The sequence below is a fragment of the Oryx dammah genome, unplaced genomic scaffold (assembly GCF_014754425.2).
Source record: "Oryx dammah isolate SB20612 unplaced genomic scaffold, SCBI_Odam_1.1 HiC_scaffold_8, whole genome shotgun sequence".
In the NCBI taxonomy this organism is placed as follows: Eukaryota; Metazoa; Chordata; class Mammalia; order Artiodactyla; family Bovidae; genus Oryx; species Oryx dammah.
The window spans coordinates 33,551,268-33,789,808 of NW_024070192.1; the positions used below are offsets into that span (position 1 = coordinate 33,551,268).

Sequence of the window (238,541 nt, forward strand, 5' to 3'; positions counted from 1 at the left end):
CTCCATCCCAGCTGGTTCTGTGACTGCTCCCGCCCTCCTGGGCTCTCAGAAGGGCCACATGAGGCAGATCGCCCCGAGCCCCCACTTTCTCACCCAGAAACGGGGGAAGGTTATTGCTCTGTCAGCTCATTGCCCAAAGGTGAGACTACGACTGGGATGTGAGCACTGGAGATCTTTCAGAGCACGCGTGCCCGCGGCAGAACGGGAGCCCTGACGTTCACACTTCTTGTCTCGCCGTCATTGTCATAGTCGCCGCCATCGCGAGTGGCCCCCGAGTCCCGCTCAGCCCGTCCTCCCTTGTGGTCGGACGCATCCCCGATGCCGGGCACACCTGCCCGGTGCCCTTTAGCTTTGCTTTTACCGTCTCCCTCTGCCACCTGCAGCTGCCTCCTCAGCACGCCCCTGCCCTGTCCTTCCCCAAAGGGCTTTCCCATTTCGCTTTTCCACGGCTTCTCTCACCTGGTGTCCACTTGGCTGGGCTCTGCCTGCTTTCTGACCTCAGCCAGCGCCTCGCCCGGCACAGCTGCCCTTCCTGCGGCTAATAGCTGACATGGATGCTGCCAGATATTCCACTCTGAGCATCCAACCTTTCCTGGATGCCCGTCATCACTGCTGGGCCTCGCCTAGGATCAGGCTGTTGCTCAGCTAAATGCCACCCAGGTGTTCCCCTGTTTTTGCTCCTCTTCCTTCTCCTCTGGAGTGAGTGACGTTTGATTCCTGTCGTTAAGCCAAGAGGCCAGCTCGCTCATCTGCCGCACACAAGGCACCATTCTCGGGCCGTGGGTCACACAAGGAGTCGAGATTACTGTCATCATAACTGCCATTTATGGAGTGCCAGTTATGATCTCGAGGTTTTATATACTTCCTTTTATTGAATCCTTACAGCAAGCCTATGAAGTCGATACTTTTAGGCTTGTTCTGCAGATGGTGGACCTGAACTCAGTGTCAAGTAACTTTCCCAGCATTTCATAGCTGGAAAGTGGGCGTGCTGGAAGTCAGGTCTCCCTGGCTCCCCAAACCAGTGCCCCTTCCGTCCACGGTCCCCACTTTTGGAGAGCCCGTGACCTGGGGAAAGAAGTGTTAACAAGTAAGATAAGAATTGAAAGATGGAGGCCAGTCAGTGGAGAGCAGTGGTCTGGCTCTGAGTGCGTCTCTGACTTCAGGGAGGTGGGGGTCTCTGTGGGTGGAGAGGTCTTCGTGGAGAAGTGGAATCCGGGCTGGGGTGAGAAAGGGCTGGGCGTGCACACAGAGGGGCAGGAGGGTGAGGAGGAGGGATGGGAGGTCTGGTGAGGAGATGCGGGGAGCCCGTGAGAGCCTCGGAGGAAGGTCTCCCCAGCAGAGAAAGGGAAGTGCCAGGACAGAACAAAACCAAACTCAGCACATCAGAAGTGACTTCGGAACAGTATTCTGATGAAAGCACAGTTTGGGGAGAATTCAGATAGGGGACTGAGGTGTGAAACAGATTCAGGAGCAGGCAGGCCAGTCTTCCCACTGTGTCTGGACAGACCCAGGCCCACATGGTGGTTTCTTCCAGGCCGGCTGAGCTGCCAGGTGGGTCGAAGGAAGGCGGCTTGTGCCCACACCCCGTGGCCAATGAGGAAGGCAGACACAGCTCCTGAGTGGGCAGGTCTGGGCCAAGGGGTGAGCTTGAGGGGAATTGCCACGCTTCAGCCCTTCAGCCTGAAAATCAGAATGTCAATACGTTCACCATCTCTGTACTGTGTCTACTCTTTTCATAGCTTATTTGCCTAGTAACAGGATTAAAGAGGATATTTACATGAACTTTTGAAAACAAATATCCAGTTTTGTCTTTTCCTCCTGCTTATTCCTCACCCCCAACTCAGGAGGCTGCTGCTGCGAAAAAAAAAAAAAAAGCCTGTTTGATCAGTGAGAACCCACTGGTTAATACATAAGCAAATGTCACCTGTTGGGGGAGGGGACAACTAGAGGAGTCCTCCATAAATGTCCTCTGTGAATCTTCAGCGGCTGCGTGAGGGCTGTTTGAGGCCTGATCCTTCCCGCGAGAAGAACAAAGCAAATCGGATAAGATTCGTTTTGGTTCCAACCAGCCAACCACAGCTGGCAGCCAGTATGGCTTTCCTTGTGATGAGCAAGAACCAGATAAAAAGACTTGCAGATAAAGTTGGCCTTTGCACCCTGCCCGCACCTGCTGCATGTCTCCCCTCCATTCCCCAATCCTCTCCCCTCCAGTGGCTCCCCGCCCCCATGCTGATCACGGGTTTTCTTGCACTTTCTTAAGAGGCACACGTGTGCCCTGTTGCTCAGTCATATCTGATTCTTCTGCGACCCCATGGACTGTAAGCCCACCAGGCTCCTCTGTCCGTGGGATTTCCTAGGTGAGAATGCTGGGGTGGGTTGTCACTTCCTCCTCCAGGGAATCGTCCCCACCCAGGGATCAAACCCGCATTGGCAGGCGGATTCTTGACCACTGAGCCACCCGAGAAGTTCTTCCTAAGGGGAGAACTGAGCAGCCCAAGGGCCTGCTCCCGCTCTCTCAAGAAAAGCCAGACTCCACACCCCGCCTGTCCTCGTCCTCCCCATCAGCAAGCACTCGGAGCCCTTGTCCTCGCTCCACTGTGGCAGAGGTGTTGGCCTCACAGCTGCCATAGTTTGCTGGTTTCCACTGTTTCACTGGAAAAAAACCATGGCGCCTGAATCCCGATGAACAATCTCCAGCAAACATAGCACTGTTCCTGAGAGACCGTGTTTCATATCCTTTCCCCGTCTGCAAAGGACTTTTTCTCACATCTTTTTGGTAATTGCCATGAGCTGGACTTGTAAATATCAGATGTGGTTGAGTAATACTCATCTGATGAACTGACCAGAGGAAACGGACGTTTTTTTTCCACTCTTGGAATTCTGGCACCCCAGGCCTGCCCCCCAAAAAGGGGCACTTGGGGATTGGAAGGGAAAGTCTGCCTCTCCCGGTGCCAGCAGGCCCCGCGCGGGGCGGAGTGACGTGTGGGCAAAGGCTCCCGGCGCCCGCAGCCTCGCCAGGTGTTCCTGTGCTGGGCTCAGGGGCAAAGAGCGTTCATTGTTTTGGAAATTGGCAGGTTCCCAGAAGTTCCACTGTCTTTCCTCGGTCTGAAATGTCAAACATTTCCTCAGCGGGGTGGGGGATGGATGACGGGACCCCCTGAGGTTCGAGCCCTGCTCTGAGGCAAAGAAGGGAGTTCTGTCTCTCACATGTGGCTGAACGCTGTTCCCGTCCTGCCAGTGGCCAGTGGCGGCTCAGCCTCTCTTGTCCTCTGAACTGGATCCTCCTTCCTACATCTGAAGTGTTGGGGGCTCCCCCCTGCCTTTGTCTTTAAGAAATAGCAGCCTCTCTAACGTTCTGCATGGTGGTGGTGGTGGCAGCAGCGAGTTTTCTAATGATGCCTTTTGGTGATACTTCTTGACACTTCTGTAGATGAAACATGTCTGGGATTTGCTTCCAAAAAATACACCAGGGGAGGGTACGGATGAGAGATGAACCGGGGGAGGGTATAGGTGGAACCAGGTGGGCCTAAGATTGACCCTTGTTAAAGCCAAGTGAAGAGTTCATCACAGTTCCATGGACTTCTCTGTCTATTCTTATGTTTGCTTCCATTCTCCCACTATAAAAAATTATAAGAAGGAAGAAAGGGGGAAAAAAGAAGAAACTCTTTATCTCGATTTTTCAGCCCAGAGACCTCTGGGCTTCTCTCTCTGATGAGCCCTGTGCTGTATCTGGGATCAGGATTTCCCCAGACAGGCCCCCCTGGTGCAGGAAAATGGCAAGAGCATGGCCAAGGGGTCCCTGCCCCCTGATTCCAGTCGCAGCTCTTCCTCTCACCAGCTTTGGGGCCTTGGGTGACGGAGTAAGCCTCCCAGAACCTCAGCCTCATAGAAACTAGAGATGAGAATTACCTATTGCTGAGACTCGAGCAAGGCCACCTGGCCCACATGAATAATCCATGCACGCCATGGCCTAGCTCTCCCTGGCTTTCCAGAGACCCTCAATTTCTCTTTCTGAAACATCCTTCAGAGGAGAGAGACTCTATTCAAGGAAGGTGCCAGAGTTGTGTCCGCATTCCAGAAAAGCCCAAGTCCTTGAAGAGAATGCATTGCAGCGATAAGGTTTGCAAACATCTACTCTTTGACCCCAAAGAATCCACGAGGCCGCAGTTGGCTTATCACTGTCACTCGCCACCTTAGAATGACTTCCTCCATCGACCCTGGGTGCACCCCAGTTTACTTAAGCCTGGAAGCCTCATATCCGGAGGAGCCCTGTTTTGTTCTGAAAGGGTTAGACATGTCAGCATCCAATTTGTCATTGCTCCCCCTTTTCATCTTTGGATTAGAACCCAGTGTATCGCGTCTTATTGAGTTGCCATCTATGATGTCAGCCGGCGAAGCCCATTTTCTTTCTTCACGGGCCTTGGGGAACCTTGTTGCACCTGTCCTGTGGCCCCATCTGTAGAACCCAGTTTCTGTGAGAGAATAAGTGGCAGCTGACAGAGGAATCGCTGTGTTGGTGATGGTTCCGACAGCTCCCGCCCTCTGCTCCCACCGCACTGTGAACCGTCTCCAAGTCCCCGGGGACAGGCTCTCCTCCACTCTCCTGGTGTGGCTGCAGGGTTTGCAATTGGGGTCGAGCATCTTTGGGAGTTTGTCTCTTGGCCTCCTTGACACATCTTCCCAGCTCCTCTCTCCCTGTTATCTGTCCCTTGAGTGTCCTTCTCATTGGCTCTTCTGGTTCCTTCCAGATACTCAATGCATTTATTCCTTTTTAAAAAAATATTTAGTTGTTCTTCAGTTGCTTAGTCATGTCCAACTCTTTGCACCCCTGTGGACTGCAGCACTCCAGGCTTCTCTGCCCTTCACCGTCTCTCAGAGTTTGCTCAAATTCATGTCTGTTGAGTTGATGCCATCCAACTGTCTCATCCTTTGTCACTCCTTCTCCTCCTGCCCTCAGTCTTTCCCAGCATCAGAGTCTTTTCCAATGAGTCGGCTCTTTGCATCAGGTGGCCAAAGTATTGGAGCTTCAGCTTCAGGATCAGTCCTTCCAATGAATATTCGGGGTTGATTTCCTTTAGGGTGGATTGATTTGATCTCCTTGCAGTCCAAGGGACTTTCAAGAGTCTTTTCCAACACCACAGTGCAAAAGCATCAGTTCTTCAGTGCTTAGCCTTCTTTATGGTCCAGCTCTCACATCCATACATGACTACTGGAAAACCATAGCTTTGACCAGACAGACCTTTGTCAGTAAAGTGATGTCTCTGCTTTTTAATATGCTGTCTAGGTTTGTCATAGCTTGTCTTCCCAGAAGCAAGTGTCTTTTAGTTTCGTGGGAATATTTTATTCATTCGTCTGTGCTGGGTCTTCATTGCGGTGTGCGGGATCTTTAGTAGTGGCATGTGGGATCTAGTTCCCTCACCTGTGATTGAACCCAGGCCGCCTGCATTGGGAGCGCAGAGTCCTAGCCACCAGACCACCAGGGAGGTCCCCATTTATTCATTTATAGAAAGAAGAACATCTCGTGCTTCTTTCGTGTGCCAGGCCCTGCTCCAGGCACTGGGGACATGGTGGAGAACCCACTAGGCAAAGGTCCTGCCATGGATGCCCCTGTGGTGATAGCAGAGGCAAAGAGTAACCAAGGACCTAAATCAAAGTTTAAGAAGGTTCACTGCAGAGACAGAGGACAAGGTCCATCGCAGGTCACGGAGTAGTTCCTCAAAGCCCAGAAACTCATGCTGAGTTTTGGAAGATGAGCAGGATTCACTAGGCCAGGGGTGCCAGGAGAGAGTGCCTTCAGGACAGCAGGGTTCCTGGCCAGGAGGCAGGGCACAGGGCCCATGGGAGGACCTGGAGGCCAGGGTGGCCTGAGGACAGGTGCAGGGTGTGGCTTCAGGGGTCCCAGGGCCTTCAAACACCATGAAGTGTGTGGATTTTAAGCCATTAGACAGTTTTGAGCCAGGAAGCAGCCTGATCTGATTTCCATTCCAGTTCACTCAAGGGGAAAGGATCAGGTAAAGGGAGCAGCAGGTCAGTTCCCGCAGTGACCCAAGCAGGAGATGCTGGTGACGACGGATGCCCGAGGCCGCTCCCCTTGGACTGCAGGATTCACGCGTGGAAACTCAAACCAGATGTGTGCTTTCTCCTTCCCAGCCTGTTATTGTTCTTGACTCCTTGGTCCTCATCACTTGTTCTGCTTTTCCCATAATCACCCTGATTTAAAAATTCAGGGCCATTTGTGAGCCTCTCCTCTGGGCCATTGCAGCCTCAGTCCGGACTGGAGCCACAGGGGCAGCCTCTCAGGCCCACGTGGCCTCCCAGCTCCGATCCTGGATGAGTGTTGGTGGCATGGCTTCTTCCTCAGCTACCACTCAGCCTGTTTTCTCCTTTTTCCTCAAAAAATGCTGTCTTCCCCCTCATCTTCAGGAAGAGCCTGGGCTTGAGAGGGTCAGAAATTGTCCTGCCACTTCCCATCAGTCCATCTGCTTCCTCCATTTCCATTATTTTTTAAGGAAAGATATTGCACAATATAAACCTTTTCCCCAGCCAAGTAGTAGTGGGATTCCTGCCCAAGTGGAGGCTTTGATCAACCTGAAGATGTTTCTGGAGGGAGAAATGAATGAAAAAATGTGTTCTTCTGGTTCTGGCAAGATGAACTGAGATAATAGTCACACATATGTACATACGTACACACACCCACCCACCCTTGCTACAAGTATCTTGAAATGCTAGATGAACTATTACGCCACCCCCTTGAGTATTAATGGATGGCTGCGTTTATTAATACAAAGAAGAAAGGAAATGCACAGACGAAAGAAGTGGGGAGAGAACCAGAGCCCAGCCCCTGAGGTCATCGTTGGCCGCAGTGACACAGAGCAGGGTCCGCAGATACCGGAAAAGGCCAGACAGTAAACGCGCTGGGCTTTGCAGACCCCAGACAGTGTGTCGCATCTCCTATTTCTTTTTTGACAACCCTTTCAAAATATGAAAACCACTCTTAGCTCATGGGTTGTACAAAAACAGGCCACAAGCCAGATATGGCCCATGGGCCACAGTTTGCAGACCCCTGACGTAGAGCCTTGGGTTTTATGAAGACAGGAGGAAAAAAAATCATAGGTCCTCAAGAGGAGGTGCTCTCCTCTTGGTTCATTGGATAAAGAAAGCATGTTAGAAAAAGTGCACCCACTGTCACAGGGAGGTGACAGGTGGAAGCTTGCCGTAAACTTTTTACTCCTTCCTCAGTATTTAAAACCATGAGCATGCTGTGCTTACTTGCGTTGGGTTTAAAATTTACCCAGCCTGAATTACATCAAACCCTGGGCACCTGTGGATAGAATTCAGGGAGTCCATGAACTTGGATGAGAAATCTACATTCTTATCTTCACAAACCTCTGATTGAGCTTTGGCATTTCTTTTCTTCAATTAAGAAAGTAGGCAGCAAACCACAGCAGGGCTAATCGTGCTTGCGATATTGTCACTCACAGAAATCACAAATGTTTTCACACCAAAATATAGTACATGTATCCTTGTCAGAGGAACCTGATGGGCTGCAGTCCATGGGGTCTCATGATTCAGACACAACTTAGCAACTAAAACCACCACCACCATCATTGTCTCAGAATTTTTAAGAAGTGCATTTCAATAAGCTTGTTTCAGTAAAATTGGAAATCTTAAAATCACTTCTAAATAATCATTGGGCCAAAGGAGACATTGTTGAAAATTTTTAAATATTTAGAATTTAGAGGGAATTCCCTGGTGGTTCAGTGATTAAGACTCCGTGTCTCCACTGCAGGGGACACGGTTTTGAGCTCTGCCTGGAGAACTAAGATCCCACATGCCACACAGGGCAGCAAATAAATAAATAATATAACTTAGAAAGTAGCAACAATGAAACTATTTTATATCAAAACTTGTAGGTTTAGAGTGGTACTATTTAGAGGAAAGTGGAAAATGAATTAACTTTCAAGTAAAGTTCAAGAAAAAAAAAAAAAACTAAATCCAAAGAAAATCTGAATTGTAGGATTAATAAAAGTAAATGGAGAAATTAATAAATGAGAAGTGATCAGCAAAGTCAAACTTGTTCTCAGAAAAGGTTCAAAGAAAGGCTCATTTGTGGCAAGGTTGGGGGGAAAAAGTGCACAACCAGGTGATGTGAGAAACGAACAGGACTGAGGCAGGGGTAGTGCTAAAATTATAGGAGAATCCAATGAATAGCCTTATGCCAGTAATTGTGGATACTCAGGAAAAAATGGGCAATTTCCCCAAAAAATATAACTTAACAACACCAACTCAAGAAGAAAGCAGAATTCCCCATGTGGGGAGCTGTCTAAGTGTGGCATGAGTGTTGAAAACACATTGAGCAGCTATTCAGTCATTCATCGGTTCAACAGTTGTGTATGGAAATAAATGGCAGTAAATAAAATAATCAGAACTCCACACAGTATGTCCATTTTGCCCAATGGGACTTGCTACAATGATGGCGATGTCTGTCCTGTATTGTCTTTGTCCAGTAGAGTATCCATCGGCCACATGTGGCTCTTTAGCTCCTGAACCCAGATGTGGCCAGTGGTTATCTAGCTAATAAGATCAAGAACACGTTAGTGGCTTCCTACAAGAGAATAAGTTGCTGAACCCTCGGAACCCTGACCTTTGCCAAAACAGCTCCTCAGCCTGTGGTGGGCAGTCCTGGTGGGCCAAACAGCCACGTGACCCCCAACTCCCCAATAGTCTGTAGAGCATGTTCTCTGTCTCATCTCATCTGCTCCTCACTCCCCTCTTGGAGCCTCAGTGGCTCAGGGGTCCTTCATTTCTCAGTGCTTGCTCTGTCACAGCCGTGCCGTGTCTCTGGCATGCCACCACCATGCTGGCCTCCAGAGTGAAGGAAGCACCTATTGCCCACCGGAGAAGTCAGCATGGAAGTTGGTGAGGGCATCGGGTAAATGGGCTGAGTCCTCCTGGCCCCTCGCTCTTCATCTGCATTGAAGGAATGGGCAGTGGTAGGTCCAGACGTGTGAACCAAGGGAGGCGGGGTGGCCTTGGCTGGATGCAGGGAGCAGACTGGCCAGGAGTACATTGTGGTCCCCAGCCAAAAAGTTGAAGTAAAACTAGAGAATATTAATATTAAAAAAAAAGTAAAGCAAAGGTCCCTCTCTCAGAATTCTTTCCAGATGAAAGACATAAGTTTCTTCAGCCCCAAAAAGAAAAGGCCAAGCCGTGTGGATGGGGAGAAAATGGATTCTGGAATTAGTATTTCTTTGTGAACTCTAAATCCCTTTGCTTTATCACACCCTCATTAATGAGGGCACAAAACATGGCCAAGTTGCACACAGAAGCCAGAGCAAGGGGGGCTGCGTGGGGAGGCCCCACCCGCTCAGGAGCATGGGCACTTTGCCAGCACAACTCTTCAAGTGGCAAGATGGCAGCCCTTTGGGGTCCCTGGAGCCCCTCCCTCCTGCGTGCAAAGCCACAGGCTGCTGACACCCCTGGCACACACTGGGGCTCCCTGGAGAACTGCCCCGCTGTCTCAGAAGATACTTCACGGGAGAGGCGAGGCTCTGCTGGTGGACAGCATTACAGGGGGTCTTGTATGCTTCTGTTTTTCAGGGATGATAATGGTGATTTTACTGCTGCTCGTGGCCATCGTGGTAGTTGCAGTCTGGCCGACCAACTAGTGGCCTTCAAGGGACCACCAACCAGGACACCTGCCAGTGATGGAGTAAAGCCGAGCATCCTCTTGGTACCCGAAAGCCGCTCTCAATAAATTCCCCCAAAGTTCTGACCTCGCCGTGCATTGCTTCAGCAGAAACAAACCAGGTGGTGCCTCTGCTGAGGTATCGAGCAGGATGGCTCTTTGGGGTTCTGCCTTGGTGATTGGGGTGCTAGCCCAAGGTCCCTCAGCGGTCACTGCCCCTTGGCTGCCAGTGGATTCCGGCCACCCCTTCAGTGTCCTGGGCCACCTGTGGGATGATGCTGAATTCCAGCTGAATTCTTGGCAGTTTGTAACCTTGGCAGTTTGTAAGTCTGGTCTGCTCTGGGCAGTCACATGGCCACATGGGAGGCCAGCGAGCAGCCACGGCCACGTGTGTCTTGGAGGGAGGAAGGGGCTGTGATGCAGGCAGGGCTCTGTGTAACTGCCCCCTACCCCCCCCAAGCTTGCCACTCCTAGTGGTGAAGTATCTCTGGACTCTACTTTGGGAACTACCTTTGGACCTAGAAGCACGTGCTTTTTTCCTCCCTTGGCGTAGTAAACCACTTTTCCAAAGCTGATGCATCTCTATCAGCAGCAGAATCAAGTCTGATGAACCAGGTGGGGAGATGGGAATGATCAAGCGGGAAAGTACCACGTGGGGTTCAAAGAAAGGTGTGATTCTGCAGTCAGACCAGGGCCTTTCTCTGGCTTCTAAACTGGCCCTGACCTGATGCAGAGTCGACTCATTGGAAAAGACCCTGATGCTGGGAAAGATAGAGAGCAGGAGAAGGGGGTGACAGAGAATGAGATGTTGGATGGCATCACTGACTCAATGGACATGAGTTTGAGAAAATTCAGGGAGATGGTGAAGGACAGAGAAGCCTGGCGTGCTGCAGTCCTGGGGGTTGCAAAGAGTCAGACACGACTTAGCAACTGAACAACAGCAAACCAGCTGTGACAACCTTGCGTGTGTATGAGTGTATGCATGTGTGATGATGAGGGCAGACAGATGGGCTAGACCTTGAGCGGGGTGCCAGGCCATCAAGGGTGGCGGTAGGTCGGGTGGGAAGGGGCAGAGGGCCAAGCTTCGTGCCTTCCCCCTTGGCTGTCAGAAGGCAGGCCAGGCTGCCAGGCCTTGCTTTGCCATCCATGGCTCAAGGAGAAAGAATTGGGGTTGGTGATAGAAAAATTAGGGTGGTTTCCAAGCACAAAATTTCACTGGAAGAGGCCAGATCGGGTGTGTGGGAGGGGAGTTTTGAGGTGGGGGGTCTCCTGGGGATTCCCTAGCGACCACAAGACAGGCATTGGAGGGCTATGTGCCCCTGGCACAGCTTTATCTCCTGGGACCCCGAGACCTGAGATAGCAGTGAGTAGGGAAGACCTGGGTCCAGACCCCGGGCCTCCGTCAGGGGAGCCCTGGCTCCGTGCTCGGTCTCTTGTAAGTCACAGCAGAGGGTGGGTGACCTTCTTTCTGACAGCTCTCCCCTTGAGGGGCTGGGTCACTTCCAGGCCACCTGGGCAGTCCCACTGCCACCTGCACACGGCACTCTCCCGGGAGGCAGTCTAGCCCTGGGCCTGGCCTGCCCGGGTCGCACCTGGACTTGGCTCCGTGTTGGCCAGGACCGTGTTGCAGTCACAGCCCCCCAAATCCTGACGACCTAGATCCGTCCCAGTGTCAGGGCCTCCTCGCTGCTGCTCGTCCATGCAGGTCAGCTGGGGGCCCAGACCCAGGCCCAGGGGACAGCCCCACGGCTCTGGCAGAAGAAGGGGGACTCTGGACACCCTCACACCAGCCGTGGATCACTCTGCCCAGGAGGGAAGCTGTTAGCTCTGCTCACAGCGAGCTCACTGGCCTGACTGTCACCTGCCCTGCTCAGCAAGGGGGCCTGGAAGTGCCCAGAAGACAGAGAGCCTGAACTGGGCAGTGATGGCCCCAGTGACCAGCACACCGCTCGTCAGCTGTGTGACCACGGGCCAGGTGCCGTCTGGGCCTGAGTTTCCCCCTCTAGGAAATGGAGAGAAGACGGTCTCCTGCCTCCAGAGCTGCCATGAGGACCAGGTGAGTCAGATGTGAGAGTGAGCTGGGGCACAGCAGTGGCTCTCCTGTCTGACTAGACCCCGCTGCCTGCTGACCTCCCAGGCGGCCAGCCCGTGCAGACCTGGCAAGGCCCTGGAAGCTGTGTTCAGACTGGGGCCAGAGGGCGGGGAGCAGGGCAGCCGTGAGCGGGAGCCCCACTTTACGTAGGGATTAGGACAGGGTAGTGGAGGAGAGGCCAAGGAGGTGCGCTTGCGTCAAGGCCAAGACACCAGCAGAGGGACCAGGCTGGACGGCAGGGGACGGTTTGGACCTTAAGGGGTCCTGGAGGCATTTTCCCTGTGGGCAGGGGGTGGGGCGGTTGCCAATGGATGCCCCAATGGAAGAGCAAGAATCCACCCATCTTGTACTAAACCCCAAATCTGTATAAACAGCGTCTCCTTGGAGTCCCCCACTTCGGGGCTCATGGGAAGTGGCATTGAAGGCCTGTTTGACTTTCTCACCTCCTCTTGACTTGCTTAGCATGGAGCCCCGGCAACTCGTAAGGCATCTTTGAGCCAGAGCCCCGGCGGCCTGGCTCAGCCACACGGGGAAGGCCTTTCCGAGCCAAGCGTGGAGCCCAGGTCCTCACACAGCGGCCTCTGTCCACCCGGCTGAGCACGCTCAAGGCCCAGCCCCCGCACTACTGTCACGGGACCAGTGGCTTCACTTCTCTGGACCCAGGGACGGGGCGGGCGGAAGAAGCTAGTTGGTTGAGACCATGGGATCTGTCATCCAGGCCTGGAGCAGGGCCGGGCAGGGAGGCTCCCCTGTACCCTGGCTTCCTCGGGGTGGGCTTCTCACGGGGGACACCCACCCCACTCTGAACTGAAGGGCGGCCTGAAATTGGCAAGGCATCTCAAGTGGCTGGGCGGAGTCACTTAGGCTCTGCTGCCTCAGGACACACAGTGCAGTCACGTGGCCTTTTCTAGTTGGGTTTGGCCACACCTGGTTTGCCCTCTCCCACCCCCACACCCCACAGAAGCATCAGGACCGGAGTCCCGGGGTGGCTTAAGGGCTCTGGATGGGTGGCACGAACAGCTACAACTCTCAGCATAGAAAGAGCGGCGAGACCCCATCACCTTGGGTGCATTTTCAATGAAAGTAACTTTATTAAAACAACAGCATAAGTATTGTTGAACTGAACTGATCATTTATTAATCATAAGCCTTTAAAGGTTCTTGTTGTTATTTAGTCGCTCAGTTGTGTCCGATTCTTTGTGACCCCATGGACTGTAGTCCGCCAGGCTCCTTTGTCCATGGAATTCTCCAGGCAAGGTGTACCATGTCAAGGAATCCGGGTACCTAGTTACAACTGGTACTTTTGTTCTGTTGAAGCCTCGCGATTATCAACAACTGTAACTAAAGCTTAGTTTTCAGTAGCCCCAGGACACCTGCTCCTGGCAAAGCCCTGGACCCTCCTTCCACAGGGCTCCTGCAGGACTCTAGACTGTCCTCGTGCTTTGAGAAGTGTTGGGTTCTCTCCTGGCCCGTCCTCTGAGAACTGCCAGCTATCCTGTGGCTGGTACTTCCTGCCTCTTGGCATAGACTAGTTCAAGGTCATCTTTTATCTAGCTGGGTTTTCTAACCTAGCCCTGCTGAAGGTAAGTGCAGTTTTTCCCTCCAGTTTTTTTTGAAAAGTGGGCCAAGGCTCCTCTTTCCTTTCATCGCTTCTTATGGCCTCAGAGTTCCTCCCAACTGCCTGCAGTAACAGAAGGCATCTGCGTCTTTGCAGACCAGACTTGCTGGCCTGTCGAGTCTCCACTTTTTTTTTTTTCCCCAAATACTGACAGACTTAATTGGGGGGGAGGGGAGGGTGGTTCCCACCTGTGATCCCACCCACTTAAATAAAAAAGTGCATAGAAAAGAAGGGATTTATAAACTTTTGTACAATATCTACATCCTGGGCCCCCAGGACCCAGGGGTGATTGCTGGTGGGCTGGAGGCAGGGCCCTTGGCACCTGTACGCCCACATCCACCTTGACATGAGGGTGGGGGTGAGATGCTCTGTCGAGTCTCCACTTTGATACAGTATTTGGGTGGATTAATTCACTGCTGTATTTCTCACATGGGCTGTCTGTCCTTTCACACCTAGGTTTTCTTGGTGTATTTCTTATACATCTTTATTTAGTCTTAACATGGACAGAGCTGTGTTCAACAGAATCTGAAACCCAGGTGTGTCTCTACCGTGAGTAGGCGGCACCCGTCCACAGTACTGTCTCAGGCCCTGGCAGGTGGAGGCGTTGGGGAGGCCTTTAGAAATGTGGGAGCTTCCTTGCCAGATCCTGGGGAGCTTGCACCCAGCGGGTCTGGGCTTTGGACTGAACTCTGCTGGCCCCCAAGTTCCTGATGGGAATCTCTGGTTCCTTGTGCCTCAGCATTTCAGTCTCTGAAATGGACTTTTCCAACCACCTTGGGTCAGTGCTCCACAGGGAGCTGGCTGATTTCCTGCACTGAGTTTGGCAGATGTCTTAAATCTGGCAAATGGTCCAGCTAGGTCTGAACTGGCTTTGAGGGGAGCCCAAAGCTGCAGAAAAGCCTCGCTTTCCCCTTGGCCTGTCTGGCCACTTGAGACCTGTATCCTGTCTGCCACGGGCGTCAGCGCTGCCCTTATGACGGGGCTTACACCAGGGACCAGCCCTGCAACCACCTGTGCTGGCTTTGACTCCTGGTTCTGAGAGCACAGTTCCCGTGCCTACAGCCCTTGAGGAGGCAGGATGGGCCTTATTCCTTCCTGCATGTGTGCTAAGTTGCTTCAGACCCCATGGACTGCAGCCCTCCAGGCTCCTCTGTCCATGAGTTTCTCCAGTCAAGAGTACTGGAGTGGGTTGCCATGCACTCCTCCAGGGGATAGTCCCAACCCAGGGATTGAACCCGTGTTTCATATGTCTCCTGCACTGGCAGGAGGGTCTTTACCACTGGCATACCCTGGGAAGCCCTTAGTCCTTCCTGAGCAGCAGCTCATGGCCTCCCAGCCTGATCACACAGGGGGAAGGGCCTTCTGTGCCATACAGAGGAAAGATGAATCTGTGTCGTTGAGACTTGTCTTCAAAACAGCTGGGTGCAGAAATTATAGCTTCCTGGTGACGATCGGTTCTCCTTTGCATGGCAACACAACATGTTCCTAATGACTGAATTGTTTATTTAATAGAGAAATCACAACCATTTGGAAGTTTAAATATAGCCTCCCAGAAACCCAATGAGCTCAGCTCCTGGTGGCGCTGGCCTCGGCCCCATCCCTGCACCTCACAAAGCGTTAGCGACACGATGGCTTGAGAACATTCTCCAGTGTCACTGACCCTGCTGTCTTTGCCGGTGAGTCGCCCCTCTACTTGAATAGAAGAAACTGGTTACATGAAGGGCAATAACTCTACTTGCAGGTTCTGAGTCAGATGGGGAAGAGCAAAGGCAGGCTCTGGCTTATCCCCGGGGCCCCCAGTCTCCAGGATCTAATGCCTGATGACCTGAGGTGGAGCTGATCTAATAATAAAGTGCACAATAGATGTAATGCACTTGAATCACCCTGAAACCACCCACCGTCTCCCCAGTCCGTAGAGAAACTGTCTTCCCCGAAACTGGTCCTTGGTGCCAAAAAGTTTGGGCACCATTGCTCTAGAGCATCATGGGGCCTTGGTCTCAGGTTTGTCTTCCTGGGAGCTCTTAGACCAGAAGCCATATTCCTTAAATGGCCTGAAGACTCGCCAGCCTCTCACCCAGCAGGCTGACCACCCCTAGCTCAGACCACCAATAAAGACTGGGAGACAGAGAACAGTGTACAAGAGTTTATTTAATTGATATCTGAATTTAGTTCTATCATGTGGGGCCCACGTTACAAGTTCCATCTGGGTCCATTACAACGCTAACCAAAAAAAAAAGAAAAAACTTAAAAAATCCACAACTTTTTCCATGTCATTAAATATATTCATATATAATAACCATAATATATTAGTATGCATTGGAAAGGAACACTGACCCAAACAATATGTCATGGTCACAACTAAACATTTACAATTCCGAGTGAACAGAACTCCGGAACGCAGGGGGGCGTGGGGAGGTGGAGCCACGTCCAGTGACAGGGAGAAGGACTGGCTTGATGCTGGCAGGGGCGAGGCCCTACAAGTACACACTTCGATACCCTTAGGGTACGACTTGGCTATGGCCATGAACCGTGGCCCAGTAACCCCATCCATGGGTCTAGTTCATCCACTCCCCAGTCTTCCTTTGAGCAGTGAGACCCAAACATTTTTCAGTTGCCTAAAGGGACCATCTCCTGACCCCGAGGGGTCTCTCCTTGATTTCAGTCTCCAGCCTGGGGTTAACCCAAGACAGGCTGTACCCATTTCCTGCGGTCACTCTGGGGGCAGAGTGCTAGGTGAGTACCAGAGGCCTTGGGGCAGCTCCCAGCCCCCCCAGCTTGGACTGCGGGGGGGCCCTCCCACTTTACCACCAGGACCTGCCTCTCACCCTGCTTTGCTCAGGACAGAAGCCAATCTGCAGGTGAGTCCAGGGGGCAGCCCCCTCATCCTTCTTCCTTTCTTCCACCCCAATCCTTAGCATTACTATGTGTCAGAAAGGCAGGGACCCCGCTGTCAGGGGCTCCAGACCCACGAGCAGGTAAGAAAAAGGACAACTTGGAAATCTCTTAAAAAAAAAAAAAAAGACTAATCTGGTGTGTTTTTCTTCAAACACCTACATATCACAACTCTGGTTAATACACTCTTCAAAACCTAGTTCCATTTTACATCCTTTCCTAACTGTACAAACCGGAACCTCAATTCCTATTTCCATTTCCACCCGGAGGGATGGGCCAGGGAAGAAGAGGGGTGCTTTCCCAAGGGGGAGGGTCCTCCCGAATTGGTGGTTGGATTCAGAGGAGCAGTGGGCTAGGTTCTGGCTGGGTGGGGAAGGCCACCTGCCAGGACTGACCTACCCCCCGAATTCCCCTCCTCTCTGGCTGACTGGTGGCCCTCACATTCCCCAGAGGCCAGGCTGCTCTGCTCTCAGGGTGCTGAGCCAGAGGGCGAGACTGGCTGAATTTAAAGCAAGATGCGTTGCTGCCTGGTGGGCTGCTGGCCGCAGAGACCACCAGTGCAAGTCCCCCTCACAATGGGGTTTGAGACTTGGGCCTGGAGTGGGAGCTGGCAGGGCTGCCATGCCCTCCTGGGCAAAGCAGAGAAGCCAGGCTGGTGTGGACAGAAACAGGATGACTACCCACAGAGGACAGAGCCTCTCGTGGACTGTGAGCCAACAAAACACACCCGAACCACACTGGGGCGGTGGTGGCGGAGGGCCAACTGTGTGGAGAGGGCCCTTCACTTCCAGCCTTGGCCTTGGAGTCAGGCAGCACAGTTACCCCTCCCCAGGCCCATTCTGTCCTTCCCCTGCCCCTGGGGGCATCTCTGAAACCCCTCCAGGCAGCCAGACATCCTTTCTGCCTACACCTTAGGACCAGCCATGGCCTGCCTGCCTGGAACCTGGAGTGAGTGTACACCGGCCTCACGCACCGCCCTGGCTGTCACCTCTCAAGATGTGACTGTGCCCATCCCGGCCCCCCGTTCCTGACGTCTGTTCTCCAGGCCAGATGCCATCACGAGGGCCAGCATCTCACGGGTGACTCACCCAGAAGCACCCCCCACAGCCTGCGAGGGAACCAAGGAGGGGTTACAGTGCCCGGTGAGGACCCGTCTCACGGGGCTGTCATGAAGATAGTGTGAGGTTACGGGGGTAAAGTGCCTGGCACAGAGCAGGTGCTTGGTAAATGGTGGCGGTGGCGGTGCAGGAGGAAGCACAGGAAAGCCAGACCAGGAGGGCCCGAGCTTCATACTTGCTGTGACCCTTCTGAGCAGCCAAACTCCAGCAGGGAAGATGAAACCAATTTCCTGACTGAGAGAGGAGCCAGGCCTCAAATTCAGAGTGCTGGCCAGGGGGGTGGGGGCCCCTGGGCACAGGTCCTGTGTGAGGCCATCAGACCTGGACGTTTAGGGCTGCCAGCTTGAAGACGGTATCTCTCGGAAGCTTTGGAAAGGGAGCCTGACCCCACTAGGGGGCCACCAGAGAGGAGGGGGCGAGGTGCCACCCAGGCCACACCAGGATAGTGGCGGGAAACCTCCTCTGTCTGCTCCTTGGGGAGCCAGGAGCGAGGGCCCAGCAGGAAATGGTCACGGCTTCCCTGGTACCTGGGACCCTAATGGTTCCAGCCCTGCCAGCCGCAACAAGGGCACTCCCACACCTCCCCGAGCCAGCGCAGCAGGTCCCCACTCCAGCCAGCCCACTCCCACCCCCGCTAGGCCCAACTGCCTCAGCAGCCTGCCTTCCAGGCCCTTCCCAGCTGTTGACACTGCTGAGGGGCCTTGTGGGAGCTGATGTCATTACACAAATAGTGTCGCTGCCGTAAGCCCAGCCTGTGCCCCCTCCCCCTCCCCTGGAAAATGTCATAAAGGGGCTGCTTCCAACTTTCCAGAAAGGAAACTCTCTGGGAGGTTTTGTGTTGGCAATGCCTCCTCCATCAGGCAGCTCCGTAGTGAGCAGTGACCGACCACCCGGCGTGAGCTTCTCAGGGGTATCCCTGGTCCAGAAGCCTGGCCAAGCACCAACCCCCAAAGCCCGGCCAGGGCAGGGCCAGGAGGGGGCTTCACTGCTCTGGCTGCACAGACTGTAACGCCTCCCCACCCCCCACCACCAAGAGGATGGCAGGGGCAGGTGGAGACCGCAGACGGCACGGGGAAGGCTGGCTGGACAGGCCACTTCCGCCTCCCCCAGGTGCCCCCAGGCCGCTGCAGACGGGAGCCCCAGTTGTCACAGCCAGGGTTCCTGTGGCAATCCCCCAGGAAGGGTCAGGGGAACCAGACGGGGTTTTCTGCTGGGGCTGCGGGCCTGGGGGATCACAGTTCTCCTCACGTGCCCTTCTCTACCCAGCTCTGCGGCCCACCTGCGCCGGCCCCGGCCGCCCTCCCGCCCCAGGGAAATGCATCTCTGCTCTGGAGGGAGCCCGTGAGGTAGCTAAGTCTCGGTCCTCAATTCTCCGGGGCCTGGGGGCGGGGCCGCCGAGGGCCCCGGCCCCGCCCCCACCCTCCCCCAAGCTGGGAAGCCCCCGCGGGCAAGTCCACGCCGCGGTGGCCGGCCCCATGCCCAGCCCGCCGGCGCGCCGCTGCCTCCGCGCTAGGCCTTCTTGCACTTGCCCTTCTTCTCGCGCTGCTGGAACTTGCGCAGCCGCCGCGCCCACGTGTCCCGCCACTGGATCACCAGGCTGCTCTTGTCTGCCACGATGCCGCTCTGGTCGGGTGAGTCCTCCGCGTTGCCCAGCAGCAGGTACTTCTTGAGGGGCTTGATTTTCGGGCACTTGCAGGCGATGTCCCGCGAGCGGATCCACAGGTTCTGGTCGCCACGGCGGATGCGGCTGGTGCCCTGCTTGTACACGGAGATGATGTTCACCGTGAACTTCCACCAGTCCCCCGCCTTGTCTGCCTTCAGGATGTGGATCTGGACGGCTGCAAGGAAGCACAGGCAGGGCATGGGCCTCGGCTACCGCCTGGGCCCCCTGGCTCCTGCCGCCAAGAGGGCCCGGGATGGGGCGGCCTGTTTGATGGAGAAGGAATAGGAGATCTAGCGCTGGGAGGTGACTGCAGCAGGAGCCCCACTGGGGGAATGGGTGTGTGGAGGCGAAGCTGATGCTGGAACCCTGCCTGCTGATACATCGGCCAAGGCCACTGCTGGGAGAAGTCTTACTTCCTGCCTGTGCTGAAGGTGCCACCCAGCCCTGTCTTTGGGGACAATCCCCCTTAGAGTCCAGGAAGACACTACAGGAACTGACCACACCCCCTGAATTCTGGGCAGGTGCCCTCCATGAGCACAGTGCTGGCCACTGGGGGGAACCAAAGAGGGCAGTACCTCCTGGGCATTTCCAGAGACCCTACCACCTAACATCAAGCCTCACGACACCCCCAGACACACAACTTTGCTCCTGATCCAATCTCAGACTGGGGTCTCAGTGCCCAGGGGCCATGCACCCTGAACAGCCCTCCAAGGCGGCCACAGCACCTCTTCTGAAGTCCAGGGTCCTTGTACTATCTCCTCCCATCCCTGCCAGGCCTCCGTGTCCTCTGGACCCTCCCCAAGCCTCCAGGCCATTCCCCTCCCTTTCAGTTCTCTGCTACTATTTCCCCTAGTATGGGGGCTCTCTAGCTGGGGCAGGCATCGGAATCCCCTGGACGGCTTGTCACACACACACATCACTGGCCTCGCCCCAATTTCCGATTCACCAGGTGTGGAGTGGGGCCCAGGAAGGCACGCTTCTGACAAACTCCCAGATGGTGCTGATCCAGGGAACACACTTTGAGAATCAATGCCCTAGTGAATGTCAACAGATGCTATTTCTGCAGGATATAAGGTATAAGAGAAAAACATTTTTAAAGGTGTGGGGGGGTGGATTTTGTTCAAACCACTAGATGAAATAGTGGGTTAAAGTCAAAAAGTTTTCTTATTGCGGGACTTTTCAGAGCCTTTAATCTACAAATTGTGTGTGCCTGCACAGCTGTGGGTTTCCCAAACAACTCTGACTGCAAGGCCCTTTGGGTGGTTATCTCAAGTCACCAGAGCCGCACAGGGCCTAGCTGAGGAACATTCTGGGTGCAAGGGACACATACCATTCCAGAGGCTAAGTGCATAAGTCTACACTGTACTAACGTCCAGCCAAAGGAAACTTGCATTCCTCCTCCATCCCCACGGTCAGAACCCGGCACCTTTCCCTCCACCCCTGGTCAGGCTGAAGGTTCTCCTAGCAGCTGTGTAGACTTGAGCCCTCCTGAGAAAGGGGCTTGTCTCTACAGGTGAAGACACTGAGACAAGGTGGGCTCAGTGGCTCCAGGAGCCACGCGGACAGGCACCCAAGAGAAGGCCGAACAGTCCCACCTGCCCTCTTAGCTCTGGGCCCACTCACCCATGCTGGCCAGCCTCTCTCAAGGTCTCAGGGGGCCACTCCCTGGGCCCTGCCCACACCCCTTCTCTGCCCATGCTTGGCCCAGGACAACAGGAAGGGGCACGGATGGCCGGGCCCTCCATCGAATCCCACCCTTCTGGGGCGAAGCAAGTGGCGGATTTTCCCATATTTTCATTTCAGCTGTTCCTGGGCATCCTGAACTTTGCACTCCAGTCTGAGGGCTCCAAAGAATGGCTGCCATGGCAACCGTTTCCATGTTTTCGTCACCAAGGGACTCAACACTCAGTGTGAACTCGGAGGAGGGGGTGGGGAGCCCTCCAGCCTGGAGCAGTGGCTGGGCTGTGTGTGTTTGACTGTGCAGACAGAGGTCACCGTGGCAACTGAGTGCCCCTCAGCTAAGCAAAGGAGGGGAGCCGCCCCCAGCATCCCTGGGAGCCCCAGCTTCCTCTCCTCAGGACTGAGCTGAATGCAGAATGAGCCTCCCCCAGCGTGCAGCTGCTGCCTGTGCCGGACCTCAGACCCCCGGCCTAGTCACAGTGTCCCACCCTGCAGCCAGGGTGGGCTGAGGTAGCCCAATAAGGATGCTGCCGGAGGCACCCCGGAAAAAGTGGCTTTGCTTATCTACTGGTGTTACGAGCTGAATTGGGTATTGCTCCCTGCCGGTAAATTAATACACTGAAGTCCTAACCCCCAGTAACTCAGAATGTGGCAGTGTTTGGAGATAAGGTCTTTAAGAGGTAGTTAAGAGGAAGTTCGAAGGGTGGGCCCCAACCCAGTCTGACTGGCGTCCTCATAAGATGAGGACACAGAGATCAGGACACAGAAACGCACGAAGGGAAGACCACGTGAAGAAAGAACAAGACGACGACCGCCTCCAAGCCAAGGAGAGCGCCTTGGGTAACCACTCCTGACAACCCCTTGATCCAGTACTTCCACCCTGCAAGCCTGGGAGAAAGCAAATTCCTGTTTGAGCCCCTCAGTGGTACTTTGTTCTGGCAGCGCCGGCAAACTCATAACCATTGGAATCAGAGACTCAGGATCCAGGGCCTCAGCTCAGGGCCAGGTGGAAGGGGAGGGCTATGAGGCCACAGAGAGCTGGCTGGACAAGATCAGGCCCTGGGATGGCCTTCCTGGATCTGCAGGGATGTGGCCCTTCCCAGCAGGAGGCCTGAAGACCCCTGCCCCACCTTCCCTGGTCTGCACCCCCCCGCCTCTCTCCGGGGCAGCCTGCTTCCCCAGCCTGGAGGAGGCCTGCCAAACGCGGAGGATGCAGCCTGGAGGGGGACCTGGTGGTGGACACAGGTCGATGGGGACAAAGCACTGGCCCTCACCCTCGTCCCACCCCAGCAGCACCCTGGCAGCGGGTGGGATGGGCCGGGGGCAGGGCAGGGGCCGGTGGTGGTAGATTCATGTGATTATGCTGGAAAGAGTCCACATTTCCGCTGCCCTTGGCAACGCCTCCGCATATTACACAGCCCACCAAGTATGAGCTGCACACGCAGTGCACAGGCCAAGTCCCCGCGGTGCACACACGGCTGAAAATACTCAAAATACACATTGAAACAGTGACCTCAGGCAGACCAACTCGGCCCCCTCTGGGAGCGTGCAAGACTCAAGACAGCGCGGGGCCGCCACCAGCTCTGACGCCCTGCTGGCTGGGGGCCAGGAACAACCGGCATCCACTGAGGGCCCACGGCACCGCCCAGCTGGGTGGGGGCGGGGTTGCGATGGCCAGGGGCAGCTTCTTGTCCACCCTAGCAGCACAGAAAAAACTAGACGTTAGAAAAGCCCTGATGCTGGGAAAGATTGAAGGCAGGAGGAAAAGGGGACGATAGAAGATGAGATGGTTGGATGGCATCACTGATTCAATGGACATGAGTTTGAGTAAACTCCAGGAGTTGGTGATGGACAGGGAAGCCTGGTGTGCTGCATTCCATGGGGTCACAAAGAGTCAGACACGACTGAGTGAACTGAGGCACACAGTCTCCAAGGCTGTGTCCTTTACACCCACACAACGCTCACTCCAGGCTAACCAGCCTCAGCCCCCGGGACGTCTAAGCTCCACATCCGTGTGCCCATGTCCTAAACTGGCCAGAACATGGAGCTTCAGGGAGGATCCCCCTCCCTGCTTATTCAGAAAGGAGGCAGATGAGAAGACCCTCAGAAAGGCAGATGGTGAGATCAGGCTGGGGTGATAGGCTTGCTGAGACCCTCCCTCCTCCCCGCCGCAATTCCCCGAAGAAAGAGGGAGGGTCCCGGCACTGAGCTGGGGGTGGGGGACAGGACTCTAAAGCACAGACTGAGGGAGTGGCTAAAGCAGACTGGCTGGCACAGGAGCCTGCCCCACCTGCTGGTGTCTGCCCACTCCCAGGCTGGGTCACGGTACAGGTGAGCTGCTCCTGTGCAGTCAGGAGGCATTAGGTGTAGGGAGGAACCCCTGAGGAGACGCAGGTGAGGCTGGCTCCAAAAGGTACCCCCCCCACCACAGAAGTGGGGACCTGCAGGATGGAGCGAGCAGGGGAAGAGTGCAGCCCTGAGGAAGTAGAGTCAGCCTCTGGGTCCCAGGAGCCGGGCTGCACCTGATCTTCTGGCCTCCAAGTCCCCAGGGCCCCAGAGCTCTGCTGGTGCGGCAGCAGGCAGGCTGGAACAGGGCCCCCTCAGCAACTCCGGGGCTCACGGGAGGGCCTTGAGCTCCAGGAGCCGACCCCAGCCACCAGGGCAGGGCTTAAGAGGGCCGATCTCCCCTGCTGGCCTGTGAGTCTGCTGCCCGGCTACCGGGCACATGGCTCTCCATCCCTCAGTAGAGGCCTGCCCTTGGCCCTCAAGGGCGGGCTCTGGTTCTGAGAGGGAGAGCAGCGTAGTGTGCACCAGCCCAGGGAGGCAGGGGTCAGCATCTGGCTGGTCTGAGCCATGGGGCCTCGGGCTAGGAGGCAGGGCAGGGGCCTTGCCCAGGCCCATTCCTGGCTCAGCCCGAGGCCCTGACATGTCCTTCCATAGGCGCAGACCTCTGGCTCTCCTTCCCCGGGGCCTCCAGCTCCACAGGGTCCTGGCGCTAGGAAAGTGGGAGGCTGGCCAGGGTGAGCTGAAAAGTGGAGCTCGGGGTCCCACCTCGAGCTCAAGCTCAGATTCCTCCAAAGGGAACCATGCACCCCAAGGCAGCCCCTGTTTCCTTCAAAGCCTCGCTCTGTCCCCAGCTCTTGCCCTGACCCCAGAGACCAAGGATGGGTCAGCTCTGGACCCTCCGAGGACCGGGCACTACCAGCACCTTGGACCGTCTGTGGCAGGAGGCAGCACTGGGCTGGCTGCTGCCCCCCACCCACAGGTCTGGGAGATTCTAGGTTCTAGGACCCAGCACGGCCGCTGGGTCAGCGATGAGCACACAGTGCACGTTCATCTGCCGGCCCAGCCGAGGTGGACGACCTGCTGGGTGGGGCCTGGGGCTGTGGCCCTGGGGAGGGGGGGGCAGGCCTTTCTCCCCCTTTCCCCACCAGCTTGGGACACCTCTGCACCTAGGCTTCCTGCCTCCTGGAGGTCTCCTTGATTTATGGGCTGCTCAGATGGGGTCCCCAGGGGCTTCCCAGCAGCTGCCCCTCCCAAGGAGGCTTGGGTGGTCAGCCCTGGCTTTCCCCACCCCACCGTGCCCTCCTGATGGGCCAGGCCAGCCCGAGACCCATCTGCCTCCAAGACAGCGGCCAGGACAAAGCAGGGAAGGACACCGGCCCCGCAGAAGCCATTAAAACCACGCGGCCCCATAAATCTCCCGGTATGGAAAGCATGTCAGGAGCTGCAGCTGCTCTCATAAAGCACAGCTCTGACCACATGTTTCCCAGCACCAACACCACGCCCCCAGCCTGCCCTGTGAGGGTCAGAAGCAGCCAAGCAGGGCCAGCCTTGTTCTCGGGGATGCTAACCTGTGGCAGGGGCAGGTGGGCGGAAGGGGTGTGGATGGGGGTATCACAGCAGCCCCCCCAGTTTTCATCCCATCAGGCGGAGGGCTGGAGGTGCACTGTGGTCAGAAAAACCCCGGGGCTGCCACCTCCTGCCACACCCACCAAGGCCCCACCTCAGACCTGGTATAAAACGGGGACCCCCCAACTTGGGGTTAGGGAAGGTTCCATCCTTCCCTCCCTCAGCAGAAGTAACGGTGCACCTTTCTCTCTCAGACCAACACAGAGGTGGCTTCAGTTTCCCCTGCCAGGTCCTGGTGTTTTTAGGCTCTGTTCTTGGGAAGCAAGAGGGGTGAGGGGGCCTGGGATGAGCTGATTGCCTGGGCTCCCTGGAGGAGGGGACATCAGATCTGGGTTCAGAAGACCAGACTCTGGGGATGCTAGGGGCCCTGTTCCCCAGGGAGATGGCCTGGCACGCCCAGTCCTCAGGCGAGACGAGCTCAAAAGACTGACCACCCTCTTCTGCAAGAGGCTCAGGCAGGACAGTGGACCCAGGCCTGGCCCTGCCAGCGCAGGGCGCTCTTGTCACGGAGACTGGTCTCTCCTGCAATCAGCCTAAGAGAGAGAGCACCTCCCCCCACCAAGGCTGTCCCCCTCCCCATCAGAAGGAACTGTAACAGCCCAGCCCACTCCTGACCCAACGTACCCCACCCTCCCATCACGGCATGGCCACAGCTGTCAGAATGGGATCCTGGAGGACAGCAGAGCCCCACCCCTGCCCCCCAGGGCCTCACACAGCCTCAGGAGATGCCCAACCCACCCAGCACACACAGAGGGTAACAGTGGGGTCACTGCCTGTCTGCCAAAAGGTCCCCCAGGTCAGCTTCCATCACCACTGGGGCTCCAGCCTCAAGGGGAAGAGGCAGGCATGAGAGTTGGTCCCCACACCCCAGGGCCCACATCCTGGCTGCAAATGCCTACGTGCTTCTCAGAGGGGCCCACCTAAGAGCCCTCCACCCACAGTCCTGCCAGCAAACCCCACTGCACGGGGCAGCGGCCCCCACTGCAGGCTGCCGCCTGGCCACACCCAGGATGCTGCAGAGAGCCCTGTCCTGGAGGGAGTGACCAGCAGGGACTTGGGTCCCTTGCCACCCTGTGAACACCACACTTGCTCAGCTCCTAGAAATCAAACCACCCTCAAATGATGGAACCTGCTTCTCCCAGGACACCCAGAGAAAGGGCCATGTTGCTCGAAACAGGAACCAAAGCAGATCCTGACTGGAGCTCTACCAGGAGAGGAGCCCAATCTGGGGTGGCCCTTAGGAGCCTTGGAGAAACTATTCTGTTTTTAAGGCCTCGGGTGCCTCCCCGCAGGTAACCCAGGCTGCTCAGAGGATGTGTACCCCCGGGGTGCACCCCCTCCCATCGCAGCCTGGGCCTCGCACAAGCAGGTAAAGCAGCAGGAGGGGTGGACCCCGGGAACAGCAATGGTGCTGGGTCCTTGTGCTAAGGCTCTGACCCCAGGGGAAGGGGGGCCGTCAAGACTCACGAGATCCATCCCCCCTGGGGAGAGGTGCCCAGCCCAGCCCTGCCTGGGGGTGGGGAGGGACATACTGTGTGGTCCTGGAGACAGGTCACTGGGGAGCGGGGAGAAGACAAGTGCCGCCTGTCTGTAGGGGAAGCCAGCTGGTGTCCCCAGACACCTTGGACAGACCACCTTTCCCCACCCCCACCCTGACCCTTGGTCTCCTCATCTGTGAAATGGGAAGAAACATCTTTCATTGGGTGCCCTTCCCTACCCACCCCTCCTTCCTAAAAACAGGACGTTCAGAGGAAAGGAAGCGCCAGGCCTCAGCACCCACAGCTGTGAGGGCGGCAGAGGTGGGCGCCTAGGCTCTGGGCCCTGTCCGTGGGGACGGGAATCACTGTGGCGGGCAGGGCTGTGCCCACTCCCTCCCCCACAGTGCATGGCGGGAGGCCCCGGGCAGCGCAGCACCCTGCGGGCTCAGGGGCTTCTGCCGAGCTGTCACTGGGGCCTGCTGCCCGCCCAGCCCAACCCAGTGGTCACCCTCATTCTGCGACCTCAGGCTGACTCATGCCGACCCAGCTCCACATCTGGCCTCCATATGGGGCTGGCACTCCAAGGGGGGAGGTCACATCTGGCTGGGGAAATCGGAGGATCCCCAGGGGGCCAGTGACCCGCGCCCCTGGGGAAGGGTCAGTGAGCCTCTGAAACTCCATGCCACGTGCTGCTGGCTGGGCTGCGTCCAACTTTCTGAGCTGGGGAGAGTACTGGGGCAGGATGGGGAGGACTGGCCTCTCCTAGCCATCACCACCAGCTGCCACCCGGACCTGGCTAACCACCCTCAGGGGGACAGCCCCCAGGGCGCTCCTCTAACATCTGTACCCCCGCTCCAAGCCCTGAAGTCACAGTTTGCTGCAGACCCGGGAACCTGGCCCCCAGAACAGGGTTGATAACCTGCCCCGTGTTCTGCCCTTGAAGGGACTGACCCTGATCAGGAACAGCCACTGACTCCAAGGTCGACACGAGGAACGGCAGGAGGTGTGAAGAGGGGCAGAGACCATCATTTGCCAAGAGGCCCTGTGTCCCTCACGAGGCCTCCGCCTCACCCCACTCATCTCATCCCCGGCCTGAGCATCGAGGCGAGAGCGGGCAGGCGCCCCTCTAATCTACACCAGCTCCACGGGCTTCTGCAGTGCCTCCACCGCCAGCATCATCTCCACTGCCAGCTCAGTCTCCTCCCTCCGCCATCATGGAGCTGCCGTGACCTCCCTCCGCTGCACAGCCAAGCCCACCACCGAGTGGTCATACCCACCCTGCCTCTGCCAGAATCACTGACATCCTCGCCCATCATCTTGGCTTCATCGTCTCCAACAGCCCCTCCCACCCACGGTGACCACTCCTGCTGTCCCCCACGGAGACGCCTTTCTGGCTTATCAGGAGTGAGAGAGTCAGGTCCCGTGGGGGGAACCAGCCCTTGACCCACAAGCAGGGGCAGCACCCATTCTGTTGCCAAAGGCTCGGCATCCTGGCATGGGAGGCGCTCGCAGGCAGGGCACATAAAGATCTCAGGCCTCAGGGGCCCCAATCTTGGGCATGCTCCTTATCTTGCTGAGTCTCAGCATCCCATTGGCCTGAAAAAAAGGCCTTCCCTTCCTAGGTGTTTTTGAGGACTCACCCAGGGTGAGAATGAAGACTGTGAGGTGCCCATCTGGGGCCTGCAGAGGAGGAACAGTCACCGGCCTGGCAAGGCCTCATCTCTGGGGTTTCTGCCGCCCCAGGAGAGACAGGGCATCAATACTTGGGGGAGGAGGGGTCCACTTAGGTCCCCAGGCTCTCCTCTGCCAGGGGCCCAAAAGACAGCACACGTGTGCACACACATGCACACTCACACAGCCTCACAAACCCAGTTCCTCCCCGCAGAGGCCAACAGAACTTCCGCTTGGAGCTGTTATCCTCAGAAATCATCCTTGAGGGATGGTGGGAGGAAGGCGCGAGACTGATCATCTCATGAAGAGCATTCTGATTTTTCCATCCGTTGGTGCCAAAATGTCTCTCAACAAAGGGGGTGACTAATAGACATTTCTGGGAACGAATCATTTTTCCAAGAACTGGCAAAAGTGAGATGATCTCACCTTTCAGAATACGGCCTGTCTGTCCTCTCCCTCCGCCTCTGAATCCCAGGGAAGCAGAGGTGGGTGGCAGCCTGCTGTGTGCCAGTGTGAGTGGGGCTGGCTCTCTGGTAGCCTCCGAGTGGCTTCTGCACACAGATGTGAACCCTCACCAGCCTCCCTTGGCCTCCGCCCCTGCACCCCCATGTGCCCTCTCCTCCCATCTCCCCAGCCTGCTCCTGTCTCTGTGCTCAGACACTTTGCTCCCTCTGCCTGGGAGCCTTGCTTTGCCCAGTGAGCACCAATTACCTGGGCTGCCTCCTCCAGGAAGCCCTCACTCCACACACTCTCTGCAGGATGGGCCAGGCCCCGCTTACACCCACTGTAGGCTAGACCCTGGCCAAGGAGTCTGTGGTCTAGACTGGATGGGGACGGTGGCATGACAGGGGCAGGCTGGCCCCCCTTCCACGTAAATCAGGGGGTAGAAGCCAAGGGGTGTCTTAGCCTGAAGTCATTGTCAAGAGGTGGCCTTTCCTGACAGCCCCCACAGTAAATGCCCCAGGAACAGTGTCATCTGGCCATCCTGTCTCCACAGACCAAGGTTCTGGAGCCCTGGCTTCTAGGTAAATGAGCCACAGAGCCAGTGACTCCAGAAGGGATGGACACGCTCTGCCCATGTGGGAGCCGCTGAGTGAATGCAGGCTTCATGGTGAATGCTCATGGGTGCACACAGGCATACGTGCACACATCTCCACACATACACACACTCACTGGGAGCGTTCTACACTAAAGAAAGGCCCCTCTTGGCTAGGTTTTCCTGAGAAGTTGACAGGAAATGCTACTACACTCGAAAATAATAAAAAGCCCCATCTTTGTGCACAACTGCCCCAGCCTGAGCCTGCCCACGAGTGCCTTTTCAGCATTTGCAAGGTGAGCCAATTCCCCTAGAGGGCAACAGAGGACTGAGCCCCAGGACGGGGCGGGGGGGCAGCGATGACAGCGGCGCCATGAACGCCCCTGCTCCTTGGAGATGGCAACAGGGCCACCCTCCTGCCACACCTAGAAGGACAGCGCATCCCTTCATCAACCTCCACTGGACAGAACAGGAAACCGAGGCCCGGCCTGGTCCGAAGTCACACCGCGAACGTGGAGTCTTCCTCAGGTTCTGGGGCCAGTGGCCCTCCCCTACCTACAGATGGGAATGGAACTGCCATCCTTCCGGTCCTGAGGTCTCTCCAGACCAGAAAGGCATGGGGCTTGGCCCTCAGGCCCCCAATTCCTACCTGCTTCGTGTGGTGCCCACCCTCACCTGCTGGGCCCTCTCTCACCAGGAACATGGGCAGGACCAGCAGACCCCAGCCAGCCCAGGCCACTGCTCCAGCCCCCCTTCCCCACGGCTTCTGCCCGCTGGCCACCGCCCGGGTCAGCGGAAACCCAGATCTGGGGTTCTGGCTGCACAATGTCAAGAATCTCCCCAGCTGGCCGAGGAGGAAGGGGGCCTGGGGCCTGCCCTTCACTGACTCCCACCCCACCCACCCTGCTGAGGTTCTAATTAGCAGCTTCTGGAACATCCAAGCACCCTAGCTGGAAAGTGGAGGAAATGCGTTTCCTAATTGGCTCCCTGCAGGGATGTGGATTATGCAGCCCCTCCCCGACCCTCCTGGGCCCACCTGTACCCCCGCCCCACCCCAGGCCAGCCAACTCCCCTCGCCCCCTCCTCCTGCTCACCTGGCCCAGGTCTGCGGGTGTGGAAGGGACCCCTCCTCCAGGGGCCAGGCTGGGCACTCAGAGCCCAGACGGAGACCTGGCCCCCAGCCTCAGAGCAAGGCCTGCAGATGCGGCCCGGCTGCCCCCGCCCAGCCACCCTGGGTGCCACTCACTCCACCCTTCACAAGCCTCTCCCGGCCCAGGTCTCCCTCCCCAGAAGCCCCTGCAACCCCCACTCTCGACACTTCCTTGTCCTGCCTCCTGCCTGAATACACAGGCCTGGGTGTAGAGTTGGGCAGGCTGCTCGCCAACTCTCAGGTAACCCCCAGAGTGTCATGGACAGTGCGGGGGACCCTTTGGGGGATGGGAGGAGCAGCGCCAGTCCAGGCCTCCAGGCCAGGGTGAGGGGATGAGGACCTTAAAGCTGAAAGTGCCATGCTCCAGGCCTTGTCAGCACCCCAAGAGGGCACCCCGCTTCTCTCCTCACTCTGCGGCTCCTCAAATCTTGCCCGGCAGCAGAAATGTGGACACCTGGGCAGTGGGCTGGCAATAGTGTAGGGCCAGGAGCTGGGGTGGCTGAGCTGAAGTCTAGGAAGACCTGGGTTCGATCCCTGGGTTGGGAAGATCCCCTAGAGAAGGGAACGGCTACCTACTGCAGTAGGTTGCTACCTACTGCAGTAGGTAGCTACCTACTGGCCTGGAGAATTCTATGGACTGTATAGTCCGTGGGGTCACAAAGAGTTGGACATGACTGAGCGAATTTCACTTTCTTGGTTTTGGGTCGGATGGGGTCCAGGTGATAAACGTGATGCGGGGGGCAGGAGGGAGGCTGGGGCTCTCCTGGGCCAGTCAGCCAGCCACACCAGGGCCCCATCTAGGACACCAGCTTCCCTCGGACAATCCAGGAGGAAGTCAAGGGCGAAGAAGGGAGGACCGAGTCAGGGAGCAAAAGGCAAGAAGAGCCCAGAGACTGAGTCCCCGCTCTCCAGGCAGAGCCCTGTTGCCCAGGGTTGCGGGGGTGGGGGGTGGGGGGCGGTGCACAGCCAAGGCAGGGCTCAGGGCAGACCCCCCTGGGTCTATAACAAGAGGGAGCCAGGCCCCCTTCTGCAGAGATAGGGGCCTGCCTGCTGCCAAGGGGTGGGCAGGAGAGTCAGAGGGAGCCAAAGTGCCCCCGGAAGTATCAGGGGTCGGGGAGGCAGAATTCAACGGAGGAGAGGAAGTCAGAAGAGAACAAAACAAGTCCCAGAGAACCAGGTGGAAAACAGGTCCATTGGGTGATTTTAAACAGAAGTCCAATTTTCCCTTTTCTCATTGGAGGAACAGAATGGGGGTGGTGGTTAACCCTTCACAGAAAGTCTCCCCAGCATCTGTCTGGACAGAGGATGCTCCACACTGAAATCAAACCCACCCTTCCCCCAGGTGGCCGAGCTGTTCCTTCCTCCTGTTCTCTGCGGGGGAGGGAGATGAGGGGTGGCGGAGTGACAGGCCGGGGGTCTCCTCTGTGACCCTGGCTCTCTGACCCTGGGCATCCACACTTGGCCCCCAGCCCTAAGCCTGGGACACCACAGGACCTGGGGCCTTTTTGCCCACATCCCACCTTGCCAACCCCAGCAGATGCTGACAGCTCAGGGTGGGAGCACAGGGTCACCCAAGCCTCACCCCAAACCACTGGGGCCTCTTGTGGCTACTGTCACCCTGGGTCAGAGACAGCACTCCCTTTATCCTTAAGTTGCCCCAAAGTTTGTTTCCAAAATCAAGGTTGGTTTTTCCTGTGAAAGTCACCTTGGGATACAAGCACTTTAAAGGGGCTTTTTTCAGGAATTCGCTATGGACCCAGGGCCTGGCTGCTTCGGAACGAACGCACAAAACCTACCAGCTGCTCCAGTACGATCATGTACTGGGCTTCCGTGTGGGGTGTGTGAGCACGTACCTGTGTGTACACGTGTGCCTGTGTATATGCACACACAGGCACACGTGTGTGCACAATAAAATGAGGAAGTTTTAGACGTTCTCAACATTCCCAACATTCCTTTGGGCCTTTCTCTTCCCTTTGCTAAAAGATCCTGACCACTGTCCTCATTAAAGAAAGACACCTTGCATTTGATTCAAACAGCTGCCCCGATGAGACCCCGAAGGCCTGGCACCCAGGCCAGGTTGCCAGAACCCCCGGGGTCTGGGAGGGACACCATGCAGGTTGTGGACAATGAGGTCTCAGCACCGGGTCACTGTTCCCTCCTCAGCCCACTTCTTCCTGCCCTGTCACCTGGCTTCCAGGGACCAGCCAGAGCCACTCTTTACCAGGAGCCCACCAGGTACGTGGCCCCATGCTGAGTGCTTCCATATGACACAGTCAGGCATCACCCCCATATGACAGATAAGGAAACCGCAACTCAGAGACGCAACCGGACCCCAGGTCCCTCAGGAGGCACTCGATCAGGGCAGACTAGGAAAGATGGGCAGAAAACACAGGTCACTGGCCTTTCCCCAGAGGGTGATGCTAAAAGGGGCAGGACTGCTGAGGAACAGAGCAGCAAGACCAGGAACACCCAGCTGGAGTGGGGAGGTACACAGAGGGAGATGGGCAGAGTCGACTTTCGGGTCCAGGAAGAGGGGGTCCAGCCTCAGCCCGAAATAGCCAGGCCCACCGGGTCAGGAAGAGGGCCCCAGAGTGGAAAGACCAGGCCCCTGGATGGGCGCCCAGGCTGTGGCTACCTCCTGCCGGAATGTCGAACACCTTGACCTCCACACCCTGGGCCTCCCCAGCTCCGCCAGCAGACAGCTGGACCATCTCCTCGGGATTTCTGTTTGCCTCTCAGCTATCTGCAGATACCTGCCGGGGGCTGTGAGGGGCTCCCCTTCTCCCGCAGGCCCCCACCCACCCTGAAGTCAGCCTTGACCCTGAGTCCTGTGAGGTCTGGCCAGCCCAGGCCGCCAGCCAGCTCAGGGATCAGAAACCACAGAGCCGGCACGGCCCTCCCACGGGGCAGAGCTGATGGAAGGCGGCAGAGGAGAGCCTGACAAAGGAGAGGTGCAAGGCCCCCGCCTCCAGGGCACTGGGGTAGATGCTGCAGGAGAGACTGGCAGGTGGGATACTCTTCCTGGGAAGGGAGCCTGAAGCCTGCAGTGCAGAGAGTCGGTGCAGACCCCAGCTCTTGACAGAAAAGGCCCTCAGTGATCCCTGAGGCTCTGGTCAAACTTCTGATGCATCAGAATTACCAGCGAGGAGTTTAAAATGCAGATTCTCCACCCAGCCCTGCAGGTCCGTTTTGTGGAGTCAGCCCTCATATTGGCATTTTAAATACACCAACGAGCTCTCCCTTTCTCCAATGCCCGAAGGACTTCGAGCTACAGAGCCTCAGGCTGAATGCCCATGAGTACGGATGAGGGCACAGAAGACCAGAGAGGTAAAGTGACTGATTTGCAGCCACACAGCCCCTCAGGGGCAGAGTGAAGCCCAGGACCCCCCCAGTGGCCAGGATGCAAGGCCAGGGGGAGAACGCAGTCCCCACACCTGTGGCCACTCACCCCCACCCCAAGGAGGAAGAGCTGGGAAATTCCCAGGCACAAGATCCATCCCCTTCAGCTCTCAGCCGGTCACAGGGACTCTGGGACCCACACCCACGCGGGGCACCCTGTACCCCACTGGTCACGTGGTGCCCTCCCTCTCCCCCAACAAGGGGGCTCTCACTCACCATAGTCCTTCTTGCAGTATTTTTTCATGTTAATCTTCAGCTTCCCTTTGGAGGCCTTGCAGTAGGAATCACAGTCTGCAGAGGACAGGAGAGCACAGACAAAACTTAATTAGGGGAAGAATAGGCTGGCGGGTGGGGTGGGCAGCCGCCTCCTTAAATACCCAGAGGCTGGTGATACCCACGGGCCGGGCAGCCTGGGCGGCCGGCCATTCAGGGCGGGTCTGGCCCTCTCGAGTAGTGCTGGGACAAAGAGGTCCCCGCCTGACCCACCCCCCACTGGCCCCCCTGGCCTCCGCACAGGGACTCTGTGGGCTCCTGCATTGTGCCACCCAGGGCTTCGGAGCGCCACACAAATTCCCCCGTTTTTAAGACGCACCCGAAGCCTGATTAAAGCCGATAGAGGCCTCATTGTCGCCCCGCGCCCTGGGTCTGTGTCAGGCGCTAGCTTCCATGGCGAGCAGCCTCTGGCTGGGGTCAGGCCCCAACAATAGAGGTCACGGAGGAAATTAGCAGCCCATGAAGCAGGAGAAAACCCCTTTGGTGTCCACGCTACTGGAGTGTGCAAATAAAATGCCCCACGAAGAAGAGTTCAGTTCTAATGAGCCCCACCACTGCTGAGAGGCAGGGCTGCTGGGCCTGCGTCTGCAGGGTATCGCTTCGGGGGCGTCCCAGCGAAAGCCGGGCAGGATGTGGGGGAGCCCGGGGGCCTGCTTCCCCTGGGGGTGGCCTGTGTCGGCCCAGCAGAGGCAGACCTCCAACACCAGCCCCACCAGGCCCTCTCCCCGCCAGCTCTTCAGTTGAAAGCGAAAGTCACTCAGTTGTGTCCATCTCTGGGACTCCATGGATTGTGTAGTCCATGGAATTCTCCAGGCCAGAATACTGGAGTGGGTAGCCGTTCCCTTCTCCAGGGGATCTTTCCAACCCAGGGATCGAACCCAGGTCTCTTGCGTTGCAGGCGAATTCTTCACCAGCTGAGCCACCAGGGAAGACCAAGAATCCTGGAGTGGGTAGCCAATCCCTTCTCTAGGGATCTTCCCAACCCAGGAATCGAACTGGGGTCTCCTGTACTGCAGGCAAATTCTTTACCAGATAAGGTGATACAGTTCCTTTGCCTGATCTGTGTTCACAAATCAGCTGTTGGCATGATGGCCAGCCCACCATGGAGACCCAAACATCACTCCAGGGCCCCCTGCACAACCACTCAACACGCTGGCTCTCACTAGATTCTCACAATCCTTCCTTGAGCTGTGGGGGTTATTCCCATTCTACAGATTAGGTATCAGAGACCACCTGCCAGTGCATCCCAGGCAGCTAGCAAGTCAAGGCTGGGCCTTGAACTTGGGTCTGAGGTGGAAGGTCACTGTACCCACTGGAATTGGGCTGGGTGTGTGTCCTGGCGAGGGGACTAGAAAGGTGAAGGGGAAACACACACATGGCTGCTCCAGAAACGGGTACCAGCCCTTCAGACTCTAAAGGGGAAAACCCAGGCCAAGGTGGAGTAAGGAGCGATTTGTGTGGGAGCACAGGACAACAAGGCTAGGCCTCCTGGCCCCCTGCCCCCCAAACCATCACTTAGATCTGTAGGAGTATTCAGAGAGCACCCCAGAGTCAGCCTTTGGTCCCGCGGGAGATGGCTGCCTCCTTCAGGGTCCTAATTCAAGTTGAAAGAGCTCTATCCTGTTGCCCTGGGAGCCATGGGTCTGGCAGTTCTCTGCTGCCATTGCTGCTGCTGCTGCTAAGTCACTTCAGTCGTGTCCAACTCTGTGTGACCCCACAGACGGCAGCTCACCAGGCTCCCCCGTCCCTGGGATTCTCCAGGCAAGAACACTGGAGTGGGTTGCCATTTCCTTCTCCAATGATTGAAAATGAAAAGTGAAAGTGAAGTCGCTCAGTCGCGTCTGACTCTTCGCGACCCCATGAACTGCAGCCTACCAGGCTCCTCCGTCCATGGGATTTTCCAGGCAAGAGCACTGGAGTGGGGTGCCATCGCCTTCTCCACCGCTGCCATTAGGGCACCCCATTAGGAACCAGTCTCAGGAAATGAGAAAAACAGCCCCTCTTCCTGCTCCCTAGGGTGCGAGTCCTTGGACCACCCCCTGTCCATCAGCATGCCCTGCCCGGGGGCCCCAGAGTCCACAGTGCCAGCCCCTCCTGCCACCTGGATGGCTGCATGGCTACTGGAGTCAGGACCTCTCAGAAGGTGGGGTGTGGAGCATCCTGAGAGAGGCTGGGAGTCCACCGGGGACGTTGAGACACCGGGTGACAGTGACCCAAACCCACAGTCAGTGCCACTGGCACTCCTCCCCCACGCAGTGACACCGTACCTCACCGCTGGAAAGAGCCCCTCTCGGCCACGCCTCTGCCAGCTCAGGCAGGTGACGCTCACGGCAAAGCCACTGCTGGGGCTGAACCCAGGCCATGCACAAGTAGCTTGCGTTTCTGGCAAGCTGGCTGGAACCCCCGCCTGCTCGCTCCTCTCGGGAAAGAACTGAACTGCCAGCAGTGCTGATGACGTCACTGCATGGATGGCCTTGAACCCACTCATCGCTTTTTCATTATTATTATTATTAGTTTGGCCCACGTCATCAGTACTTGTATTCTGGTCAATCACCTGCCATGCCTCCTCTATAGGGTGGAATCTCAGCACCCCCTCAACCGCCACCTCGCATCACAGCCCTGGAGGCAGCCCCTGACAGCACACCAGTTCCTCCCAGCCTCTGGGCAGTCCCTTGAGGGAGGGACCACGACTCTCATTCTACAGATAGGACAGTTGAGTTCAGCAAGGCGCCACAGTGCTGATTCCAAGTGTGCACTGCACTGCAGGCAGGAGGGCAGGTGGCCTCTGGGACAAGCTGGCCCTGCACCTCCAGCTTCCCCTCCTCCCTTCCCTCCCTTCTGGCAGCATCTACAGCTCTTCTCTTCAAAGTCAAGTATCCACCTGGGCCAGAGATTGTCCTTGAAGTGTGTGGCATCCATCACTGCCTGATTAGATCCAGCTCTGGACCCCGTGAGAGCAATCAGAGCCACCCTCGTGAACACTAAAAGTCTGTCCCCCAATAACCACAGCCACCCACAGGGCACTAACCAGGCATGAGGCACTGCTCTCAGCCCTGCCTATGCTTCTAACAGCCTGGTTCCCTACCTGGCTACACAGTGGAATAGCCCAGAAGCTTTAGGAAAACACTGATGCTTGGGTTCCCCCCAAGACATTCTGATTTCACTGGCTTAAAGGATAGCCTGTGTGTCCAGATTTTTAAAGATCCCCAGGTAAGACCAATGTGCAGCCAGGGTTAGAACCACAGTCTGAACTGTCTGCAGCTGTGGGAGGTGGGCCAGAGTCTCTGCACCCAAGATTTGTAAGGAGGACCCAGGTTGGCAGAGGAAAGGCTCAGAGGAGTGGCTATTGACTCAAACTAGAGTCAGAGGACAACATCAAGTCGCTTTGCTCTTATAGGAAACGGTGCCAGCCTCAACACATGCATATTTATAGCTGTATCTGGTTTGTTGTTGTTTATTTTTTGTGGGTCTTATGTCTTTCCTTTCTGCCAGCCAGAAATTCTCATCAGGTTAGTGTGCTTGTTGCTGTCAAATGTGCCCTTGTTATTGTTGTTTAGTCGCTAAGTCGTGTCTCATCCTTTTGTGACCCTATGGATTGCAGCCTGCCAGGCTCCTCTGTCCAAGGGATTTTCCAGGCAAGAATACTGGTGTGGGTTGACATCTCCTTCTCCACGGGATCTTTCCGACCCAGGGATCGAACCCATGTCTCCTGCATTGGCAGGTGAGTTCTTTGCCACTGAGCCACCGGGGAAGCCCCCACATGTCCCCTACTCTCTACTGATTTGCTGATTCTGATTTGGTTGTGAGCTAGGAAAACAGAAAGACCAGGCTTGTTAGAACTGTATGCAAAGCATGGGTCAATAGGCCTGGAATGAGAGAAGGAACTGCTATCCTCCGGGTACGGGGAATAACCTTCAGAGCACTGACATCGTAGCAGCTCTCTGGCTGCGTGCAGACTCTCTGGGTGTGTGCCAGAGAACTGAGGTCACTCGACAAGAGGTCCTCAGATAAGGGAAGTGTTCCTGCATTTTCTTCTTTTATAAAATACACACAAAGCTACAGAGACTGCCTCAAGATGGACCAGACATAGCTTTGAAATGCATCTTTGACTCCTTCAAAATGGCATCTACTTGGCAGTTACCCACATTTCCTCTCCTTGTTTTGTTCCAAAATCGCTATAAAGACAATGAAAAAAATGAAAATTCACACTAATGCCAAGAACTAAACTGACAGATGACCCAACACTGGAATCTGGGAGCAATCTCTATTAATTAAAGACAGATGGTGGTAGAACAAGGAAAACCTGTCCAGGTTTTACCTCAAGACACAGCTCTTTGTCTGATGAACAGAAAAATCCTGGAAAATAGGGAAGATGACAAGGAGTCAACAACCAGAAAACAAATGGGCAGGAAGTGGGCGGGGGGTGGGGTGGGGGGCGCCATGGAGGTGCTCCTGTCCAGAGAGCGCTTAAGGAAGAGGAGGAACAGACAGGAATGACAGTGTTTGCAGTGGGGACGTGAACTTGTGCTTCTACCTAAATCACTGATATAGGGAATGAGAAAGTCTGGCAGTGGAGACAGAAGATCACCACCTCCACAGAGCAGAAGCAAATTGAGAGAAAAGGCCGGTAGGGACTAGGAACTGAAGGAGGAGCTGGAGGCATTCCCCTGCCATCCAGCTTGGGGCTGGAATGGGAATCCAGCTGTCATGCCAGGCCAGGGATCTGCAAAATTTTTTTGCAAAGTGCCAAACAGTAAATATTTTTGGCTTTGTGGGCCATACAGTCTCTGTCACAACTATGTGAACTGTCGCCATAGCTCAAAAACAGCCATAGGCGATGTGTAATTGGACGGGTGTGTCAGACTTAGGATACTCTAAAAAGCACAGCCTCTATGAAGCAGAAAGAAAAAAAGATATGAGGGAAGGCAAGGTCAAGCTCAAAAGGCCACATGATGATACGAAAATGGTGACACATGAGAAGAGCTAGAAAAACCCAAACCCAAAAGCCCAGGAGCACAGTGAAAATCGACTTTGGAAGCAATCAAGAAAAGTAACAGTGTAGGAAATGGATTCAGAAACATGCAGTGAATTGTGGAGAGATTCTCACAAAAAAGAATAAAGACATAGAAACTGTGAAAGAGAAAATAATAGGGACCGAAGAGGGGAAGTGGACAGATGGCAGAGGCCTGAGAGAAAACTGCAGCAGAAACCAAATAGAACAGAAATGAGAACCAAAGAGAGTGAACCAAAATGAGAACTCCTGAGGTTGAAGGCCAACCTACATATGAAGGAAAGGATGAACTTAATTTCTGGAAAAAAAGAGACAAACATATCCACATACATCTTTGCAAAACATACAAAATACTGGATAAAGAAAAATATATATACACAGATTTAACATCAAGAAGAAGCTCCAGATGACCATGGAACAAAGTCTACAGGTTGAGAGGAGGGAAAACTTCGAGTCCCAAGACTTTTATACCTAGCTATATTGTCCTCTATGTGTGCAGGCCACAGTAAACCAAAGACATTCTCTAGTATGCAATATTCCAACCATGTATCCTTTTTGTGAGGAATATCTGGGAATGTTTTTCAAACAACTATGAAATGGATCAAAAATAAGAATTTAAGAGGGGAAAGTCACGGAATAAACACACTGGTGATATGCACAGAAACCAGCAAATAGAGAGGGTTCCAATATGGTTCTAAAAGTGAAGGCAAAGGTTAGAATAATTTTAAATGTTTGAAAGGGAGCATCAGACAATGTATAGGTATGTATAAAGAACTATAAAGTCTAGTCTGCAACTTTAGATCATATTAGCAAAAACTAAGAATGAAGTGGGTAATACAACTCTTTGTCTTCAGTAAGTGGAACACCAAAAATGCTATTGCATGCTTGACCCTGATCAGTTCAGTTCAGGCGCTCAGTCGTGTCCGACTCTTTGTGACCCCATGAATCACAGCACGCCAGACCTCCCTGTCCATCACCAACTCCCAGAGTTCACTCAGACTCACGTCCATCGAGTCAGTGATGCCATCCAGCCATCTCATCCTCTGTCGTCCCCTTCTCCTCCTGCCCCCAATCCCTCCCAGCATCAGAGTCTTTTCCAATGAGTCAACTCCTATTAGATCAAGCAGTGCTTTTGAAAACCCCCAAAATAACCACAAAACACTAGAGAAGAGAAGACATGGGTATAAGTAATAAGACAGGAGAAAACACAAACTGGAAAATATAAAAGGTAACTGTGATAAATTCAGATCATAGAAGAGCCACTATATAAAAGCAAAACAATGACTGTAAACAGATTCAACACCCCTACTGAAAAACTAATTTTGAAACATTAAGTGACTGTTGAAGAGACACTTGAACAAAATTAAAGCAATTCTTTAAAAGCTTACAACTTTTAAAGAAATTGTAAGTTTGTCACTAGGTGACAAAGAAGTTCAAAGACAATAGAAAGTTTTTGGTTTTTATTACGTCTTATTGAAATATGCAAAAACTGGAGAAATACAATAAAGGACAGAAACACATAACTAGTAAAAGAATGCTAAATTAATTCCAAGGAGGTGAAACTGCACAGGCCACATTTCCTGACCACAATGTAATAAATATTATTATTAAACAAAAAAAGAATGAAAATAAATGAAGTGCTTTCAATTCTAGAAGTTAGAAAATAAGGAAAATAAAACCCAAAGAAGGCATGAGGAAATAATTAGTAACAGGAGTAGAAATTAATACAGTAGGATGCTGAAAAAGCTTCAAAGTTATAAATATACCCAAGAATTGATAAAGCCCCCAAACCAACAAATACACACACACACACACACACATAGACAAAACACTGTTATGTCTAATAATGAATAAAAGAGAAAATAGACTCATTAGGAAGTAATGAGAAACCTAAAGAAGATTTTATAAATTACAAGGCTATCGTATACAGCTTTGGGGGGAAATCTTGGCCATGTGAATGAAACGCATTCCTTGTTAGGGAAACATAAGGGACCAAGGTGAACTAAAGAAGTGATACCCAATCTGAATAGATAAAGAATCTTAAGAAATCCCTGGATCCAGATGGTTTCAGAGGCTGACTCCAAGCAAACATTTAAAGGAAGTTTCACGCTCTTTGGTTAGAAAACAGGAAAAGAGGGAACGCTAATAAGATGAACCACATAAAAGTGCCTAAAAATCGATCATTCCTCAACTTTAAAAGAAAAAAGCAGTTTCATATGGTTTGATCTTAAATAAGCACTGCCGTGAGCTTAGACACACAGAACCTGCAGACCATTGGTCGGCCTCACTGATTAATCAGGTCTGATATTTTATGCCCTGAAGGGCCCCATTCTCTCCGACCCAGGGCTCCACCCCCTGCTCTGCAGAGGAAGAAAAGGTGAGCAGGAAGCCCCACTCCCACCCCCGGGGGGATCCTGCGGGGCTAGAATTAAGGGTGTGCAGGGAATACTGGAAGATCTGCCGGCGCCCCTGCACCAGGGTTACCCTACACCCCACCCTCCTCCCCAAGGAGAGGGGAGCTGCCAGGGAGGAGAGCTGGCACCGCCCATCTCCTCACCCGGACGTGCTCTGTCCCAGGGAGAGTGCAGAGACCCAGGGCCGCCATCTGTGGCTCGCAGCAGGCCCATCCTGGCTGGCTGGCATCCTGGCTCCTCCTGAGAGCAGCCAACCCTCCCTTTATTCCCCCCACCTGCTCCCCTGACCGACCAGCAGCCAAGAGCGGAGCAGGGAGCCCCTGTCGCCCCATCCCAGTGGCTGGGCCCCTCCCTCCTCTTCCTCCACCTTGGGTAGCTCACCCTCTGCCCTGCCTCCTGTGCCCCAGGTGCCAAAAGTCCCGCTGGGCAGGGCTGCTCGCCGGATCGAGGCTCAACTCTAAGCATATGGCAGGCGGCGCCCGGCGTCCCCCCGTCGGAGCCAGGGGCGGTGCAGCTGGTACCGCCCCTGGAGCAAGGCGGGGAGCTGGCCAGGTTCTCACTCCTGGCAGCACCCGGGTTCCTCTGCTTCTGGGCTGTCGGCTCAGAAAGGTGGGTGGTGGGAGCAAAGAGCGAGAGACATCCAGCCACTGGGGTCTATCCCAGGCAGAGGCTCCTGGAACCCCCAACCCCCACCCCACCTCCACCCCTGACCCTGCTGGGGATAGAGCTCAAGGGGCGGGGCCACTCAACAGGTGACAGAAGACAGGTGAGGCCAGTCTGCCCAGAGTTTTGGCTCTGCCTGACCTGGATCCACAAAGCCACTTGGAACTCTGCAGGCCAGAGAGACCGGCTGTCTGTGTGTGTCATTTTCACACGCAGAGGGTATCTGTAGGTTTCATAATGACTGTGTCAAGGCTGGAGGAGGCACTCCCCTCCAAGCCAGCCTTCACCCTCTGGGTCCTAGGCTGCAGGTGAATGACTCACTCCCCTGGGGAGACCACCTTCTGAGCACCGCCACCACAAGCACTTTGCCCCGGAGACGGCTGGAGTCCACAGGGAGCTCCCAAGCACCCACGGTCTCTCCTGGCCTATACTGGTCTCGTATGCCCCCTCTATCACCTTCCAGCCCTGTCTGTCTCCACAGCATGACGTCCATTGAACTCTGGGACAGAAAGGCTAAGGTCATCCCAAATGAGGCAGTCCCAAGTAACGGACTGTCATGAGGTGCCTTGTAAAGCTTTGGGGAGAAAACCAAAAGTATTTGCAACATAGAGAGCAAAGTGTGGGTGTCTTTAATATATAAAGAACTCTTCTGAATCAATAAGAAAAGACAAGCACCCTCACACTCCCAGGAGAGGAACAGGCAATTCACAAAAGAGGGGAGAAAGCAGACAAGGAGATGTTAATGATGCTCATCCTCAAATAATCAACGAAACACATCTTTAATCAACAGAAATGTAAGGCCTTTGCCTAGGGAGGTGTCAAAGCAAACACTTAGACTGAGATAATGTGGTTGGGGTGCAAATCAGTACCAACTTCCCTGAGTGTAACTGCCATAGAAAGTCAAAACCCTGGAGAGCATACACCCTTGACTGCAGCAGCCCGATTTCTAAGAATGTATCATTCCATCATACACTTCAAAGCTTGGCTAAGAGACTTCCACATGGCCAGCTCTGGGAGGTGCTAGGTGTGGCTCATGGAATGGTCAGGGTGGCCTTATAGCGGGAGAGAACATGTCAATGACATGAATGTAACCACAGTCAAAAGAGTGACACTCACAAAATGAAGACAATGCCCAGTGTGCACGCCTTAGCAGAGGATAGAGTTAGGTGTGCAGGTGGAGACCACGTTGGATGAAAAGCCACTGTGAGGAGGTTACATCTCGGAGGACGAGGGAGGAGCTCGTGAAGCAGCCAGGCCAGGACTGAAGAACCAACAGAGGATGGGCCTGGAGCTGGGGGTGGGGGGTGGGCAGCCCGAGATTAGACTGCATGGTTCATGGGGGTCCCTAGGTTGTCAACCATGGAAGGGGTTTGAATTCTATTCTAGAAGCATACACTGTGCACCAAAATGCAGGGCGGAGGGATTGTGGCTGGTTTCTGTATACTCCTGCTTCATCTTATCTGTATGTTAAACTTTACGATAACAAATACACCATTTTGGTATTAGAAGAAAAACACTAAACAACATTCTGAGGTGAGCCTCTTCTTCAGTGAGGATGGGGACTGAATGGGAGGAATCCCATAATGACATTACATTCCTATTCAGCGAGGTGATGTTTCTATTCCTTTTGTAAAATGCTTTTTATTTTTGGCTGTGCTGGGTCTTCGCTGCTGGACGCAGACTTCCTCTAGTTGCAGCGAACAGGGGCCACTGTCTAGTTGCGGCATTCAGGCTTCTCATTGCAGTAACTTCTCTTGTTTCAGAGCATGGGCTCTGGGGTGTGCAGACTCCAGGAGTTGTGGTACATGGGCTTAGTTACCCTACAGCATGTGTAATCTTCCCAGATCAGGGATCATGCCTGTGTCCCCTGGCATTGGCAAGTGGACCCTTAACCAATGGAACACAAGGGAAGTCCTTAAATTTTTAAATTAAAAAAAAGCATATTTTTGGTCACACCACTTGGCATGTGGGATCTTAGCTCTCTGACCAGGGACTGAATCCTTGCCCTCTGCCCTTGAAGTGCTACAGGGCTTCTACTGCTGGGTGGGGGTGGGGTGGGTGAGGGTGTGTGTCCGTCCTCTCTCTCCCTCACAAGAAGTGAGTGATGGCTGGGACAGGGTCAGGGAAAGCTCCCTAAGAAGGTAACGCAGCACTAAGACCCAGGCAGTGCGAGGGAGGCAGGGACAACAAGGCCTGGGGAAGACAGTTTCCAGCCGGAAGGACAGTTTGTGCAAAGGCCCTGAGGCAGGATCGAGCCTAGCAGTGTCCAGGACTGAATGAAAGCCAGGTAGTTTCACACAGAGTGAGCAAGGGGAGGAGCAGAGAAGAAAAGTCACACCGACTGGACGGGCAGAGCAGGGCTGGATAAGGTTTGGATTCTGCGTAAATATAATGCAAAGCCACCAGAGGGTTCCAGCCTTCCTCTTGGGCCCTCAAACACAGCATGGCGCCCTCTATGCACTCAGCACTCAGGACATGGTCTAGAATTATCTGTCTGCCTCCTCACCCAGCAGGGAATTGGAACCTTGGTTCCTAGCACCTGGTGCGGGGAAGTCACCACTGAACTCCAGTGGAACTCACTGGAACGTAAACTCTGGGTCCTCCCTAAGCCCGTGTTCACAAACAGTGCAAAACAAGGTGAACGCATTGTAAAGCAACTTTCCTTTAATTAAAAAAAAAATTTTTTTAAGCTGAACGCAGTTGCTCCTGTGAGATACCAAGACTCCTTAGACAAACTTCCAAATCAAGCTCCCCAAACAAAAGACAAGCATCCTTCTCAATTATTCTGGTGACACCCATGAGAAAGCCTGGGCATTCAGGCATCTTTTAAATCTGCTAAGCTCTTTGACAACAAAGAGGGCATGATTTGGGTTGGCAAGGGCTTGAGTGACTCCAGAAATCGGGGGGGAGGGGGTCCTGATGCCTCTGCCAGGAGGCGCAGCTGACACCGGAAGCAGCACCCTGAGTTCTGGATGTGCGGGCTTTGCCCATTCTCTTTGGGAGGTGGAGTGTCTGTAAGACAGGCTGCCTCTGCCTGGGACCCCAGGATACAACCTGGTGCACCGATAGGCAGGGCCTGTCTCAGAATGTGTATGAGTGTGTGTGTGCTCAATCATGTCCAACTCATGGAGACCCCACAGACTGCAACCCACCAGGCTCCTCTGTCCAGGCAAGAATACTGGATTGGGTTGCCGTTTCCTCCTCCAGGGGACCTTCCCAACCCAGGGACTGAACCCACACCTCCAGAGACTCCTGCATTGGCAGGCAGATTCTTTACCACTGAACCACCTGGGAAGCCCTATGTCAAAATACAGATGGGAAAGCAGATGGGGATCAGGGCCATGGGATGGAGGAGCAGTCAGCAGGTAGGCTATGGAGGAACTCCAAACACTGGCTTCTCGACTCTTAAGCTGTGTGTCCTTGGGCTTGTGACTGCACATCTCTGAACCTCAGAGTCATTTATTTTATTTTTTATTATCCAGACTTATTTTTTTGTTGTTGTAGTTGATTTACAATGTTGTGTTAGTTTCAGGCATATAGCAAAGTGAATCAGCTATACATATACCCACTCTTTACTGGATTCTTTCCCCATATACCTTATTTATTAAATAGGGTAAGAGCATGTAATCCTTTGAGTGCTAACAAGATGAAGCCTAACAAACTCTTAAAAATGTTACCTGTTATTATTTTTGCTATAATTCAGGAGCCATGACAAGAAAACCAATCTTGTATTCTTGGCACACCCTATTAAAAAAAATGTTTGTTTTTTTTTTTTTCAATTTCTCACTCTGTGTATCACATGTACTGACTGATGTTTGGCTGCCCCCAAAAGCAAACCCATCTTGGGAAGATCTGGTCTCCCACCCCCTGGACTGTCACAGTGCAGTCTCACACTTTTTCAACATGGTTTGTTTATTGTCTGCCTCCCTCCCTGAAGGCAGGGGCCACTGCCCCATCCACTGCTCTCCCTAGGGCCTGGGATACTTACAAGCTCTCAATAAATATTTGTTGAATAAGCAGGGGACTCAGCCGCCCCCACCATGTGGCAAAGTGACCCTTGGCCCCAGCAATCCCCACACAGCCCCAGTCCAAGGGTGAAGACCCCAGGCCTGCCGGAGAAGAAGCCGCCTCGAGGACAGAGTCTGTGTAAACAGCAAGAGAGCAAAGGCCTGAGGCAGGATTCTGAAGGGTGGAAAAAGACAATTCTGGAAAATGCTGTGAAACACAAAAAAGCCGCAGCTTGGCGAGAGCAGCTCCTCGCCTGGGCAGGACAGCAGGAGCCGGCAAGCCTTCCCTCTCCAGGGACTTTGGAAGGGCTTCGGTGTTTTGTTTGGACTTTAATAACAGAGATTCAAAACCTGCCGCCTTACGATGAAAATGTATTTGCTGATTGAACATCCTGGGCCTGGGATTAGGAGGGCAACCCTGGTAGGAGGGGCCGGGGAGGGTCAGAGCTGGGTGGGGCTTTCCTGGTGGTGCAGCCCCCTCCCAGGCCACTGCCTTGGAAGCCTGTCCTGCCTGGAGCACTGGGACCCCCAGAGGGCACCGGCAGGGAGTGGCTGATGGAACAGACAAGCTGGGCTGGGCCTTCAGGAGGGGAGACCAGCACGCCAGGTTTTTTCCCCTTCTGCAGCCCAGCCTGTGAAAAGGGTCAACCTACCCCAGTCCCATCCCTGCCGGGCAGGGTGGCCTGCAGTCTGGTTTGGGGGTGAGGTGACCAAGCTGGACGAGGTCGGGGGGCTGCATCAGCCTTATGAGGCGGGGAGCAGCCCCTCCTCCCCACTTGGAACAAGAGGGTGCCAGGAGTCCCCAGCACGCTCTTTCTTCTTGCTGAACAAGATGGATTGGAAAACAAATTGGCTCAAATAAAGCATGTAATTAGATTAAAGCCTCTTGCCCAGTGCCTGGGGGACTGCAAAAGCCCTCCCAACTGGAGGCGGGAGACCTCGGCAAGCTCAACCAGTGCCTGGACATCAAGAATTTTCTCTCAGCCCTCAGCTGCCCATGCCCAGTCCTTCCCAGCTGGGGTGAACTACACCAAGGGGCTTCATTCTATCCCAGAGGTGGTCCCCGGTCCTGCACTGCCACCAGCCCCACAGGCCTGGGGTCCCCTCTCTCCTGCCTGCAGACCCCACCTCAGTCTCAGAGGGCAGCTGTGTCCAATACTCGAGCCCCATGGCAGCTCAGCTGAACAGCTGAGTGGGTGACTATACCTAGACAGTAGCTGCCAGAGCACTTTCCACCCATGACCCCATTTGAGCTGTACAATGACCGGTAAGGAAGTCAGGCAGGTGGCATTAGGACCACCATTTCTATTATACATGAGAACGCAGGCCCACAATGTTCTGTATCCCAGGTCACATCCACTGGGGACACTTTCCCTGTCACCAACTGCCCCTCACTCCAGGTCAGGGCCACCCAGAGGGGTCTTTGTCCCCAAAGCCTTGGGCGACCTGATGACTGAGCACTGACCCTTAACTTCCCCTGCCTCTGATGTAGGGGACGCCCCTTCTCAAGGGACCATGCTCTCGGCTTCCTGTCCTCAGGCAGAATCCCTCTGCCCACACCTCCCACCCTCAGACATCCCATCATAGCCCTTCCCATAGAGCCAGCGTCCATCACCATGCCCAGTCTTTCCTCCCACCAGCCATGCCCTTAGGAAACACAACCTGGGGCTGTGATCACAGGTTGCCACAGGAAGGCAGGAGCAGGCAGGCCACGTCAAGAAGCTGCTGCACCCAGGAAGTAGATTTCTTTTCCTACAACTGCTTCTGATGTAGTTCCCCATCAAAATAGCAGATGAGCTTCTGGCCCTCAGAAGTGGATGAAAGCCTTGGCAGAGAAAGCAGGTAGGACACTCTGGAGTCCTAGTTTGAAAAGACTTGATGAGCAGCAACTTATCTCTAGAACAAACACGACAGCTGCCCAAGAAGACAGTGATTGGGAGCAAGCGTGGAAGCAGGAAAAGCAATTAGACAGCACGCATGCTTAATTTCCATGTCCAAGCTCATGGCAGACATTACTAATCCACCTCAGAACCCAGAGGCCCAGAACTCAATCAGGTGCTCTTGCTGCTCAGTGAGAAAGCTGTCACACTTCTACCAGGTGGCACTAGTGGTAAAGAACAATGCAAGAGACACAGGTTTGATCCCTGAGTTGGGAAGATCCCCTGGAGAAGGAAATGGCAACCCTCTCCAGGATTCTGGCCTGGAGAATCTCATGGATAGAGAAGCCTGGTGGGCTATAGTCCATGGGGTGGCAAAGAGTCAGACACGACTGAGCAACTCAGCACTCCTGCCGTTCCTGGTTTATTCTGCCACTTGTCACCAACTGACAGACTGGAGACAGGCCACGGAATCCACGTTATGGGAGCTGAAAGTGGGATCTTAAAAGGCGGTTCACCCTTGGGCCTCCTAGTTCCATCCCACCGTCTGAATCGGCCTCACCTCTGACCCTAGGGTGGTACAGCATGTTCATCACCTGAGCCTCACCTATTCTGTAACTGCACCCCCCACATCCTTAGTTCCACCTTCTGGAACAGCCCAGCACAAGCCTACCTATCGCCTGTTTAACCAACAGATGAGCCCTTAAGACTTCGGGGAAAGCACCATGCCCTCCCAAGCTTCTCGGTTTCTTCAAACTCCGAGAAAATGGCTTCCTGAACCCTCATCATGCTGGTCTTTCTTAACCTCTCTGTCCCTCAGCTGTCTGATGTGAGAACTGAAGAGGCTACTCCTGTCTCTATCCACATTGGGTGTGGAAACACTTCCAGACTGTGAAACCCTACCTGCCTGGAGGCCATCTGTCTGTTTCTCTCAGTTCTTTGGGATACAGGTGAGAACACAGAAGGAAGAACTTGGAAGCAGCCAAATTACAAATTACTAGGGGACGACAGAGGATGAGATGGTTAGATGGCATCACCAACTCTATGGACATGAGTCTGAGCAAGCTCCAGGAGTTGGTGAAGGACAGAGAAGCCTGGCATGCTGCAGTCCATGGGATCGCAAAGAGTCGGACACGACTGAGCAACTGAACTGAAATTACTACCACAAAGGAAATCCCTCTAGATCTTCATTCAGCACTTAACTATCCTTAATTCATAAACACTGATAATAAATGTCATTATCAGACGAGATGGTTGGATAGCATCACCAATTCCATGGACATGAGTGTAAGCCAACTCCGGGAGATGGTGAAGGACAGGGAAGCCTGGTGTGCTGCAGTCCATGCAGCTGCATCACAAAGAGATGGATGCAACTGAGTGACTGAACAACCACCGCCATTCCCAGATCACAGGACCCTGGGATCTACCTATTTAAAGGGTAGGGAGAGCTTTCTGAAGATTTACCCACTGGCAGGAGGAAAGACTGGCTAGTAGAGAGCAAAAAAGAGACAGAAAACTGTGAAACTATGAACAGCAGATGCAGAATACCTAAGGGCCATTTTGAATAGAGGCCAACACTCCTAAATGGCTGAAAAAGCTTCTTTACAGTATAATCCCTTTTTTACAATGGCTGTATCATCCCGAGACATTAAATCATGTTCAATGTGCATTGCTGAATATGGCAGGAAAGCTGTCAATATACTTGGGAAAGATTTCCATGCAAAATGGTTTTTCAAAAAAGTTACATGGCATTTCAACGAATTATGGCATCTGAAAACCATATTTATGGGGGCTGCTCATTCCACAAAAATGCAAGAACCATGGCAGATACTGAAACCCTCCCTTGTCAAGACCAGACTCCGCTACCCTCTCAAGTGGAGAATGAAGAGACCACATTTGCTTTGGGGAAAGAAAGGATTCTGGTTATACTTTGGGTCACCAGCACAGACCCCATGCCTCCCATGGAACATGCTAGAATCTTCACATTCCAGGCAGAAGCATGTCTGTCCTCCCCAAGAGCCACTGCAGAGCCTAGAGGGTGATGGGCACCAAGAGGCCAGTGGGCTTCACCCCTGCCCTGCCCTCCCTGCCTGGACATGTTCAGGTTTAATAAGACAGCTAAAGTCATCTTCTGTAGTAGGCTTCTGTTTCTTACCCATCTCTTCTGCCCCAGGAGCCCCCCAGACATGGAATTCCAAGTCAAGAGCTCCACATCTGTCTCCCTGTTGTCCAGGGCACCCTCTGAGCCTCTGCTGCCCTACTCCCACCCACAGACCAGAGGGTCCTGGAACCAGAGGATGGTGTGTCTCAGAGGTCCAAGCATGGCTGTGGACCCCATAGACCCCCTAGAGCAGCCCTGACCCACTGCTGGGAAGTTCACACTGGGAGAAGCATCCAGTGTGATTCTGGTAGCAACAGACTAACCGGCTTTCACCCACAGTGAGGCCAGATGTATCGTTCTGTTCCCCAAGCACCAGCTCCCATTAGAAGCCAGGAAATACCCATCTGGGCCCTGGGACAAGCTAACTGAGACCCTCCTGATCTCATACGCCTCCACCCTCTGAAGTCAGGCTTCATGAAAGCCCTGAGGTCCCAACCACCCTCTTCCCTCCCCTCCCCACTAAAACACATGCACTGAAGCCCTGAGCCAGAGAACAGGTTCCAACATCTTTTGTCAAAGATCTAACCCTTGCACGAGGTGGGCACTGTGAAGCCCAGCAGAGAGTTCAGCTAAGAGATTCCTAAGTGCTTGAAGATGTGCTTGCCTGTTGGATGAGAGAAGTCTGATTGCAGCCGACGGCGGCAGGGTCCCCACCTCTAGGAGGGAAAGACATGGAAGCCAAATCCACATCAGAACCAGAGGAATACAGCTCCCCCAACCTAGTCTACTTCCCAAGATGCAAATTCTGCCACCTGAGATAGACTTTCCAGAAGTTTTGCTTGAAGACCCCAAACTTCTCGCTCTGCCATGGGTTCTCCTTATCTGCCATCAGTGCCATGGGGAAACAGCAGCCCAACCGAGGGGTGACGAGCCACCTGGGACTTGAGGCTTTGAGCGAGTGCAGAACAGAGCCAGCAGGCTCTCAACAGCCTGACACTGGGAGGTCCAGAGATGGCCATGGGGGTATCTGCCGACATGTAAATCCTTGGTTCTGCTCTAACATTCTGACTTAGAGTCATCTATCTGTGCATCTTTCTCACATAAACCACAGTCCCCTGAATTCAAGACTACACGTTCCATCATCTCTGGAACCCCAGCCCCTAATACAGGCCCTCAATAAATGTGCCTCTGATGAATGAATGAAAAGAAAATGAATCAACGGACAAGTGCACAAATCCTTGGCTTGGCATTCGCAAGGAGTGCTGAGAGTTGGCGGTGGGGTGGGGTGGGACAATCAAAACCACTCCCAAGCCTGGCTGGACAAGAAATCCCCATTTTTTCAGGCTATAGCCCGGATGAGGCCAAGGGAAGGATTTATAGAGCATGGGATCAGTATTTCATAAACCCTTCCGAACTGCAGAAAAGGCTGCACCTGCCTCCGTCCGTCTGCGGCCGCTAATCCCCTGTAACAGCTCTGCGCCCTCCTTTCTGTCTGCCGCGCGGAGGGCAGGACCAGCCTGTGTATTGGCCTTTAACAAGCTGAAGCCATCGGGGCCCTGCATTCACTGCTGTCTGCTCCCACAGGGCCAGCCCCACGGGGTCTCCTTGTCGGCTTTGCGAGTGAACAGGGGATTTTGTGTTCAGCCGGGGAAACAAAGCTGTCCCAACGGGGATCCAGTTGGCCGTGGACACGCTTCTCCAGTGAGAGCCAGCAGTGGACACAGCCTGGAGCTGCCGTCCTTTGGTACTGAAGGGCGATTCAGCGACGCAGGGGAGGAAGGAGAACCCAGGCTCCCTGGGAAGGTCAGGAAAGAGAGCGAAGCTGGTGGCCCCTGCGGTATTCACCCCACTGGTTGGCTGGCTGGCTGGTAAGCCCAGCTAGTTAGGCCAGTGCCAATGCAGTCACACCTCTGCTGAGTTCCCTGGGTGGGCTACACCCCACCATGGGCAGCTGTGCAGGCAGGATGTCCACCCCTTGGCCAAGACTGGGCTTACCTACTTCCTACACAGAGAAAAGGCCCTCAAAGCTCACCATCACTTTCTCATGTCAGTAACACTGGCACCCTGAAGACAGATGGCCACAGATGCCCAAAAGTCAGCAGAGTGAACAAAAGAAGTCTACAGGGAAGACTGTATATAGTTTCCAAACACCTTTTTAGTTGCCTCCTGGGCTTAGAGACTACATTACCCAGCATCCCTTGCAGTTAGGTATGGTCATGTGACTGAGTTCAGCTCTGGGACTCAGACGGAAGTGATGCAGATGTTTTCAGGCCTGGCCTGGAGAGTGATCCCATAGTACTCTCTTTTCCAAATCAATGACCCTGAGGCTTCAGGGGATGGAAGAGCCACATGACAGAAGGAGCCTGGACCTCGGATTCACTGCTTAGAAGGGAGCTGCCCAGCCAGGAACACCTGCAATGGACTGTTGGGGACGCTTGTTACAGCACAGAGCCCGCTCTGACCACACACCATCGGTGAGAAGTAAACAGAGTCTGAATCAGGATGGTAGCAGCAGTGTGTGTGTGGCAGAGGGGAGAGATTTGAGGGAGATTGCAAGACTGTCTGTACTGAGTGACTGGTCAGGGGTCAAGAGGGAAGGCACAGGCCCCAGAGAATAACCACCAGGACTTTCCATAGTAGAGCTGTTGGAGAGTTAACAAAACAGAAATCCACTGATGAGACCCCCTTTCCTAGGCCAGTGCACCCACCACCAGCTGCTGCAGGAGCTGGTGGCCACAAGCTCACACTTGCACTTTCTCTGAAGGTTTGCCCTTGGCTGATGGAAATTGCTCTGCTTGGAAATATCCATATACCCCATCCCAGGAAGAAGTCTACTGCCAACAGCCAGCATTGTGGGCAGGTATAACAAACCAGCCAATCCTAAAGGAAATCAACCCTGAATATTCACTAGAAGGACTGAAGCTGAAGCTTCAATACTTTGGCCACCTGATGCAAAGAGCTGACTCATTGGAAAAGGCACTAATGCTGGGAAAGATTGAAGGCAAAAGGAGAAGGGGGCGGCAGAGGATGAGATGGTTAGACAGCATCGCCAACTCAATGGACATGAATTTGAGCAAACTCTGGGAGATAGTGAAGGACAGAGAAGCCTGGCATGCTGCAGTCCATGGGGCTGCAAAGAGTCAGACATGACTTAGAGACTGAACAACATAACTACCCAGCCCTTTTGCTTGTATGCAGGACAACTTCTCTGGGTTCTTTGGGGTGACTCACTGTCCAGAGCACCCACGGAGATAGGCTGAGGCCAGTCTTCTCCTGAAGCCACATGTTTTCCTAGCTTCCTCCACCCTGTTCCGCTCCCCTCACTGTTACTGGTTTCTCCTGAGAACATCACCTCAGTAAATCACCAGCACAAGAATCCCTGTCATGGGGCCCCTGACAGCCCAAAAGAGCAGCTGGCACTGTGCCTTATCCCCGTCCACAGCAGTACATTCACCACAGAAGAGAAGGACGGACAGGAATGAAGTGCAGAGCCAGGACAATCCTGGATTATCTGCCCTAAAAGGATGGCCACTTTCTCAGCGCTGTCTCCGTCTGGTGAAGATGTCCTCGCCTGCAGGGAGGTTTCAGATGCTAAACTATGACTTCTCAACCCTGGGACTGGAGGATAAGATGGCAGTGAGTGAAAATCTAACCCATCCTGGCTTGAAGGAAATTTTAAAGCAGCATCCACTAAATCTGCTGCCCCAAACCCTTAAGAATTTCTCACCTCTCTTCAACAAGAGGACTCTTCCAAGTCCCCATGCTGATATCTCTCCACAATTTGAAAGGGTGCTGGCTTGAGACAGTATGGTACATGGGGAGATGGGAGACCTGGGTCCTCACCTGGGTTCTGTCATCAACCCACTGTGTAACCTCGGCCGTCACTGGCCTCTAGGGCTCAGTTTTCCCACTTGTCAAATGGGGAAGCCAGACTGGATGCGCCAAGTCCAGATTTCATACTGCTATCGGGGGGCAAAATTCCAGTCTCGGGAGGTTTCTGGGGAGAAATGCTGATAAATGTGTAACCACCAGCTCCCTGGGAAGAAAAAGTCTTGATTCACAGTTTGTGCCATTTTCCAAGGTGTAAATATTCCCACCACAGCCAATTTCAAACTGCCAGCCCCATGCCCTGAATGCAGAGTTGGAAGAGATGCCAGCAGTCGGCTCTCGTGAGCAGGTGTGTGCCAGCTCCAGCACACCACCAATTCTCAGACACATCTTTGCACAAAATAAATTTGTTTCAGACCCTGATTCATTTCTAACCTCTGCAAACAGAGCAGCTCTCTTCTTTCCTTGATGCTACAACACACTTTACTCTTGAGCAGAGCCACAAAACAATGCAAGTTACACAGGCCACCACCTCCCCTGGGAAGCAGCTGACCTCTCCTTTGGAAGGAACTGGAAGGGGGCAGGGGTCCCCGGAGCCTCCCCAGATTCAGGTCCACGGCTCTAACTGAACTAAAGCTCTGAAGGCCCCTGATCTGTGTGGGTGCGTCTTGGGGTAGAGAGGGACCAGTTTCGTAAACCCTGCCCATAGGTTTAGAATCAGTGGGACAAGCAGAAAGAGAGGCCTACTTGACGAGGTGGGGGCAGGGGGCCTAGTGGGGACAGTCCCTCATGCATATCAGATGGCAGGGGGCAGCTGGCAGCCTCTCCCACCTCAAGACCAGGCTGGTCCTTCCAGTACTGAAGCTCTGCGTCCATAGCCAAGGAGGATGCTCGATAATGGGCAGACGCTGTCCCCTGTCCAGTCTCCTCCTCACCTTTCTTCCCCTAGGTCTGGGTACACTTCCTGGTCCAAACCCCACAGACCCCCTCAACACAACCTTGAAAGAGCCCCCAAGGCAAACACTTGTGACCAAAAGGCCAGAGTCACTGTCTGCCAACCAGCCAGGACGTGGAAATACTGAGCGGGAGGGGACTGAACAGATCATCAGCCCAACGGCTTCATTTCAGTGGCAAGACAGATCCCAGAGCTATCAAGTGGTTTGCAGGACACGCTCATTGAGTCACTGGTGTAGGGGAGGGTCATGGAGTACTCAAAATCTCTGTTTTAAAGTAAATGATGGCATTTAAGAATGCTGTCATCACTGCTTGCCATGGACTGAACTGTGTCCAACCCTCATTCCTGTGTTGAAGCCCGAACCTCCAAAGTGATGGTATTTGGAGGTGGGGCCTTTGGGGAGTAACTAGGGTTTGATGAGGTCATGAGGGTGAGGCCCATCAGGGTGGAATTATGGCCCTTAGAAGAAGAGACATCAGAGAGCTCTCTCCCCGCCAGGTGAGCACACAGCAAGCAGTTGGCAGTCTGTAAGCCAGGAAGAGGCTCTTTGCCAAAACTGGACCATGTCAGCACCCTGAACGTGAACTTCCGGCCTCTGGAACTTTGAGAAAATTAAACTTCTGTTGTTTAAGACACCCAGTCTATGGTGTTTTTTTAGTGCAGCCCAACTGAACGAATACACTACTACTATTACTATTACTGCTTTAGGTCTGGAGTAGCTTTTTGTCTTCTCGACTGTGCAGGCTTTCCTCTAGTTGCAGTGACTGGGGGCTGCTCCTCAAGGCGGTGCTCAGGCTTCACAGGCTTCAGTAGCTGTGGCATAGGGACTTGGTTGCCCTGTGGCATCTGGAATATTCCTGGACCAGGGATCAAACCCCTGTCCCCTGCATTGGCAGGCAGATTCTTAACCACTGGACCACCAGCAAAGTCCAAGTCTAGAGCAGATTTAAACCTGGCAGGGTATTTAAGAAATCAGAGGGACCATTTCTGAGGTTGGTGGGGTGGGGGTCTTTACTAACTTCAGTAGCAAGAGAGGGTTCACAGGGGACAAACCCAAGAGCAAGCAGAGAGGGGACTGTGATGCCTGACATCCCCGGCCGCCACAGGAATCCCAAGGGAGGTTCCAGGCACAGCTCTGGGCAGGAGCCGCCCCTCGGGGTGGGGGTAGGGGTGTCTCAGCCTCCGCCCCACCTCAGCCAGCTCTGCAGCCTGCACGCCCCCAACCCCCCAGCCTCAGCAACAAGGACCCTGTGACATCCGCGTGACACAGGGGCGGGCCCCGGGGATTCCAAGCCTCTCTCTGACACCTGTCACTTGTCCCATCCCAAAGCCACCCCCGCCTTGAGTCCCCAGTGGGAAGAGCCCCCAGAAGGGCTGAATATTCCACCCCCACGTGCTCCCCTGGCCTCTGGGGGCTCATCCCTTTATCTTCCTCCAAGGCTGGTGGCAGCTCCACCTGCAAAGGCCTGGCCAAAGAGGAACAATGAGGGTCCTGAAACCCTTCCAGGCCAAGGGGCTTCCTTTGTGCTCCCCAGGGTGACTGAGGCCCCCGGTGGTGGGACGGGGGCGGTGCACTCTCCTGGCCCTGCTCACCCCAGCCTGACCTCTGCCCTCAGCCCTTTGTGCAGGCCCTAAAAAGGGGGAAAAGGGAGGGGGGAGGAGATGGAGGGAAAGCGAAGGAATAAGGAAGGTGGCAGAGAAGAGAGGCAGAGACAAAGGCAGAGAAAAGTCTCAGAGACAGACTGACAGAAAGAGAAAGTCCTACCAGCAGGCTGCCCGGGTCTGCTGGCCAAAAGGACAGAAGCAGTCAGTTGAGCCGTGTGAAATGCCACTTCTGTGGGCCACAACTGCTCAAAGAAAATGGCAATTCCATTCGGTCCAACCTAACACATACAGATCGGTCTGGTCTCCAGCCAGGGCAAGAGGAGTGGGCGGGTGCTGCTCGAGAGAAAGGAGCCTTCGGAACCACTGAGTCCCCTGGCTCAGCCTCTGGTTCCTTTCCCAGAATGTTTTAGGGAACAGCACTGATGTCCGGAAATCTGGGCTTAACCAGAACCCAGCAGTTCTTAACCAGAAGCTGTTTTGCCACCAGAGGATACTGGATGGTCACAACCGTTCAGAGATGCTGAACCAAACAGGGGACAGCCCCACACCCGAGAATTCTCCAGCCCCGCTTGGCACCTGAAGCCACTGCTGAACGGCTTTTAGCTCCAGCACCCTCAGCTCCCATCACAGAGAGAATGACAAGGATTTATGATGGTGGCTGGCTCCCTTGTCCCTTCGGCTGTGGAGGTGCCCATTCCTCAGGGACACTCCCCTAAAGGAAGCTCAGAGCTCTCACCCCACCTCTGTCCCCAAAGCCCACGACCCTCTGGCCAGATGGGTCCCCTTAAGATCACGAAGTTAATGATGATGACAGGTAACACGCAGGTAGCATTTTCATTTGACATGGCACTTCACACTCATTCTACCCTGAAAACAGAACGCTGGTGCACTTCTAAATATAAGGCTTTGTGTAGCACACGATTGCATCATGTTGTAATCATTAAACCACTGAGAAGACCAGCTGTAAAAGACATTTGGGGGAGAACCAAGAAAGCTGGAAGGTGGACTGGGCATCTGATGATATTAAAGAATTACTGTTACTTTTGTTAGGTGTAATGAAACTATTGAGAAGATGTAAGAAATGTTCTTTTTCAGAATGAGGGGTTCTGAAATATTTAGGGGTGAAATGTCATAATGTCTAATCTTTTCTCGGAAAATCTTTTGGCAAAAAAAAAAAAATCATTGAAGCAAATGGGGCATGATGTTAAGTGTTAAATCAATGTGATGGGAACACAGAAGTCTAACTCTGTTCTGGCCACTGCTCTGAGATTTTTCATCATAAAAATTTTAACTATCAGTTAAATCACATTAATTCAAAATACAGTAATACATAGTAAAGCTCAGAACTTTGGATAAATTTCATATTTGGTTGGGCTAAAATTCACCATGGAAAAAGGATCAGGCAAACACTTGCCTATGTGAGCATAGTATTACCTATGATTTCTGAAATCACAGCTAGCTGATTTCCAAAAATTTCACTTTAGAGACTCCCTTGGTGGTCCAGTAACGGTTGAGGATCCATCTTACAATGGAAGGGACTGCATTCAATCCCTGGTCACAGAAGCAAGATTCCACATGCCCTGGGGCAACTAAGCCTGCCTGCTACAACTACTGAGCCTGCGTGCCACAACTAAGACCCGATGCGCCCAAATAAATAAATATTATAAAAAGAAAAAAAAGAAAAATTTCACTTTCTAGACCTTCGTGCAAGTGCGTGCGTGCTCAGTCATATTCAACTCTGCAACACCATGGACTGCAGCCCCCCAGGCTCCTCTGTCCATGGGATTTTCCAGGGAAGAACACAGGAGTGGGTTGCCATTTCCTACTCCAGGGGTCTTTCCGACCCCGGGACCAAATCTGAGTTTCCTGCATTGGCAGGCAGATTCTTTACCACTGAGCCACCTACGAAGTCCCCTTCTAAACCCTCAGCTGCATCTGTTTCAATTTGACGAGTAACTAAGAAATCACCGGCAGCATCCTGCCTCAGTACTTCTGGAGAGAGCACGTGGATGCTATCTTGCAAAAATACACCTGCCTTCTCAACCTTGGCACTCCTATTACCGTTCAGGGCTGGATAATACATCACCGAGGGGGCTGTCCTGTGTGATACAGGATGTTCAGCAGCATCCCTGGCCCCAGCCCACTAGATGCCACTAGCACTCTCTTCCTGCTGACAATCAAAAATGTCTCCAGTAATGTCCAAATATCCCCGGGAGGCAAAACAGTCTCAGGCTGGGAACTATGTGAATATATGAGCGCAAACGAAATAATTTCTCTGAAATGCTGTGTAAGCAAGTCTTTTCACCAAAGTTGACCCTCCGCATGTAATTAGATGTGTAATCTGCTTTAGCGGGTATACTGTATCTTTTCATTTTGTAGTCAAATATTCTCCCACAACATAATTATACAGATATTTCATAATGGAGTCACTAAAACACTACTGAAAGACATTTGGTCCTTGTAGCTAAGTCTTGCCACACATCACTACTTCCTTAGGCTAAACTCCTATGAGGGAAAGGATGGGGTCAAAAATATATTTTGATACATGATGCTAAATCGCCCTTCATAAAAGTGGTACCAAGTTACCTTCCCATCACCAGAGCAGGTGAGTGCCTGTTTCCCTAACTCTTTTAACACTAGGAATTACTTTTTGTTTACTAGTGTCAATTTAATAAGGTTTTTAAATGGTATTCTTTTTTCAGTATTTGTTTGTTTGGCTGCGCCAGGTCTCTGAGTTGCAGCATGTGGGATCTAGTTTCTTGACCAGGGATCTAACCCAGGCCCCCTGCATTGGGAGCTCGAAGTCTTAGCCACTGGACCACCAGGAAAGTCCCTAAAATGTATTCTTGCTAATATTATTTCTTTATTAAGCAAATACTTATTAAATAAAAATATTTATTAACTAAAGTATAATACTTCAGATCCAACAAACTGTGGAAAATTCTTAAAGAGATGGGAATACAAGACCACCTTTCCTGCCTCCTGAGAAATCTGTATGCAGGTCAAGAAGCAACAGCTAGAACTGGACATGGAACAACGGACTGGTTCCAAACTGGGAAAGTAGTATGTCAAAGCTGTATATTGTCACCCTGCTTATTTAACTTATATGCATCATGTGAAATGCTGGGCTGGAAGAAGCACAAGCTGGAATCAAGATTGCCAGGAGAAGTAACAGTAACCTCAGATATGCAGATGACACTACCCTTATGGCAGAAAGAAAAGAGGGACTGAAGAGTCTCTTGATGAAAGTGAAAGAGGAGAGTGAAAAAGCCAGCTTAAAACTCAACATTCAAAAAACGAAGATCATGGCATCCAGTCCCATGATTTCATGGCAAGCAGATGGGGAAACAGTGACAGACTTTATTTCCCTGGGCTCCAAAATCACTGCAGATGGTGACTGCAGCCATGAAATTAAACGACTCTTGTTCCTTGGAAGAAAAGCTATGACCAACCTAGACAGCATATTAAAAAGCAGAAACATTACTTTGCCAGCAAAGGTCTGTCTAGTCAAAGCTATGGTTTTTCCAGAAGTCATGTATGGATGTGAGAGTTGGACTAAAAAGAAAGCTGAGCATTGAAGAATTGATGGTTTTGAACTGTGGTATTGGAGAAGACTCTTGAGAGTCCCTTGGACTGCAAGGAGATCCAACCAGTCCATCCTAAAGGAAATCAGTTCTGTTTTCATATTCATTGGAAGGACTGATGGTGAAGCTCCAATACTTTGGCCACCTGATACAAAGAACCTACTCCTTGGAAAAGACTCTGATGCTGGGAAAGATTGAAGGCAGGAGGAGAAGGGGACAACAGAGGATGAGATGGTTGGATAGCATCATTGACTCAATGGACATGAGTTTGACCAAGCTCCAGGAGTTGGTGATGGACAGGGAGGCCTTGCATGCTGCAGTCCACAGGGTCGCAAAGAGTCAGACACGATTGATCAACTGAACTGAACTGAATACTTCAGATACTTATTGCCATTTGAATAAATTCTCTGAATTTCTAGTCCATTTTCTCAGCTCAATTTTGTATTAGGATCTCTTTTTTGGTGAATTGTAAAAGCTATTTATTGAGGATATTAGTCTTTTGTCATTCACGTTAAAAATTGATGTTTCTCAGCTTTTCATTTGCCTTATGTTGGTTAGAGATTTCTGAGGTACAGATGTTTTCTATTTTTATCTACTTAAAATCTTTCCTTTTATGATTTCTGACTTTTGTATATCAAGAAAGCCTTCTTTAGTCAAAGATTACATGATACTAACAATGCTTTATCCTAGAATTTTTAAGATTTTAAAAATAAATTTCATCCACTGGAATTTATGTGGGTTCACAGCATGAAGCAGAAATTTAATTTTATTATTGTTTAAAAATAAACAGCCAGTTTGCCCCAGCGCCATTTACTGACCGATTCACCCTTTTCCTCACTGATTTATAATCACAGCTTGATCGTATACAAGTTCTTATGTTTATATTCAAGTCTATTTCTGGACTTTCTACTCAGTTTTTGTGATTTCTGTTCCTATGCCAGGATGACACTAAAGTAAATATCCTGTTTACAATATTTAAAAAATCTGGTAGGACGAGTCACCCGTCATCACTTTTCTTTTTTAAAAAACATTCATGGCTCTTCTCACTCATTTATTCTCCTACCTGAACTTAAGAATCACATTCTATCCAGTTGGAATTTTGGCTAGGATGATGCTAAACTTATAGATTTCAAGGAGAACTGACATTTTACAGTGTTGAGTCTTGCCCTTCCAGAACATGGTATGATCTTCCAATCTTGTCTTTAGTGTCCCTTGGGAAATAACCTCTTTTTTATTTCTTTAAAAAATTTTTTAAGTTCAATTTTTATTTTTGGTCACAGTGCACTGCATGTGGGATCTTAGTTCCCTGAGGAGGGATTGAACCCAGGTCCTTGGCAGTGAAAATGCAGAGTCCTAACCACTGGACCACGGGCAAATTTCCAGTTTTACCCTCTTTTTATTTTTTTAATATACACTCTGTACCTTTACTGTTACTCTGATTTCTGTGTATTTGATATTTTTGTTGCTATTCTAATTGGGAGATTGTTTCCATTACCATTTAAAAAAAAAGGTATATTCAGTAAACAGTTTCTACAGGCCATTATATGCTTTTCACTGGCTCGGACACAGTTTGTAACTAGGTGTCACTGATATAAGAAGTTACTGACCTTTGCATGTTCATTCTGTAATGGCTTCCCTGGGTTAGTCTTAGCAGTTTTAACAATTTTCAGCTGACTCTCTGCAGACACTTTTTAGCACATAAGGCTGTGAGGAAGTCACCAAAGCCCTGCCCACCCCCACCCCCACCCTATAAGCTGATCCACATGCCCGTCTCGCTCAGCTGCCTTGTGACCAAAGGGACAGGTCACTGCTAAGTGGTTCTCCCAAGCCCAGACCCTGTGGCCTCAGGCACACCAGCCACCCCAGCACCCCACACCGACCAACCACACTCCCAAGGGGCACTTTAACTGGCACCTGTGGGAGACAGTGGCTTTTAACTGGGTGCACCCCCATCTCTACCTTGATTTTAGGTCCCCTGTGGACACACAAGTTTGTCTTCTCTCTTGGTAGGATGTTACCCCAAGGTCATGTGTGTGTGACTACATGTGTTCATAGTTTATATATATATATTCATATATACATGTTTATATATTTAAAAAAATTTTTTAAATTACCCTACACTGACCAACTACCATGGCTACTGAGAGGTCAAATGACAGGGAGGTTAATGCCACTCACAGGGACTTCCCTGGTGGTCCAGAAGTTAAGAACCCACGTGCCGAAGCAGGCAACACCGGTTCAATCTTTGGTCCAGGAGGACCCCACACGCCACAGCCACTGAGCCCTCACTCCAGAGCCCACGAGATGCAACCACTGAAGCCCACACACCCTAGAGCCCACGCTCCACAAGAAGAGAAGACACCGCAAAGAGAAGCCCGGGCCCCGTGACAAGTAGCCCCACTCACTGCAACTAGAGGAAGCCCGAGGCAGCAATGAAGACCCAGCACAGCCATAAACAAACACCACCACTCACAGACCTTGAGGCTGGAATCTCAGCTCACTGACCTCTCCGAGCCTCAGTTTCTCCTACATAAAATGGGGTAATAACAGTACCTACTTCACCTAGGTAAATGAGGTGATTAAATGGCTAAGATTTGGGAAGACTGCCAAGCACGGGGCAGGCATTCTATAAATGTCATCTCCTTCTCCTTCACTTAGCCAGAATTGCTTTATCTTCACTCCTGAGTCTGGAGCAAACTCTTCCAGGTGCCATACTTATCTGATGGCTGTTGACTCAAATGGCTGATCCAGGACAGCTCTACATCCTGTTTCACCCCATCTCTTGAAATCCAATTAGCAATCAATTAACAGACCTTGTCCTTACAAGTAGCCAAAGCTGCTTCCAGGCGATTGTGGCCGGGGATCCCAGCTCCCCACTCCCACCCCCACGAACTCACAGGTCCATTTCTCCTACACCAGGAGTAACAATGGCTCCCTTACTGGGACCCAGGGAACCACATCCTTCTCAGACAACCCTGAAAGGAGAAGAGGAAGAGGGCTGTGCAGGCAGATCTTTTCAACACTAAGCCACACAGCCACTGCTGTACGTCCAGAAGGTCACAGAGGACGTCCACCATTTCCCCATGCTGGTTGAGCTATTTCTGCTTGGGGACGAAGTGGGAAGGTACTAAGAAGCCCCCCAACCTCAGAAGTCTCCCAGTGAATGAAGGGTCAGGAAGGCAAGCACGTCGCCCACTGCTGCCCGAGCCCCAGTGCCCCGTCCCCAGGGCTCCTGCTCTCCAGTCAGCCCACCCCAAACAAACCAGGTCCACTGCACCCTTGCACTCTGACCTCAAAAATTCAACTTAAAAAAAACAAAACTGTGGTAAGAACTTCCCTGGGAGTCCAGTGGCTAAGACTCCATGCTCTGAATGCAGGGGAATCAGGTTCGATCCCTGGTCAGGGAACTAGATCCCACGTGTTGCAACTAAGAGTTCACATAGCTATGACTAAAGAGCAAAGACCCTGCATGTCGCAACTAAGACCTGGCACAAACAAATTTTTTTTTAATTGTGGTAAAGCACATATACAATTTACCATTTTTAAATGTACAATTCAGTGGCATTAATTACATTCACAGTGTTACTCATCACCACTCTCTAGTTCCAGAATCTTCCATCACCCCAAAAGGAATGCCTGTACCCATCAAACAGTCACTCCCCATCTCTCCCTCCTCCCACTCCATGGCAACCACAAATCTACTTTCTATCCCTGATTTTGCTTATTTTGGGCATTTTGTATAAACATAATCATAGACTATGTGGCCTTCTTAGTCTGGTTTCCTTCACTCAGGATAGTTATTTTCAAGGTTCTAGCATTTAAATGCTAGCATTTGCGGTACTAGCATTCATACTTTCTTCCAGTATTTTCAATAGGTCTAGCCCATGCTGGTACTCCATCCCTTTTTATGGCTGCATGATACTCCATCATATGGACATGGCACACGGAGTTTATCTGCTCTGCTACTGGTGGACATTGGGCTGTTTCCACCTTTTGGCTATTGTGAAGTCAAGCCCTTTAACTGGTTTCCAGTCTTTAAGAAGGTCTTATGGTCTGTGAGGAGGCCACCTGGCCTCTGTCTTGGGCAGCCCCACCTGCTTCCAATCAAGGTCTTCCCAAGAGCCCTCCCTCTGGCTGACTCTCTGCACCCATCCTCATGTAAACCCACAGTCCCAGCGAGGAACGGAGAGACTTTAGCCCAGCTAAGCCCCTCCCTCCATCTTGCTGTTGTTTAGTCACTAATTTGTGTCCGACTCTTCTGCAAATCTAAAGACTGTAGCTCCCAGGCTCCTCTATCCATGGGATTCTCCAGGCAAGAATACTGGAGTGGGTTGCCACTTCCTTCTCCAGAGGATCTTCCTGACCCAGGAATCAACACCCCACCCCCCCGACTCCTGCATCGGCAGGCGGATTCTTTACCACTGAGCCACCAGGGAAGCATCTGTATTTTCCATGGCATTCCATTGTTTTTTTTTTTTAACTGAGCACTTATAAGCCCACTGTCGAACTACAGTCTTTACCCAAATCATCTCATTTAATCCCCACAATAACCATACTCAACAGTGTTATCATCACCCAATTTCACAGCAGAGGAAACAAGATCAGGCAAAACTCCCAATTCAGTGCCCTTCACCACCCCCACCCAAACACCAGCCAAGGCCGTGTTCAAGTCTTACCCCCTCCCCCGGAAAACCAAAGTCTAAAGCGAGACTAATCCAACCCTATCCAGCTCCAGGTCTAGAAAAACCAAACTGTCTTCCAGGAAAAAACAGAGGTGCTGCTGGGTCCCCAGAGGTGACATCTCTAAGCCCACCCCTATCCCTTACACGCACACCCCCACCCCCTTAAACACCCCCCGACCTGGGAGCACCTGAGTTGGGGGGGTTGGTGGCTCATGTAGCTTCAGCTACCTGGCTCCCCTGAGCACTGCTGGGGGTGGGGGGCCTTGGAAGTTACCCCTACCCCCGGGCTGGGCCACTGGAGCGGTTGGCAGAGGGTGCCACATGGGGCCCCAAAAGGGGTAAGTGCAGCTGGGCTGCAGGGAGAACCCAAGACCAGTTGGGAGGTGGCGGGAGCCCAGACGTTGGTTGTTCGCTCTCCTACCTCCATCCGGGGTCCAGCTTCCACTTGGACGACAGCCACGTCCCTTCAGACTTGGAGGCCAGCCCAAGCCATCAGTGCCTGGCCTTCTCAGAGGCCACCCTGCCTCTCTCTGGTTTTCTGGTTCCCAAGGCGTCTACATTCTATTCCCGGTGGGGAGGCTCACCTGGGCTTGGTTTACACCAGGGAGAGCAGCAAAGGCTAGAAATCAGGCCCCACCTCCAGCCAGGTGTTAACTATTTACCTGCATCCTCTGCCCATGGGGGCCTGCAAGGCTCGTGGGAGAAACAGATCACCAGAGCGAGTAGGGGAGCGAGCAGGCGTTGACACAGAAGAAGAAAGCTTAGCAGAAGTTTATTCCTCCCAGAAGACTCAGGGCAGGGAGGCCCAGGACCAGTGGTCCCATCCTTTCATCCTTCAAGGAGGCAGAGAGCAGTCTTTGCTCTGTTCAAGGCTTCACAGTCAATGCTGGATCAACCCCAGATCTCCTGGCTTTGAGACAGCGCTTGTTCTGCTAAACCCAGGGGACTCTACAAACCAAACATGCAGATAGACTGATACCTTGGAGCTAATGCACAGCGAGGGGATGCAGGGTAGAGGTCTCTACAACTACAAATCTACAAAACTACAAAATGGTTCCTGGCCTCCCTTCCTCCCAAAATGGGGTACCAGCTGGCTCAGTGAGCAGGTGGACAGCATTCCCAGAGAGAACTGGCCCTTCAAGGGGATGGGTGGGTTCAGGGTGAGGTTATGTCCATCAGCTTTCAGGACAAATTCTCGGCTTTATTAATTCTCCTTCTTTCCGCAGGCAAAAGTAAACAAGCTTTTCTCAGGCAGCCCAGCATGGAGGCCTTCGCTATTCAAACACTGCAAGAATCGACAGGCTCGGATGGACTGAGCTCCCAGGCCCTGCTTCCCAGGGGGCCCCCTGGCCTCCTGCCCACAACTTCCCTCCTGCTGAGACGAGGCGAGCAAGGCCTTTGTGGTTTCAGACCCCAGAGTCCCAGAGCCCATGATCCGGATCTGGCCCAAGTTCTCTGGGGAGAGCATGAGAGATCCCGGGCATCCGGGGACCCAGAGAAAGTCACAACGGGTCTGGCCAAGGACCCAGCGTCTCGACAGGCATCACACTTGCTCACCTAGCCCCTCGGTGGAGGAAGCACTTTGTCAAGGGTGTTCATTGACTGTTTGCTTCCATTGATATCATGTTTTCCAAGGTCCAGAAGAAAGAAAGGAAATAAATAGTAACAAAACCAAAAGGAATGAGAAAACTGAGAATTAGTAAAGTTTTTTCAAAGGAAGATGCTACAACTTAGTTGCCCAGGAATCTTTTGTCTGGTTGAGCTTTATACCAGCTTCTCGTGGACTGTAGAGAAATCTCATGAGTTTTTTTTTGCTTCTCCTCTATTCCATTTGCACATTTCGAATTTGGAAGGAAGAAGCCAAAAACCACCACGAGAAACCTAAAGTCAAGGTTGGAAGGACCAGCAAAGTGGGAGACGAGAGTGAGCGACCATGAAGATCTGCGTTGACCTTGGATGGGCTGTGTTCTCAGCCCGAGGAGCTCATCCTGGTGAGCTTTGCTGGGGCTCATGTCACAGCAAAAGCAAGAAGCAGAACACCATGACCTGAAAGTGTCTTCTTGATTCTCAACTGCTCTGAAACTGAAAGTTGCTCAGTCGTGTCCGACTCTTTGCGACCCCATGGACTACACAGTCCATGGAATTCTCCAGGCCAGAATACCGGAGTGGGTAGCCTATCCCTTCTCCAGGGGCTCTTCCCGACCCAGGAGTCAAACCGGAATCTCCCGCATCGCAGGTGGATTCTTTACCAACTGAGCTATCAGGGAAGCCCAGGAGCTGGATGAACTGGAGTTGTCCCTCTGAATCTATTTTTTATCAAAGAGTGTCCTCCCAGGCACCCATGATGCTGTTTCCTCCAGCCCCTTCCCAGCACAATTTCTCCTGTAAGTGTCCCCGACACTCAACCAAAGTGCTGAAGACCCAGCAACCTAAGTCCACTATGTCTCTGGTTCTCCCCATTGAGGCCTCCAGCACTCCCTGAAATTTTCTGGCCTTTCCTCTTTGAGGGCTGTTTGGTGACTATGAATATCCAAGTTCTGCATCCATTTTCTCAAGTTCCCATGGACCAGCCATCACTCGAAACAATCCAGTCTATTCTAAAGCATTCAGGTGATCACACGGGTACCCGGGCCTCCCCGACAGGCCAACCAGGAGAGGAGCAAAGGGGGCCCCTGAGTTGACTCTCAGGTCCCCTGGGGGGCCCCACTGTCACCATTCTTGCCCCCCATGCCCACTCCTACTACAAGCTGTTGTTTAGTCACAGAGTCATGTCCAACTCTTTTGAGACCCCACGGACTGTAGCCCACCAGGCTCCTCTGTCCATAGGATTTCCCAGGCAAGAATACTGGAGTGGGTTGCCATTTCCCTCTCCAGGGGAGCTTCCAGACCTGGGGACTGAACCCATGCATCCCGTGTCTCCTGCACTGGCAGGCGAATTCTCTACCACTGAGCCACCTGGGAAGCTCCCTACTCCAAGTACCAGTACACAAAAGCCCCATGTGACCCCAGGCCCACAGCACTGGGTACAGCCTGACCTGCTCTCCACCTGGTGCCCCCCTCCAGCCAGGCTGGAGCCCTCTCTGTGCCCAAAGCCAAGGTTGGGTGACCCTTCTTGTACCAAGGGTTGGTGACATCCATGGGCCCTTTCTCACAGTAATATTTCTAAATGCAGAAATAAAATCCACAAGACTACAAAGGAAACTAATCAATACTGAAATACACTTACCCAAATATTTTCAAAACCCTAGATTTATGGTTCAGTGATGTAATGTATGTGTTTCTTTATTAATGATTATAAATCAAGATCCCACAGCAGGGCTGGTAACTTTCATCATTTTTAAGCAATTAGCAAGCATAAATAATATTTCATGATACCTGCACCAACTCTAACATGATGTGAAAACGGCTGGGATTTCTGCAGGTGGCCAAATCTCTGATGTTGCTGACCCGGCTGTGGTTTGTGGCCCACCTTTGCAATGGAGGAAACTCTTTTTTTTTTTTTGGCCACACAGCATGAGAGATTTTAGTTCCCATCCAGGGATAGAACCCAAGTCCCCTGCAGTACAGTGTCGAGTCCAAACCACTGGACCACCAGGGAAGTTTTTTTTTTTTTTCTTTTCGGAAACTCTTGATTTCAGTTAGAGGGAAGGGACAATAAGAGCGTGAGTCTCTTCCTGTCCCGATTCACACCCCTCCTCATTCTGTTTGTGGACCCCAGTGCTCCAAGAATGTCCTTTCCATTCCCACCACCCATCTTCTTCCCTCTCTGCAAGAAGGAATTTACAGGACCCTGGCTTGGATGGCCCTGGGCTAGAAGATAGCTTCGTCCCCTCGCTGGCTGAGCAGGAGGACCGTGGCTTTGAAGGTCCCGGGCTTGGAAGACAAGCTAGCCCTAGGCACTAATAAAGCCCCCTCCCCTTTATTCTTAGAAGGGACATCATCGCAGAAAATGCCATGTGGCTCCATCTTGCTCAGTGCAGTCCAGGGGAACCACTGATACCAGCCAGCACCCTGGTGGTGGCCGGGGAGTCTGGCCCCTCTAACCTCCCTTCCCCAGCCCCCAGCGCACCCCACAGCAAAAGCAGGAAAGCAGCAAGGGGACCGCTTACCTTCGGGCTCCTCCACGCTGCTGGCTGCAGTGGTCGGCGGTGCCACAGGGATCTCTTTGTGGGGTTCAGGACGGAGGGAAAGGGAAACAAGGTCAGAACATGTTATTTTGGACCTTAGAGAAGAAAGAGCACAGTGCAGATTCCTCCCAGCCTCCCTGGGCCCTCCCTCCTGGTCCCACTCTTCACCCCGGGAGATGACAGTCAGGGAGAAAGGGAAAGCCTGGCGTAGGGGCCAGACCACCCTGTTCTCAGCTGGAAGCTGTCCCTCCACCTGGCAGAGACGAGGAGGGAAAGGCAGGACTTTGCCCCCTCTGCTGTCTGTGTGCCGTCTACTTGCCTCGGGCCAGGGGCAGAGAGAGGGGTCCTTAGGCCCCCCCTTACTCATCATCAACAGACTCTGAGCTCAGGCTGACCTTGACTCATGGGTGGGGAAGGTGTCTGTGGCAGGGGTGGCATGTGAGGGTGCTGGGGGGTGTTTTCCACATGCAAAGAGGGGTCTGCACTCTGGTCTAGGTTCCCACGGGCTCACACCTCAAGAGCTAAGGTGTTTTCTCGGCAGGGAGAACAGACTGACAATACAGAAGACTGCAAGGCCAGAGAGAAGTGTGCTCTATTGGGACCGTTCCTCTCCTACTGAGAACAGCAACGCCTTCCTACAAGCTCCAGTCCTGGGTTCAGAAAAGGTGAGGAGCTTCAGCCAGGCTCCAGACTTCACGGCTCCAGATTCTCTTTCTAGTCGGGGCCAAACCAAGAACCCAAACTCCCTGAGTGGCAGGGAGTCACCTCCCCGGCGAGTGACTGTATGAATGTGGGGTCACAGACACCTCCACGAACCCCACTGATTTTGGCCACCGCCTGACTGCTAGGGGTTAAGATCTCCCTTGGACCCCCCAGACTCTAGATCAGCTGCCACCTGGGTCCTGGGGGGTGGGCAAGATGGAAAACTCGGGCCTAGGGGCAAACCTGAGGGTCACCCGCAGAAGCCAGCTCTGCACCTTCAGAAGCAATAGGCAGAGGGGTGGCCCTTGATATGGTGCCGAACCCCTACTCTCGGTTTATCATCGACAGCAAGCTACAGGTGCCCTGTACAGCAGCTCATTAAGAAGCTGCGCTCCCTCTGAGTCTTCATGAACTACTTGGCCCCAGCAGGAACATTCCAGAGGGAAATCCAGACAGCCCAGCCTAATCCTGCAAATCCAGGAAAGGGGCTGGGGCCAGTGGCCATGGAGCCACCCTGGCTGCCTGAGCCTCACTCCTCGGGCCTGGCTCTAGGACGTGAGCAGAGGGCCCCATGGGTCCCAGAGCTGTGATCAAACAGACACAAGCGTCCAAGGTCCTGTCTGGACACCTGAAACCCGGTGCCAGCAGGAAGAGCTCACAGAAATCCCAGGATGGAGATCCCGGGTCTCTAGGTGGTTGGCAGTGACGCTCACCCCCAGCATCAGCCCGCCCTTTTCAAGAGGAAGGGAAAAGGTACAGAGCGTGTTGGAAAGCGGGATGCTTTCTCATCTCCCAAGGTTTCCATCCCTAATTCTGAAAAATCAGCTCCACTTCCAGGCCTTTCCCCTCAGGGATTTGAAATGTTGCTCCCAGCCACTCTGGGAATGCGACAGCTCCTGACACCCCTCGCAGGGAGACCTCGTTTGCTTCCCCTACGTTTTTACAAGCTCGGATGGTGGGGCCGATCTCCTCCCAGCTTTCTAAAAATGGTCAGTTTTCTGGAGGGCCAGAAGAGAAAGATACTCGCAAGCTGTGAGACCCGGACAATTAGATGTCGTGAAAACCATCTCAACCTGCTCCATCCTGGATGGACACAGGCTCAATTTCCCGTGGTTCAGATCTGCGGTATCTGCTGTTACCATGGCAACATCTCCTGGTCGTAAGACCTGCTGGAAGCCACGCAGCCTGGAGTGTCCTGGACAGGCGGCCACACTCAAGTCAAGTGGATGAGGTGTGGGATGTCGAAGACTACCGCCCAGTGTCGGGGGGAGCGGATTCCCTGCAAGATCCAGGGTCCACTCCAAGGACCCCAAGCAGCTGCCTGGTCCCCAGCCTCCTGCTCTGCTTCAGGTTGTTTGTTCCAAGACCCTGGTATCTGACCTGAGAAGCTGGTGCCCACCCAGAGCTAGAGGACACTGAAAACCATAAAGCAGGGGTCGGCCGACTTCTCCAGCAAAGGACCAGCTAGGAAACATTTTGGGCCCTGCAGGTCACAGGGGCTATGTCGCCACTACTCAATTCTGCCATCAGAGCCCCAAAGTGGCCACAGGCAGTCCGTGAACAAGTGAGCCCGGCTGGGTCCCATTAAACTTTATTTACAGACGCTGAACTTTTCCTTTCATATCATTTTCACATGTCGTAAATTAGTAATCTTTTAATTTTTGTTTTAATCATTTTTAAAAGGTTTAAAAAAAAAAAAGCCCAGCCAGCCACACAAAACCAGGCAGTGAGCCAAATCCCCAGGCAGGGTGTGCTAAGCCCTGCTCTGGAGAGGCAGCCTTGTGCCTGGGGTCTGCCTCAGAGGCTGGGGTTGGCTCCTCCTTCGTCCTCCCTTCTGAATTCAGGTCAGCCCTGTATTCAGAATCAAACAGGCTGAGGCCAAGGGCTAGTGCCCACCCAGGCCCCTGGCATCCACTGGAGCTAAACCTGTGCTCATGACACCTCTGCAACCTTTTAACATGTTAAAGCTCTCCCAAGCCAAGGCCCTGAGCCACCCCTGATCTCTCCCCAGGTTCCAGCAACTAAGGGGTTGACCCCCACCTGGAGTCCGTTCTTTTTGCTCTGAATCTGCCAGGGCAGAGGGGCCTAGAATTCCCACAGCAGCAGCCCCTGATCCAGACCTCACTCCCAACCCAGGCCCAGGGCCAAGGTGGATACGGGAAGAGGTGGATATGCTTCCTCTGGCACCCTGGGAGCAGGAGACTGTCAGAACAAAGCCATGGATGGGCCGGCTCTGCTGAGACTTCCTTAGGCTTGGGGGGTCTCACACAGGGCCCCAGTGAGTGCAGAGATCCACCTCAATAAGCACTGGCCCCCAGACATGGGTGACCCTGGGCCCCCACGTGGCCGGAAGGAGGGGCGGCCCGCGTACTTATGCAGGGGGCGATGGGCGAGCGGCTCTGCTGGTAGCCCTTGGCGCAGCGGTTGCAGGTGATGCCGGTCACGCCGTCCTTGCAGGGACACTGGCCCGTGGTCTGGTTGCAGGTCTTGCCAGCAGCGCCCACGGGGTGGCAATCACAGGCTGTGGAGGACACACAACAGAGGGGGTGAGAGGGTGGGAGTGACCAGAGCACACCCTCTTCCAAGGCCCTCCCCACTTAGCGGCACCCTCCCAGACCCCACTCCAGGGGAAGAGAGGAGCCGGGTGTGGGGGGCCAACCCACACACATTCCAGAAGCTCTGATCACTGACCACCTGCCTACCTGGAGACAGGAAACGAAAATCAGAATGGACCAACCAGAAAGGACAGTCCGGGCAGAGGAGTCAAGTCGGGGTGCCCTTCTGAAGGCCCAGGAGGAACACCTCACAGCCGTGGCTGAGTGGGAGGGCAGGAGTCAGATTTGGGGGTATACCTGCCCTTGACAGGCTGCTTTGTGCCCTCTTGCTCCTTTGCCCCCAGCCAGGTCCTAGCACCCATGCATCCTTGCTAACCTCTGGGTGGGAGGGACAGGGTTTGGGGCCTGATGGAGCCCTGGGATTTGCCAGCTCAGAGGGAGTTAGCAAGGAGTGTCCCTCCCAGGGCTGTTGCCCCACTCTGCTCTGTCCAGCCAACCTGACTGGCAGGCCGGCAGTCTGAGATGCAGGCTTCTGGATCACAAAACTCATCAACTATAGCTCCAGGAAGAGTCACAACTATCCTTCACTTAAAGGCCCTTATGAAACTTAAAGACTTGGAGGTGAAGGAACCCCTCAAGGGCCTTGCAGAAAAGGACTGGCCAAGCTGGGACGTGCCACGAGGCCCTGGTTCTCAGTTCAGGGGCTGCTGCACCCCACACCCCTCCTCCAGGTTTGCAATGGGCTAAAGAGCTGCGGTTGCCCACCCCGTCACACTGCACCCCAAGGCTCCCTCCCTATTTCCAGGACCCAGTGACAAAATAGCCAGAGGAGTTTAAGGGGACACGCCCCTATTATGGACTGAATGACTGCATCCCCCCTGCACATTCATATGTTGAAAGCTAACCCCCAGTGTGATGGCATTAGGAGGCAGAGCCCTTGGGAGGTAGTCAGGTAGACGTGGTCATGTGGGTGAGACCCTTATGGTGGGATCAGTGCCCTCAGAAGACGAGGAAGAGAGAAAGAGCTCTCAGTACGAGCACACAGCAAGAAGGTGCTTGTCTGCAGATCAGGAAGCAACCTCCATCAGACGCTAGATCAGCAGGCACCTCCATCCTGGGCTTCTCTGCCTCCAAAATCCTGATAAGTATCTATGGTTTAAGTCACCCCATCTATAGTGTTTGGATACAGAGGACTAGCACATCAGGCCATGTGTACTGTTTGTCCAACTCTGTGTGGCCCCATGGACTGTAGCCCAGCAGACTCCTTTGTCCATGGGATTCTCCAGGCAAACATACTAGAGTGGGTTGCCATGCCCTTCTACGGGGGTCTTCCCAACCCAGGGATTGAACCCACGTCTCTTACGTCTCCTGCATGAGCACGCAGGCTCTTTACCACTAGTGTGACCTGGGAACTCGATGCCCACTAACTCCACGAGGCTTGAGCAAGAACTGTGGTATCTGCAAACACAGGACACCTGCCTCCCTGGACCTAGGCAGTGGACTCAGCGTGGGCAGAGAAGGGGAGGCAGGAAGGAGCCCAATGCCCTCGCCCACTCCCCTGGGGTCTCCCTGGTCCTCCCCCCAGGGAAGAGAAGCCTGGAGAGGGTGAGCAGTTGTCTGCAGGAGGCAGCCTGCTCCAAGTTCACTTGGTGCCAGAGCTGCTCTGTTTCTATTCCAAATGGGAAAAAAGTATCCAAGGGAATAAGTGAGAGCAGCGCTCACCTAAGAGCTACACTAACACCTCCCCAGCGGGTGCCGCTCAGCATGAGGGTGCCAGGCCACAGGTGAAGACCCGGCCTCTCCCAGCTGGCCAGCCTTGGGCCCAGGAGGGGCTCAGGAGAAGAATTAGGAAGAGGAAGGCGGAGGGCCGAGGGTGCAGAAAGGACAGGAATGTGAGGAATTGCTTGTTGAAGTTGTGTCTGGACACGTGAGAGCTTCTGGAAACCCTGGGAGTACGGGTCTGAGGGAGGGGGGGAGGGGGCGGGGTACTCCAAGCCAGGTGAGGGGAAGGCAGGGGACAAGGCCTAGGGGAGGAAATGGAACTGTCCCAATCCCGCCCCTGTGAACAGCAGCAAACCTTCTATTAGAAACTCTGTCAAATCTATCCTAAATTCAAGTTCATTTCCCAGTGTTTTTTCTTCTTCTCCCCTCTTTTCTTTCGGCCTCAAAGCACACTCTGGATGATGCTATGAAGAGGAGATGGTTGGAAGTGACCAATGACCGTAGATCCATCCCTGTGACAGGAAGGGCGATGGGCCACGGCGGCCTCTCTGAGCTGGCCTGATGACAGCAAAGGGCCAGCACAGGCCCCTGGCGTCCCGAGCCCCTGGTGCAGGCGTGGGCACCGCCAGGCGGATATGGACTCCCCAGGCTCCTGCCAGCTGACCTCCCTTGGCCAGCTTCGCAAGCCTGCTGGTAATCCTGAAACCCACACCAAGACATCCTCCCCTCCATGCTGAAGGAACACAGCTGCGTGCCAGTGACTTCTGGGCCTTGGACTCGGCTGGGAGGGGGTCACCAAAGGTTGCATGGTCACTGGAGGGTCCGAACCAAGTCACCCACAGGCCCAGGTCATCTTCACTGAGGCAGGAGCTGGCTGAGAGCAGAATCTGGGGGGAGCAGAGTGCATCGCCCTCACCTGAGGCCCCTCAAAGCTAGGGACCTCTCAGCCCCCTGTGGTTGGTGAGCTGGCAGGGAGGAGCTGGGTGCCCACTGAGATGGGCAGAGCTGAGGGCCAAACTCGGTGATGGCAGGGCAGTGTGTCTGCTTCATGGAGCAGGCATGTCCTTAGGCCCAGCCTTTGGTTACAGGAGAGGGCTCTTTGCTGTGCAGTTTCCAAATCATTCTCTCAAGATCTGCAAAGACTGCGAGCAACTGGCCCTTGGTCTGAGAAAAGAAGCAGGCTGACTGTGCTTCACGCAAATCACTGTTACAGGAAGAGAAGTCAGCAGAGTCTCAGAGGGTCCAGGCGGAGGGGTGGGTGGCAGTGAGTGGGAGGCTACTCAGGTCACTGCCAGGGTGGGGGACCATCCTCAGAGGTGGGGCACTCCTGCAACACAGCCCTGCCACTTGGACCCCTGAGCACGTCCACACCACCACATGCCCCCACATGCCGCCGTCCTTCTAGTCCCCGCCCCAGCCTGTGAAATTATCATGACTATACTGAGGAGGCCAGGAGTAGAGAGACAGAAAGGGCCTGATCTCTTGAGCATGTCACCAAGGGCCCTCGCCCTCTCCTGTGTGTCCCCCTGCACTTCCCATTCTGCAAGGAGAAATACACCCTTCCCTGTTGAAACCAAGGCCAGGTGGAATCTCTTCCGTGCGGTCAAATGCAGCCCCGACACAGACACTTGCATTGCACTCATTCTCAATTCACAGCCTAATGGCCCCAAAGTAAAGACTTTTCTTCAAACCCCATGATTACGGAAAGCTAAGTTATATCTTCTGGGCAAAGAAGGATGAGCTTCAAGGTGTGGGTAGAACTGATGAATAACAACAGCCCACAGCGGGTTCTCTACAATGTTGGACAAGAGAATCCAGCTAGTAAGGCCCACAGGAAGAGTGTCTGAGCTGCCCACCGGTTACACAGGATACTCCAACCCTGGTCCTTAGAGAAAGAAAGCCAAAGGGATTGTGCTGTATCGCCCCAAATCCGAAACACACCCAGACGCACAAACACACATAGATTCCTACAACTCTCAGACACGCAGGCACACACAGCACCACAGGGGGCAGGGGAGAGCATGCGGGCAGGGTGAGCTGGGAGGATGTGGACGTGAGCGAGGAGAAGTCTTCTCCTTGGTGGGGGGTCCGGTGAAAGGGACAAAGTCAGAGCCTCCCGGATTCTTCCGAGAACAGGCTCTGGGTCAGAATGTCTTCTCCTGCAGGAAGCCCGGTTCGGTGACTCCCATTTCCCTGGATGTCAGCCACTCCGCTCGGAGGAGGTCAGGCCCTTCCCCGGCAAGTCATCATCTGCACGCAGCAGGCAGAACCTGGCCCTGGGAAACAGTCCACCAGAGAGTTTTTCCATGAAGAGGAAGGTGAGACCAGGAGGAAGCCCAGGGCCCTGAGAAGGCGGCCGGATCAGGTTTCTCATGAACACATGAGCTGGATGGTAGCCCGATGCAGAGAAGCCAGACTGTCCTTGCTTGGGGTCATCAGCCAGATGCGAACAGCTAAGGACACACAGATGGTTTCAGATGGGTGTCAAGAGACCCAGGTCTGATCCTGCCCTGCCAGTAATGCGGCGTGACCCTGGGCTAGTGCCTCGCTCTGAGTCTCAGGTAGCTCATCTCTAAGGCCAGAAGTTTATACTTGCACTAAAGTTGCTTCCAACTAAACAGTGTCTTGTCCCCTGGGACCGTCACCCCCACTGCTGCAGTCCACTGCAGTGTCCCAGTTCAGGGGACCAGGAACATGCTCCTGCTGCAAGCCAGGCCCTCGCTCCACACCCATGCGGCACCCTGCCCGACACCATGAACTGCTGCACTGGGCTGGACTCTTGTCGCAGATCTGTGTTGTCAGCTATGAGAAGTGCACTGGGGTTACTGAGGGGCCCCACCAAGCGGACCCACAAGGCAGGCAGCCTTGAACCTCCTCTGTGGTGAGGCCCCTGTCCTGACTCCAGGCAACCCCGGATCTGTTCTCAGACCCTAGGGCTTCGCCTTTTCAGAATATCTTATTCTGGGATTTATGGAGGTGCAGGATGTATGGTCAGAGAAGGCGTTGGCACCCCACTCCAGTATTCTTGCCTGGAAAATCCCATGGACGGAGGAGCCTGGTAGGCTGCAGTCCATGAGGTCGCAAAGAGTCAGACATGACTGAGCGACTTCACTTTCACTTTTCACTTTCATGCATTGGAGAAGGAAATGGCAACCCACTCCAGTGTTCTTGCCTGGAGAATCCCAGGGATGGGGGAGCCTGGTGAGCTGCCGTCTATGGGGCTGCACAGAGGCGGACACGACTGCAGTGACTTAGCCGCAGCCACAGCAGGATGTATGGTGGGTGGAATCATACAGCAGGTAATCTTTTAAAATTGGCCTCCTTTATGCCCAGTGCCTCTTCCCAGGTGGCGCTAGTGGTAAAGAATCCACCTGCCAATGCAGGAAATGTAAGGGACATGGGTTTGTTCAATCCCTGGGTTCAGAAGATTCCCTGGAGCAGGAAATGGCAATCCATTCCAGTATTCTTGCCTGGAGAATCCCATGGACAGAGGAGCCATAATGTCGCAAAGAGTCGGACACGACTGAAGCAACTTACCACACACACGTGCCCAGTGCACTGAAATGCATCCGTGTTGCCAAGTCAGCCAACAGCATGTCCATGTGCATCACTGAGTTAGATTCCACAGTACAGACGCACCACTGGTTGCTTGACCATTCACCCACCAGAGCACAGTTGGGCTGTTTCCAGTTTTTGCCAGTTGTGAATAATGCTTTTATCAACATCCATGTGTTGTTTTTTGTGTGAAAGGAGATTTCATTTCTCTGGGATAAACATCAAGAGGAAGCACTGCTTGGTATTATGGCAGCTCCATGCCTCACTTCTCCGTGGTGGCTCAGCGATGAAAAATCCACCTGCCAATGCAGGAGACTCAGGTTCGATTCCTGGGTTGGGAAAATCCCCTGGAGAAGGAAATGGCAACCCACTCCAGTATTCTTGCCTGGGAAATCCCAAGGACAGAGAAGCCTGGAGATCCACAGTCCATGGGGTCACAAAGAATCGGGGCACGGCTCAGCAACAGTGGGTGGGTGGTGGCATCTCACCATGGCTCTAGTCTTTTCCCTAATGCAGAAGAGTGACGGTTGAGGCATTTATCCACCATCCCTGTAGCTTCACCGAGTAGCTGTTCAAGTATTCTGCCCCTTTCTAGCTGAGTGGTCAGTATTGCCTTATTGTGCAGTTTTGAGAGTTCTCCACATTAGCTGGATTCAAGTCCTTGGCCGGATATGTGATGCACAAATACGTCCCCCTGTCTGCTCCTTCACAGCAGAAGCTTCTTACGAGGCACGCCATGAGCATCAGTCTAGTCACTGACCCTTAGCCTTGCTGGTGGCCTCTGTGGCTCTCAGAACTGGCCCTTCCTTTACCTCCCTTCTGACCCAAAGCCCTCCAGCCCTTTCCTGCTCTCAGGCATGGGTACCGCTCCTTGCTGTCCCCATGGCTGTTTGCCCCTGAATCCCAGGTCTCATCTCACAGTCCATCCCATCCTCAGACAGGTCCTCAAGGGATGCCTTGCAAAGCAGCCTCCCCTCCCCACTGCCAGTTACACTATTTCCAGCTTATTTATTTCCTCCATGTAACTCACCACAATCTGTAATAATCCTCTGCTTATTGTTTCTTCTTTATCATCAACCTCCCTCCAGAACACAAGTTCCAGAGGAACCTGTCTGTGCTGGTCACCACTGGACTCCAGTTCCCATGTGGGGCAGGAGATCCATGGATACGGGTTCAATCACATCTGAGATCACTGGCAACTGCAACAACGAACACTCCCCACTTCCAAATTCTCCGTGCTAATGAGGGACGAGGATAATTTAAATCCACAGGTAATCTGCAAACTTCATCTCAGCTCTTTGTCCGCTCCTCCTAGGCTCTGCTTTTCTTTCTCCCAGCAGTTGCTGCTGCTGCTGCTGCTAAGTCGCTTCAGTCGTGTCCGACACTGTGCGACCCCATAGACGGCAGCCCACCAGGCTCCCCCATCCCTGGGATTCTCCAGGCAAGAGTACTGGAGTGGGTTGCCATCGCCTTCTCCCCCCAGCAGTTGCTAAGGAGGCACAAAAGAAGACACATTTCAAGTTGCACGACCTCTTTCCCCCACCAATTTTGGATGAAGGTGCAGGCAGCAGGAAGTGGAAGGGGGAGCCCCGGCATCCCAAACTGGGTTATCTGACCCTCTGTGATCTATTAATAGTTAACTACAGTCTTCCTGCAGCTGATTTACAGGTGAAAGTTTCAGATGTGTGTGTGTATACAGATGGGTGTGTGTGTGTATACAGATGGGTGTGTGTGTGTGTGTGTGTGTGTACAGATGTGTGTGTGTGTGTGTGTGTGTGTGTACAGATGGGGGTGTGTGTGTGTATACAGATGGGTGTGTGTGTGTTTGTGTGTGTTGTCTGCATGCACTGGATGCACAGAGCCCAGCAGGCAAGCAGGGGCTGGATGGTGGAGGAGGTGCCAGCACCCGAGTGACCGACAGTGGGGACCAGCTCGGGCCTTGCATCTGCCTTTCAGCCCGAGGGCCCTCAGATGCTTCGGGTCTTTCTTAGCGGCACTTTCAGAACCACACCTCGACACACCCAACCAGTCCCCATCTTCTCCGCTGAGCACCCCACCCCCACCCCTGCCTGCAGCTGCCAGGCACCCAACTCTGCTGTTCCAGCCGTTTATCAGTTTTGCTCCCAATATCGAGGGTGTGCAACAGCATTAGGGCAAATTCCTCGGGCCCTGTGCAGTCTGGTGGGAATCAGCTTTCAAGTCCACATGAGGGTTAAGCCCCTCAAATGAGAGGGGCCAGCTGTGCTAGGTACCACGCTCATGGAAAGAACTAAGGCCGCGCGCAGCCTGAGCGATGGTCTCCACATGGTGTGCATGCTGACAGTAACAGCAGCTCTGGTTACTCACTTTTCCTTTGGTTGTACCAATGATTGTAACAGTTCCTGGTGTGGTGTGCACGCTGTGTGCCAGACACCTGCTCTACATCATCTCATTTAATCAACTCTGTAACACATGGGATGAGGGACTATTATTATTATTGTTGTTGTTGTTAAGTTGCTCAGTCATGTCCGACTCTTTGCTAACCCATGGACTGTAGCATACCTGGCTTCCCTGTTCTTCACTATCTCCCAGTGTTTGCTCAAACTCATGTCAATTGTGTTGATGATGCCATCCAACTGTCTCATCCTCAGTCATCCCCTTCTTCTCCTGCCCTCAATCTTTCCCAGCATCAACGTCTTTTCCAATGAGTCAGTTCTTAGCATCAGGTGGCCAAAGTATTGGAGCTTCAGCATCAGTCCTTGCGATGAATATTCAGGGTTGATTTCCTTTAGGATTGATTAGTTTGATCTTCTTGCTGTCCAAGAGACTCAAGAGTCTTCTCCAGCACAATTCAAAACCATCAATTCTTTGGTGCTCAGCCTTCTTTATGGTCCAACTCTCACATCCGTACACGGCTACTGGAAAAACCACAGCCTTGACTAGATGGACCTTTGTTGGCAAAGTGATGTCTCTCCCCTGATATCATTTTAATATGTATTTATTTGGCTGTGCTAGGTCTTAGCTGCATCACTCCAGATCTTCGATCTTCTCTGGCAGCATGCAGAATCTTTAGTGTCAGCCTGTGGGATCTAGATCCCTGACCTGGGATTTAACCGGGCCCTCTGCATTGGGAGTAGAGAGTTTTACCCACTGGGTCACCAGGGAAGTCCCAAGAAGGGACTGTTATTATCCCCATTTTCAGATGGGAAAATTCCTAGCCTGGGGCTAGGGACCACCTGCTGCTCTTCTGGTAGCAGAAGTTCCATCCCAAGTAATGTCCCTGTTAAGGGGAGGTGTGGGGGAGAAACAAACATCAGGAAGCTTTTCTGCTCAGGCTGGGGACCCCTGGGGGGGCTACAGGTCCACTGTTGCCCACAGCTTCCGAGGACTCAGGCACGTTCTCAGCCGCTTGCGATGAGCCATGGTGACTGTGAACTTGAAGGGGGCAGGGCAATGACGGCAAGAAACAGGCCGCTCTGAGCCGGGCGGGCGCTGGATGCGGTGGGTAATTTCTCCGTTCTCATCACAATTCAGTTCACGGGAGACTCCCGGAATGTCTTTATCCATCACAGATGGTTTGAGGAGATGATAAATTAATATCGTTTAAAGGGAGGCCTGGCTGAAATGGTTAAATGGTAACGTCTTCTTTGCTGGCTCTAAAGAGAAAGAGCCCCCGAGTCCATAAAGAAGACAAACGATAAACAAAACCGCCTATCCCTCTTGACAGATTCCAGGACGAGTATCACTCACACACCCTTCTGCAGAGAAAGAGGAGAAACTCATCTCGTCTGACTTTGTATAGGACAACAGCCCAGGCCATAATGAGGCCTTCCCAGGGCTGTGAAATCGCGCTGAATAGCAGAGAGTGCAGCCGCCTGCTCCCTGGGCATGTTGACTACAGCCCTTTGTATGCACTAGCGCTGTCTGGTTCCAAACTAGGGGAGGGGAGAAAGAACCCAACAAATTTGTTGCTACGAAACTTCCCTTGGGGGGATGGCATAATGATGCTTGGGACGGAATGCCCTTGCTCCAAGCTGTTCTTGTCTGGGTCCACCCCTGCTCTCAACTGAACAAGGTCAGGTGTCAGCCCATCACCAGCAATGTATGGGTGGCCTCAGGCCCATGCTCGGGGCTCCTCCCAGGCCCTGGGAAGTCAGGGGCTCAAGGGGCCCCCATGACTTTTTCCAGGCACCCTTAGGTCAATGGCCGAGTTGAATCAAGAGGCACTGCTGGCTGTCCCATTTTCCCCATGAAATGCATTTGAGACAGAGCAAAGAAGTACAGCTTTCACCCCAGGGCTACAATCTACATGATTCTGGAAGCCTCTGACAGTGAACCATCAGGGATCAAAATACTGGGATCAAATGCTGCCACCAAGGGAACCATCTCCTTAAACCATCCAGCCCTGGGAAGACAAGACAGTGGAATTCTCCGAAGGTGATGAGAGAGACCCCTGTCTGAAGATCTTGAGGGTACACATTCCCCTGCCAGCATCTGAACAATAGCTGGTTCCCCCCAAATCTCAGGGTCTTTCTGAGTGGGGGAACTGTGGACTCCAAGTTCCCACATCTCTAAGGGGGTGACATCAGGAAAAAAAGAGCTAAGGGGAAAGATGGGGAACTTTCAAGAGATGCCTTTCCTCAGAGTGAAATGGCAGGACCTTTCAGGTCACATTCTTCTTCTCACCAATCAGAGAGCATATCTTCCATGTGTTGTCTCTTCTCACCAATCATGAAACAGAGCCCTTCAGGCAATGCTCTTCCTCACCAATCAGGAGGCAGGATCCTTGAAACACTGTCTTCCCTCACCAATCAGAAGGCAGGATACTTGAAACACTGTCCTCCCCTACCAATCAGGAGGCACTGACAGTCTCACTTCTCCTAACACATTTCCCCAGAAGGATAAGCAAGTATTCTTTCCAGGAGATTCCATCCTTAGAATTTTTTTCCTCTCCCATGGGTCCTTCTCTCAGAGTTAACAGCAAAGCGGTTGCTGTCCAGGGCTGGGAGGAAAGACAAAGCCACCCAGGCTGGCCAAAGCGTTTGAAAGAAGCCAGGACCCCACCCTCACCTGCCTGTATCTGTTCCTCCTGGAAACCAGCACAGGAAGCCTGCAGTTCCACACCTGAACCAGAGTGGCAGAGCCCCAGAGGATGGTCTGCCGGTTCCCAGGACCCTGTGGCCTTCTGAGATCTCACTCTGAGCAGTGTCAGGCCACACACGGCCCTCGTCCCTCCCCACGGCAACAGAGGAAAGGGAGGGGATGCAGATGGCAAGATGACCAAGGCCTTGCTCCTTCCCGACTCTCCAGGGGACATGCCTTTCCTTCTCTGACAGCTGAAACTGGCACTACAGGAAGTGACCACTGCCCTTCCAAACAAAGCCCAGATCTTCTCATTCACGGGTACAGGGCTGCCCACCTGACTGGCCCCGTTGAGTAAATTTTTTTGGCCAAATCCCCAAGAAATCTATGTGCAGCCAGTTGTTTACAAGACCCCAACTCCAATTTCTTCTGTAGAAAAAAGACAACAAAACACCTGGGCATAAGGCACTGGCTACCTTCCAACTACTTTCTCTGAAAACCCAAAGCCCTCCGTCCCTGGTGCCCCTGCCTTCCTGCTACTGTGGATATTTCTTGGGTCCCTTTTCCCAGATCACCTTTCTCAATTTCTGGTCAAACTCTCCTGGGGCTTTCTTACCTGAATCAGTTGTTTTTAACACGGAAAACAGCCCAGCTACCTTAATGCTTAAATTTCTCTCGGCAACCACCAGAGGCAGCCTTAGGTCCACAGAATTGGAAAGAGACCTTGTGTGAGGGAAGCCACCCTGTTCATCTCTGCTCATTTGGAATCTCAGGGACTTCTCTGGGAGAAGACAGACTGGGAATCTGTTTTTTAGAGAAAAGCTTTCTGCAACAGTAGGGCAGACTGCATGGGCCCCACACTCAGAAGGGCACAAACTAGGCTGAAGCTCTGCTTGCCATTTTGAAAGTCTTAGCAATTCCTGAATAAGAAGAAGTCCCATATTTTCATTTTGCACCGGGGCCCACAAATTATGTAATCAGTACTGCACACAAGTGCCCAACATCTGGTGGATTTCCTGTTAAGAAGATGATACTCTGGCTTCATCCAGAGCTAAGCAGTAGCCATAGAAGGACTTCTCTGCTGCAGCTCCTCATCCAGGCCTAGGTTGGCTTGGGTCTCTCCTGCCTCAGGGTCTTTACAGGCCCATGTGAGGACCCCAGCCGCACTGGCTTGTGGTCCAAGAGCCCTCGGAGATGAATATCTTCCCAGGAAGTCAGGGTCTCAGAAAGCAGTGTCCCTAGGCCCCAAGTTTTGGACCCAGAGAGCCTTGGTTCCTGGAATTCCCAAAAACAAATGCATGTGGCAGGGTGGGGAGGAGGAGGGGAGCACTTCTCCCCTCCCCCATTGTCACTAAATTCCCTGGCATTTCATCAACTCCTTGGAGTCATCTGATCATGGCTTCATTTTTGTTAGTGGGAGAAAACAAAGGAGCACAAAGTTAAAACATTACAGCTTGCTTCAATGAATGAAAATAGAGACCCCCGTCTCCGTTTAATTTTTTGTCCTGAGAAGTGAAACTATTTGCAGGTGGATTAAATGCTCCTTCTGAACCCCTGCCTCTCACCCCACTTTCCCCCTCCCCAAGTTGCCGACATCTGTGAAGGTGCGCATCTGTTTGAGTGCTGAGGGCTGGAGGAGGGGGCGGGGGGTGGGGTGGGGTGGGGGGGTGGTGGGCGCACACCTCCAAAGAAATGCATCTGCGAGGTTTTGGTGAAAGAGAGCCCTTTGTGCAGAGAGTAAGCCGGGAGAACATGACCCCCGCCCTGCGGTATGCGGCACACCTGTGCAGACAGAGGGGGCGGGGCGGGGCCGGGAGCCCTGCACCCTCGCGGGGATCACCACCCCTCTTTCTACTCCCTGAGTCGCGTCTCCACCGCCCCTTTGTTCCGGCTTACACCTCCAAAAGGCGTGCATGCACGCGATGATCTCAGCGTGGGGTAAGAATAAAAGAGATAGAGGGGGGGAAATAGATAGACAGATATAGATAGACAGATAGATATAGGGAGAGAGAGGCGGCGCCGGGGCCTCGCCCCGCCTACCTTTGCAGGCCTTGCGGTGGGTGATGGGCTTGCCCAGGTCGCGGTAGTAGCCCTCCTTGCAGTAGTGGCAGTGACGGCCGGCTGTGTTGTGGCGACAGTTAAGGCAGACGCCCCCGCTCTTGCGCCCGGACAGCTTGTAAAGCTCCATGTTGAAACGGCACCGCCGGGCATGCAGGTTGCAGTTACAGGCTGCGGGAGGCACGGACTCGGGTCAGAAGGGGGCCACCGAAGACTCTGGACATCCCCTCCAGTTCCCCCTCCTCCATGGCCCGTCCTCAAGGCAGCCCCTTCTCTGGGAGCTTTTCCTAGGCTCCCCTGTTTGCATCCATCAGCCCCTACGGACCACCTGACTGTGCCTGACCCATTGCCAGGCACTTGCTTCCCTCCCCATGGAGAAGGTTCAATCCCTGCAAAGGATCACCACCTCCACCCTCTATCTATCCCCAGTCAGAGTTGGGAGATGAGACTGGCATCCTTCTTGTGCCCAAATCCTGTTTGTCATGGGCTGAACTGTGCCCCCCCCCCCCGCCTCTGCCCCCATTCATATGCTGAAGCCCTAACCCCAGAATCTCCAAATGTAACTTCTATTTGGAGACATCCTGGCAGACAGAGGGCTTCCTTGATAGCTCAGTTGGTAAAGAATCCACCTGCAATACAGGAGACCCCAGTTTGGTTCCTGGGTCGGGAAGATCCGTTGCAGAAGGGATAGGCTACCCACTCCAGTATTCTTGGGCTTCGCTGGTGGCTCAGCTGGTAAAAAAGAATCCGCCCACAATACGGGAGGGAGACCTGGGTTCAATCCCTAGGTTGGGAAAATGCCCTGAGAAGGGAAAGGCTACCCACTACAGTATTCTGACCTGGAGAATCCCATGGACAGTATAGTTAGACACCACTGAACGACTTTTACTTCACTGGCAGACAGAGGACCTACCCTAGAAATGGGGTCCTCTCTCGTTTTAACGAGGACACTAGGGTGGGCCCTAGTCCAAGCACTGGTGTCCTCTTTTCATAGAGAGGAAGTCTGGACACACAGAGAGGTGGCAGGGGTGCAAGTCAAGGAGAGAGGTCTCAGGAGAAACCAGACCTGCCCACACTTTGATCTTGACTCCAGCCTCCAAATTATAAGAAGTACACATATGTTGGTTTAAGCGTCCCAGTGGGAGGCATTTTACCACTGCAGCCCAAGCAGATGCACGTACTTCTTCTGAGCATCACTTCTACCCATGCACACTCCGCACGTCCTTGCGCTCCAGACACTGACTTGGACTCTCCTTTTCCCCACCTCATTCTGCACAATCTCCCTTCCTGCCATCAACTTGCAGAACTTCCTCCCACAGCGTGGTGGCCACGCTCCTGGCAGCTGGGTCCTCTGGACAGGCCCTCAGCATCCTGCCCCTGGCCTTCACAATTCTGCCTAATCCTGCTTCCCTCTGCCTGTTCCCCACACTAGTGCTCCTGTGGACTTTTCCCCTCCGCTCTGATGCTCTCCTGGGTCTGCCTGGTTCACCCCTCACAGCAGTGACCACCTCTGTGCTCCTGACCCGCAAATCCACATTTCCGGCTTCCACTTCGAGGTCTTCATGTGGACCCAGAGGCGCCTCCCCCAGACCCATTCACTGCTCTCCATCCATCAGACCTCAGTCTCCGCCCTCCCCCCACCCCTGCCCCACTGAGCCCTCCACTATAACCGGAGCAGGAGTTCTGAGCCCCTGTCTGAGGATGTCCAGCACCTACTTGAAATTCAGTGCTCCCCACTGAATAAAATCAAAATCATTTAACACTGCCTCCAGGGCTCTGTATAAACTGGTCCAGCTCCTCTCTCCCACTGTAGCTCTGCTCAGCCCCCCCTCTCTTCTTAGGCTTCAGCTGTATCAAACCCTTTCAGTTTATGGAGCAGGCTGCATATGAGGACCCCTCACCTGTCCCCTCTGTGGGGACAGACATGTGCTGCTCCTTCCCTCCTAGGACTCTCTGCTCTCAAGCCCCCTTCTTATCTGACCGCCTCCTTCCATCAGCCCTTTCTTGGTTTCAATGTCACTTCCAGGCCCATCTTCACCTTCTGCCTGCCCAGCTTACACACAAAGGCTCTGAGCTCCCCAGGCACCCAGGAGGGCCCCCCCCCCCACTCAGCTTCCTCATGTTACCCTGTGACACTGTTACCTGTTTCTTCTTTAGGCTTCTAACTTGGGGGTATCTCCAGCTTAAATCTGGCCTAATCTTGCACACTCTACAATGCAACTTGCTTTTGCACTAAGCTTGTTTTAAATAGCTTTTTTTCCCCCCCTGACTGCACCACATAGCATGTGAGATCTTAGTCCCCTGATCAGGGATTGAACCCGTGCCCCTTGCATTGGAAGCAGAGTCTTAACCACTGGACCACCAGGGAAGTCCTAAATCACCTTTTGTGTAATTGCTAAATATATGTTTAATACCAGACACTTGAAAAACAAAAACAGAAAGGTTAAAAAAAAAAAAAACGCACTCAAATTTCCACCAACTGCTGTTAATATCGGGTCTTTCCCTGCAGGCTTTAATTAACATTTACTCAGCTGTGGAGCTCTTTCTTTCTGACAGACATGGATTATCCATGTACCTCTCGCTTCCTAGCCTATTTTCGCATGATGATGAATATTTTTTAATCTCAGATAACGTCCGTCATAATTTTGAAAGTCCTCCACTGTATGAATACACGAAATGGGCTCCTTGGAAACAGAAGTTGATGCAGTAAAAAGCTGGGCCTTGGGACTTCCCTGGTGATCCAGTAGTTAAGACTCTGCCCTCCAATGCAGGGGGTGTGGGTTCAAGCCTTTGTTGAGGAAGATCCCACATGCCACGAGGTGTGGCCAAAGATTCAAAATAAAAAGCAGCGCCTTCCCGGGTTGGGCAGTTATTTCCAGCTTTTCACTATTATAAACAATACAGTGGTAACCACCTTTGAACACACATATGTGTACTCTGCTCTGATGACTGTCATACAGTAAATTTCTCAGGACAGAATTGCTATGTTAAATTTTGGTGTTTTTAACTTGAGATCCCAAATGCCAAATTGCCTTCAAGAAAGGTTGTCCTGGTTTACCTTCCCTCTAGCAGGATGTGAGAGGTCCTACCTACTTCCTATTCTCCGTACTGTTGAAAAGAAAAACAACATGCATTTGGTATCAGCATTCCTTTTTTTTTTAACTTTTGCCAATTCATCTGGAAAACACACACGCACACAATTTTAATCTGTATGTCTTTGATGACCAGTGAAGTTGGACATTTCTCTGTGTGTTTGTTTTTCTACTTATATTTCTTTTTTTGTGTATGCACTGCCTGTTCATGTCATTTGCCCAGTTTTCAAATAAGGTGGGTTTTTTTTTCTGATGACATCTACTGTATTTGTATGTTTTATATACCAGTTGCAAATATTTTTTACCAGTTTCTTATTCACATACTACTTTGGTGATTTAAAAAACTTTGCCTCTTTCATTTTTCTCTCTGATGTTATGATAAACTTCTTTAAATATTCTTCCTAGAGCCATTCTCCAAATGACACACTATTTACAAGTAGAGATGGATGAGGGTTTTAGAGGACGTGCTGTGTGTGATACAAGAGAAAAGACCTCAGCTTAAGCCTGAAGTCTGGAAGAAGCATCCAGAAGCCAAATTAGGCCAAAGAATGATTCCCAAGAGCTTTACAAGTCTCCCCTCATCACCTCTAGCCCTCAGGGCTGAGTTCAACTAGATACAAAGAAACCTCTTCAGCCATGCCCTGCCCAGGAGCACAGGGAACCACACAAGTTCACTGTCGCTGGGGACTCACTCAGCCAGACTTGGGGAGAGGGTGCTGCTCCGAGGGGTTAAGCCTAGGACCACTGAGCCAGGAAATGGGGGCCCAGGACTAGAGCCCAGGTCTCTCGGTTCCTGGCCAATTGCCCCAAAGGAAAGGACCCAGGTCCCTGGAAGGAACAGCTCGCCCTAGACCAAGGGTCAGAATCCAAATCTTTTCTACTAGGACAGAAGTCACAAGGCCTGGCACAGGGATCTGGAAGGATCTCCACGGTGACACTTCCTTAGGCCTCTGGGCTAGGAGAAAGGCCTCAGGAGCAGTATCTTCTGGTCCATCTCAGAGGCAGATGCTAAGCTGGTATTCCCATCTGCAAAGTCAGCCCAGCTGTCCCCCGTGACCTCCTGGGAGCTCAGCACCCCACTTCCCCACTCCAAGGGAAACCTCTGGCTGGTATCTCTCCTCTACCTTCCACGCACTTTCTACCAACCGAAGCTCTTCCCAAACAACTGGTCACACAAAAGAAAGCTCAGAGACTGAACATCAAAAGCAGGGCTCCCCTGCCCCCTGCGCTGTCTCCCTCCTCCCGGAGCTGTCAGGGGACATCAGTGACCATTGCCCACACTCAGGCTTCTGCAACGCATTTTACGGCTTGTTTTCTTTTCTCTTTGTTTTATTTTCTCTGCACAAATGGAAAAATGCGTTGGGCCAAGCAGCTCACATCTGGAGCCCTCGGCTGCACACAGGGATGTCGCCTGGCTCCCAGCCTGTCCTCTGCCCCTTCCTTGGAAAGACACCTTAATCCCTCACGCCTTCCTGTTTATCTCCTGCCTCTCTTGGAGGCAAAAATATTGGGTATTAGTTCTGTTATCAGATTTCAAGGCGGGAAGGAAAGGGGAGGTTTGTAAGAATGGAGAGGTCAGCCTGGGAGACCAGGGAGGGCAGAGGGCAGCACAGCTTAGAGGAGCACCACTGCACCCTGTCCAGGGGGTCCCCTGGCCACTCAAGAGAGCTGGTCTGGCCTGCTCCCCAAGCACCATGCCCTCCTTCAGCTGTTGCGTGGAGATCGCCAAGGACATTTCACAGACAGCTGCATTTCAGACCCAGAGGCATGACATGGGGACATCTGGAAAGAGGAAGGAGGAGGCGAGCTCCTCACCCACCACCCAGCAGGGAAAGGGGCCTAGGAGATGGAGTCCCATTTTCCTCTCCTATTGAAAGGTCTTCTAAGCCTCTTCACGTATCTGTCACCATCACTCCTTAAGCTTCTATGAACTTCTCCCACCAACCTGGACTGTCCAACCCCTCACCACCTCCAGGTGGTTTAATCAACACACAGGTAGGTGCTCCAGCTTTGTGCCACGTCCAGTGCCACAGGCCCTGAGGGAGACAGGGGCTCCTGGTATCATAGATGGATGGGGCAGATGAGCAAGCTCTTACATGTGGGACAAATGCTCCCCTCAGTGGGGCTGGTTCCTGGAGGATGAGGACAGTGTTCACCCTTATATCTTTCAGCCCACAGCAGACCTCGATATGTTTTCATTGTACAAATGAGAGAAAAAGAGAGCAAAAATAAGAAAGCAAGAGGGAAGATGGATGAATGGATGGATGGATGGATGGATGGATGGATGGATGGGTGGGTGGGTGGCTGAGTAGATGGACACATGGATGATGGATGAGCTGGTGGGTGGGTGGGTAGGTGGATGGATGGATGATGGGCGGATGAATGGATGAGTGTATGGGTAGATGGGTAGGTGGGTGGATATATGGATGGGTGGGTAGATGAGTAGAAAGATTAGGTAGGTAGATAGGTAGAAATATAGGATAAGTGGGGGATTGACACGCTCCACCAAGGCATAGCCTTGTTGCATTTGTGATATTTCTTGTGGCTTTGAACTCCTTTAAACTTGTCCTGCTGTTTTAACTGACTGATTCAGCTCCTGTCTGCTCAAGTGGACTGCAGTGCTCCAAGGAGAAGAACCCGCATTAGAATGCCCTGGACTCCTTCCGGGACCCCAAGGAAGGCCTAGTAAGACCTCACACATCATGGGGACTAAATCTGCACCTGTTGGTTTGATAACAAACCTGTTGGTTTGTTGGTTTTACTAGTCACAGGAGCTGGTCCTCTCCTGAAAGGTGTGATGTGCTAACCCCAGTCCCCCCAGGGCTCTCCCAGGCCCTGGGAGAACCCAGCACACCTTGCTAAGCTGGATCCTGGCCCTGTCTCTCAGAGACTCAGGTCCCAGCTCCCCTGAATGCCATGTAGCTCAGGGCCTTGTTCAATGGACCCCCTCAGAGCTCTGAGTGCAGGGTCCTCCCCACCTTCCCCGCACACAGGATCCATCCTAACATTTTCCCCTGCCTTCCAGGTCAGTACTTCTGAGAAAAGTTGCCCAGGTTAGTCTGGCAGCACAGCAGGGCACTCTGGACTCAAGTATCTGCAACTGAATTGCCCCAAATAACCGGGCCCCCGTGTGTTCCACCCGCAGGCTGGGGGCTTTGTATGCAGGAAACAGTCCCTAGCCCTGGGCCGCCTGAGTGCCCATGGAAGCATAGCTCTCAGACCTGCCATGAGACCCCTCACTCATTACTAGTAAGACCACCCCCCCAACTGTCTGATCCAGCTGTCCCTCCATCAGTGGACCGTTCCATGAGCGAAAATGGAGCTAAAAGCAGTCACCACTTTCACTGGTAAAGCATCTTTCTGATTAAAGATTTCAACGTTACTATCGTTTTAGACCTGTTACTGAAGTCACCTGCTTCAAATTTAACATCTCAGGTGTCTCTCCAGCTCAGCTGAGCGCCTGACACTTTTAAGCAACTTGATGTCAAGATTTCAACAACTTAAATGGAATGGACACATTTCCACATGTCCAGGCTACCGGGGCAGGTGGGGACACAACAGGCACTTACGGGAAGGGGCTGCCTCTGTCTCCAGTTCCTTTGCTAATTTGGTCTGTGGCTACCAGGTGAGGCCCACAAGACCTACTCAACGACACACGAAATGTCCAGAACATTCCAGGTAGGGGATTAGACCGGTGGTTTTCAACCACGGGCCATTCTGTCCCCCAGCAGACGTCGGACAACATTACTACAGACATTTTTGGATGTCACAACTGCCAAAGGAGCTGCTATCAGCATCTTGAGGACAGACACCAAAGTCCTACCCAGCACAGAGCAGACACAGCCAAGTCATCCCGCCCCAAATGCGAATACTGCCAAGTGTGAGAAAGCCTGGGTTAGAGAAATGGTGAATCCCTCAGCCCAAGGGCAGGGGAAACCTTACATCCTTGGCTGCTGCCTGTAATAGCAAACTCTGCAGCTTCAAATGCCACCCAGGGAGCTACAGCCGTTTCTTCCCTCAACAAATGCCAACTGAAGCCTTTAAAAGGACCAGATTGTGGTGTGAGCAGACAAGACAGAGATCTGCCCTCAGGGCGCTTCTGTCTCTGAAGAGAGCCAGACAGCAGTCTGGTAACCACACTGTAGACCTGGAATTTCCAACTGTGCCTAGAGCTATGGGAGCTTCAAGGCTGGCTCAGTGGTAAAGAATCCACCTGCTACTGCAGGAGATGCGGGTTCGATCCCTGAGTCGGGAAGATCCCTTGGAGGAGGAAATGGCAACCCACTCCAGTATTCTTGCCTGGAGAATTCCATGGACAGAGGAGCCCGGCGGGCTGCAGTCAAAAAGGTCACAAAGAGTCAGACAGAACTGAGTACGCATGCTAGAGCTATGGGGGTACTGATGCTCACGGAGGCCCTTCTGCTGAGATCAGATAGAGACAGCAGGGCCTGAAAAAAAAAATCAGAGGACAGACAAGTATTCTTGCTGTGGCTGCAGATGGAACTCCCTGGGAAACCTGTTCAAATGCAGATTCGGATTCAAAAGGGCCAGGAGGGGCCTGGGACTCTGCATCTCTAACAGCCACCCCCACCCCAGGCACTGCTGCTACTGGTCCACAGACCAGCAGCGAAGGTTAGTGGAATTAGAACTAAACTGAAAAGAAACCAGTTGGAACAGAAGCCACTCTGGAGAGAGAGCCCATGGGGAGGCAAAGGTGGCGTCTGCAATGGAGCCGTGGGGGGAGGTCTGCTTTCAGAAGAAACTTCTGAAACGACTGGCTCAGAATAGCAAAAATATCTGAGAGTTATTTTTAAGAATTTGGGGTAGTTTGTATTTCCTTTTATTTAGTCTTTTTCTACTCGGTATACTGTTTATTTAGAAATCGTTTGACCCTTTTTTATAAATGTTAAGTATTCCGCCCCCAGGGGTGGCTTCTTGGAGCCCAGTTCCAGCTTCTCTGAGATGACCAGGCTGAGCTGTCATGGCTCCCCACACACCTGGCTCCCGCCAGCACCTGGGGACACTGTGCTGGGCTCTCCAAGGGCTTCGCCCTGGACAGGGGCTGAGGCAGAGCCCACCCAAGCATTTTTGGGGCCCCCACTCTTCATGTCTACAGATGAGCTGGGCATAAGAAAAATGATCACCGGCATGTGTCAATTTGCAAACTCCAGACTGTAGGTTTCATGTTTACTAATGGAAAATCTGGTAGCCTATAGGTTTATTTACTCACTCAGTTGGTATTTCCTGGGCACCTACTACATGCCAAGTTCCAGGCAAGGGGCTGGGATAGCACAGTGGGCAGGACAAATTTGGTCCTTCCTTACCCTGGCAGAGTCTTCGGGGATACCCGGTATATGAAAAAGTCTGGTCAATGCTGCTGTCAGCTCACTACTGAGGACTACCCCCTTCCCCCTGAATACAGGGCTTAAAGCTTGTCACCCGGACATCAGCTGCCAATGCGACATGGTGGTGCCCACAGGGGTGAGCCAAAGAGGCTGTGCAGCTGCTAAGAGACTAGCAGCATCTCATGGGAGCCATTTGGTTCCAGCCAAGGCTCGAGGGCTTGCAGTCATTTGCAGAGTGCGTTGTGTTGTGTCCAAGTGTCAGCTTCAGTCTGAACAACTGTTGAACGTACCACCTAGACACAGCCAGGAGAACTGGACAACTCGCTTGTCTGGAAGAAAAGCCAACAGTCCAGGCTGGGTGTGACAGTGCCCAGCTGAGCTAAGGATTGATCCACGGGGCTCCAGGGGGTTCCCAGAAAGAAGATGTGATGCCTAAAGACATGAGACCGGACCATCAATGACAACCCCCACCAGACACTGCACACTTCTGCACGAGGGCTTGTCCATCTCTTCATTCAATAAATATTAACAGAGCCCCTTAGATATGCCAGCCTCTGAGTTGGGAAGAAAACCTGGAATGGGATTGATCCTGCTACACTTTGCTTGTTCAAGACTATATATGGTCCTCCTTCCTTCTCTTGAGGTTTGCTTTTCAATTCAAGGAGGCACTAAACCCCTGCCAAGAACCCAACATGGGACGGTTCTCAAACGTGAGTGCGTAGGTGAGGGCGTAGAATCACCAGGAGCGCCTACCAAAACAGAGGCAGCTGAACCCCATACCCAGGACTTGTTGTTCAGTAGGCTGCAGGTGGGACATAACCCCCTGTGCTGCTAACACCACCCCAGGTGATGCTGACGCTGCCCGTCCCAGGGCCACACCATGAGGACCACTGGCTCAGAACATGCAGAGGCAAAAAAAGATGCGTGAAGGCAAAGAAAGGACCTAGAACCTCACACTTGAGTGGAGTTATGATTGTTGCTGTTATTATTGTTGTTTAGCCACTAAGTCGTGTCCGATTCTTTGAGACCCCATAGACTATATAGCCCACCAGGGTCCTCTTTCCATGGAATTCTCCAGGCAAGAATACTGGTGTGGGTTGCCATTTCCTCCTCCAGGGGATCTTCCCGACCCAGGGACTGAACCCGCATCTCCTGCAGAGGCAGGTGAACTCTCTACCACTGTGCCACTATGATTAAGTAAACTCAAAGTAGCACACAACTAATACAACATCACAAGGTTGCAAGGACGAGAGGCAAGAGAACTGGAGCTGATTTGGGAGAGCGGGGACCTGAGTGCTAGTCCTGGCTCTGCGGCTCACCCCGGTGTCCATCATTGGAAAGCCCCCGGCCTCTCTGAGCCTCTGTGTTCTCATCAGAAAAATAAGGACATTGGGTCTGATGATCTCTGAGTTCTTTCCCGGCCCTGAAAGTCTATGGCAGAGGGACACCAAAACTCCTGGAGGTTAAGGGGCAGGTTCTACCTGGCAGGGATGCTTCTGGGAGTTCAGGAGGAGCGTGCTCTAGCTGCAAACAAGCCACAAGGGTGGGATTGAGTGGGTCAGGTGTCAGGAAGACCATTTTCAGCCTGCAGGTAGGTCAGAAATAGGGCACAATGGTACCACGGCTCCTGCAGATCGTGGCCTTGATCTTGTGGAGGTGATGGGGCGTTCAGCATGGAAGCAGCCTCAGAAGGGGAGTAGTCGACAAGAACGGTAACCACCTGCTTCATAAGGGCAGACTCTCCAGGGCTCTGGGCAGAGAAAACCATTCTGAGGGAGAAGGTCGTTAGGTGGAGAGTTGATGCAGGAATCTCGGTGAAAGGATTTCCAAGAGGGCTGTCAGCAGTGAGGAACTTCCCTGGGTTGGGGAGGGGGGCGCCGAGAACCCCCTTGAAGCTGAGTTCTCACAGTGGGGAGTCGACCAAGCTTTCTGGAAATCTCTTTGACACCTTCTCTTAGGAGACAGAAGGCCTGCCAAGCCACAAAGCTTTTCTTTTTTTTTTTTTAAGCTCCAACTTGAAAACAAAATCTCTGACCCCAGACCTGTGCTTTATCTCTGATATCAGAAACAGAATGGACAAGAGGTGGATCAAGGTGTAAGAAAAAAGAGAAAAAAAAAAAACTAGAAAATGCTTTCAAAATCTTCCCCAGTGTCCCGTCCAGGAGGCTGGAGTTCCCAGCGGCCAAGGAGGGCTTTAGATGGTTCCTGATAAAGTCCCGGGAGAGAAGTGGCCTGTGTTTGTCGAGGGCTTAGAGAGCTTTAGCCGCGTCTGCACACAAAGGGGCCCTCTGTCAACAGTCCTTCAGGCCACTAATAGGGCTGAACAAACACCAGGGTAACAAGCTCTTCACACCTGTGGGGCTTGGGAAAGGCCGGGCCCCTTTGTCAAGACAGCGGACAAAAGAGCTGCTGGGAGCTCTCGCCCCCACCCAGCCAGACCCTCCTGGGCTTCTGAGGCAGGGCCTGGGGTGGGGTGGGGGGTGGTGCAGACATCTGAGATCTGCAAGCAGAAATGTGAACTCCATTCGGGCAGAGAGACAGTGGATTAACGCGATTTCCCCGCACAGACAGTCAGAGGGCGGACCGGAGGCGGCCTTTCGAGGGCTGGGCTGGGGCCACAGCAGCGGGATGCGGGGTGGCAGGGTGAGAGACCGAGTGTCTTTCTCCCCCAAGGTCTGTGAGGGCGACCGGCCCCTCCCCAGGGGACCGCGCAGAACCATCCCTCGAATGGGCTTGACCTCCCCGTCACTTTTTCCACTGACTTTTTTTTTCTCTGTAAACATCGGAGCTTTTTCTTTCCCCTGCCCTTTTTTGGCTGCTGCGCCTCCCCCGAAGGCTTTGAAACGATCCTTCCTAACGTCTCCCAGGCTTTTTTTTTTTGCTGCCGAGGAATAACTCAGGGCTCCTGCCGCACAAACATCCTCCTCTCGGAAATGCCGGGGAGGCTTCAGTGAGCCCTGAGGAGCCGTCTCAGTTCTTGGTCTGCAACTCCAGTTCCTCACACCCTGACTTCCCAGGGCCCTCCCTCGGGGACCTCAGCCCCGGGCCACTGTGTGTTCTTCCCAACTCCAGTCGGGCCCCACCACCCCGATTCCCTCTTCCAACCCTCCTCTCACCTTGTCACTACCCTGTTCTGGAACCTTCCTCGGCCACCCACTGACTACAAGATGCCAACTCCCCTGCCCTCAAGGGTATTAATTTCAAAAGAGAGGTCCGGAGCCTAGGAGTCTTGCTTCTCACTTATAACAGGGCCCACCCTGTGTGAACACCCCTGCCCACCCCCGGTCATGCCCAAAAGGAAAATGGCACGTCATCCTCCAAGGGCAAAAACAGCATCTCAGGCTGCTGGGGGCTTCCAAGTTTTTCTAGTTTACCCTCTTGTCACAGAAGAAAGGAGAAAAAACGAGGCCCCGACGGGCAGAGAGACCTTGCCAAGGACCTGGAACTCGTTAGGGAGCTCTTTCCAGACCTCCAGCACAGTGAGGTGGCACGGCCGTGGGCAGGAAGAAGCTCGATAAACCCCGTGGTTGCTGGAATTCATTTCCCAAGGCCGAGAGTTTTCAAAGGCGAAAAGATCGTCTGAGCAAAACTGCCCCCACCCCGCAAGCTCCACTCCCCATGAGATGCTGTTTCCTCCCAGCCTCTCCACCCTGCCCAGATGCCTTGTCTAGCAGCGGGGGGCTGCCTTCCAGCCTCCGCTCCCCAGAGGTGGCGCACACGGTCCCCAGGCTTTATTAACAGACACAGGAGAGCTGATGTGCCAGTTGGCCAAGTCTGGCCCCTGGCTCCCCCCCACACCAGAGTCATTTCCCATCTGTAACGGGTCCCGTAGCCGAGTCTGGCACATGCCAGGCGGCAGCCTCCAGCGCCAGTGGGAGAGGCTGGCCGTGAGGCGCTTTAATGACTTGCAGCCGATTCTGTTCCCCTGACACCAGGCAGGAAAACATGCAACATGCAATTCCCAGGATACCTTCCCCCATGGTGCCACAACCCTGCACTTCTCTGCTGGAGCAGTTAATTGAAATCCACTCTGCAGATGACTTTGACGTGGTCTGGAAGCCTGGAGACCAACCTTGGCTGCACCTACACTGCTCCAGGGGATGCGACCCTGCACGCAGGACCACGAGAGCCCAAGACACGGAGGTTCCGGCTCACGGAAGGGGCCAGGCTGAAGCCGGGGTCCCCACAGACCCTCTCCTGGTCAACACCAACATGCCTTCTGGTTTCCTAATGTGCTCTCCAACTAGGGTTGCCAGACTTCACAAATAAAAACACAGGATGCCCAGTCCAGTTGGAATTTCAACAAGCCCTTTTGAGTGAAGGTCTATTCCAAGTACTGCAGGGTGGTCCTATCTCCATCACCCTCCGGATCCCCATCCAACTTGTGCTTCGCCCAAGAGGTGATCTGGCACGACAAGCTTTTATCAAAGGTGGCTCTGATCTTCTCGGCACCTGAAAACCCCCGAAGAGGTTAAGAGGGTCCCCCAGTCCGTCAGGACCAGGGTGGGGTGCGTTCAGGCTTTTCTGAACTTCAAGGGTTGTCTGATTCTCCAGTTCCTGTGTGGTCCACGCCAGCCTGTCTTGCCCTAATCATTTCCCTTTTCTGCATCGTCTCCATGAGAACAGAAATCCCCGGCCTGAGACCATGAGGAGAAGTGAGAGAAGGGAAAGACCCTGCCCATTGGATTGCTACCAACCGGCTTTCTGGGACTCCCTAATCAATAGAAATTGATAAAGAGGCCAGACAAGAAATTCAGGCAAGGATTTAATGGGACTGGAGCTGCAACACACGGGGCTAAAAACAAGTAACTAGTGCTCTTGTTTGCTCTCTGGGGGGAGCTTGTTCCCTATATGGGGTGAGGGTAGGGTGGGTCCAGGGATCAAGCCAGAGCCCCTTTGGTGGATGTGAAGGGGGCATGTGCTTTTGCTTCCAGCTTTTCAGAAGTTGCCTCAGAAGTGGCCCTTGGGTTCTTTTGGTCTTTTTGTATCTTCCTGTCCATAATCTGCACCAACTGCACATACATGCAGTTATTTTTAGTCCCTTATGATTTCTTTGTATTTTGTTGCTGGAAGAGACATCTGTCCAGGTGCAAGCGCTGTAGCAAAGGGTTCCAGGTCCCAGCCTGTCACATGATGACCCAAAAAGTGTTTTTGATGGACACCACCACCAATGCTGAACAGACAGGCCACTGCTTTGTCTCCACCAGGCTCTCCAGGGACCTGGTGGTTCCCAGCATGCCCCAGTAACAGACGCAAACAGCCTCCATGGAATCTTACCACCTTCCAGGAAAAAACAGGAGGAGGAAGGCAGTTATGATCTGAATGGTCAAAAATCTTTATCCAAAAAAAGGTCATTTTCATCAGGACATGATAAAACTCAGGACTGATTAAACCCTGAATCCCAAACTTGAATCCAGTTATTTCAATCAAACCAGTTGGTATAGTTTATTTAGATGTATTGGTCAAGTGTGGATGCTATCATAATTAAGGACTTTAAATACCAGCTCACTGAAGAATGTGGGTGGCCTACCACAGGATAGACAGAATGACCGGGAACAGCTGATTCCAGCCAACCTGGAATGGGCCGCCCCCAGGAGAGTGATCTTGCCGCTCTGGAGGCATTCAAGAACATGGACACAGTACAGGAGATTCTGGCTCTGAGAGGGAAGATGAACCAGATAAAGTCCCTTCCTACTCGATGAGCCTAAGAGGAGACACGGTTCCACTGCTGGGCTGGGAGGTCCTTCCAGGTTTGAGGCTCTAGCTGGAGTCACAAACATTCTTAACCATGATTTAGTGGAAGGGGTGTCCTGAGAAGTCCTCCAGCCTGTAAATGACCCTGAGTGAGAAGGAGCCAGCAAAAGAATTTCCCTGTGGGCAAACCTTGGGGAGTTACTTGCAAAAAATAAGTCCAAATGGTCCTTCTGGAATGAGGTCCGCGTTATCAGCCATTAGCTGGGGAAAACGGCCTGGGGACATGGCCACCTCTCCCTCATAGACAGCAGATAGCTTGGCAGCTGAGCATCTTCTAAAAGGGCTCTTGGACACTGTGTCAGTAAATTGGTACAGTCACTATGGAGAATAGTATGGAGGTTCCTTAAAAAACTAAAAACAGAGCTACCATATGACCCTGCATTCCCACTCCTGGGCATATATTTGGGGGAAAAAAAAAACATGATCCAAAAGGATACATGCACCCCAATGTTCACTGCAGCACTCTTTACAACAACCAAGACATGGAAGCTATCCAAAGGTCCATCAACAAAGGAATGGATAAAGACGACGCGGGACATATATATGATGGGCTATCACTCAGCCATTAAAAAGAATGAAATAACCCAATCTGCAGCAACATGGATGGACTTAGTATCATACTGAGTAAAGTAAGCCAGCCAGAAAAGGAGAAACAGCCTATGGCTTCCCTTATATGTGGAATCTAAAGAGAAATGATACAGATGAACTTACAAAACAGAAAGAGACTCACAGAGAACAAATGGTTGCCAGCGGGAAGGGCTAGTTAGGGAGTTTGGGACGGGCATGTACACATCTCTATATGTAAACTGGATAACCAACAAGAACCTACTGTATAGCACATGGAACTCTGCTCAATGTTATGTGGCAGCTTGGATGGTGGCGGGGGGGGGATACATGTTTATGTGTGGTTGAGTCCCTTTGCTGTTCACCTGAAAGTATCACAACATTGTTAATCGGCTATACCTAAGTACAAAATAAAAAGTTCAAAAGGAAAAAGAAATACTTAAAAGGGTTCTCAGATCAGCACAGCAACAGCAGGACAGTGGTGGTTTGGCTAAAAACCAGTCACTTTTTCAGGGCTTCAAAGGCTTTCGGACAGACCAATCTTCTGCAGAAATGCACCAATGCATATACACCAATGTATGCAGCTGGGATCTCCGTGATGGCTGGTGCCAGGAAGTTCTCGTTTCTGGGCATTCTAAGCATCTCCCTTGGATTATTTCTAAATTATCCCAACCCAGTGGCTTGTTGGCTCTGTTGTACTAAAGCTCCAGACCAGAATCCCACAAGAGATTGGCCCTTACTGGAAAACAGAGGGTCCTGTGATGGGTGAGCCCCATTTGCGCTCCTCCTCCAAATTGTTTTGAGCATCAATGTGGCCAAATGGCTAGCTCACAAACAAGTTGAGAGATTCTGCTGCACTGCTCTGTCTCAGCACCCAGAGGTCCTGAGGGTCCCCAGGGGTGTCCAAAGCCCACGGAGTTTCCAGCCCCCTAACCAGCAGGATTCAGGGGCAGGAGATGGCTGAGCTCTTTGGCTGCTGGCTTCAGGACCAGGTCCCAGAGTGTTAATATGAAAGTCTGTCCCTTCCTTGAGGCTCACCTGCAAGTGGGCAAGAACATCAGTGCTAGAGCGCTTCCAGAAGAGGTGAGGAACCCCTGAAGGCTGCAGGAAAAGGAAGACAGGCCACCATGCCCGGCTGTGGCCTGAAGGATGAGGTTTGGTAGGGGAACAGAGGGCGGGAGGCCAGAGTTGAGGTCAGTATCCCAAAGGTAAGTTGGGGACTTCCCTGATGGTCCAGTGGTTAAGACTCCACCATGTAATGCAGGGGCCAAGGGTTCGATCTTTGGTCGGGGAACTAAGATCCCACAGGCCATGGAACAACTAAGCCCACGTACCACAGCTACTGAGCCTGCATGCTCCAGAGCCTGTGTGCCACAACTACAGAGTCTACGTGCCACAAGACCCGATGCAGCCAAATAAATATTAAAAAAAAGAAAAAGATGGAGCGGCTTCTACCTGGCCATCAAGATAGGCTTCAGTCACTAGACAGTGACAGGTGAGTCTCTATGCACCAGGGTAGCACCAGACACCCACAGTCTTGACTCTTTCTATCCTCCCTGGAGGCGGATCGCGAAGTCCTTTCCGGCACCTTATACCAAGGGGGATCCTCCCTCGTGTCCTCATCTGTGAAGCAGCACAACCTTCAGGGCATGCCATGAAGGTGAGGGATGCATGTGCAAGGGTGCGGAGGCCTCCAGAAGGGTCCCCAACCCTGCACAGCCCAAGCTGCCCGACCAGTGACTTCAGAAACCATCTCTCTAAAAAAGGGACCCTCCTACACTGTTGGTGGGAACACAAATTGGCGCAGCCATGAAGGAAAACGGTATGGAGGTTCCTCAAAACACTAAAAATTGAGTTGCCAAATAATGCAGCAATTCCACTCCTAGGTATACGTCTGGAGAAAACTCTAATTTGAAAAGATACATGCACCCCCTTGCTCATAGCAGCACTACCTACAGTAGCCAAGACACTCCAAAATCACTGCAGATGGTAACTGCAGCTAAGAAATTAAAAGACGCTTACTCCTTGGAGGAAAAGTTATGACCAACCTAGACAGCATATTAAAAAGCAGAGATACTACTTTGCCAACAAAGGTCCGTCTAGTCAAAGCTATGGTTTCTCCAGGAGTCATGTATGGATGTGAGAGTTGGACTATAAAGAAAGCTGAGTGCCAAAGAATTGATGCTTTTGAACTGTGGTGTTGGAGAAGACTCTTGGGAGTCCCTTGGACTGCAAGGAGATCCAACCCGTCCATCCTAAAGGAAATCAGTCCTGAGTAATCATTGGAAGGACTGATGCTGAAGCTGAAACTCCAATACTTTGGCCACCAGATTTGAAGAACTGACTCTTTGGAAAAGACCCTGATGCTGGGAAAGATTGAAGGCGGGAAGAGAAGGGGATGACAGATGATGAGATGGTTGGATGGCATCACCGACTCGATGAACATGAATTTGAGTAAACTCTGGGAGTTGGTGATGGACAGGGAGGCCTGGCATGCTGCAGTCCATGCGGTCGCAAAGAGGTAGACACGACTGAGCGACTGAACTGAAGTGAAGACACGGAGGCAACTTATATGTCCCTCGATCGATGAATGGATAAAGAAGATGCAGTACACATATACAGTGAAACGCTTCGTTGCTGTTCAGTCACTAAGTAGACTGGCCATCCAATCTACAACCCCATGGACTGCAGCACACCAGGCTCCTCTGTTCTTCACTATCTCCCAGAGTTTGCTCAAATTCGTGTCCACTGAGTCAGTGATACTGTCAAACCGTCTCATCCTCTGCTGCGCTGTTCTCCTTTTGCCTTCAGTCTTTCCAAGCATCAGGGTCTTTTTTCCAATGAGTTGACTCTGCACCAGGTGGCCAAAATATTGTAGCTTCAGCTTCGGCAATAGTCCTTCCAATGAATATTCAGGGCTTTCCTTTAGGATCAACTGGATTGATCTTCTTGTTCAAGGGACTCTCTTGAGTCTTCTTCAGCACCACAATTCAAACACATTAATTCTTTGGCACTTAGCCTTCTTTATGGACTAACACTCACACTCATAAACGACTACTCAGCCGTAATAAAAGAATGAAATCATGCCATTTGCAGCAACATGGATGGACCTAGAGATTACCAAGATGAGTGAAGTCAGAGAAAGACAAATACCATATAATATCATTTGTATGTGGAATTTAAAATATGACACAAATGAGCTTATTTACAAAACAGAAACAGACTCGCAGACATAGAGAACAGACTTGTGGTTGTAAGAGCGACTTGGGGAGGGGAGGACTGAGAATTCAGGATTAGTAGATGCAAACTAGTATATTTAGGATGGATAAACAACAAGGCCCTACTGTACAGCACAGGGAACTATATTCAATATCTTGTGATAAATCATAACGGAAAAGAATATGAAACTGCATGTTAGCACTTTGCCGTACAGCAGAAATTAACACAACATTGTAAATCAACTATGGGCTTCCCAGATGGTACTAGTGATAAAGAACATGCCTGCTGATGCAGGAGACATAAGATGCGGGTTCAATCCCTGAACCAGGAAGATCCTCTGGAGGAGGCATGGCAACCCACTTCAGTATTCTCGCCTGGAGAATCCCATGGACGGAGAAGCCTGGTGGGCCACAGTCCACAGGGTCGAAAAGAGTGAGACACAACTGAAGCAACTTAGCATTCATTCACTCACGCACACAGAACAACTATACTTCAATACATTTTTTTTAGAAACCATCTTTTTACGTCTCTTCTTCTTTACTGGGGACATGAATAGAAAGCTAGCACAAAATTCCTTGCTCTTCAAAACGCCCCAGAATGTATAACTTATGTATCGTCATCTCACTAAAGGAAAGCACAGAATTAAAAAAGGTGGAGGACTAGGGCCCTAATCTTATATACTCTATCCACCCGATGTTTCACAGCAAGCAGGTCAGATAGGCACCCTCGTGCCCATTTTCCAGATGAGGATGCTGAGGCCCCAGGCTTAGCCTCCATGGCTTGCAGAGGAGATTGGATGGAACCCTGCTTGGCTCCAGCTTGGAATCCTGGCATCGTCCTGCTTCCCCAGCAGCAAACCGTGGGGTTTGGCCCGGCCTCCGCCGGTGACTTGATTGGCTTTATAACCAGAAGAGAATGATTTAAGACACAAGCGGGGCTGGGCTGGCTGGGGCGGCTTAGTGACAACAATTCTCTCAGGTGAAGTCTCTGGATGTCTTCCCTTGCCTTAAAATTAGGGGGTTTGGGAACCAGACAGGTTCCTCGTACAAGGCGGGGGATGGACCCGCGTGTAAACGCCCCGCGTTTCTTGGCCTTGGTGCTTCTGGCTGCTTTGGATTTGGCTAATTCCCCGGGCGTCCTCTGTAATTCCACAGTAATGTGGCTTTAATTGTCCCCAAAGCGGGCCATTCTTCCTTTATTGTGCAGTAAATTTCCCTCCAGAGTTCGGATTTCACGTGCCTGCTCCAGCCGGGGAGCCGGGCGCCCCACTGGCCCGAAGGGTGGGGAGGCAGCTGTCCTCACCTCACACAGGCCCCTCGTGCTGGCTGCCGGCCCTTCTCTGGCCTTGGCCGGGCCAGGGGGCTCAAGGTGGCCTGGAGCCACCGTCAGGCCCCCGGGGCGGGCACACTGGCAGGGAGGCAGGGACACTGGTCTGTGGTTCTGTCTGGAAAACGAATTAACTAACAAATGCAAACAAGCTGCTTCACCGGGATTCATTAGGCCGGAGTTGAGACGGGGTTTCATCCGTTTGTCTCATCAGCACGGAGGCAGGAGCTCAGGGGTGCTCCGAGGGGTTCAGGGCCTGCTCGAATCATCCACCTGGGCCACCTGGGCCAGACACCTGCCTCCGTCCCAGCCAGCTTTGCCCATCTGGAGTGAAGAGTAATCACAGGCATCCCCTTATCAGATGAGATAAGGCTTGTAAAACACACTGAGGAGGGTGCGACACAAGAGGTGCGATCCTGTCTGTCACACATGAGCACGTGTACTTGACCTTGGATGTGCTCGTTAAGCTCTCTGGGTCTCAGTTTCCTTACCTGGATGAGGACAATAAAGGTGCCCACCTGTTAACAGCAGCTAACACACGGGGACAGTACTGAAGTTAACATGATCGTTCTGGTAACACTGTTCCAGGCACCCGTGGAAGGTCTGGATTCAGGGACACAATGCTGAGACGGTCAGAACTCTGGGTGGATTCCTCATGGGGAGACAGAGGCAGAAAGCAGTATGCTCACAAATGGGGTCCCCTCAGGAGAGAGACCTTGTCCCTTGAGAAGCAAGGCCGGCTCTTCTCCAAGGGCCCCTGCGGTTTAAGATACACTGTTCTAGCAGTGGACCGACACGGTTTGTGCTCAGAGGGTTTTTTGTTTTGTTTTTGTTGCTGTTTTCTTTTGGGGGCTACGCAGGTTTCAGTTGCAGCGCTCAGGACCTTTCGTTGGGGCACGCAGGCTTCGTTACCGCGCAGCATGGGGGATCTTAGTTCCCCAACCAGAGATAGAACCCGTGCTGTGTCCTCTGCACTGGAAGGCAGGTTCTTAACCACTGGATCACCAGGGAAGTCCCTGTGCCCAGAGTTTTTAAGGGACTCTCCCTGTGGCCATTTTTCATCTCTGGAACATAAACCATCTAGAACAGAGTCAAGAACACCACAAAAGGGGAGAAAAAAATCTCTAAGCAGTCGAAACGGTGGTCACCACTTTTCTCCACTAAGATGGATGCTCTTTAGTCCCAGAAGGTCCCCTCTCCAGACTCTCCTCTCTGTTCAAACGGAATCCTAACACAGCAAGAAGGGGGAGCAGGAGTTTGACAGAGAAGCAGAAAACAGAACAGGCAAGGTAAGAGCCCAAAGCAGCTGGAGGTGTGAGGGCAACAGAGCAGGGGCTGATCTATAAGCAACGCCGCCTCTTCTTTATCCATTCATGTCAGCAGACATTCAAGTTGCTTCCATATCTTGCAGTCAGAGGGTAAGCTGCTATTTCACTCATAGCTGACATTGATGGCACAGAGTCTGGGCATGAAATAGACACTGCCCTCCTGTACTCTGAGTTTCCCAGGTGGCTTAGGGGTAAAGAATCTGTCTGCCAATGCAGGAGACACGAGTTCAATCCCTGGGTCTGGAAGCTCCCCTGGAGAAGGCAATGGCAACCCATTCCAGTATTCCTGCCTGGAGAATCCCATGGACAGAGGGGCCTAGCGGGTTACAGTCCATAGGGTTGAAAAGAGTCAGACATAACACAGCAACTTTAACAACTACTGTACTCTATACAGTGCTGTATAGTAAAGTACATAACAGCATAACCATGTGCAGAAGATGCACACGTGTGACAATGTACATCAGACACAAGACTAACGTGACTGTACGTGTAAGTTCACATCTTTGAAAGTTTGCAACTTGAAGGTTCATATGTAGGGGACTTACCGTAGTCTCTAGTGAAAGTGTTAGTCACTCAGTCGTGTCCAACTCTTTGTGACCCCCTGGACTGTACCTCTGTCCATGGCATTTTCCAGGCAAGAATACTGGAGTGGGTTGCCATTCCCTTCTTCAGGGGATCTTCCCAACCCAGGGACTGAACCCGGGTCTCCTGTATTGCAGGCAGATTCTTTACTGTCTGGGCCACCAGGGACACCTCTTGACAGCTCAATGGTGCGTTTTTTTAGTTTGCGTTTTTTGTTCCTTTAAAAATATTCTGTCCTGTGCTCGGTTTCATCGCCTTCAGAGGCAGGGCGTCCATTCCGCCATATGCAGTGCAGATATGTCGATGGATGAAACCCAGCAAGGACCTCCCCTTGCCTGGTGACCCAGAGCACACACAGCCCTCCCTGCCAGACGGATCTTTTAAGAAGCACTCAGCTCTCCTAGATGCCCGCCAACACATGTTAAATGTGCTGCTTTCCAATCCCCAGTGTGGCCAGTGCTTAACACACTGAGATAACAACCCCTCTGTGGGTCACGAGATGGGCTTAGCGGATTGTGGGACAGGGTTAGAAAAACAGAAGGGAACAGAAAATATCAGGCTGGACTGCTCCTAGCCAGGGTTCATTAAAGTTTTATTTTGGATGGATGGGTGGCTGGATGGATAGAGGTACTGGGTCATGATTCATATGGTAAATGTATTTTTACTCTGTGTCACGGTCCAAAAATGCTTCATTGAAATTCCACTGGATGTGGTTATGCTTCGTCCTTGAGGATGGGGGGCCATGTTTTCCTTCTTTCTTATTCTCTCGCTGGACATGACCACGTGCAGGGCTCGCTGGAGGCTCTTGGCAAACACGGAGAGACAAGGGATTGAGTGAGTTTCTGGACGAGCCAGGGAACTACTGGAAGCTTACGCCCTGAGGTGTAACACAGGCCCTTTCTCTTGGAACAGGAATCTGGTTGGTCCCAGCATATCCTACATCTGGCCCTTGCCAGGTGAAGGCCAAGTCCATCCTTGACAGCCTCACCTTTGACCCCCGAAGCCAGGGTTCCCTGAAAACTGAACCCTGGGGAGGGTGATAAATGTGGGTGTAGGTGGCAAGTCTGAAAAGTCAGGGTGGCAAATGGGAGGGTCTCTCCATGCCCTCACTCTGCCCACTTGCCACCCACATGGCGTCAGGCCTGGGTTCCTGCCACTGCCCTTCCTTCTGCTCCCATGCCACTGCCTAGCAGACAGGTCTAAAGCGGCCTTTTCACCAGGCCCCTTGTGTGTTCAGAAGCCTGCCCAGCTCCTCAGAGCCCAAGGATGTGTCTAGATTCCTTGGCCTGGCATTCAAGGCTCCCTGCAAACTCCCTGATCCCTGGGCCAGTGTCACCCACGATTCCCCCCACTCCCCAGCCCTGCCCAACTACTCACTCCCTGCAAAGGCTCCTCTGACTAAATCCTTTCTCTGTGATGCGATGGCCACAGACTTGACCCAGAGCAGCCTCCCAACTTCCTCCACCGCATGCCACACAAACAACAGGATAGTCAGGTACTGGAGCCCGGACACGTCTGCCCACCTGCTCCCTGTGGGAGACTGGCCTGGGCTCCCAGCCACCTGCCACCTGGGGCACACCTGGTGGGAAAAAACAGTCCTAGAGGCTTCTTGGCTTTCCAACCTTCACGGCCCTCTTCCAGTCCCCATCTTCACCCCCCAGGTCCCAAGTTCTCTTCCTCCAACTCCCCATTCCCCCGCCAGAGCTCCAATGGCCTGCCTCTGGCCTGGGACCTAACACAGCCGCCTCGTCTTGTCCACACTGCCCCTGCATGAGGGGCTTACTTCCTTGTGTCTTTCGCTCCCCCATCTCCCCGTGACAGTACCCAGGGCCCAGCTGTCAGTGCGACAGTTCTCAATAAGTCAGTGTGGACAGATTGACTGATGGGGGGGTGGGTTTGCCAGAGCCCAGGTGGGAGCAAGGGTTCTTTTGGCCTCCGTCTCCCACCCAGGCAGGGCCCTGGGTGACAACATGCTAGGGGTAGGGGCAGGCCAAGGTTAGGGACAGACGGGGCTGGAGCTCAAGGCTGAGCCTTCTCCTGGGTCTGCTCTTGCAGGAGCTGGCGCAGAGGACGGGCCGGAGAAAATCGGAGACGTCTCGGCCGGACTGAGGCACTGCCACCGACTCGGCCACCCCATTACAAGGTCTGTTGGAGCTTCCTTGGCCTGAGGCAATATCTCACCACTAACATTTATGCAAATAAAATAATGAGCAATTTGGGGAAAGGAATGAAATGCACAGCGGGATCCAAACCACCCCAGACACCCGCCTGCAGGGGTTTGCAAGTTGAGCAATCATTTTAAAGACGATTTAAAGTCACTCGCTGGGAAAAAAACACACCGGGATTCCTGCAAACCAGCAGGCCCTGGGGCTTCAGGGGGGGCGGGCCTCACTACGGGAGGTAGAGGAGGCTGGGCAGGGAGGGGATGGGGAGCTGGGCTTCAGGGGGGCCAGCCGTGAGCAAACCACAGGGCCACAGTCCCTGACCTGGGCATTGTGTAACACCCACCTCCTTCCAGAACCAGATCCTGGGAAAGACCTGGTCTAGCCCCGAATGCCGGAAATGCTTAGCAGCTCTTATTGGTGGAGACGAGCCCACCCCAGGGATAGGATGCTCTGAGTATTCACTCATTCATTCACTCATTCTCTCAACAAATCTTCATGGGACTTCCCTGGTGGTCTAGTGGTTGAGAATCCGCCTGTCAATGCAGAGGACACAGGTTCGATCCATGGTCTGGGATGATCCCACATGCCTCGAAGCAATTAAGCCCCTGTGCCACAACTACTGAGCCCACACACTCTAGAGCCTGCCATCGGTAACAAGAGAAGCCACCTCAATGAGAAGCCTGCGAACCGCAATGAAGAGTAGCCTCCCATTCGCCACAACCAGAGAAAGCCTGCACGCAGTAACAGAGACCCAGCATGACCAAAAATACATAAATAAATTAATAAGTACATAAGTAAAACAAAAGTTCTTCATGCAGGATCGGCTCCTGATGATGGATTCCCTCCCTCCTCCCACCCCTGCCAGGAAAAAAATATTCACTCAGCAAACATTGCCTGCACTCCAGCTTCACGTCATAACTGACCTGGGCAATGGGGAAGTGGGGGTGGGGGTGGGGTGGGATAAAATGTCAACAGGAGGCATTGTCTGTGACATCCAGAAGCTTACAGTCTGATGGGAAAGGGACAAAGCATGGATGAAACTCAGGTTCCTGGCACCAACTGTGCACAAGGAGGGTTTAGAAACGCAGAGGTCACTTCTGATGGGGCCAGCAGAGAGATCTTTCTGGAGGAGGTGTCATCTGAGCTAGGTCTTAAGAAAGGGATAGGAGCTGGGTGTGTGAGGGAAGGAAGGAAAGCTCTCCAGGCAGAGGAAATGGGACTGGAAAATTGTAGACCAACATGGGGACTCAGGCTCTCTCCTGAGCCCTGAAACAGAGAATTAGCCCAAGTGAGCAGTCACTGTGTTTTTCTTTTCTTACTGTCCATGTACATTCCTTTTAGGACACTAAAGAGATTGGAATCTCCCATTGCCCTCATCCTGCCCACTTTCTGCCCATAAATGAGGAGCAGGGCAGGGATGAGCTGGGGAGGAAGGGTTAGAGGGGCCAGGCTGACACTGCAGAAGGGCCTTAACTTCTATAAGGACTAAAGGGCAGGGTCTGCCTGCTGGTTCTAGGCCCTCACCTTCTCACCACAGTGCGTGCTCCTACTACTCAAGACTGGAGTGCGGGATGAGATGCGGGCTTCATAAAGACCAACTTCTAAAAAAAAGAAAAAAAGAGAGAAGTTGGGAGAGGGGCACAGTGTGTCGGAGGATGGGGACATAAGCATTTATCCCAGCATCCTTTTTTCTTGCTGCTGCTGCTTTGTCACTAAGCCATGTCTGACTCTCTGTGAGCCCATGGACCACAGCTCGCCAGGCTTCTCTGTCCATGGGATTTTCCAGGCAAGAATACTGGAGTGGGTTGCCATGCCCTCCTTCAGATGATCTTCCAGACCCAAGGATTGAACCCACATCTCTTATGTCTCCTGCATTAACAGGCGGGTTCTTTACCACTAGCACCACCTGGGAAGCCCTTACGGAAGGAATAACTGAGTTTTAATTAAAATACTGCAGGAGTTGGATTGGACCACACTCCTGTTGACCCTCAGTCATGTGGAGCTTTGTGTTATCAGTGTGGATGCGTCGTTTATTTCTTCATTGATTCACTAAACGTGCAGGCTGGCCTCACGCCAGACACTGTGCCAAGCCCAAGGGCATGAAGGGGCATGGGATGTGATAGCTGGCTTGAAGAGTTCATCTTCGAGCAAAGGAAGGAGGCATGACTTAGGGAGTGGGCCCCCGCTGGAGGGGAGGGATGCACCAGCAAGAAGGGTTCAAGCCAAGTGAGGGATGACTAGGGTTTTGCCAGGGGCCCAAGAGCAAGGGCATTCTCAGCGGGTGGGACAGCAGGTGGGACACCAGGAGCCAAAGCTTGGAGATGGGACTGCATCACGTTCATGAAAGCGCAGGGCTTTTTAGAGGGCAATGCTGTGGTTTAGTTGCTACGTCATGTCTTATTCTTTTGCAACACTACGGACTGTAGCCCGCCAGGCTCCTCAGTCCATGGGATTTCCCAGGCAAGAATACTGGAGTGGGTTGCCATTTCCTATTCCAGGGGATCTTCCTGGCTCAGGGATTCAACTTTCGTCTCCTGTACTGGCAAGTCGATTCTTCACCACTGAGCCATCAGGAAGGGCAAAGTGAGAGCATAAGGAGTATGAGTGTGGGGTGCTGGGGGCACAGAGGGAAGCAGGTACCCGGCTGTGGTTAGGTGACAAGGGATTAGATGTCAAAGGATTCAGTGACAAGGGGATTGGATGAATATACAGAATCTACCCAAAAAGACAGCCTTTCAAAGGCCAAAGTGACATGCTCAGAATTCTATTCAGAGAGAGAATCCCGACAGAGGCTGAGACAATCATTCATTCACCAAAAAGGCATCGAGGAAATACGATGGCCAAAACAAACAGAACAAGGCTCTGCCCTCCAGGAGGCCAGCATCGAGTAGAGAAACTAAAATGAACCATTTAAACATGGGGTAAATGCACGTCATTCATTCATTCAGCAGCTATTTATTGAAAGCCCACGTGCCAGGCACTGTGCCCGGCACAGGAGAATCAGTCAGGAACAGACAAAATCTCTGCCACCAGTGATTAAGGACAATCAACAAGGCACAGGAAGGGATCACAGGGCGTGCGAGAGGATGACGAGTGTTACGAAGGAAAATAAAGCCGGATAGGAGGACACAGTGTCTGAGATGCGTGCTGTGAGTATCACAGAGGTGGTAACCCAGTCAGTGACCTGTGAGTAAAGACCTTAAAACAGCTAAGGTGCGAGCCACGTAGATACACACAGGGGAGGAGCACTGCAGAAGGAACAGCCAGTGCAAAGTCCCAGTGGCAGGAATGTGCCTGGCAGTCTGGAGGAAGAGCATGGAGGTCACTCTTGGAAAGGGCTTCCCGGGTAGCTCAGCTGGTAAAGAATCTGCCTGCAATGCAGGAGACCCCAGTTTGATTCCTGGGTCGGGGAAGATCCCCTGGAGAAGGGATAGGCTACCCACTCCAGTATTCTTGGGCTTCCCTGGTGGCTTAGATGGTAAAGAATCCGCCTGCAATGCGGGAGACCTGGGTTCGATCCCTGGGTTGGGAAGATCCCCTGGAGAAGGGCATGGCAACCCACTCCAGTATTCTTGCCTGGAGAATCCCCATGGACAGAAGAGCCTGGCAGGCTACAGTCCACAGGGTTGCAAAGAGTTGGACACGACTGAGCGACTCAGCATAGCACTGTCGGAAAACAGACAGGAAATACGGGCCGAGACAAAAAAAGTTCAAGACACTAAGCTAATCTGGACACCACTCTCATGATAGACAAGAATAACCCCTGGGCCACAAGGCCCTGCAAACTTGGGTGGGATGGTGTGGCCTGGGGGCTTGAATCAGAATGGTATAGCCACTGGAAGGGTTTAGGCAGAGGTTAAACACCAGTTTCAACCTTGAGGTTGGACACCAGCTCATGAAGAAGGGGGAGACATCTGAGATGCCCTGAGGTCTTTAGGGTCCAAGAGATGTCAAGGACCAAGGAGAAACCCACAGTGGGGACAGGTCTGGGGGAGCAGATGGATTCAGCCCAGGGCGGTTGAGTTTGAAGGGCAGCCAGTGGGAGGTCGGCCCAGGAGGCAGGTGGCCACCCCAGCTACAACTCTCGGGACAGAGACCTCCAAATAAGATCAGAAACTCCTGGGGCTTCCCCGGTGGCTCAGTGGTAAAGTATTCACCTGCCAACGTAGGAAACACAGGTTCGACCCCTGGTCCAGGAAGATCCCACACGCTTCAGAGCAACTAAGCCCGAGTGCTGTAACTATTGACGAGAACCACAACTACCGAGCCCAGGTGCCACGCTGATTGAAACCCACGCACCCTAGAGCCTGTGCTCCACAACAAGACAAGCCACTGCAGTAAGAAGCCCACACACCCCAACTAGAGAGAAGTCTATGGGTCGCAACAAAGACTGAGTGCAGCCAAAAACTAAAGTTAAGAAAACAGTCACAGGCCACGTGTGAGTGATCGAACATGCTTCGCAGGAGGTGACCGTATAACTGATGTGGACACTAACGACCTGGAGCCATCAGAGACTGGGGAAGATATATACTGAGAGGGACGCAGCTTAGCTCCTGATTTCACTTGCGTTTTCCTTTTAACTTATGCACAAACCTTAGAACCAAGAGAACCGTAGGCGTGATGAAATCCACAAGGTCGCTCAATGCTGGGGCCAGAAGGGACTACTTCCTCCCTGAGAGGAAAAGTGGTCGGGACAATGAAGATAACCAGCAAGCGGCAGCTATGAGGGGACCAGCAGGCATACCTGAGACTGACAATTCTAACTCGCACTTCCCACTGCGCCCCGGGGAGGCTCCACCTCCCTTTCTGACCACCCCTCCCTCAAGGACAGGCTTTCTGGGATCTTCCAGGTTCCCCAGCCACTCTGGAGCCTCGCAAGTCACGATGCCCTGAACGAGGTCTCCAGTGGACCCACTATAAACCCAGTCCCATAGTGGCTGGAGTGTGTTTCAGTTTCCTCAGGTCTGAGTTCTCCAGAGACTTAACTAAGGGTATTAATCTCAGCTCTCGATTTATGCTGCTCTAGGTAACAAGAGAAGGGAACCACTTCGAGCCATGTTACTACTGCCAGAAAGGGCTGGGGGATTATAGAGCCAGCACTCTGATTCTATGAGCGAAAAACCAAGCCCCTGGCCAGGGTCACACAGGGCAGCGTCTAAGACGGGACTGCAGGCCCTTGGTTAAGTTGTAGATTCTCTTTCTTCTGGTCCAGAGCATCTCTGAAAATGTCAAATGCGATTTGGGGAATTTTTTTTTTACTCTAGGGATCATTTCTTTCTGTTCTCTCAGTGCCTAGAAATTCCAGCAAGATTTTTATTTTGGTCACAACTCTCCACTTGGGTTTAGGTAAACGTCAACCACACAAGCCCTGGGAAGAGGGTGGAGATGGAACATTCTAGAGGGCCTGTGGGATGGGTAAGAGGACTCCCTGGTGGTGTACCAAACGGACCAGGCATGCCAAGGTCTCTGGGTTCCACCTCCTCCCAAGACTTGAATCCAAGGAAAACCACCAGGTGCAGCCTTGGGTTCAGATGGAGAAAATGAGTCCAAAGGCTAGAATCTAAGGGGGCGGGGGCGGGGGGCGAAGGAGGAGGATGTAGAGAGGATGAGGAACACTTCCTCTGCCCTGCACTGACGACAAGGAGAAAACCCATGGGCCAAGTTTAGGTGCCAGGCTGGGGAGCCACCTTCGCCTCCACATCCCTCCAGCTGGCTGCCTCGGTCCAGGGCCGATGGCCAGGAGCGTCGTGGTCACGGCCCACCCTCCACTAGCCTCCCACTCCATTGGTGAGCCGCGGGAACAGTTCTGAGGTGGGTGGATCAGATCAGAAGCTCCAGCTCCAGACCACAGAGGCCAGGGTAGCCTGGGATACCCTTAGACGAACTTGGACTTTCTCCTCCTGATTCCCAATATTAACTCTGCCCCAAGCTACTCAGGTCTCACGTATCAGTGAAATCATTGGTGGTTTCCACCATTTCCCTGCGCCGAGCTGCAGGAGGCCTGGGGTCCCTGACACTCGTATCTCCAGCCCCCAGAGTCCACAGTGGTTTCTAAGGGCAAGTGTGCCCAGTGGAAGCTAAGTATTCAATACAACCAGAGAAGTCAGGAGACAGAGTCTGGTCTTTCTCCTCTGCATCTACTGCCCCTCTGAACATCCTGCTCCCCAGTCCATGGAAGCAACTTAAATCTCCATCGACAGATGAAAGGGTAAAGAAGCTGTGGCATATCTATACAATGAAATACTACTCAGCCACAAAAGAGAATGAAATAATGCCATGTGCACAACATTGATGGACCTGCTGCTGCTGCTGCTGCTAAGTCACTTCAGTCGTGTCCGACTCTGTGCGACCCCATAGACGGCAGCCCACCAGGCTCCCCCGTCCCTGGGATTCTCCAGGCAAGAACACTGGAGTGGGCTGCCATTTCCTTCTCCAATGCATGAAAGTGAAAAGTGAAGGTGAAGTTGCTCAGTCGTGTCCGACTCTTCGTGACCCCATGGACTGCAGCCTACCAGGCTCCTCCGTCCATGGGATTTCCAGGCAAGAGTACTGGAGTGGGTTGCTATTGCCTTCTCCATAGATGGACCTAGAGATCATCAAATTAAGCAAAGTAAGTTAGAAAGAGAAAGACAAATATCATATGATATCACTTATACATGAAATGCAAAAGAATGACACAAACGAACTTATACGTGGAACAGAAACAGACTCACAGACACAGAGAACAAACTGGTGGCTGCCTAGGGGGAGAAGGCTTGGGGGAGGGATGGATTAGGAGTTTGGTATTAGAAGGTGCAAACTATTACACCCAGGATGGATAAACAGCAGGTCCAACAGCATTGCACAAAGAATTATATTCAAATAAACCATTATGAAAAAGAATATATATATAACTGAATCAGGGCTTCCTTGATGGTTCGGCTGTAAAGAATCAACCTGCCAGTGCAGGAGACGCAGGTTCAATCCTCGATCAGGAAGATCCCCCGGAGAAGAAAACAGCAACCCTACTCCAGTATTCTTGCCTGGGAATCCGCATGGACAGAGAAGCCTGGCGGATTACAGTCCACGGGGTTGCAAAAGAGTCAGACTCAACTCAGCGACAAAGCAATGACAATAACTGAATCGTCATGCTGTACAGCAGAGATTAACACAACACTGTTGATCAACTATACTTCAATAATTTTTTAAATTAAAAAAAATAAAAATAAAGGACAGATAAATAAATAAAGCACTCACAGAGCTTCCAGTAGCTAGAAGTGTAGGAAAAATAGCCACATACACGGCAACCACGATAACGCTAACCACAAACATGAAGCATGTGCCAGGCGCCAGAAGATGTCCACACAGACCAACTCATTTAATCCTCACATCGTCCCTGTTTTACATCCCCATTTTACAGATAAAGAAACTGAGACACAAAAATGCGAAGTCATCTGTCAGTGTATCATGGTAGAAGCAGAGTCAGGGTTTGAGAGCTCAACCACTCGGCTGTACATACTGCCAGGCTCCTCTGTCCATGGGATTCTCCAGGAAAGGATACTGGAGTGTTCTGTCATTTCCTTCTCCAGGGGATCTTCCCGACTCGGGGATTGAACCTGGGTCTCTTGCACTGCAGGCAGATTCTTGGTACCAACCAAGCTACCGGGGAAGCCAGGTAGCAGGACAAGGCATTGTAAAAGCTGGTTCCTACTAACTGCCCACAGCATCTCCCACTGTTCAGGGCACAGGGTGGTGCTCAGTCATTAAACTATGATCTGCAAACAGGAGGCCTCTACAGGATGTCCTCTTCAGCATCCAGCTACTGCCTGGTCATCACCGAAGTCACTGTCATCGTCGGCATCGTTGTCAGGAAAGAAAGCGCTGCTGAGTGTGGCCCAGGCCATATTAGGCCCTGCCCAAGGTGTGGCTACACAGCTCTTGGGAGTCTGGGCAGACCACCCAGGAGGCTTCCACCCACAAGTTCCCTAAAGCTCAGGAAGTGGAATCCGGAGACAAGCTGCCCGGAGGAGGGCACCGGAGGACGGTCTGTCTTAGAGACTGCCATGGCAATAGCCCAGGGAAGGGAGCAGGGAAGGGGGTTCCCTTACTCGCTGGACCTCGGTGTCCTCCCCCACATTTCCACCCTGGATTTCCCACCTCGGGAAGGAAAAAGCAAGGATGGTGGCTGGCACTCCCAATTATGGAAGAAAAGCATCTGGGAATCAGAGAACATGAGTCAGCAGAACAGGATTGCTGATTTTTTAAGAAAAATGGATATAACTATGAGATGTGGGAACGGAGGGCCCTGGGCTGATACAGACCTGCCTTTCCGGGGGCTCGGGCGCTGTGCAAGGCTGAGGGGCAAGGGACAAGCCCAGCGCTGCCCACAGACCTGAGCCCTCGATAGCTCAGAAGACAAAGTCATTGTACTCAGGATCCAGAGAAACAAGCTTTAAAAAACTTCAGTGAGTCCCCTACATACAAACCTTCAAGTTGCAAACTTTCAAAGAAGCTAACGTGCGTTCTCATATCCAATCAACATAAGTTGGTTCACGTGTCAGGCGTACACTGTCACGTGAGGGCATCCTCTACAAGCAAGGGGTTGTGCTTCTGTGTACTGTAGAGCACTGTACAGAGTCCTAAGGGAAGTCAACCCTGAATATTCATTGGAAGGACTGTTGCTGAAGTCAAAGCTCCAATCCTTCGGCCACCTGATGCGAAGAGCCGACTCACTGGAAAAGACCCTGATGCTGGGGAAAATTGAGGGCAGGAGGAGAAAAGGGCGACAGAGGATGAGATGGTTGGATGGCATCGCTGACTCAATGGACATGAATCTGAGCAAACTCCAGGAGATAGTGGAGGATAGGGAAGCCTGGTGTGCTGCAGTCCATGGGGTCACAAAGAGTCAGACACATCTTAGCGACTGAACAACAACACTGTATAGGGTACAGAAGTATGACATCTTTATTTCAAGCCCAGGATGTCTGGAAGCAAGCATAAAAGCAGCAGTGTATCGCTGATTATGTTAGGTGAGTACTCAGGCTAACTTTGTTGTATTTGCAAACAAATACACTTAATGAATGCACTCTAGGAACAGAACTCCTTCGTCTGTAAGGGACTTACTGTACGGATGGGTTACTCTCACCAGGGAGGACGGTGATTATAACTATATTCAAAAACTTGATTCAGCAACATGAATACTTTGCTGGTATACAGATCACCAAGCCTCCCGAAGTTTTAGCGTATCCTGAGCCCCAAGAGTCAAACCAGTATGAACTGGCATAAGAATAGAGACAAAACGTAATCAAACAGGAAGTCTAAAATAAGATTTGCTTATATCCAGAAAGTATAAGGCAAAAGTAGAGGCAAAAAAGACAGATTAAGTAATAAGCGGTATTGAGGCAACTGGTTGACCATCCAGGAAGTATACTGGCTACACTCTACTTCCCTTCCTTCTTCCAAGGAAACTCAGACAGACTTAAAGTCTACATGGAAGAAATGGGGACTTTCCTGGTCGTCCAGTGGTTAAGACTCTCCCTTTCCAGTGGAGGGGGCGCAGGACTGATTTCTGGTTGGGAAACAGATCCTCATGCTATGCAGGGTGGGCAAAAATAAATTAAAAAATAAATTTAAAAAATTAAGTCTACCTGTAAGAAATGAGGCTGCAAAAATGACTGGAACAAAAAGTAAGTAGCTATATAATCTTGAGGTCCAGATCGCTTTTCTAAAGGATGATACCAAAAGCAAAAACTACAAAATGTGTATCTCACTTCAGGACCATTTTAAACTTTTTTGATATGTCAAAAAGCACCACAAATTTTAAAATTTCAATAATAAACTCGATTCTAACCCAAGAGAAAGATCTGTAAGACCAAAGATGGACTAAAAGTTACAATCTTTCACATAGAAAGGGTTCCTTAAGGAGAAAGATGAGCTCTTACTAGAAGAATGTATGGATATCCCATTAGGTAATCCACAAAATATAAACCTAGGGAAAATGTTCAACCTTTCTTGTAAGTTCTCAAAGACACACAAATTAAAACAATCAAATACTACTTTTCATCTTCCAGGTTAGCCAATATTTTTTAGAGTAATTAGTGCCCAGTATACATGAGTGGCTTTCTTGGTAGCTCAGCTGGTAAAGAATCCACCCACAATGCAAAAAAAGTGAAGTGAAGTGAAGTAGCTCAGTCGTGTCCGACTCTTTGCGACCCCGTGGACTGTAGCCTACCAGGCTCCTTCCTCCATGGGATTCTCCAGGCAAGAGTACTGGAGTGGGTTGCCATTTCCTTCTCCAGGGGATCTTCCTAACCCAGGGATCGAACCCGGGTCTCCTGCATTCCAGGCAGAAGCTTTAACCTCTGAGCCACCAGGGAAGCCCAGAAAAACCTCGGTTCAATTATTGGATCGGGAAGATCTGTTGGAGAAGGGATAGGTTACCCACTCCAGTATTATTGGGCTTCCCTGGTGGCTCAGCTGGTAAAGAATCTGCCCTGCAATGGAGGAGACCTGGGTTCGATCCCTGGGTTGGGAAGATCCCCTGGAGAAGGCAATGACTACCCATTCTAGTATTCTGGCTGGAGAACTCCATGGACTGTTCCATGGGTTGCAAAGAGTCAGACATGACTGACTGACTTTCACTTTCTTTCTTTCTTTCATACATGAGAAGAAGGGCCTCCACCCATGGCTCAGCGTAAAGAACCCACTTGCAATTCAGGCGACCCACAAGTGGGCTTGATACCCTGGGTCAGGAAGATTCCCTGAAGGAGGGCATGGCAACCCACAGCCCACTCCAGTATTCTTGCCTGGAGAATTCCATGGACAGAGAAGCCCAGCGGGCTACAGTCCACGGGGTCGCAGAATCGGCCATGACTCGAAGCGGCTGAGCGTGTACACACGTCCGTGTGAAAATGGGGACAAGCACGCCGTGCACTGTAAACTGGGATGATTTGAGGGGAAAGCAACGACATGCATTGAGATTTTGTCTTCAACATGTGCTCACTCTGACCTAGCAGATTCACATCTGGGAATTTATCCTAAAGCAACACAGAGTGGCACAAAGATCCACTCAGAAGGATATCAACCCAGCAAAGCTTAGAGTGCAAAAAAATCCGAAAGCAGCCCCAAAGTCCTACTTTAATGCCTGATGAAGTAAGCCAAGGCACATCCACAGATACAAAACTACGCGGCCACACAGAACTCCAGAGCAGAAGACTATTCCACAACACAGAAAGACGGCAACGATATATTAAGTGAAAAGCAGTATGACTGTGTGTGACAGAAACAAACACTCATAGACAAAGGTATGCAAGGTGACAGATGCTCTGGGGTGTTAGCAGTCACTCGGGCTGGTGGGATTAACTGTTACTTGCATTTTCTTTTTTTCTAGTCTAGTCTTCCAAGTTTTCCACAATGAATAAGCATTGGCTTTGTAACATGAAAAGTAAAACAATAGGACAGTTTAATCAGCTTCCCAGGTGGCTCAAAAAAGAATCTGCCTGCCAGTGCAGGAGATGCAAGAGACAGCAGTTCAACCCCTGGGTCGGGAAGATCCTCTGGAGTAGGAAACGGCACCCCACGCCAGTATTCTTGCCTGGAAAATTCCATGGACAGAGGAGTCTGGCAGGTTACAGTCTATGGGGTCGCAGAGTGGGACATGACTGAGCACACACATACACAATCGGAAACAACAGAACAGCGCCAGACGTGGGGGCTGGGGTCGTGCCCTGACCACCCAGCCACTGCTTGGGATATAGGGCTCCCCTAGACCCACTCTTCTGCTCTTCATCCGGGGTCAAGGCATCCTCGTAGAGTGACCAGCAGGATCACTGGGAAATAAAAGCCACTGCTCCATCAGAGTCACCATTTGCTAGTTATGAGCCAAGTTTGAGAGGACTTCTGGGTGTGCAGGGACTGACTGAATGTTGCTGCTAAAAAAAAAAAAAAAAAAGTAATTCTGGAACTTTAATTCCTCAGAACCCCAAATGCATACAGACCAGGAAAGACCCTGACCCTGACTGGGTAGTATTCCAGCTCTGCCATATCAACAGAGGCACTGACAAATTAGGAGCTGCAGGGGGAAGGTGACTGAGACCACAAGAAGTCCGGAAATGGTCACACACAGGAGAACTGAGAGATCTGGCTGAAGTAGGTGTGATGGGGGGGGGGGGGGCCAGAAAAGCCTGGGGCAGCCAGCAGAGGGGAGGATGCTTTTTGAAAGCAGGAGGCAGCTGTTCCAGAGTGTCCAGGGAAAAACTGTTCCTGGCCAGAACTGCCAGCCCTGGGCTGGGCCCTGATGCAGCTGACCAAGGGGTGTGGGGTGGTGGGCGGTGAAGGGGAGATGCTGCAGACCGCATTCCTATAAGGGGGTGACACGGGGGGCGGGGGGGGGAGCTGGCTGAATGACTCACGGGCACAAGAAGGGGTGGGGGGAGGCAGAAAAGCTTCTGCAGAGCACACGTGAGGGAACACAGATTATCCCAGTGCCAGAAAGATCGTCATCATAAAAATGCCGAGAGGTCCCAGAGAGAACGTGAGGGCCTGAGCAGAGCGGGGGAAGTCACGGAGGAAGCACGCTTACAGCAGGCACGGATTAACAGAGAAGCAGGGGGAGGAATCCAAAATTAGGGTGAGGCACCGTTGCCAGATATCATACTGCGGGATGAAAAATTAACTCTCCCCGGCACAGCGCAGGGAGGGAGCAGCTGGGGAGGGGCTGTTCGAGGGGAGGAGTGAATGCCTCCCCCTCCTCCTCCGGGAACAAGAATCTGAATATAAATGGCCTCGAGGAAAAGGAGGAGGAAATCGTCCTTTGGAGCAGACGGGAGTTTTATCACCAGCGGGGTCATTAACAAGCTGGCTGCGGGGACCCGGGTTTCTCCTGGGAATTTTAATTATGACTTCCCGCTCTCTGCTCGTGTCCATCTGGACCATGGGTGTCCTCATTTTTCCTTGCCCCACCTGGCCCTGTACTGAAACAGGGCCGGCCTCCCTCCTGGTCCCACCATGCGGAGAGTGACATATAGCCTGGGGGCTTAATCCTCAAGCTCTTGGATGGGCTCCTCCCTTGAGGCTCACACAGGTCTCCAGTAAGGCACAAGAGATGGTGCACTTGGAAGTGCTGCTGCTGCTGCTGCTAAGTCGCTTCAGTCGTGAGACCCCATAGACGGCAGCCCACCAGGTTCCCCCGTCCCTGGGATTCTCCAGACAAGAACAGTGGAGTGAGTTGCCATTTCCTTCTCTAATGCATGAAAGTGAAAAGTCTAAGTGAAGTCGCTCAGTCGTGTCCGACCCTCAGCGACCCCATGGACTGCAGTCTTCCAGGCTCTTCTGTTCATGGGATTTTCCAGGCAAGAGTACTGGAGTGGGTTGCCATTCCCTTCTCTGTGGAAGTGCTGAGGTCAAACCAAACCTGAATTCAATCCTCAGCAAGCACTGCTCAACTCTTGGAAAAAACTGAGTATTTTTAGGCAAGAAAAAAAGGAAAAGGAAAGCATATACAGAGCCTATGAGCCACCTGAGCAACTGGCAGCTGGTACAAAAACAGTAGGAGGATAATGAGGTGTGATGGAGGTGGGGGTGGGACAGGCCCTGGGGCATCTTGATGGGGCTCCCATCACTGCTGACACCCCCACCAGCAGCCTCTTGGGGGGCTTGAGGATGAACAGAATCCAAAACCTGAGCAGCAATGAATTCACAGCCACAGGCAGCAGGTGTGGACAGCCCAGCCAGAGGGAGGCAGAAAAACCAAATTGGAAAGGTGCAGGTGGGCGTTTGGCCTGTGGTGGGTTGCAAACATTTCAGCCTCTCCCCGAGTTGGGGGTATATTTGAAGAAAATAGAAAGGTACCCATTCCTGCATGCCTGGTAATTTATGCAGCCATCACCAGCCCCACCTCCACCCCTGAATCCTGCACACAGGTAGGAGTCTGGCATGCCAAATCCAGGGGTCTGTCCCTAACGGTGACTTCCATAAGCTTCTCATGGGGAAGGCATTCCTCTCAAGCACATCTAAGAACTAATGTAACCAATTAAAACGGTAAAGGATCTGAATAGACACTTCTCCAAAGAAAATGTACAAATGACCAACAAGCCCATGAGAGGAGGCTTAACATCGCTGGCCATCAGGGAAACGCAAACCAAAGCCATAATGAGATACCCACCCACTGCACACCCACCCAGATGAGACAAATATTAACAAGTGCTGGCAAGGGTAAGGAGAAAGTGGAAGCCTCACACATTCCTCCCAGTGCAGCCACGCTGAAAAACAATCCGGCAGTTCTTCCAACAGTTACACAGAGAGTTATCATGTGACCCAGCAATTCCACTCCTGGGTATATACCCCAGAGAAATGAAAACACACATCCACACAAAAACCTATACACCAATGTTCACAGCTGTATTATTCACAACAGCCAAGAAAGCACAAACAACGCAAACGCCCATTGACTGATGAATGAATAAAATATGGTGTGTCCATAAAATGGAATTTTACCTGGCCATAAGAAAGAATGAAGTTCTAATACACGCTACTACACAGATGAACCTGGAAATCAGGATGCGAAATGAAAGAGGCCAGTCACAAAAAGACCACAGAGTATATAATTCCATTCATATGAAATCTGTCCGGAATAGGGAAGTAGGTTGGTGGTTTCCTAGGGCTGGGAAAAGAGGGGGTTGGGAGAAAATGCGGAGTGACAGCTGGTGAATACGGTATTTTTGGGGTGGAGGAGGGTGACAAAAGTCACCACTGTGGTGATGGCTGCACAATTCTGAATATACTAGAAGCCACTGAACTGTCAATATATCCTTCAAGTGGCTGTGTTTATTGTACGTGAATCATGCCTCCAGAAAGCTGTTTTTAAAAAAGAATTAACTTAAACCTCACATCCCTTTGAAGGGGGCACTAATATTAACACTCTTCTACAGGTGAGGAGGGTTTCTTTGGTGGCTCAGACAGTAAAGAATCCGTCTGCCAATGCAGGAGACCTGAGTTCGATCCCTGGGTTGGGAAGATCTCCTGCAGAAGGGACTGGCTACCACTCCAGTATTCTTACCTGGAGAATCCCATGGACAAAGGAGCCTGGTGGGATATAGTCCATGAGGTCACAAAGAATCGGACACGACTGAGCAACTAACACTTTCACTTTTTTCACAGGTGAGGAAACTGAGGCACGAAGATGAACCTGCCCTCCTTCACCCCACCCCAGGTCACTTGGCAAGTGGGAGGGACAGGATTTGGAGCCGGAGGTGTGACCCATGGTCTCTGTTCTTTCACACTGGAAGCTGCTTGGAGCCCAAGATGGGATACCTGTCCCCCTTCACCTGCAACATGGGAGGGGACAGAGGGAGGCAGAGGTTACCTCTCTCCGTCCTTTCCAAGGTGGTGCTGGGCCAGATTCCCTCTCCCTTCTGTGGACCCTATTACTCACCCACCCCAAAGTTTTCGCGTCCGGGCAGATGGGCAACAAGCCCCCCACAGGGAGGCTTCCCGAGCCGACAGTCACTCCTCTGGGCACAGACCAAGGGCCAGCTGCCCTGTCTGAGGCTCTGCCTGTCCTCATGCTCCAGAATGGTGCAGCCGGACTCCTGGCATCACCAGCCATTCCTTAACCACTCCACCCCATGCCCGGCCTTCCCTCCGGCAGCAGGGCATCCCTTCCTGTTTCCCCTCCAGGCAGCCGCCCAGCCCCTTCGGCCAGGCAGCCCCTCTCTCCAGCTCCCACTAACAGTCTGCTTTACATCCTCCCTGCGTTGTCCCCTGGCTTCCTCTCGATTCACGCGCTGTTTCCCCAGACGCTGCAGTTTTTCCTATAACATCATGTCTGACCCAGACTTTCCTAAAAGCACCCTTTCACGCCTCGCAGCTTCTCCAGAGTGGCTCCTGGCTGGGCTGGACCAAGGCCCCTCCTCTGCGGAGCCACCCCAGCCGCTGTGCCTCACCCCATTTAGGGAGTCACAATACACATTTTCATATCAAAAGCCACCCCGTGTACTTCGGGCCACAAACCCCTTCCACCCAAAAGCAGACAAGATATCCTCCATCAAGAAGAAACACAAGCAACAGGATGCACTCAACATTTAAAAATACTTATATCCCATACTTGTATCTTAACATACTGGAATGTTCTCCCACCTACAACTGCTTGTCTAGCTTCAAAAGAATACATTTATTATCAACTTTTCTGGGGAGGACAAGAGGTATTTTTTTCACGTATTCTGTGAAAGGCCAGACCCCCCAGGCAATACAAATAAGACTGTCCTGAGGGACGACTGGAAGCTGACCTTCGGGGACCTTCCATAGTGACAACATGAGTGTGATGGATGGGAGGGTTTTCTGGCCCTGGGTTTTAAGCTGAGGCAGGCATCCTTGTCCTCACCTCCACAGAAGAGCCTGGGGTTTCAGCTTTGGAAATAAAGTCGGGGGAAGTCAGAGAGATGAGATAGAGAAAGGAGGCAGGGGAGGGGGAGGGGGAGGGGAAAACCCCCACCATCTAGGGTCTCCTGCAATCAACGGTTCACAGAAGAAGCAAAGAGCCAGCAGAGAGGCCAGAGACCATCCAGCTGTTCCTTGTGGAGCAAACGTGGGCCCGCGAAGGCCCAGCGACGACATGAAGGCCTGCGGAGGCCACACAGCTAGTCGGTGGGCGGGCAGCCCGGGGTGGGGGCGGGCGTGGGAGGGAGGAACAGAGTCACAATTCAGGGATGTTCCTGACCCCAGGGCGCCCCTGCCCACCGCACCACACTGCCTGGCCTCGCCAAAGAGCACCTGCTCCCTCACTCCGCGCTCTTCAGGGCCGCCTGCCCGTGCGGACAAGGGTCTGAGAGGCTCGCAGCCTCGTTTCCAAGAACAACAGAGCCCTCGCCAGCACCGAGAGGCCACGGCACTCGGTTAACCAAATAAGATGATGAGATCCACAGGCGGCTTTCCGGGCCTCCGAGAAGCCTCCACGGTCTGTCCCCTGGAGAAACAAATGCCGAGGTTGACGGAAGGGCCACCCAGCCAGTCCCTGGGGCCTCCGCCCGTCAGCCCCCGTTTGTTTTGTCTGCAAGAGGAAAATGCTCCAACTGTCCAGAGAGAGAGGGCGAGAGGAGGTCCCTCCAGGGCTTGGAGGCCAGTGGGTACCTGGCCCCCATCGCTCCACTCCACCGGAGGCTGCCAGGCCCAGGACCTCAGCGCGGCCAGGCCTGCTGTCCCTGGAGGCTGAGGCCAGGGGAAATGTCAGAGCTGTGTGTCACCGGCCCTGGGGGCACATGAGTCAGCATGCAGATCTCCATCCCGCCTGCCTTCTTTCCCTCAGAGGCCTCCTGACTGTGTTTGTGAAGCTGGTTTTTCGGTGAACTCCGGCACACACACAAGTGGGAGCATTTCGAGCATTTATCAAACCCTGCTCCCGATTTCAGCGAGATCTGTCCAGCTCCAGGAACCTCTGTGGACAAGGACAGCCTTTCGGCAGAGCCATGGATTTCTCTTCCTGACGCAAGCTCTGTGACCCAGTGAGCCGGCTGCCGGGTACCTGGGGAGACATGCTGAGCAGATGTCAACACACGGGACCTTCAGACAATCCCAACACACCACCTCCAATTCCCACACTCCAGCCAAAGCTCCAAAGGTTTTCTCAAAAGCCTTGAAGGAGCCTCGACACACCTTCTGGTCACCAGAATGAATGAACTTGAGGTCGTTAGTTCTTTTCTTATTTTTGAATATTTCTTTATTTAGGCTGTGCTGGCTCTTAGTTGCAGCTTGTGGGATCTTCACCGCAGCATGCAGACTTCTTAGATGTAGCATGTGGGATCTAGTTCCCAGACCAGGGACTGAACCTGGGCCCCCTGCACTGGGAGCTGGGGGTTTTACATCTTCCCACTTTCACTGGACCTACCCAGGTGCTCCCATATGGAAGAAGCTGGGGCTGGTGGAGGGAGAAGGGAGACTGAGGCTGGAGCATCCAGAGGATGGGGTAGGGCAGGGGCTCCTTGCTTTACCCTCCTCACTAAAGAAGGAGACGGGCACAGATGCAAACGGCTCAGCCATGGGATAAATGATGGGCAAGTCATGGGGGAACGAAGAACCAGGAGAGGACACAGGAGGAACTGCTTCTCAGCAGCTTACACTGTAAGGCTTTTTCCTCTTTTATTGTTGTTGTTCAGTTGCCAAGTCGTGTCCAACTCTCCATGATCCCATGGACTGTAGTCAGGCTCCTCTGTCCTCCACTCCCAGAGTTTTCTCAAATTCAAGTCCATCGAATCGGTGATGCCATCCAACCTTCTCATCCTCTGTCACCCCTTCTCCTCCTCTGTCACCCCTTCTCCTCCTGCCCTCAATCTTTCCCATCATCAAGGTCTTTCCCAATGAGTATCCTCTGCATCAGGTGGTCAAAGTACTGGAGCTTCAGCTTCCAGCCCTTCCAATGAATAGTCAAGACTAATTTCTTTCAGCATTGACTGGTTTGATCTCCTTGCAGTCCAAGGGACTCTCAAGAGTCTTCTCTAACACCACAGTTCGAAAGAATCAATTCTTGGGTGCTCAGCCTTCTTTATGGACCAGCTTGCACATCTGTACCTGACTACTGGAAAAATCATAGCCTTGACTAATACAGACCTGTATTGGCAAAGTTACATCTCTGCTTTTTAATATGCTAAGTTTGTCATTGTTTTCCTTTTGAGGAGCAAGTGTCTTTTAATTTCATGGCTACAGTCACCATCCCCAGTGATTCTGGAGCCCAAGAGAAAAAAATCTGTCACTGCTTCCATTTTTTCCCCTTCTATTTGCCATGAAGTGATGGGACTGGATGCCATGATCTTACTTTTCTAATACTGAGCTTCAAGCCAGCTTTTTCACTCTCCTCTTTTACCCTCATCAAGAGACTCTTGTTCCTCTTCACATTCCTCTTTACCCGCACTTTAATTTTTTAGCCCAAGTAATAATATCAATATATTTCTTTGCAAAAACTCAAAACACTACAGAAACATATCCATATTATCTACTAAAAGTAACCTTTATCTCACTCTAAATACCTTAATATAGTCATCCAGACCTTTATAAGTAAGCACTGCTGCTAAGTCTCTTCAGTCGTGTCCGACTCTGCGACCCCAGAGATGGCAGCCCACCAAGCTCCCCTGTCCCTGGGATTCTCTAGGCAAGAACACTGGAGTGGGGTGCCAGTTCCTTCTCCAATAAGTAAGCACATATACATCTTAAAAAAAGAAATTAAAAACATCATATGCTCACATATTTTAAATACTCTCTTTTCCTTACACCTTGTAAGTCAATAAATAATATGATAGAGTCATGTAAGTATATATATAATATAAAAACAATACCTTACTAGCTGAATCATACACATTTCACTTTATAGTCAGATGAGTTCTTTAACTCATCTACTGTTAGACACATTTTTTGCTCCTTACTGCCTGCAAAATGGATTTTGATCCTGCAGTTAATGTTTCAGTTTTCCTGTAACCTTTCCTTATATTTCCATTCCATGGACTCCGTGTCCATTTATTCTGTTGTTAACCTCAGATCTCTTTAATCTCAGACTGTCCTCAACTGAGGAATGTTGGCTTTGGTTGCATGGAGAATATCTTCTTAACACTGAGGGTGCCAACTTCCTGACATTTGCTCCTAGATCTTTGTCGTTTGATCCCTTCACAGGTGGGCTTTTTTAGATGCAACTGACTCTCTTCTTTGTGGTGGCCACAGTCTGCATGGTTGCGGGAACACTCAGTGTGCAAATACTGAACCATTGCTCCTACGTGAAATGCAGCGCTAGATTCCTATGAACCTCTGGCCGAAGCGCTCTGGCCGCAGCACCGTTGTAGGCTGGTCAGTGCTTAGCCTTGTTGCACGTGTGTATCTGCTTAAAGACACCCTATTTAATATATAGTTGAGTCATGAGCATGGAACTCACAGCCAACGGCACCATAACTCATGCCTGAAGGAAGCTTATTCGACACACAGGTTTTCTCCGTGAAGCTCATCTTCTTGCACTTGGGACACCAGACAGCACTTCAGCGCTACACGTGGGGGCCATTTTAAACAGTGAAATCATCAACAAAAAGCACAGAAATTCCAAAAATGTGGCACCCAGTAGACCGCAAGAAGGAGGCTTGTTTACAGCATGAGCTGAGACAGGAAGGCTGTGCGTCGCCTTGCACGACCTCAGCTGGGAATGTGCCCTTGAGGGGTGACTCAGAGTGCTCGCAGCGCTGCTCTTCCCCGATGACTGTGGAAGGGCAGTGCGGACTGTTTCTGGGGGTACAAACGAATTCCAGTGAGTAGGTAGCTTCATTAGTATGGAATCCACAAAAAACGAGCGTTAATGGATGGTACTAATTTTTTCCTTGGTTCTGCTCTATTGTTTTCCTATGGGTCCTGTTTGTTTTCCTTCATCTGTAAAAGGCAAGATTTGTGAGTGGATGGAGTAGGCTGCACTGGGTCCTGTCTTGGCCTACTTTTGCAGGGATGCGGCCGCCTGCTCAGCTCCATAGAGGCCAGGGGGATGCCAGCCAGGGGGCGTCCTCCCTTGCACCCACTGCCTCTTTTCTGGGGCACTGCACAAATGGAAAATGGGATGAACTACTATTTAAACTACATGCATGGCCATACCAACCACATGAGCTTCAAGCACGGCCACTCTTCTCTGGGGAACGGCGCTTCCCAGAAGACTGCTCCTCTGGGCATGTACTTCTCCTCTTCCGCGTCCTCCCATGCTGCACTCTTTCACACACACACACACACACACACACACACACACACACTTCTCCTTAGCTACATCCTCCATTGCTGCACCCTCTTACACACACACATAGTTCTCCTCTACATCCTCCAAGGCTGTGCCCTCTTGCACACACACACACACACACACACACACACACATACTTCTCCTCCTCTATATCCTCCAAGGCTGTGCCCTCTTACACACACACAGGTACTTCTTCTCCTCTACGTCCTCCCAAGATTGCACCCTCTTACACACACACACACACTTCTTCTCCTCTACGTCCTCCAAGGCTGTGCCCTCTTACACACACATACATACACACACACACACACACACAACACACACACAACACACACAACATATACACACTTCTCCTCCTCTACATCCTCCCAAGATTGCACCCTCTTACACACACACACACACTTCTCCTCTTCTACGTCCTCCAAGGCTGTGCCCTCTTACTTACACACACACACACACACACACACACACACATACACACCCTGATCTCAGCCCAGTTGTTCTCTGAGATTAACACAGTGGGTTGAATAGCCACCCAAAGATATGACCATGTCCTAAATTGCCGGTCCCTGTGAATATAACCTTATTTAGACACAGAGTCTTTACAAATCTAATGAAGATAAGGATCTTGATGTGAGATCGTCCTGGATTTAGGGTGGGCCCTAAATCCAGTGACAGGTGTCCTAATAAGAAAGAGAAAACGGAAAGACACAGAGACACGCAGAAGAGAAGGTCCTGTGAGACAGAGGCAGAAATCAGAATGTTTCATCTATAAGTCAAGGATACCAAAGGTTGCCAGCAGCCACCAGAAGGGAGCAGAAAGTCATGAACTGAATTCTCCCTCAGAGGTTCTAGAAGAAACCAACCCTGCCAACACTTTTTTTTTTAATTTACTTATTTTTAATTGAAGGATAATTTCTTCAATTTCTACAATGTTGTGCTGTTTTTTGCCATATATCAACATGAACCAGCCATAGGTATCCATACGTCCCCTCCTTCTTGAACCTCCTTCCCACCTCCCACCCCTTCCCATCCCTCTAGGTTGTTACAGAGCCCCAGTTTGAGTTCCCTGAGTCATACAGCAAGTTCCCACTGGCTGTCTATTTTACAGATGGTGTGTATGTGTTTCCATGCTGCTCTCTCCATTCATCCCACTCTCTCCTCTCTGCCCCCCAGGCCCCTGCCTATGTCCATAAGTCTGTTCTCTATGTCTGCATTGCCATTGCTGCCCTGCAATTAGGTTCATCAGTATCATCTTTCTAGATTCCATATATAGGGTGTCCCTGGTGGCTCAGACAGTAAAGAATCTGCCTGCAATACAGGAAACACAGGTTCGATCCCTGGGTCGGGAAGATCGTCTAGAGAAAGGGAAAGGCAACCTACTCCAGTATTCTTGCCTGGAGAATCTCATGGACAGAGGAGCCTGCCACAAGTCCATGGAGTCACAGTCGGACACAACTGAGTGATTCCATATATGTGCATTATACAACATTTGTTTTTCTGACTTACTTCACTTGGTATAATAGGCTCTAGGTTCATCCACCTCATTAGAACTGACTCAAATGTGTTCCTTTTTATGGCTGAGTAATATTCCATTGTATATATGTATCATAGCTTCTTTATTCATTCATCTATTGATAGACATCTAGGTTGCTTCCATACCCTAGCTACTGTAAGTAGTGCTGCAATGAACACTGGGGTACATGTGTCTTTTTCAATTTTGGTTTCCTCAAGCCAACCTTGCCAACACTTTGATTTCAGACCTCTGGCTTCCTGAACCGTGAGAAAATAAATTTCTGCTGCTCTAAGTCACCCAGTTAGTGGTAATTTGTTATGACAGTCCTAAAAAACAAACACACTGAGACAGAGAAAGCTGTAGGAGGTGGGAAGGAGGAAAAGGAATCCTGCCTTTCCCACTGCAGGGGGCAGCCCTGAAAGCGGTTTCAGGTTTTCTCACTGACGCGGATGCTGAGGTGCTGAGTCAGGCGGCATCCAGAGTGGGGAAGCATGCTCTGCCCTCACTCAAGCATCTGCATGGGGCAAAACCACATCAGAGGATACAAAGGACAGGAGGGGGAAAGGACCATGATAGACTGGGGGAAAAGAATGGCAGCATTAAAACAAAGAACTGGTAGCCAGAATATATAAAGAACTCAACAGGGACTTCCCTGGGGGTCCAGCGATTAAGAATCTGCCTTCTGATGCAGAGGACACAGGTTCAAGATATCAGGTGCCTCAGAGCAACTAAACCCACCTGCCGCAACCAAGACCTGATCCAGCCACATAAATAAATATGAAAAAAAAGAACAGATAAATAAGAAAAAGACAAACCAAGACATCCCATACAGATACACAACAGCTATGAATATGCCTGTTAGAGAAAAGGCAACCTATAAAAAGTCAATAAACATACGAAAAGATGCTCAACCTCGCTAATAAGCAGGCATATGCAAATTAAACCAGCCACGCAAATGCAAACTGAAACAATATTCCCATTGGACTAGCAAAATTATACAAGTCTGACAATACTTGAGTGTGTGAGATGGCAGGGAGAAATGAAAGCCTCCCTGTAGAGCTGGTGGAAATTGGTGCAGTCATCTTGGACAGCAATCGGGCAGCATCTAACAGTACTGGAAAGAGCCAAACAATTATGGGTTTTGGTGTCCATCCTAGAAAAATCCCACACATGACCCGCAGGAAGGACGGACAAAGCTGCTTATTGCAGCAATGTTTGTAATAAGAAAACACCAGGAAAAAGGCAAAATGGCCATCAATAGGAAATGGATAAATGAACTGTAGCTTACTTTTACAATGTCATATCATATAATCCTTAAAATGAGTGAAGTAGAGCCCAGTGAAGCCACATGGATCCATCACAAAAACACAAGTTATAAAATGATACATCTGGTGGCAATAGGATTTAGATGAAGTCGTTAACTCATAAAACAACTCTGCATTGGGCGTAGATATTTATATGCAGTAAAAGTTGAAAAAATACGGAAGGATAAATTGATTGTACTCATTGTATGTGGGAGGAGGGGTATTTAATGGAACTAAATAAGAGAATGAAAGGTACTTCAAAGATACTTTATCAGCAACACTCTCTTATTAAAAAAAAAAGTCAAAAAGAGAGACATGGAAGAGAAAACCTGGATGCACATAACCATCAATGAAGGAGAATATAAAAATTCCTAGACAGTAAGCAGATGAAGTGTTCTGAGAAGGCAGATGATGGAGTCCTCCACCTTAAGATGAAGGCTTCCTGAAGGAGGTGGCATGGAGCCTTGAAAGATGGATGGCTGAGATTTTGAGACGAGTCTGAGAATGCTTTCTGTACCACCTTAGGCCTGCTTTCTTGGGCACACCATGTCAGTCTATTTGCTATGTTTCCTGAATAATGTCTTAAATTCTCAATTTTTAATTTAAAAAGTGAAAGACTCAGACACTTTCTGTTTATCTTTTAAGGCAAAGCTACCAAAATGGTGGCTATAAAGATCTGATCCACATCCAGGGTCTGGAGAGCTGGCACTCTTTCCCGACTCCCTGGCAGCTAGGCCTGTGTGTGATCTGGGCTCTGCCAGTTAGGCGCCTGTGTGAATCTGCAGGAAGAGAGCCATGGCAGGGGGCATCCTTCCATGGGGTGGGCAGTGCAGGGGAGTCGTGGTTCTGGGGCTGCAGTAATGCCTCCACTGCCTGGTTCTGCAACTTCCTGATTGTGGCAGAGATAGCAGCTACCAGGCAGCTTGTTCTGGGAGACATTTGGGATCTTTGTTCCTGAAAGTCCACTTAAGAGTCTTTTCTTCAGCCCTCTCAACAATTCTAAGAGTTATCTACTCTTTAACGAATCCCTTTGTGCTTGAGTAGTGGATTCTATTATTTGCAACTAAGAATCCTGACCAAAGCAAATTTACCGAAAGTTTCTCTGATTCAAACCTAAAGTCTTAGTTTGCAAACCAACTGCATCATAGGCTAAAAATACATTAAACCTATCAGCCCAACCTGTAGAGTAGTTGGGAGAAGTCAGTCATACCCCAGGCACTGATGTCCAGCTGAACATGTAAATCTAATCCAATGTCTCCACGTTCATACAAAGTTCCCATCACCCCCCAGACCCCAAACTTTTTCTTTCTCTTAAAATGTATAATCTGGAAACTGTTATAACTAGGAATATAGTATCCTCATGTCCTTCATATTTTTTGGGCAATAACATAAATCACATTTTATTTGAGCATTTAGGATTCTTTTCTTTTAATTGGCTGAGATACATAGAATTTCCATTTTGGTGTATAATTAAAATATAATTAAAATGCATTTGGAAACTTAAACTGACACAGACATTCATGTTTATATTATTAAATGCCTTGATACACTTTAACATATGGTAATAATAACTAAACAAATTTGGCACTTACAGGATAACTTCTGTCCCAGAATCACAGGGTTTGGAGTATGTCACAAACACAAAACATACTACAGTTTTACCTAACCACCCAAGTTTTGTAAATAAGTGTAATGCTGGAATTACATGGGCCCCAGTGCAAATTCCATCTCTTCTATTATCCATAGCGAGTGACCATGAGCACCTTACGTACTTATTTTTCCGAGCCTCAGTTCCCTCAGTTTCAAATGAGATTAGTATGTGATTGGTGTGAGATGAGACGACCTGCATATTAGGCACAAGTCATGGATCCCAGTAAGTGCCTGCTTGATAAGGGGTCAATGCTGTGATGATGGCGGCAGTGGTGGCGGTGATGGTGGCGAGGATAATGGTGATGATGAGGATGAGGATGAGGTGAGTGATGATGGTAGTTATGATGATGTTAGTATGATGGTGATGGTGATGTAATGGAGATGGTGGTGGTGGTGGTGATGCTGACAACAATGGTGATGACGATGATGGTGGGAATGATGGTGATGGGGCCAGTGGTGAAGATTATGACACTGCTGATGATAATGGTGATGGTAGTAATGATGATGATGTTAATGTAATGGTGATGATGATGGGATGGTGCTGATGGTGATAACGATGACAGTAGTGATAATGATGATGGTGGTGACGATGAGAGCGGTGGTGATGCTGGTAGTGCTGGTGGTAATGATGATGATGACAGAACAAAGTATGTTTTGAAATATCAGTGACCAGACGGCAAGTCAAGGATCAAAACCAAGTTCACAGCACTGAGGGTTTCCAGCCTTGTGTGTTAACTCAGAAGCAGGTCTGCAACTTCAAAACCTTTGTTCCCAAGATACACAATGCAAATGGATTCATCCAGGCATAAAATCTTTACCATCAAACATGAGATACTACTGTCCCATCTAATCTACACAGCAGGGGCAAAGTCCTACCTCTACAATTGACTACCTGCAGGATCACAGACAAGCCACTTCATAGCTCTGGGACAGAAAATGTGAGCCAGTTAGTGCTCCCTGCAGACTTCAAGGCTCAGATGAATCACCTGGAGAATTCTGTTAAAATAAAGTAGGTCTGAGGAGGGCCCAGTACTTTGCATCACTAGCAAGTGTCCAGGTGCTGCTTCTGCAGCCTGAGACCACGCTTTGGGAAACAATGGCTTAGAAGATTTCTCAGTTTCTCCACCCCCAGACTAACAAGCTTTGATCAAAACACAGGGGCCCATCTGCTCACCATTCATTCTTTCCTTTTTCCTTCTCTTCAACCCACTCCCCTCTATCTTTGGGCTGCCCCCTTTTGTACCCCACCCATGGGTTTGGGGGTGAGGGGAGGAGTCCCAGAGTTCCTAAATAATCAGAGATCTGTTCTCTATCAACAGCATGAATAGAAAGAGAGAGAGAGTCAGAGAGATCCCAACGAACCCCCTCCAAAATTTTTAAGGTGCAAATCCTATTTCTCCTTAGCATGGAGCCTTCACCCCACCCCAGTCTCCACACAGAAGCCAGGGATAATATCACAAATACTGAGGGTCTCCCACATCCCCACAGATTTGTAACAAAACCATCTCAGCAGGAAAAAGTAATCTGGATTAATGCCTTCTACATCCACCTGCCAGCTAACAGCATTCTTTTCTATTCCAGAAATGTTCCTAAACCTTTCCAGGCCACCAATCCCACACCCTTGGCTCCAGAGACGCCCAGACAAGGCCCTGAAGAGGCAGCTGTCCTGGGACCAGCAAGATGGCCTGAGTTGACCAGCTGGGTTGGCCCCAGAAATCCAGGTGTCAGGACACAGCTCTTCTGGGAACCCTGTCTCTGCTGGAAACAGAGTTACTGCCATGCCTTCCCGTTACAGAGTGGACACTCAGAACAAAACACCTGCCCACAGCTCCCCAGGGTTCTGGCCCAGATGGGAAGTTCTGCCCTCAGTGAGCCTCCAGCTCAGGATGCTTCCCCAGGCCCCCTGAAGCTGGGTCTCCTGCTGCCCACATGGTCAGCGGGGCCTCTGTCCCACAGTGAGTCCCAGTGACAGGTCACCCCAGCCCTGCCCCTCTTGGAGACGCTGTGACTGGAGCCTGGGCCTGGCACGTTCTAGCCCTTGAGTGAAAGAACTTGACTCTGAAATGTCCTGTGGGCAGCGGGCCCTGGCTGTCAGGTCAGGATTATGGTTCCAACCTCTCACTCCACTGAATAAAGCCCACGTGGGAAATCCTGCCCTGCCATGGGCCAGATTATCTCCCCTGAGGGCTCCTGGCCTCCAGGACCTGCCGGGAACACTGTACAGAGGTCAGAACTCGGCCAGACCCGGGCGCTACAGGGCCAACGCTGGCCAGGAGTGCCAGCCAGAGAGAAGTTTCACTCGGGCTGGCACAAGCACCCTTAAATGAGCCAGTTTCGACACACAGGCCTGTGTACCCAGCCGCTCTGACCCTACCGCCACCTCCAAGGTCATGTCAGGCCTTCCCTACTCTGGGAGAGGTTTCACAAGCCCATCTGTGCTCAGAGTTCCCTTTCTGGACTTCTCATGGTCCCCCTAGCTGAGCCGGCTTTGTCCTCTCAGTTGTTATTTGCAGTCATATATTCTATTGTAACGGAGAAGGCAATGGCACCCCACTCCAGTACTCTTGCCTGGAAAATCCCATGGATGGAGGAGGCTGGTGGGCTGCAGTCCATGGGGTACGACTGAAGTGACTTAGCAGCAGCAGCAGCATTCTATTGTAAAATACACACTGGGCTTCCCAGGTGGAGTTAGGGGTAAAGAATCCACCTGCCAAAGCAGAAGATGCAAGAGATGTGGATTTGATTCCTGGGTCAGGAAGATCCCCTGGTAGGAAATGGCACCCCACTCCAGTATTCTTGCCTGGGAATACTCTACAGGCAGAGGAGCCTGGTGGTCTGCAGTGCATGGGGCCTCAGAGTTGAGCATGGTTGAGCACAAAATAACCAATCACCAAAATCAGTTCAGTTCAGTCGCTCAGTCGTGTCTGACTCATGGCGACCCCATGAATCGCAGCACGCCAGGCCTCCCTGTCCATCACCAACTCCCGGAATTCACTCAGACTCACGTCCATCGAGTCCGTGATGCCATCCAGCCATCTCATCCTCTGTCGTCCCCTTCTCCTCCTGCCCCCAATCCCTCCCAGCATCAGAGTCTTTTCCAATGAGTCAACTCTTCGCATGAGGTGGCCAAAGTACTGGAGTTTCAGCTTTAGCATCATTCCTTCCAAAGAAACCCGAGGGCTGATCTCCTTCAGAATGGATTGGTTGGATCTCCTTGCAGTCCAAGGGACTCTCAAGAGTTTTCTCCAAAACCACAGTTCAAAAGCATCAATTCTTTGGCGCTCAGCTTTCTTCACAGTCCAACTCTCACATCCATACATGACCACTGAAAAAACCATAGCCTTGACTAGATGGACCTTTGTTGGGAAAGTAATGTCTCTGCTTTTCAATATGCTGTCTAGGTTGGTCATAACTTTTCTTCCAAGGAGTAGCATCTTTTAATTTCATGGCTGCAGTCACCATCTGCAGTGATTTTAGAGCCCCCCAAAATAAAGTCTGACACTGTTTTCACTGTTTCCCCATCTATTTTCCATGAAGTGATGGGACCAGATGCCATGATCTTTGTTTTCTGAATGTTGAGTTTTAAGCCAACTTTTTCACTCTCCTCTTTCACTTTCATCAAGAGGCTTTTTAGTTCCTCTTCACTTTCTGCCATAAGGGTGGTGTCATCTGCATATCTAAGGTTATTGATATTTCTCCCAACAATCTTGATTCCAGCTTGTGCTTTTTCCAGCCCAGCGTTTCTCATGATGTACTCTGCATAGAAGTTAAATAAGCAGGGTGACAATGTACAGCCTTGACGTACTCCTTTTCCTATTTGGAACCAGTCTGTTGTTCCATGTCCAGTTCTAACTGTTGCTTCCTGACCTGCATATAGGTTTCTCAAGAGGCAGGTCAGGTGGTCTGGTATTCCCATCTCTTGCAGAATTTTCCACAGTTTATTGTGATCCACACAGTCAAAGGCATTGGCATAGTCAATAAAGCAGAAATAGATGTTTTTCTGGAATTCTCTTGCTTTTTCGATGATTCAGTGGATGTTGGCAATTTGATCTCTGGTTCCTCTGCCTTTTCTAAAACCAGCTTGAACATCAGGAAGTGCACGGTTCACGTATTTCTGAAGCCTGGCTTGGAGAATTTTGAGCATTACTTTACTAGCGTGCAAGATGAGTGCAATTGTGCGGTAGTGTGAGCATTCTTTGGCGTAATACACACCACATAAAGCTTACCATCTTAACCATCTTTGAGCATGCAGTTCAGTGGCAATAAATACATTCATAATATTGTGCAACCATTACCAAAGATCCATCTCTGGAATGTTTTCACCTTCCCAAACCAAAACTCTATACCCATCAAACAATTACCCCCCAAACCCCCCTTTCCCCCCACAGCTCCTGACAACCAACATTCTACTTTCAGATTTTATGAATCTGATTATTCTAGGTACCTCAAATAAGTGCAACTATACAGTATTTGTCCTCTTGAGTCTAGCTTATTTTACTGAGGATAACGTCTTCAACCTTCCTCCAAGCTGTAGCATGTGTTACAACTGTCATGTTGAATGGGCTTCCCCAGTGGTTCAGTGGTAAAGAATCCACCTGCAAAGCAGGAGACTTGAGTTTGATCCCTGGGTCAGGAAGATCCCCTGGAGAAGGAAATGGCAACCCTCTCCAGTATTCTTGCCTGAAAAATCCCATGGACAGAGGAGCCTGGCAGGCTGCAGACCATAGGGTTGCAAAGAGTCAGACACTACTGAGCATACAGGCACTAAGACTGAATAATATCCCATTCTACATATACAGACACATTTTGTCTATCCATCCATCCACTGATGGACACTGGAGTTGCTCCTCCTTTTGGTCGTTGTAATGTCACTATCTGAGTGACACTATCTGAGCACAATATCTGAGTCCCTGCTTTTAATTCTTTGGGGTACATACACTCTTCGATTACTTTTCTTTTTGGCTGTGCCAGGTCTTCACTGTAGTACACAGGATATTCACTGTGCCATGCAAACTCTTAGCTGCGGCATATAGGACCTAGTTCTGTTACCTGGGATCAAACCCAAGTCCCATGCACTGGAAGCATGGAGTCTCAGCCACTGGACCACCTGGGAAGACCCTCTTGTCAACTACTTTTTAACTTGATATATAGTATCTGTCAAAAGATTACTCAGATAAGTGTACTACTCATGGAATTTTCACAGACTTAAGACTCCATGTAATCAGTACCCAGATAAGAACTGCCCCGCCAAGTGCTCCCCCTCCCACAGGCACTACCCTCCACCCAACCAGGGTAACCAAGATCCTGACAGCATAATTAGCCTTCCCTGTCTTTTCACTTGGCACAAGAGGAATCACACAGCATGTGTGTGACTTACGCAACGCTGTGTTCATAACAGTCTTGCACCTATTTGTGAGTCAGTCACACTCACTCTTGTATGGCATTCTACTGTATGATATATCACAATTGATTTTTCTGTTTCATGGTTGATGGGTGTTTATGGCTAGTGTCCAGATTGGGACTATCAGAGATAGTGTTGCTGTGAACATTCTAACACATGTCTCTGGTGAACATATATACACATATCTGATCAGTATATACCAAGGAGCGGAATTGCCAGGTCAGAGGATATATACATATCAGCTTTAGCAGACAAAACCAAACAGTTTTCCAAAATGATTGGTCCAGGTTACACTCCTGCCGTCAGAGTGCTTCACCAACACTTGCTAGTCTCTTTTTCATTTTAGCCATTCTGGTGAATATGCAGGGGGAGTGTTTTGTGGCTTTAATTTGCTTTTCCCTGATAACTAATGATGCCGAGCACCTTGTCGTGTATATTATTCCCTCTTATGTTTTAGTGACAGGTCACAACCCTCAACAAGAAGACATAGCAGGGCTCTCAACGTCTTACATGGCCGGGTCTCCAAGTCTCCCATCTAGCCAGGACTCATGATGAAATCCAGGCTTGACCTTTGTTATACAAGATAAGGCTGAGTTCTCTACTCACCTGGCCAGGTCTCTATCATGGGCCCTGGGCTGGATTAGACACAGCCAGCCTGGTCCTCAATCACTGTTTGTTCATAACTGTGTCCCAGGGCCCAGGCCTCTTGCCAAAAGTGCCAGATGTCACTGGGTTGGCACTGGCCGATGCCAAAAGCCAACAAACATAAATGTGCAATTCTTAGGAACAATGCGTTCCTCTCTGGAAAGCACACCACAAATATGGGGAATTCCGCAATCAGAACTAAGAGTAAACCATGTCTGGTCTTGCTTAAGAGTCATGCCAACCAACTCCCTGAGCTAGACCGGCTCCATTGGTCCACTCAAATTCAACTTGATTCACTCTAGCAAGTATTACTGAGGCACTACTATGAACCAAGCATTGAGATAGATGATGCTAGGGTCACAGACATGAAGATAATCCCACCCCTCAGACAGTTTACAGGAACGTAACTATATCACAAGGCAGAATGTGATAAATGTCCTAAGTAAGGTATGCTCATAATGCAGGCAGAACATCATGAATTTAATGGAGAGAAAATGTCTGGTTACAGAGAATCAAAGAGACTTCATGGAGAACGAGGAGTTTGAGATAAACTGAACAACAGGTAGGGTACCTCAACAGCTGGAAACTGATAGGGAAGGCCCTCTGGATGGGAGAACAGCATGAACTAAAACAAACAGGTTGGGGTGGTAGAGGTAGGCTAGAGGAAGTATTACTTTGGTAGCAGAATGATGAAGGGGAAAACTCATGAAAGAAAAAATACTGATATGACGAAAAATAACCTTTTTATTTAAAAAACCCACAAATATAATTAAAAGGCAAATATCACACTAGAAAAAGTTGTTTGTGTCATAAGGTAGACCAATGGGGTTGTTTACATGAATTCTAACAATCCACGAAGTAAGTCATTAAAATGATGTAGAGCTACTTTCTGACCAGTTCAGATATTGACACACTGCTGAGCAGAAAAAGCAGGCTACTAAGGACTTCCCAGGTGAAGAAAGTGGTTAAGAATCCACTTTCCAATGCAGGGGACTGGGATTCAATCCTGGTTAGGGAACTAAAATCCCACGTGCCTTGGGGGAACTAGGTCCACACACTGGAAACTATAGAGCCCATGTGTCCTGGAGCCAGGGCGCTGCAACTAAGACCTGACACAGCCAAAAATAAATAAATAAATAGGTTACTAAATGACATGGAGTAAAATGTATGCAAAATTACACACAGCAAGAGCTCTCAAAGAACTTTTATCAAAATGTTAGTGCTGATTAGTTCCAGGTGGAAAAGGATTACTCAGTAACTTTTTCATATTCATATTTTTCTACATTGTTTAATGTTAAAAAAATACAGATTATTTTAAATTCAGAAAAAAGCTATTCAACTCTTAAAAATAGTAATTATTTTGCCTAATACATAGGCGATGGCTGCTGCTGCTGCTGCTGCTAAGTTGCTTCAGTCATGTCCAACTCTGTGCAACCCCATAGAAGGCAGCCCACCAGGCTCCCCCATCCCTGGGATTCTCCAGGCAAGAACACTGGAGTGGGTTGCCATTGCCTTCTCCGAATACAAAGGCAAAGATCTTTAAAAATAATAACTCAAATGACAATGAGAACATGACAACTCAAAACCTATGGTATGCAGTGAAAGCAGTTCTTAAGAGGGAAGTTTATAGCAATACAATCCTACCTCAAGAAACAAGAAAAACATTGAATAGACAACCTAACTTTACATCTAAAACAACTGGGAAAAGAAGAACAAATAAACAAACAAAAAAAAAAACCCACCAAAATTAGTAGAAGGAAAGAAATCATAAAGATTCGAGAAGAAATAAATGAAAAAGAAATGAAAGAAATAGTAAAGATTAATAGATTAATAAAACTAAAGCTGTTTCTTTGAGAAGATAAACAAAATTGACAAGCCTTTAGCCAGAGTCATCAAGAAAAAGAGAGAAGAATCAAATCAACAAAATTAGAAATGAAAAAGGAGAGGTTACAACAGACAATGAAGAAATACAAAGGATTATAAGAGACTATTATGAATAACTATATAGCAATAAAATGGATAACCTGGAAGAAATGGACAGATTCTTAGAAAAGTTCAATCTTCCAAGACTGAACCAGGAAGAAATAGAAATTATGAACAACCCAATTACAAGCACTGAAATTGAAGCTGTGATCAAAAATCTCCCAAAAAACAAAAGTCCAGGACCAGATGGCGTCACAGGAGAATTCTATCAAACATTTAGAGAAGAGCTAATGCCTATCCTTCTAAAACTCTTTCAAAAAATTGCAAAGGAAAGAACACTTCCAAACTCATTCTACGAGGTCACCATCACCCTGATACCAAAACCAGACAAAGACAACACAAAAAAGAAAACTATAGGCCAATACCACTGATGAACATAGATGCAAAAATCCTCAACAAAATTTTAGCAAGCAGAATTCAGCAATACATCAAAAAGCTCATACACCATGATCAAGTTGGGTTTATCCCAGGAATGCAAGGATTCTTCAATATATGCAAATCAATCAATGTGAAACACTGTATTGACAAATTGAAAGATAAAAACCATATGATAATCTCAACAGATGCAGAAAAAGCCTTTGACAAAATTCAGTACTCATTTATGATTAAAACTCTTCAAAAAATGGGCATAGAAGGAACCTACCTCAACATAGTAAAGGCCATATATGCTAAGTCTACAGCAAACATTATTCTCAATGATGAAAAACTGAAAGCATTCCCCCTAAGATTAGGAACAAGACAAGTGCATCCACTTTCATCATTATTATTCAACATGGCTCTGGAAGCCCTAGCTACAGCAATCAGAGAGGAAAAAGAAATAAAAGGAATCCAGATCAGAAAAGAAGAAGTAAAGCTCTCACTGTTTGCAGATGATATGATACTGTACATAGAAAACCCTAAAGATAGTATCAGAAAATTACTAGAGTTAATCAGTGAATTTAGCGAAGTTACAGGATACAAAATCAATACACAGAAATCACTTGCATTTCTATATACTAATAATGAAAAATCAGTGGCTACCCACTCCAGAAATTAAGGAATCAATCCCATTCACCACTGCAACAAAAAGAATTAAATATCTAGGAATAAACTTACCTAAGGAGACAAAAGAACTGTACACAGAAAATTAAAAGACACTAATGAAAGCAATCAAAAATGACATAAACAGATGGAGAGATATTCCATGTTCCTGGATAGGAAGAATCAATACTGTGAAAATTACTATACTACCAAATGCAATCTACAGATTCAGTGCAATCCCTATTGTTTGCTACCAATGGCATTTTTCACAGAACCAGAACAAAAACTTCACAATTCATATGGAAACACAAAAGACCCCAAATAGCCAAAGCAGTCTTGAGAAAGAAGAATAGAACTGGAGGAATCAACCTTCCTGACCTCAGATTATACTACAAAGCTACAGTCATCAAGACAGTATGGTACTGGCACAAAAACAGAAATATAGACCAATGGAACAAGATAGAAAGCCCAGAAATAAACCCATGCACCTATGGGTACCTTATTTTAGACAAAGGAGGCAAGAATATACAATGGGGCAAAGACAGCCTCTTCAATAAATGGTGCTGGGAAAACTGGACAGCTACACATAAAAGAATGAAATTAGGACACTTCCTAACACCATACACAAAGATAAACTCAAAATGGACTAATGACCTAAATGTAAGACCAGAAACTATAAAACTCTTAGAGGGAAAACAGAGGCAGAACTCTCGATGACAGAAATCAAAGAAAGATCCTCTGTGACCCACCTCCTAGAGTAATAGAAATAAAAACAAAAGTAAACAAGTGGGACCTGATTAAACTTAAAAGCTTTTGCACAGCAAAGGAAACCATAAGCAAGGTGAAAAGACAACCCTCAGAATGGGAGAAAATAATAGCAAATGAAACAACCAACAAAGGATTAATTTCCAAATATATAAGCAGCTCATACAACTCAGGGGTTTCCCTGATAGCTCAGTTGGTAAAGAATCTGCTTGCAATGCAGGAGACCCTGGTTCAATCCCTGGGTCAGGAAGATCCACTGGAGAAAGGATAGGCTAGCCACTCCAGTATTCTTGGGCTTCCTTTGTGGCATAGCTGGCAAAGAATCCGCCTGCAATGCAGGAGACCTGGATTCAATCCCTGGGCTGGGAAGATCCTCTGGAGAAGGGAAAGGCTACCCACTCCAGTATTCTGGCCTGGAGAATTCCACAGACTGTATAGTCCATGTGGTCACAAAGAGTCAGACACGACTGAGCGACTTTCACTTTTACATATAACTTTATGCCAGAAAAACAAACAACCCAATCAAAAAATGGGGAAAAGACTTAAACAGACATTTCTCCAAAGAAGACATACACATAGCTAGCAAACACATGAAAAGATACTCAACATCATTCATTATTAGAGAAATGCAAATCAAAACTACAATGATATATCACCTCACACAGGTCAGAGGCCATCATTAAAAAGTCTACAAACAATAAATGCTGGAGAAGGTGTGGAGAAAAGGGAACCCTCTTGCACAGTTGGTGGGAATGTAAATTGATACAGCCACTATGGAAGACGGTACGGAGATTTCTTGAAAAACTAGGAATAAAACCACCATATGGCCCAGCAATCCCACTCCTAGGCATATACCCTGAAGAAACCAAAACTGAAAAAGACACATGTATCCCATTGTTCACTGCAACACTATTTACGATAGCTAGAACACGGAAGTAACCTAGATGTCCATCCATAGATGAATGGATAAAGAAGTTGTGGTACACATACACAATGGATTATTACTCAGCCATTAAAAGGAACATATTTGAGTCAGTCCTGATGAGGTGGATCAACCTAGAACCTATTATACAGAGTGAAGTGAGTCAGAAAGAGAAAGATAAACATCATATTCTAACACATATATACAGAATCTAGAAAAATGGTACTGAAGAATTTATTTACAGGGCAGCAATGGAGAAACAGACATAGAGAATAGACTTATGGACATGGGGAGAGGAGAGGAGAGGGTTAGATGTATGGAAAGAGTAACAGGGAAACTTACATTACCACATGTAAAATAGATAGCCAATGGGAATTTGCTGTATGGCTCAGGAAACTCAGGGATTGATACAGGGATTCTGTATCAATCTAGAGGGGTGGGATGGGGCCAGAGATGGGAGGGAGGTTCAAAAGGGAGGGGATATATGTATACCTATGGCTGATTCATGTTGAGGTTTGACAGACAACAATAAAATTCTGTAAAGCAATTATCCTTCAATAAAAAAATAAATTAAAAGAAAACTTCAAAAAATAATAATAACTGCTATGGGTAAGAGATTAAGGCATTCTTGGATATATATATATGCAAGAAGTTGTGATATATATATATGTGATATATACATTTCAATATTACATAATGAAATATTACTCAGCCATAAAAAATGAACTAATGCCCTTTGCAGCAACATGGATGGACCCAGAGATTATTATACTAAGTGAAGTAAGCCAGACAAAGACAATTATCATATGATATCACTTATATGTGAAATCTAAAAAATACATATATACAAATGAACTTATTTACAAAATAAAAAGAGACTCACAGACATAGAAAACAACTTGATGGCTACCAAAGGGAAAGAGGTGGGAAAGGGACAAATCAGGAGATTGAGATTAACCTATATACACTACTATCTAGAAAATATTAATAGATAACCAACAAGGACCTAATATACATACAGCACAAGGAACTATACTCCCTGTTTTGTAATAACCTATAAGGGAAAATAATCTGAAAAAAATCATACATATGTGTGTGTATACATGTACACATATAACTGAATCATTGTGTTATACACCTGAAACTAATGTGATACTGTAAATAAACTATACAATAAACTATAAAATAATTCAAGAAAAGAATTTTAAGATTTTAAGACATCCTCATATATTTCTGGTAGAATTATGATTGGTTTGATCATTTTAGAGAGCAAATTTAAATCTAAAATATTCTTATCCTTTGGCCCAGAAATTTCACCTCTAGGAATTTATTATAAGGAAATTAGGAATTTACACAAGTATACAACTAAGATATACACTGTAGAATCTTTTCAAAGAAAGGAAGAAAGGGAAAACCTGGTTGTCACAAAGCAAGATTATATGAGACTACTAAAATAAGGTTATGGTTTTTCCTGTGGTCATGTATGGACATGAGAGCTGGACTGTGAAGAAAGCTGAGCACCAAAGAATTGATGCTTTTGAACTGTGGTGTTGGAGAAGACTCTTGAGAGTCCCTTGGACTGCAAGGAGGTCCAACCAGTCCATCCTAAAGGAGATCAGTCCTGGGTGTTCATTGGAAGGACTGATGCTAAAGCCGAAACTCCAATACTTTGGCCACCTCATGCGAAGACTCATTGGAAAAGACTCTGATGCTGGGAGGGATTGGGGGCAGGAGGAGAAGAGGACGACAGAGGATGAGATGGCTGGATGGCATCATCGACTTGATGGATGTGAGTTTGAGTGAACTCCGAGAGTTGGTGATGGACAGGGAGGCCTGGCGTGCTGCGATTCATGGGGTCACAAAGAGTTGGACACGACTGAGTGACTGAACTGAACTGAACTGAATTGAACTGAAATGTTACAAAATGTCTATTAACATGGAAAATACTTCCAATGAAGCAATTAAAAAGCCCCGACTACAAAACAGCATATATAATTCCATTCCACTTAAAGATTCATGTATAAAGGAATAGGAAGAAATACCGGAAAAATATATGCCAAAATGTTATTTGTTTTTCCTCTAGATAATAGGATTTCAGATTCTTTTTTCTGTATTTTCTTAAATTTCTCCAATTAGTACTCATTGCTTTTAGAATAAGAAAGAAATGAGCATTAGTGGTCAACCAAAGCTATCCCGCCAGATGGAAAAGTGAGAGAAGAACTGCTCATCAATTTGAAAACCAATTCCCCCATGACCTCGATCTCCAGCAGCATCTCAGGAACCTCCCTGGTCCACATCCCAGTGATGGATGCTGCTTATTTTCTCCATGTGCAGGTGTGACTGGAAACACACAGCATCATCTCCCGACTTGCTCCAGCCCAGGTCCTGTGAAGACATCTTCCTGCCCCAGGGTCCTCACAGATGAGATTCCTGCCTGACGCTCGGGCTCCACCCAAGTCTGCTTGCACCTGCCGCATCAAGTAGGATGCTCTGCAATGATTCTTCTCACATCCTTTAGGACCTACTCCACAGCTTCCCCTGCATCCCTCAGTCTTCAAAGTTCAGCTCACTGTGATTACAACTCTTCAACTGCATAGGTGCCTCACAGGGTATCCAGCTGCATCGCTGGGGATACTGCATGGCCACATAAGGCTCGCCTTGCCCATGCACGATGTTGATGAAACTGAATGAACATAAGGGATAGCTATAGTGGATGCAGGTCACATCCTCATCAGGCCAGGTGGCATCAACTTCACCTTTGGGGATGGGAGTGGGAGGAATCATTTAACTGGCAAACTCAGAAGTGAACAATGGCAAGTGACAATAAAAAAATGAGTAAAACATCCATTTCACAGCCAAATAAACCAAACAAAATACGGTAAGATCTATTCACTTTGCTCGACAGACTTGTTAGACTCTCATTCAGAACTATTTATTCTCAGTTTACATTCAGTGTTGAATAGCTCATCTATTTCCTTTCTTGATGAGGTCAGACTAAGTCGATTAGGAGCAGAAAATCAATAAAGGAGAGAAGAGGCTTATATTATTATAGATGTTCACTAGCTGTTTTTGGTATAGCAAAAGGGTGGGAAAATCTAGGTACATCGGGGACCATATAAATAAATTATATCACCTGCATTCAATGGCATAATAAAGAATCCATATGTGCTGATTTGGAATTACTGTCACAACATATTAAGTAAAACATGCACTCAACTGTATGAATACTGTGCTTCTATTTGTGTTTAAAATACAAAGATATGTATTCATATATCTCCTGGTAAACGCATCAAACCAATCTGCAAGGATACAAAACATTGCCTTTTTTGGAGTGAATAAGCATTTGGTATGAGAGGGAGACACTTTTTACTGCAGTGTTTAAAATTTTTGCTTTTGAATTTTTACTTATGCAGTGCTTGGAATGTTTTCCACACTCATGGATTATGACTTCAATTAAAACAATGGTTTAAAAAAAGAAAGAAGGGGCGAGGGATAACTTTTGGAAGTATACCCAGTGACAGTAGAAATAATTGATAACAGACAGCTTGGGAACAAGGGAAGAGATCCAACGAAAGTTTCAGTAAGTCAATAAAGCAAAAGAAAGAGAAAGAAGGTTAGAGAAAAACAGAAGTTTGGGACTCACAAGTCAGGTAGATACGTAACATCCATGGATCCCAGGTGAGACGACTATCACAGGATGATTTTTAATTATTACTAACAATGCCTCTCAAACACCAAAAGATTAGGTTGTACTTAACACAAAGAGGGCAGAGAAATTTGAAACACTGGAGACATTCCCGTTTATATCAGAATTAAATGGGGATGTCTGCTGTCCTTACTATTTAAAGTTGTTTTGGCTAGTGCAGCCAATGCAACAAGACAAGAAAAGAGACCGAAAGGCACAAATGCTGTAAAGAAAGAGACAAAAGACGCCAGAGACAAAAGACAAAAGACGCTCAGCAGTAAAGAAGCCACCTACAACGCAGGAGATGTCGGTTCGATCCCTGGGTTGGGAAGATCCCCTGGAGGAGGAAATGACAACCCACTCCAGTATTCTTGCCTGGGAAACCCCATGGGCAGAGGAGCCTGGCGGGCTACAGCCCATAGGTGCCATGATGATTCACCCATAAAACCCAGGAAGAGAGACCCTCTGTTCACTGAGCAGACTAATTACTATATAAACAGATGAAAATCAATCTTTTTATATATACCAACAGCCAACAGTTAGAAAACAACTGAAAACTGATACCATTCACCTTTCCTGCAAACAATTCATCATACCCAAGGATGCATTTAAGAAACGTGCAGGGACCTACGTGAGGAAACTGTGTAAACAGCTGACAGACAAACTGAAGTTCCAGAGGAGACCCAATATTACAAAGATGCCAATTCCCTCAGCATTCATCTATAAACTTAATGCAATTTCAATCAGAATCACAGAGGAATTTTTTTTCCCCAAGTTGACCAAATCATTCTAAAGTTCATTTGGAAATAAAATGCAAGAGCACAGCCAAGAAATTTTGTAATCGCGGGAACCATGCCCTAAAATAATTAAAATATTAAAACAGTGTGGAACTGGCAAAAGAACATAGATTCCTATCATTGGACGGAAAAGTCCAGAAACAGAACCAAGAATATACGAGAATTAACGCACGACATAGGTAGCACGCTGAACCAACAGGAAAAAGACAACGTCAGGATAATGTAAGGCTGGATTCTTTAACTCACATTAGACATCTGATCATTTTAGGAATGGATTCAAGATTTAATCCATTAAAAATTTTTTTAAATCTACGTGAAAAATTAAGCTATAGATGTGCTAGAATAAACTAAAATGTAGATGAGTATCTATAACATAGTAGGTTGCTAAGAATGACGCCAAAGACAGCAGTTAAAAAGAAAACACTTAGACATATCTCTACAAGGAAATAAAAAGTTATTTTTTAGTATCCACAAGCACCAAAAACCAAACTCAGAGCCAAAGGGCAAACTGGAGTAAAACTGTTTGCAATTGATATAACAAACAATTTACATCTTTGATATACAAAGATTCTTACAAATGAATAAGACAATATTAATCCCCCATGGAAAAAATACACAAAGGCCATGAGTAAGCAATTCCCCAAAGAAGAAACACAAATGGCTAACAGACATAGAAATAAAAAATGTTCAAAGAAATGCATACTTTTTAAACCAAGATGCTGTTTTTCACCGTTCGGATTGACAAAGATATTTTTAAACAACGATACTCAGTGTCAGTGAGGGTATGGGGAAAACCTCTTCAGTGCTGTTGATGAAAATATGAATAAGCAAAACAAACCTGACAAGCAATTTGCCAATACAAGTAAAAGACTCAAAAGATTAAACAACGTGCACACCCTCTAACCCACCAACTGTGGTTGCAAGAATCTATACCAAAGAAAGAATAAACAAATGTACAAAGCTCTGGCTCCAAGGATGCACTTTCCAGGTGGTTCAGTGGTAAAGAATCCGCCTGTCAATGTAAGAGACTTGGGTTTGATCCCTGGATCAGGAAGATCCCCTGGAGGAGGAAATGGCAACCCATTCCAGTATTTCTGCCTGGGAAACTCCACGGACAGAGGAGCCTGGAGGGCTATAGTCCACTGGATTGCAAAAGAGTCAGACATGACTTAGTGACTAAACCACCACCAGTGTGCATTTCACGTCTGTTGGCAAGGGGAAAACGGGAAAGGTAGCAGGTAGCTGGCTGGATTCTATGGCATATTCATGTGCTAAAATGCTAAAATCATGAAAATCTGCAGCCAGAGTCAAGATAGCAGCAGGTCTAGAAAAAGCAAGTTATGAAATAGTTTGTGTTTGAATATAAAATCTTATCTTTGGAAACTGAAAGTGTTAATAAATGAAACAGAAGTACAGGTACCACAGTGTACACAGATATGGTAGTGATTTACTTACAAGAGTGGTCCAAAAAAAAAAAAAAAAGAGTGGTCCAATTCACAGAGACAGAAAGGAGAGTGGTGGATGCCAGGGGCTGGGGAGGGGAATCAGGAGTGTTAAAGAGGACAGAGTTCCTGTTTGGGGGGATGACAAAACTTCTGGAGAGGGACAGAGGTGATTGTTGCACAGCAATGTGAATGTCCTCAACAATACATTAAAACAGAGAAGATGGTAAATTTTACATGATGTGTATTTTACAATTCTTTAAAAAAAATTAAAAACGTTTGACGTACAGCTTATGGAAAAAACCCGAATGAACTTTGTGGCCAACCCAATAGTTAAACTTTTAAAGTCTCGGGGAGGCGTTTCCGTGCTTTAGAAAAATCGCTTAGGAAGAACAGCTCAAGCTCTGATAATGCCAAGTAAAGGAGATGTTATTATAGAAAGTGAGACATAACCAACACTCCAGAGACCTTTCATTTGGCACCACTGACTCCTCTGCCTGGCCTTCAGTGCCCTGCTGGGGCTGGAGTTTTCTCAACCTTCCTCCCTGAAGTCAGCCCTGCCCCGCTAGACTGGGGCTGAGAAGTCCCACTGGAGAGTGGGAACCCCTGCCCCCTTTCCTGCAGCAACCTCAGGATGGGCAACCCTCCCCCAAAGATGGGCAAGCGCCCCCACCTCCACCCCCGTTGTGGCCCCAAGCCTCCTCCAGGCCCTGCCAGCCTCCCTGCCCCCTTCTCTTGGCTCCCAGTCCATAGCGGCATTTGACTTTCTAATTCTTCCCTCCTCACAACAAAAGGCTAAATGTTCCCCCAGGCACTTGGCCTGGTTTCTGTCCCCGGGCAGAGATGGCCGGAGAAGGCAGGCAGCAAGAAGCCAGTCCCAGCAAGTTCCCGAAAGCAGCTGCCTCGAACACCGTCGGCTTCATAAACCAGCACCAGATCGGCCCATCTTTCTGCTCATCAACAGCCGGAGACATGAAGCGACTTCCTTGCTCAGAGACCCACAGTGAGTCCTGCCCTGCTTGGGGAATTGAGAGAAATCAAGTCAGCCCAGGGGAGCAGCCCCAAGGTTCCCATGAGAAGACGAAGCAGCGCCTGAAGTTGGGAGGAGGCAGGTGTCACCCCTATCCTCTGCTCACAACACTAGTGGGTCCTGGGGCCCCGGCCTGTCCCTGCCGTGTCCTCAAGTGCCCATCTCCTCGCCAAGCCTCAAAAGGATGGGCGGGCACATGGGCTGCAGGACTTCTCGGCACAGAAGGGAGCAGTATTCGTTTTGCTTACTAACTGGTGGCTGTGTCCAGATACTTTGTTAGTGTTTTTTTAAAAAAATCTCTTTGGCCACTCTAACAAGTGCTCACCAGAAACAGCAGGAGGCTGGTGGTAGGAGCCAGATCCTAAAAGGGAGATGAAACCCCCCAACTGGAAAAAGACGATCACAGGAGAGTGGCTTGCAGCTGTGCACACAGGCCCCGTCTCCAGTCCCTGTGGTGTTGGAGGTGAGTGGAGGGAAAGGATCCCGGTGTGGCTGAGGCAGGGAGCTGACACAGCAGGGCTTCTCAGAGTGGGGCGTTAACACTTAGGGTCAATCAGCAGCGTGCAACCCACCCGGGAACCGGAAGGAGAAGCATCTGAGAAAGATTTAGACGAAACTTTTATTACAGTGACAAGGAGTTAACCCTCATCAGAACTGGCTGCGGCAATGTGTTCTTCAAGGCATAAAACGTAGAAACCAGAGAGGAACCAAACTACGTGTGTTCATTCAATGATAGAGAATGGGGAGTGCAAACCAGGCTCCTCAAGCCTGGTTCTCAGTCCTCTGCGATGGAGAAGAGCCTGTCTCCTGGCCTCGGGTGCCCTGACTCCATGTCCGTCACCACCATTCGGGGGGATAGGTCACCCAGGAGCCAGTCATGGGACTTGTGGAGAAATTAACTGGTAAACCCAACCGTTTAAAATAATTCTGACGCACCACGCGCTGCAGGGTTAACAGGTGTGAGAGAGGGCTTTTGTGACGGCTGGCCACACAGAACCTGGAGAGAGGTTGTTTCTCTGGATTTGAGATCGTTTAAACTCTTGGAAGGACCAGAACAGATTTGCAACCCCAAGGTCCTCCACTCTGCTCCCAGCCAGCTCGGAAACAGTCACCAGGACTCAGCCAAGCTGCCAGCCAGGTCTGAAAACCTAAAACCCACAAAGAGGGTTAACCGAAGCAGAAAAAGCCTCCATCTGTGACACTGAATGTGGTCCAGGCTTCCAGGCCCACCCTGAGGTCTCCATCCTTAAATGCGGCACCCCTCCCCGGAGGTTAGAGAGGGGTCCAACCCGGAGTCTGTTCACCCATCTGTCTGGGGGCACTTACCTACATGGTAAATGGGGGTGCTGGGATCTCCAGAGAGCTTCTGAGGACTTCTACAGACAACCCCTTGTTTCTCAAAAGGGAGGCTGAGGCCCAGAGAGTGGAAGGGTTGGCCCAGTATTTCCCAGTAAGCCAGGATTATAGCCAGTCTGGACCCAGAACTCATGATCCCAACTCACTAGGGATCCCTCCAAATCTTCAAGGGCAGGATGATGGGGAGTTTCAAGTGGTAGAACAGGTGGCTTTTGAGGCTGGCCTGCAGATGGACACCCACCTGGGTGCCTGCGGGGCCCCCTCGGCTCAGCCTTTGGCTGTCCCCTCTCCCCCTGCCTCCCACTGGGGCTGCCTGTTCAGCATGGACGATGCCAGCCTGATGGAGCTGGGTTCCTGCTCACTCACCCAGCGTGCTGTGCCGTGCTCGGCTGCGGATGTGGCAGCCCCAACTCTCCCTCACAGGTTCATACAAAGTAAAACAAAGCCATGCTGCAACCTCAGAGGAGGGGACAATGGCAGAGAGCAAGGGAAAGGGGCTTCGTGTAGCCTCCTAGTGCACCTGGGGCTGCTACTCCTGCTCCTGGGCAGCAGGTGCGCTCCCTGGGGCAGGAGGCCCAAGGAGTGTCCTTATTACCTGGGACCTCGGGGACTCCTCCGGCTGCTTCTGGGTCAGACTCTTCAGCCTTGAGAGGAGTGGATCTGATGGACTGCCCTGTCCCTGGACCAGGTTCAAGGGTCAAGCAACCACGGCATAGGAGCAGCTGGGGAGATCTTGGCTCTAAACCCTCCTATTCCCCATCCTGAAAACTGTCAGCTCTATAGGAAGCATAAGTCTGGCTCAATGTGGACCCTTTCCTCAGCCTTCACAAAGAAGTGACATAAAAGGCCAGCACTGTGAAGAAGGCTGAGTGCCAAAGAATTGATGCTTTTGAACTGTGGTGTTGGAGAAGACTCTTGAGAGTCCCTTGGACTGCAAGGAGATCCAACCAGTCCATTCTGAAGGAGATCAGCCCTGGGATTTCTTTGGAAGGAATGATGCTAAAGCCGAAACTCCAGTACTTTGGCCACCTCATGCAAAGAGTTGACTCATTGGAAAAGACTCTGATGCTGGGAAGGATTGGGGGCAGGAGGAGAAGGGGACGACAGAGGATGAGATGGCTGGATGGCATCACTGACTCGATGGATGTGAATCTGAGTGAACTCCGGGAATTGGTGATGGACAGGGAGGCCTGGTGTGCTGTGATTCATGGGGTTGCAGAGTTGGACACGACTGAGCGACTGAACTGAACTGAACTGATGGCTTCCTGCATCAGATGAATCCATTGGAAAGTTTATTGGGCAAATGGGCACCGGCCCAGAGCCCCACACAGAGGGAGGGGGTCACTGCCCCGAGGAAGGAAAGTGATGATGAGGCCTCCCCAGCAAGAGGAAGGATGCCCTGAGGGACTCTGAGAATGACCACCTGCTCAGAGGGTGACCCCCTTTTCCAGCCCCAGGACTCTCCTTTGTGGGAGGGAGGTGACTTCAGACAGCCCCCGCCCCAGCCTCCCCAGCCTCCACTTTGTGACCAGGGTGGTCCTTCCACAGCTTCACGAAACCAGCTGTGGCTCCCTCTTGTTTAAAATTCTTCAGTATCTTCCTTCTGATGGCATTAGACAAAGTCCAAACACCAGACACAGCCAGGAAGGTCTTGGGGACCGGATCCTGCCATTCATCCAGCCCCCTCTCTCAGCCAGCCACAGAAGAGTTTCTGTGGGCCCTCACTGACCCTAGCTCTCTGTCACCTCTGCACCATGCCAGGAACCCCCTCTCCCTGGAATGCTCCCCACCTGGCCAACGCCCACTCGTCCTGCGAGCATGGATGGTAAGACGAGGCCCCAAGGCAGACAGCCTGAGCCTGAAACTGACAAACTTAATGTGAGCAAACTGCCTACCTTGCATGGGCCTCGTTTTCTTCACCTCTTAAGTGAGAATAATAACTTTCAAGCATGATGCTGGGCACAAAATGGGATACGCATGCAAAGAGCACAGTGCCAGGCACACAGAGGGTACCCAGTGAACGCCAGTTACCATGGTGATGGTGATGGACGGTGATGATGATGCTGATGGTGACGTGATGATGGTGACAGTGATGGCGATGCTCCATTTCACGATGCTTTCACTTCCTCCAGGAAGTCTCCCCTGATCCTGCCCCACACATCTGCCTCTCCTTCCTACTTCCTCAGCGCCTGTTCTAACCCTCCTGTGATACTGACCCCCCCTCCTGGAACTGCTGGTGTGCATGCCCACTAGAGTGTCACTCCGAGGGCAGGACCCATGCGGTGGTCTCCACTGTATCCCCACCACTTAGGGCAGACACGAGCATGAGACAGATGCTCCAGAAATAGTGCCCGAATGATTTTAAAGCTTGTTTATGGAGGCACCATGACGACTTATCTCCCTACACCTACTTTCTCTTGCTACACTAAAAAAAAAATACAGATAGCCCTCATAAAAAGAATAAGAAAAAGAGTGATCTGTTAAATGAACACAAATGGGATGCTACCCGGTTTTTATGAAGTGGTTTTAATAAACAGCAGAAATCCATCTTATGTAGGCTCTAGCGAAACTGTTAATCGCTCAGTCGTGTCTGACTTTTGGCGACCCCGTGGACTGTAGCCCACCAGGCTCCTCTGTCCATGGAATTCTCCAGGCAAGAATACTGGAGTGGGTGGCCATTTCCTCTCCACTGCAGCTTCCCGACGCAGGGATTGAACCTGGGACTCCTGCACTGCAGGCAGATTCTTTACCATCTGAGCCACCAGGGAAGCCCAGGCTGTATTACTAATTAGAAAAAGCCACCTGGAAGATTCTTACAAGGAGCCCTGACTTGGATACCCCATATTCGGTATCAGTGAGACCCAGGAAAGGGAGTGGTTAGAAGAGCTGACAATTCTTCCCAAGTGGGTACCACTGTCTCCCCACTAGACTGTGAGTTCCCAAGGACTGAGCTTGTCTGGTTTTTCACTGCTGACTCCCCAGTACCTGGAACAAAGAGTAGGCACTCCACACCTATTTGTTGACTGACTGAATGAACACAGCCAAAACGGCAGCTCTTTTTAAAAAAATTATTTATTTATCTCTTTGGCTGCCTCAGCTCTCATTTGTGGAACGTGGGCTTTGTTGCGTCATGTGGGATCTTTAGTTACAGCACACGGACTTAGTTGCTCCATGGTATGTGGGATCTTAGTTTCCCAACCAGGGATCAAACACACATTCCCTGCATTGCCAGGCGGATTCTTAATCACTGGACCATCAGGGAAGTACCCAGCAGCTCCCTTTTGAGCACTCAACTATGTGTGAGGGTCACACAGCTCCTCCCTCTCACATGTTTTCACAGCACCCTGGTACAAGCAGCCACACTGCTCTAAGTATTAGAAGGAAGCATTAGTGTGCAAAGAACAAGACCAAAGCCACAGACGCCCACAGGTATCCTGGGGAATGAGCTACAGGACATTTAGAAGTCTCCTTCCACCAGAACGTCCCTGGTGGTCCAGTGACTAAGACTGCAAGTTCCCAATAGAAGGGGCCCGAGTTCGATCCCTGGTCAGAGAACTAGATTCCACGTGCTGCAACTAAGAGTTCCCAGGCCTGCCACAAAAGATCCAGCTAAAGACCCAGCACAGCCAGATAAACAAATATTTTTCAAAAAGAAGGAAGTCGCTTCCTACCGACAGTCTGTATCATGGCAGGAAGAGGATTCAGTGGTCCAGGGATGCTGCTCCCCAGATGGAAATCTCCAGAACTCCCTGCTCCCTCAAGGGCCACCCTGTGATCACATCTTGTGAAAGCAACACTCCGGTGGCTGTTTCCACACTAGAATGATGACAGTTTGGGGTTTGGGCTTCCTCTCCCACAGAATGACGAGACAAAACAGTTTCTTCTCATCCGAATCATCCTGTGCCTTTGTGGGAACGTTCTCTTGCTATTCCCGGCACGTTCACGGAAGCGGCAAGTACATCTCGTCTCGTGCAACACAGGTGCTCCCAAAATGCTAACAATTCCATGTTGCTATAAAACCTCATCCTTTCAAAAAATGTGTGCAGTGAGCTTTCCATTTAAAGAAGTGCTGTTAGGAATCTACACATAACAGCGGACTGTCACCACTCTTGTCTGTGCTCCTTAAACCTGGATTCCATACCCCTTCCCCTGCCTAGGGCTCTTTATCAGCCACTCCGCAGCTCCTCAATGCGCCTCAAAAAGACCACGGCCCAGAAGCCCAAGAAGTATTCCACACATACACGTCACCCCCATCAGAAGCAAGGGCTCTCATCTCCATGGCAGGTGAGATTCTCCATGTGCCAAGGAACAGAAAACTGAACTCAAAAGGCTTAAGAGAATGCTATGGGTCCATGTAACAGAAAGGTTGAGAGGTAGAGCTGGTCTCATTCAGGGACGTCATCAAGGATTGTTTTCCTCCATCTGTTCCCTTGACCTTTGTGGTATCAGTACCATCCCTGGGTGGGTTTCTCTCTGGTGGCAAAAAAGGGTGCAGCCGTTCTAGGCTTTGCATCCACACACCACACCATCCAAGGTAAGAGAGAGAGTTGGAATCTCTCTCCAGAAAAGGATAGGAGATTCCAGAATCTCCTCCAGAAGAGGAGAGGAGAATCAGCAGTACTTTATTTTACAAATGTCTCCAGTCAATGTATTCTCATGCCTCATTGAGCCAAACTGGGCCACTTGTATGCTCCTGAACCAATTCCTGTAGTCGGGGAAATTCTGTATATTGACTGATCACATCCATAAGAAGAAGGATGGAGTCACCCAGATTGGATTAGACAACTCATGGACAATATCCCCATGGCCACATGGCTGTACAGGGAGGAGGAGGGATGGACAGGAACTGGGGAGATGGTCAGTGACTGAAGATGACATTAGCTTCCGTGGGCAGCCACATTCCATGGGTGACTCTCACATAAGCCTTTCATTCTACTGAAATCCTGTCTCCCAGATAATATAAGTATTCATCACAATGTAAGGGTGCCATTCATTTTTTTGGACCTATGGCAAAGACTTTAGATTTCTATGCCAGATTTGTCATCTAGTTAGGTTGTCTCAGTTGACAGTCATCCAAACTTAATACAGAAAACCCCTCCTGACCCATCTGGACGCAGTGCACTCACCAGCGTAGCGTACACTTTGCACCCTCTGTGCAGCCCTGCAACCACTGTCCAAGGTGAGCACTGCTCATGGTGGTAGAGCTCTCACCGGCCAAATGTGCAGGCTTTCGTCCCACTGAGAACAGCCAGAGAAGGGCCCTTGTTTCTATGAAAACTCCACTGGAAAGCCTCAACAAAAGTAAGCCGCTAAATTTTCAAAAGAAGGGCTGTCAACGGAGCTGTGGAGGAGCTATCTGGAAAAGACCCGGGAGAGGTTATAAAAAACAGGAGATGCTGAACCCAGATAACTTCCCAAGCTTCTCTAAGGAATCACTTCACTTTAATGAAACTGAAGATGATGTACCGCGGGCAAGGTTCATGCAAGAAAGAACACAGAACCAGCAGACGCACACTCAAAGAAAATGCCTTGGCCCCGCATCAAAAGCTTGGCAGATGGATGCACATCTACATGTCTGAAGTTCAAATCAAGTATTTAAATGTTTATCTGACTTATTTGATTATCCAGCCAACTCTGGCCTTCCCACCCCCACCCCGGCTTCCTGCCATTCATAACTTTACTGGCCTGTCATTCATCTTCTCCCCAAAGGAGTAAAAACGTTGAGAAAGGCAAGCTGAGCCTAGAACTCGGTGCCAGCACGTCTGCTTCCTCGCTGACGTGATGGAAGGAGATGCTTTATAACCAAGAGTGTGGGTGTGGAGCTAGTGGGATTTGACAGGATCGGGGCAGGCAGGGAAAGAGACTAGTCGGGGGAAGGGCAGTCACATCTCCAGGTGAGCAGAGCTTGGGTGTTGGCAGTGTGAGAGGAGAGGAATAGGTGCAGAAGGACGTTACAAAAAGATAATCAAGAAGATGGGGAGATTGCTTGAGAGGTCATAGACCAAGATGGCGCTCCTGGGTGACTCTCAACAGCATAAACAGAGAAGACCATAGAGGAAGTACATTTTGGTTTATGGATGAGATCTCATACGTTCCAAGTTTGAGATAGCAATATTGTATGTTTTAAGAAAAACCTTGATTCATGGACCTAACATTCCAGGTTCCTATGTAATATTGTTCTTTACAGCACTGGACTTTACTTCCAATGAAAAAAGCTAGTGGAGGTGATGGAATTTCACTTGAGCTATTTCAAATCCTAAAAGATGATGCTATTAAAGTGCTGCACGCAATTTGACAAGCAATTTGGAAAACTCAGCATTGGCCACAGGATTGGAAAAGATCAGTTTTCATTCCAAACCCAAAGAAAGGTAATGCCAAAGAATGTTCAAACTACCACACAGCTGCACTCATCTCATATGCTAGCAAAGTCATGCTCAAAATTCTCCAAGCCAGGATTCAACAGTACATGAACCATGAACTTCCAGATGTTCAAGCTGGATTTAGAAAAGGCAGAGGAACCAGAGATCAGATTGCCAACATCTGTTGGATCATCAAAAAAACAGGAGAGTTCCAGAAAAACATCTACTTCTGCTTTATTGACTACGCCAAAGCCTTTGATTGTGTGGATCACAACAAACTGTGGAAAATTCTTAAAGAGATGGGAATACCAGACTATCTTGCCTACCTCCTGAGAAATCTGAATGCAGGTCAAGAAGCAACAGTTAGAACTGGACACAGAACAACTGACCGGGGGAAGGCTGTATATCGTCACCCTGCTTATTTAACTTCTATGCAGAGTCCATCATGCAAAATGCCAGGCTGGATGAAACACAAGCTGGAATCAAGATTGCTGGGAGAAATATCTATAACTTCAGTTATGCAGATGACATCACCCTTATGGCAGAAAGTGAAGAAGAACTAAAGAGCCTCTTGATGTAAGTGAAAGAGGAGAGGGAAAAAGTTGGCTTAAAACTCAACATTCAGAAAACTAAAATCATGGCATCTGGTCCCATCACTTCATGGCAAATAGATGAGGAAACAATGGAAACAGTGACAGACTTTTTTTTTTTGGCTCCAACATCACTGAAGATGGTGATTGTAGCCATGAAATTAAAAGATGCCTGCTCCTTGGAAGGAAAGCTATGACCAAACTAGGCAGCATATTAAAAAGCAGAGATATTACTTTGCCAACAAAGGTCCATCTAGTCAAGGCTATGATTTTTCCAGTAGTCATGTACGGATATGAGTTGGACTATAAAGAAAGCTGAGTGCCAAAGAATTGATGCTTTTGAACTGTGATGTTGGAGAAGACTCTTGAGAGTCCCTTGGACCGCAAGGATATCCATCCTAAAGGAAATCACTTCTGAATATTCATTGGAAGGACTGATGCTGAAGCGGAAACTCCAACACTTTGGCCAGCTGATGCGAAGAACTGACTCCTTGAAAAAGACTCTGATGCTGGGAAAGATTGAAGGCCGGAGGAGAAGGGGAAGACAGAGGATGAGATGGTTGGATGGCACCACTGACTCAATGGACATGAGTTTGAGTGGACTCAGAGAGTTGGTGATAAACAGGGAGGCCTTGCTTGCTGCAGTCCATGGGGTCGCAAAGAGTCTGAGCGAGTGAACTGACCTGAAGAGAAACCAGAAGATGGACAAATAATCTGGAACCATTTCTGTCTCAGCTCTATAGATGGGAATCTTTGAGACAAGACAGTTAAGTGGGAGGCAGGGCTTACCTCAGGCTTCTCTGGTGGCTCAGATGGTAAAGAATCTGCTTGCAATGCAAAAGATCTGGGTTTGGTTCCTGGGTTGGGAAGATCCCCTGGAGAAGGGAATGGCAACCTACTCCAGTATTCTTGTCTGGAGAATCCCCATGGACAGAGGAGCCTGGTGGGCTACAGTCCATGGAGTCGCAGAGTCAGACACAACTGAGCCACTAACACAACACAGCAACAGAGCTGACCTCAGGACACACCCATGTTTGGGGGGGAGGGGGTGGGTAGAGAAAGACAGCCCTGAGCAGGTACGTCAGGAGAGACCTGGGTCGTCAGGCCAAGAGTGGGGAGAGGTCACACAGGGCCACTTGGTTTGGATCCAGGAGTCATGGCTGCCTGGGGGAACCACTCTTTCACTGCCCAGAAACAGCCAGAAGGTGTGAGGGAAGGGGAGGGTGTTCACAGAAAAAGACACACTGCTTACCGCTGCCACCAGCAACACAGTGGGGAGAAGCCACGCTCCCCAGCTGACCTCACTATGCAGGGCGCTCTTCAGAGGCCTTGGAACGAGCCCAGAGATCAGGAAGAAGCAACACAGACACTGTAGAGGCAGCAGGCGGGGTAGAGGGTGGTGTAGGTGGAGCCCAGCCCCCCCGCCCAGGTTGACGACCCTGCCGCTCTCCAGCAGGACTCCACCCCTCCAGTGAGGTGGTGAGGGTCTACAGGGGAGGCCCTTCCACCAGGACCTAGCTTCCAGCAGCACAAAGGATTCTGGAAGCTGCTTTGCCATTCCAGGCTCTGCTTTGGGGGGTGCGTCTCCTCTTCCAGAGCCAGGGGCTGGCACAGGGGGTGGGGGATGCTGGAGAGTCAAGATGACCACGGAAGCCACAGGGAGCTTCCCTACATGTACGATTTCTTTCCAGCCAGATGTACTGTGCGTGCGTGCGTGTGTGTGTGTGTGTGTCAGTCGCTCAGTCATGTCCTACTCTTTGCACCTCATGGACTGTAGCTCTCCAGGCTCCTCTGTCCATGGGCACTCTCAAGGCAAGAATACCGCAGTGGGTTGCCATTCCCTTCTCCAGGGGATCTTCCCAACCCAGGGATCGAACCCCAGTCTCCTGCACTGCAGGCAGATTCTTTGCCGTCTGAGCTACCAGGGAAGCCCTGAATGTACCCCAGACCTCCTGTGTTGGTTGCTATGTGCCCCCAAGGAAGGGTTCGTCGGAAAACAGGAAGGGAGGCAAGGGCAAGAGAACAAACAAAATACTGAGTGTTGACAAGGAGAGTCTGATCACTGTCTGGGAATGGGCACACAGAGCTGAGTAATGATAATAAAACCTGTTACTGAAAACATCTTCCCTGGGATGACTTTCACACTCCCCACATGGAGCCCAGGAACCCAAAAGCCTCCACAAATACTGACCGCCAGGCAGCCCATGGCCAGGCGGCTGCAGACTTGTCACATCCTCTCTCCTGTATGGGGGAGGTTTGGATGCGCTAAGATCAGAGAAACGTGTGGTTTACACATCATTCCTTCTGCCTTAAATTTCCACCAATGATCCCTCTGCCATCTTTCCAGTCTTCCTGGATATTTCACTAGCCATTAAGTTCATCTTCCCAAACATTCCCTCCTTTGTCTCTAACAGATCACGTCATGTATTGTGAGTGTATGCTCAGTCTTGTCTGACTCTTCTGACTCAATGGACTTCAGCCCGCCAGGCTCCTCTACCCATGGGATTTTCCAGACAAGAATACTGGAGCGGGTTGCCATTTCCTCCTCCAGGGGATCTTCCCTGACCCAGGGATCAAACCCACCTCTCCTGCATTGACAGGTGGGTTCTTTACCACTGAGCCACCTGGGAAGCCTACCAGATACATCCTCTTTACTATTATCATTATTGCTATTATTAGTCACATGACACCTTAAAAATGAAGTGTGTCATCTCTGGCTGAGCTCATCTGGACTTCTCCTGCCTGGGAGGGAGCTGAGAATTGTCATCTCCATCTTACAGGTGAGACCGCTGATGCTCAGAAGGCTGAGGTGACCTGCTCACAATGCTACAACGAGCTGATGGTATGGCCTGAATCAGAAGCTGAGTCTTCTGTCTCTCCCAGCCCAGGGCTCCACCTCCAACATCCTGTTGCCTCTGGATGCCCGCCCTGTCACCCCAAATGCATCTGAACTTATGTTCTCCTGGGCCTGCTCCTCAAACAACATGTAGCCCAAACCTTGTCCCCCTTCCTAGCCAAAACCTACATCATCTCTTCCACTTCTGTTCTTTTCTTTTTTAAATTTTTCCATCATTTCCAACGGGAGAGCTGGGGCTGGTTGCCCACATTTTGGAGACAATTTATCTCCAGCTGTTATCAGGTCTTTCCTCTCATCTCTCTCTTTGTTCATTCCAAGATGCCCCAAACAGGAAAGAAAATGATAACACGGCTGATCCTCTGTTCACCCAACTGTCTGGCCATTACCTGCAGCAGAAGAGAGCAGGGCACATTTTCAGAGAAGAGGGGGAGAAGCAGCAGTGTGGCCAGAGTTTCAGCTTCAAAAATGCCACCCCTCTCCCCAATCTGACTCCTATGCAGAGAGCAAAACACTGAGATCCACACCAGGACTCGGTGCTCGAGTACTCAAAATCACCATCATTCAAGAAAATATGATGGGTCCACACTGGAGCTCCCAGAACAAGTACAGGGGAGCTCCCCCACCTCCTTAGCAGGAAAGCACCTCTGACAATGTGAAGCCAGGACACCTGAGCCCTAGCTCAGGAAAGCCCGGCCCTGGATGGCAGCAAGTGGTTGAAAAAGTCACACAGGAGCTGAAAATAACTGATTGTCAAAATAACCTAAAAAAATCAGTTGATCACCAATAATAGCACAAAACACACACTGCTGTGTATTCATTTTCATTCTTATTTATTAGACGTGTCGAAGGATGAGAAACTGTGAACTAGTACAAATGTCTCAGCATTCCCATCACTATACCTGGAAGGAATCCCCAATGCGTGTGCAAGGGGGGCGATCAGGGGACTCTGCAAACTTCTCGCCAGGGCTGAGTCCACCCCATTTTGACATGAGGGCCCCTTTCATTCGTAGAGGAGGTGGCTCTTGAGAGCATCAAAGCACACAGCGGGGTTAGGTGTCAACCATGGGGTCAGGCTCTCCCATCAACTCCCATGAGCAAGGCCAGCTGAGTGACCCTGGGGATCGTTTCATCTCTTCAACCAGCAGTTTCTAAAATACCTGCAGGGGCCCCAGGATTTGCTGGCATCACCTTGAGGGCTACTCTGGGGTTGAGGGGTGGCCTAGCCGCTGGGGCCTCTCTAACTTCAACCCAAGGAACTCACCTACCAAGGGCAACAAACCCTAATACCAAGCAGGTAAGACTCTTCTTGTTGTTCAGTTGCTCAGTCGGGTCTGACTGTTTGCAACCTCATGAACTGCAGCACACCAGGCTTCCCTGTCCTTCACCATCTCCCGGAGTTTGCTCAAACTCATGTCCATTAAGTCAGTGATGCCATCCAACCATCTCATCCTCTGTCACCCCCTTCCCCTCCTGCCCTCAATGTTTTCCAGCATCAAGGTCTTTCCCAATGAGTCAGCTTGTCCTATCAGGTGGCCAAAGTATCGGAGCTTCAGCTTCAGCATCAGTCTTTCCAATGAATATTCAGTGTTGATTTCCTTTAGGATGGACTGGTTGCATCTTCATGCTGTCCAAGGGACTCTCAAGAGTCTTCTCCAGCACCACAGTTCAAAAGCACCTCTTACAGAGCCTCATTTTTACATGATGGGAAAACTAAGGCACAGAGAGAGTAGGTAACTTGACCCAGGTCACGACCATCATTAAGGGATGGGCCTGGGATTTGAATTCAGGCTGTCCGGCTCTGGAGCCCGTGTCCTTAATCACTGTGCAACACTGCCCCTCAGGGAGAGCCTTGGTGCACAAACACACTAGGCCTGACCACAACACAGTGAGGCCTTTTTAAAAACCCAGAACATTCTGCAACCACACATTCCTTTGAGTCAGACCCTTGGGTGTTGGGGGTGGCAGGGTGAGGACTGTTCATTTATTCCAATACTTGTCTTGGGGCACTGTCCTTGGGGTTTCTGAATATCCAGGTGGCTTCAACCCACGGGTCTGGACAACACTTTCACATCCAGCCCTGAGCTCCGGGTGTCAAATCTGGTGAGCGGGCTCAGTGATAAAGCTCGGGTGATATTCTTGGATGAAAGCTATCTGTGGCTATACACGCACGAATCTGGCCATGCCCCATGGGGCTGGTAAATGGCGCTCCAGGCCAGTGGAAGAAGTGTGTCTACTCCCAAGGGGACCACTCCAGTGGACCGGACATGTCTCTGGACCTATCAGCTCGGGTCTGTTCAGTGAAAAACAAAAAAGTCGGCTCCCTCCTTAACAGTCACACCTCTGAGGCCAACGAGTCATGAACTTGGAGTTGTTTTTCCAGCTCTGGACATGAATTTCCACTGATGTGCACAGCCGCTCACCCGCTCCACGGCTCACCCTCATAAGGAATGACACACATTTTCGAGAAGGCAGGCCAGGTGAGGGGTTCAGCCCAAGGCCGCGCAGAGAGACGCCCGGTGACCCCTGATGGGAATGAGTCACAGCTCAGAGCTCCAACCCCAGCGAGCTGGCCGAGGCCCATCCCTAGTCCTCCTGAAAAATGCAACTGCTGAACTCACACGCCACCCTCGCCAGCCTCCTTCCTTCCCGCGCTGGTTCAATGTCAACGCCTTGAGTGGCCAATGCCACGAGCGGCCAGCACCACTGCCTTCTCTCCGATGCTCCCTTTGGGGCCTAAGTGGCTGCGCTCTGGCTCTCAGCGCCAGCAGACCAATCTCCCCAAGACTTCACACAACCTTTCCACCAATCCCAGGGCCTCTTGAGCTGGTCACTGTCCCCGGACCGAGAGCCTAGGGTGCTGGGCCCCTGGCAACAAGAATCAGGTGTCTTCTAGGTACTACTTCCAAATGAATTCCCTCTTCCTTGTTTCCCTTGCGGGACAGTTGAAAAATTGGCAGGCAGGGAGGGGACCAGCTTAGGAAAATAGCCAGAGTGGGGAGCGCGGGAGCTGAACCCAGAGCACCAAGGAAAACTGAGAACCCCGGCAGGCTGCCACCAGGAGAGAAAGCCACGGGCACGATCACAGCAAACTCTGGCTTTCCAAGCATCTACTTAGTGCCCATCCCTGACCATGCTGGACCACTGCTGCCCGTGTTCCCAGAAGGCACTTCCAAACCAACAGGTGTAATTCCCAGAATCTCTCTCTAAGAACCGGCCCTGCGAGAGGGCAGACACCGGCCCCTGGAGGGATGAGCGTTCCCTGTCGGGGTTAACACGAAGGGGATTCCCGCACTGAGTGCATCCTTCCACCCCTGAAATGTCACAAGTCTGTGACAATCTAACCCAGGGAGAGACACACACGTGCCCCAGGCCTATCACGGACATTGATGCCTTCCTGGAGAAGGCTGAGAATTTTCCCTCCCAGGCTATTCCGGTGGGAGAGCCGCCCTCGAGTCTGTGCCCTGATCTAATGAACTCCCAGGGCAGGAGGTGACGGAGCAGCCTCACGGGGGGGTGCTGGCTGTAAGAGTTCAACGTCTTCCCAGATGACTCACTCTTGGCTTCAGCCTTCCAAGCCACCCCGCACACTCCTTCAGCCTCCCCTGTCCCTGATCCCTGTGCTCAGGACACAGGTGCTGGGGACCCAGGTGGAGACCCGGCTCCCCCAGGCCACCATTTGCGGAGTTGTGCCCCACCCCCCGCCCGCCCTGCCCCATCACCACCACCTCCTCCTCCTCACCCGGCCTCCTGAGTGAAGCGCCGCTGCCAGCCTGCTTTCAATATCCGCCCGTCCCTCGCTGGCCTACCAGCCAGACGGTCGCCTCCCCACCCCTTTCTCTTTGAAGAAAAGTGATTTAATTTCATGAGACTTTGGGGTAATCATGTTATGATCTTCAACATTAACCAGAACCAACTCCCTGCTACAGGAGGGTGGGGAAGGAAAGGGGAAGAAAAAAGTAAACAGTCCCACTCGGGATTGCCAGAAATGAGAGGAAAAAGAAAATCACAACAGCTGCTCCGCTGGTTCCCCTGATGAGGACGGGCTTCTGCCAGAAACAGGGCCTCTGTGCCAAGGTTTCTGGAAACAAGGAAGTTGGGCTTGGCAGGGCCTCTATTTCTACAGGTTAATCAGCTCAATTCTGGGGGCGGATTGAGGGAGGGAGGAGAGATTGGTTTTCACTCCTTAACCTTCCTCTCATTCCCACCCCACCCCCTAACCTCCACTCATTCCATGGCATTCCGCACTGTCCCCTCCCCTGAAGCTACCTGACCTCCTTCTTTGCCCATGCTCAGGCCTCCCTGCCTCCTCGGAGGCCAGTGGGTTTTGGGGACCAGGTCAAGCAGCCACTTGAGGTTTTGCTGCAGGACTTCACCTCCACACTTCTGCTGGCCTCTCAAAGCTTACTGAAGAACAAAAGATGAGATGATTGGGTTGGAAGAAGGCAAGAATAAGTCAGAAAGAGCAGAGTTTAGGAAAAGACAAGGATTAATTCAGGGCCCAACCCCAGAACAGTGCATCTAAGGGTTAGCTGGAACTCACAAGGAATTCTCATGAACAATGGTCCTTCTTGGCAGTCAGTCCCAGGGTGTGGTGCTAGCTTGAAAAAACAGCAAATAACCCAGGCTCCAGGGCCACTAGGAGGGGGCTGGTATGAGGTGGGAGAACTGGAAAGCTGGAGTGAGGTGCAGACACCCAGGAAGTGACAGCCGCACTGGAAGGTGCAACCCTTGGGGCCAAGGGACACAGACTTTGGCCAGGTAAAGAACAGACAGCTCCAGGTCTGCCCTGGCCTCCCTCCCATCACTCAGGGTCACCTGTCTGCTGAGACCACCACCATACCCCATCACCAAAGCCTCTCCGGGACCCTCAAGGCTCTGGACCCTCCTTGAGGATGCTGAAACAGTAACATCTTCCAGGGGCTGTGGCAGACAGGGATCACATAAGGCATCACTCAGTCAGACCCCAGCATCCATTCAGATTCCAAGCCAGGGCTGAGAGTGTCTTAAGAGTTCTGGAGGGAAACAAGGTCCGGACATGGCTTTGGAGACATATGTTTGCAGTTTAAGTCCTTTTCTAGGGAAAACAATACAAGTGAAATTGGCCCCCATGTGACTGCCACACCACTCCCAAACCTCCCTACCAGGTTGCTGGCTGAAGGGCATGCGTGGGGGTCTCCCTCCACCCAGGCAAGTAGGTGGGCACATCCTTAGACCCAGAGTGGGGGTCTAAGAGAAGTCCTTTGCTCCCCCAACCCTGTGAGGCATGTCAATCATTCATTTTAATAGGTTTTTGTCTTTGCAAGCATGTTTGAGGGGCTTTGTTTGTTTTTCCACCTCATAGAAAAATTTTAATTTAAGATAAAGGTCAAACAGAGTAGAACAGAGGGATTATGAAGTCTAATTAGTGGGAATGTGAAGAGATATCGTTATATTAGAAAAGTGATCAAAACAGGCTTAGAACAAGCCTTGGACCGTGTCCGGAGCTTAAAGCACTGATTCCAGAGACTGCCCTTCTCACGCTGGAGAAATGCTCAGGGAAGTCCCTCCATCCGAGGGTGTCAGTGTTGTTGATCTACGTTACGTTAGACTTGGGTCTGTGTCCCCAGAGAGGGCAGACTCCTTCGGGCAGCTGACGGAGGTGGAAAAGCGTTGGGTTCACGAGCCCTGCAGCCTTCGTGGTTTGTGGCGACTCTCTCCATACGGAAAGTTCCAAGAGGCTGGAGGAGCTGAGGTCTGTGGGGTGTGGGGCAGACTGGGGACCACAGAAGGGCTCCCGGGGGAAGCTGTGTGGCCGTCACATACGGCAGGAACATTCTGCAAGAGGGCACCCCAGAAGTCTGGGGAAGCCCCGATTGCGGGTCGAGCCCCCACCGAGTGATACACAAAGCACATCGCTCTTCAAAGTGAGCTCCTAATTCCCAGCAGCTTAGATTACTGCTAAACGTGCTGGACGAGGAGGTAAGAGATTTAGGTTCTAATTCCATCTTTTCATCACATTGCACTTTTCCAAAGTTTCAGAGGGTCAGGCTAAAGGGGCCAGGACTGCTCTGTGTTCATTCCCCCGTCTCTAGGACCTCTCTAAATAGTGAAGTGAGTTTAGACAAAACCTTTCTGGAAAAGGGGAGAAACAACCGCAGATGAAACGTTCTGAATCATTTTAACCAGCAGCTTTAAGTAAAATCCACCCAGAAGTCTCACCACCACCATTTTTTTTTTTTTTTTTGGAGCTTTTTCCCCCTTAATTTTATTTATTTCTTGTTGGCTGCACTGGGTCTTCGTTGCTCCGTGGGCTTTCTCTAGTTGCCCATGGGAGCTGGGGCTACTCTCTAGTTGTGGCGCACAGGCTGAGTTGCTCCTTGACATGTGGTATCTTCCTGGACCAGGGCTGGAACCCATGTCCCCTGTATTGGCAGGAAAATGGCTGACCCCTGGGCCACCCAGGGAAATCCATCCACCAGCATTTATTAAGCACTTGCTGGGAACCAAATACTGTCCCAAGCACTAGCTCACGTAACTCACAGCAGTCAATCGCGGGAGGCATTACTACCACCCCTGAGACAGGAGGAGGACCTGAGACGCAGCAAGGCTGTGACCCCTGCTCAGCATCACAGGGCTAGTACGTGAGAAATGTGGGGCTCAAGCCTAGACATTCCACCACGGAAGTCCCAGCTCTAAGCCCAAGAGACCACACCGCCTACAAGAACAACATCGCCAATGTGCTCTGGCCAAAAAAGCTCTCGACCACGTGTCTGGGAACACAGTCAGACTAGCTCATTCTTTTCTCCCAAAAGGGTGCCCACTCATAACTGGATTACCCACCAATCTCTTCCCAGGAGGATGGTCCATAGGTATTTCCTTTAGCCCATGACTCGGGATCTTGTCACACTCAGCCAGGGAGGCAAAGGTGGAACATATTAGGGTCACAAACAGGGGTGAAGGAAGTGAAAGTTGCTCAGTCGTGTCCGACTCTTTGCAACCCCATGGACTATACACCATGGAATTCTCCAGGCCAGAATACTAGAGTGGGTAGCCTTTCCCTTCTCCAGGAGATCTTCCCAACCCAGGAATCGAACCGGGGTCTCCTGCATTGCAGGCTCATTCTTTACCACCTGAGCCACAAGGGAAGACCAAGAATACTGGAGTGGGTAGCCTATCCCTTCTCCAGCAGATCTTCCCAACCCAGGAATAGAACCGAGGTCTCCTGCACTGCAGGCTGATTCTTTACCAACTGAGCTGTCAGGGAAGTCCAACAAACATACAAACAGGGGAGCAAACTTCAAACATTTTAATATGGGGAGTCAACCCCACCAGCCTTTCTTTCTCAGGAGTAACTGGGAGCCCCAGGCAATAGCTCTGCTCTGATTCTTACATTGTCATTTATTTAAGACCATCTGTAAAGAAAATCAAAATATTGAACCTCCAGTACCTATCTTAGGCTTATTCTTTCCCTAAAGATATTGACATTTTTACAAACCAGTTCCAGCTTAAGAGTTAATACCTTAATTATTTTGGCTTTTCAATAGTTCATATATTTGTTTCTTTTTTCTGTTAATATGTTGATTAATATTCCACAAAAGTAAAAAGAATCAATGTTTATCTGCTATGAGCAACACATTAAGCCTCATTAAGTCATTTATGTTGCTATCCTTAATATGGGTGGGTTGCATTCATGTCAGTAGTTAAGAACAGTATTTTTCTTTAAGTTTTTTTCATTTCATACTGTTAAAAAATTTATTTTTATTGAAGTATAGTTAATTTACAATGTGTTAGTTTCAAGTATACAGCAAAGAGATTCAGTTACATATGTGCGTATGTATACATATACACATCTATACATTTTTTTCAGATTCTTTTCCATTATAGATATTCTTTTTTGTGGCTGCACTGAGTCTTCGTCACTGTGTGTAGGCTTTCTGTAGTTGCAGCAAGCGGGGGCTACTCTCTAATGGTGGTGTGCGGGCTTCTCATTTTGGTGGCTTCTCTTGTTGCGGAGCACGGGGGCGACAGTCGTGGCAGAGTAAGCGCTCAGTAGACTGAGCGGGCTCAGTAGTCGCAGCTTACGGGCTCAGCTGCCCCACAGCTCGTGGAATCTGCCCAGACCAGGGATTGAACCCATGTCCCCTGCACTGGCAGGTGGATTCTTAACCCATGGACCACCAGGGAAGCCCCCCATTGTAGACATTCTTACTTCAAGATGCCTTCTGGGGACTTCCCTGGCAGTCCAGTGGTTAAGATTCCACACTTCCACTGCAGAGGGCACACGGGTTCGACCCCTGATCAGGGAAGTTCCACACACTACACAGCAAAGCCAAAAACTTCTTAAAAGATGCCTTTAGGTTCTCCTGTCCCCAAATCACTGTTGGTGATGAGAAGCTAGGTCCCTGAGATGCAGACAAGGGAAGACCTCCAACGTGGAAAACGTGAGAACTTTCAGGAAGAATGCCATGTAGAAGATTCAAACTCTTCTCAAAAAGGAAATGACCTCCTTGGCTCCATTATTTTGTTTGTCACAAAGTGAAAGTGATTAATCCATCCTCAAACCAAAACAGTTTATACACAGAGTCTGCTGAGGGCTTTTTAATTATGAAATATGAAAGAAAAAGAATGTTCTTCTTCTGCTCTGGAATAACAACGAGTCAGTAAAGTGGAAATTCAACTGATCTTTCAGGAAGACCAGAAAGAAATGTCCCTAAAACTTAATTTCCACTTTTTTTTTTTTTAGTTCCCATGACTATAAAGTAGTTGAATACTCCTTTCAAATGTTTTTAATAGGAAAATTCCTGGGAGAGGAAGTGAGATCTTGGTGTCTAAAAGGTTCAAATTCAACAGTTGAGAAAAGTGTCTCAGCAGCCCACAATCCCCACAGGATTGTGAAATCCATCAACGTGGAGCTCTCAGTACTGGGTCTTCAGAAACAGTGGCAGAGGCCAGGCTGGGAAGCCTGAGCCTGTTTGTTCGTTCATTTTAACCTGTTTTATTGAAGTACAGGCTTCTCAGGCCCACCTGCCAATGCAGGAGACATAAGAGGTGCGGGTTCAATCTCTGGGTCGGAAAGATCCCCTGGAAGAGGACATGGCCGCCCACTCCAGTATTCTTGCCTAGAGAATCCCATGAACAGAGGAGCCTGGCAGGCTATGGTCCATAGGGTCGCAGAGTTGGACACGACTGAAGCATCTGAGCACACACACACGCATGCACACACATATATACATATATATATATCCATTCTTTTTCACATTCTTTTCCATTATTGGTTATCACGGGATATTGACTATAGTTCCCTGTGCTCCACAGTAGAACCTTGTTGTCAGAGGCTGTTTCTGAAGAGAGGAAAAGTCAGCGTCGGGCTCTGAAAGGCGAACAAGCTTATTCCTAGAGTCACGGAGGGGTGGGTGTGGGCGCACATGCAGGGCAGCCGCAGGGGAGCTGGGAGTCTGTCTGCATTGCTGCCACGTGATCTGGGAACCAACCCCTCTCCCTTCCTGCATCTCGGGTCACCTGCTGAGAACCTGAGGTTGACACGCTGCTCTTTACCAAGGGTTTAGAGTGAGAAAGGCCTCAGCTAGGGGATATAATCTGACTCTATTCACACCAAGAGGTACTTCCACAAGCTTAACCAATATGCCTTTATGATGTGTGTCTGGCAAGACACTAAGATTTTGCACTGAGAGAAGTGATCTGAGCTCCATGGAGGCAGAAGCAAGGATGTTGGTCTGCCCTAGAGGATTCAGCATCTGAGCAGGAGCGTCCAGGGCTGCAGGGAGATGGACTCCACGTTTATCCCCCTCCCCCATCTCATCTTATGGAGGGACTGGCCAGGCAGAGCCACCTGGAAGAACTCCAGATCCAGGATTAAGGGGGTTTGTAGTGGGACACAGGAGGTAACCGAACAAGTTAGAAAGATGGGCATTCCAATTCCACGCAGAGAACTTTGGACTAGATTCTGTAAGAGACAAGGACGAAGAATCAGAATCATAGAAGAAGGCAACTCAGGTGGCAGTGTACCAGGACACAGCATGAGTGTGAATGAAGGCACACAGCGTGTGCTTCAACGGAATGTGCCTTATGCCACTGACAAACGTCTCTATTATAATGAGAACCTTAAGAGTCACTGCCATTCCATCTGCAACCCTACCAACCCTCCATTTTCCAGACTGCTAACTTACACGATCCATGGATTTGATTCGACCATTCTGAATATGTGCGATTGCATTTCCTCTGTTTGAGCCACAAAGAATGCAACTAACATCACTGTCAGCTTAGGATGTCTTTAATATAATGAGTGATCTTTTTAACCAGACAATAAACTGTATCATGGCATTTTACTCATTTTTAAGGTCTAATGAATACATCCACACAAAGGTGTCCATTCTACGGTATTCCTCTCCGGGTGTGTATTTTTCAGCTTTCTCCAGACACAGACAAATGTACATAATCTCAGGCTAAAGGCAGATATTCAAGCAGAGATGCTGGGATTAGCAAAATGATAAATGAAGAGCTTGTGCATTTACAGTCAACACTGAATCTTGTAATGATCTGTTTAAATCAAGCTTCCCTGCCTTTCAAGTGAAGGTGTTAGTCACTCAGTTATGTCTGACTCTTTGTGACCCTATGGACTGTAGCCCACCAGACTCCTCTATCCATGGGATTTCCCGGGCAAGAATACTGGAGTGGGTAGCCATTCCCTTCTCTAGGGGATCTTCCCCACCCAGGGATCAAACCTGGGTCTCCTGCATTGCAGGCGGATTCTTTGCCATCTGAGCCACCAGGGAAGCCCCAGGATACTCTGTGAAAGTGCAAGTGTCAGTCACTCAGCCACGTCCAGCTCTTTGCGACCCCATGGACTGTAGCCCACTAGGCTCCTCTGTCCACGGAACTCCCCAGGCGAGAATACTAGAGTGGGTTGCCATTTCCCTCTCCAGGGGATCTTCCCAACCCAGGGATTGAACCTGGGTCTCCCACACTGTTGACAGACTCTACCAACCGAGTCACCAGGGAAGAACTAGGATACTCTGTATAACATCCAAAAATGATGGAAAAAAAAATACGGAAATCATACTAGAAAGCCCTGGGCAAAGTGATCAAATGGATTCCTCTCAGTCCCATAAGCACTGGGCTATGAGAATTGCTCCTTCAGTCTTGGCTAAAAGAGAATCTTTACTAAACACACATGCTAACTTCCTTCACAGCAAGGTACGGAACCTTTGGATTATGGACTAAATCCCGCCTTGGAGCTCAGACCACGGAGAAACACCATTTTCTGCTTATTATGGCAAAAATATCACAAAGCTTTAAAAGTCACTAATGATATCTATAAAAGGCTACAGGATGCATGGAGATTAGAGTCTTTCCTTTAAAAAAAAAAAAAAAAGCATTGATAGTCTCGTCTCTGAAACAGGATTTGTCTGTGGAAATGGAAAAGTACAAGTTCAGGAAGATGTGCTTTCAGATTTTAGACAGGCATGGAATAAATGCTGGAAATGTTTGTAACAACCCCGAATCTTTTTTCTAACATAAAGGCGACATTGGCAAATCTATTAGATTTTACTATAAGTTGACACTGTCACACCTACGGATACACTGAGTGTCAGATATCCTCATCACGTGATCCATAAAATGTAATGCCTGCACATAATTTCATGTGCTATTTTCCTGAGCTTTCTCATGAAAAGCAGGGTGACTTCTTGGGTAGCAGCAATTTACCTTTCACACTTCTGTAAGGAATCAAGGTGCCTGATTGCCTTGAATAACATTCCAGGCTGTCAGAATATTTCAGGGCTATGAATTAGCATTTCAAAACCTTTTGAAACCAAGGGTAGGAGAGCTTTTCCCCTAACTACAGGCTCAGGCTGGCTGGCTGCAAGGAGCCAGCGTTAGGTGCACACCTGGAGAAGCTATATTTCTGTAGGAGGATATTGGATAAGGGTCTTAAAAATGTGTCCAAAAGCTCAAGAAATATTCTGGCTCAATAACCATTGAAATTTCCAGGAATGATCTGAGTTCAAATGTCTCAACACTTTAGGCACAGAAACATTTTCTAGATTGTATCTCCAGTCCCAGAAGGAACATTAAAATTGCTTGTGAGGCTACAGCTCTTAATGTGGAGTTGGGGAGACTTCATATCAAGAAAGTCATCAAAATGTAACAGTGGACTCAAAGATTTTTTTGTTAGCAGGTTGGACATCTGGGACTAAAGATATACTGAGATTTTTCCTCAATCTGAACCTACCTTGTTCTTCCAGGATTATCTGTAGGCAGGAACAACACCTCAGACACCTTCATATTCTACCCAGTGGGGCCTGGGCCTGCTGCAAAGTAGGCAGGCAATACAATGAATGAAGATACAGAGGCCTTACCAGGTGTAAAGTGTATTGCTAACTGCTTTACGTACATTACCTACGTTAATGCTCACAATAGCCCTGTGAGGCAGGCACTATTGTTACCCTCATTTTTCAGATGGGTAAACTGAGAAGCAGAGAAATTAAGAAATCTGCTCAAAGCCACATAACTAGAAAGTGGAAGAGCCAGGATTAGAACTCAGGCAGTGTCAGCTCTTAAGCCACTACACCATCAGCCTCTCTCATGATCACTTCCCCTGAACTCCTTAAAAAGAAACACTTTGGGGTTGGGGTGGGGTTCCTGAAACCTAGGGTTCCAAAAGCAAAATCAGGTCAAACACGGTAAAATGGAAAACCAGTAAATGAGCTTACAACCGAAAACATCTAGCCTCCTTAGCATCTATTGCCATTTTTTATCCTTTTCTTTAAGCTACTTTTTTTTTTTTTTTTGAGTGCCTACCATTGGTCAAAGCTATGACAAACCTAGACAGCATATTAAAAAGAAACATCACTTTGCCAACAGCCCATGTTTTTGTTGTTCAGTCACTAAGTCATATCTGACTCTTTGCAACCCCATGAACAACAGCACACCAGCCTTCCTTGTCCTTCACTATCTCCCAGAATCTGCTGAAGCTCATGTTCATTGAGTCAGTGATGCCATCTAACTATCTCATCCTCTGCCACCTCCTTCTCCTCCTACCCTCAATCTCTCCCAGCATCAGGCTCTTTTCCAGTGAGTCGGCTCTTCACATCAGGTGGTCAAAGTATTGGAGCTTCAGCGTCAGCATCAGTCCTTCCAGTGAATATTCAGGGTTGATTTACTTTAGGATCAACAGGGTTCATCTTGCTGTCCAAGGGATTCTCAAGAGTCTTCTTCAACACCACCATACAAAAGCATCAGTTCTTTGCTGCTCAGTCTTCTTTATGGTCCAACAATCACATCTATACATGACTCCTGGAAAAACCATAGCTTTAACCAGGTGGACCTTTGTTGGCAAAGTAATGTCTCTGCTTTGTTGCAAAGTTATGTTTCTGCTTTTTAATACACTATCTAGGTTTTTCATAGCTTTGACTAATGGTAGTAACTCAAAAAAACAAAAGGTAGCTTAAACAAAAGAATAAAAAATGGCAATAGATGCTAAGGAGGCTAGACATTACTTTGCCAACAAAGGTCCACTTGGTCAAATCTATGGTTTTTCCAGGAGTCATGTATAGATGTGATTGTTGGACCATAAAGAAGACTGAGCAGCAAAGAACTGATGCTTTTGAACGGTGGTGTTGAAGAAGACTCTTGAGAATCCCTTGGACAGCAAGATGAACCCTGTCGATCCTAAAGTAAATCAACCCTGAATATTCACTGGAAGGACTGATGCTGACGCTGAAGCTCCAATACTTTGACCACCTGATGTGAAGAGCTGACTCACTGAAAAAGAGCCTGATGCTGGGAGAGATTGAGGGTAGGAGGAGAAGGAGGTGGCAGAGGATGAGATAGTTAGATGGCATCACTGACTCAATGAACATGAGCTTCAGCAGATTCTGGGAGATAGCGAAGGACAAGGAAGGCTGGTGTGCTGTAGTTCATGGGGTTGCAAAGAGTCAGATAGCACTTAACAACTGAACAACAATGACATGGGTGAAAAATGCTCAGTTCAGTTCAGTTCAGTCGCTCAGTCGTGTCCGACTCACAGCATGAATCACAGCACGCCAGGCCTCTCTGTCCATCACCAACTCCCGGAGTGCACTCAGACTCGCGTCCATCAAGTCAGTGATGCCATCCAGTCATCTCATCCTCTGACGTTCCCTTCTTCTCCTGCCCCCAATCCCTCCCAGCATCAAAGTCTTTTCCAATGAGTCAACTCTTCACATGAGGTGGCCAAAGTACTGGAGTTTCAGCTTTAGCATCTTGCTATGGGACCCCTAATTCTCATAAAAATCCTGTAAGACAGGCATTAATATACCCATTCTATCGATCAGAAGGAGAAAGCAATAGCACCCCACTCCAGTACTCTTGCCTGGAAAATCCCATGGATGGAGGAGCCTGGTGGGCTTACAGTCCATGGGGTCGCTAAGAGTCGGACACAACCGAACGACTTCACTTTCACTTTTCACTTTCATGCACTGGAGAAGGAAATGGCAACCCACTCCAGTGTTCTTGCCTGGAGAATCCCAGGGACAGGGGAGCCTGGTGGGCTGCAGTCTATGGGGTAGCATAGAGTTGGATATGACTGAAGCAACTTAGCAGCAGCAGCAGCAGCAGCATGGATCAGGAAAGTGAGGGTTTTAACACACAACCCTAACTCTTAAGACTTGGCCATCTGGGTTCTTTTAAGGCCAGGACACAGAGTCCAACATGGTTCCATACATTGCATTTAACCTAAAGCAACAAATGACATTCGTGCAGGTGATCTGAGCTATTAAGAAAAAGAAAAGTTATGTCTGAAGCACTCTGTTCAAGAAGAAAGATGAATATAAAATGCATTTCAGAAAGACTTATTCAAAATGATGAAAATGAAATTAGAAGTGTTGCACTTAAAGCAGCTGTTCATAATTTTCTGGAAAATTTTTCTACGTGGATCTTCTCAAACCTGATCTTGGAAGGTTGGTCCTGAGCCTGTCCACCTACCTGATGGCTTCATGGAGATGTTTTGTAAACTACGATCAGCAGATGAACTATAAAAACAAGGAAGGAACAGCAAGCCAAATATTATGGAATGGAAAATACCCGTGAAATCAACGAAGGCAGGGAGATGAAGGAAGATGCGCTGAGAAGAGTGAAAACAGGTCACATACAGAGAGGCAAGCAGGTCACATCACTGCCCTTGCAAAGCAGATCCTATCCTAGCCAGCAAAGCAAAAAGCAAGCAAGACAGTGACAACCCTGGGAAATCACTAGGAAACAGACTCAAAGGTCAGCAGGGATCTGTGTGCAATCAACACGTCAAATTGAGGATCAGGTGATAAAATTATTTCAGTCAACATAGCCCAGGGCCTGTTATTTACACAGTATATTCAGTGGGTCGAAAACCTGTTGTCCAAGATGGTCCCAGGTCTCTCTTTACAAATTGCATCCCCCAGGGCCCTACGGGTCCTCTGGTTCTTCTGGAGGGGGAATGGCAGGGAGAGGGAGCAGGGGAGATGAGAATGGTAACACTCCAGCCCCCTCCCTTCACCAACACCTCCTTCAACCAAAGCAGGTCAACCCTTCCAAGTTTTCCAGTTTCCACATAAAATTTTGTATGAAGAAAGAATCCTGGGGAATTCCCTGGCCATCCAGTGGTTAGGACTCTGCTTTCACTGCCGAGGGCCCAGGTTCAAACCCTGATTGGAGAACTAAGACCCCTCAAGCCGTTTGGTGCGGCCAAAATCAGGTGGTAAAGGTGGAACCTATCACATCTCAGAGGGTCTTTCCTTGACCAGCCCAGTGGCTGTGGCCAGAGTAGCACCCTGTGAGGTTCAAGTTCTCTGGACTTTCTGTCTCGCCAGCTTCTCTATCCTTGGTACTGGTGGTGGTGGTGGTGTAGTCATCAAGCTGTATCCGACTCTTTGTGACTCCATAACTGTAGCCCGCCAGGCTCCTCTGTCCATGGGATTTTCCATGCAAGAACACTGGAGTCAGTTGCCAGTTCCTTCTCCTGACTCAGGGATCGAACCCAGGTGTCCTGGATTCCAAGTCGATTCTTTACCGACTGAGACACCAGGGAAGTCCATCGCTGCTACTAGACTGGCCCCCAATCCTAGCAGTTCTTCAAAAAACTGACATCTCTTCCATCCCTTTGGCCGCTGACCCAGGTCAGTCTGCCCCATCCCCTCGATCTCAACCTTCCTGCTGCCAGCTCTCCTAGCCACCCGTCTACCCTCCACCCTTCTCACCTGCCTGAAGCAAGCTTTCCTGGTGTCACCACTGATCCAAAGGGTCAAAGCACCCTCACTGACCTCAGAGAGGGTCCCAGGGCACTCAGACCAGGCTGATTCCTCACAACCAAGAGGACCATTCAGAGTACTCCCACATCTTAGAGAGCTAAGCATTTTCTTTCTCTCCAGTGCCCCACACGGAAACTGATGAAAGGCCAGTGAAGAATGTGTCCAAGTTGCACCCTGAGGCTCCGTGAGGTGCCCTGAGCTGCTCCCCACTGGCCCATGTGGGTACCCCGGAGGGCACAGGGTGTGTGACAGAACCGGGAGCTGAGATGTGAAGAGGCTACAGCCTGCATGTGAGGGTGGGATCACCCTGACCTTCACTTTCAGCAAAAGGGTTCCCTCCATCACTGCCGGATAACTGCTCCTACCAAGTTAAGCCCGGGAGGCTGCTTCTCACAGGGTTGTTGTTGTTGTTGTTTTCAGTCACCAAGTCGTGTCTGACTCTTTGCAACCCCATGGACTGCAGCACGCCAGGTTTCCCTGTCCTTCACTACTTCCCGGAATTTGTTCAAACTCATGTCCTTTGAGTCGATCCAACCATATCATCCTCTGTCACCCCCTTCTCCTCCTTCCCTCAATCTTTCCCAGCATCAGGGTCTTTTCCAGTGAGTCGGCTCTTCGCGTCAGGTAGTCAAAGTATTGAAGCTTTAGCTTCAGCACCAGTCCTTCCAATGAGTACTTAGGGTTGATTTCCTTTAAGACTGACTAGTTTGATCTCCTTGCTGTCCAAGAGACTCTCAAGAGTCTTCAGCACCGCAGTTCGAAAGCATCGATTCTTCAGCACTCTGCCTTCTTATGGTCCAGCTCTCACATCCATACATGACTACCGGAAAAACCACAGCCTCTCACAGGGTGTAAATCCTATTTCTGGACTCTGAGCAGAGTGGAGGAAAGCTGAGTTAAGTGCTCTCCTGTTTCAGACTCCATGACCATGTTCACAATGAGTGGGCTCATGGTCTCATTCATCCTCTAGACTGTGCCTCAAGCCACGAGAATACCCTTCCTTGGCCCCAAGCTGACCCCAGAATCACATGGCACCCCACATCCCCCCACCCAAGGCTGAGCAACTCCCAGTTCAGAGCCATCAGGTCATCCAGCCCAGGTCCCTTCCCTGCTTCTTCTTTGCCCTCATCCTCGCCCAGCAGCCAGACAGGTCACCAGCCTACCTGAAACCCCGAGAGTCCCCCATGGTCCTCAGAATAAAATCCAGGCTTCCAACCATAAAGCCCATCTGATGGCAGCCCTCCTGCCTTCCTCTCTACCCACCAGCCTTTGCTCTGTTCCTCAAGCATGGCAAGCTCCCTCCCTCCTATTCTCTATTTATTTATCTTTGGTTGCCCTGGGTCTTCGTTGCTGTGCAGGGTTTCTCTAGTTATGGCGAGTGGGGGCTACTCTCTAGTTGCAGTGCTGGGCTTCTCATTGCAGTGGCTTCTCTCGTTGTGGAGCACGGGCTCTAGGGCGTGCAGGCTCGGTAGCTGTGGTGCTTGGGCTTAGCTGCCCTTTGATTTTCCCAGAGCAGGGGTTGAACTTGTGTCCCCTGCACTGGCAGGTGGATTTTTAACCACTGGACCACCAAGGAAGCCCACATCTTGTTCTCTTGACCTGAAATGCTCCTACGTCCAATCTCTGCAAAACTGCCTCCTCTCGCTCAGGTCTCAGCTCAAATGCACCGGCTCAGGAGGCCTCCTCTGGCTCCTGCTCTAATGCTGCCCTCCCCCTACACACTCCCTGCCATGTGCTTAGTCGCTCAGTCACGTCCGACTCTTTGTGACCCCATGGACTGTAGCCCGCCAGGCTCCTCTGCCCACGGGAATTCTCCAGGCAAGAATACCGGATCCCCCATCATTTACTCCTTTACTAGCTGCCTCCCCTATAGAACATCCACTCCACAGGACCAGAAGCCCTGCCTGTCCACTGTGGTGTCTGCAGCCTTCAGACCTCTCTGAACATCGTCTGAACTCAGCGACTAAGGCCGAATAAGTGAGTGAGTGGACGAGTGAATGAATGGATGAGAAAATGGCTAAGTGAATGCATGGCCCGAATGAATGCGCGCCAAGAATGAGAGCATGCACAGGTGGCGGGCGGCATGAATGCAGGGAGGCAGACATCCAACCAGAGGTCCTCGGCTCCCCTACCCTGCCTTTTGGCCGGGGTGGGGGAGGGGGCCCCGACACCCAGCAAACTGGGGCCCAGCCTTGGCTGATCTGCTTGAATACTCACTTAGCCCAACCGAGATGCTGCCAAGAAGACATGTGCACTTGATTCTTCTTTCTCATACCACAGATCACACTGGCACACTGTCCATTTCAACTCCCATTGTTTGGCCCTCCCCTAAGGAAACTTCAAACCTAAAAATTTCTTTCTCCCCTCATTTTGCCCCTTTGTGGAGAACGAAATGCTCCATTTAGCATTCCTAAAGGGCCATTAGCATCCCAAAGCTCTCGTGTGCGGCCCGGCTGGAGGTGGTTCCCGGCGGAGCGGCAGCGAGCTGCTGCCTGGGGCCCAGCCTGCCACTCCGGGCAGCCTCCCGAATCCCCAGCCTCTTGGCAGAACCTCCCTCCTCCCTCGCCAAACTCTGCTGGCCCTCTCATTTCGGATATTCACCACACACCCCTCCCTTCTCCTTCTCCGACTCTAGTTCCGAAGCATTTTTCCCTCTCCTCCTTTCTTTCGATAAATGCTGCCCAGGGGAACTTTTTAATTCCAATAAAAGAATCACCCTCCCGCCCCAACAAGGCAAGATGAATATCCTCATTATAAAACAAACAGGGGAGGGGGTTAATCCTCCCTTCGCCGCCCCCACTTCCTGTGCCCTCCATCCTTGTTCAAAGAGAAAGCCGAAGCCGTGTCCCCACGAGGCAGGTGGGGCAGACCTGGGCGTGAGGCACACACAGCAGCGTCTCGAGACTCCAGAGAGGGCTGAAGAGGTGATTCCTCCCCAGGTTCACATGTCAGCTTGCCAGGGACATTGCTCAGGGTGGTACATTGTTCTAGATAATCACCTGCTGTTGAAATTAGCCTGGGAATCAGACAAAAGTCCTTCTGGAAAGGGTAACCCAGTTGGCCAGGTTCTCAGGGAGAGAAACTCATGGTCGGCCCTTTAGCTTCCATCAGACAGGATTCTCCTTTCTCACAGCAGCCTTGCATTTTTCTGTATCCGGTCTAAAACTTCAGGATGCCCACCCCCAATAGGGATCCCTGCCAAAGCAACAGGATGACCACTGGTCCCCGGAGACAGCGCGGCAGCCTTGAAGACCATGATGGCCTGTGTGTCCTGGACCTGGTGGGGACCTTGCTGACCTCTGCCTTCATCAGCCCCTGGGGAGGGGAGGCAAGACACTTCTTGCTCATCTGGAAAGTACTAGCCCCATGAGCCATTTGCACAGTTAGTATTTCACTTAGGTGAACCGATTTCCTTAATTTTTGCTGAATGAGGTCAGCATAGGCTGCCCGAGGGGCAAGAGATTGGAGATGATTCTTTTTAAAAAAATACTTTTCATTGATGTATTTATCCATTGTATGTATGTGTGTGTGTGTGTATACATATATATATGTGTATGTATATCAAGCAGACTTGATCCCCCCAAGGACAGTCCTTTGGCCATTATCTTTGTGTCCTCATTATCCTTTGTGTATGTATATAGAGTATATATATATATACACACACATATACAGTAGATAAATACATCAGTGAAAAGTATGTTTTAAATATATATATATGTATTTTATACACACACACATATATATACATAGTCAAATTTAAAATATAAAAATATATATTAAATATATATATTTTCTAATCGGGCTGCACCAGCTCTGAGCTGTGGCTCACAGAATCTTTTCTCTGTGGTGGCATGCAAACTCTTAGTTGCAGCATATGGAATCTAGTTCCGTGATCGGGGATCAAACCCGGGCCCCCTGCACTGGAAGTGTGGAGTCTTAGCCACTGGACCTCCTGCGAAGTCCCTTCACTGTATACTTAATAAGCACCTACTATGTGCCAGCATCCTGCTGGAACCTGAGGACACAAAGATAATGGCCAAACGACTGTTCTTGGTGGGATCAAGTCTGCTTCCAGGGGCTACTTCGGAAATTGTGTAATTCTGAAGTGCTGGGGTTAACACCATGGAGGACCTACACTGGAAAGGGCGTTGCTCCAGGGCTGCATGTGCTGGAGAGGGAGGGGATGCAGTGACTTTCACAATGACTAATTCATAATGAAGTATCCATCCACTGGGGGTTTTACAAACAGCTCTTCCAAACTCCACTGAACTATACAGCATGAAATTCTCCAGGCCAGAATACTGCAGTGGGTAGCCTATCCCTTCTCCAGGGGATCTTTCCAACCCAGGAATTGAACCTAGGTCTTCCACATTGCAGGCGGATTCTTTACCAACTGAGCTACCAGGGAAGCCCCACAGCAGCAACTGGAAGGGTAAATTCCTTTCAACATCCCCCAGACAGTGGAAAAAATGTGGTGGTCCGGGAGAAGGGTCTAAGATATGTTTTGTCTGTCAAACAGCCAGATAATAATTATTTGAGGCTTGGCGGGTTGCAAGGTCTCTGGTACAACTACTCAAACCCTGCTGTTGTACCGAAAGCAGTCACACACAACCTCTAAACAACAGACATGGCTTGCTGTTGTACCGAAAGCAGTCATACACAACCTCTAAACAACAGACATGGCTGTGTTCCAATGAGTATTTACAAAACAGGCAACAGGCAGAACTTGGCCCACAAGTTTGCAAAGACATTGTCTAGTTCAGCACCAAGAAAGAACCCACTCCAGGCCTAGTTCTTCATTAATTTAGTAAATCAATGATCCACCTAATAACAACAAACTCACTCGAGTTACAAATTTCCTGAAACCAATGCTATTCCCAAAGCCCCAGAGCTAAGACTGGCTAGGGAAAGGTGGAGGAGTAGGAAGAACACCCTCCTCAGGGGAGCACTTCAGTGATAGATGAGGCAGGATCTTGTTTTGATATGTGAGTGGTATTACACCATATATTATGGAGTTCTGTTCCTGGGTGCACACATATATTTATGATTTTAACTGCAGAATTATATTTTAGGGTGTGAACAGACCAGTTTATTTAGCCATTTCCTTACTGATAAGACATGGAGGCTGTGTTCTCTGCCTCTCTTATCTCTCTCTTTGTGTGTATATGTAGAAATAAACATGGCATAGTAGTAAAGAATCTGCCTGCCAATGCAGGAGACACAGGAGGCTCAGGTTCAATCCCTGGGTCTAGAAGATCCCCTGGAGGAGGAAATGGCTACCCACTCCAGCATTCTTGCCTGGAAAAGTCCATCAGTAGAGGCTGGCAGGCTACAGTCCTTGGGGTCACAAAGAGTCAGACACGACAGAGCATGCACGTACCCATGCTATCCCCCCATACAATAGATATTCTGAGATAAAATTATAGAGATAGATATTAAGATAGATAGACAAATAGATATATAGATATATACAGTAGATATTTTTTGTTGTCCAGTCGCTAAGTTGTGTGTCTTTGTGATGAAGACAGTAGAGGCAGTAGATAGACAGACGGATATAGTTCTAGATAAATCTGGGACAAACACTTGTTGATACCTTTCTGTGTGCCCTGTGTATTTCTCCAGGGTGAAATAGGGTCAGAATTGCTGGGTCACAGGGAAAACCCACTTAAATGCACTCAGTCCTTCCAACATTCCCTAACGGTGCCTTTAACTATGGCTCACCTTCTTGTGTCCCTCTGGCCTCGTGGGGGAGGCAAGTGACAGACCACAGAGGGATCCCTATAAAAACAGGGACTGAAGGACTTCCCTGGCAGTCCAGTGGTTAAGACTCCACGCTTCCACTGCAGGGGGCACGGGTCTGATCCCAGGTCGGGCAACTAAGATAACACATGCCACGTAGTGTGGTCAAAAAAAAGGGGGGGCGCATACTGAAAAACTACCTAAAGTACATGACCCAATGGGAAGTCAACATAACTGCTCTGTTTTATTATTTAAAATCATCCAAAAGAAAACCAGACCAGCACAGCCACCCACATGCTGCAAAGCAGGGAGAGTTGGACACGGTGGCAGGTGGAAGGGCACCACCTTCGGGCCCGTGGCCGAGACTCAGCTGTCAGAAGAATAAATGCCAGCAGGGAACCGGCACTGACTTTACTCTAATTAATTTGGACCCGGGGTCAAGGATGGGAGCAAGCTCGGGAGGGGAGCTCTCCCGAAGGTTCTTGGCGTTCTCGGAGTGCAGGCAGAGCTACGGGGATGGTCTGGCCTGTGAGCTCCGAGGACTTGGATTTCTGAATTCAAATGCCAAGCCAGGCCTGGCACCGGCCAGGTTGAGCCCTCCTTTGTGTCTAAAAACCCTTTTTGTTTGAAGTTGGTGTAACTTTAAGCGGCCTGCCAAGGAGAGCCTGTGAGAAAGCTCCCCAGGCCAGACTCCTTTCCCATCTCAACCTCATCAAACCCCCGCCTTCTCCCGTGATGCAACTTTTCTCGGCTGCCCAGCCGGGTGCTTAGACGGCTCCCCGCCAGGCCAAACACCCCAGCCCAGAGGAACCATCAGCTGATCCTCTCCCTCCGAGGCCCGAGGCCCGAGAGAGGGACCTGAGGCTGACTGAGTGGGAGAATAACTCTGAACTGTGGGGGAGGGCTGGCATTTCCTGAACAGCTGATATAAGCAAGGGGCTGTACTTAGCATCTTGCTTACATCCTTTCACTGAACTTTCCAATAATTCCAAGGCACAGAGGTGGATGAATCCCATTTCTCAGATGACAGGTTGAGGCTGAGAGACTCAGGATCTAGATGGAGAGGGTGTTCAGTTCAGGCCTGTCTGATTCCCAAAGCCAGAAATCTTCCTGCTACACCACTGGCTTTCAAACTGGGAATCGTGACACTCTAGGATGGTGATTTCTTGTTAATTTCATCCTTCAGACAGTAAAGGATCTGTCTACAATGCAGGAGACTGGAGTTCAATCCCTGGGTTGGGAAGATCCCCTGGAGAAGGGAATGGCTACCCATTCCAGTATTCTTGCCTGGAAAATCCCATGGACAGAGGAGCCTGGCAGGCTACAATTTGAAATAATTTCAGACTTAACAAAAAAAGTTGCGAAACAGTGCAAAGAAGTCCTGTGTCCCCTTCACTCAGCTTGCCCAAATGTTAAAGCCTTCTACCCATCCCATAATGATCAAAACCAGGAAACTGAAATCTTATCTAAAAACATTATTCAAACTTCACCAACTGTCCCGCTAATGCCCCTTTCTCATCCGGGATGGATCCGATCCAGCATCTGATACTGCAGGTAAGCCTCTTCTTTTTCTCCTCCAGGCTGTGACAGTCCCCCAGTCTTTCTTTGTCCTTAATGACTCTGATACTCTTTTTTTGTGGGGGGTGGGGGTGGGGAGGTGGCTGCATCAAGTCTGGTTCTCGGCATGTAACATCTTAGTTTCTAGACCTTACCCCCAAGAGATGTGACTTCATTAAGCCAGGAAAATGCTCAGAAACACACATTTTAATAAACATTTTCTTCCCCACACAATTTTTTAAATTAAAATGTCATTCCCACACCATAGAGTTTATCCTTTATAAGTGTACAATTTCATGATTTTTAGTACATTCACAGAGTTATACATCATCACTAATTCTAGAACATTTTCATCACCCCAACAAGAACTCCATACTCATTTAACAGTCCCTCTCCACTCACCCCTCCCTTCAATCTCTAGTAACCATAAATCTGCTTCCTAGATGGATCTGCTTATTCTGGACATTTCATGTAAGTAGAATCATACAGTATGTGGCCTTCTATGACTGGCTTCCATTTATCATGAAGCTTTTTAAAAAATTCATTTACAAAGTTTTTAAGGTCTACTCATGTATGAGCATATACAGTACTCTATTCCTTTATATGGCTGAATAATATTCTATTTTTAGGATGAGATGGTTGGATAGCATCACCGACTCAATCGACATGAGTTTGAGCAAGCTCAGGGAGATGGTGAAGAACAGGGAAGCCTGTTGTGCTGCAGTCCACAAGGTTGCAATGAGTCAGACATGACTGAGCAACTGAACAACAATACTCTATTCTGTGGATACACCAAACTTTATCCATTCATCTGTTGAGGGATATGTGGGTTGTTCCCACTTTCTGGCTATTATGAATAATGCCATTATGAACATTTGTGTTCAGTGTTTTGTGTGGATATGTATTTTCATTTCTATTGAGTATATACCTAAGAGTGGAATTGCTGGGTCATATGGTAACTCTACAGGCTTCCCAGGTGGCTCAGTAGTAAAGAATCCACCTGCAATGCAGGAAACCAGGGTTCAATCCCTGAATTGGGACGATCCCCTGGAGAAGGGAATGGCTATCCATTCCAGTATTCTTGCCTGGAGGATTCCATGGACAGAGGAGCCCTGCAGGCTACAGTCTATGAGGTCACAAGGAGTCGGACATGACTGAGCAACTAACTATACTATGCATGGTAACTCTACGTTTAGCATTTTCAGGAACTATTTTCTAAAGCAGTTATATCACTTTATGTTCCCAAGAGCAGAGTACCCATGAAAGTTCCAAGTTCTCTACATTCTTTTGAATACCTGTTATTATTTTATTGATTGTAGCCAATCCACCTGCAATGCAGGAGACCCTGGTTTGATTCCTGGATCTGGAAGATCCGCTAGAGAAGGGAAAGGCTATCCACTCCAGTATTCTTGGGCTTCCCATGTGGCTCAGCTGGTAAAGAATCCACCTGCAATGTGGGAGACCTGGGTTCGAGCCCTGGGTTGGGAAGATCCCCTGGAGAAAGGAAAGGCTACCCACTCCAGTATTCTGGCCTGGAGAATTCCATGGCACTGAATAGTCCATGGGGTTGCAAAGAGTCAGACACAACTAAGTAACTTTCACTTTCACTAGCAATCCTAGTAGATGTGAACCAGCACGATTTGTATTTCTCCAATGGCTAATGATGTTGACATCTTTTCACGTACTTATTGGCCATGTGTGTATCTTCTTTGGAGAAATGTTTATTTAAATTCTTGGCCTGTTTTTAAGTTTGTCTTTTTGTTGTTGAGTTGTAAGATTTCTTTATATATTCTGAAACCTTTTCAGGTAGTTGATTTGTAAATACTTTCTCCTGTTCTGTGGGTTGTCCTTTCTTTTGCTTGAAAATGTCCTCCAAACCACAAGTTTTCAGTTTGATGAAATCCATTGTATCTGTTTGTTTCTTTGGTTCCACAGAAGACTGTGAAGTAGGTCATCTATTTACCATCTTATGAGACACTCCAAGGGGTTGATCAAGATGCTAAAGGTCATATAGAGTTACCATATGACCCAGTAACTCCACTCCTAGCAATTCCACTTTTTAAATGTATTAGCATAAAGTTGTTCACAGTATTACCTTATTTTTTGTCTCTGTCAGATCTCTAGTTATATCTCTTTTTCACTCCTAATGTTATTTATTCGTGCCTTCTCTTTTTCTCCCCCTCCCTCTACCAGTCTTCCAGATATTTGTTTATTTTACTAATCTTCCCAAACAACCAACTTTTGGCTTTGGTCTTCTCTGCTGAGTATTTGTTTTCTGGTTCATTGACTTCTGCTCTTATTTTTTATCTCCTCAGTCCCCACTTTGTTCTGGCTTATTCTGTTCATTTTTTTCCCCTAACTTCTTAAATTAGATACTTAGGTCATTAACGTTCAGCCTTTCTCATGGTTCTGGTATCCTGTGAAACACATGCTTCTCTTCAGCACCCCCTCTTTCTTCAATAAATTAATCACCTCTTGGCAAGAGAATGAGGGGGCACAGAGGCTGGCATGGAGCTGAGTAACCTGCCTGTTCCTGTAAGTAAGTAGCCGCCTATGGGAGTTGTGGGGAGGTCGTATTCCAGAGCCAAACTCAGCCATCAGGGTCATATTTCATTACAGGAGGTGGCACCCCGTGTCAGAGAGGAGTTCTTGTGGCCTCACCAGCTTGTTCTCGCAGACTGACTTCTATCTCAGCACCTCTCCTTTGCCAGGCCAAGAGGCAGTGAGGCACATGCTCCTGTAAAGACAGGAATGGGCCCAGGCAACGCACCCAGCCCCAGCTGTCGGCTCAAACTGCTCCAACCTCAGGAGCCATCCTGTCCAAGCAATGCACCCAGCCCCAGCTGTCGGCTCAAACTGCTCCAACCTCAGGAGTCATCCTGTCCTATTCTTTGCTTCTAATCCTTACTCCCAGTTAACTCCCTTCCTGGAACCACTTAGGAGGGAACCCCAAAACCATCCTCATGGAATGGGAGCACTGGAAGGGACCAGGAAGCATCTGCCGACTCCCTCTTTTCACCACGGAGACCAAGGCCCTGGTGACTTCTATTCACATTCACGATACGGTGCAGCTCTTCTGAAATTAGCTGCTGCTGCTGCTAAATCGCTTCAGTCATGTCCGACTCTTTGCGACCCTATGGACTGTAGCCTGTCAGGCTCCTCTGTCCACGGGATTATCCAGGCAAGAATCCTGGAGTGGGTTGCCACACACTTTGCCAGGGCATCTTCCTGACCCAGGAATCAAATCCTTGTCTCCTGTGGCTCCTGCACTGCAGGCAGATTCTTTACTGCTGAGCCACCAGTGAAGCTCTTTCTGATACCAGTGTAACATAAAATAACCATCTTTGCCCTATTTAATGCAGTCTGCTCTGAACTCTACATTTAAGATACTATTTTGTGACCCCTGCTTTTACTTTGGGTTCAAGCATCATATGGCTTTGCACATCTCTTAATTCTTAAAAGGTTGGAAGACTTTGTCACTTTGTAAACACAAATTAAGAGAGTGATATGTTAGAGTCTACTGTTAATATGGTCTTTTTGCTCTTTTTGTAGGCAAAAATAAAACAAAGATAAACAGTATCTGAAAAACATAATTAGTAAAATTGATTTTGATAAATATACTGAACTCTGTAGCCTGAAAACAAGAGCTCTCTTTCAGTTCCCATGGACTAGCAACAGAAGTGACCTTACATACACACATGAGATTATTTAAAAACAAAACAAAAATGTATTCATTGCAATGAAATGGAATGGTACACTAATAACAAAATATATAGTTTGAGGAGTTAATATCCTAGAAATGAAAACCCAATTCATAAATAACTCCAGAAATGAAAAGAATATCAAAACTACAATGACACAGTCATTGGAAAAACAGTGACAAGGAGAGCAGTACAAACCAAAACCAAGGGTAAGTGGTCAAAGCTACTCTAGAAAGGAAAAATCTTTGCCTTAAATAGTTGTGCTGCTAAATATGACCAAGGAAAAAAAATGATATTAGTTGAACTGAGCATTCAAGTAGAAATGTTAGTAGGACCACAAAGGCCTAAATAAGAAATTAATAAAGATAAAACAGAAATTATAAAATTAGAAAGAATTTTAAAATATCAAAAAATAAGTGGCAGGACTTCCCTGGTGATCCAGTGGTAAAGAATTCACCCATTAATGCAGGGGACATGGATTCAATTCTTGGTCCAGAAGATCCCATATGCCACAGAGCAACTAAGCCGTGGGCCACAACTATTGAGTCTGTGCTCTAGAGCCCAGTAACCACAACTACTGAAGCCCCTTACCATAGAGCCCGTGCTCCTCAACAAGAGCAGGCACTGCAATGAGAAGTCCACACACTGCAACTAGAGAAGAGCCCCCGCTCACCGCAACTGGAGAAAAAAGCCCTCACAGCAACAAAGACCCAGCATAGCCAAAAAATAAATTTAATTAATTAATTAATTAAAAAAAAATAAGTGGCAGACTAAAATTGTATGTAAGAGCTCTGACTCTGAGAACAGAGAGATCCTGTTTGAATTACAACTCTGGGCTTTGTAGCTGTGTCTCAGGCAAGTTAAATGCCTGAACTTCTCAACCACCTGTAAATGTGAATAATAGTACTCGACTCACAGAGCTGTTCAGATTCTGGAAAGCAGACAGCACATACAAAATACTTAGCACAGGGCCTGGCACACACTGAGTGTTCAGCAGATACCAGATGTTAGTATCATCACTTTCAAAAATGTCAAACAAACAAACTGAGGCAAAAAGAGAGCGAGAATATTCACTATTAGAAATTAGAACAGTGATACAGCCATATTTTAAAGTTAAAAAATTATTTTTTTAGTGATTGGCAATGAGAAGTGATTACTATACACAACTATGCTTAAAAAATGAAAATCTGGGTAAATCATTATTTTCTTAGAAAATAAATTACCAAATTTGACTCAGAAAGCAGTTGAAAAATTCCTGAATAAACATATAAGCATGGAAGAAATTGAAATGGTTATCAAATAACTCTTCCCAAAATGGCACAGGGCCCAGATGGGCTAATTCTAGTAAATCTTCAAGGAAAAGTTCTTTCTCATGCTACTTAAATTATTCCAGAGCATAGAAAAGAACAGAAACTTCTCGCTTCATTTTATAAGGTTAGAACAGCCCTGATACAAAAGACAATAAAAAGAGAAAAAAGTTCAGATATATTACACGTTTGAACAGATACACACACACAAAAAAAAATCAAACATAAAAAACATCACTAAAGAATAATATAACCAAATAAACTTTATTCCAAGAACACTAGAATGGCTCCCATTTAGAAAATCACAAAACCACAATGAGATACTACTTCACCATCACCAGAACGACTATTATAAAAAAGAAAGAACAGAAATATTGATGAGGATGTGGAGACACTGGAATCTTCATACATTACAGGTAAGACTTTGAAATGGAACAGCTGCTCTGGTAAACAGTCTGGCAGCTCCTCAAAAAGTTAAATATGAAGTTACCATACGACCCAGCATTTCCACTCTGAGGTACATACCCAAGAGAAGTGAAAACACATATGCATGCAAAAACCTGTATATCAGTGTTCATAGGAGCATTACTCCTAGCTGCCAAAAGGTAGAAACAATCCAAATGTCCACTAGCTGAAGGATGAATTTTAAAAATGTGACATATCTAGACAATGAAATATTATTCAGCCATAAAAAGGAATGAAGTGCTGACACATGCTGTAACATGGATGAACCATGAAAACATTATGCTAATTATGCTAATTATTTAGCATTAAACATTATGCTAAACATTGAAGTCAGTCAGACACAAAAGGCCCCAGGTTATACGATCCTATTTATATAAAATGTATAGAACAAACAAGTCCATAGAGATCAAAAGTAGATTAATGTTTTTCTGGGGCTGGGACAGAAACACGAGCAAAAAGGACCGGGAAGTGACTGTTACGGGTATAAGGTTTCTTCTGGTGATGATGAAAATGTTCTTTAATGATGGTTGCACCACTCTAGGTCTTTTCTGGTGGCTCAGCAGTAAAAAATCTGCCTGCAATGCAGGGGCCACAGGATAGATCCCAGGGTCAGATTACCTGGAGGAGGACATGGCAACTCACTCCAGTATCCATGCCTGGAGAATCCCATGGACAGAGAAGCCTTGCAGGCTACAGTCCACACGGTTGCAAAGAAGCAGACACCCCTGAAGTGACTTAGCATGCATGCACACACCACTCTATAAACATACTAAAATCCATTGAGTTGTATGCTTTAAATGGGTGAAGCATATAGTATGAGAATTATATCTCAGTGAAGCTATTAAAATTTTATCAAACCAATTAATATAATTCATTATTTAATATGCTTAAGCAGAAATATTATATGATCACTTCGATTGATATCTAAAGGATTAACATTCTAAAGGAACCACATATCCTTGATTCAAAACAACAGCAAAAAGGAGCAAACCTCCGGTAAGCCAGGAACCAAGGTCATTCCTTTGAGCACAATAAAAAAGATCTATGTGAAACTAGGAACAAATGACATACTTAATAATAAAACTCTAGAAACATTCTCACTCAAATCAAGATCAACATAAAGGTGTCTTACCGTTATTCTATACCGTTGCTTTCAAGTTCTATTCAATGCAGTAAGGCAAGAAAAATAAAAGTCCAAATGCTGAAAAAGAAGAGCTAAAATATTCGTGATTTGTGGGTTCTAACTGAATAGAGAAGAGAATTAACTGAAACACTATGAGAATTAATTTTAAAAGAGTTCAGTAAAAAGGCAGGTTGCAAAGTACTAATATAAAAATCAACAACTTTCCTATATGTCAGCAGTGTCCAGTTAGAAAATACAATAACGGTTTCCCTGCTGGTCCAGCAGTTAAGAACCCACCTTGCAATGCAGGGGACACTGGTTCCATCCCTAGTCTGGGAAGATCTCACATGGGCTGAAGATCTCACAAGAGAAACTGAGCCTGTTCTCTGGAGCCCAGGAGCTGCAACTACTGAGCCCACATAGCAACTACTGAGCCCTAGCACCCTAGAGCCCCATCAGTTCAGTTCAGTTCAGTTCAGTCGCTTAGTCGTGTCCGACTCTTTGCGACCCCATGAATAGAGCCCATATTCTATTCCAAAGAGGAAATACCAATGGCCAACATGAAAAGATGCTCAACAACCTTAATCATCAGGGAAACGCAAATCAAAACCACAATGGGATACCCCTCACACCTGTCAGAATAGTTATTATCAAAAGGAACACAAATAACCAATGTTGGTGAGAATGTGGTGAAAGGGAATGCCAGTGCACTGTTGGTGGGAACGTACATTGGGTCAGTCACTTACGGAGGTGTCTCAAACAAGTAAAGACACAGTCACCCTATGACCCCAACAATTCTACTCCCAGGTAGATATCCCCCAAAATGAGAACACTAATTCAGAAAGGTACAGGTACCCCAATGTTCACAACAGCATTATTTGCAAATGGCCAGATATAGAAGCAAACTAAGTGTTCATAAGCAGAAGAATGAGTAAAGAAGATATATACACACACACAATGAAATATTACTCAGTCAAAGAAAAGAGTGAAACTTGGCCACCAGCAGCAACATGGATGGACTCGGAAGGCATTATGCTAAAGTGAAATAAGCCAGAGAAAGCCAAATACTGTATGAAATATTACTTATATGTGGGACCTAAAAAAAAAAATGCAACCAACTGGTAAACACAACAACAACAACAAAAGCAGACTCAGAGAACAAACTAGCGGTTACCAGCGGGGGCAGAAGGAAGGACAATATAAGGGTGAGGGATTAAGAGGTACAAACGGTTAGGTACAAAATAAGCTACAAGGATATATTACACAACATGGGGAATTTAGCCAATATTTTAATAATAACTATAAATGGAGTATAACCTTTAAAAATTGTGAATCACTATATTATACAACTGTAACTTATATAATATTGTACAGCAACTATGCTTCAATTAAAAACTTTTTTTTACAAAAGAAAGTTCAAGTCTAGAAGCAGCAGTCCACCTCAGGGTCTCTTTTCTATGAGCCTCCTCTAAGCCCCCTGCTTGGGGGTGTGCCCCCTCACTTCCTACCCTACTCCATATATCAGTGAGGTCTGGAGCAGAGTCCCCAGGACTTGCAGGCATTGAAAGCCCAGAGAACTTCAATAACATTCCCAAGGTCACACTGAGAGCCTGGACCCAGGACTTCAACCCAGGCAGTCTGAAGCTGGAGACAGGTTCTCTCAACCATAACCCCTAACACACATCTTGGTATTTCAGTCACTATTACACAGAACCCTGTGCTCTCTGATCTTGATTTTAAAACTGACGTGTTTCTATACAGCTGGAATATCAGAACTTGCTTTTCACTGAGGGTTGAATTCTGCAGACACCTTCAGTTCAAAACAACGAACAGGGACTTCTGTGACAGGGAGTAGAGTGATTAACTGCACTTCCAACGCAGGGGGCATGGGTTCCATTCCTAGTCTGGGAACTCTGATCCTACATGCCATGGAGCGTGGCCAGAAAAATATAATAAGAAAAGTAAAACAACAAACAGGTCTCTCATCTTGGTTCCAGCAACAAACTGGGGTGAAGAACACAGAGGACATCCAGTCCCAGTCTTCCCTGGCGATTCTGAGTAGCATTGATAGATGATCCGCCCCTAAACGTGGCTTAAGTCTCTCTGGATTGGAGTGAGCAGCAGTTTCCTTCCTTGTGGCAGCTGGGCAGGCCGAGTACTTTCTCACCATGAGTTCTCCCCGGGTCTGAGCCGAGGAGTGAGACAGGGCTGGGTCTGGGAAGAAAGACTTGGCTGCGATGGACCTGCCCACCTCTGAGGTCTGGCTGCGGGAAGAGGAAACGCGTTGGCCGCAGGACTCGGACAGGGTAACCGCTGTCCAACAGCCCTGCCCTGGGGCACCCGACCCAGAGGTACTTTCATGTTTTGGAGGCCAAGCTCTAGATCTGTAAACACAATGTGTTTCCTTTTTCATGCTGGGGTTGAAACTGTTATTGTTCGGCACTTTTTCTGCTTCGGCCCAAACGCAAGCAGAGCGCTTGCCCTGGGCAGAGTCCTGTCTCCGCATGTCACGCAGACCTTGTTTGGGGTTCTGGGCCTGACTTCTCAGGTGGGAAGAGCCCCAGGGCCCTGACCCAGGTTGGGGCATAATTTCCTTCACATTTCGGGGTAGTTCTAGAGTTTTCTCAGTCCAGGGGACCTTGCATGGGAACTTCAGGACTGACTCTCCTGGGGAGGCCACTCTTCTAAGGGCCCCGTGATCTCTCAAACTGTTGGGGTAGGAGGAAACTAAAATGCTACGACAGAGCAGATGCAGGAAGAAAATGTGAAGTGGACCACAGTGCCATCCCTCCCTAGTACAGGAGCCAAAACCAAAACTCACTTCCTCTCAAGACCTACAGCATCTTCCCTGTGTCCCAGGCATTGAGCAAAGCTCCTCACTTGGGGGCCCACCATGTATATGGTTCAGTACAAGTGTTCACCACTCACACGCACACCCTCCTTAAAGAGACCACTTCCCACCTGAATGGAGGGCACCATTTCCCCCTTCTTCAAATCCCCAGACCCAACACAGCCACCTGACCACTGACTGCTCCAGAAACGTCCACTTAAGGTTACTTCTTTTTTTCAAAAAAAAATACTTATTTGGCTGTGCCAGGTCTTAGTTGCAGCACGGGATCTTTTTTTTTTTAGTTGCAGCACACAGGATCTAGTTCCTTGACCAGGTATTGAACCCTGGTTCCCTGCACTGGAAGCACAGATTCCTAGCCACTGGACCATCAAGTAAGTCCCCTACAGGCTACTTCTTTGTCTGCAGGCTGGGGAAGAGGGGAAGCTCTTCTGGGACCAAAACTGTCTTGCAGTTTTCATCTCCTAGGCTAATTCTAACTAAACAGTAATGGCTGCCTAGGATATTATACTGAAGTATGTGTTAGTTGCTCAGTCATGTCCAACTCTTTGCAACCCCATGGACAGGAGCCTGCCAGGCTCCTCTGTCCATGGAATTCTCCACGCAGGAATACTGGAATGGATAGCCATTCTCTTCTCCAGGGAATCTTCCCGATCAAGGGATCATACTTGGGTCTCTGACACTGTAGGCATAATTCTTTACCATCTGAGCCACCAAGGAAGCCAAGAGTCTAATACCCTAAGACTATTTCTGGACTTAGGAAAATGAATACTGTAACTGATTAGTGATGTCTGCCCTGGTTTCAGTATTTGGAAAAGATGCATTGCCAAGTACTTACCACAGCCACTCCAAACAGGAAGAGATGAAATCAGAAGTCCCAACAAACGTAACGAGGCAGCAGAAAGTGTCCATCTCTTTGGGATAGTCCATCCATGGAATATAATGCAACATATAGGCAGTCAGGAAACTAAAAGAGGTCTACCTCATTTTCTTGTTACCTAAGACTCATTTATTCAAACCCAGCTCCTTCAAAGGTGACTATGGTCCTACAGAGTGTCTAACTTAGGTGTGGAGCCTCTGGAATGTGTGAAAAATTGTACATGATGACTAATACTCTCTCTTATCTGGAGGCAGTAAAGGAGTGGCGAAAATCTAGAAAATCTAGCAATAGCACAGCCAGGAAGGAACATGAATGGCTCTCAACTAAAGCTGGACCCTGCAGAGAGGCTGGTACCTCGCACGCCTTATTCAGGCTAGTCCCAAACCGTCCACAGAGACTGAGTTCTAGAGCCTCCTTCCAGGCTGAGTTGGGAGGATTCATTGATTATCAGGTGATATCCTGAACTTTCTGTCCCTCTGAGTGTTACTTTCTGCCTTTCAGGTTCTCACTGAACAAATGTACTTTGACCTCTAAAAAACCACTCATCCTTCCCCTGTTTTTGGCCGCACCACACTGCGTGCATGATCTTAAGTTCCCCAACCAGGGATCAAACCCGCAGTCCCTGCAGTGGAAGTATGTGTGCGTGTGTGTCTCCAGGCAATATTGGAGCGGGTTGCCATTTCTTCTTCCAGGGGATCCCAACCCAGGGATTGAACTCGTGTCTCTTGCATCTCCTGCACTGGCAGGTAGATTCTTTACCACTAGCACTGCAGTGGAAGTGCAGGGTCTTAACCACTGGACCGCCAGGGAAGTCCCCACTCAGCCTTTAAATAACCCAGAGGCCTGGCATACCTACTGAGAAATCTTTCTTCTGGATTGTCTTTATACGCATAAATGCACTGCAAGGGGATTATAGCCTTAGCACCAGCTAATACACTGACCCTAACGGCAAAAGGCTCAGGATCTCTAGGAATGACCCTGACAGAGGCAGAGGCAGTGTACATTTCTCCACTCCTTGGCAGCACTCCTGAACCACTGGTACACCTGTCTCCTTGCTGACATATTCCCATGTTCCCTGAGGGCCAGTGGATGCATTGGCCAGAAACATCCAACACAAAGGAGCCTTGGAGCTGGTGCGTCAATGCTGGATGAGAAAGGCTCAGACGGAAAGCATCTCACATCTCATCCATCCCATGACCACAGTCCCTTCTCTCTGTCAGAGGGCCGAACTGGTACAAAAATAACAAAGTAAAGGCTGAACACACACTGAGTCAAAGACTCCCAGGAGCTGGGGATGGAAAGGAAGTATTATCTCTAGAAGCAAAGAACTGACCAGCTGATGGGTCTCTGCCTTCTGACCTGGGGGAAACTCACATTATATAATCATAAAACATTATGTCATTAAATCATTAAATGTTATGTAAATCATGTAACGTTCCAACGCAAAGGAAAATCTAATTCCAAGTTTATAATAGGGCTACATTTTCTGGAATACGAATACAGAAATGCACTCTTGAACTCCCCACGTGGTGCTATACACATCGAACCGAACTGAGACAAGAGACAGACTGGCGGCGAACAGCCCTATGTCCAAGGACTCTCGCGGGCAGTTTCCTTATTCCAGGTGCTGTTTAGAACCATCCCGGGGAGCTGATTACAACAGAATGTGGCTTTTATGTGATCAGCCTTTGAGACAAGTGCCACTGGTACCTGCCTGCTCTCTGTGTCTGCAATGGCATCACTGAACAAGCCAAGATGTGCCCTGTCCGAGCTCAGGTTTGTTTGTGCAAAACCTCCCTGCTGGTGGCCAGGACATCTGGTTTGGAAAGGCTTCCGTTTCTCATGGCAATCTGATTCACTGACATAAAGCACATGTAGAGCACCGAGTACGATGCCTGGCACACAGTAGGGGTTTTCAGTCTGTCCTCAGCATGCAACGTGACACACCCCTGGGACAGACACTTTAAACTCCCTGGCCACCTAAACCAAAGCTGCATCTTCCGAGGCTGCAGAGACCACAACGGCTGAGGTGTGTCTCTTCAGACCAACAGGCAAAATGCTGTCGGCCACTCTGTAAGTATTAACCTCAAATCTGGAGCATTTCAAACCCCCCCTCCCCCCCGCCTGAGACCTCCAGTCTCCCTCTAATGAAAGGCACTGCAGAAACTCAAGGTATGATTATCACTTCTGAAAGGAAGAAAAAAAAATACTGGCTCACAAAATATCCGCACGACAGCATCAACAGATAAGACCGTTTTATAATCCAGTTCCCTAGAGAGCCATTTATTTTGGTGAAGCCAGTGTGCATAGCAGACGCCGTAGAAGCCATCAAGATAACACGAATAACAACCCAGTGGACTTTTGAAGTGTAAACATGAAAGTCTATTAAGAATACAATGTTGGTTTAATCCCAAGACAAAAAATTTACTTAATGAAAAGCACAACTCATCTCCAGAAGGAAATTATCGATACCAGCTGTGAGCAGACAATGAGGGGGTTCCTTCCAGGGAACATCTGAATTGCAACCCACTGCCTTTCCAGTATTTACTCTGGACCTGAAGTCTCAAATACTTTTCCGAGGATCTCATTTTTCTACGGGAGGAGGAGGTCAGGGAGAAGTTTGGGCAGGGCAAAAGGACAGTATGGCAAAGCCTTGGAAAGAAACAGACGCTCCCCAAAAAGTGTGTCTTGATTCGGCGCTTTCTCACTTCTCTGGGTCAAGCAGCGAGCAGCATCTGGGCCCACCTCAACAGAGACCCTCACTCCAGCTGCCATGGGGCCCAAAGTGATAAACGATAGCCCCGTGCCACTGACACACGTGCCCTGCACGTACCAGCACCCCGCCAGCGACCAGGATATACCATTAAACTCCCGTCTTTATTTTTAAGACTGTTCTTTTTGATGTGGACCATTTTAAAAGTCTTTACTGAATTTGTTACTGTCTATGTTTACTCTTTATATTGCTTCTGTTTTATGATTTTTCTGGTCTTTTGGCTGCAAGGCATGTAGGATCTTAGCTTCCTGAGCAGGGATCAAACCTGCACCCCCGGCTCTGGAAGGTGAGGTCTAAACCACTGGACCACTAGGGAAGTCCCTAAACTCCCTTCTTTAACAATACTTCTTAGCCACATCCTATACTTCTTCCAATATGTCCCAGAGAAGCAACCAGCTACTGAGCACTAGGGAGAAAGGAGAAGGCCTGGTTAAAAAAGGAATTTCTGATTACGAGCTCTGTTCCACCAACTCTGAGAGAGATCACGGGCTCTGAAATCAAAACTCGGCCGTGAGCAACACCTGTGCACGCTGACCACCCACACAAAAGTGTTTAAACACTCTGTAGTTACATTCCTAAAAGCTCCCAGCTCCCATGAGGGCTAAAGGCTAACATCAAGGACTTTTTATATACAATTTCATATGCAAGCATTCAAGCATGTATGAACATAGTAACTACGATCTATGGCATCATATGACATACTATCACATAATACAACACAACTAGGGAACCACCTTTAATTCCAGCAAGAGGCAACAGGTTGTTCCAACTATTGTCCCCTACACGCAGACCTCGCTTGATTGTACTGCGCTTTATTGAACTTTGTAGACATCGTGTTTCTTACAGGTTGAAGGGTTGTGGCAACCCAGCCTCGAGCAAGTCTACGGACACTGTAGCATAGACTCACTTCATGCCGCTGGGTCACATTTTGGTAATTCTCAGCAATAGTTCAAACTTTTTATTATTGTCTGTGTTACGGTAATCTATCATCGGTGATCTTTGATGTTACGACTATTAATATTAATATGACTCACAGAAAGGCTCAGAGGATGGTTAGCATTTTTTAGCAATGAAGTGTTTTTTTAGTTTTATTGAAATATAGTTGATTTATGATGTTGTGTTAATTTCTGCTGTGCATCAATGTTTCAGTCATACATATATAATAATTTTGCACATTCTTTTCCATTATGGTTCATCATAAGATATTGAATATAGTTTCCTGAAATGAAGTATTTTTATGAATAACTGAGATATGTACATTGCTGTTTTTTAAGACATAATACTATTGCACACTTGATAAACTATAGTATAGTGTAAACAACTTTTACAGACACTGGGAAACTGAGAAATTCATGTGACTTGCTTTATCGCTGTGGTGTGTAAACGAACCTGCACTATCTCTCTGAGTTCTGCCTGTACATGAACTGTTCATTCATCCAGCCGTCCAGCCATTCATCCATTCTATGGGGAGGCAACACAGAAGATGCAGTAAAACAAAGCCTAAACTTCAGACAGAAGACCCAGTTCCACCACCTACTAGCTATATGACTTTGGGTAAACCCTTTACCCAAAGGTTATGGTTTCTTCCTCTGTAAAATAAGAACAATAATGGAGCCTAGTATTAGCTTAGTTACAATGATCAAATAACTAAATGTTGGGCAAAAAAAAGCCCTCCAGGGTTAGTCATATAAAGATAATAATTATAATAAATGGTGGTGGTGGTGGTTAGGCGCTAAGTCACGCCCAACTCTTTGCAGCCCCCGTGGCCTAGCCCACCAAGTTCCTGTGTCCATGAGACTTTACAGGTAAGAATACTGGAATGGGTTGTCAGTTCCTTCTTCAGGGGATCTTCCCAACCCAGGGACTGAACCCATGCCTCCTGCATTGGCAGGTGGAGTCTTTACCACTGAACCACCAGGGAAGCCCATGTTAATTACTAGGACTATAAGAATATTCACTTATCTACAGCTATATACCAGACTGAGCAGCAGATCATTTTAGCCTTCTGATTTTGCAAGAGTTTTTATCGGGGCATTAGATTTCTCACAGCAACACCTCCCATATAACCTCCCTCTCCTGCCAGGAATGACGGCAGGCCCAGAGCCATTTACAGCCTGAGGACCCCCTCCCAAAGTCATGTTTAAACAATTACAAGCTTTATGGTGCAGGTACCCATGACCATAGGAGGCCAGCCCAGCACAGTGCTCATCTTGCAGAGACGTCTTTTGTGTGGGTTTTGGGTTTCAGCAGGGCAACGCCAAGCCGAAGTGTGAGTCGCAAAACGAGTTTTCATAAGTTCACCCTGTCACAAACCAGGCAGGGGTTCATGCTGACATCCCCACAGTAAGATTAAACAGCATGCTTCATCAGGCACTAAGTACTAACACAGCTCCGACATCAGGGGGACACTGATTAAAACTGATGTCAATAATTTATGGAAACACAATATGGTCTTCAGATGCTCTTTTTTGGGGGAAAAAAAAAAAAGGAAGGGGGGTAGGGCCTAGCAACCCAGGTGGTTTAAAACTGTTCAGGCATTTTCTCTTGAATGTATACTCCCCCCCATGCCTGGATGCTTCTTTACACGATGAATATAGATGCACATGTGTATAAGAGCATGTGAACACTGCTGATACATATGGGCGGAAGAAAGTATTTAGTTATTCCACGGAGAGCTGTCGAGGCCATAACATTATGCACAGTCTTGTCTTTCATATTGTTCTGGGTTTTCTTTTCCGGAAGAAATCCAAAATTGCGTTTAAAACAAAACTGGACCTCATAAAAATTCACGTTTACTTCGTAGAGAACTCAACCTTGAAACAACCCGGAAAAGAAAGCTGGACCAAAGAAAAACCTATAGGATATAATATTTTCTTGGCCTTATATAGAACTATTTAGAAAAATAATAATATCAATGCTTTCTTAAAGTTTTAGGATGGGGGGGCGGTGAGACAGTTAACTTAGGGAACAATGTCACTTTATTATGTCGTGTCTCATTATTTTAGAAAGGCAAAGACAGACAGTGATAGTGTTTCATTTTTTTATCAAAACATTTTTGGAGTAGAAAATATACTTCTTTGCCTTAGCTGTAAATAATCTGGGTAGCCTGACTTTCTATGTCAACAGTGTGAAATTCACAAGATAGGATTATGTTGGGGGGGGGGAATCTGAGCCGCTGATAGTACAAAAGTTAGTGTTTGAAGGATTTATTAATGCCTTTTCCTAGCACAGTGCCCTGTAGTGTCTCAGAACACCTGTCAAATACTAATTCATTCACGTATCTCCACTTCGGGGCTTTTTCATAAAAAGCTCGACCTTTAATTGTAAATCACTTCTAAATTGTCTTTGCTGGCTTTCTCTTTTGCGAAATGATGGAAAAATCACTAAGACTTCAATTAAGACTTTATGGGAACTTCAACCTGACATTCCCGAGGCTATATCTACAAGGTATCAGAACATCTATTCAAAAAGGAAACTATAAATAACTTTAACATCACTGAATTGGCTTGGCTTTTATGAGATGACTGAATAATTGGCAAGATTTAAAGATACTTTAACTACTGAGAATTAAAATAACTTCGGTGAAACCCAGAAAATACTGTCAGCCGATTGTTTGTCATGTAGATTATGTACTTATTAGGCCTAATTAAACTTTTTGAACAAAAAGGCTTACTAATTACGTTAGTTAATATGTTGATTGCTCAATTTGGCTTAAAAAAAAAAAAACCCAGTCAATCCAATTTGTGCACAGAGTTAGTGCTTTGGTCAAAAGACAAAATCCTCAACTACGGAGATTTATTTCAAGCACATGGCCATTGTTATAAAAATTGCGGGTTACTTCTCCACATAGAAAGTGACGGAGAGCTGGAGGTGGGTGGTATCGGAACACCACCACCACGGCTAAGAGGAATCTTCAAGCCAGGAAAACGTTACCATCATAGCCAGCTTATTTGCCTCCATGTATTCACTTGCGTGTTTTCCAATCAGACCCTGCTGGTGACGAAGAGAAGTTATCTTTCATATGCACATACAAGCTAACACAGATAGCCAAACCCTGGGAGGCCTTTTAAATGTCAATAAAGGGTTTTCACTCACAAAAGGAAGAAAAGAAAAGAGGAAAGGCGAGAAGAAAGAGAAGAGATGAGAAAAACCAACATTTCTGAAGGAACGGAGCAGATCAAAGGCATTCTATTCTCAAAGACGACTAAGTCGGGGAGTAACCACTGTCTCACCGCCCGAATCCTGAAAAGTCTCTTCCGACCAGCCGGCAGTGGCGTCCCTTACAGGAGGGGGAAGGACAATGAGGTCTGCAGAAGTAGACCCTTGGATGGAGTGCAAAAATGGAGATCTGGCCATGCAACAGGAGAACTGCCCTCTGCAGACCAGGACGCCCTCCTGGGCCTCAGAGCCGACCAAAACATGTTTTCCATTCCGAGAAAGTCTGCATCCACAAGTCATGAGGCACAAACTATTCGACAACAACATGACACAATTAATCAGAACCAGACCTCAAGACGTGTGTTTGTGGGGGCCAGCAAACTTTGTAATGTGCCTCAGAGGTCGAGGCAACTGAAGAAACTCACACGGGCTGTGTGGGAGGGGGAGGGAATAGCTATTCCACAAAAGATGAACACCCAAGGGCGGATGGCCGAACTGAATGATTTTCCTTAAAATAAAGCGTGGGATTTGTACCTTTACATCTCATACTGGAAAAGCTGATTATGGTCTAACTACCTACCTTTCCTCTACGTTTTTTCTTTTTCTTCTCCTGAGGAGAACCTGAGGGCTCAGGGTTTCTACAGCAGCAAAGCTGTATGATCCAGAAACGGAATGCATTTCTTTTTTTTTTCAAGCCTCATTTCAGACCCAAGAGTATCCACCAGTACAGGCTTTTGTGAGATTTCTCTTTCAGGACCTGAAACCCCATAAAATCAAGAATCTGGGCCCTTAGTTAATTCGCGGGAATTGTTTAATTTCACCTCAACACACACACCCCGCCCCCCACCATGCTAACAACAACAACGGAAATCTGGTATACTTTTTTGGACCGGGACTGACTTAGTTTAAAATAATTAGTGAACTCTCTTTTGTAATCTGCAGATAGTAATTAATTTAAATCACATCATTCTTTTGCTAGCCCAAACACGCTATCCAAAAGAAAACTATATCTATTTTCAAACCGTAAAAGACAAATGGAGGACGCAGGAGTGATGTTCGTCGTGCACCGAATTAGCACCAAATTGCAAATCCCTTTGCCACCTCCCGAGGGATTTGTGGCCGTGGAGCTGGAACTTCCTGGGAAACGGGCCGGGGTCCCCAACAGCGAGACCAGCTGCTGCCCTGGGGCGGGGTTGGGGGGTGGATCCCAGAGTCCCGCCAAACTGAGGAGAAGGCAATCAGTGTCTGCCCTTGGATCTGGGATTAGGGGAACTGACCGGTAAATTTTCTGCAAAGCCCACTCCCAGCATCTTGTCTTAGCGCAGCGCACAGGAGGCCAACCCAATTGGCCAGCGTCAAGCGCGCGAGTGGACCGACTCTCCCGGCCCCACCACCCAGGATTTCCCGGAACGCGCCTCCCACCATCCCCACCACATTCACGCAGCGGGAGATGCTCACTAGGCCCGGGAGCAGCCGCCCGGGTCCCCGCCCCGTCCGGGTCCCGCCCGCGTCCCCGTGGCGCCCCACTCACCCACGCACTCGTTGGCCTCGCGGGCGGTGGCGCGCTGCCAGGGCCGGTCGTAGTGGAAGGGCTTGCAGCGGTCACACTCCGGGCCGGCCGTGTTGTGCCTGCAGTCGCACACCAGGCTGTCGTCGCGGTCGCGCACGCAACGGGCCGCGTGGCCGTTGCACTTGCAGCGGCCGCCCACCTGCAGGTCGGACACGGCGTAGAAGTACGAGTCGCGCGCCAGCTCCGAGTCGTCCTCGTTCTCGTCGCCGAACGTGTGCAGGCGGCTGAAAGCCACGCGGATGTCGGTGGCCGTAACCCAGTCCTGCAGCACCGGCGAGTTGTCGAAGTCGTGCGCCGAGGGTCGCCCATCCAGCGTGCTGAAAGCGATGAGGCCGCCCGAGAGTGGGCGCATGTCGGTGTGCGAGTCGGTGCACACAGCCTCCTGCTCGTTCTGTTTGGTGATGGGCGCGCGGTGCGGCCGGTTGTACATCTTGCGGCACTGCGTGGAGTAGAACTGAAAGGGCACCCACGTGCGCCCGTAGTCCATGGACTTGTAGATGGCCATGGACTCGGGCCGGGGCGAGCAGAACTGCAGGCTCACGTAGGTCACCTCGAACTTCTTGCCGAGCGACAGCGTGAGCGTGACGTTGTGCGGGAACTGCAGGTAGTTCTCCGACTGCCAGCACGTCAGGTTGTGCGGGTTGTTGAGATCCGTGAGGAAGGCGGGCGGGTGCGCCTTCTTGGGGTCCGACGCGTTGCAGAGGTGGCAGGAGCGCAGCCGCTCCTCGCCGCGCTCGCTCACCACGCAGTAGCGCGCCGGGGGCCGGCCGCAGGTGCTGGACACGCGCACGTCCTTGCCGAAGGCCGCGTTGACAAAGTCCGGGATGCAGCGGCGCGGGTGGCCGTTCTCGTCCGAGCAGGGGTCGGGCTGCGCCGCCTGGCCGGCGAACATGCTGAGCCCGGGCCCGCCGCGCACCGCGCCCACCAGGCACGCCACGGCCGCCAGCGCCGCCAGCGCCTCCCACACTGCGCGCATCGTGCTGCGTCCAGCCTGCCCCGGCCCCGCCGCGCCGAGGAGTCGGTCCGCCCGCCGCAGAAAGCGCCTGCGGAGAGAGGGGAGCCGCGCTCAGCCAGCCCGCCCCGCGCCCTCCAACCCCGCGGCGGGGAGGCGATCGGGGTCGCGGGCGAACGCCCGGCTTCCCCCGCACCGAACGCCCGCCTCGGTCCCCCGCGTCCCGGGGGCAGGCGAATCCGGAGACCCCCAGGCCCCGCACTGCCCGCGCCTCCTCTTCCCCGCCGGCGGCGAGCCGGGGCAGCGGGCAATCGCTCGGTTTCCCCGCCGCCGCCGCCGCCGCCTCCACGCCGCCCGAGGGTCCTGCCCGCGCCCGTCTGCTCGTCTGCCGCCGCCCCGCCCGCACCCCTTAACTCGGGCGCGGGACAACTCGAAGAGCCCCTGAGCTCGCACGGCCCGCGCCCCCTCCTCCCGCAGCCCGGGCTTCCCGCTCAGCTGCCCCAGATCGCACTCCCGGCCGGCGAGTCCGCGTTAGGGACTTTACCTCAGGAGAGGGCAAAAGAGAAAGAAAAGTTTGCCCGGCCCCGGCCGGGGAGCCCGCGCGCCGGACGGCGGAGAGCTTCTCGCTGGTTGCTAGCAGGCGCGTCCTGCCTCAGCGCGGGCTTGCCAGCTCCATGCCCGGCGCGGCCGCCGCTGCCCCAGCCCCGGCCCGGCCCGGCCGCCGCCGCCTCTCCCGCCCGAATGACGACGCGGCCGCCCGGCTCCCGCCGCTGCCGCCGCGGTGCGAGTGCCGCCCAGCCCGCGCCCGGGGCGCACACACTCCCGCTGGCTGGCGCGCACTCACACACGCACGCACGCCCCCGAAGGCTCCGCCGCCGCCGCCGCCACTCGCGCAGGGAGTGGGGGGCGGAGGGGAGCGCGGGGGCGGGGGGCGGGGCCGCCGGGCGGGGCGCCGGCCAATAACGTCGGCGGGCAGCCGCCGGCTCCCGAGCCAAGTTTTCACCCCGGGAAAGAAGAAAGTTAAAGGGAAGCGGCCGGGGACCCGGAGAGAGCGAGGGTACGAGCGGGTGGGAACCCGGGTGCCCGAGAAGGAGAAGCGGAGACAAAGGGAAGCGAGGAGAGCGCCCGGGGAAACCCCGGAGAGGGGGCTGGGCCCGGCGCGCACCCCGCGGAGGGAGGAGGGGCCGGCCGGGGACCGTCCGCTTCGCCCGGCCCCGCGCTGCCCCTGGAGCCCAGCAGGATTCCGCCGGCCCCACGCCCCTGGGGAGCGCGCAGGCGAGGGAGAGGGGGCGATTTTTCTCCCTCCTGGTCCCGGGCAAACATCTGTGTTTGTTTTCTTTGCTGAGCTCGGGTCGGGCCTTCCTCAAACCGAGCGTGATGGCCCTGGTGGCACCGCGTCCAGGGCCGTGCCCCGTGGGCAGACAGCCCGGAATCGTGAGGAAGAGGGAGCCTCTGCTGGCTCGCCTCTCCTACCCGCAGCCCCTGGCATCTGGAGGGAAAGAGCGGCTCTCCCGTCCCCTCACAGTTGTCACCCCTCGGTGGGCCAGTCTGTAGAGAAAGCAGCCCCTTTTCTACCTGGGAGTTGTGGTGGGCTGGAGGCTGAAGTGGGACAAAACCAGACCGCACCTGGGCACTGGCCAGCACCCCCGAGGCCTCGGGCTGGAGGTGGCCTAGCCCTCCCCGGATCCACAAGCAGCCTGATAAGGTGCTCAACGGTTCAGTGCGCAAAGGTGCTGTAGCCCATACTATCTGCTGGGAACCCATAACTGCTTTGCAGAGTAGGTGTGAAAGTCTATTTTGCAGATGAGGGAAGAAACAGTTCTCAGGAGGTGAAGAAACTTGAGTAAGATCTCCCAGCCATAGAAACCTGGCTCCTTCCTCTCCTCACATTTGTCAAATGGATCATCCCACCCAATTCTAGTCTAGTGGGACACCCTTGGGGCCACCCAGCTTCTTGCCTCCTTCTCTGCTACCTTCACCGAAGGGCCGAAGACAGTGACGGTATCCTTTGACTGTCTTCTAGCAGCAGCCAAAGCACTTCAGGGGAAAGAAGACACTGGGCTAAGAGTTTTGAACTGAACTGCCAGTTGTTAACTTTTAGATGAGTGAGCTGGTAACAGGCCTGGCTTGAAAACTTGGGATACTGGTTCTGGCCCAACAGCTGGCTTGCTGCATTAGCCCCATTGAGTGTCTTGTTTTGTCTTATTGGTATTTTCATAAACTCTGGGAGTCTAAGAAGGGGCCTCAGGGCTAGTCTGGCCCAGCTCAGTCTGTTTGAAAGACTGCCTACCCCAGCCTCCCTGAGAGATGGCCACCCAAGCCAGGTCTTCTAGGGATGGAAGTTCACTGCAGCCCAAGGAAATAAATCCACTTCATTGCAGGACTGGCTGGATTCATCCTCTGCCCTGGGGTAGAATTTTAACTGTCTTCTTGTGCCGGGTAGCACTCTCTGCACTGTTTGTTTATGCCGTGGCAGAGGGGGATTTCAGGTGACTTACAAGGGTGCTTAAAACAAGGCAAAATAACATAAATTAGAAAGTGAGGTGGAAGAAGGTAAACGTTTCTTTTTTTCTGTTTAACTCCGTGGACTGTGAAATCTCAATGGCGTCCTGAAAGGCAACGTGGCAGTTTGGAGTTCCAACACCCTTTGGAGTCGGAGTGTGACCTTGGCAACTTTTGCATCTTTCTGTGCCTTGGTTTCTTCATTTATAAAAGGGGGACAATAAGCTCTAACTCATAGGGTTGTGAGCATCAGATGAGTTGACACATACGAATGTTATAGCTTCTAATATGTGTATACAAATATTGTCCTTAGATCATCTCCTTGGGTGTACTTTCATATATATGTATATGTGACTGTACATAAAGCCAGGCACACAAGTGGATGTAGACATATTAGTTGGTAGTATGACATTATTAGATCTTCATAGAAATTTTAAGTTGTTTAAAGACATTTAATTACATGGAAAGATATTGGTGACATAAAATGAAAAAAGCAAGTTACAAAACACTATGCCCCCCCAAAAGGTAGGCATGGTATCCTCTCATTTTTATTTTTTAAAATATGCATAAAAGAACAACATTGATAATTGTGGGTATCTCTGGATAGTGAGGTTACAGGCGATTTTTGTTTATTTTTGCTTGCCTGTTCTTGATTGTGTATGGTAAAATAAGGAGAACTAAGAGAAGAAAGAAAAACCACAAGGGAAGACAAAGCAGAGATGGGAATCAAGGTAAAGTGGTTCTGGGGCTGCCCTATTCACTTCCTGGGGGTGGGCCACAAATTTGTCATGAAGCCTTTCCAAAGCCCAAGTGAAAAGGAGACCATGTCAGTCACACAATTCCCAGTGCCTGTGAGAGAAAAACAGACCTATTACTCAAAAGAATTACAACTATTCTTAGTACTAAAATCAGTCAGGAATTTGTCCTGGAGGGCCTCCTAAAGAGACCACAGTGTGAGGTAACAAGCAGACACCCTCAAGTATCCCCAAACTTCATGGAGGGTTTCTGTGATGGGCCATCGTGTAAGCTGAGAGCATCACACCAGAACATGAGTCAAGAAGACAGCCTCACAAGGACAGGTCTGAAAAAGGCACGCCGGGCAACCCCACTCCCTTCCAACCCAACATGGTCTAGTTTGGAATATCTTTAAGACCAGATTGGCTAGCGCTCTGAAGCCTTCCTTCTGCTATGTTCTTTCTGTCCCCGAGCTTTTTTAAAAATATCTATTTATTTATTTGGCTGTCCTAGGTCTTAGTTGTGGCATGCAGGCTCTAGTTTCCTGACCAGGGATCGAACCTGGGCCCTCTGCAGGGGAAGCGCGGAGTCTTAACCATCGGACTACTGGGGAAGTCCCCCAGTTCTTTGAATGAGTTCTCACAGGACACTTTGCTGACCACCCACCCTGTAGCCTCTCCTGACGTCCTCTAATTTGTCAGTGTCCCTACAGCATACTGCCCTTTGAGGAGGCAAATGAAAAAAACAGATGTCCAAATGTTGTGAGAGCTTCTCAAAGTGACAGTTATAAATACACACCCAAAAAGGCATGTCAGGCTCTGAGCAATACAAACTGATGTTCAAAACACCACAGTGAGTTTCTTGGGTGAGAAAACACATTCCCAGGTGTTTGGGCCAGGAATGCAGTCGGGGGGTGGGGTGAGGGGTGGAGGACACTATTCTTGACACCTAAGCCTTACCTGGGAAGCCTGAAAATCACCCTAGGAAGATGAGAATGTGGAAATTTTAGGAAACGTAGAAGTAGCCAGAGTGGTGGTGGTGGTGGTGTTTAGTCACTAAGTCATGTCTGACTCTTTTGTGACCCCACGGACTGTAGCCCACCAGGCTCCTCTGTCCATGGGATTTCCCAGGCAAGAATACTAGAGCGGGTTGCCATCTCCCAGGGGATCTTCCTGACTCAGGGATCAAACCCATGTCTCCTTCATTGTCAGATAGCTTCTTTAATGCTGAGCCACCAAGGAACACCATACCCAGAATAAGAGGAAGAAAAGCAGGAGACTCAGGTGTCCTAGAAACCAGTGGGCAAGTTTCAAGCAAGGAGGAGTGGTGAGCAGTGTCACATGCCTTCAAGGTCAAGATAAGATCTGAAAGAGTCCTTTGGATTGAATGACAAGGAAGTCCTTGGTGACCTTGACTGGTAATGGCAGAAGAGTGACGGGACACAAGCCAGACGGCCCCAAGTTATGGAGTGAATGGGAGGTGAGAAAGTGCAGATAGCCAGTGAAGACAAGTTTCCAGAAGTGTGAAAACAAGTGGCAGGAAAGAGATAGGGTGATTGGAAGGTGACATGGGAGTGAAGGAAGCTTGGGATTTTTTATTGTTGTTTATAAGATAAGGCTATTTGAACGTGCCTAAATGTTGATAGGAAGGAGAAGGAGGTTGAAGACAGATAAAACTAGCCTTGTAAAAGGGGCAGTCAGGTGGTCTGAAAGCGTCTCTTGTTTCAAAGGCATAAGAAGTAACGCCACCTGCTGAGAGCGAGGGAGCAGATTTGGAAAGGCAGGAAGTCTTGATTGGGTCATTAATGAGAAGGGGACAATGCAGGCCGGTCAGAATTCAAAGACCTATTGAGGCTGGTGACCATCCAGGAGAAAGAATGCCACCCAAGGAAAGTCATGCCCCAGCAATGCTCAGCGGCCACTGTAGACCTGGAGAAAGCAGAATGATTGGATTAATCCATAGTTGAAGGTTCGTTTGTTTGTTTTCCAGGAGGTGGGGCACAGGGACAAAGGGAAGAAGTTGGCTGATGTGATGGACAACAGAGACAAAACTGAAGAAAGAAGGCAGTGAAGACAGGCCACCAACAGCAGAGGAAATAGAAAGGCCAGGATCTATAGCCGTGCTGGTGGCTCAGACAGTAAAAAAAAAAATCTGTCTGCAATGCAAGAGACCTGGGTTTAATCCCTGGGTTGGGAAGATCCCATGGAGAAGGAATTGGCAACTCACTCCAGTATTCTTGCCTGGAGAATTCCATGGACAGAGGACCCTTGTGGGCTACAGTCCATGGGGTCACAGAGTCGGACAAAACTGAGCAACTAACATGTTCGCTTTTCAAGACAGTAGCCAGGGGGCTTTCCTGATGGTCCAGTGGCTGAGACTCCATGCTCCCAAGGCAGGGGGGGACAGGTTCGATCTCTGGTCAGGGAACTAGATCCCACAGGCCATAACCAAGAATTCGAATGCTGAAACTAAAAGATCCTGCATGCCACAGCTAAGACTCGATATGGACAAATAAATATTAAAAAAAGAAAAAAAAGCAACCAGTAATCACTCATGGCTCATTTCACTTCAATTTGAATGAGCTAAAATGCATTAAAATTTAAAGCTCAGTTCCTCTGTTGCCCTGACTTGGAGAGAGAGTATCGATAAAGAATATTTCTATCATCACAGAAAGTTCTGTTGGACAGAGCTGGTCTGGAGGCTCAGGAAGATAGATGACACGAGTTGGGAATAACTGAGGAGACCATGGTCTAAAATTGGATGTCTACAGCAAGAATTCCAGAGGTGGAATAGCTCTAGGTGATGACAAGGCCCACAGAGGATGAGGTGGGTTTCTGCTGCGAAGCAGAAAAGGTGAATGGAGATGATGAAGCCGACCAGACAGGCTGCCCACCTAGGGATGGAAGATCCTCAAGACTGGCATCAGGGCTCGCTGACCCAAATTCTTCTGTGGAAGCTGAGCAGGACGGGCTCCTGGGCATGGGATGCTTTCTGTTCAGCCTCCTGACCTCTGTGTTCCAAAGGGCGGGTTCACCTAGTTGCTAACCAGGGAAGGGAGGGAATGCAGAGACAAGGGGGGAGCAGTCAACAAACAGCAGAAGCCTTGGGAGAGGATCCTGGTTCCACCTCAAGGGATGCACAGAATAATAGCTTCGAGCTTTTCTGCAGAACTGAAACCCCCACCAAATGGAAGATGAGGAAGCATTCACTTGAGGAAGCATTCTTCAGAGAAGATTAGGAGATCATCTGAGGGCCAGATAAAAGGAATCTGGTCTGTACACAGCCTGATCGTATTAGCAACCCCACCCCTGAACCATTGCTCACCAAATTCCACTAGGTCAGGACACACAGTTTTTGAAGGGCACAAACCCACTGTGTCCCACTTTGCCTAGCAAAGCAATAAAGCTATCCCTTTTTGAAAAGAAAAGTGAAAGTGTTAGTCATTCAGTTGTGTCTGACTCTGTGACTCCATGAACTGCAGCCCACCAGGCTCCTCTATCCATGGAATGCTCCAGGCAAGAGTACTGGAGAATTTCCTCCTCCAGGGGATCTTCCCAGCCCAGGGATTGAACCGAGGTCTCCTGCATTGCAGGCAGACTCTTTTCTGACTGAGCCACCAGAGGATCCCTTTTTACTTCACCCAAAACTCTTGTCTCCGAGATTCGATACGGCACCAGTGCACACAGGCTGAGCTTTTGGCATCAACGTTTTCAAAGAAAGAGAAGAGTGACCTGGGTAGGGAGGAGTCAGCATGGACGAGATGTGGATGGGGGAACAGCTGTGTGGTTCTGGCCTTATAGCAGCAGGGGGTTGCTGTCAGCTTCACGAAGATCACAAGAACAATGGAGATTGAGGAGAACAAGAGCTCCCCCTGCCTGGGTGCTGGGTGCCTCTGGTGTGGACAAGAACAGCCCCTCTGAACAGTGTGAGTGGGGCCTCAGGGAGGGCCAGGTTGGAGGGTCAGCATAAAGGTGGGCTGGGAGGAGCAACCAGAGAACAAGGTGAGGATGCAGGGAAGGAACATCCCATAATGGGGCGGGGGCTGCTCAGGCCAGTGGTTCACAAGGAAGGAGGACAGGAAAAGAGGGCTTCGGAGAAACGAGATGACCCGAGGGACCTTCACCTCTTCTAAGCACTCTGTCAATCATGCACTCATAATCCTTGTAAGAATCTTATGAGATAGGGATAGTCCTAGCTCCATCTTACAGAGACTTGGGAAAGTTGCTGAAGCTCAGGCTTCCCTGGTGGCTCAGAGGTTAAAGCGTCTGCATCTACTGCGGGAGACCTGGGTTCGATCCCTGGGTTGGGAAGATCCCCTGGAGAAGGAAATGGCAATCCACTTCAGTATTCTTGCCTGGAGAATCCCATGGACGGAGAAGCTTACCGTCCATGGGGTCGCAAAGAGTCTAACACGACTGAGCGACTTCACCTTCAAAAGAGCAGGAATTGGAACTGAAATGGTCTGGATACAGGGTTCAGAGCTTTTAGTCGGCACCTGTGGGCAAGACGGGCTTGGTTGACGTTATCTGACACAAATGGGTCTCAGCTGTGTCTAGACAAGAGACGGGGTTCAGGTGGACCAGAAGTTTGAGCTGTGACCTGGCTTGACTGTGTTTCTGAGCATGTCTGGTCCAGTTAAGAGAATACACATTAAATGAAGTGGTTTCCAGGACTCCTGACATAGACTGGAAATTATAGCAGTGGAGGATTTTGATGCTGGTACCTGTCTTCCCCAGAAGAGTGAGTGGGGTCTGAATTGATTGTGTTACTTTTGGAAACAGAAAGAACTTGACTCAAACAAAACTTGATTCCAACTCATAACTTCCCTGAGCAAGTTGCTTCACCCATCAAGTTGGAAATCCATTGGTTTTCTCCCAGCGAAATGGGGACCATCACACTTACCTTATCGAGTGATTAAAAAAGCACCTGTAAAAAGAAAGAAGCTGGCAGACTGAGTATATGACAGTTGAGGGTGTTTGAGGTTTGTTTGCTTGTTTTTAACTATTCATAATCCTCAGATCACTCACCCTGGAAGAAGTTAGGGGCCTCCTCTCATTTTGAGGCTTTGAGAGCCAGCTCACCTGGTCAGCCTCGTGGAGACACTCAAGGGATCCCAGGCCCCTGGACTTGACGCCAGGAGATCTGACTGTTCTGGAAGGTGTGCAGGAGAGCAGGTGGGTCTAGAGCGTAGGTTTCTCCGAGCTTTGTCCGGGCCTCAGTGCTGTTGATCAGCTTCTTCAGCTGCCCTCCCCTAGTGCCGGCTTCTTGGCTGAGGATTCCGGAGCTGGGCAAAGAAGCCCATACAAACCCCAAACCCGCCAAATCCCTTAATCTACCGGAGCTCTTTGAAGGGGTAAAAACCGCCTGTGGATAAGGGGAACCAGCAGATGTAATTTATTTTCATTTGCAAAAAAAGCTTTTGAAAGGTCCCACCCTGAACGCTATTATAATAAAGAAAATGGGTCACCGTCCAGGGAAGCTTTGTCAAGGGTGGAAGTCTGGCCGTGAAGGAAGGAAACAAAGGGTGAACATAAAAGGACGGTTCTCTGGGGAGGGGGAAAATTATGGGAAACCTCTGGACCCAGAGCTGGGGCTCAGCTCATCTAACACCCACACAGTCTGAAGGAGGGAATCCCCTCACTTTTAGAGGTGACACTCGAGCGACATCAGGCAGAAGAAGATGAACTGGAGGATCTTAGAAGTTGAATGGTTCATGGGACACAGGTTCGGCAGAAGGTGATGTATTGGGGACAAAATCATCTGAAGGACTCTTAAAGGGTGAAGTGAAGTCACTCAGTCGTGTCCGACTTTTTTGACCCCAGGGACTGCAGCCTACCAGGTTCCTCCATCCATGGGATTTTCCAGGCAAGAATACTGGAGTGGGTTGCTATTTCCTTTTCCAGGAGATCTTCCCAACCCAGGGATTGAACCCAGGTCTCCCACATTGTGGGCAGACGCTTTACCATCTGAGCCACCAGGCAAACTCAGATTATCAAATACACTTGAAAAATACTATTTTAGGACTGTAGTACCAACTCCTTTCTTAAGGTAAGTACTCCACACAGGTGCTATTGGCACTGGAGCCAGACAGTTCTTCACTGGGCAGAGCAGTCCTGTATCTACTACAGGATGTGCAGTGTCCCTGACTCCTGTCCACTAAAAGCTTCTAGGTCCCACACCCCACATACACACGTCACTGTGACAACTGACAAACGGTTCCTCTTGTTTATAAGTCCCCCTAGAAGAGCCGCCACTCAAATCCCATCCTGATCCACTTGAAATTTAGCTCAGGATCTTCCTAAGGCCAAAAAGGTAAGAGAACCAGAAATAAAAACAGAATGCATTTGGGTTTAGGATCTTCTTCTGGGAAGTTCTAGTCATCATATCTCAAAATGATTGCGATAAGTGCTAGAAACACAAATAGAGCAGAAGAAGGGGCACAGTGCCAGGAGAGGAGGTGGGTTTTAGACCAGGTACTTGGGGTAGCAGAGGCTCTGAGAGGGATCCAGTAGAGCTAAGTAAGGAAGGGAGCTGGGCGGATCTGCTGGCAGCAGGGGGACAGTGGGATTGTGCATTCCAGTGGAAGGAAACCGCAAGGGCAAAGGTCCTGAGGCAGAGCTTGACTTGTGTAAGGAACACGAACAAGGGGCTTGGTGAGCAAGATGGGAGTGCTGGGAGGTGAGCTCAAAGAAGTCGCTATGCAGGCTAGAGAACACAGGGCTTTGCAGATTTTGAGAAGGAATCTGAGCACTCAGTAATGAATTCTGGGTACCTCCAAGGCTTTGGAGGCTCTTCCCATGGCTCTTCATATCATAATACTTCCCTGACTAATCCATCAACTTCTCGAGAGAGGAACTGGGTCTTTACTCTTTGAATCCCCAGAGTTTAACAGACTGCCTGGCACAGGATAGGAATGTACTACAAACTTACTAAAATCAATCAAAGCATGACATTATGGACAACTGATATCACCAACTGAGGTAGGTTGAAACATGTCCTCCACCCCCACCTTCAGAGATATCTATGTGTTAATTCCTGGAACCTGTGAATGCTACTTTATGTGGCAAAAAATGAGTCTCAGCAGATGTGATGAAAGCAAAGGATGCTGAGATGGGAAGATCATCCTGGATTATCTGGATGGGCCCTAAATGCCATCACGTGTCCTTATAAGAGGGAGGGAGGGGGAGATCCAACAGAATAGAAAAGGGCAGGCAAAGACAGAGACAGAAATCAGAGTGATGTGGCCACAAGCCAAGGAATATTGGCAGCTACCAGAAGCTGAAAGAGACAAGGAACTGATTCTCCTCCAGAGCCTGTATAGAAAGCACAGCCCTTGGTTTTAGTCCAGTGACACTGATTTCAAATGTCTGGCCTCCAGAATTGCAAGAAAATAAATTGTTTTAAGCCTCCAGATTTGTGGGAATTTGGTACAGTGGCCGTCAGAACTAATACACCACCAAATAGTAGAAATGCCAGGGTTCAGCAGGTCCCTTGGAAATCCTAGAGGCAAGCTTGGGGTAAATGAAAGGAACAAAAAGAGGGAGCATTAACACTCTGGCTTTGGGATGTTTCCAAAGTCTTCCTCTGTGTCTTCTTCCCATGGGCTGTGTGGCCACGTCGCCCTGTTCCTTACTTCATGCAGTGCTGAGTTCAGGGCCTCCCACTTGCCCCCTCTTTCTGGAGGCCAGGGTCTCAGAATCCTTTACGATTCAGAACACAGTTCAGAAACAAGTTAATAGTCTCCTGGGCCTTTGAGAGAAGAGTCACCATGATATCCAGGGATGTAAGTTTGCACGGAGGCCAGAAAACTTCACTTAGCAGTGTTTATGAGGTCAGGCAGGCATCTTCTGTTCTTCCAGGGTCACAGAGAATCACAGATCAGGACCCTAGGGGAATAGGTGACTGGGGGACAGTAACAGGCTGAGAAGTGACTGCTGATGGGAGTATCCATTCCAGCCACCACCCAGGGATCAGGGCAGGTCTTGCAACCACCCAGCTTTCCAAGGGCATTACTGTCTGAGAGCCCAGAGGAGCTAGGAAAGTATAGGAGCAGCCCTTAGTGAACATCCATTGAGTCAGGGCTGCCCTTTAACAATGAGACTGAGGCAGGGAGGCTGAGTGAATTGCCCAGAAGCTGATGTTCTGTGAGATGGCTTCAGAATGACTCCTTGGAATGGCTGTGGGTTACCCATTCAACCACACCTAGGGAATACCTGCTATATTCAATTCTGCTAAATTAGGTGGAGAAAAAAATCATGATTCTGGAGGAGCAAATGATTACATAAAAAGTTTCTATGCTTCAAGAAGTAAGCTTCAGTTAACTGCAAAAATCAATTATGTGGAACACCTTATGTTCCCCAAATGTCAGTAAAATGAGGTATTACGGGTCTACATGTCACACACGGGGAAGACTTAGGGGACCAATTCCAAGAGGTGGTGCGAGATGAAAACAGCCATGGACCATTGACTCCAAATAGATTGAGTAAGTGCGTGGATAATAAGGTATTAGGGAAAGTAGGAGTTGGGGGGAGGGGGACCTCTCCCTCACTGATGCTACCAACAGGCAGGGGGTACCACTGGGCTAGGCCCCAGAATGATGCCAGAAACTAGTCACAAGGCTGGATGGACGTGACCTAACCTAGGGAACTATCTCCTTGTCTCTGGCTGAGCACCCTGCTTATGGGGCCTCCCAGGGGTCCCAGGTCCCTGGGACTGGAGAGACATGGGACACCCGGGTTTGCCAGGAGCTGCCTGGGGGGGCGGCAGGATAGTACAGGCCTGGATCATGCTCCAGGCATACACACTTCCTGATCTTCACACCTCTGTGACCGTGGGTACCAAGAACTGAATGACTGTGTCCCTCCCCCAAATTCATTTGAAGAGCCAATACCCAGCACAGTAGTATTTGGAGCTGAGGCCTTTGTGAATGGCTAACACAATACTAGATCTTGAAGGTGGAGCCCTCGTGATAGGATTAGTACCCTCATAAAGGAGACATGAAACTAATAGAATGTGACATATCCATTATATCTAAATTTTTTGAATTAAATTGTTTTTTAAAAGACACACAAGAAACAAGACCTTTCTCTCTACCATATGAGGACACAGCCATCTGCAAACCAGGAAGAGAGCCCTCACCAGTTACTGAATCAGCCAGCACCTTTATCTTGGACTTCCCAGCCTCCAGAACCATGAGAAATGAACATCTGTTGCCCCAGTTGCCCAGTCTATGGTGTTCTGTTAGAGCGGCCTGGACTGACAGTGGGCAAGTCATTTCACCTCTCTGAGCATCAACTTCCTCTTCTGAAAAATGCAGATGGTATTATCATTTGTACCCTTCCTTTCTTCCTTCCTCCCTCCCTTCCTTCCATAGATATCAGGAATATAGAGTAAAAAAAGGCATGTACAAAAGACCCTGAGATGTCCGAAGTCTGAAGCCCTAAAGAAATATAATTTTAATAACTTCATGTGAAACCAGCTAACCCAGTGCCTCTACCATCACCATGGTTACCACAAGGATGTCATCCTCTTGAGAGGATGACAAACTGCCCCCAGGCAACAGAAACTCATATACAGGACAGTGCCCCTAGCACTGCAGAAAAACTGGACTTTGGTGTTAATAATGTCAATAATCCTTTCCTAATTACCAATTAATAGTCATAATAAGTCAACAAGCATGAATAATAACTATCAATCAAAAGTATCTGATTCAGCTTGGGGTCAAGGTAGATCTGTCAAGAGTGGAGCCTCAGAGCAGCAACCACAGTCATAAACACAACCATAATCACAGCCACAGCCGGAATCACAATCACAACCATCGTCACAACCACAGTCATAATCACGATCGTGATGGCAGCTCACACTTACAGAATGCTGCACTCACTGCCAGGCCTGGTCTGGGAATGGGTCTGCTGGATTTCAGCCAGGAAGCTTGTTGAGGCAAGGGCAGTGGTGGAGAGGCTGGAAGGGAATTTGTGAGAAGTTTCTCTTCTTGGAGAAGAGAGGCAGGGGCAGGGTAAGGCAGACCATAAGCCCCATGACTGGGGACAGCAACATTCTTGCTCACTAGTGTCTGCCCAACACCCAGCACAGAGCTTGGCACATACTAGACACTCAAAAAAATGTTTACTAGGAACTTCCCTGGAGGTCCAGTGGGTAAGACACCATGCTTCCACTTCAGGGGGCATAGGTTGATCCCTGGTCGGGGAGCTAAGATCCCACATGTCATGTGGGATGGTATGGCCAAAAAATAGAAAAAAACAACAACAAAAGCAAACAAATAAAAATTTTAAAAAATGTCTGCTAAATGAACAGCAAGGGGCCTGGCCAGGATGTCCCTAGGGAAGAAGCAGAGGTTTCTTGTCCAGGAGCACATCTGGGCTTGAGGTTAGTGAATCAAATTCTGCTTCCCTGGGTCTTTGATTCCTAGTAACTCTTCACGTACTTGACGACCACTCACGCTGCAGGTCACATTGGCCTTGCTTGGAGAACTGGATAATCCTGGCATCATCAGTATCTACTAACCTATGACACAGGCACGCATGTACACACACACGTCTCCAGGCTGCAGAGTGGGAGCCAGCCCTTTTCAGCAGGAGCCAAGGACCCTCCCTGGGCTGGGTGCCCTCACCCCAGATCCAAAGGGCTCAGGAGGCGGCTGCCTTCTGCCTGGGCCCCCTCCACTAGGATCTGATTTTCTCATCATCTGGATAGTCTCAGCAACTCACAGCAAAGGGATGAACCAGCCTGACCTTTCTGGAGGTTTGTTTAAAGCAGAACAATGTTTGTCTTGTCCAAACACTATGAATTACTCCAGAGAATCCTGCCCAGTTTTACAATCCGCAGCTACAAACGGCTTACATAAATAGGGATTCGTCCCCTCCCCGTCCCCCCTCTGTTCCTAACAGCTTCTCCCCACATCCCAGCTTCCCTCCACTCTTCCAGGCCTCCTCCTGTGCCCCCTCACCCTTCCTCTCTTCTGAGCCCCAGCCTGGTGAAGGGCAGGTGTCCGAGGTTGCAGGCGATGGCTCGCACCTGCGTTATTGCTGGCACGGATCCCTCTGGTGGGCTGCTCTCCCTGGCGTAGGCCAGGTTTGCCTGGCTCGAAGGGAGGGGAGGTGGAGGCGCCTTCCGGGCACATTTGTACTGTCTGTGTGGGGCCTGCAGTGCACAGAGTTAGGTCCAGCTGGGAAAGTGTGTTGGGAAGAGGAGGCCCCTAGGTTTGGGGGCAAAACATCCAGTCACCCTGCAACCCACTTGGACCAATTCTTGTCTGACAGGATGCTCAACACCCCCACAGCTGCTGCTTCATAGGCTGTGCATTCAGGGGATCTGAGGTTTCTTCTTAGAAGTGCACCCCATTCACTGCGGGCCTCCAATGGTGGTGGGTGACAGTAAATGTCGTTCTGCCCATCGAATACGGGCCACAAAAAGCAAGCAGGGCCCATGATCCCATTAGGGAAGGGACTGCTGGGGAAAGAGCTCAGTTTGGGCTGGGCTTCCCTAAGTATAGTTTCAGTCCCACATGCATTGAAAGGCTTTGGGGAGCTTGTTTTAAATGTAGATTTCTGAGGACTTCCCTGGTGGTACAGTGGCTAAAAAGCTGCCTTACCAATGCAGGGCACCAGGGTTTGATCCCTGGGCGGGAAACTAGACCCCACATGCCATAACTAAGAGTTTGCATGTTGCAACTAAAGATCCTACGAGCCACAACTGGAAAAAAAAAAAAAAAAAAAAGTAGATTTCTGGGCCCTCCCCCAGCCTAGAAAAGCCTGGAGGGTTGAGGGGAGGAGATGATGTTCAGGTCTGGGATTCACCTCCCTGCCTGAAATCCTCTCCAGGCAAGTCCCCAGATTAACTAGCTGGATGACACCCGCCAGCCAACCACTTTGAGTCTCAGCTTCCCATCTGTACAAAGCCCGGAGAATCTTTGAAAGGCCCCTTCCAGCTCTTAGAATGTGGTTTCAAGGAAAGCTGGCTACCAGAACCCAGAAGCAGCAAGGCTGGATGGAGGCAGCAAGAGAAAAATCAAGGGAGTCCTTAAACTCGGAGGAGAGGTGTTGGTGAAGACTTGGGGAGTTGCCGGGGAGGGTGCTGCTGGTTGGGGTGTAAGTGGTGTGTGGACTCCTTCCACCGAAGGCCCCACACTTGGAGCCAAGTGTGACCTCATTTCATCCTTGTTTTGCAGGCAAGGAAACTGAGACTCAGAAGGGAGGACGGACTTCTGCTCGGAAGTTGGTGAGTGGCGGGGATTCCATCACCGACACACCCTGGAACACCCATCTGGCCATTCCAGAAACGCCCCTTCCAGCCAGCTACTTCCCTTGTTCCAGCCTCTCTGAGGAGCACGGGAGCACTGGTGTGTGTGTGTGTGTGTGTGTGTGTGTGTGTTTTAATCGCTCAGTTGTGTCAGATTCTGTGACCCCATTGACTGTAGCTCATCAGGCTCCTCTGTCCAGAGAACTCTCCAGGCAAGAATAGGGGAGTGGGCTGCCATTTCCCTCTCCAGGGGATCTTCCCCACCCAGAGATCCAACCCGGGTCTCCTGCATTATAAGCAGATTCTTTACCGTCTGAGCCACCAGGGAAGCCTATTGCACCTTAGGGACAGAGCTCCTTCTCTTCCCCCAGTGGGAGGGTGCCACTGGGTGGGAGGATGCCACTGGGTGGGAGGGTGCCACTGGGCGGGAGGGCCCTGGGCCAAATCTGTCCCACGAAGTGGATGCGCGGTGAGTCTCCATGGCAGGAAAATCAACTGCCCGGAGCTTCACCTTGGAGAGAGCCAAGCCGGTCTTACCCACCCTCAAGCTCCACAGCCGGGCTGGGGGCGCCCTCGGGGCGAGGTCGTCCCGGTTAGGGCTTCGGCTGCAGCGCTCGATCCTCCTTCGCCCGAGGACAGGGAGCCCTGCCAAGGAGAGGCACCAGCTCTCAGAGCCCGCAGACCGTTCGTGCCCAACACTCGGGGCGACCCGAGGTCAGAAGATAAAGCCGCCGCCACTCTCTCCGCTGATGCTCCGGGGGTACACCCTGAGCTGGCAGGAGTGGCGAGCCGGAGGCCGCGAAGGGCACGCTGTCACCCTCCCCAGCCCCGCTGCTGGCAAAGACCTGGTGTCGCGGGAACTCGGGATCGAACGCCTGGTGCGGGTCGGGACAGTATCAGCGCGCCCTTCCTCACGATCTCTGAATGTGCACTGGGATCGCATTTCCACTTTCGAGATCCAGAAGCTTACCGTGCGACCCCGGGCAGCCGCGCGCGGCTATGGGCCGCGCGCGATGCACTCCCCAGCCCAGCTCCAAAGTCTGCGCCTCGGATTAGCTGTGCCTCCCTTCCAGTTCAGCATTTGATTTTCTAATCAAGCTCTTTGTCCCCTGCGGCCTGAACCCGAGCCCCCTGCTTCCCCGTTTCCCCTCGGGCCCCGCCTGGGTCTCGCTGTCGCCCGACTTTCCCGTCGAAGGCAGTCGAGTGAGTGATTCGGCAGCCGAGGCCGAGGCCGGCGGGTCCGCGGCGCGGGCCGGGCTGTATGGAAATGGCCCGAGGAGCCGGCGGGCGCGGCGGCGATTTATTCTGGGAGTGACAGCCCCTTTGAGCGCTCAGCGAATGGCATTTTCTGTCTGTGAAAGCCTTTCTTCCCACCTCTGTTCAGATTAGCCCGGGGGATGAATGCGCCCATTATCCAGCCCGCTGACCATTCTGAAACGCCAAATTAATTACTAAGCACTGAATCAGGCGCCGGGGCCGGGGCACCGGGAGGTGTGAAAATAGCGAGCGACTGGAGCTGGGGAAGGCGAGGGGCGCAGCGCCGAGAGGCCGGGCGGGGTGGCCCGGGGCGCGGGCGCGGGCGCGGGCGCGGCGGGTCTGGGGGCGGGCTTGGCCGGCCGCCGAGCGCGACCTGCCGGCATGACCGGACGCGACCGCGGGGCGAGCGGGCTGCCGGGGCCCCAGGCGGGCGGCAAGGCGCGGAGCCGGGTGGCGGCTCCCGCCGGTTGGGCTAGCCGGGGGCGCGGCCGGAGAGCGCCAAGTGCGCGGGGCGCGGGGCCGAGGCTGGAGCGTGCGCGGGGCGCCGGTGCCTCCCGGGCATCAGCGCCCGGGACAGCTGCCCCCAGACGGCCCCTGTCCGCGGGCGCCCCGCCGTCCCCTCCCAGGCGCTCGCCGCTCCAGCTGCCCTCCGAGGCCTTCAAACTTGCGCGCCGCCCGGCCACCACGGCCCCCGGCTCGAGCTCCCCGAAAGCGGGGCCGCCCGGAGGCCGTCTCCCCTGGCCCGGATTCCGGCTCTGCGGACCGCACTTACCTCCCGAGGCGCCGGGCGGGAGAGGGAGGCGAGCTCTCGGCGGCTCCCGCTGGAGTGCGCTGGGCGCGGGGAGCGCGCGCCTTTAAGACTCTTCCCCGAGACTCCGCCAGGTGGTGTCAGGCCGGCCGGGCCCTCTCGGCTCGGCACCCCCGCGGCCACCCTGCTCCCCAGCCCGCCCCGGGCGGAACCCGGACGCTCGCTCCCCCCTCGGCGCCCCGCCGAGCCCGCTCCAGCGGAGTGGAGCCCGAAGCTGGGGGGGGGGGGCAGCATGGGCGGTGATTTGGGGACACACGGATGCTCAAGAGGAAGGCATCCATCCTACCCACTCTACTCTAGCTTTGGCAGATGGAGGAATTTCTCTTTGGCCGGATGCTGGGGGTGGGGGAAGAAGAGGCGAGGATCGAGAAGTCTAGTCTCAGGACGTGGGGTACGGCCCTCACTGTCATCACCCCGGGACGCGCCTGAAGTCCGTGCGAAACTGGTCCTCTCGTCCTTGATCCAAGATGGCGAGTGACACGCCTCCCCCGGTCACCGCTGACATGACCGAAGCGTTAGAGAACTGTCGCCACTTAAAACTGGGGCTATAGGAGATTCACACTTCGGAAACAAAAGTTTTAGAGGACCCATGAGAAGGTTGAAGGAACTCCACCTTGGGCAGGCGAGAAGCCGGGTTCGGCCTGGGATGCGCAAAGAGCACCCCTCTCTCCCGATGCCCTCTAGGAGCCCAGCGGGGTGAGCTCACGAGCCGCCGGCACCTGGGGACCCTCCGCAGAGCTCACCGCCGGCTGCAGGGCACACATTTGCAGGCATAAACTGTGATTCTAGCTTCAGGCCATTATTAAAATTTTATATGTGTCTTCTCTTTCAAAAATAATTTTTTGACATTTGTTGAGATTTCAAACTGCCACTAATAACTCAAGTTTTTCTGTCTTCATCGTTCACTGCTATTTCTTTTATATAAATGTCTTCCTCATCCCTGAGTTCCTTATTTTGAGTAATCTCTCACACAACTGAAAGTTACTTTTGAGTAACCCTGGGAGGCGGGGAGGAAGGGCATGTGGGTGGTGGGCTTTTGGAGTCTGGGTATGTCAACAGATGTCTCTCTGTTAATTTCTACAGACACTAGTCGGATATAGGATCCTATAGGATATGGCTCCATACTTTATTTACATGTATGACACTGCAAGATAGGGATGTCTTAGCATAAAGCAGGGAGGCAGGTGAAAAGTACTCACTCTGATCTGTGACCCATGATCTGGGGGAATCCATGAAGTGACTCTTTGTGACTATTATTGATCCATCCATCTTCTGATTTTTATAGTCACAGAAATTTCTCCCAGGTTCTAGAGAATAACATCATTCAAAGTCTTTCAACTTTGGGGGACCATCTGGCTTCAGTGTACTTGGTTAAAAGAAAAAAAAATATATGGGTTCTGTTACTGCCTCTTTTACTAATTGTCCCCCAGGACTAGTCCCATCTCTCTTCACATTCAGTGCTTCTCCCATAAAAAGGAACAAATTGGGCTGCCTGACTGCTGTGGTCCTATCTAGCGTCAGTGATCTAGGAGCCTAAAATGCAATGACCCAGCCCAGGGAGAGACCACTTCATACCAACTAGGATGCTATAACAGAAAAGAAAGATAATTACAAGTGTGGGTGAGGGTGTGGAGAAATTGGAACCCTCCTGCGTTCCTGGTGCGAATGGAAAAAAAAAAATGGTACAGCCACTGGAAAAGACTGGCAGTTCTTCAAAAGGTTAAACATACAGTTTCACAGGATCCAGCAATTCCATTCCTAGGTATATACTCAAGAGAAAGGAAAACATATGTCCACACAAAAACACCTGTACACAAATATTCATAGTAGCACTAATCACAGTAGCCTCAAAGTGGAAATATCCCACATGGCCATCAATCAATGAATTAATGAATAAAATCTGGCATATCCAAATAATACAATATTATTCAGCTATAAAAAGAACGAAGTACTAATACACGCTACAACATGGATGAATCTTGAAGACATTAAGTGAAAGAAACAAGTCACCAAATATCGTATATTGTATGGTTCCATTTACTATGAAATGTCTTTAGAATAGGCAAATCCATAAGAGGCAGAAAATAGATTTGTGGTTGACTATTACTTTGCCAACAAAGGTCCATCTAGTCAAGGCTATGGTTTTTCCAGTAGTCATGTATGGTTGTGAGAGTTGGACTGTGAAGAAGGCTGAGCGCCAAAGAATTGATGCTTTTGAACTGTGGTGTTGGAGAAGACTCTTCAGAGTCCCTTGGACTGCAAGGAGATCCAGCCAGTCCATTCTGAAGGAGATCAACCCTGGGATTTCTTTGGAAGGAATGATGCTAAAGCTGAAACTCCAGTACTTTGGCCACCTCATGAGAAGAGTTGACTCATTGGAAAAGACTCTGATGCTGGGAGGGATTGGGGGCAGGAGGAGAAGGGGACGACAGAGGATGAAATGGCTGGATGGCATCACAGACTCGATGGACGTGAGTCTGAGTGAACTCCGGGAGCTGGTGATGGACAGGGAGGCCTGGCGTGCTGTGATTCATGCTGTGAGTCGGACACGACTGAGCGACTGAACTGAACTGAACTGAGGGCTGGGGCTGGAGGTTGAGTGGGGAATAAGTGCTAACAGGAGTGGGCTTTCTTTTAAGGGTGATCAAAACTGATTGTGGTAGGTGCATGCTCAGTCGCTCAGTCATGTCCGACTCTCTCTTCGCGACCTGCCAGGCTCCTATGTTCATGGGATCCAACTCCTGCATTGGCAGGCAGATTTTTCACCACTGAGCCATCTGGGAAGCCAAAATATAGAGAGAAATACTACATTCTGTGTGCGTGCTCATGCTCAGTCAACTCCATGAACTGTAGCCCTCTGGGCTTCTCTGTCTATGGAATTTTCCGGGCAAGAATACTGGAGTGAGTTGCCATTTCCTACTCCAAGTGATCTTTCCAGCCCAGGGATTGAACCTGCATCTCTTTCGTATCCTGCATTGGCAGGCGGATTCTTTTACCACTGAGCCACCCGGGAATCCCTATTGGGTTACACTTAACTCTGTGAGTATATTAAAAGCATCATATTGTACACTTTAAGTGGATGAATTGTATGGTATGTGAATTGTGTCTCAATACAGATATTATATTAAAAAATATTTACCATGTCTGTGTTCTCATGAAGCCATAGGATAACTGGGGGATTAGCCAGTTCAGGACCCTATGACCTGCCCAAGGAATCAAGCACCCTCCTCACACTTACACACAAAGGTTTCCATGGCCCATACAAAGGCAAGACTTTTCCGGACCTTGTTGTTCAGTCACTAAGTCACATCCAATTCTTTTCTGCACCTTACCATATCCTAATACTTAGATGTTAACTTTTTATTCTTCTTCCTCTCTGTTGGAAATCCTCCAACTGGCTGCGGGTAGCCCTGCAGACTTAGTAAGCAGATTCTCAGAACAGGGTCTCCCAAGAGAACAGCCACTTTCAAGACTATAGCACAGTTATTAAGAGTAGCAACGATGGAGCCAGACCTCCAGAGTTCAAATCCCAGACCTGTCTCTCACTAGCTACCTGACACGGTCCAGTCACTTACTTTCTCTTTTCCTCAATTTCCCTATGTGCAAAACGAGGATAACAGTGCCTGTTTCATAGAGATTATGTCAAGATTAATGAGTTAATATCCCTAAGATAGCATCTGGTGGACTATCCTAAGTGTTGCTGTGCTGTGTTGGGCAAGTTGCTCAGCCGTGTCGGACTCTGTGCCACTCCATGGACTGCAGCCCACCAGACTCTTCTGCCATGGGATTCTCCAGGCAAGAGTCCTGCAGAGGGTTGCCACACTCTCCTCGAGGGTCTTCATAAGTGTTCTGTTCAGTTCAGTTCAGTTCAGTCGCTCAGTCGTGTCCGACTCTTTGCGACCCCATGAATCATAGCACACCAGGCCTCCCTGTCCATCACCATCTCCCGGAGTTCACTCAGACTCACGTCCATCGAGTCTGTGATGCCATCCAGCCATCTCATCCTCGGTCGTCCCCTTCTCCTCCTGCCCCCAATTCCTCCCAGCATCAGAGTCTTTTCCAATGAGTCAACTCTTCTCATGAGGTGGCCAAAGTACTGGAGTTTCAGCTTTAGCATCATTCCTTCCAAAGAAATCCCAGGGTTGATCTCCTTCAGAATGGACTGGTTGGATCTCCTCGCTTGATGGTATTCCTGAGACGCAGGTTAAAGCACAGACCTGCTACTTTCCCATGTCCCACTAGGTGGCGCAATGGCACCACTTTGGGTAATGAAAATGGCCCCTGGGGTCCCTTGCATCGTTAACTCCGGACTTTGATAAACCATGCAAATAGTGTTAACTTTGCATAAAGTGTCACAGTGGTTCCACCTGTGAACTATATGCAGTAATATCACCTACGGTGCGGCAAATTTCTCTCACCGGTGCCACTCACTGGGAAAAAAGTTCTCTCCGATCCAGAGAAATTAGTGTATATGTACAAATAACATGCATGGTCTGAGTAAAATGTTAGCTCCATTACCAGCTCAGGTGCAGCCACCCAACAAAAGTTGTGAGGCCTTTGTGTATGTAACACACATAATTTCTCACTGTATCAATACAATATCCTGATGGTAATATTAGGAAGATATCAAGAGTTACGCAAAGTAAAATAATTGCATTTCAATATGCAAATACCATGAGCAGAATGACCAAGAGGACCCTGAGAACAATGATCACTGGTAGGTGTCTGTACCTCTGGTGGTTCAAACACCTTGAGTGATGTTGCCCGGGGCAACATCATTTTCCAGAGTGTTACCAGTTTTTGCTCAAGTTGCCTTCCTGGAAAACACTAGCATGTGTTAAGATTGTGAATCAAAACAAAACAAATGCTTTGTGTTCACAGACAAAATAAAATCAGGCTCCAGGCATAGAGGGTTTCTCGTCATTTTGAACATCCAGCGGGACATTTAAAAGTTGTAGAGCAAGTTGTGTTGTAGTGTTCCCTATATGCAGCGCAGACGTCCGGCACCTCTGGTTTCTGACTCCTAAATAGTAGTGGAGTCCCCCAAAAGCTTGGCAGCCAAGACTACTTCACCACAGATTTTCAGCTGAACAATAGCATCTCCGCTGAGAGCCCCTGGTCCAGGGTCAAAATGGCTTTGGGCATTTCCAGCAAAGCTGGCACTCAATCCGCTTTGGACTCAACTCGTAAAAAGGCATTGGCTTTTCTCTAGTCTACACAAATACGCTTGTCTGGGACCAGAGCCGGGACTCGAAGGGGGTTCCAGAGAGAGGGAGGCTGGGGTTTCCTCTAAGTGTCTCCTTTCTTTGTCCAGGAAGAGGAGGCCTGAGGAGGCAGGCTGCTCTCGCCTGCCAATCTTGGGCACAACCCAGTGGTCTGTTTGAGACTTTTCCTAAAACCCAGCTGGGAAGTAAATCAGCACAGACATAATCCTGATTTTAGCCACAGGGGCCAGGGCCTCTGAGCAAACCCCTGGCTTATGAGAATTTCCTGCTGTACATTTGCTTGGCATGTCAATCTCAAAGCTATTCTTGCTCTGCTTTCTCAGGGATGGGGCCAACAGGTCCAGGGCTCCTGGGGACAAGGTTTTGACATACTGGCATGTACAGACTTGCTCGCTGGCTCCATTAATTATGTCCACCTCCACCTGCTATGGGGTATTTTCCGGTCCTTGCATCTGGTCCCTTCTTTCTCTCAACAGTTATGGGACCAGTTCCCTGCTCCCCGCCCCAACTTTCAGCTTGCTTGTCTTGAGAAGCAGGTATGACATGACCCCTCCCCCCCCCCACACACACATACCCCCACTGGTATTCCTGGAATTCAGCTGGTTTAGCAAAGCAAGACTGGATCTCTCCTGAGCAGGGCAGCTGCGTCTTTCTGTACACATTCCATCACTGCTGCCAACTGATGTCTCGGGGCCAGCTGGTCATCTACGACCCAGGTTTTGACGCCTCAAGAATTCCCTCCCAGACTCTCTGGTCTAAAAAGGGCAGCTGAAGGGCCCAGGAGCCTTCCTGTCATCAGACAAAAGGGTCAGAAGCCTGCGACTCTGTGCATTTCTGTTCTGCCGACAGTCCAGATGGTTCCTCACCGAGGCATCCATGCACCTGCAGTTGTGGGCCTACGCAGTGTATCCAGTGACCAGACATTCAGGGACGGCCCCTGGTATGCCAGCTGCTCTGGGCGCACTGGGGACCTGGCAAACACAGTTCCTGTTCTCCTAGGATGGACAGCCTATGGGAACAAGATAGTCACTCAGTAAACAATAATGCAAACAGACATGTGATTGCAGCTAAGATGAGCAGTACAAGGAATATAGAAGCAAAGAAGTATCTACAAAGGCTGTGGTGGAACAGGGGACTAGAACATCACAGAGGAGGCAACATTATGTTGAAACCTGAGAAGACTGGTCTAGTGGTTAAGAATCCACCTGCCAGTGCAGAGGACTGGGGTTCAATCCCTGGTCCGGGATGATCCCACAGGCCGCAGGGCAACTAAGCCTGTGCACCTCCACTACTGAGCCTGTGCACCCTAGAGGCCCTGCTCCTCAATGAGAGCAGCCGCTGCCATGAGAAGCTCCTGCTCCCGCAACTAGAGAAAGCCTGTGGGCAGCAACGAAGACCCAGCGTGGCCAAAAGTAAATGAAAAAAATAAGGAAGAAACCCGAGGGATGAGAAGGTGAAGACAGTGGGGAAGAGCCTTTCCAGTGGTGGGAACAGCTTGGAGTGGTCAGAAAATCATAACAATAGCCAACATCTATGGATTATCATTCACCATGTGCCCAGCCTGTTCTGTCAGCCTCATTTCACAAAGGAGGACACAGAGGCACAGAGAGGTTAAGTAATTATCCTAAAGTCCCCCGGCTACGAAGTGGCAGAGCCAGCTTTTGGACTCAGGTCAACCTACACAGGAGACGATATCCTTTTTTTTTTTCTTTAAAATGTTCATTCATTTGGCTGAGTTAGGTCATAATTTCAGCATGCAGAATCTTAGATCTTCCTTTCTTTAGCTGCAGCATGTGGGATCTATTTCCCTGACCAGGGATCAAACCTGGGTCCCCTGCATTGGGAGCACAGAGTCTTAGCCATTGGACCACCAGGGAAGTCCCCCTATGGGTTCTTTTAGGTCCCGCTGACCTGGAGTCAGGACTATCATTACAGCCAAGGACCTAGACCTGGGTAACCTTGAATAGCCCCCCCTGTGTTGGCAAAGCCCTCCAAGTGCTGGTTGGCAGGTGGTTCATGACCAGGAAGCCTCCGTGTCTGTCACAGACAATTACACCAATAATTATACCTCCACTGTCAACAGAGCGTGCCTGTGAGGGTTTGCAGGTGGGTGGGAAGCAAGCAGAAGATGGTCTGAAGCTGAGAGGTCTGAGGCTGGCCCATGAAAAGGCCAGGAGACAGTCGGGGGTAGTTTACTCTGCCTAAGCTAGAGGCATAAACGCCTCTTTCTAAAATACCAGCACCCCCTAGTGGGAGTAAGTCTCCATTCACACGAGCCTTTTTAACTGGGAGTTGCTGCATTTAGAAGCGAAGAACACACATCTCACTCACACCAATATGTAATACACCACAGGGATGCCAATGAACAGGACCTGTGATTTTATCACCAATACATTAACAGGCCTTTTTATATCACATTACAGTTGTTGCAGATAACCTGAAATATCATTTCCATTTATCACTACTTTGAAATTATGCCCGTCTTCTCTCTTCCCCTGGAGCATGTTATTTAGCACATTAATAAAGAAGCACGTATGTTAGCAGATTTCCAATTTGTTTTTATTTGTATTAAACCGGTAATACATGTAGTTATTTCCTTTTGAGTATTATGTTTTTTATTTTATGCATTGAAAGCACTATCCTGAAATGGGGTCCATAGGCTTCACTGGGCTGCAAAAGGGGTCCATTTTTTTTTTCGCAGATTATATTCCATTATAGGTTATTACAAGATATTGGTTACCTTGTAATTCCCTGTGCTGTACCTTATATCCTGTAGCTTATCTATACCTGATTCTTTTTGTGAATCCCGATGTTTTTATTCCAAATTTATTGCTCTTAGCAACATCCCACAACTCATTAACTACTCTTTCAAAAGCAGCATTATTGAGCTAAAGTTCACATGCTAGACAACTCACCTATGTATACAGTGAAATGTTTTTCTGTATAATCAGAGTGGGGCAACCATGACTAAAATAGACATTTTCATCACTCCCATCAGCAATCACTCCCCATTTTTCCTTCTCAGCATCCAATCAAATAATTAGACATCTCACCCTTAAGTAACCCACCAGTTTATTATTTTCTGTCTCTGTGAATTTGCCTGTTCTGACCCTTTTTCATATAAATAGGATTACACAACACAGGGTCCTCTGTAAATGATTTCTTTCACTTAGAATAAAGTTTTCAAGGTTCGTCTATGTTGTCGCTTGTGCCTGATTTCAAAGAAGATGCTAGGGATTTCCCTGTTGGTCCAGTGGCTAAGACGCGGCACTCTCAATGCAAGGGATCCAGGTTCGATCCCTGGTCAGGGAACTATATCCCTGGTTAGGAAACGTGCTGCAACCAAGACCTGGCATAGCCAAGTAAGTAAATAAAATAATAAAGAGGATGCCCTCAATAATTTCTTATTAAAACTATTTGTGTATTATAGGTATTTGATACAGATTCTATTTCAGGTTAAGGAAGTTCTACTCCTAGTTTTCTGAGAGGTTTTTTTATTTGTTCATAAATTTGAGAATTTTACCAAATGCCTTCTCAGCATCCAATCAGATAATTGCACAATGTTTCTCCTTTTACACTGCTTATATGATGAAGGACACCACAAAATTTCTAGTGTCAAATTACCCTTGCATTCCTAAGATATACCCAAGTGGTCATAATACTTCTTTTCACCTTCTTAATTCTGCATCTGGAGTCAAACAAGATTGGCCTGTAGTTTTCCTTCTTTCTACTATCTTTATCAAGTTTGGATATCAGGGTCATGGTGGCCTCATAAAATGACTTGTGGACTCTTTTTTCTTCTTTTTCAGTCATCTGAGACAGTTAGTACATGATTGGAATGAACTGTTCCTTGGAAGTTTGCTAGAATTCATCTGTAAAATGGCCTGCGTTTGGGATTGCCTTCGTGAAAAGATTTAAAATTACTGCTTCACCGTTTTAATAAGTTTTGGAATCATAGGCATTGTATTTCTTCTTGAGTTTTATTGTTATTTTTTTGGGGAAAAAAAAATCCCATTTCATCTAAGTTTTAAAATGCATTCACATGAAGTTACTGAACAATCGTATTATAATTTTCATAACGTTCACTGTATCTATAGCTCCATCTCCTTTTACATTCCTATTGTTATTTACTTGTGCTTTCTATTTCTCATCTATCTTGCCAGATATATGTTTGCCTTTCCAAGAACTGCCTTTCGGTTTCTTTGGTTCTGATTTGTATTTGAATTTGGCTTTTATTTATAAAAGCCCTTTTGCACTTTTGAACTTATTTTGTTATCCTTTGTCTAACTTCTTAGAAACTCAGCTAATTAATTTCAGCCTTTCTTGTTTTCAGATTAGCGTTTAAGAGGCCATACATTTCCTTCTATTTGCCACTTTTATTATATCTCACAAGTTTTGAAATGTAATATTACCGTTATTCAGTTCTAAATATTAAAAAAAACTTTCCATTGTGATTTTTTTTTTTTTTCTGACCAAGAGTCGATTCAGAAACATCAAGGTTTATGGTAATTTTAAACTGTCTATTTGTTGACATCTAATTTAATGGCAGTGCGGTCTGGGAAAGTGGTCTGCATGACATCAGTTCTTTGAAATTTGTGAAGACTTGCTTTGTGGTCTTGCAAGTGATGACTTTGGTCATGGCTGCATGTGTGCACTTGAGAAGAATGTGATTTTTAAATTATTGATTTCAAGGTTCCGTGTTCATCAGATCCAGCTTGGTTTTGATCAAATCTTCTACAGTTATTACATTTTATCTTTTGAAGTAGTAATAACTCAGGGAGGCTTGTTGAAATCGCTCACAATGATGGTGCCTTTCTCAATTTCTCCATGTTCTCCAGTTCATTACTGCTTTATACATATTTTAGATTTTTAAGATTAGTTTTATACAGGTTTATATATATTTTTTACCTGTTGGTAAATGAAACCACCAGAATGTATCACTCTAATAATGCCTATTTCAATCTGAATTTAAGACAACTAACCACCTTTATTTTAGTTACGATTTGCTTTTTTTTTTTTTTCATCCTTTTACTTTCAACTTTTGTGTCTTAATACCTCAGATATTATTACAGGCTACAAGTAACTGGATTTCATTTTCTCTAATCCAACAATCTCTATTAATAATCACATTATTTCACTTAACTTCATTATGATTATTTGTATCTTTTGGCTTGTTTCTACCACTTTATCTTGGTTTCTATTTGTCTCACTTTTTCTGTTTTTGTCCCCCTTTCTTGCTGTTTCTTGTTTGTTTTTTGTAGTGTGTGTCAGTTTTATTTTTTATATGCTTGTTCATCTGGGAGATTTCACTTCATTGGTTTTTAGTCTGGCTTTGTATTTAAATTGTTTGCTGTTAGACTTTATCCAGTATTTCTGCATTATTAAAAAAGGGAGGAGCAATTTCCTTTATCAGTACTGTCTGCCATTTGTATGTATGTACACACATACACTTTCCCTCTCTTTTTCTCTCATATACAAAAATTTTTGTAAGCCTGGTTCCCAGAAATGTAATCTCTAGCTCAAAAGGTTATGCACTATTTTGAAATTATTCAACTTTTAATAGCATTATATAAAAATATTTCATGAAAGTGTCCTTGAAATATTATTTAATTGCTCACAATATTTTACTATTGTAAAATTAACCATATTTGAAAATGAATTCTCTATTTTTAAACACTAGTTTTGCTTATAATTTATCACTGCTTATACTTATAAGCAAACTGATGACTAATATTCTTGGGCATATTTAATTACTGAATTAATTCAGAATTACTGCATACTCTTTAGAGTACATGTACTTTTACAACCTCATGAACTGTAGCCCACCAGGCTCCTCTGTTTATAGAATTTTCCAGGCAAGAATACTGGAGTAGGTAGCCATTCCCTTCTCCAGGGGATCTTCCCGACCCAGGGAATGAACCTGGATCTGCATTGCTGGCAGATACTTTACCTTCTGAAACACCAGGGAAGCCCACGTTTCCATACACAATACCAAACATATACTTACAGTCAGCGTTTATGAGAATTTGGGGTCTCAAAATGTTTGAAAATTCTGGGTAATATAATTTCTCTTATCTTTGCCGGGCTGTCAGATGGACGTTTATATCTCACTGTTTAAATTTACATTTTTTCCTTATAAACATTTCTCACATGCTTATGGCTACTTGTATATCTTTGGTGAACTGTCTAATCTGCTAAGACCACTTTTATTTGGGATATGTATTTTTTATGTAAAAATATATATTTTACATTAAGGATGGCAGGCTTAATACTCATTGCAAACATTTTGCCTTCACATACCATTTCCCTTCTCATTTAATGTTTATGTGATTTTTCATGGACAGAAGTTATTTTACTTTTCTATACACAAATGAGTCTTTTCCTTCATAATTTCTGATTTTGGCCTCACAATTTAAAAGGCCAGCTACAATTCCAATGTTATATACACATTTCCTTTTTTGCTTCTGCACTTCCCTTATTTTCACTTGGATGTATGGATCTAAAATTAGTCAGAATTGGGGGTGGGATATAAGATTTGAGGTAGAAACCACACTTGTCTTTTGTCTCCTAATGGCTGTCCTAGCCTATTTGTTGGATGATTGAGCCTATCTTCTTTATCATATATTAAATTCCTTCAGATACTTGTGTTTGTTTCTGACTGATCAACTTAGCCTCACTGATCTTTTTATAAGCTGCAAGCAATTGGATTTCATTTTCTCTGATCCAACCGTCTCTATTAGTGGCCACATCGTTTTCACTTACATTCGTTATGACTGTTGGTATCTTTTGGCTTGTTTCTACCATTTTAGCTTGGTTTCTGTTTGTCTCATTTTTTCTGTTTCTTTTTTCCTCTTTCTTGCTGTTTTTGTTTTTTGTAGTGTGTGTTTATTTATTTATTTATTTTTGCCTGTTTATCAGTCTGGGAGATTTCATTTTATTGGTTTTTAGTCTGGCTTTGTATTTAAATTGTTTGCTGTTATATTTTATCCAATATTTCTGCATTATTAAAAAGAAAGGGACTATTTCCTTTATCAGTACCATCTGCCATTTTTATCTGGAAGACTATGTATACTCTCTCTCTCATATACTGGACAAGAGTTTTTGTGAAAACCCTAATCAATATTTTGTGACAACCTATATGAGAAAAGAATCTGAAAAAGAATGGATATATGAATATGTCTAACTGAATCACTCTGCTGTACACCTGAAACTAACATTATAAATCAACTATATCCAATAAAATTCAAATTAAAAAAATAATTTTTATGAGACAAAGTCCCAGAAATGTAATGTTTTCAATCTGTGGTACATGGAACATTTTCATATGTCAGATGGAAACTTCTACCTCATGACTAAACTTTTTTTTAATGGCTAAACTTTGGAGGGAGTTTCTCGGCTATTCTCGCACAATTATTTTTCATGATGAAATGTGAAGTCATTTTGTCAATCTCCTTCTCCTTTTCCCACCAGAAGCTTCCTTTGGCTTTTGATTGAAACTGTATCACATTTACATACTCCACTGGTAAGAATGAGTATTTTTTATAATATCATTTTTCAAACCCAGAACATAAATGTTTTCCTATTAATCAAGGCTTCCTTTGTATCCCATAATAAAGTTTATCATTAAAAAAAAAACAGCTTTTGTTCACTTGAAAGTATCACAACATTGTTAATTGGCTATACCTCAATACAAAATAAAAAGTTTAAAAAAACAGAGGTGATCAAAAAAATAAAAAATAACCACTTTATTGAGACATGGTTCACATTCACCATTTTAAAGTGAATGGCTTTTAGTACAATCACCATTGTAGTCAATTTTTTTAGAATTTAAAAGATATTTATTTATTTATTTAGGCTGTGCCAGGTCTTAGTTGCAGCATGTGGGATCTAGTTCCCTGATCAGGGATTGAACCTCGGGCCTCCCACATTCAGACTGTGGAGTCTTAGCCACTGGACCACCAGGGAACTCCCTGCAGTCAATTTTTAAACATTTTTTCCCCCACCACAACAGAGAAATCCCACGCCCATTAGCATCCACTCCCCATTTTCCTCCAATATCCCAGTGCTAGGCAACCACCAATTTGCTTTGTCTGTATGGATTTGCTTATTCTGAACATTTCACATAAAAGGAATTATACAGTATGAAGACTTTGTAACTAGTTTCTTCCACCTAGCACGATGTTTTCAAGGTTCATTCATCCTGTAACATGTCAGTCCCTCATTTCTCTTTATGGTCAAATAATATTACATGGTGTGAATATACATATGTTATTTACCCATTCATCAGTTGATAAGACATTTATGTTGTTTCTACCTCTTGGCTAATAAATAATGCTGCTATAGATATTTGTATGTAAGGTTTTGTGTGCACGTTTTAACTCCTCTTTGGTATACACCCAAGAGTAGAATTGTTGGATCATATGGTAACTTGGACAAAGAAGCCTGGCAGGCTACAGTCCATAGAGTTGCAAAAGGTTGGACACAACTGAAGCAACTTAGCACAGAGAGCACACACGGTGACTCTATTTACCTTTTGAGGAATTGACAAACTGTTTTCCAAAGCATCAGCAACATTTTACATTCCCATCAGCAGTGTATGTATGTATGTTTTTGTCAGTCCCTCTGTCGTGTGTCCGACTCTTTGCGACCCCATGGACCGCAGCACACCAGGCTTCCCTGTCCTTCACCATCTCCCAGAGTTTGATCAAACTCCTGCCCATTGAGTTGGTGATGCCATCCAACCATCTCATCCTGAGTCGTCCCCTTCTCCTCCTGCCCTCAATCTTTCCCAGCATCAGGGTCTTTTCCAGTGAGTCAGCTCTTCACATCAGGTGGCCAAAGTATTGGAGCTTCAGCTTCAGCATCAGTCCTTCCAATGCATATTCAGGATTGATTTCCTTTAGGATTGACTGGTTTGATCTCCTTGCTGTCCAAGGGAATCTCAAATGTCTTCTCTAACACCACAGTTCGAAAGCATCAATTCTTTGGCGCTCAGCCTTCTTTATGGTCCAACTCTCAGATCCATTCATGTACGTAAGAGGTCTCCAAATTCTCCACATTCCTGTTGACACTTGTTATAATCTTTTTATTCAATGGATGTGGTGTTTCCACTGTGGTTTGATTTGCCTTTCTCTGATAACTAATGATGTTGAGCATTTTTTTGTATGCTTGTCAGTCATTTACAGATGTTTGAAGAAATACCTGATCATATCTTTTGCCCATTTTTCAATTGGCTTTTTTTATTATTCATTTATAGTAATTCTTTATATATTCTAGATTAAAATCTCTATCATATTTATATGACTTGCAAAATTTTTCTCCCATTCTGTGGGTTGTCTTTTATTTCTTGATGGGGTCCTTGAAGCACAAAAGTTTTAAATTTTGATGACGTTTGCCTTATCTGTTTTTTCCTTTGGTTGGTTGCCCTTTTGATGTTATATCTTAAAAATCATTGCCAGGTCCAAGGTCATGAAGATTTACAACTATATTTTCTCCTAAGAGTTTTATAGCTTTAACTCTTATATTCAGGTTTTCGATTCTTTTTTGAGTTAATCTTCATGTGTAATGGGAAGTAGGGATTCAGTTTCTTTCCTTTTTTTTGGGATATGGATATCCAATTGTCTTAGCATCATTTCTGAAAATAATTCTTTCCCTCTTTGAATTGTTTTAGCATCCTCGTCAAAAAGAGGGCATGCATGTGTGCTCAGTTGCTAAGTCACACCTGCGACCTCATGGACTGGAGCCAGCCAGGTTCCTCTGTCCGTGGGATTTCCCAGGCAAGAATATTGGATTAGGTTGCCATTTCCTTCTCCGGGGGATCTTCCTGACAGAAGGATTGAAACCATGTCTCCTGCATTACCACTGAGGCCCCAAGGAGGGTGTTGCCTCGCCATTGGGGAATCGAATCCTAGTCTCCTGTGTAACAGGCAGGGATACTCACCACTATATTAACAAGAATCAACTGATTGTGAGTTTATTTCTGGATTCTCAACTTTATTCCATTGATCTATAAATCTATCTATGGCTCTGTGGGAAGTTTTGAAATCAGGGAGCTTGAATCCTCCAACTTTGTTCTTCTTTTTCATGGTAGTTCTAGCTATTCTGGGTCCCTTGAATTTCTTTTTCTTAGGCTTTTTTTGTTGCTAGGATGAATGAACTCTCTTTTCTATTTCGTCACTGCTCTGTATAGAAAACTATTGAAAGTCATATATTTATTTTTGTGTCCAGCTACTTTACTATGCTTGCACGTAAGTTCTAAATATTCCCCAATCCATTAGACATGTGTTCTTAGCTAGACAGTCATATCTTTTGCAAATAATAAGCTTGTCTCTTCCTTCCCAAATTCACATCTCATTATTTTTCTTCTCATTGTTTTTCCTTGAATTTCACACTCTTCACAGTGTAACATCCTTGTTTTGCTCCTTGTTTTCATAGCGTTGTCTTTGTTATCAAGGATTATATTATCCATTCCAGGTCATCACTGAAGTATCACATTGTCTGTTGCATTGAAATAAATACATTTATCATCTTGACAAAGTCTTTTTATTCCCAGTCACTAAGAGTTTTCATCAGGGTTCATCTTATTAGGATAATTATGTGGTTTTTCTCCTGTGTCCTATTCACATGATGAACAATATTAATAAACTCTTAACATTCACACCCCCTCCCCTAGCCCCTTGCGTAAACTGTATCTCTTGAGTCAGTGGGAACAAATTAGCTCACATTAACAGGAATAACTGAGGTCTCATGGTGCAGCTCCCACCTGTATAATATAGAACAGATGTCACAAACTGAAAGTTGGCAGGTCACGTCTGGTTTGGCTTGCAGGGGGT

At 49.7% G+C, this 238,541-nt stretch overlaps 2 protein-coding genes, 1 long non-coding RNA gene and 2 other non-coding genes across 7 annotated transcripts in view; 1 reads left to right on the forward strand and 4 right to left on the reverse strand.

The window, feature by feature from the left end:
- STX8 (syntaxin 8) overlaps positions 1-9,775 on the forward strand; it is a 199,266-nt gene extending 189,491 nt beyond the window's left edge. For all 3 annotated transcript variants that reach the window (XM_040243371.1, XM_040243372.1, XM_040243370.1), the window contains one exon: positions 9,601-9,775. In XM_040243371.1, the coding sequence (XP_040099305.1) occupies positions 9,601-9,757 (157 nt within the window). In that variant the 3' untranslated portion in view covers positions 9,758-9,775. The remainder of the gene's footprint in view (positions 1-9,600) is intronic.
- A 5,752-nt stretch (positions 9,776-15,527) lies between these two features.
- Positions 15,528-205,017, reverse strand: NTN1 (netrin 1). Its single transcript, XM_040243374.1, has 6 exons — positions 203,934-205,017; positions 84,159-84,347; positions 71,597-71,746; positions 68,506-68,559; positions 33,613-33,687; positions 15,528-19,245 (listed from the first exon to the last, which is right to left on the reverse strand). The coding sequence occupies exons 1-6, from the start codon at positions 204,946-204,948 to the stop codon at positions 18,917-18,919; spliced, it is 1,812 nt and encodes a 603-aa protein (XP_040099308.1). The 5' UTR covers positions 204,949-205,017; the 3' UTR covers positions 15,528-18,916.
- Positions 117,834-117,906, reverse strand: TRNAS-GGA. Its single transcript has one exon. It is a non-coding gene; the product is annotated as a tRNA-Ser (tRNA).
- A 2,902-nt stretch (positions 205,018-207,919) lies between the features above and the next one.
- Positions 207,920-222,494, reverse strand: LOC120865991. The gene is made up of 3 exons (XR_005721575.1): positions 222,449-222,494; positions 213,243-213,525; positions 207,920-208,275 (listed from the first exon to the last, which is right to left on the reverse strand). It is a non-coding gene; the product is annotated as an uncharacterized LOC120865991 (long non-coding RNA).
- Positions 222,495-229,513: 7,019 nt separating this feature from the next.
- Positions 229,514-229,586, reverse strand: TRNAG-CCC. The gene has a single exon. It is a non-coding gene; the product is annotated as a tRNA-Gly (tRNA).
- Positions 229,587-238,541: the final 8,955 nt, after the last annotated feature.

Bases quoted from the DNA above. Each gene is read 5' to 3' on its own strand.
- NTN1 (XM_040243374.1), bottom strand. From the start codon at position 204,948: ATGCGCGCAGTGTGGGAGGCGCTGGCGGCGCTGGCGGCCGTGGCGTGC. The intron at 84,348-203,933 runs GTGAGTGGGGCG...TGCCTCCCGCAG, and splicing joins CGAGGCCAACGAGTGCGTGG to CCTGTAACTGCAACCTGCAT. The intron at 19,246-33,612 runs GTGAGTGAGAGC...GCTTCCTTGCAG, and splicing joins ATACTGCAAGAAGGACTATG to CCGTCCAGATCCACATCCTG.